Source organism: Lytechinus pictus, chromosome 7, assembly GCF_037042905.1.
Source record: "Lytechinus pictus isolate F3 Inbred chromosome 7, Lp3.0, whole genome shotgun sequence".
In the NCBI taxonomy this organism is placed as follows: domain Eukaryota; kingdom Metazoa; phylum Echinodermata; class Echinoidea; order Temnopleuroida; family Toxopneustidae; genus Lytechinus; species Lytechinus pictus.
The window spans coordinates 30,572,127-30,851,221 of record NC_087251.1 but is presented as its reverse complement, the minus strand read 5'-3'; the positions used below and the strand labels follow the sequence as shown (position 1 = coordinate 30,851,221).

Here is a 279,095-nt window from a genome sequence, read left to right as displayed (position 1 = left end):
TTATCACAAGAAATTCACTCAATTTTCATTTAGCAAATCCAATCACAATTCACAACCTATAAGTCTATTCGCCACACGCAGGTCCAGACATTTGGCATTCTTTGCCAATAGATGTTAGAAACTCCGGTCCTTTTTATTATCTTCATTCAAACTACAGTACATAACTGTTCCTAACATACGTGCATGGTGCGTGGGTGGGTGGGGCGGTCAGTCGGGTAATAAATATTGTATAAATATGTAATATATCATTATCGTTGATAGAAGTTTTATCCATTTGTAATCCATATAACTGTATTATGTATTCTATCATTTACTGATATTTTCTGGGTGACCCAATCCGGGACCCAATCCTACAAGCATACTGCTTCCATGGGCATCCAATTTTCCTAATATGTAAAACGATGTATTTGCACTTATGTTTATGTTTAAAGTATATGATACATCATTTGTATACAATGTCTCATTTTTATGCTTTGTAATGTTTGAATATTCTTGATTTTGCATGTTTTTAATGGAAAATAAATGAACTCAATTCAATTTAAATCATCTTTTAAAAATTTACCCCTCCCGCATCTAAGCACATGAGGTGCACTGTGTCCCATTCAACCCTTTTGAGTGCCACTGCATTTATATTAGGATCCTGGTTTATGATGTAAAAAAAATGGAGAACATTCAAAAATGATAATTGAAATTTAAAAGACTGTAGGCCTTAGGCTCTGAAAACTGACAATAGTCCTCAAAATGGCACATCTTCATGTATTCATATGTCATGTAAATCCTAAAATTAGACTTTTTAATTCAAAAGGCCACACTATTTCCTCGCTCGCTTCGCTCACTCGAAGCTTTATATATATATATATATATATATATATATATATATATATATATATATATATATATATATATATATATATATATTTTTTTTTTTTTTTAAAATCAATTACGCCATGACTGCCCATTAAGATCCTTGACAGAGAACAAAATTTGTGTCAATCACCCCCCCAAACCAATGACGAATGCCGATCAAACCCCCACAAGTGATGATTTTGACGGGGTCAAGGGACATGTCCCATGCAGGCGGTATGAGAGTGGGGTGTAAATTTAAACGCATTTAAGAAAACAAAAAAAGTGAAGGGAAATTGAAAAAAATATATATAGCTGGGGACCGTTTCATGAAGTTGTCAGCACTGACAACTTTTCTTTTTCCAACAGTTACCATGGTAACAGTCAGAGGTTAGTGCCTCTCAGCCAATCAAAACCAAGGATTTCACTGAAATTGTCAGCTCTGACAATATTTAGTCAGCGCTGACAACTTTTATGAAACACCGCACACCCGATTTGCGCTCCTTCCCATTTTATGGGGAATGCATAAAAACTATACAGTATCCATGAATCTTACAGATTTTTTTTTTTAGAGGAGGTGCTTGTTTTTGTTTTAAGGGGAGAGAGTTCACTTCCAAATAAATATGATATTGGAGAAAAAAAAATTGACAAGCAATGAAAAAACAAAATTCGCTCCAAAATAAAGGTGACAGTATCAAATCTCTGGTATGACAACCTATAGTTTCCAGGGGGCCGTGAAAATCTTAGGGGGCTTCCTATGTGACCATGCCCCATATATTGACTGCACAAAAAAGGGGGGAGGGGAAAGAAATATAATAAGAAGGAATTAGGAGGAAGAAATGTGAATAAAACAAGGGAGAAAGTGTCGAATATATGAAAGAAAAAAAATTAGATAAGCTCGCGCTATAATATGCATGTTCTCCCATTTTTTGCTGTCGCATTAATAGTTTAGATACCCATCCTATTATAAAAATGCTGATTAGAATGCTCCGTTTGAAGGACTAAAAAGGGCCTAGCTCCCTGAAAATCAGCTCGCGCTTCGTGCTCGCATTTTGAGATACACAGCCTTGTTCTTTATTAAAAACATGTTGAAAAGCTTACACATTGGATGTCAAAATATATCAGCTCGCGCTGGGAGTTGGCATAATTTATTCCTTAATATATACCCATCTTTTTCATAATTATATGAAAATTAATAGAATGTTCCGTTTTAATATAGGTATAAATCTTCAGAAAAAAAAAAGAAATCAGCTCGTACTTGGCAAAAGATGCGAGATACGTTTTTTTTTCTATTGCAGTTGATGTAAAAAAAGAAGTAATTTTTCCCCTCACGCTTGCATTATACTCGATTGATGAAAAATGTATCATGGTATCCTCTTCATGAGTCACTGCAAACATTAATAATAATAGTTACATTTATATAGCGCTTTATACACTGTGTTACTGCTGTAGTATTACCTTTCCTAAACATCGAGGTCCCTTTTCAGGTCAGTCAAAAAAGTTAAGCACGTGCTCCGCACTGGCATAAATATTTAAAGGACAAGTCCACCACAGAATATTGTTGATTTAAATAAAAGGAGAAAAATCCAACAAGCATAACACTGCAAATTTCGTCAAAATCGGATGTAAAATAAGAAAGTTATGACATTTATAAGTTTCACTTATTTTTCACCAAACAGTTATATGCACAACTCAGTGATATGCAAATGAGAGAGTCAATGATGTCACTCACTCACTATTTCTTTTGTTTTTTTATTGTCTGTACTATGCAATATTTCAATTTTTACAGATTTGACAATAAGAACCAACTCGACTTAAACCGTAAACTGTTAAAATAATGGTAATTCCATATGTTTAGGGAAAAATAAAACTTTGTTTCAAAGGACAATGAAGAGAAAAATAGAATTTTTAATATTTCATGTAATAAAATACAAAAGAAATAGTGAGTGGGTGACGTCATCAGTCTGCTCATTTGCATACCGACCAGGATGTGCATATAACTGTTTCGTGAAATTAAGTGAAACTTAAAAATGTCATAACTTTCTAATTGTATTTTGATGAAATTGTCAGTGCTTTATGCTTGTTTGATTTTTCTCCTTTTATTCCAATCAACTTTTGTTCGGGGGGACTTGTCCTTTAAGTTAGACATGCATTTTATCATGATTACATAAATTGCTCAGAATGTTCAATTTTTAGATCTGAATACATGAAATAACCAAAATGTTGAGCTTGCCTTGCGCTTCGCGCTCGCATTATTTATTTAGGTTGGCTTAGCTTACCTTATATCCATTTTGTAAACTCCAGTTAAGATGGTACTTTAAGCTCTAGTTACCACAACCCCCTCTAAACACAAACAAACATCCGCTTTTAGAGGATGATCGGGGAAACGTGGATGGAAATATTCTTTTCGGTGCCGCATAGGCGGAGTGATGCTCCCCTTTTTTGCTTGTAAAAAAATATCTGCAGAAAAAATGCCCCCCCCCCTTTCATGAAATCATGGATCCGCCCCTTCCATGAAGCCTTGATCCGCTCCTCGGGGTGTCACACTCGGTTCACACTCCACACGACAAGAGCACGATACTCATCCGTGTCCAGAAAAGCGACAACTTTTCATGAGCCCCTTATTAAAAGGACATTAGTAGGGTATCTAGTAGGGTATCATATTTAGTCGATGTTCACTGTATCATGCCACTTAGACTGCTTAGAACATCAGAATTAATGGATGTCAATAATGCTTGCGCCACGTACGAGGGTTTTTTTTTCCAAGGTATTACGCCATTTTGGATCACAAAATTTGGTATGATACGCCATGTAGGGTGCCATTTGAGGGTGTTCAACAAGTTGGGTAGCTGCTAGGCCAGGTGGCCGGAGAGTGACTGCTCCCCCCCCCTCCATTGTACGACGTGGTCCCAGTAATGTCGCCTATAAATTGCGTAGAGATAAAAGTTTGAAAAAACAAAGAAATCAACATTATAGAAACAGCACACCCTTTTTTTGTTTATTACTATTAAGAGAAAATAGAAGACAAAAATAAGTCCATCTGAACGTTAACTTAGATTTAGTGATTGATCCGCCCCCCGGCCCCCTCGCGGCCCCTCCCCACCCCCAGATTCTTCTCAGGGAAAATCCGCCCTGAAATTTCACATTCAAAGCATAGATAAGTAGAAATTACCGATTCCGTTTTTAATGTTCAAAGGGAAATTGAAAAAAAAATAGAGAGAAGAGAAACACACCGGTGAATACCATAATTTCGATATTTCTAAAAGAATATATCGGGAACAATAATGAATGAATGAATTTAGAAATTTACAGTCGAAATTAACGTTAGAGGGCGCTAAACCTCATAAAAAGTTCTCTCAGATCAGCAGATACGACATCGATAAGGCAACAAAGACTGTGACAAGGAATTAAATTCTCAATATTTTCCCGAAAACTCCGTCAGTTCTAAGAATAGTATATTAATGTGTGACTGATATCTATACTCAGAGTTTTGGGTTCGGAACATGCGATTCTCATTTGTGTTTAGGGATTGAACTTGAAGTTGATGCGAGTCTGAATCTCTTCGAACTTCGACTCGAGAGCGGCCTCCAACTGCGGGCTATCGTGCGGTGGCATCTACGGTACCGTACCGTACCGTATATACTCCGGAGGTATGGTCGCTCAGCTCAGCTCAACACATCTCACTCGGGCTCAGGCTCCTCAGCTGCATTCTTTGAGTTAACCCAGAATTTGGACGACTAGCAGCCAATTGTGCAGGATTAGATGAATGGATATCACTTCAGTCAGTATATAAATTTCGGATTGTATTACCGCAGCAATAATTTGCTGACAAAATAGTGACAGAATTTTTCATTTCTTTACTTTAGACTTTAAATCGTAAGATTAATAATATTAGACTTGCGTTAAAAAGACCAAATAACGCTACTGAAACTTAGTCCGATCAAGGGCAAGTGCTTTTTGCAGTGCAAGTGCAACACAACAGTGTTATTCATTAGGAAACCAAAGTGAAAGTAGAAAAATTACACAGAGGCATGTTGCAGGCAGCGGGGAGTTCCAGGATGGACCCAGGGGGAGCAGCGGTGGAGCTTCGACGTGATCTGGCAATGACTCCAGCTGTAGGACATCAGCAGAAAAAGGGAACAGGGCATGAAAATATGTAAGTGCAGGTTCAGCTCAACTTAGTCTTAGAACATTGTAGACCCAATGCCAATGGCAAGTGATATTTTGATAGGGGAGAAGGGAGGGAGCGGGGACAAGACTAAAACTAAAAGTAAACTAAAAGCCAGGTGATGTCATTTTTAATTAAATTGTAATCTAGAGCCGAGTAGAGGAGTTCCAAAGCCCAGATCTATTTAGATCTAGATCTATTATTTTAAATTCTTTTGATTGAATTCCCTCCTATTATTTTTTGCTTCTAGTACTAGAAGGGAAAAGGGGTTGCCTGCATCTGGTTAAGCCATTTCCTGCATCTTGTACTATTCCTATTAAAGTAAAACCTCTACTCATAAGTGATATTATGTGTATGATGCACTTTGTTTACAAATGATTAAAATTATGAGAATTTGATTATTTCAACTGATTGTCTTACAATTTTTATTAATATTTGAAAGCACATTATCAAAGAAAATATCTCAAAACACTCAAACAAAAATCCTTGCCTCCTTTCCCCAAAACACTTCTTGATTTAGCTGCCAAATCCAGAAGGGGGCATACACCACTCATTCAATGAACAAGGTTGGCATACACACTTGATCTATCAAGCAAAGAAATTGTGCCTATTTTCTAAACGATAGATCTGCTTGTAGATCTATTCATATTATTATAGGAAAATATACAATTTAATTGAATATAACTTCAAAACAGCAAACAGTTGCAGTTTTTCACTACATCTTGTGATTTATTGCAGCCTCTGTTGGAAATGTATGATTGAATAGGAATTGTTAGTCACAGTTCCATAATATTTATAGAAATTGAAATTGTTGTGCAGTGAGTGGTGCATACATGTAGCTTTAGGACCCCTTACCATGTACATGTAAATGTAGTAGACCCTTTATACATTGTAGATCACTTCAAATTACATGTATGTAGACCTAAATGAGGGAACTGATGGCATCATCTGCTGACTAATTTTGTATTTCATTGTGAAATATGAATTATGAAATTATGAAATATTTCATTTTTACCTTAAAATGAAAAACAACATTCCACTGTGAACTTTTCGAATTGCCTTGTAATATATTGATTGAATTATTATTAAATCTTGTAAAAATAAAAAAATTGAAATATTTTTTATTTCACAAAGAAATAGAGAGTATGTATGTCATATCTGGGATGCCTCATTTTATACCCATCATCATGTTTCGATCATAATGCCATAAATTTTTAATACCCACCATGTTGATCATAATGCCATAAAGTTTTCAGTGTAATTATTCATTGTGATTTATCATCAAGCCTAAACGCTCACGATGGCGGTCTCCTGCACTCCTTTAAAAATTATTTTGTAAAATGTATAATACATCTTGTTATTTATTTTCTCTGCTTATATTATGGCTATTACTGTATATTTTGAAATTCTGATACTGATGTGAATGCAGAAATAAAATGAAATAAAATCAAAATAAAATATATTTCATATTTGAAGACTTCAAAATTCAGTGGAGAAGGTTTGAATTTCCAGCCGAGTGCTATGATATAAAACAGAATTGAACTCTGATAGAAATTACAAAGAAAGAAGAAACATTCAGAAATCGTGGATAAACGAGGGACATTATGCCACATCATAAGCTCATCTGACCATACATGCTGGATGAGCTAAAAATGAAAAAGAATTTGAAATTTACGATACATTGCACGTAATGAAAAATAGTTGGTAAATAAACAAGATGGGCTTGGTCATGCAAAGACACTTTCTGCTGGACTTATGTGGAATTGTCGATCTTACAAACCATTCACAAGCTCAGGTCAAAAATTACATTGAGAGAATCGTAACTAGATCTGGTTGTCTTGGGGGCGGTTTCATAAAGCTGTTCTTAAGTTAAGAGGGACTTTAAGAACAACTGGTCACTGGTGAACCTTTCTTACACACTAAACCATTGCCAATTTATTATACCATTTACCACAAGAAAGGATCACCAGTCATTCTAAAAGTCACTCTTATCCTACAAGCAGCTTTATGAAACACCCACCAGATACATGTAATATCAAATAAAGTTCATCAGCAATGAGTTGGATTTATGCCATATTTTCTGTCTCAACAACACTATAATATGGACTACATGTAAGTGTTTATTAGGCAAAATGAATGAAAAGAAAATGGATATTAGACCAACTGCTAAAGAGATGAAATGATCATAGACAAACTGGTGATTAGAGAAAGTGATGATTGGACCAAATGGCTATTGGAACGAATGGTTGTTAGACGAAATGTTGATGGACGTTATGGCATTAGACTATTAAAATGAAGGTAGACTATGTACCGTGGCAACAGTGAAAATCATGCTTCCTGAATGGCTCTTCCAATGAAAGTTGACATTCCAGCAAGAGTTGATATCATACATGGTAGTGTATTGATCAACATTTATGGTATGCGACCCTGATCTTTGTACCATTGGTAGGCTTGGAGTTGATTTTGTATTATACAAAGTTAATTCTGTTTGAAAAATTCAGATGTGACTCAAGACATTTTTTTTTCATCATTTAAAAAGAAAACTTATACTTATAGAGGTCTAAAGCTATGACTGGATGCATGCTAAGTTGCTTTGAACAAATGTCCAGAGATCATCCAATTCTCCACTTCCTATTGATGATGGCTACTTGCCTAGAGGGTACTTGTCCATCCTGTATCTGTATGACTCAACATGACTTGAGTCCCTTTCCTTGTTTACTTCAGCTATTTGCTCAAACTCTAGTCACTAGTGTGTAAACAGGAATGTGTAAAATGGATAATTGAGTTTGACCTAGATGCTGTTATCAGAGGTGTTTTCGTCTCACTTGCATACAAATGCATACTGTAGCAGCGGGAAGACGTACAAGTACATTGTATGCAATGCTTTAAGGATGACAGCAGCGTCAAGGTCAATATCTTGAAGACAAAAGTCCTTTAAAACTACATGTATTAACTTTGACAAAAAGGTGGCCAAGTCTCATTGATTATTTGGCATGAATTTCAGTTCACAAATTCAAGGTCAAAGATCATTTTAGCATTTTTAGGTCAATGCACTTTATAGTACTGTGGTGTCAATATGAAAAAGGGAGGAAGGAATTAAATTTGTCGAAAGTAGAAAATTTGCTTCTGGACTCTGGTGGGAATGAGAGGTACATGTATGTCGTATCTCTTCCTTAAGTAAAAAACAATCCCTGAAATTTTTAGAAAAAATGGAAGTCACTAACTATCTAAAAAGATGACAAATGATAGCTTTCGCCTGACACCACACCTGAGTCTTTGGGCAGGCTGTGTGGATGGCTTGTCGCAGCTTCATGCGACACACAGACCATTATGCCTGCCAGAGGAATTCATGATGGTGTGTGTTGGTACTCTAATCATGAAACTAGAATAACTGCCCATTTGGCTTGAACTTGGCTTGAACTTACATAGCACAAAATTTGCCGAATCAGTGATGTTCATTTTTAATCCTTTACAAACTTCCTCTACATAAGATTAATAACTTTCAAGAGAATTTTTTAATTAAAAAAAATATATATATTTCTACACAATGAAAATTGTACATGATTTCGTTTAAATTAAATATTTATAATTATGTGAATAGAACTTTAGGTTACTTGGCTAAGGTCAAAGGTCATGTAAGGTAAAATCTTTAATGAAAATATTCATCATAATTTCAGAAGCATAAATCCAGGCCTGCAAGATTGTTGTTAGAGTTAAATGTAATTTATCACAAATACATGTAATATGACATACATGTAGCGTCAGTGGCATTGTTTTATTTCAAGGTCAAATATCATGTTCTTGTTCAATAAAAAAATGAAATGATAAAAAACTATTTGAAATGTATTTGTCACTTCAAACCATTTCAGAATTATGTGCGCCCATGTCAAGTACATGTACATCTGTCATCAGTCACAAACCAGAAAAAAGTGTTTGCCTTAGTTATATGACCCATCCTCCTAGGTTGAACTTGAATGGCACAATACTCAATTAAAAATGGTCTATTGATGATTGACAGTAAAACAAAATAGTAAAATGCATTAAAAAGGCCAGACATTTAAAAAGCTAATGAAATTTTAGATAAAGTGTAATAATAATCATAAATGAACGAATAATATTCAGTTCTTGTACATGTTGCATATCACATACCATTCAATTTCTGTATGCGCTTCGAGGGTGACTTGGATGTAATTACACTGTACCATGGCTTAAGCCAGGTTGCTTTTCAAACTGTTAAATGAGATGATCAACACAGCCAAACTCCAAGGAGAAACATGTTTTAGAAACTAGAAAGGCCTTTGGAAAAATGTACAATAGTTTGATAGTGGTAACTTATAGTTAGAAAATTGTATGCAGTGTTGTATTCATAGAGTCAATGTAGCAGTAACTAAGTACCAACGATGTTAATCTGCAGAGTTGAGGAAAGTACATGGAGAATACCAGCGTGGTAATGCATTCATTGCCTTGGGTCTGGTTTTCATCTAATCCATATACCTACATGCACTCAAGAATCACTTTCGAATACATGACCTAAGATGACCTCAATATTGCATGAGGTACCAGAGGTTACAATGGTCATGACTGACCAGGAAAATATTTCAAAGATACATCTGTTTTTATGGACCCCTTTACAGTCTATAATGAAGGTGCTTTATAGTTTGAGTTAGATCATAAATGACATGATGATATTTAATGAAGATGCATTGCATTTGGAAGAAGTGTCAGACATGAGAAAATTAAATCTTGCTGACTTTAAAGTTTACTACAATAAAAGGGAGTGCATGTCGAAGCAAAGTCTTCATGAAACTAGTGCAGTATGCTTGATTGCGGAGAGGGAGACTTTATATTATAATTTCATTCATCTCTAATCATGGATAATTTTTTTTAGATCTCCATGTGCTAATTATAATCATTTTTTAAACAAACAAAAAAACCTAAGAAATAATTATTCACACTGAAATTAATCTCAGTGAAGAAATGGTCGAACTGGAATACCGATTAGGCTACTTTACTTACATTTAGTGCTCTTAAGAATTGGTTCTCTTGTCACTGATAAATTCTGCCTTAAATACATGTACATATGCATGCAGATTTATTTCAAAAACAAACATAAAAAAAAACTCCCATGAAAAACATGCTGTTTTACCACATTGATACACAGTACCGATTATAGAATTGATATTAATAAAAAAATATTTATTTGGATTTTACTTCAGGACATGGCATGTGTTTGACTGAATCATGATTGAAAATAAATGGGCCTACATGTGTATTTATATTTTTAAATTTGTAAATTTCATATATTTCAAGTTACCATCAAGGGTTGAAACTTGAAGCTTTGTTCTTATATGTTTGCTAAAAAAATAAGAGAAAATACATTGCAATCAAAGGAACAATCAGGCTGCTTGATAGTCCGAAGTGTGGAGTCAATCACACAGGTCTTTATAGACTTGATTGCATATTCATCAACTGTCTGTGATGCCATGACTCATCCCTTTAAAAGAGAGAAAAGACCTGTTGTGTGCAAGCTACAGTTGTTGACTCATACATACTGCTTGGCTCCAACACTGGTTGTCTACCCCCTCCAGTTGTGTATCACGATATGTCTGGTGTCATTATGCATCAATTTACCCCTCGGTTCAGTCTCAATAGGGGAAGGGAAGATGGCCTATCAAATCTTAGCATGATTCACCCTTTGAAACTTCTTCATTCGGAAGAAATTAAATGTAAATTTATTTTGTGAGGCTCCAGCGAAGTGTAATAATATGCAGTTTTGAAGAAGAATCCTGATGGAGCTACCTCTTTATTAGGTTCCATGACATTTGCTCCGGTGACAATTGCTCTGATGGAAAATCTACACATGACATTACGCCAAACATGAAATCTTACCTCCAAAACTAAATAAAACCCTTATATTTATCTTTTCACTATTCCGAACCAAAAACTCCATTACAATCCAAACTCTAACCTTTATATGCCTCTGAGATATTAAGACCGGAGCAAATGTCGCAGGAGCATACGTTGTGTCACCCCTTTTTTCAGCCATTTTAGCATCAGCTATCTACAGTTGAGGTGTACAATAGTAAAAAAAATTGCGGGATTTTTCATACTTTGATAGCAATCATCATATCCTCACAATACTTACCGGTAACCCTTTGAATTATTGTTACTATGGATTATTATTTGCACATATCAAGCATATTGGCAAAATGAAGTAATAATACATTTGAAATAAAAATGATATCATATTCCTATGATTTGAGCCCCGGCTAACTGAGCATACGCCTCTGCTGGTGTCAGGCCCGACCCATCTGATGTTGATTAGCTTCTTGTACAGACATCATCACTGCTTTGACTGAAGTTAAATTTGCCATAGCATGCCCATAGTGGATGATTCGCCGTTTATTATCACATGAGCCTCCTCCGTAGAGCTGTAATTTTGGCAATTTTTTATGCTGAATACCTTCCAAATCAAAGCCATTAGTTGACAAAATTATGAACTCAAGGTATCAACTGAATATCCTCAAGATAGCATCAATTTTAAGAGATCACCTGACATATAGAACTCGTGTTTTCAAGTCACATGGCTTCAGGCCGGTATTCCGGCCTTTTTGGTATTTGCAAGTCCACTGCACAGCTGGTTTTCCGACCTTGCAGGTTGAAAAGGTCGAAGTAATAAGAATATAAAATCAGATATCCATTCTCATCTTCATTTTGATATAGATATGTATAATGTGTAAACATGCAAATGTTTTGATTATCTTTGTAAATAACGAAGAAATTTTCTATAAAAGACATTTCTGGACAGAATTTGTGCCTTTTTCCACTCAGGAAAATGGTTTGCAATGTTTTGAGATGGGGATCATTACCGGTAGTAACTGAGCCAAATTGCAAAATGCAAGATGAAAAATGTTCAGAGGGTTTTTAAAATAGAGACAAAATGAATCTGTAAACAAGGAAAGGATGAACCAAGTATGTACGCTTAACCTTCGGCTAGCATTTTGAATTACATGAAAAGACAAGAACGGTCGGATTGTAATGCTGAATTTTTTTAATTAGACAGTGATTGCATGATCTGCACGCAATATGTCCATTGTGAAATTACTGCAATAACTGCATGCAGTTGACCACTATTGATTATGCTGCCAAGGAAATTCCCTTTGTTTGGTTTGCATTTCTTGTGGTACATACGGTTAGGCCTACAGATACAGACTTACATGTATACATACAAATTGCATCTACTTTGTGTGTTACCCTTGCAAGTACCCATTAGAAAGGAAAATACCCCCTTCATGTTCAAACATTTATTTTGCATAAAATATAATTGTATCTCGGTCAACATGTACAGTATTCATTCAATGTTAAATTCATGCTTGCTATTTGCCAACTGCTGCCCCACAGCTTTATCCCAGATGGGTGCTCAGTAGAAACACATCCTATAAAGATTTGCTGACTCTTCACATTTACTTGATGTGGTTTCTGTTTTGACATCATAATGGTTTCATGAAATAAATGAGGGTGACATATGATTGGCGCCTCCAACATATTTCAAATTTCACTCACAAATTGTACTCAGTGAAACTTTTACATGTTATTGATTTCACACATGGTTCATGTTTGCGAACATTCGGTGTCATTTCACTTTTTATAAATATTAAATGAAAATTGGACAGCATTTCATCAACATCAGATGTTTAGGATAGAAACATCATTGTCTGTTAAGACATCAGATCTGATGAATTCCTTTGATAATGATTGGCTGATAATCACACGTGTCTGACTGTTACTATGATAACTGCCAGATTCAACAGATATTGTTGGATAAAACATCCAACAAGTGACCTTTGTGAAATGCTCCCTTGATCTTCATTTCTATTATCTGCTACATGTACCGGTATATGATGTTTGTTTGAACATATTCCATGCATACATGTGGAAGACCACAGGCGAGTTTGGTTATGATAACCCAGAGATATGAAATCTCATTTGTGGTTGAACTTTATGTCAGTGAAACCAACTTGTCAATTTACTGTAAGGACTCCCCAGAGATCGAGTGAGGTCTTTGTTGTGTTTTCCTCTTTACATTCTCGACTACTTCAGGCTCTTGGTCTTGTCAAGTATGAAAAGAAGGCATTCAACCGTTCATGAATAATTCATGAGGAGACCTTGTCTGTGTAAATACAGTCCTACCAAAACAAGATTGTTAGTCAAATGAACATCGATAAAAGGCATGCAAAGTGGGGCTGTTTGAAATTTGTGTCTTTCTTTATTTGTTGTTCTTTTTATATTTTGTATTTTATTGTTCCGTTAAAGGGGAAGTTCACCCTGACTAAAAGTTTATTGTAAAAATAGCAGAAAAAAATATGTTGCCGAAGGTTGGAGAAAAATCCATCAAAGAATAAAAAAAGTTATTAGAATTTTAATTATTTTATTTGTGATGTCATATGAGAGCAGCTTTCCTAAATATATGGTAAAAAGTCAATGAAAGGTCTAATGGATGTTCCTCAAACCTTCACCAGTATTTTTAATTATATTTTCAGTTATTTTTACAACAACTTTTCATCAGGGTGAACTTTCCTTTTAAGTGAAAAGGGCAATATTAGTTTATTTTTTACACAAATTTTGATTAGTTTGTCAGTATAGATCTCTCACATCATTGAGTTTGGTAGTAAAGCTCCCGATATTAATACTGACTTCCGAGCACGAGCAAGAATGGTCAATGGCTAAAAATGGACAGTCAGAAATATTAAAATTCAAATGTAGCTTAAAGCCTTATGTTGAAAATGATACTCATATCTTTCCGCCGGTAAAGAGTTGTCCCTGTATTGTCATAATATTGGTTTTAATATTGGGACCACTTTTAGTAGGCCTACTATTTTCAGCACATTAGATGTGTTGGTTCTAATTGTTTTATCATACAGAAACAATACATAATGTGTGCTTTCATACTTTAAAAAGGTTGAAAAAATATCAAAGAATTTTATGCAAAAGGGAAATCTGTTCATATGTACATTACTAGATATCAGACCCTTAGGATAAATTAGAACAATCATCACATACATGTACATGCATCCTGCATGGATTAATTACATCGGCAAACAAAGAAAAATTAAAATTAAATTGTTTTAGCAGGGGTGTGAGAGTCCAGCGTTTTTATCTGCTTTGAGCTATTAAAAAAAATCCCCTCCAGCTTTTGGTGTACTTGCATTATTTTAGATACAAAATTATAGGAGCGCTGCAATTTTAGCTATTTTCATTTGCGGCCACTCACACTCAGTTTGAAAAAGTATAACATATTGAAATTGATATTTTCTTAATGATAGTATTACATCTGTAATGTATTTCTTGCTATTGTGATGTCAAGGGGACTTTAGAATGTTGATAGGATGCAGTGATTGGAGTGACATGAAGGACACAGCTGGCACGGCCAATATCAACTGATGCATGGGGACATGGCTGTAGGACCTTCACCTCATATTCTCATCATTTATAATTTGGAGGATAAGATAGAGAGAAATCACCTCGAATTCAGTCCAAGGCATCCCATCCGATCCTTGATGGATTGGGTATATTGTGAAGCCCAACGCACATGTATCATGCAAGGAGGTATAAGGTAATTTAAGGGGGGAAGGAATTGCATGTAATATAGGTTTGTAGGGAGGGTTATCATAGATCTTATCATCAATACAGTGATTATCACCATGCATATATACACAATGATGACAACATGGATAGAAAATTCCAATTGTATAAATTTGTTATCAGAGAAAACAGAGAAAGTTAAATGGTGAGAGTTTAGTCGGCTCCAAATGATCAAATAAATTGAATTGTTTACACTACAAATAAGCAACAGCAGTGAAAATATGATAATATTTGCTGCCTGTCAATATTTTTTTCTTGGATAAGGGGTTGTAAAAATGTATGTTTATCATTATGTAATGTACAGTTATAACATTTGTTAAGCATACATGTAGTAATGACATATAGATAAACCCATGACTTTTTTCCCATTTATACAGTTATTTGATCCACGAGAAGATATAAAGCCAATGTCGCCTAGCAACCCAAGCTCAGTGTATCTCTATATCTCTTTAGCAAGCCTGCAATACTTGTAAAAAAACCCTCTTCCCTCTTCCCTTTATCTTTCTTTGTAACTCTGATTTTGAACACCTGCTTTCTCCTGTCCGTCTCATCATCATCCTGTTCAATTGCTGCAACATACAGTACATGTAGTACTGGTATACAGTGTACATGTAGACTGTTCATGTGGTATGCTTGTGAAGCCACAATATGACAAGCAATGAATAATGTCATTCAAAGCATGAGGGAAATGAAAAGGTGCAAACAAGTCTGTGATTCTTAATTTCATATCATATTTTGCAATAACAAAAAACCTTCGCATTGCAATATAATTGAATTTGGGCATGTAGGCCTAAATGTGGACCTATATGTACACTGTTTACATCGCATTCTTTGATTATTTGTCCATTACCCCAAATCCAATCTGACAAAAAAAGTGAGGATGTTAATTAGCTGAATGACATTTAATAGGCAGTTTGTATTTGAGAGGCAACTTCTTTGACACAGAATCTTGCTGTTACATACATATATGACTTGTGTTCTCTTATCTTGGGTTGTATATAAGGTGATTACATAAATTTTCATGTATGTGTAAAAATACAATAATGAGATAATAAACTAAAATGATTGAACACCTATTAAAATCATCAGGAAAATGTACATTAACATTCTACACAAGGATGGTCATCATATCATAACAAATTGCTTGAACAAAAACGATAACCCAACTGTTGAATTCCTTCAAAGATAAGATGATCGACACAAAATGATGAAATATCTCCTATCAATCGACTGGAATGCATTGTAATGTTTCTAGTGATATCAAGGCTCGCGATTGCTTTAATACCAATCAGCTTGATCAGATGGCATACTGGGCGCCTAGGTGAATTGTAATTGGAATCAATTTACTTGGAAAGCTTGACCTATCATGTGGTAATCTACACAGGAATACCCATACTGGTAGCCTTTCTTTCAGGATTTTAGGCCCTCAACAATTCAATTTGTCATGACAGAGAATTAATACAATGATAAAGATATGATGTACCATTAGAACTGAATAGCATTACATGTATGCCGATTACATTCACTTTTTAATAGGTGTGTGCAAAATGTGATGCCCTGACATACATGTATGCATGTATGCCGATTATGTTCACAATAGATGCGTGCAAAATGTGATGCTCTGTATTACATATACATGTTGGGAAATCGTGTATGTTATGCACTATCACTGTAATGTGCTCTAAACATAGGCATTTTTCTTCATTTTATCTCATTTAGCATCTTGTCTGAATCCTTTTATGGAGGATGTTTGCTTATAATCAGGGCTTGAGGTTGAAATGTAGTATTGCTGCTAGTATTGACGCATGCTGATAATGGAGGCATACATGTATTGTATATGCACGTATACATTTGTTGTACGACTGCACTCTTCAATTTTACTGCCCTTGTGCATACATACATGTACATGTATACAGTACACAGATTAAAAGCTTGAAGAGAAACATGGTTATCTACTTTATAAAATGTAACATGGAGATTGAAATTAGGGCATGGGATAGACAATACTGCGTCTGCTAATACTTGTCAATTCATTGTTCTTGTTGAAAAAAAACCCATTGATTTGTTTGTCATTGGTCACAACGATCAATACAAGGAGCTTTGTTTATTAGGTCATTTCATGTGCTGTTTGGATATACATTGAAATGGAGTTGTCAAATTATATTGAGCCTGCCTCTCTAGTCTCTACACGTTTCATGTACAGGAGGAATAAAAGAATATTTTCATGTGAATCATGTAGAGAAGCAACATGTTCTTGTCCAAAAGAATATCTCATAAGTATGTTTTTTTCTGCTAGAGACCAAAATGTACTGTATAAGCTGTTTATTTTCGTGGGGGTTTTATTTTCGCGGATTTTGCTGAATTGCCGATCGGCCGCAAATTTAACAACACACAAAAACAAAACACAACTTCAAAAGATTAATCTTACAGATCAAAATGTGACATGATGAATTTTCAAATCTAAAGGCACAAAAAAGTTGATATTTAAGCCACTTTTTTCACACTTTGTAACTGTTTTTTACAGGGATATACAGTATTTATGTACAAAAGACCCGTCAGCATGGGTTTTTTGAGGAGCATATTTTTGCACATGTTTTGCACTATTTTTGCTTCTGAAATGCTGTGAAAGTGTTTGGTACATCTTCTGATCGCAAATTCAACAACCCGCGAAAATGTCGGGACCCTTGAGATTTGCCAAAAATTTTGTACGCTAAAATAACAGCTTTAATATACAGTAACTAAAATTGTGTTGTGTTGTTTGCTACATGAAGCTTAACAGTCTCAACCCTCAACAAGATGTCAAGGTGATTTGATAAATACAACAAGCCACGAAGTAAAAAAATTCACTAGAATATTATGGAAATATTTTGTAGAATTTTAAGGTTTGCTTTGTTTTAAAAAAAACCTTGAACTACATGTACATGTACATAGTAGGTACGCTGAATGCAGGGGTGTGAGAGTTCAGATTTTTATCTGATTTCAGATTTTTTTGTTTTGATTTTCAGCTTAATTTCAGCTTATTTTTGGCCTTCCTCTGTACAAAAAGTATGGGAGCTCTTTCTATTTCAGACTTTTTCAACACTCTTCAGCTTTTTTCAGATCTTTTTATTTGTGACCACTCACACCCCTGGCTGAATGTATAGCCTGTGGTATTCACCACATGAAATTAGGATTTCTTCATTTTTTACCACAGGATTGTAAAACATAACATGATTTTGATACAAAGGATACTATGTCATGGCATTACAAGCTACAAACATTATTGGCCTACATAAACCTTATAGACATGGAGTCCTTTAACTGATGATATGACACTTTAATGAGTAGTATCATAGTCTCCAAGCATAATGTCTGGCTAATATTGCTGGAAATGACATTGAATGGCAAGAAAATATATTATTACCGCAGAGCAAACAGTTGATATAATATCAGGCAGGGTGCCATATCAAAGCTTTATGAAATTGCCAAAGGAGTGCAATAACCTCTTGATCAGTGTGTAGTGTTTATTAATTTTCTCCAACAACATAGTATTCTAGTATGATATTTGAAACCAATGTTGTTATGAGAGGAGATTCTTGTAGACAGATATTCAGTTTCTCAATTTGGTAATTATTGAAGTGGGAGTCGTAAACGAATATATGTTTAATCATGTAGACTTATTTTTTGTGTTCATTTTTTTTTTCAAGCTTAGTTTGTTAAAAATGATACAACCACACAGTCGTTTCTCCTCTTTAGGGTAGTTTCTTGTTCAAAATTATATTACCATATCAGGTGCCCATTGCATTTCAAACATTAGTATTATAGTATCTTTGTTATTCAATGGTAACTTCCCTGAAATCCTTGATTCTGATTGGCTGTTGAGCTTTGTTGCCATGGTAGTTACCATTGGATGACAAAGTTAACATAATATTAACTTTTAAGCAACAGGCCCCAGAGCTGAAATTTGTCATCCTGCGAAGTAATGTACATGTACAATGTTATTAACAAGTATGAGCTCTCAGATTCTGTTCTCTTCGAAAACAACACCATAACAAGCTTACAAAATTTTGTTCACATTCAAATATGGCAAAAGCACAGTGTAGTCAACACATTAACTTGATGCAGCATCCGGTGTACAAGATCATGTTTGCGTCACCATTTTGATGCCATCAATTAACCATCCATTAAATATTTACTCTGACCTAAATACCAGAGAATGTGTCGGATTTTAATATTCAGTTCCTTCATACTCCATTTCAGAAACGCTATTTTAAATTGAGGAAAACAAAGTATTATGTATCAAATTTTCATTTTAAAGTTCCTTCATGCCCGTTTAAACTTTTTTTAATGGTGTTGACAAGGAAGATTTATGCAATAAATATATAGCACTATATTCTTTAAACCAGATTTAAAGAGTACTAATTAGTTATATATTATATGCATGTATAATACATTAAAATAAAATAGAGAGAGCATAGTTTTTGGCAGTGTACTTTATGGATGTCTGAGAAACAGATTTATATATTTTTTACACCCCCCCCAAAAAAAAAGTGATTGTAAATCAGATTACAGCTTTAGTTCAGTTGTCATTGAATTATAAGGCAAAAATCAAAGTTTGTTCATTTGACAAAGTGCAAGGATAAAGCTTTGAAATTGACACTGTCCATGTTAGATCAGATATCATATATGATACCAAGTCTACTCTTAATCCCTTTCATTTCCTGACTTATCTTTTTCTCTCTCTTTGCCGAACATGACTTGGTACAAGAGAGGGGAGAAACTATGTTATTGTTTATGAAATTTTTTGTTTGTATATATTACATGTACATGTAGCTCCTCCCATTTTTATCTGCTGCAGGGGCTAATATGATGAAACGATGAAGCTGTATGTTTTGAGGGCCCCTTCTCTTAATCCTGTCTTTTATTAGTAATCAGCACAATGGCAGAGTCCCTGTTGTGCATCAGGCGCATGCCTTTTCCCCCTTTGTAACCAAGTGTGACAGTCCTAATTTGTCGCAAGTACTTTTGCTGTGTCTCAAAAACACGTGCTGTTTACCAGTTCATCTGTTTCAGGCAGACGGAGGCAGTTCCAGTGCAACCATGGACAATCAACTTTGAATGAACATTGGATAAATACCAATATCATTTGCATTTCAGTCTTGAATATGTTCCCCGGACCTTGACTTCCTTCAGGGCTTCGAACTGAATCGACAGTTCTGCTTGGATGAATTCCATTTTGGGAGGGTTTACCGAGAGTTGAAGAAACGTTTCTGAAGAGTGAAAGGAATTAATTAATCTGAGTGAATCGGGTGCCAAATTGTCTTTGTGTAAATTAATGGGCAAGTTGATTGGAACGTACTGCTCAGTGCAATCCACATGATATTGAGCCAAGAAGGACGAAGGATATGTTTTTTTATTCAAAGGAACTCTTCATTTATGGTTGCGTGACTTGCAAGTGTGGAGGGCAACTGCAGCTGGATATGAATGTCTTTTTGCTTGTAATGTTTCTACATGTATGTCATAGACGGATCGAGGATCATTGGTCTTTTGGAAGTCATTTTTACTTGGACTATGTGGATTAAGCATTTTGTATTTTTGTTTTTGGATATAGAGTGGATTTATACTGGACTCTGGAAATGGGGCAGACATGCACTACAAGAAGGTAGTCAAGAAACATGAATCCATGCTGGAAATGTCTTAGCATGATAATAGTTATTGAATATTATATTTTCAATCACTCAGTGGATGATATTAAAAAGAAATACAGTAAATCTCTAGTATAAAATCCTTTCATTAAAATAAAAGAAAGAAAAGGATTATCATATTTTATCTAGTCTCATCCAGTATACATGTAATTCGGAAATTGTGGGGCACCAGTAAAATTTAACCAAAGGTGTAAATGAGACTGAGAAACCACTGAAAATCAAGTAGTTTAAAATCCCCAACCATGAGCAGAATCCTGGTGAAACTGCTTTGTTCTCGTTATGCAGTGTATTCAGGAAATATTATAACTGATTTGTATAAATTTCATAAAACTATTTCTGTTTTACACATGTTTTCCATTGCTTTTCTGGCTGCAAGACATACATGTACATGAATTTGTTTTCACTAACCATATTTCAATTGATATCCAATCATCAAACAAATACATATATGTTTTGTGAGCTTTTCAAATTCAAGATCTCAATAATGTACTACATACACGTACATGTGTGCTATTTATACCTTTACCTTGTGTATCAGTCATTTCCTTTTACGTATGCAGTCAAACAGATGCAGGGTTTTGCACAAGTGACTCTAATTTGTGAAGCATAATTTAATTAATTTCTAGATTCTATGTAGAGTTTTGTACATGTATGTAATGTACTCTGCGTGATATGTGTGTATATATACATGTATTTGTCTCAGTAAACTATTTTAAACTTAGATTTGTCTTGGACATTTTCCCCCTAGAAAGGTTGCTAAATTGAATATCCTGTTGGGAGTCCTATTTTAAGTTCACCAACGGCTTGTCACATCCATGTACATATAATGCCCTATTTGTATCTTTGGCCAACCTGAGACAATCTCATTAGGGCCGTCTGCACCATCCCGAGTTTTCAAATTAGCGCGCTATTTCTGATCCGGCAAATTATCCCGATCTGAAAAATCTCGAGATAGTTGGCGGTGCAGACGCAATTATCGCGCTAGTTCGTAGGATTAATCTCGAGATTGCAATCCCAAGTCAACTCGGGTTTATTTGCAAAATAGCGCGCTATTTTATGAATTATCCCGCTAATTCGTCGGTGCAGACGCACTCGAGATTGGACTCGGGGTAATTTATTCATGACGTCAGTCCATAATGCAATTCGCGTTCCACTTCCGCCTTGGTCAAAACATAAACACGTGCGAAAGTCAACTTTATACATGCGAATAGCGTTCATAAGCAACGATGGTGTCCCACCAGTGAATGGATTTTGGGAGAGACCAGACCGAAGGGGGAGGCGCTCATCGACGATGGTCATATTCAATAACAACACTGACAGCAGTGTTGTCTTATTCCTTCGCAAAATGTGAGCAAATAGCATTTCTTTCCTCCTTCTCTCCCTCTCTCTCTCTCAGTCGTTGCCTCCTACTCCGCCATCATATTTAACAAAGAATACATCACTTCTTCACTCGCTGAGCTGAGAGGATTGTTGCATAACACCGGTTGAATTCGGCGAAAGTGCTAGTGAAAGGAGTACATTGCTTACATATCGCGGGAAGTTATTCAAAAGCGCGGGCCGTTGAAACTCCAAGATCCGAAAGTGCGCATGCTCGTAATATCGGGCTTGTTGCCTCGCTTGAGCAGGAATCGCCCTTCGTGGGATGGTGCAGACGGGGTTTCTTGAATCTCGAGATTAATCGCGAAGAGGGCTGATCGGGCTAAAATCTCGAGATTGAGCAAACTCGGGATGGTGCAGCACCGCCTATTTTCATTGTTTCACAAGTAGTGTCAATTTAACTTTAAATTCTATTAAGTTACATAACGCATCACAGCATTGGTCAGACCATGCTCAGGGGATGCACTCTTTCGCATATTAATGAGAGTAGGCATTCTGTATCTTGTGACTCTTAGTCAAAGTTAACTCTTCCCGACTCCCCTTCCAACACCCCCCCCCTCCTTGATTGATCACTGTCTTACATGTAGCCTACATGGTTCCCCTGCAGTACATGTAGTAGACTTGCATGAATTTTATTTCGTGCTTTGATTTTTGCTTGCGCAGAATGCGTACATGTAATATGTCGGTGTACATTTCATCAATCGAACGGCATTCTCAAGTGCATTCCATGCATGTTTTATTTTCATGTTCATGGCATTAAAATCAGACTAGTATTGGGTGTGAAATCTTTTCACTCATGAAATCAATGTTGATACTTCATCCGATGACATACAGACTGACATGCATAAGTATCATGCAATGACAGAGTAATTACTTGGTGTACATCCTACACCCTCCGGCATACCAGCATCATTCTTTCTGAAATGTACATAATGTCGTAAATGCCAGATCAAGAAAATTTGAATTTTAAATGTTAACATTAAACCAGCATAAGGTATTGATGAATCTGGATTGGATTAGTAAACTTAATCTTTGGCACAACACAAATTTCCATTCAGGGTGAAATTAGCATCAATGTTGATTCACTATTTGTAATAATTTTATTGCATGATTAATTTTAAGAATATTAATGATGCTCTTATAAAATCACATTGATTGTGCAAAAATATGTCTAATACTACATGTAGAAAACTTAAATTATGGTACAAACAAACTACATGTACATCCTTAATTAAAGGAGGAGAGAAGTAGGAAATTATTGTTTTCTAGTCTAGAATTGACCACTCTGTAATGTACAAGCTAAAGTAGGTCTATACTTTGCAAGCAACCTTTCAACACCTTTCTATTTGACAGTTGATGGTTGTCCTTGGCCTCGCAGAGTTCATGCCAGGAGTGAATTCATTCTCTACACTGTTGCCTATTTTACAATCTCACATACGATGGGGCGCTACGTGTACACTGTACTATTATTTTCATGCCTACATGTAGGCTAAATCTACCTACCTTTAAAAAAAATGTAGGATTATTTATTTTCTGGTACTAGATAAATCTATTTTTTGTCAGGTTATATTGGTCATAAGTCAATCAATAGGAATTGATCTCTGACAGACTGTAACAGTTATCTTATGGGCATCTTACAGTTTGTGATATCATACAGAATGTATGGTTTGGTCACAGCTGTTATTCCAATCAGGAAGCGATTATCAACATTTCCTGAATATTCAGAATGTGATACCAGCACCGGGTTCATGTACCTGCATTTCAGTTGGTGTCCATGGTCAAAGTCAAGGGCAGATCCGGGATCTACCAACCGGGTGGGGGCACCTTACTTAGAAAACACAATAAGGGAAAAAATAAAGGTCATCAGGAGCATTTCGCATGAAAATTTTGTCAAGCAAAAAAAAGTCCTCCAAAAAGGGGAGCATGTCCCACTTGCCCCCCTCCCTCTCTCCTTTCCTAGACCTGCATCTGTCTGTGACTGCATGTGTGATGGTGGAAGTGAGAGAGAAAGAGAGGGGGAAGAGGAGGGAGAGGAAAGGGTACTCATCTGATCCAATTCAATATGAAATTTTCATTGATGAATAAAAATATTTTGTTATATTATATGATCTGATAATTGATGCTGTAGGTTCTGTTATCGACTTGATTTCTCTGCTTTATATTAGTGTTGCTTGCAGGATGTGATGCTTAAATTAGATTTTGTATCTCTCATTTTATAGTACAATAATATTGTGGCATACAGCATATGTTACATTTATCCACAATAGTGAACAGTATTTATTTTCTCTTCACTGGTTTTGATCCACCCCTCTACCAGGATGGCAAACCCTTTGTATGTTTTCATCTAATAGAACAAGTTTTGGAATCCATACCGTGTTTGTTTATGAATATATGAGCTACCATGTGTAATGAATCCTCTTATACTCTGTAGCATTTATTACATTTCAGGAAGTGTATGCATGGTTCAAAACCAGCTAGCTAAGTTCCTTATTGGCAAGTGGGCTGCATGCAAGGCAATATGCCATTACATAGGTGAATGGTAATCACTTTGTAGACAGTTCATCAATACTCTAAATTAATGCAATGGAATTCAAAGAGTAGCTGAAGCTCATCACATGTTTGAAACCTTAATTGCATTGCCAGCGATGTGCTGGTGAAGCTATTATTCAATCAGGGAGAAATTATAATCTTTCATTTGTTTGTGGGCCCTAAGTGCACTGTCTAATGTGAGCACATCATGCAGCAGCCAAGCTCAAGTCACAAGAACGTGATAGGGTCAAGTCTGGGAAGATAAAAAGACGGATTCAGGTGTATGGCTCGATTAATGGAAAAGCCAAGAAGATGAAGAGAGAGAATGAGAGACATAGAGAGTGGAGGAGGAGGAGGCAGAGATGGAGAGAGACCAAGAGAGGTAGAAGAGGGAGGGGTTGTTATAGTGATAATTTTTAAAAGCAAGATGCATGGATGCATCAGTCTTCCTGATTAGTCAAGCTTTAGCCAAACTTTAGAAAACATTTCAGATTTTGTGAGTGTTGATGGTTTGAATTATATGATTTGGAACATATAAGAATCACCAAATATATGATATCTAATTACATGAGTATATGATTCTAACTACATTTTAATATGCAGATCATATACTAGTTCAACTGATGTTAAGAGGGGCTTTTGTCAACCTTTGGGTCCTCTTCTTAATCAGCTTTAGATATTATCATCTTCTCTGTCCACACTGACATTGGTCATTTATTGATAATGTGTATTAACACACTCATTTTCACTGTGCCTTGAGGCTTTTGCCATGCCCATTTTTATTTCATTAATATATTTATTTTGCACTTGTGCATGAAAAAGAGGTAAGTTGTATTTTGTCCAAGACATGTCTCTGACTATGAGTATTAGACTGTTTTGCTTTTCATAGGCAGTCATTTATTTTCAAATTAATTGCAGGATGAATTGCTATTCATAAGGCTTCATGAGTGTCTGAAGACAACTTAAAACAAAATCTCCAGGGTTAATTTTAATCATAATTCTGGCAATTCTCTTTATCTCTTCTTACAGAAATCCAGATAATTGTGGACTTGGCCACTTGAAAGGAGACATTTTATCAGCTACATGTCACTATGACGACGATGGCCAGAGGTCATCAGGGAATTTGGCCACAAGATATGGACAACTAGTAGTACTTGGGTATGTTCCATTCAGCTTTAACTCTTGATTTTATATAATCTTTGTAGTTTGATTTTTTTCCAGAGTTATTTATGGTAATGAATTTTATGCAACAGGCCCTCTTATTTATAAAGAAAAACATGATCTACAGATCTGTTAACAGATGGTTTGGTGTAAAAACAAAAATCCGTTCTGAAATAAAAATGAATGTGAAAATCATTGGACTTATCTGAACAGTTGATCTGTACATAATGATGAATATGTTGTTGCATTTCCGGGAAAATTTTCTGAGAGTATATTACATTATATGTTTTCGATGTGCAGTTGTAGAGACATTCTAATGCTCTGGGCCACAGCATCCTTATTTACATCTTGTACCCTTCAAAATGGCAGCTGGAGTGCTAGCGTTTTTCACGCTCTACTCCAGCTTTGCTACATCCATTATTCAGAGGGTGTCCGTAAACGCTTAACAGTCCTCGTCAATGCATAGTCGCAGCTGTAAATTAGTTTTTGCCTGCAAATGGCAACTCGAGGGGTAACGGGAGAACGGCAAATGTCAAAGACACTTAAACATGTGTGGATTGGTTTGATTGGTGAGACACCGAGGGATACCATTCTGAATTTTTCCCATTGCTCGATTGTTAGAGTGCATGTGCCCAGCATGCTCATGTGTGAGCGTGGTACGAGTCTGGGATTTAAATCGTGGGAGCATGTACAGGAATTTGATTTGACTCAGGATCTAGATTTATTCTAGTTCGTTTGAGAGTGCTATCTACATGCCTCAAAATTAGGAGAAAAAGCATTGCTAATGATGAAAAAAAAATTTTGGGAAAATTTGGTAATCATTGTAACCTAAATATATTTTAGCAATGTTTGAAGTAGATTGGATATGTAATTTTATTCTTTAGGAGTGGTATTAAAGGTTTGTAGTACTGATTTTAATGATGAACAGATGTTTTAAGGATTTTTTTGATAAATAAAAGTTTTGTTTTTTAAATGAATGATTGGAAAGGAAATCAAAGAAATTGACTGTAATTTGCTCTCTTTTTGATTGATGCAGATTTAGGCTGAATTCGAGTATGCATGCATAGTTACAGCTCATTAATATTTTGTTTCTACTCAGGGAAATTGGTCATCAAAGTTTAAATGTATATCCCATTAACAGCTATGTAGACCAAAACAAATAAAACTCACGAAAACAGGAGTGGAAACTAGAACAGGAAATGTTCATACTATTCCAATCTCTGCCTACATTTTCCTTTAACAGGAAATGTACACAATTTATTGGTTTATTTTTCTGGTAAGAAATTTAGATCTATTTGTCTGTATTGACTAGATCTTTTTAAAATCTCATATCAGTAAGGCATTGTTACTTTCTGCAAAGGGCTTGTGAAAAAACTTCTTATTAGGGCCGGATGAGCTTTAATACGCCGTGGCATGGCGTCCGTCATCCATACTCAATTTCAAAGTGCTTCTTCTTCGTCATTTCAAGTCCGATTTCAATTCTGTTTGCTTTTAGTTGGGGGATTCAAAACTTTACACAAAATTTTGAAACATTAAAATTTAAATTTGCTAATTTATTCCCCTTTTTATTGAAATTCACAAAAAAATGCTTCTTCTTTATTTGTTGACCAATTTGATTTTTTTTTCTTCCATCTGGTAGAGCTTCATGAGGTTCACCAAATTTCTACACAGAATTTCGAAATTCTGGTAGGAGAATGTTTCATGTTAATATATGCATATTTTTCAAAATTCACATAAAATGCTTCTTCTTTATTTGTTGACCGATTTTGATTTTTTTTTGTTCCATCTGAGAGCTACATGAGTTTTACCAAGGTTCTACACAGAATTTAGAAATTTTGACTAAAAAATTATTTACCAGTCTGCTGATTTTTAAGATTTTTTTTCATAAATCACAAAAATTACTTCTCTCATTTCTTCATCAATTTAAATTTTGTTTCCTCAATTTATGTCACCAATATAATTCACTACAGTGTCAACTGGGCTGAAATTTAAAATTGTGTTAAATTTTGTTGCAAGATGCCGGATGAGCATCACATCATTGATGTACTAGTTTTATGAAGAAATGATGATTGCAATTCCATTGAAATGTTTATTATAAAGTTCCTACTGTATCTTTTTATGAATAATAAGTCTCAATCACATAGGATAAATGAGAACATAAGGCTTGACTTCCTTTTTACATAAACATTTTACATATATATTTTTTGAATTCTTCATTTGTTAACCATCTATACGCGTATGAGATTCACAAATTTCTCTATTTTGTCTCTTCATAGCAATTTTGTTTTTAAATTTATTTGAAATTGAATTATTGACAAACTATGACAGATCTTTATAACAAAGGTTATTTCTTGTTCAAAATCAGTATTTGTTCAAAAGAAAAATATTGCATCATTGATGTAATGGTTCTTTTTGATGCAGGCCCACATGTACATAGTACACAAAACACTAAATTAATAGATTTACAATTAAATCCAGATCAGCTGTCGTATAGTGACAAGTCTAATGTTGAATTTAGAGTTAAACCCTAAAGATTTGAATTCAAATAGGCCTACTAATAGAGATTTAGAAGTACTGTTGTTTAGATTCAAATTTACATAAATGAGATTGGTCTCAAGGATTAGACTGGTCACTAAAAACCATGGAGCAAAGGGAGATTTATATTAAGTCCTCAAAATTTTGGGTGTAGGCCTAATGCAGTTCACACTGGCAAAATTTTGCTTTAATTCATCAGGAAATTGACAGGGCTCAGAAGATTCTTAGCGCTGCAACATCTCACCCAATTTCCTGGGCTTAGCAAGGTCCACTACATTTTAGAGCCCCTTTCATTAAAATGGGCCAAGGAGCTTCTCCTTGAATGGGCTAACCAAAATTAGTAGGCCAACCACACACGTGTGAGAGATGTGATCTATATAAAACTGGTAATTTTGTTGGTAATGCTTTTATTTGATATTTATCTTTTCAAGTATGAAATGGGATTAAACATTTCAAGTCTTTGAAGAAAGCATTCTAATGTGCAGTAATATCCACTATTGTTTATCACAAAATTCAAATTTTCTGACACTGAATTAATGAAAGAGGTTAGAATGGTCACTGCGGTAAATAAAATTTAAATGTCTTTGATTGAATACTTGTCAGAATTTGATAGAATATAGACAGGATATTAAAAGGAAAGTTACTTGATCAATAGTATAGCGAAGGGGCTATAACGTAGGAACAGCATTTTCCCAAGAAAGATGCATCATTTATTTCACCATCCATGAAATTCCCAAGTGTAACCAACATCTAGGAAACCTGGAAGGTGAAGTACCCATTCCCATTTCTGGGAAATCCCCTACCTTGTGTGTGAATTCTAGATCACAACACCATGCTGTGGTTGGTTTGGATGCTGACAGATGCATGTGTTTATCATTGACACTTCATGTAATATGAATGTGGTTCAGCAGTAGTGGTCATGCTTCTTTAGCATGTTGTATATGCATAACCATGGGAACTGTACAGGACAAGGAGGTGTACATTTCCCAAGCCAAATGTGCAGTTGTGGGGGCCTATGGGTGTTGCTCTGCATTTTTTTTTTTTTTTTTTTTGGGGGGGGGTTCAACTTTATTGCTGTGCATATATAGTGCAACCACAAGTTTCCTGAAAGTACTCCTATTTCTTTTCTCTTTTTTTACATTTTGAAAGTAGCTTATTTACATACTTATCTTTTTTGTGCTTTTATAAGAGAATTATAAGAAACCACTGTTTTACTCACCGGTAGAGCTCTTCTTAAATTCAGGCATAAAAATATCAGCATAAATTCTGCTTTAATCTGGACTCATGCAGGTGAAAATCATATGAAATGTAGATGGCAGCTAAAATAGTTGCTCTCGACCTGAACATGTGTGCTTCACCAAGCCTATATATTTTGTTAAAAATGCTCACTGAACCTGACTGAAAAGAACCTTCCCTGCACATATGTAAATTAACTCAAGTCATTCATGAAAGCAAAAGAATCTCTCACATTCTTTAACACTTCTCATTGTTACATAAGATTTACTCCTTGTCTCTTAGCAACCTGGCTGTGGAGTGAAAATTTGATGTAGCAAGTTTTGCTAAAATAAATGAATGGAATGAAATGAATGCATGACACTGTTTACATTTAATCCCTTAAACAAGGGTAAATGTAAAAACATGCCCCTTATCAAATTATTTGTTTAATGTTTAAGATACCCTAAACCAAGGCTCCACATTAACTTTTTTTGGTGGTGGCCCGTTCGGGCCACCAAAACCATCAAATAATTTTTTTTGGTGGCCCGATATTAAAGTTTGGTGACCCGCCAAAAAATATTTAAAAAAACATGAAAAATTAATAAAACAAACTTCTGAAATATCAATTCTGCAGCCACTACCACTAAAGTTACTTTCACTTCATCATCTTGTATGTAAACCTTGTTTGCTGTTATTTTACTTTGCTAATTGGTTTGTGGTAAAATATAAATTGTTTCTATCGTTGTAAAAAGAAAATGATTGAAAGAGAATAAATGAATTTTATTGTTCGCAGGTTGTGTGGACTTTTTTTATCTCCGTATAGACACACACTCATAATAATGGTAAAGTAAATAAATAGTGCATAGCAAACTCAGATAGATGTACAAAACAATGGTTTTTCATTTCTTCCTCTTTGAGTCCTGAAACCTAGATTATGCAGGCCCCAAATCCAGTTTATTTCTGTTTTCTCTTTTGCAGCATATTATAGCAGGAGAAAATCACAGAAAAATATGCTGCAAAATTAACAATGCATAAAAGGGGGAAACAAATGAAAATAATTTTCAAAAAGTATATTACAAAAAGAAAACAAAAATAATAAAAGAAATAAGTGAAATAAAACAAAAGAAAGAAAAGGAAGAAAGAAAAAACAAAGAACAGGGAAAAAAAAAGAAGAAAAAAATTAGAGAGAAAAAAAAATGAAAGAAAAATGAATAAAACAAAATTAATATAAACATGGGGAAAAGGGGAAAATTAAGAAGCCATTACGAATATTTTTTAACAGCTGTGGCAACAGTCTATTCTGACTGGAATATAATTAAAAGCCAAGCAAATAATTTTCACTTACCTTCTGGGAATGGCACATTTCTATTTTTATATCCTTTAGTTTGTATTATTTAATTTTCAGTAGAAACATATTTTTTAATCAGGCATATTCAATGGGAAGGGGTATAAATGGTTTAACCACTGTAAAAAAAAAGGAAAAAAAAAAAGAAAACGGCAAAAGTTATATCTGGAAAAAAAGTGTGAGAAAAGTCCTTCCCTAAATTTGCCAAAATGTTGGAAAAATTCACATTTCATATCAATGAAATGCCTTCCCAAAGTATTTACTTTCTCAAGAGTGGTGTAAGAAGTCATTTATAAACAAGAAAGAAAGAAACTGTCTGTTCATTTTTGGCTAGAAAAGACACAGCTTCGAAAGAAACCAAGTATCAACATACATACAAATGCACATGTGGGACTGTGATGTACTTGCCTATGTGTTTTTATGTGTATTAATTCATTTGGAAATCGGTCTTTTGTATTCAAAAGAGAGGTCATAATTCCTCTTCTTAATGCTTGCAAATAATCAGGGTACACCAAATTTTCGTAATATAGACTGTAGAATGTCATTTCATTGGTGTAAAATGTGACTTTGACTTAGATTTTCAAAGTTCTGTGGAAGATTTCTTAGCAGCAACATTTTTTATCGCAGCTCCCGGAGTCTGAATAGGCTGAGCTAGATCTAGAGCACAGCTGTATGCAGTGGCTTCATGCAAACTCACGCCAGCCGGCCGGCGCGGCTGGCTGGATAATAGCTACTATATGCTATAGCTGTAGGCCTAATATGCAAACTTTGTGTGTGTGTAGATCAACAAAAAGGGCGCATGACGAACTGGCTTGCAATTTGAACTGTAGAAAGTTGATAAATGCGTGCAAAATCGGGAGAAAAATTGCGCTTCTTTGAAAATTATTGGTTGCCCAATTCGGGCAACCAAAACTTAACATTTTATCAATAATGGTTGCCCGAAGTGAATTTCTGGTGTAGGGACAGTGATTTTCTGTTTCAAAAAATTGCCTTTTCCGTTTCAGAAAATCTCAAATTCCGTTTCAGCATGTCAGAAAACGGAAATTCCGTTTCCCCATAGACTTTGTACACACGGAAAAGTGACAATTCCGTTTACACATTTACATGCACACTCGCACTGGTCAAAATTTGTATCTGCTACTGTACCAACAACACAATAAAATCCGTTCTAATCGGATCTATGCGGGTGAATAAAATATTTTAACACACCCATTTTGCATGCATACATCCTCACCTTTCATATTATTAGCATTATTTCACGGTGAAATGATATTTCATCGATAATTTTGGGGGTTTTTGGACATCGTTATCATCAGTCAACGTCTTTTCCCAATCCGCCATCTTGGATTTTAAGACCACGATATATCGTGCTGTTACATCTTCAAACGTAGAGGGCAGCAACACACAACTGTGTACATGTAGTTGAACGATACATGTGTGCATGTGAAGCCCAACCCGGCCGGCCGGGTTGGGTACGGTGCGGGGTACGGGTACAATCGAGTGTGCTGATGTCGAGTGCAGTCACGATGTGTGAATTGTCATGATAGTAGCGAAGTGAGATCGTGTTTTCTGGTTTTTTTTGGCCATTTAATATTCTCATTTTGTTGTGATTTTGGAGTAATTTCTGTTGCTATTCTGTGTATTTTGAGGGAAAATACGTTTTCCGTGATTTTCCGTTTGAAATGCCATTTTCCGTTTCAAAAGGCCCTTTCCGTGAATTCCGTCCGTTTTCCGCGATCGCGGAAAATCACTGTCCCTACTGGTGGCCCCGGGCCACCGGGCCACCGCTAATGTCGAGACTTGCCTAAACACTGTATATATATATATATATAGATATATATAGTATATGCATGCTCTTGGGAATCATCTTGTTTTTTTGTATTTTTTTTCTTAAAAATAAAATCCCTAACTTGTTTTTCCCTAAATTTGTCACATATTGTGAGGTACTTGTAAAACTACTCGCTTTTGACCCCCCTCCCCCTTCGTCTGTGAAGCTACTACATTTGTACGTTTTCTTTTGTGGTCCTTGACAGTCATAATGAATTAGAAACAAATGCAGAGCCTCAGCTTTGCTGATTTTAATGAAATCATGGAATGTAATATACTCAACAATTTGATAGATCTAGAACTGTACTTTTGCAGATGAAATCAAAACTCCTTTGTGGGTTTTGTTGATACTTTTTTAATCACTCAAAAGTTGAAATTACATACAGTACATGTATCTTAATTAATAATATATGCAGTGTGTTTGGAAATGTTTCAAATAATGTTTTTCATCATGTATAGTTATGTCCTGTATTTTTTTAGAACATCCTTAACCTCTGTCGTAGCCATTCTTAGAATAGGTATGTTGCATTAATTTCAAAACACCTTGTGGTTGGTTGCAAGTTAAGCTTTATCAGGAATCACATCATTTATACATAGGTGCATGTAATTCATTTTTATTGTCTACTTTAAAAAATGTCCTTACCGGTACATGTACATGTACATGTATGTAGGCCTATGCCTATTCTTGAGTATATGATTGACTTGGTTAAAATCATGTGATTATTATTATCATATTGTTATTATTATTATGAATTACATTATCATTATTATATAACAGGTGACTACAATGAATTTGACAGGATAGCCCATGAAAGCTGAAAAGCTTATTTCCGATGGGGTCCTATTGTTAGTATAAAACATTAAAATAATTGCAACAACAAAAAGTATATCATTAATATATCATTATCATTAGTAGCAGCAGTATCATATGAGAGTGAATATATTTGTTATATGTGATGATAATTATTTTTCACATTAGGAAATGTGAAAATGAAATTGTGATTTGTAAATATGAGTAATTTTTAATTTGATAGGCATTGTATTTTGAATATCATGTTAAATACTAATTCTGTTATGAGTAAACATTTATCAGTAAACATTGTGATTGTAACTCTAAGTAAACACAGAATCATGTTTTGTTTGTTATTGATATATGTTATGAATACCATTCTGACTGTTTTGATTGACTTTGTAGATACAATGGAGTTCTTCCAGCCGGGAACCGAGGTAGAAGGCGGAGTACCTTTGGGCTTTTTAAGAGAGATACAGCTAATGGAGTGAAACCCGACAAACAGTATGAAATCAACGCTTCAAAACAAGGAGAGGTTCGTTAACATACCCCCCTCCCCCCCCCCCCCGTAAAAAAAGAAACACCAACACAAAATGGAAAATATATTATCTAAAAAATGAAAGAAAGATGCCCATCAAAGAAAGATCAATGGCCAGATATTGTTCCATGGAGTATGGACCAACATTTCAGAATGCTGTTTTAAACAATATAGAACTTGTTACATGTTCATGTATATCTTTCACCCTTTATTCCAGGCAAGTGATTCTACTTTGATGAATATTTTATTTCTGTACCCATATATTTAAACAATTTTAATAGCATGTAGGCCTTTAGTGCATTATGTATCCTTTGTGATCAGTAGGTCATGATATTATTACAATTAAGGGTATTGATTTGGTTTGAGGTGATGTATGTTAATAAGGGAGTAATTAGGTTTATGGTAATTCCAATAGAATGGGAATACTGATTAATGTTTGACGTCCAACAATGTTAACAGCTTGGGTGCTCTTAATACCCTTGCAACAAAAATGGGGTTATGCAAATTATGCATTTTGTTATTCAAAGCACAAGTAATTTCAGTAAACAGTGAAGATTTCATCAGTGATTTAGTGGGTTTTATTGGTAGCGAAATTGTTATCATCAACTGGAACGAGATGGATTAAAAAAAAACTTCTTCATAGCAGAACGTAAAATAAAACAGGAACGGAGTATGATTTATATTGTACTTTTAAGTAGAGTCTTTCCAGTCATGCGGGAATATACTTTTAATGTACATGTATATAATAAATATATGAAGAAACAAACATATTTTCCAACATCAGATTTTGTACAATTAGAATAGACAGGGATGTTCTCAACAATATGAAAGGTGCATAGAGTTTTGAATGACATGGCAACAACTAAAGAACTGCATACAGAACTTTTTCTAAGTGATATACTAGTATTTCATCTTTATCATCTTGATCATCTTAATTATCACTGTCACTATTGTCACCATGATCATCACCATTATTAATCATTACCATCACCATCTTCATCATTATCATCATCATTACAATCATCAGTTATCAATATCATGGTCATCATTGTTGATAACATCAAGAGGAATTTTTCATGACCAAGTAATGAGGACTGCATGAGTCAGGAAGATAATATATACATGTATAATATTGAATGGCATTTTAATCGCATATGGAATGGAGAAATGTGATTATTAAAAAAAACAAAAAAACTTTTAATTGATTTGCATGTAATACCTAATTATGACAGGGAATAGTCCACAGTCTTTCAATATGATTCACCAATCCATTTCCTTTTCCAGATGAAGAGTAATATTAAGCAAGAATCACCTGTTATCAAGAAGGTAAAGAAAGCAAGATTTCTTGGACATAGATGCAATAGGACTAACATATTAACATGTTATTGAGCCAGCATGATATATGGTTTCTTGAATCAAAGTCAAAGCAATCAAAGAAAGCATAATTTTTTGCAGCATTATGTACAAGCCTGGCTTACCATCGTTCTAACTATTAAACCCATGTACATGTAGTATGCTTCTATACACTGAAAAGTAATCATCAGGTAGTTTCTCTAGTCAAAAGATTCATTATAAATTTGAAAATAGTTTTTTTTCTTACAGGATTATGCATGCGTAAGGGCCTATCATCATAAACCTTTCTAACATTAAAGTTTTTACAATTGATAAACACCATTGTAGTTCTCTCGTAATGTCTAACATTGCTTGTTTGTCTCCATACTGAAATGCGATGGCTTTTAGCATCCTGGTTTGGATCATCAACCTGTGACCCAGACATTCACCAGTCTTGATTTCTGTGAAATGAGTACAACATACTGTACATGTAGGCATGTTCAGTGTGAAATACCACACTGGTTTATACATGTATTCTGAGAAAAGTTCTCTCACAAGTCTGAGTCAGACAAACTGACAATGAGAAACAGTTGATAGTTGATATTTTCATTTCCATTCACACTGCACTCTGTAGATGGGTAGTGATCCCTCCTGCAGAAATGAATTGAACACATATTCTATGGACAACCATTCATGCTTAGCAAATTATAGTTTTCTTCCTTTTTTTTTTTGGGGGGGGGGTTGGGTGCATGACTTGAAGTGAATATGTGCAAGAACCATTTTTCAAATGCGTCTGGTACTGCATTGCCATGGCTACGACATCAAGCAATGAAAAACAGAGGAAAATGCATAAAAATTTGCATAGCATTGGAAAGTATTTCATAGAATATTATACCTGCATAATTATAAAGCCTACATGATGATCAATTTTATAGCTGTCATGCATTAACCAGTCATCAGAGGAATGATTTCATCATAAGACTGAATTACATTCAATCACAAGGGCCGTCTGCACCAGCCCGAGTTTTCAAATTAGCGTGCTATTTCTGATCCGGCACATTATCCCGATCTGAACAATCTCGAGATCATTTGTAATGGAGACGCAATTATTGCGCTAGTTCGTAGGATTAATCTCAAGATTACAATCCAAGGTCAACTTGGGATTATTTGCAAAATAGCGCGCTATTTTACGAATTATCCTGCTAATTCGCAGGTGCAGATGCACTAGGGATTATTCATGGCATCAGACCATAATGCATCGATGCCTCGCTCTAGCAGGAATCGCTCTTCCTGCGATGGTGGAGACGGGGTTTCTTGAATCTCGAGATTAATCGCGAAGAGGGCCGATCGGGCTAAAATCTAGAGATTGAGCAAATTCGGGCTGGTGCAGCACAGCCTACAGAGCATGCACTGGCATGTTATGATCGATCATATTCACATGTGTGGTATATCATACAATTCCCTCGTCTGTCTAGACTATCTGCATCTTATACCTGTTAGTCTCTTCCTGGAAATCGGCCTACATGTCAGTCAGCACACAAACACTGTCAACAACCAAGCAAGCATGTTCACCCATCCAATCTTCCACTCATCCCTATTGTGTCCTTATATTTATAGTCATTTTGATCTATTGTGTAATACACTTCTTTTGTCTGCATCAAGGTAACCATTTAGCATTTGGTCCAGTCAGTCCCTTGGTAGGAAATATGTCTGCCCATCATCATCATCATTGTTTCAATCAAATACAGTATTCATGAGATAATTGCCGAGGAAACTTCGGAAACGACGTAATGACCAATTTTACAGGGATTATTTTATATAGAGATGTATTTGGAATACTGCATCGAGAGTGCTTCATAGCCAATCAAAACCAAGGTTTTTTATAGGGTTGCCATTGAAATTACATTTTTGTGCCCGAGTGGTAGACAACTTGTCCCCTTACAGATGTTAACCGTGATTGATCATTTTATCAATCAGCAGTGGTGATATGATCATTCACAGGTACAAAATAAAATATGGATTTATCACACATGGTGTTTGATCAACAATCATTACATAATTACCACTTCTAGCTGTGGATATGAAGTTGCAGTAACTCCTGAAATTGAAATTGAATGACACAATATCAAACTGCCAATGATATTGCAAAGCTACTCTTTGGAACCTATTTATAAATTTGTGATTTAGTCCTATAATAATAAAAATATGTTTCGTTGATTAAAATAATTATAAAAAATACAGATGCTTGTTTTCATTCATTTTATTTATATAAATCTTCTGCTTATATAATTATTTGTTACATTTCAAGCTTGAAAATACATATTGATAAGCAGTTAATAATAAGCAGTTAATAATTAATTAAAAAAAACATGTAGACATGCATACAAGTTCTTTTTGTAATTTGCATATCATTCTTTTCTTTCTCATGCTTTATCAGAATTTTTCTACTAATCATGTGCAAAGTAAATCACCCCCAGCAATGAATGACCCTAATTAAAGCATAACCTTTGAGTTTCACTGAGTATCTCTTCTCTATCATGGAATGCCTTTTCCTTTAAATATCATCATGTCAAAAGCATGGCATATATAAAAAAATCACTTAGTTGAAAATAAACAAAACCCTCAGTTCACTTTGTCAGTCGCTGACCTAGAGTTCACACAATTTGAGCACTTCCAACATTGCAACGAAATCTTTAAAGCTAAGTGAGAATGATCATTAAAATGTGCATTTTTAATGATGTTGTGAATATTTCAAACCAAAGTCTGGGCTGAGCCTTTTTATGGTTGTGTGAAAATGGTGAATAATTTGCTCCCTCTCTTTTTTCCAGGCAATCAAGAATAGCAGTAGTAAACACACGATAGCATACACGTTATCAAGGCATCAGACGGTGGTTGTAGAATATGCAAGTGATTCCTCAACAGATATGTTCCAGGTAGGAAGAATGGAAGATCTAGGTCTCTTGACACAAAGCTTAACGTCTGATTGTATGATTGATTTTTTGCGATTGATTGTATATTGTGGATAGTACAATAAGTCGTAAAGAATTGTTCTATGATCAATAGCTAAGCTTTCCGTTACGGAGCCCTAATGTATGGTGTATACGTGTAGATCAATTTCTTGCTGATATACAGTAGTATATTAATATCTTCTTTATGTTATGCAACATATCAATATGTCTTGAAGGACTTGTGGGTGTAACTATTGTTTTCATTTTCATCTTTAAAGTCAATCGCTCTTCTATATAATGAAATTTGTGGAGAAGAATAAATTTGCAGCCGACATTATCCATGTTAAATAACATATTATTGGTAACAGCTTCGTATTGATACTCCTTTAACCCTAACTAGGCCGGGCTTTTTTGGCTGTTCTGTGGCCGGGGGGGGGTTGATTCAACCCCCCCCTGAGATCTCGGCCGCCGATCGCGCTAGCGCCGCAAAAATTTGCACGCTGGTAGTGTGCGATGTAATCTACAAGGCTGTATGGTAAAATTTTCCAAAATAATGAGATTTTATTTTATATGAATTAATTATGCTAATTTATGCATAAATCATACTTTTTGCTCTAATTCACTAAATAAAGCTCCTAGAATGCTAATTTTTGGTAAAAATATTCTTTGTTGCATTCTTAACAATGGCAATTGAAAAAAAACTTCGGTTTGGAAATCAATTTCTTATGTATTTTATTGTTTTATGAATTTCTTATGTATTTCTTTGTTTTTCAACCTTTTGTTTTTCTTTGTTTTTTTGACCAGATTTATTGCACAACCTTTTTGAAGCATAATTATGCTAAAATCAATTGCTTTCAGCTGTTTAAAGTAAAAATAATCATATCTTTATGAATAAGATGAGAAAACTCAATTTGCATTGACTTTGGACACAAAATCACGTTTTGGAACAAGTTTTGGTCTGACATGCACTTACAAAATGTTGCGTAATTTCGGAACCGCGTACCCGGGCGTCGTAAATTTGGTCTCAAAAGATGCGCGAGACTTAAAAGTATAAACTCTGCGAGTGGCACGGTCAAAAAATTTCGCGCGGCAGAATGATCGCAGAAAATGTTGAGGGGGGGGTTGATTCAACCCCCCCCCGGCCATTTTAGGGTTAAACTGGAAGACCAATAAATTGCTCTTTTGAAGTGAAACGTGTAAAGACGATAAAATGAAATTTATCGTACCAAATTAATTCAAATTAAAATGCCATATATAGCTGTTCTATTATTGGCAAGCAGTAGAGTATCAAAGCACACAATGTTTATTTGCCTTGATACGTCTCTAATCCCTCATTCTGACATTACAGATTGGTAGATCAACTGAACCAGTTATAGACTTTGTCGTCATGGATACAGTTCCTGGTGCGAAAACACAGAAGGATTGCGTTGTCTCCGAGAGCACGATATCACGGTTTGCCTGTCGCATCATTGTAGAAAGAAGTCCTCCACATACAGCGAGGATATATGCAGCAGGCTTCAACTCAACAAATAATATATTCCTAGGGGTAGGTATTGTTCATTTACATTTCGTCCTTTCACTCAGGTATCATGACATCAATGAATGAGAATAAGCCCCTCTTCCTTTTCACAGGAAGATCATTAAATCACTGTGAAACATTATGTACAGTATTCATATGAACAATGAGATAATAACTTGATGTTTTTTACAGCATTTTTATGGGTTTTGAAAAATACAAAATAGACTAAACTGCATGATGTGTATCTTGTAAAAGCAAAATTTGTGGGCATGTATTGACATGCAAAGTATTCCTTTTACTGTTATTTTCCTGAGGTTACGGGGCCTTGAATTCTTTCTGGCTTCACTGTGTCAACACATATTGGAAGTTTTTTTAATGTTATTGTACAATTTTTTAATTTGGTAGTTTATACTGATTACAATCTTAATGAAAGACATTACTTTTTTTTTTTTTGGGGGGGGGGGGGTTAAAAAGATACATGTACTACCGTGATAATGTTGTGGATGCTTACTCTGAGTTTAACTCATTGAATTCACTGTGTACTTTGAAATGCAACAAAGAATCAATTTCATTCTTGCCTGATACAATATATAATGGAAATGAATTGGAAAATAATAGAATGCTTTCATCCAGTTTCCATTTAGAGGGAAATCTATTGCATCGCTAAATATTTTCTATTAATGTATACATGTATATGCCATGCTCATATGTATGCTTGGCTTTGTGTATGATTAATTGAGCATGTTAACATGTATATTTAATCATATTTTCTCTTTCTTGCCATTTTGTTGGTTGCCATGGTATTCTTTTGATGAATACATCTAAAAAGTTACAGTGGATATCAATAATTTCTAGCAAGGGGAGAATGACTGATTGAATTCTTATCAGCAAAACGTATTGGTATTAATGAATTTTCTTTGCAAAACTAATGTGTACTCATCCCTATTTGCTTAAGGATGATTGATTATAATAATAATGATGATAATAATAATGAAAGTGACAATGATGTTGACGAGAAATGAAATGAATGATGTAAATAATAATAATTAGTATTATAATGATAGTGATAAGGAAAATGATAAGGACAATGAAAATAATTATAAGTTTTATTTAGCACAAATGTTGTCAGATATGATACTCTTGGTGCTACACAGTCAAGATGATACATTTCTTTCAACTAATCAAAATGTGTCAAGGTTATGACATATTTTTCATAAAATGTACTTCTGAGAGTGTAAAGCAATAGTACTGTTAATAATTTGAATATGATGGTATTCCTTAAGACTTTCTCCTACACTCTTTTGTGTTAATATTGAATTTTGTTGGTATCAGGCCTGCAATGTAATCAGAGCCCTCCTTCTGGATTTCCTGTCAAACAGTGACAATTCCTCCGCCGAGCTGTTACTCAGAAACCGCCTGCTCTCAGGCGATTACTGACGTACGCTGTCTGTAATCTAATTCCAGTGTTCATCAGGGATTAAGCGCTTGGGATGGCTTCTCACATACTGAATCATGTCATAATTTGTGATTATGTGTATTTCCTTATTGTCTGTGATTCATAATGTTCTTTGTCATAGTAGTCATTCAGACATGTATCATCCCAGAATGATATACATGTAAGAGTATACAAACAAAAAAATAGAAAGAAGAAATGTTCAGACATTAAAGAACGGAACTTGTCCGGCTTTCATGGATTCCCCCTCAAATAGTCCGAATCAGAATAGTTCGGACCCAATGAAAATTAGGTTCGTTAATTCTGAACTAGATGTAGTGCAGTGTGATTTAGTCTTGATGATAGTCATGGTGACTTCAATGGGTAAATCAGATGAAACTTGAGTAGGCCTATGGACTATTTGAGAATCTTGTTAAATAATTCCAAGATGAGATTGAGTGCACATTTAGTGTGGACAAAGTCCTAATAATAACATCACTCAAATAGTCCGTACTGTTCTGGGGCCCGTCTTACAAAGAGTTGCGATTGATTCGATCAATCGTAAACATGGAAAGCCAGCAAAGTCAACATATAAAATGCATGTTTATTCAAAAAAAATTCTAGATATGAATGCATATCCATAAATTCATTGATTTCTTGACTATTTGGTGTGTTCTCCTTTGTTTACAAAGGACAGTTTGCAAATTTCCTGTAAAAAATTATGACACTGATGGATTTCCAAAGAGTTACGATTGATTGGATCAATCATAACTCTTTGTAGGACGGGGCCCTGGTCCTCGACTTTCCATGAATAGAAAGAGTCCCCACCCGATCCCCACCCAGTCCACAGCCACAGCGTATCATACTGGTGACACATTGTCAAATCAAACATGGTCCAATTAAAGAGGCAGTCTACCTTTACTTCAAGTTGGTTTGGATAAAAGCAGTAAAATATGGTGAATATTTTAATGAAGATTGTTTGGTAAATTCCATCAAGGAATAACAGTTATCCTAATTTTAATGTAAAAATTTTGTGATGCATCATGTGATCAGTTAATCAATGACATTGTTTATGATAATGATTTGAATATGTATGTTTCATCAAAGTTTGTATAAAATAATGTGTCTGATTATATAATTAATGTTAAGGTGAAATTACCTTCAATTATTTGAGAAAATGGTGCTTCATAGATCTTTTTAAATCAGAAACAAATAAGTTTAATGATCTGTTGCACTCTTTCAATGGGATGTTTTGAAATGCAATTTTTTTTAAAATTACATTTAGGCCGAAGAAACAATGATGACAATGACAAAATTTGATAATGATCCAAAAAAATTGACACACATATAATATCCAGTTTGTTGTTGCTCTCAAAATTTTTGGACTTGGATGAATTCATTTCACACGAGTATGGAAAAGGACAAAAGCTCTATTATTTGTTATACTTTTGCTCAAATTATAGTGCACAAACCTATAAAACCTATTTTGGCCTTTTTTCACAAGAGTGGTTTTCTGAAAAAAATTGTTCATCGGTTTACTTCAAATATAGTTGCATACATTGTAGGGCAGATTTTTAAAGTGTATGAGACAAAGTAATGCATCTTAGATTGTGTCTTTTTATAACACTGGAGAAAGTTTGTTGACCTCAACCCTTCATATTTCATCCTCCAGAAAATGAAACACACCATCGCGAATTAGATTCTCTTTGAAATTTTGCATTCATCTTCAATCGTACGGCTGCGGGTACGTTATGTAGGTCATGTAATGTCAGTGGATTTACCTCAAGGCTGTTCAGTTTCGTCAATATTTACTTCTTATACCACTGACTGAACTGTATACATGTAGGAATGATCTGTATAGGAATTCCCTCTCTAGCTAGTTTAGCCTTTGTTTCACACATTTTTCTTGATGAGACTGTTACCGGTCTTCCTTATTTGAATCCTTTGGTACAAGAGGATAATTTGAAAATTATAGTGTTTTCCAAGAGAATGTTAGATGTAAAAAAAAAACAAAGAAAAATTAACGTTCTTTATCAATCAACTTTAATATGAAAATGGAACTGTTATACATAATCACAACTGTATATCGTAAGAAATTGTGCTCTGTGGATGGAGAGTTTAAGAAACTGATAGATGTTACAAGTGTAAATATATCAAACCATTTTCTTTGATTGTTAAGAATCGAGAGGGGGGTTAGGGTTACATGGGGGGGTCAGAGAATTTGTCCCCAAAATGCCCTTAGAAAGCCATTGAAAATGTTTAAAAAGGAACCTTTTAAATTCACAAAGGGTCCAATGTATATAAAATAGAAAATTTGTGCTGATGAGCTCATGAAGAAGAACTTTCAAGAAAAACATATATTTCCCATGTATAGGAATAAACCTGAGGCCCGTCTTACAAAGACTTGCGATTGATTCGATCAATCGCAACTATAGAAAGCCATCAAAGTCAACGTATGAAATGCATGTTTGCTCAAAAAATTTTCTTAGATGAATGTATATCCATAAATTAATTGATTTCTTGACAGTTTGGTGTGTTCTCCTTTGTTTACAAAGGACATTTTGCACATTTCCTGTAGAAAAAATTATGACACTGATGGATTTCCATAGAGTTACGATTGATTGGATCAATCGTAACTCTTTGTAAGACGGGGCCCAGAGATCACCCTGTGTGGTGATGGTATTAACATAACACCAATGGCAAAATGAACCTGGAAGGACGTCTATAACAGGGAAGGAAGGAAATTGAATTTTGATGAAATCTTGAATATATGAGAACATTAAACCATGGGTGCTTGTGGCTACGAGTAGTGCCTCTATGATTATATGCAGAGTGGGATATAAATTTCAGGAAAGAATATATCCATGCCTTCACTTGGAGGAAGTGATATCTGCAGGAGTTCGAAGAAATATTTTGCAATATGGAAGTCTCTTATGGGAAGAAAATATTTATGTGATAAAATAAAACTGTAATCTGTTTGTCAGCATGCTTGTACCCAATGACTGATCAAGCCTGGGTCTAAAGGTGTACAATGTCAAGTTTGATGGTATCAGAATGTTGTGATAGAGATATAATCCTTCTGCTGGTAGTATATTAATTTCCTGTTCAGTTGAACAATGAATATCTTTTTTATCTGAATCTTACAGTTTTTATTTGACATTTCTATGATTTTTGCCTACATTTGAGAGTAGACGTCAAGAGGGGGATGGTAAAAGAGATAGAGATTGGAACAGTGAGGAGGGGAGGGGGAGAAGAGGGGGGGGGGGCAAATGGAGGAGAAGCAAAGGGAGTGGTGGGCTCTATCTTGTATTTTCCATTGGAATTCCTGCACCTACTAATGAACTAATGAACTACTGAATGTTTGAAAAAGTTAAGACATAGGTTATCCAGAAGAAGTTAACTCTTTAAATCACCCGTATCAAACTACAAATTTCATCGAGTCCAATCCTCCCCTCTCTTATTGTGTTTATTCCAGGAGAAAGCATGCAAATGGAAAACCGAGTCTGGAATGGATGGGTTAACAACCAATGGTGTGCTCATCATGAGACCGAAAGGAGGTTTTCAATCCGATGCAACACCCGGGGTATGGAGGGAAGTATCAGTATGTGGCAATGTATACTCACTCAGGGAAACAAGATCATCACCTCAAAGAGGCAAACTGGTAAGAAAATATTTCAATCTCTCATTCCCATTCATGTTTCTATCATTTCTGTAGTTTTTAAAAAATCTAGCAAACCTCGCATCTATTTTTTACAAACATTTTAACGACTCTTTTAGGGTATGCTTCGAAGGGGCTGTTTCGTAAAACTTGTTGTAATTCACATTATAACAGAGTACAGCTATTGAAATCCTTCCATTCAGTAAACTAGTTCGTGCATTTGTTATTTTAACTAGTCTCTATGAGACAGGACCCCGTTTCTACATTATTGTTATTCCCATCAGCTGTTAAGTTGAAAAGTTATTAATAACTTGTCACCAACAGCTTCATGAAATGGCCCCCGAGGTTTCTAGTTACAGTGTGTGAAAAGTTTTTGTTCTAACAAGTAAACTTTTAGAGTTATCTAGGGCTCTATAGGGTGGTTTAATTATTTCATGGTTTGTGTGTGCTAATTAGCCAGAGTGAAGGGTCTCGGTATATCACATACAAAGTATTCTTCAGACCAACTCTGAGAATAAGTTCATAAGTTTCTAGTTACAGTGTGTGAAAAGGTTTTGTTCTAACAAGTAAACTTTTAGAGTTATCTAGGGCTCTATAGGGTGGTTTAATTATTCCATGGTTTGTGTGTGCTAATTAGCCAGAGTGAAGGGTCTCGGTATATCACATACAAAGTATTCTTCAGACCAACTCTGAGAATAAGTTCACAAGTTCATATGATGTGATTTAAATGTTCAGATGATTTGATCCCTCTTCCTTTCACATTTCCTTTCCACACAAAAACAAGACATGCCTTAAAGAATTATCGAGGTGCTCCATTTGACTTGAGCTTGATAGGTGGGGTACCTCACCAATTAAAAATACCTTGCCATTTCCTCATGGTCCATAGTGGAAATTGATATAGACATGTGTGACTAGCTTGTAGTCAGATTTAAAGGGGAACTGAACTCTGAGAATAGAACTCTCCCTTGCTCGCTGTGAATCTCTTGCCACAGGCCAACTCGGATTAGGATAGTATTTACAGTATACACCCTCAGGCCTTCAAGTTTGATATTCGTAGGGCAAAGCCACTTCGCCATTGTAGTTTAAATAATAATAATATAGGATTTGTATAGCGCACGTATCCACCTTGCTAGGTGCTCAAGGCGCTCCTATATTACCCCGGCTAAGCTAGTCTACCGATTCCGGTGCGGACAGCATTTTTAAGGAATTGCTTCCTGTCGGTACCCATTTACCTCACCTGTCTCGAGTGCAGCACAATGTGGGTAAATTTCTTGCTGAAGGAAAACACACCATGGCTTGGAATCAAACCCATGTCCTTCAGATTGAAAGACGACAGTCTTAACCACTAGACCATGACGCCCCCACAATGGGACAAATAATAAAGGGCACAGCACATCTCCAAGGGCATTGAACGGGGCATCAATGGCAGTTAATGAGGCATCCACGGCCATGGCCTTTGATGGCCATGGATCAAGATAAACCTGGTTCACTTTCATAAAACAATCAGAAATATTATTAGTTACACCCTGCTTGTATAACGTAATACAGGAAATATCTACGTTTTGGTTCCATATTCCATGAGGCCAGAGGCCGAGTGGAATATGGAAATAGAATGTAGATATTTCCCTATTTCGTAGAACAAGCAGGGTGTAACGATTTTATCTCTTTAAGTATCTCCTTATAATATTGCAGAATAGGGGAAATCAATAAAATAGAACTTTAACAAATTGCAAAACCATGTACATATGTTGAGAGTGAAATTTGAAAGGAAGTCATTCATGACATCACAATGATCACAGTAAAAAGAATGCGCCTTTTGCCATTGAAATTGATGCACAAATAGTAGTGCGCAGTGCGATGCTTGAATACGCACGTAATACGGCCTCATATTACATGGTTGAACTCAGCACTGGGCATGCGCGTTAGTGGCGTAACAATGAAAACAACATTAAAACAACAACAGCTTAACACCAAACAGGTAATACGGGCTCATATTTCCTGTTTGATCTTTGTGACCCAGTAAAATAGGCAAATATGGGTTTGTCTCACAAACAAATCAACCAATCAGATTACAGAATTCATGAAAAATATGGCCCACTAAGAGATAAATTGTGAAATTTGGTTTAGAAAAAAAAACATGATAGCCAATGAAAATTAGGATTGCTTGGAATAATACTGTATACATGTTTGTTCTTGGCAAACATTGTGGTATGAATAAATGTTGTAAAGAATTGTGGGAAATAGTTTATTATTTTTGTGGAAATACGTATATTTACAAGACTACATGATCAAAATATTGCTACCCGGGTTTTAAAGGATCAACAAACTATATTAGCAGTCTAGGTATAATGCTGGACAATTCATGTATAGCTTCCTTTTATGGTTCAAATCATTTCTAGATCATTGCAGATCTGAAATAAGGCAGTTATTTTGATTTGTTAATAATAGTAACAATGTGCTGTTTTTTATTAGCAGTCTTTACAAGAAAGTTTTATCCTTGGTCTCATTCTTTGGAAATCCTTGTTTCTTTTATACAATACCTTCTAGATTTTCATGCTGGTACTAGAAAACAATGAACATGTAGCTCTAAATATGAGAATCTAGGTTTAGATTGGCTTATAAATGCTATAGGGCATATGTCTCTTATTTTGGAAGAAATTGAAATTTAATTTCAATATCTTACAATATTACATTTCTGTTAGCTGTCTCTAGTAGGAGTAGTCTCTATTGGGGAGAAAGATTTGACCCTTGGTGACATTTTGTACCAATTTCCTTGAAAATATCTGTTAATGATGTAAAGGGGAATTGGTACATGTATGTCCCTTAGAGGAATTTAAGAAAAGTGTCAACATTTCTTGGTTTTCAGGATCAGTGAGTGAGATATTGCTGTAGAAATGAGAAAGAAAATGATTATTTTCAAGAGAAATTAATGACTCAGAACGAGAGTGGGAAAGCACTCAACACTGTTCTAATCCTAGGGCAAGAAAACACACACCAGGATTGACCTCTGAAAAGTTTTGAATACAATACAGGTTTAGAGAAAAATCACATCATTACATGTTGTTATGGGATTTTCTTTCCTTCTTCCCTCAATTCTATACTGCTATTTTTTGTGGGATTCTTGTTTTTCTTTAATTTTCACATATCTTGTAATAATATTCCACCGTGTTATTCAAAATTAGATTCAATCCACTTGGATGCATGTATCTTTAGGAACATTATGGCAGTGTTTTCTCTCATTAGATATTCATCATTTATGCACTTTCTGTTAATAATAAATGTTCTTAATTTGGTAATGTGGATATAATCTGTTGCATGTCTGTCATAGGGTCTTAAGGGAATAGTTTCATACTGTAGGTATAAAGGTTTTTTGTCAAATCTGACATCGTTGGAACTCACTTGTGTGCCCCCTTACGCCCTCACTATGTTCTCTATAATGGGCACTTAGCATGCGTTTTTGTAATCAAGCCTCAGTCTCAGCAATTCTGCCTTGCCTAACCCCCATACATGTTGAGGTGCACGTCAGTAAGATGGGGTATATTATACATGTCATGTAGTATCCCATTGAATAGCATTGTGAGCAATTTGCAACCAGTGCAGCAGTAGCATTAAAACAGGGAATCCCTGATTGAAGGTTACCTCTAGTCAAAAACGGCCTTCATGATTTTTTGTTGTTGCATTTATCCTTGAAATACAAAGTGTGGGTAGATATTGTGAATTTAGTCACTGACGTGGTATTTGGAGGGGATGGGGATAGCACCCCCCCAAAAAAAAAAATCAAAATGAATTTTCATATGAATTTCTCCATGATTCAAGGACCTTTTCCTTATAAGCTTGAACTATATATACTTGTTTGTACATGTATGCATCCCTTTTTTTTCGGGGGGGGGGGGGGGTATCTTGATCAAAATGAAGTTTGGAGGGAATCCACAAGAATATCTAAAATTTCACCTAAAAAGTTGTTACCATGGCAATGATGTCTGCCTTCCTTCCCCACCCTATGTAATAGTATGTACATGTAGTCTATATATTCGACTACAACAAGAGTAAATGAATGATAATGATGGATTAAAGAAACTCACATCTGGGCCAAAGCACATTTTTTCCCAGATGGAAATTAGAATTTCCCTATGATGACTACCCATTGTTTGTTTTGTTTGTCTAACGTTTTTTTATACAAACACATTAATTACTGGGAATGCATTTCTATTTCATTATAAATTGTATGAGCATGTAGTGACAGGTCTCCCTTGGACCATTCTCTTTCATCCTGGATTTCACTATCAATTACAAGTAATTCAAATCACCATGTCAAAAACAGAAAATGACATGTTGGCAACAGGAATTCGGGTTTGCATCATTAGGATGTGGTTTGGTGCATGGGAATATGCCAGTCTAACAATACATTGTCTCAATAAACCAGTGTACAATATGAAGGCCTGATATATATATATATATATGGATACTAATCATTTTGAACAAACTAACAAGTTTTAGAATGTTACTGTAGAGTGAATCATCTTGATTTATCACAATGCAGTGACAGGAGATACATTCATATAGACCTTACTACAAGTTTTTTTTAGTCTGAATTATACAGTAGTTTATCTAAGATCTTTAATTGAGAAATATGGGAATGGAATATTTGTATTGAGTCTCATCATAAACCATTCAGTTTATATGAATATGATTATTTATTTGGTCTTTAAGTTCAACTGATATTATCTTGACCGTTAGTGGGGGATCTTTGTAGATAAATCTGTGTAATTGTACAATTTGGTGTAGTTACTAGGTCAACTTTTGTTCATGAATTCTAAATGGAAGAAAACTTTCACTACAATAATTGAAGTTATTTTTCTTCTTAAAAGTAGCATAGGGTTTATATGATTCTTTTGTAGCCAATTTAATTATATGGAAATAGTTCTCATTATAGGCTGATTCAGATTGATACAACTTGAAATGAGAAGTCAGTTATTTATAGATAATGAGCAGAATTATTATGATTCAAACTGTTGTTTTATTGCTTTCTAAAAGATTTTGAAATGAATGATTTCCTTCATAATATACATGTATTATGCAACTCAGTCTACTTGACTGTTGTTAACCACTGATTAGACCTTGGGGATAGCTGCAGTACTCTGTATCCTATGCTTTGTATGCTTTGCTTGTATTTTTGTCTTTTTTATTTTCCTCTCCCAGAGCATTGTTATATATGTAAGCATATTATTTCAATGTGTATACCAAAATTACCATTAAATCATGGTATAAATATATCTTTGAAACAAACTTGTAGTTTTTTATTTTCATGTGAGCCTTATAAATGCTTAATTTCTTTTATAGATTGAAGATGAAGACAATATACTGGAGGATGGTACGTTAGTTGATTTGTGTGGTGCAACGTTACTATGGCGATCGGCTATGGGACTCGTCAATACTCCAGTAAGTATCATGAGTTTATCCTTCCTACCAGAGCCATGTACTGCCAAAGATCGGGGGGTTCACAAAATTTGTTGATTTTTTCTCTTGATAGTGTAGAAATATTCATCCTTATCCATTTTTGTAGAAAAATGATGATGAATCTGAGTTAGATCATTTCCAGCCCTTGGTCAGTTTACTTTTTATTTTATTTTGTTTGTTTTGTCTCATGGGGATAGTACAGGTTGTTTTCTATTCTTATTTTGATTTCTACAGTAAATTCAAGTCATTTTGTATTCATAATTGTCCGGGGGGGGGGGGACATGGAATGAGTGTTTGTTTTACATGAAATATGTTGCCAGCAACATCATCATATTTTCCTAAAATGGTACAGTCTAATCTCTTATCCCCCAACACACAGTGACCTCTTCCCTCCCGGAAGCATGAGATATCAAACCTGCATGTACAGACAGGTTGTTAAATTGCCTGTCAAAAGGGGTTAGGCAAATATCATGTCCAAGAGAACAAATGTTTGATTTTACTTAATATCTCACAATTCACTGGATGCACTCATCTAATCAAATGAAGGAACATTGTGTGTTTTCTGATAATCAATATGAAAATTGCCTGCAGATGGCCTTTGGGGGCTAATATGGTAGCAATGTTGGTTTTTATGCCCTGGAGATAATAAGTCTGACTTGTCTGTTGTCAGTCTAGTCTGTCTGTTCATCTGCCCCTCCGTACACCTTCCTCGAATTTTGTGCGATTACTAAAAAAATATTGGATTGTAGGTACATTACACACCACACTATGTAGGGCAAATTTGATTTAGGAGTCTGCAGGTCAAAGGATAAAGGCAGCATGCATTTTGGTTTCTCTATGTAATTTCAAACATCATTTTTTGCATATTATCTGTATAAGTACATTATATTAAAACACAGGTTTACTATCAACAGCTTGATGTATTACAAGAGGGTATATTTTCTATAAATGTGTTCAAGGGGGGGGGGGGGTATTTTTCCATCTTTCGCTTTGTATGCTTGGCAATGTTGATTTTTAGCAACTTATATTATGTAGACTTGTATGCTCCAGTTTTATTCACAGGTGATTTATCTTGCACCAAAGAAAGATTGTAATTCTACTCAAACTTCAGAATGACTTCAAATATTCATAACATCTATTTTCTCTCCTTCTTTCAGACACAGAGACATTTAGAGAGGCTACGTCAAGACATTAACGACACAAGGCCACAGTGTCCTATAGGCTTTAATACATTAGTCTTACCAAAAAATAGACAGTCTTCTAAGGTAAGCTACATTATATTTTTTGGTAGAAAAGAAACAACAACTTTGGAATTCCATCTTTTGTTTCTTTCTTTTCAAGGCAGAAGTAAGATTTTTTAAAAAGTAGTATAAGACATGAACAATGGTTTGATTTATGATGAAATGTAGGATTTTGGATAAGATTAGATGTCATATACATGCACACACAAACACTTTATGAAGCAGTGTTTGTAGCATATATAATTTTTTAGATACGTTATCATGACAGTTAAAGATATATCTTTCTTAAAAGAAAGTTACTTAACATTTATTTATACCAACCCTGTGTTTTATTTTCTACTTTCATTGGCACAGGTGGAAGCTAATGGAAGAATAAATAATGCTCAGTGAAAAGATTACCTATCTGTGTGATACCACATTTATTCTCAAACTACATTACATTACATTATACCCCATTGGGTAATTAAGTGCAAACTCTGTTTTTTATATCATGTCTTTTCATTGAATATTACAGGTTATGGAGGAGAAGCAACCCTATGCATATTTAAAATGTGGCCATGTCCATGGATATCATGTATGGAACAGCATTGATACGTTGAAGAATACAGAAAGAATGTGTCCGATGTGTAGAGAGGTAAGAATTTTTCGAGAAATACTGCCCCCCATCCCCCCCACTTGAATGTTAACGTTTGATTGGCAAAAGGTGCTAAATTCAAACCAGGTAGATTGGATTGAGACTGTTTATTTAGTTTGAGTTGAATAAAACATAGTAACCAGCATGAGAACAGCACCCTTTGGCAAAACAAAGTGTTCATTGTTGTTCTTTCTCAGTGCTATCATCTAAATTAAGCTTACTTACTATACAAATTCTGCACCATATACCCTAGTATCAATGGAAACAACTTTTGTGAATTTGAGCCATTTGGGTTTCTGTGTCTGTTGAAGTATCTCCCATGGGAATGTGGCAGCACAGCTTTCTGCCACCTAACACAAAGCTGATATAGTCAATTACATAGGAAGCCTTTTACGTCTAAGTCAATCAGTCATAGTGGCTGACCTCATAGACAACAGAAATTACTCTCGGGCCATTTTTGGTTAACATGTAGATAATGGCCGAGCATGGATTCAAACTCACAACTTCTCAATCCGGAGTTCAATGCTCCAACCACTGTACCAAAAGACCCATCTGTTTGATATACATGGTCTCGGTTTAAACTCCTGTAATCTTTGCTATTTCATTCTTACCCTAGGTTGGTACATATGAGGCTCTTATAATGGGTAATGAAGCGAGTTTCTATGTTGACCAGGGCCCTCCTAGCCATGCCTTCTGTCCATGTGGACATGTGTGCTCTGAAAAGTCTGCGAAGTAAGTATTATTCTAGTCTCCTGTTTCTCATTTAAAGATAAATACCAGTTGTGGTAACGATCTCAAAATTAGTTCAAACAGACTCCAATGAAATTACCACCAAAGTGTTTGTATGTATAAATAAAAAAATATGTTCCAAGTAGCTCTGGAAGAAAATGCGTAATTGCTCAGAAATGAGCAAAATAAGCACAAAATTCCATCAAATGTCAGGTATTTTTCCAAGCAATATTAATACACTGTCCCACATCTGCCTTTTTGTGTCAGTGATCATCAGAATTATTGATTTTAAGCTTAAAATTTCATGATTTCACAAAAATAAGTTCTTTTCAATGTACCAGATCTACATGTATGATAATATTTTGATGATTGAACTTGATTTAAAGGACTTTCTCATGAAATAATTGTTTGCTGCAACTACTGTCTTTTACCTTTTACTCCACAAAATTCACATAGTAGGTAGAAAAAATGATGGGGGAAAATAGAGGCTCTCCTATTTATCATCGTCTCCACAACATTTATTATGAGAAAAGGGTATTATGAAGAGAAAAATGGAGGCTCTTTGAGATGTTTTTAAATCCCCCTTTTTTATTTTATTGATTGAAAACAATGAATTACATGACAATCATTGGGAAGAAAGCAACACTGTATGATGTTCAGTTCTGAACTTGAATAAAATCCTTTCCAACTAGCATTACTGCATGTTGGTAAAAAGATGAACAAATTAATTAAAAGAGCACTAGCTCCATTATGTATGGAAGTCTACGCTTCACAATGGGGAGAGTATGTGCCCCGTATGCATTGATAATGATGAATAAACATTAATTGTGTATTCCATATATCAATTTAAAAAAAATCATTCATTTCAGCTGAACGTTTGATATAATTCTTGAGGTTCTGTGAACATATGCATACAGAAATAATAATTTTATCCTTATTGTGACAATGCACCTTTACAGTTATGTTATCTTTAACATTAAAAAAATGATAACTCTTCCTCATGGGAATGCAAATTCATGAATATTTTCAGGAGAGGTAATATATACAATTTTTATCGTATTTCCATTTATGATGATCTTTGATAGTTACATGGTGGTACAGATAACGTAGAGGAGTCCTACGTCTCACTATTTGTTATAATCCTAATTTATTTTTATGCTTCTCATTCTAGATACTGGTCTCAAGTGCCATTGCCTCATGGAACCCATGCATTCCAGGCTGCCTGCCCGTTCTGTGCCACAGCTCTTAGTGGAGACCAAGGTTACATCAAACTCATCTTCCAAGAAGCCATTGATTAGACCATGTCAATCATTGGACATTGGCCTGAACTGCTTCTACTCAAAGCTTATAAACTATTGTACATGTTGAATCTGTGGATGATTTGATATGGGTCATAGCCTAAGTCATCCTCACTACTCTTGACCCGTTGGTCTGGTCATCACTGACCACTGGGCCAGGCGCATGACTGGTCATTGCTTGAGCACTGGTTCAGGAGCATAACTGGTCATAGCTGTCCACTTGCCCAGGAGTATTACTGATCATCACTGATCACTTGACGAGGAGCGCAGCTGGTCATCGCTCACCACTTGACCAGGAGCATTACTGCAATGATCATCACTGACCACTGGACCAGGAGTGCAACTGGTCATCACTGACCACTGGACCAGGAACATTACTGGTCATCACTGAAGACTGGACCAGATTAATAGACTGAACATTGATCCATAGACTTCATGAACTATTAACATTGATGTTTTGGGCTCTGTGTGTGCATATTGTTAGTTGTCTGTGTTTTTTTTCATCACTGCCTATTGAGAAGATTTGTGATTATTTTCGCCGGAACAACCTTCCTTGCACCTTATGGACAAGTACACAACAGAATCGCTTAAAGGGAATGACTTATTATAATTGTATTATGTTGCATCGCATCAATGTGTTGATACACTTCCAAGCCTGCCATCTGTGAAACCTCTTACAGTGAATTAAGCAAAGTTTGTCCAAATAGTCTTTAAAAGGCAATTAGGGGGCAGTTATAATGTTAAGACCTTTGTCAGGAGTATGGATTTTTTAGCAATTAAACACTTGCATAGATTGAAGTATATTACTTTACCTCTTGTCCTACTAGAGTTGATCCTAAAAAAGGACCGAGCTATGTTGGAGATTTAATGGACAGAGGGGGGGGGGGGTGCATTATCCCTCCCCCTTTCTGTTGGCTGTTGTCTTCTTTTGTTTTTACTTCTTCTTTTTTTCAAAGAAAATCATTAGAATGTATGTATTCAGCAACCAAAATCTACCCTTATTCAATTAAGGCAGCCAATCAGTATGAAAAATAATCACTTTATGATCTCAGCCTTCCATTGAGTTGGTACACACTTCACAAAATGAGTCATTTTATTTTTTTACATGACATGGTGTCATGACAAGTCATGTGGCTTCGGGGATGGTATACAAATACATAGCAAATTTAGTCTCATAAGTTTGTGAGTCTTCAAAGAGAAAAGACTTAAAATCTTGCTGCCTTATCTCTGTGTGTTTCATAAAAATGGCCCAAAATGTTGCGGGGGCCATCATGCCCCCCCCCCCCCCTGCACCCCAGTCCTTATAGAGTCAAGAGTAAAATCTGTAATGCTTTGAGTCAATTTCATACAGTGATCTGATAAGACAATTTACGTGTTATTTAAATCGTAGTTATGTTTTGTTAGAACATTTCTTTCAGATAGACATTATGATAAGATCTTTATTCTGAGAGAAGGAAACTTGGAGATGATATGGTTGAAATTTGGGGGGACTGTCTGGGTTCTACAAAGACATTTTAGAGAAAGCTTTCTTGCCAAAAACAAATGATGGCAGGCACTGTGTTTGAAAGATGAAAATTTCAATACCCTACTCTCCAATGAGAGGTGTGTTTTTTTTTAACCTTTTATGGAATTAAAGGATCCTCTAACAGTTTTTGCCAAAAACAAATGATGGCAGGCACTGTGTTTGAAAGATGAAAATTTCAATACCCTACTCTCCAATGAGAGGTGTGTTTTTTTTAAACCTTTTATGGAATTAAAGGATCCTCTAACAGTATTCAGTATACTCTGGATTAAACTAATCATATGACCATCATTATTGCATGCTCAATTTGGATGAACCTCATCACAAAAAAAAATATATATATATCAAGTCCCTAGAGATGCAATTAAAATCAGTATACAATTCTAGACATAGCTGCTCTATACATATCAGTGCCTGCTTCTTTTGTTTCTTGATATTTTAACTGTTTCACATGTGTAACGTGTAGCAATTGTTTGTTGTAACAGGAGTGTTAGATATTCCTTTGAGGGCCTACTAATCCATATTATTTATTTATTCACAGTTAGTCGTCTGTTGAATTTGAATGTAATTAGTTCACTCTATAGAGGACACACTCATTTTGAACAGTTGATCTTTATAAGGGTCACCCTACATTAGAGTCCTCTGTTTTTTACATAGTAAATTAAAAGAATAACAGAATTTGGGAAGAACATGGAACTTACAGAATCTCATGGAATGCACAATTTTCCAGGCAAATGAAACGGAAAACTTGGTTCTTTACCATACATGTGATTAATATCTTTCAACATGTAGTTTGCATGTATTCTTGAGGTTATGTAGCAAATATGATAAATGAGTCATTCTTAACCAATCACTACTGAATGCTCTAATTCCCATGACTTTGTAGTTTGTAGAGGGACTACCCCATTCCCATATCCAAGGGGTTAATTGATTTGGTGTTAACACTCTATTATACTCTTGACATAGTTTCTTTGTCCTCATGAATGATATATTTAGTTCAAACTTGTCTGTGCCTTGTGCTCACAAGAAGAAAGGCTTGGAATTCATCATATTTGTTGCAAAGAAGCATTCTTTTTTTATTTAGGTGTGAAAGTGACCAAATATTTGTGTGCCTTGTCTGTCTCATTCTGGCAAATGAGTTGCTTGATTTTTCTGCTGATTAGTCCAAGCTATAAACATTTGAATTGATTTTAGGTGTCATGGTAGTCAGTTAGTTCAACATATCCATGGTTTAGTTCATATTCATAAAGTGACTCATTTAATTGTTTGTAAAACAAAGAAAGAAGATAATCTACAAATATTGACCCAAAGGTCAATAAGAACTTGAATTTAAATGAACTTATTTCTTCTCAATTGAGCAATTTATAAGAAGTCAACATTTCACCCTAACAACTTTAATAATATAACAGACATTTATTGATAAGCATTCTGATTTTATAAGAGAAATATATATTGCCATGTCTTGAAAGACATGACTTGACATATGTTCATGAATTAATTGCTGTGGTTTTGTCATTCTGTCCAGAAATGTAGGTATTAACATATATTAGAAAATCTGAAATGGATCTACCAGTGGGTGTATTGCAGATGATATGATGTGATAAGGGGTTTGATAAGGAGTTTTCATGAAGTGATTTATCTGTTATAAGCTATTGATATGCTTACATTTGATTGGCTAAGATCAAATTTGTAGGAGAAAAATGTCTAATAAGGTATTTGATGAAATGCCCCTCAGGAGGCAACCGAAGTAGCTTTCATTGACGTGTGCTCTTTTAGCCCTTTTCATGATGTAAATACCATAGATATGTCAATGTATTATCAATCGGTTCAGCATTGTAGTCCATATTGCCTCAAGTTTGCAAACAAAATTTCTACTTTTGATTTAGATTTAGATTTTTAAATCAGCTCTGAGTTGATGATGATAATGCATTTTCCTCTATCATAAAAAGTATTTCATTCATTATGATATTTGTTTAGAAAAAAATTATTCAAAATAAAATTTATTGACCAAAATAGAATAGATGAATAAATAGGAAAGAACCAGAATTAAGTTTATTGCGCAATGAGACACCTTACAAAGATCAGACTAACATTAGTTATCAAATAATTGAAAACTTTTCATCGGCAAACATTCCACAATGATAAATGTGATGACCGACCGCAATTGCAGCACTAGGCTTGATACTTCACAAATACAGAAAAGGCTTTTTGGAAGCTCAAAAATTGGAACAAAACAGATAGGGTACATGCAACTCCCCCTGATTCACAATGCCATAACAGTTAAACAAAACACGATTGTGCAAAATTCTGAAGTTATTCAATGATAGTCATTAGAATTATCTCATTTATTGTTTATGATATTCATAAAAAAGGAAGGAGTTACTCCTTTTACTGTTAAGTTTCGTTTCTGCAAAGGTAGCAATCACATTTAAAAGAATGAAAATAGATTAATATGCAACATATGGATTTTACAGTGTGTAATTGCTGACCTATTGATTTTAATACAATATTAGATTATTACTTTACAGATACCATTCCACTGTATTTATTCAGTTTGAATAATTATTTTGGTTATATACTGAGTTGTGAAATTTGATTATTTCAAATTACTGTTGATTTTGCAGAACAGTGTTCCTGACTATATGTACTTTAGACTTTCATTTGTCTTAGAGAATTCAGTGACTTTCACTCATTCAGAAACTCATCATTGATGTAATGTCATTCTAATTCTTCCTTATTGATTGATACTGAATGCACACAAATGCTGAATAAACAAAGAAAACTTCTTTTTTTTTCAGATGAAAAGATTTAAAACTCATTCGAAAGTTCACTGGTCATTACAACTCCATGAATAATGTAAATAATAGTGTATTGGAATTTGGGAGTGTAAATAAAAAGGTTTTTTTTTTCATTAGTGAGTCAATTTTGTCAAGAAGAACTGTGAATAAGTACATGTATTTATGTACAAATCATTATATTGCTAACTCTATGGAGAATATTCTTATTTATTACAATGTACAATTAACTTATTTGCTCTGATGAAAGAAATGAGAAATTTGAATTTCATTTTATGTGGAAATGTACTTTTATATCTTTCGTTCCATTTCAACTTGAACAGTGTATTAAGATGTCATGTATTGGAGTTATTATATATTTTCATTTTGGCAAAGTCTGGATGGAATTAATATGATATTGACTATCATAATGTATCTCAGTATTACACAATATTGCAGATTATTTTAGGTGGAATATATATTTTTACCAATTCTATTTATTTTGCAGAGAACATGCCTTTGTTATGATTCCTTGTAATATTTTTACTTGTGCAGATAGGTAGTTCCCACGAGTATGAGACGTGGCTTATTAGCCCCCCCCCCCCTCCCCGACTCATCAGTTTTATTTACAATGCACAGACAGACTGCAATATCTAGTAAATGATATGTACATGTATTTTGGTATTTAAAAAGTCAATTAGGTCATCATTATCCAGCCGTACTCCCCATGTATTTGCCCGCATATAGAAACCACACACTTAATCTCATTAGATTTGCATCTCATTGAAATACAACTAAAACTCTATTGGGACCAATATTTAACTGGTGAGTGTTTCATGAAGCAACTTGCACTGAGCCAATTGATGCAAGGATTTCAGTAGCTTATAACAAGCAGAGAAAAATCAGCATTTATTTTATGCAACACTCCTATCTATTTCCAGTGGAGGAATGATGGACAAGAGTTATTTCATTCAGTTTTAATATTGCTGGTACATTTCCATTGACATGAATTTATTTGAAGTAATCCTTTTTAAGCTGACGTGGTTAGGGTGAAATTACTGTATAATTTTTTTTCATTCTCACTGAAATGCATATGTTGCGAATTGAGTAAAGTTGTATTGGTGAGAATGAAGATGACTAAATCCTGCCAGAAACATAATGGCACAAATTCACAAAGGTGGTTTGGATTGGGTTGAAACCGTGGTTTATGCAGATTTTATGATCCACTTATTTTTACTTCATTCAAAGCGTATGCTGAGAATGTATCCAATAGTGAGTGCACACTTTATCAGGGCACTACTAAATTCCTGCTTGTTATTAGGTAACAGCATTAATGAGACCACTTTAATTAATGAGTCTATACAGTTTGTGTATGACAGTTGGCTCATTAATGCAGTATCAAAATGACGGACGTGAATTAGTGCCCTGTGATATAAGTGCATATTCATGATTGGAGCAAGCTTTGTCAGAAGATGTGCTGAAATAAGCATCATCAGTGCATGAAAGCTGCATGAGCAATTGTTTCAAACCACAGATTCAAAACCACTTTTGTGAATTTGAAAAAGAGTTTAAAAGAGGTTAAACGGAAAGCAGCATTTATACAGGCTCTTTTGAATTACAACATAAGGAAGAGAATATGTGCAATTGTTGTGCTGAAATGTGTCCTTGTATTTAAATTTCTACAAAATAACGGAAGAATGATGTCGCTTGCTTCCCAGAAATGCATTTTACATACTGGGGGTAATAGTTTGCATGTAAACTGGATTGAGCACATCTGTGTTATTACTCCAAGACATGAGGAGAGTCAGTGATAAACCACTTCTATAACAACCTTGCAAGTTTTCATTGTGAACTGCTCGTTGAAAAAAAAAGAAGAGAAGACAATCTTATCATCTTGAGTCGTATCCTAACAAAATCTATGCTGAAATAGGTACATGAAAATGTATTAGATGTGCATACTGTTTATGCAATGGTGATGTGAAAATAAAAGGTTGAATTAAAAAATGCTTTCCATTATTGTGAAGAGATAATAGAGAGCACGACTGCATTAATAGTGTACTGTATTTGTAAGATGTGGCACAATGTGAAAATAAAATGAAAACCTTTCCATTTTCAGAAAGTATCTCTTGTAGTATTTTATTTTCTTCTTCTTTGGATTGGTCAGTGAGAGAATACAAGTGGCAAGAGGTTTAACGAGGGTCATATTCTAATAAATGTTCATCCATACAAGAATGTATTTGGTACATCATTGCTACAAGGTAAAAACAATAGTGGTATTAATTCGACTATACCAAAGACCTTTATTGGTCATAAAGACTCAAACAGTTGTTTTTTTACTTCTCTGCATACCTCTTGGTAGCGTCTCCATTATCCATCTCTCCATTTTCACTTAATTTCTTTTTTGAAGAAGTTCTTATCTTTCATTCTTCCCTTTCTTCTTCTTGTGCCTGATTAAGATAAAACTTATTCCTTTTATAGGCCTATATTCTGAACTCGGGTTTAAGTTAAACCATGGTTTAAAGTTGTGGTTTAACTATGGATAGCCAATTGGGGGACAAATCTTTATTAGTACACATTCAATTTATTAATTATTGTACAAAATGCCTACTTTATAGCTTGTTGTACGCGAGCAAATGAGAGGCTGAATGTCAAACATTTGTACCATTGCACACAAAACGTACCGTCCAAAATGTACCGTTGCACGGCTTTAGTTGACGCCACAATACGATTTAATTCATTGCGCTCAGTTAAATGAAGGTGCAATACGCGTATAAGCCTGCTGGCTAAATGCGCAATGCTGCCCAAGGTCATGTGCGCTTGCGGGATTTTGCTTTTCGTTTTCAATTATTTTGCTCCCTTTTCATAGATTACTGCAGGGAAAAACTCTTGTTTTTTCATATTTTTGCTAGATTACGAGGCGTTGTACAACACAAATAGCGAATATTCTTATTCGTGCAATGGTGCGAGATTTTGCATTCGGTGAAAGAAAGAGACGCTCTATTCAACTCAGCTAACGCCTCGTTGAATAGAGCATCTTTCTTTCACCTCATGCGAAATCTCGCACCATCGCACTCCTGACTATTCGCTATTTGTATAATATGACACTCAAATAATTCATAACTGCTGGGAATGATAACTGAAGTATATTTCTTCATTATGAAAGCAAATGGAAATAAAACAGTAAACATATGAAATATTCAATGTAAATAGAATTTTTTAGTTTTTGACTCCCCATAATTTTAGCAGAGTTAGACCGTGGTCTAAGTTAAACCTGACTTCAGAATACGGGCCATAGAGTCTAACTTGTACATCAGGCCACATCGCGACCTTCACCCATCCACATTGTCAATACTAATAATACTGGTACATAGAATTTGTAAAGTGCTCTTTCCATCTTAATTAGATGCTCTAAGCGCTTCTGAGCAAATTAAGAGAAAGAAATGGCAGATATAGATTAATGTATTGTGACACCATTCCATGGACCTTGATAGGGAAGAGTCTATTGTACTTGTAAATTATTTATTTCTTGCGGGTTGAATATGATCTAAAATGATTATATAATTTGTATATACAAGATGAAAATAAAATAGAAAGTTACTAGTTTTGACTCTTTTTCTGTGTTAAAGTTGGACAGGAGACACAGCCAGTTCATATAGTTATGCTACAGATTGTGTTAGTTCGGATTATCAAGATGTAAAACCAACAAAAAGTATCTGACATGAAACTCGATTTAAACAACAAAATACAAAATTCCACACTGAACTTACTGCAGAGATTAATCTGATCCTTTCATAAGCAAAACCCACTGTCTGATGGAAGATAAATTACATCCATTATCACTATTTTCAAACACAAGAGCAGTAATGAACCGAAATACATCAGAAAGAACCACCAATAACACAAAACATGACAAGCTCTTTCATTATCAGGATTGCATTAGTGCATTTTATTTTAATTTTGTAAATTTGTTTTACATATATATAGACAAGTATATAATCTTAAAATATTATATTTATAATTGTACAGTTAACACAAAAGGGAGGGGGAAAATAGATAAATAAAAGGGGTATATAGGTAAAATATATTTAAAAAAAAAGAAAATAAATGCAAGAATAACCAATCAATGAATTATAAGAAATATGAGTTTGAAATAAAATGGCCTCATTGGCATTAACAAAAATAACAAAAATTGCAAACATATGTAAACATAACTATGATTTCTCAGGTTTGATCAATAAAACTAAATAATTTCCTCTTTTATGTGGTCTCCATTGCAGAGAGGAAGATTTCTTTACTCATATTAATACACTCATGGCATAATACTGCAATTTGTGGGACAGGATTTCTTCTTTTCACTCCATTTAATCTCATTTTTTTCTTTACAATTATGGGTAATAACATAGAGACGGGATATGAATTAAATATAAATCATAAAATGCTCTTCGTATTTGAATAAGACTGGTCTAAATGTGGTTTAACTATAGGTAGTCCAGGGGCGCGTTGCATAAAACTTTTTACCTGAGAAAACTCAGGTTGTTTTTACCGGAGTTTTTGCCCTCAGACTAACCTTAGTTTTCAGTTTTTACCAGAGTTTTCTCAGGTAAAAAATTTCTGTAGTTGGTGTTCTATTTATCAGCTCACTTTAGCACTCTTGATACAAATAATTGCAAACTAAAACGATAACAACTTCACTTCAGTCTTAAAGCATGAGAAGCTCAATAAACATTACAAACAAAGTGTTAAGTTTTGAAATTTGGCGACCCATAATTTTAGACCATGACCTTAGTAAAATTAGGCTTAGAAGTAAACAAAAAAAGGCAATATCTTTTCCAGGAAATTCCAGCTTTCCAAATTGATGAATGAATGAAAATTGAAAATAAAGACTGAAATGTTGATAAATTGCAAATATATAACATAAAATTTCACAGTTAACTCAAAGTTTGTTAAAAACAGATTTGCAGCTGCTAATTTTTCATATTATAAAGGATACCAGAGTACAATGGTAAAAAAAAAAGAAATATATCTTCGGTAAATGACTCTTCAACTGTTGTCAAGTACAACAAAACTATAAACCAATCCCTTTTCTCAGGAAAGGTTACACAGTTCTATTATTGTACTATCATAACATTTGTGCTAGTTTATACACTAAAGCAGCCCAAATCTACACATACATGTACCAGAGAGGTTGTCATGGCGTTAAGTGAAAACAAGTAAGCCATTCATAAACCAAAATTCTAAAAGAAGCTGAAGAATTTCCTTGGAAATAAATTTGATTTAGATCCTACTTTTTTTTTACAAAAAAAATGCAGTAAAAGCAAAGCTAAAAACAAATTCATGTGAACTCATACATGTTTTATCATAATGCCATTTACCATCTAAAAAGAAAGAAAAGATGAAAGAAAGAGGTTACTTTTCAGCACTTTCATAAACATTTATGGGTACCACACATAAATGCTATCATGTCTAAACCTGATCAACTCTGAGAGGTACAAACAGAAAATGTGTTCAACAAATGAATATGCAAAGAAATATTTGACACAAAACTATAAGCATGATATCACTTATTATTTTCTTATAAAGTTAAAATAAGCTTAATAATGCCATTTTCGATGCTCAGGCTGAGAAAAAGGAGATATGATTTTACAGGTATGGGTGTGAGAAGTGGCAAAAAGGTTCATGCATGTAACTAATAAACGAGTGAAGCAAAGAAAAGCAATACAGACTTGTCCCTACACACCCTCTCTTTATCATAATGGTAAAGAAGAAGAAAATAACTTTTAACAACACAGAAACCTACCACAACAAACAAAATCAAGATAAAACAAGCAATATGGAGATTTGGTGGCTTCCCACAAAAGAAGTTATTACAAAATGCAAGTGTTGTGCAATCCTTAATAGCCAAGGATGTTATTCCTGCATTATATAGTCCCTTCTTTCTCAGTCAGACCTTTATCTCCTAAAATCCACAACTTTCATGTTAATAGATGATGGCATGCAGGAAAAATAATAAACAAAAGAAATCCAAATCCAGCATCTTTCATTGCAGACTGCATCACACAACATGCTAATGAAACAGAAGAGATTACAGCAACATGATTCTGTAAGATTATGCCAAAGTTATAATATTGGCAAGTAATCATAAATATACAATGATGAACTGAAATCTAGATTTGGTAGGCTGAATTCAAGGGTTATACCCTCATATATAATGTTCCAATAGTCGTATATACATAGCATAATCTATGAAGTATTTACAAATGTTACAAAAGTACATACCAACACACTGTCTCTTCCCAAACCAGACTCACACTGTGTGTGTATAAAGCAAGCTACTCATGTTATTTCAGTGTATATGTTTTCAAAACAATAATATACCTTTTTCATAAAAGATACTAACTGCAAACAAATAAAATCATAATTTCACAAGACATGAATCTAAGACTTTAAGACATCTAGAAATTAAGGTATGGACTTCATACAGTCCTCTATTCCTCGAAAGGAAAAGTAAGTATATGTTCAAACGTAATAAAAAGAAAATATGAAGAAAGGTTTTACCAAGAGATATTGTCAAGCAGAAATTATACTTTTCTGTTACCTTTAATGCCCATATTGCAGACTAATAAGAAATTCATGATATATTAGTTTAGCAAGCTACCAATCAAATAAGTAATGTAGGTGGGGCAACATATTACTAATGAGGCAATATGGATAGAGCTATGAAAGGTGACATTTCAGTTTGAATTCCTCGAGAAATGTAAATCAAGGATTTTATGATATATGACTTTAAAAGAGCCATCAGACGTGATACACATTTAGGTGTTCTTTCAAGCACGCACAGGCAAGGCACGCTCATTTATGGATATGTAGCATAGAAAATTCCCTCACAATTTTCCAATCATTTTGCTCACAGACTCACAATTATTTTTGACTCAATATGACTCTCTGGACAGGGATCAGCAAAACACAAGTTCAACCTTTAAAAGCCATACTTCAAACCTGGTCTGTATAGTAGGTATGAATGCTACACAATTCATAACGACAGGTCTAACCAGAGAGAGAAGTCTCAATCACTTATCTACTTTATTTATCAAAAGAAGAATATATAACAAAATGTAAAAACAAATATCAATACAAAACATACTTGTAAATAATACAGCTAGATGACAGATTTTTAAGGTGTTAAAACCATTGGTTTCGCTCACGTTTGCACTCTTTTCAAATTACAATTCCCCACTTTAATCACACACATCACATTCCCATCAAAGGAATTTAAACTTGTTTCACCAATATCATACTTCATATCCGAAACAAGCAATACATAAATGTAAGCAAGGTTTAAGCATCCGTTATTTTTCCATTTGAGCATTTGACAGTATTCTCATTGGATATGAATATATATTGCATGAAACAAGGTCTGGGCGCTGTAACATAAAACTTAGTTATCGATAAGGAGACTGATTTCTACGATTGATCAATTGATTATTGTGCAAGATCAATCACAATATCAACACATCCATTAATTGCTAAGCTTTCTGTTAAAGGGCCCAGAATTTCCTACCTATTTCTCATTTTCATTTCAAGTCAGTCCCAATAATGATTTATTCCTATTATTAAACCATTTTTAGCATCCCCCAAAACCACATATATGAGAAGTAAAATAAAAGCAACATCAAACCAAACATATTGCTGTAATTCACTAAACTACATGTATGAGAGTAAAACTCACAAACAGAATTGTCCAATGATCTAACTAATAACTTCATACATTTTAAAAACTTTTAGTCATTTAACATCCCAAAAACCATAAAATTCCAATTCTGAATTGCAAGGCTTCAGATGCCTTCATTACATCCCCATTTTCTTTGGAAGGAAATGGAATAATGAAATGGTCAATGTCAATATCTTTAAAGTTATCAATTCACTAATATCATTATATTTGTAGGTCTATGTAAACTGATGTGAGATTACCACTTAACCTGCTAAGCAGGTATCTGTAAATCACCTATAAGTAACACAAAGCGGACAAACCTTTTGAGCAAGAATAGTTGATACATTAATCTAACTTTTGACTACGAACATTACTATAACCATGGGGAGGGGAGGGGATACAGATCTCTGCCAATATCATGACATTATTGGTCTTGGTTGGTAATGTTGTTCTGAGTTTTAACCCTAATAAGGCTGGGGGAGCTAGGAGCACCCCTCCCCCCATGATGTCTCGCATGATAAGTCCTAACCGCAAAATATTAAGCAAAACAATCTTGTGTTACTGTATCATACAGTAATAATCATGCTAATATAGATAACTTTATTTATTCAGTGTTTTTGTTTCATCATTATGCAGTGAGCACAGAGTGAAAGGACACTAAAATATAGGTTTTAACTCAACGACAGAATTTTATATTGTGAGGATTACCTCATAACGATTCCATAGGGGTGAAAGATTCATGTGTCTAGTACTTTGGTTATAGCAGTGATACAATTCTATTCCAAATTTATATTTACAATGAGTGGTTCAAGATCTTGTATCTGGACTATAAAGGTGGAAGAGAGTGATCACTCTGTCACGAATCTAGCCCAAACAGTTCTACAATAAGAGGACTAAGATCTTGTTCCTGGACCTTGACTGCCATGATCTCACTGAGGTGAAGGATGGACATGTCTCTAAGAGTGGTCAGTTTGGTGATGAGTTTGGTAAAAAGGAAAGGTTTATCTGCATGGAAGACCTTGGTGGCTGCCTGTAGAGCAAGGATCATCTCCAACTGCATCTCCTCCACCGTCTTTCTGTCCTTCAGGTCAGACCGATCTGAAAGTGATAATAATAAAACAATATTACTGATAATAATAATATCAAGCATTCTTATAATGGTTAATACAAATATACTTTTTTTTCATTATACTTGTACTTGTGGTTGAACTTCATAGAAGATTTTTGTTATAAAATGAGTTGAAAGACATCTAATATAACACTAAATACAGCAATATCTTAAATATTTGACCATAAAATGCCTATTAATTACTTAGTTTGATTATATCCATACTTCATATAGATGAGAGCAATGTGAATGCATAAAGTTGAATATTCTGAGGTTTATATTTCACAACTTATATCAAATGAACTATTGAGATCTTTGATTTCTTGGTAAGGGATGTATGCCATCAACAAAAGAAATATAGATATCTCTCTTCTGTTTGATTATTATACACAAACTTGAGCGCAGCTGACTCAACTTACCAGGCGAGAGTAAGGCAGCTGCGGTAAAAAGTGCATACTCTGCTGTAGTGAGTCCACAAGCTTTGGTGTCCCTCATGAACTCAAAGACTACCTCTGGCAGGGTTGAGAATCCCAACTGATACATCATATGCACATCAAACTTGTCTCCATTGGTAACATTCACCAAGCAATCTTTATCCAATGCATAAGAGTCTGCGCACCTTAACAGCAGTGCGTCCACGATGCTAGATTTGATGAGCACGGCTTGGTCGTCGCAAGAGAGGTTCGTAAATCCAGGAATGCTTTTGGCAAAGTGAATGGTTTGCTTGACCAGGACGGCAAACATGTCCATGGCTATGTGCAGCATTTCTTTGTTGACAGTGCGTTTGGCTTTGGTGGAAGATTTTTTGCCTGAACTCATCTTGCCGCTGGTCAGAAATGAGGTGACTCTTTGGAGGGACTGCAGGAATGGACTGGTCTTGACTTCATCCTCGCCGACATCAGTTGGCATATAGAAATTGTTTGAGGCAGGGGATGATGTCGGTGGGGATGAAAAGGACATCATTTGGGGTTCGTCCTCTCCTCTCAACAACGAGACAGCTGCACGTTTCACCATCTCTACAATAGTTTCTTTGTTTTGACTCGATGATGCCATGGCAGCTAACATGGCCAATGCTTCTGCTAATCCGCTGGAGGCAAGTTTAGCAACAGCTGCATTGTTCATTGTTTCATCTTGTGTGACACCTTGTCCTCCATTGTTCCCATTCTGATCCTGACTAGGACCCGATGGTATTGAAGTAGATGCTGAAGGCATATTCAGAGCAAGCTCCGCACTCAACGATGAAGCTGTATTTCCATTTGAGCTATTCAATATGGAGCCTGTGATGCTCCCAAGAATCGTGTCTGCAAGATTATCGTTAAGGGAGCCTCCTCCCATGCCGATTATCTGGCCCACAAGTTTAGCCAGACTGATCAATGTGTTGAGATCCTGTCCCTGCACAAGGGATCCAATCGATTCAATCACCCTCAAACCTTGCTCCGATGATGCTAACACGCTCAACGCCGATGCAGGGTCTTTGATCTGCCCACCGGTAGCTAAGGAAGTTAAGTTATAAATCACTTCAATGTTCTGCCCAGTGGCTGAGGAGAGAACAGCCAAGGGATCATTGTTTAATGGTGTAGCAACACCGTTTCTTCCATTAGCTTGGGCTGCAGGCTGTTGCTGAGCAGAGTTTGTGTTAGTATTTGACTCTTGTGCATCTAATCTGGCTTTCTTTGGTTTAGATTGGTCCATATCTTCCTCCTCTTCTCCTTGTGAAATGATGGGACTCTCACTTTCTCCTCCTTTGAATTTACTCCAATGTGTCATTCTGAATAAAGGAACATCTTTCTGCATAAATGAAAAAAATAAATAAGGAATCAACACTGATGTTCTGTCAATTCTAATCTCATTATTTCCAAAATGAGAGAATCAATTTGATTTTGCTCTATAAATAAGTTCAAATTCAAGAATCTATCCAACTGGATATTGACTTGAGAATTATTGATGCAATGTCATACTGAAACAACATGTAAAATATAAACAATATGTTGCATTTTTTTCTGATGAATTATATAATACATAGACATTAAACTCATCGAAGGAAAAGAAAATAGAGGTCTTCGAATGTGGTTCTATCGCAGAATGTGCCATATATTCTGAAAAGAAAGGAAATCAAATGATGATGTCCTGAAACTAATGGATCTCACACAGTAGGAACTATTAATATCAATAAATGAACATAAACTCTCATACTATGGCCATACCAGAAGACACCAATCTTTGCAAATAAAAATCATGGAGGAAAAAATTGAAGGCAGAAGAGGAAGGGAACGTAAAAGGAAAAGCTGGCTTGGAAATATTGAGATGACAAGCAGAAATATAAATGAATGCTGTGAGATAGCACTGGACAGAGAAAAATGGAAAACCATGACATCCAACCTCTTTAAAGAGAAAGAACAGTGGTTAGGTAAGGTATACAATTTCCAACGTGACACTTATTCTTCAGAATTTTAAGAAGAATGTTATGAACAAATATTCCTTACTGATAAATGCTTGAGGACTTCCGTTGAAGCATTATATCCTTTTTCCAATGTGATCATCAGTTGTTCCTGCGCCAGAGTAAGCTGAGGATACGTTGAACCAAAGGTCAGCAGCGTCTGTGTGGATGTTCCCGGAGTGTCCAAATCGATCGTCAACATCCCACTGTCACCGGCCATTTGCTGGGAAGGGTCTGAAAATGGTAGCATATCTTTGTCCATCTGAACAGCTGAAGGGATGGGGTTGGTGGACATGTTGGGGGTGACTGTTAATGAAGACCTATAGGCTGAAGGACTGCTGGAGCGTGAGCTTGAAGGGGTCGAACTCAGAGAAGTTTCAATTGGTAACTGCTGGGGTAGGATGGAAGATGATGCTGGGTTGGGTGGAGCTGCTGCCGGTGCTGGAGTGGGAGGGGCACCTGGAGTGGGAGGAGCAACCGTGGGAGAGGTCGCTGAATCTGCGTGTATGCCCGGCACCTTCTTCTTTCGCTTCACTCGTATGAGAGGTTTTCTCGTTTTCAGGCGACCTTTGTCCCAGACTCCTATCAGACAAAAAAAAAAGAGACAGATGTAATGCCACACTCCCTGTGATTAACTGCTTCATCATGAATCATTTAAAGTTTGAATACAGTTTTTATTTAAATTCATAGAAGTACAGTTGATTTTTCTCAAACATTATATTAAGTTAATCTATTATAATAAGTATGACATTTAGGTAGTGTACCTGCAAAATTTTGATCTGAATTTAATGACAAAGCTATTGATTGGGTAACTTATAAACCAAAAAAGAAAAAAGGAAACTGGAACAAAGCAGAGTTGGATTTCCCTTTCTTTTTTTGGACTTATACAAACTCATCTCCTAATGATATAATTTCTCAGGTGTAATTTTATTTGCTACCATTGTGGCCCTCCTAGAATATTTGTAAATATCTTAATGTCACTCACTTTCCACCTTCATGCCGCACTCTAAGCAACGCTTCATCCTACAGGCAGGACAGTGTCGTCTTGTGTACAAATCCATGTTGCAGTTGCCTCCTGAAGCACATGTGAACGTGGCTCCTGATCTGTTGCTACGTAGGAAGAAGCTCTTGCAACCTTCACAAGATAGTACATTGTAGTGTACGCCATTAGCCTTATCACCGCAGATCAAGCAGAGCCTTTCTTCACCCGATGAGGCGTTGGGTGGTGTGGCTGTTGTGCTGTTGCTTGGGATCACATTGGCCTTCAGATCTGCCGGGCTTTCAGATGTTGCCATTGTAATGGTTTCAATATTAGGTGTGGCAGAGGGGTCATGTGAAGAAATTACTACTCTTTCTTCACCAGCAAGAGCAGCAGCAGAATCCGGTGTTTGCACCTACATGTAGTAAACACAGAAATCAACCAACAATGAATTTGAGGTTTAAATGTCAATATCATGGGAAATCGCAAATAACAGCATGTAACACGAACAGCTTTAGGATCAGAGAACATTAGTTGTTCTGCTGACAAATTTGTACATCAATCACTGGAATGAGATAATACCAGAATCTGATTGAATCGGTCATCAGAATTCTAGAGTGCTGACATAGCTAAGTTTGGATATCCATTAAAGTGTAATGTAATTTGATTTCTTGTCACTACAAACCATACTTTCTTTTCTTTGAATACTTAAAAACAAATTCTTCTAGATCTACAGTCAATCATATCAATGTCGTAGGCAGAAGTCTGAGGCACATGTAATAACCTAATTTTATTGATTGTGTATTGAAAGAGAAATTGTATGACTGAGTAAAAGACTAAAGTCCAGTAAATCAAGCAACATAGACAGAGTTGTCACATTTAGCTACCGATAATAAGAGCAAGATATGACAGTTTAAAGGCTGAGTCCACCCCAACAAAACAATTGATTTTCTTCAAATCATCAAATCCTATAAAAAAAAATTATGACATTTTGCAGTTTAACTTAATAAAAAAAACAGTGATATACACAACAAAGACAAAACGCAAATGAGGGAGCCAATGATTTCACAGTCACTATTTTTGTATTAAAGTGAATTGTGACATATACTGTTTGAATGGTGCATGAACATGTAAAATTGCCAATGTTGTAATTTATTATGATTCGCCCAGAAGCTTATTTATTGTCAATTCTACAAAAATCAAAATATAAAAATGCAAAACAAATAGTCAGTGTGTGGTGTCATTGACTATTTGTTTTGCATTTTATGTTATGAAATATCAGATATTTCAATTTTATCACAAGTGTTGTAAAACTTGGCAAAAAATTACAATGTCAAATTTTATCTTTTTCTTATTTTGGATCTGATATTTATGAAATTTTCAGTTATGTTCATTATATATATATTTTTTCCTTAAATCTTGTTGTTAGGGTAGACTTAACATTTAAGTTAGAATAACAATGTTAACCCTAGCCTTTACCAACATCTCAAGATCGTCACTGGTGGTATCACATATGGTGTTGAGTGTTGCTGTTGGGGCAAATTTCATCAGCCACAACATCGAACTTGAAGTGAAACTAGCATTACAATTAAAATCACTCTGCGTTGAGCTTTTAGTAATATATTAAGTTTTTCTAGCCAATGTCCATGGGGGAGTTTCACAAAGTTTGACCGACGAAAAAATCATGCTTAAGTGCCAAAATACCCATAAAAATTTACACACGATTTCGTTGTTGATTACCACATGCCCAATTGGCATGATCTGACCAATGCGGTAGTGGGCTTATATGCCACAAGCAACTGGGAATTTAAAAGCGATTCTTAGTCCGACTACAATCTTTTCGAAACCACCCCCTGTTCATCATCTTGTGTTTTGCTATGAATACCAACACCACAGTAGGAGCTGAAATCAAGCATGTATGTTTACTCACCACGATCTGCATGATCGGATTGGCAATAGAGGAGTTCTGGTTCATCTCCGAGGCTACTAAGGCTGCCGCCTCCGCCATATCAGATACTGTGAGTACCTGGACAAATGTCACAGTCTTATCATTAAGCACTCCCTGGGGGGCCTCCATCTTCACACCGGTTGACAACTAGATCACAGGTAAGATCAAGAGGAACATTATTCCATCAAAGTAGAAATGTAGTTCAACCAAGTGGCGGCTGTAGTAATAGGTACAATATCTATTTCACAGTCAGCATTCATGCACAATGGATTGATCTTTCAAAGTACTGTTTCTAATCCGGCTAGATCAACCACTTGTACTATCAATTTGAAGGTAAAGCACTGTATGAAAAGAATTTCCTCCCTCATGTTATGTCATCTTAAGTTGACATCTTCCACTCACAGTTAGGCCCCAGGATATGTGATCATCACTAATTGATAGACCTGTGTGGTCAGAGTGGAAGGGGGGAGATGAGCGAACCAGACATGGAAGAAGCAAGTGTAGGAGGGTTGGGATGAGGGAGCAGGATGCAATGAATCGAGCAAAATGGAGGGAATGGATGAGGGTGGCCTCTGTGAGGGCAAGGTAAATCTGGGCACCCTCAGGTAGATGTGAGCAGACTAGGGGTGTGTTCAATGTCGATTTTCAAATTTAAACAGCAACATGAATCATGATTGAAAACTCAATTACAAAATACCGAACGCAAACACAATCAGCGGTGCACCGTTCAGTGTCGAAAATATAAAGGCGTTTATATGTTGATCGTCTTTAAATTTCCCACTTTCATTAGCGCAGCTTTAGTGCGCACTTGCGCACTTTGACCCATCACAAGAAAGGTCAGTTCTGGCACCTGTTTGTGTAGGCTTCCACTGCGAGAGCAAATTTAAAGATGTTTAAAAACTCAATCGTGTTCAACGTCACATTCTCGATGCTCAAGGTCGTAAAATTTGAGCTAATCACGTTTACAACCGCATCTTTTTTGACGTTTAAATTTTCCTCAGAATCATGATTTGAAAGAGATTTACTTTGACGGCCGGGAATGGAGGACATTGAACACAACCTTCGTTTCTCATTATATCCGCGTTTTTTAATCACGTTTTCAATCACGTTTCATGTTGCTGTTTTAAATTTGGAAACCGACATTGAACACATCCTCAGGTATATATTGCAAGCTTTTCCCTTCTCTGTGCTGGCAGACTATATCCCAATCACACTACAGTAGGTTGAATTTGTTGTATATGTTTTTAAGATAATGAACACGAGAAAAATCAAAATGCCCCCCCCCAAAAAAAAATCTTGTACACTCTTAATACAAAAGTGCAATATGCCCATCAGCCCCTATCTTAATGCATTGATAGACGAACTTACCTCACATTGATGAACACGGCTCCTTTACAAAATTCTTTGGTTAGATTTATCACTTTACTGCTACTCTCAGTGCATCAGGTCAAAGGTTATACACACACAGATAAATTTCTGACACGTAGACCTCCCAACTGAAAATCATAATAAAAGACACAAAATATAAAAGAATTTTACAACATACTATGTAATTCCTTGTTAGTTCTCTGAGTTTAGAACTACAAAATAATAAAGGATAATTCGAAATAAAACATAATTTTGGGTTCTACAAAAAAAAAGCCAACAATGGAAAAACAGTAAAATGTGAGTTTGGAACTATAAGAATTAAAATATAATTCCTCATTTGTTCTTTAAAAAAGAAAATGAATAAAATGTGGGTTTTTAAAAGTTTACAACAGAATTATTAACATCACTGTTGTTTCTAAAAAGAAACAAGCACAAGTACAATGCTTCATGCTTCAAAACTGTCCATTTATTTTTTGTGTTATACTGCTGGGAACACATTGTGGGATAAAACACTATTCAAGCAACAGAAATATTGGTTTGGAATAAAGGCATATATAAAGTTAAGAACAGTAAGTTTTCAAATTCAAAGACCTCAGACATCGAGAATTTGATTCCAATCTGACACCATTATGGTAACTTCAAAGTTCAAATTGTACCTGGGTAACGTTGGCATAGATATACATGTAAATGGCATTATGTTCATCATTCTCAATGTCTTGAACTTGAAATTTGAATGAAGTCTTCATGAAACAACATGGCAGTCTTTAGAACAAAAAAATCTGCACTGCATCATACAGTACATGAAGTTGATTAAAAGAAAACAAACAATAAGGAGGGTATAATTAACTATATAAACGGAGGCTGCTCTGCAGCATCTGCCTATATCATAGGCTATGAATACAAGTGTACATTTTTTGCTTTACATCGAAAATCAAAAGGAAGTCTGCATATTCTGGAAAGACTGGAATACAATTCATAAAGCTACATACATGTATGGATTGACCTCACTTGATGTACACGTGTTTTAAAACATGTATGTACTTGTATTATATACATCATGTATCACAATATTATTGCAAAAGGTGAGAATAGCTTTATATGTAGGATGGTGACACCCCTTATGTACATGTCTTCATGTAGAACGTAATACCCAATCATGGAGTATACATAGTTTTTTCAATTGTGTCTTTTAATGATCTTATTCCGCAAACACTTATATTGCCAGAACATTACTTTAAGAATTATGTTCTTGACACCTTATACAACTGTATATTGTAGCTCATACAATGAATTTGTGGAAGAATACATACCGGTACTGCTTTTTCTAGTATACATACAATGTAGCTAATTTGCTAGTTTAGGTTATCAGCTGCCTGGCACATAACCTACTCAACACATTCAATTGCATTCAACATCATGAATAACTGGCATAAGGCCAGGGTTACAGTCACAAAAAAGGCACTTTACATGTACAATAGAAAATGATGAGATAGCTACACGTCACGGAGAAGCCTACTCCAAAGTCACAGATAAACATCCAGTCAATGAGTAAATATTTATTATAATCAGATAAAACAGTTCGATCTGCTTTGACTTTTCAAGGTCATTGAAAAAGACAAGAACATTTCATCTCCAAACAAGGAATGATATAACAAAAAATACATGTACATATAGATTGGTAATATGTACTGATAAACATGCAGATTTCTATTCACAAAAGTCACAACAAACTTTGTCAAGAGGCATATATACTGTCAACAGAATTAGGACAATGAATCCTCTACATCATGGTTCAGAATTTTTTTTTTTTTTTTTGATGGAAAAAAGGCTTTTAAAAATATCATAAAATTCATCTTTGGGGAAAAGAAAAATTTTCAAGCAGTATTCCATACCTGTACATATATATTTTTTTCATTTTAAATCTTTTGCCTGCAGCTATTAAAGCACACAGTATAAAATTCACTGTTTACAAATTTGCATCTTGACATCTTAGTTCTAGATTTATAACATGTACAAGTACACCCTATTCCTAGAGTTTCGAAAATCATCTTGATATTAAAGTGATAAGGGGGGGGGGGTACTGCTTTTATATTCTTCACTTATTACTCTATATGTATTTCACTATTTCTTTGTTACAGATATAGGCCCTATAATGCAAGTATAGGCCTACATGTAATGAAATGCCATTGTACCAAGTCAAATATTTGCCCAAATCAAAGCAATTTTTGAGACAAGAATTATCAGACCATGCAAAACATGTGTTCTATAAAAGTTTCAAGTCAGTCAAGCACATATCTGTGGTGACTTACCGGTAGGCAGTTTACCTGCATGTATGTACTACACTAGCTTCATGATACAGTGTACTTGTAATTAGCACAGCAATAAAATCCAACATTATTTTAATCAATGACACATGAAACCAGTAACAATCTGTGCACAGGATACACTAAATGTAGTATAATGCATAATCACGTGCAGATGACTATTTCCTTTCTATTTTCATGCTACCAAGGAGAGAGAGAAAAAAAAAGGTTGTATTATCCACCATGACCTCTGGGGGTCAAAGCTAACCATTGTACAACAAAGCTGACTACATCAGGAAACCAGTAGGATCTGAGCCATTGTCAGAAATCTCGGGTTAAATACATGAAAAACTAATTTTCTTAGGAAAACACTCAAAATTTGAAAGGAAACCTCCACTCTACCATGTTGATAATATTCAAAGCATATGACAGACTTTCATGTTATTGAGCGACACATACTCTACAAGTGTTAAACTACGTTCAGTGAATGAAAGAGAGAAAGAGAGAGAGAGAGTTCAAGAGCCACTGCCATAACAAGGTGGGTGCCATAGTAGAAAAACACACGCACTATAATAAGGGATTTTTTTTTCATGATAGGGCAATGCATGCACTTTATACATTGTAAAGTGAAAGGGTATTAAAAGACACCCCCCCCCCCTTTCCCAGGAGAGAGAAAGACAGAGAAACGAATCAATTTTTTTTTAATTAATCAGAGATGAAATCTTGATGACTGCATGAGTAGTTGCAACAGGCAATAAGAAAGTAAAAAAAAAAAAAAATAAAGTATAATTATAGATAAAAATTTTATGTTTTTAAGTTCTGACATTATTCATTCATGTTCCCTGATCATTGTGAAATATGAAATTTAGGCTTAAAACACAGTACCAGTATACTCAACCGGTGCTGTCAATTTACATGACTATGATGACTCTGCAACTCAGAATTTGACCTGATTAGCAGTGTTCAAGCAGATTTTCTGCTATTTTAACCCATATTTTACTAGAAAGTCGAAAAGGGGCCTAAGCTTTCGATCCTAGCAGAATCTTCGTCGGAGGCAAAATGACCAAACTGAAAAATACTAATTACACTTAACAGATAATTGGCCTCAATGAAGCACCCCTCTTTGCATCCCAAACACTTTTCGCGAGACTACCCCTATTTGTATTGAAGTCAAAACTGAAAATTGCATGAGTCTAGGACCAAGGGAAAAAAAATTGTCAATTTGGAGTACAATCTCAAAGTTTTTCTTTTTTTTCTTTTAAACGCATAAGCCCAAGTTACGTACATATCATGTTCATAAACATGCAATAAAAAGACAAATTTTGAATGATCATGCTTTATACACAAAGTATAAAAACCAAAATGCTGAAAATCGCTAACAAAGATGTACATGTGCATTCTTTATATTTTGATGGTAAATAATTAACAGGGATCTCAGGTATTCACAATGTTGCAATTAAAGGAAATTGTAGATGTCCTGCATCGCCACTAAAACTGTGCATTATTTGTTTGATATTTCATAAATTTGTACCAGAAAGCATGCATGGGAGGATAGGATTCACAGCTTTAGAGTTCTGCATTGTGAATAATCATGGGACAAAATTCATACACTAATAACTTTCCTCTCTACATGTTAGATGCCAACTAATGATTCCAACTCTCATGCTGTGAGTCATGCTGGACTCATGGTACCCTTATATTTATAACACAAATATTAGCTCCACTTGTGAAATAGGCCTAACCTTCATATTGAAGGAAATGAGGAAACAGACCCTGTCACTCAGGAAGGTGAAAGGCTAGAAAACAGGACTTCATCTAGGCAAACTGATATAGAATTGTGCATGATTCCTCTTCCTCTTTTTATACTCATAATATTAATTTTTCTCAAATAAATTATTCATGAAAAGTCTGGTTGGACATTTGCATGTAGCCTGTTGAAAGCTTGCATTGACCTACGGTCATCAGCCCTGTGGTTATTCGACAAGGCGGTCTTTCGAGCAGAGACCCAATCAAAGACATAAAAAGGGGGAAGCTCAAGACAAAGAGAAGTGGAAGGAGGGAGTATCATATGGCGCGTGAGTCGGTAACCCTTCATAAAAGTGAAAATGCCTACTAAAATAAATAATGAAAAATGACTGTCATACATGTACATTCATTAATGAAATGCTTGATACTTGATACGAGATGTACAGGAATATGGATGGTCTTAATAGAATGGAAACATAATTGTTCTGTAACAGATTAAATAAAGTCTAGACTCAGCCTGGGTCAAGAACTTCCTTAGCAGACGGTCTCAGCAAGTGATTATTAACGGCAAGGCCTCACCATTGGTGCCTGCATTATCTGGCGTACCACAAGGGACCGCCACTGGCCCACTTTGTTTCCTCCTCTACATCAATAATCTACCGAAGAACCTATCCTGCACACAAGGTTGTTTGCTGATAAATGTATATTGTATACGCCCACGGACAGCAGACCAGCAGTCAAGTGTGCTCCAGAGTGATTAAAAGCTGCTTGAGAAATGGCAGGACTTGTGGCTGATGAATTTTAACCCAAGCAAATGCTGTACGATGACCATTGGGAGAAGAAACCCACCTCACCACAAATACACACATCCCTTACTTGGGACTCCATCATTTGAACACCCTGAAATGGAACCTACATACCAAAAATGTCTGCAACAAGGCATAGAGGGTACAGAATGTGATCAGACGAAATCTTTGGGGATTTACCAAGGAGGTCAAATCCACAGCATACAAATCCTTGGTAAGGCCCATCCTAGAATACACCATTGCAGCATGGGATCCAGCACTCAAGTAAAACATCAACTCACTCGAACGGATTCAAAGACAAGCAGCGAGATTCTGCACAAACAACTATAAAAGAGAAGATGGTATTGTAACAGGCCGGGGCCCTGAAGGATTTAGGCTGGGCCACACTCAAAACCAGAAGAACCAATCGGGTGCTTTGCATGATGTTCAAGATGGTAAATAGACTAGTCTCAATATCTATTCAGGACTATGTCCAACTGAATGAGAGATCTACAAGACACAACCCAACAAAGCTCAAACAGATCTGTCACAAAGCTAGTGCCTTCCAGGTGGGTGTTTCATACAGCTGTTCGTAAGATAAGAACGACTTTAAGAACGACTGGTGATCCTTTCTTTTGGTAAATAGTATACACCATAGGCGATGGTTTAGCGCGTAAGAAAGGATCTCCAGTCGTTCTTAAAGTCGCTCTTAACTTTAAACTTACGAACAGCTTTACGAAACGGCCCCCAGGACTCTTTCTTTGTATCAACCATATTCGACTGGAAATAAAATCCCTGCAGATATGGTAAATTCATTATCTTTGGACTCCTTCAAAAATAAATTAAATATCAATTAATACTTTGAGCCACTCCACAGTCAACACGTAGCGTGCTCTTCAAGTTAGCATGATGTGTCAATCCTGGTATTTTGCTGACTCAACAATACAGATAGATACAGATACAGAATTATGATCTTAATATTATTACATTTGATAGTTTTATTCGGTACACATACACACAAGCAATGACAAACATACATATATTAAATAACATCAAATAAGAAGTTGGATCATAGTATTACTTTAGGATGAGAATTTAAACTGTTGAAATCCATGAACATTCTACATTGATGGACAAAGGGAAAAGTTTGTTGGATTGATTCAAGGATGTTTACTTTATAAAAGACCTGATTTATGGCAACCTCAAACAAGCTCCTTACAAATCACAATTTCAAAGAGCTTTGTTGATTTCTTCAGACACATATAAGAAACTATATAAACAGCACTCAAGGCAGTTCAGAAGCTCCCCCTCTCCGTCTCTCTCTCTCTGTAAATTGGGTGAAAGTGAAATATGATAATATATCAAAGCTACAATACACTTTCCAAATTGAACTTCACTGGTATTTTGAAAATATGCTTATTTTCTGTTCAATTATAAAGATTTGTCCAAAGAAGGTTTAAAATGAGCTAGTGAGGTGCACTCTCCATGATCAGAAATTCCAATCCATGACCACTCCCCTTCCAAAAAAAAAACTATAAAAAAAAATGTTAATCCTGTTAATTAATGCCTTACATGTACATGTAACTCTCCAAACTGTTAATCCTGTTGAGAGATACACTGTAATAGCTCCAGAAAGTAACTTATCAGTGAAGTAAAATTTTCCCATGTACCAGTTAATCTCCCGTCTAGCTGTCAGTGCATTACAGGCTTATGCAAAGATGTAGTAGCATGTACCGACAGCCGCTAGAGAAGATTATCTACAGGTATAATTAGAATCAGACCATTTCTACAATTGTATACTCAAGCAGATAACACCAAGGTACAAACTTAAAGTCCACTGGCAAATCTTTATTTAAAACCTTGATTTATGAGTTACATATAAATAGGTTGGTAGAGTCCTCAGTATTCTGTCTTAGTTAATGAAAAATCCAGAAAAATGTCAGTAACCTGTCTTCCAACAACCTTGGAGTACTTGAGATATATCTAAAGGTCAATCTTTTCCAGGTCCATGATCAGTTCAAGATCTCACTATATTAAGCAACACTATTCAATTAAATCTAACTACATGTATACACAACAAAAAAAGTAAGTCCCCCCTTAAACAAACATCAATAATTTCTGAACCAATGCGAGTTTTTAATATATTTTTACATAAGCTACCCTCCGATTTAATGTTATGGACGTATTTTACGTGATGCTTCAGTGAGCACCGTCAGAAGGCAAAAATGTCACTTTTCAAAAGTCACAAGCGAAATATCATGACTTTGATTCCATTTTATTGGAACTAATTCCACCTTTTCATCATGAAAAATAGTCAGAAGGCTTGTAAAAGGTACTTTCTAAAAGACGATAGAACTTTTTGGGCTAAATTCACGGTTGAATAAACACAAGTCCAAACTTGCTATAATTTGATTATTTACACATTTCTATCAATAAAATGATAATATATGATGACAGTTATTTTTGGGAAGAGTATCTTCAACAATATTCATCGTTTCACGGTTCAATGAACATTTATTGAAAACAAAAAATAAGATTTTCAAATATCATAGGCAAGTATTGTTTAATTTTGGTAACTGGAAATGATATTTTCTCAACTTTTTCGTTATGTTCATAACCAATTAACATGCTTCAATGATTCAAAGGCGTTTACTTAAACATTCACGCTTGAATGAACACATGGAATGTGATTAGCTCTTTTTTACGATATTGGAAAAAATGCAATTTGTAACTATGGATATCTGTCACAAACCTCCTTGCATAGTTCATTTGATTTGATTTTTATCAGGGGTGTGAGTGGTCACAAATAAAAAGGTCTGAAAAAAGCTGAAGTGTTGAAAAAGTCTGAAATAGAAAGAGCTCCAATACTTTTTGTACAGAGGAAGGCCAAAAATAAGCTGAAATTAAGCTGAAAATCAAAACAAAAAAATCTGAAATCAGATAAAAATCTGAACTCTCACACCCCTGTTTTATGAAAATCCTGATGTTTAATGCATCAGTGAGCACACAATATTCGAAAAATATGCAAATGAGAAGAAAGTTCAAGGCCTTGGCCCCACTCTGTGCCGTATTGAATTGTTATTTTGGTGTGCGCGCCTTTTGGATAGTGTTACTCTGAAGCCATGTGCGAAGTTTCATGAAATAAATGTTGGCAGAATTAACAAAAACCGTCCTTGAAACAAACCCTCATTTCATATTTGTTAAAATTTTGACTTCCTCTCTCATAGACTTGTATACATTATGGGTGCATATGTTTAAGAATAAGTAACCCCTTATTCTATATGGTGGAACTTTTTTTCAAGGCTGTCTTTAGCAATGTCATTTGGCAGGAATGTTTATCAACCTATGGGCAGAATTCAGTACAAAAATGAAATCGATTTGTTTATTTATGGATGAGTGAGCACGCATCAAAGTGGGAAAATTGGTATTTTCAATGTCACATTCTCATTTTAAAGGGTAATAAAGTGAATTCTGGGGGCAAATTCGGTTTCAAATGAGACTTTAATTGCTGTTTTTATCATCCATCATTTCTATCACCACACACTTTCCGAACTTTAAACATTTTCATGGTTGAGCGAGCACATTCGAAAACTTAGGAATGAATACTCTTTATACTGCACAAATGTATTCTTTTCCTAACAATTTCTCATGATCAGTTTAATTTATGGACAAATCAGTGGTGCATCCAGAATTTTGAAATGGGGGAGGGGCCTATAATCGGGGGAGCCACCAACATTTTCGAATTTTAACATGATCTAACAAGTTGTAGAGGATACTACCATAAACCCCTATGATGATACGTCACAATACAGGGGCCGCGGAACGGTTTTCAAAGGGGAGGGGGGGGGGGCTGAGCAAAAAGTGTGGGGGGGCTGATCATGCAAAAAATCACAATCGTATTGGTCATTTTTACATTTTTGTACATGCTTTTGGTAAAAAAAGTGGGGGGGCTGAAACCCCCTCCCCCGCTTCCACGGCCCCTGCAATACATTGTGCTCACTCAACCATGAACATACGATATAAAAATTGTGTGTGGAGTTGCTAAATGATGGATAGTAAAATAGCATAACACCATAAAATTCACCCAAAAAGAACTTTTGCCCAACTTTGTATTTGCACAATCTGAAAAACGACTCTTGTGACTTTCAAAAGTTGTCATTTTAAATTCAATCTTTAATTACTAATGCATGAATCAACTGATCAATCTCATTTTCCCCCAGGAGTTGCTTAATGAGTGTAGAAAACCACCTACGAAATATCATATCTCACAATAATTCCGTTCAAAAGTTACAGCAATTTGATTTAGGGGGGACTTACTTTTTTCGTTGTGTATAGATTGAAAAAAAAGAAAAATGTTCACACATGGCTATTTTCTTTTCTTCCCTTCTCCTTCCTGTCCTTCTATCCTCCTCCTTCTTCTTCTTCTCCTTCTCCTCCTTCTTTTTCTCCACCCCTTCTCCTCCATCTTCTCCTTCTTTTCCTTCTTCTCCTCCTTCTTCTTCTACTTCTTGTTCTTCTCTTTCTTCTTCTTCTTCTTCTTCTCCACCCCCTTCTCCTCACAGTCTCCTCCCCCTTCTCCTTATCCTTATCCTCCTCCTTCTTCTTCCTCTTCTTCTTCTCCTTCTTCTTCCCCTTCTTCTTCTTCTTCTTCTCCCCCTTCTTCTTCTTCTTTTTTCCACAACAATTTGGCTCTTTATTGAATGCATAAATGCAAGAAAATAGAAAATTGATAAAAAGTGACACTTTACTGTGTCACGGAGAATCGATGCCTTTGACACCAAAAGGTGGTTCCATAGTACAGACCGCCTCAATGTTCGTCAGTTACGGGGGGCCGTTTCATAAAGCTGTTCGTAAGTTAAGAGCGACTTTAAGAGCGACTGGTGAACCCTTCTTACGCGCTAAACCATCGCCAATTCAATATACCATTCACCACAAGAAAGGTTCACCAGTCGTTCTTAAAGTCGTTCTTAACTTACGAACAGCTTTATGAAACACCCACCAGGTATTTTCTGATCGGGTAATTTGCCCTGATCTTCCCCGATCAAAAAATACTGGGCAATTTGGGCGGTGTGAAAGCAAATTACGCGTAATATCCCCAAAAGAAAATATCCGCTAGTAGGTACTTGTCAAAATTACGAAATTACTTTCGCACAGATTTTTCCAAGGTCGCATGTACTTCAGTGTGAAAGCAACTTATAGGAACTTTCTTAGCCCAGCGTGTAGTTGGGTGCAGGTGCCGTGAGTGGCTGCTGAGCTAGCAATTTAGAATCTAGTACCTTGCCTTTTACTGAGCATGCTCGTAACTTTGAGAAATTTCCCCGAAGGATATGTTTTGGGGAGTGTGAATGTGGGAATAAATATCGGATACCTTTGAGTCTGAAAAAATTCTTATAATTCAACAGGGAGTTTTGTAACTGAGGTGGTGTGAAACTTGCCCTAAGGGATCTGCGACAAGATACATCACGCACAGCGTACTGCATGGATCAGTGCTTGTGACATTACTTTTCCTAAGAAATAATTATGTCGTCTTGCTCTTGCTCTCTAGGATTTGAAATATTAATCATTTATTTGTAAATGATGCAAACATATTTTCACCTCATAAAAACTGTCATTCCCTTGTTACAAGAATTCCAAAAGGTAGGCCTAGTGACATGTCACTCACATGGTTACAACCAAACATAGGGAGATCGGGGTTTAATAGTTGGAACATTTTTGACAAAAATGGCTGTAAAATCCAAATAGATTTTATTTGAGAAATAATCAATATATCACCTTGAAGCATATATCTAAGGGCTTCAAATGTACCCCATAAAATTTTTTACTCTATGATGGTTACTGAAAAAATCCACCTTGAACAATACCATCGCAAGCGTTCCAACTTGGGGGGTATACGGGTAAGTTGGAACATGGTATGGGGTAAGTTGGAACACTGCATGGTCAATTAAGAATTATAATAAAACTACTTGTACAACCGTAATATTACATGGTTTTAGCCTACTAGTATTTTTTTCAATACACTGCATGGTCAATTAAGAATTATACTAAAACTACTTGTACAACCGTAATATTACATGGTTTTAGCCTACTAGTATTTTTTTCAAGTTCAAAATATTAAGAGTGGATTTGTTGAACTTTATGTTTTCTATTATACAGCCACTCATGCAAGCCGACTGTGTAGTAGAATTCCGCTTATTTGTGTGCGTTTGATTTTACATGCAATTGTGTATGGCAGTGAGTCCAAACTTCGCATACGGTCATTATCTCAAAAACTAGCCAACATTGTTAAAATCTGACATCATCAACGTGAAAAGCAACCTGAATAAACCCTTTGACGTAAGTTTCTTTAGGAAGTTCAGTATTCATGAAAATATAGACAAAAGATCGGCAAATTTGTCACCGTTAGCGCCCGTTCCGAAGAAATCTGATATTCTCAACAAGCATCACGCTATCGGCATTTTGCAAGCAGATATCTTCGAAAATGTGAGTTCAATGTGGTATTGACTGATTCTATAACATTTTGTAGTCAATCTGATAAAAATATTGTACCTTTTGAGCTCAAGTTTTTTGTTTAAATCTCCTCAAAAACTTTGGTCCGCAAAGTTACATGTAGGTCACACTTTTTCAGAACGGTTTTCCAGCACAGCGCGCATTCGTCGATCGGAATAGAACTTTGAGATCGCGATACCGGCAAAAGCCCTTGACCTACTTCACATTTTCGTCAATGATTTTATAGTTTACAATCTATAAATTGTGAATATTTTGTGAGCAAATTTAAGCCTGAAGAATATTTTTGAAAAGTCCACAGGTTTGGACACTCTATCATTCTATCAGCAATTTCATGTACTTCTGCATAAAATTTACATGATAAAAATTAATTGTTTATATTTTTTATTACTTAATTATGCAAATAAGCATATGAAATTTGCCCTGATTTTTATGTGTGTATGTTTTTGCCTTTCACTCCATTTATTAAGCTAGTAGAATGCTACTTTTTGGTGAGAGTATCAATTTTTACCTTTATAACAAATATCCACAAAAATTGCAAGAAATATAATTTCTTATGTATTTTTTGTTTTTAAATTTGTATTTCTTTGTTTTTTCGAACCTTTTTTTGTGTGTGTTTTCCAATGAACTTTGTCAGGGACTCTTTTGCGATCATACATGTAAATAGCATAAAACAAATCCATTTGAACCAACAAAAGTAAAAATAATCATACATTTATGATTTTTGGTTGAAAAACACAATTTGCACTGACCTTGTACGTGGAATCGTGGAATCACGTTTTTGAGCAATTTTTGGTCCGACATGCACGTACAAAATGTTGCATAATTTCGAAACCGCGCACCCAGGCATCGCAAATTTGGTCTCAAATGATGTGCAAGACTTGAAAGTTAAAAAGTCAGTGAGCGTGACGGCAGTGACGAAATTTGTCGAGGGGGGGGGGCTCAAATTGACCCCCCCCCAATTTGATAAGGGTTAATATTGCATTAGGGGCCTACAATAGGTCTTAAATGCACACTCAGACCTAACTGAGAACAAAACAAGCATGGTATACAATACATGTTCAGAAGAGTGTGAAATTCTGTATATATTTTTTTCTCATATCCAATGTTTTTATTCATAATTATGTTTGGGGTAAGTTGGAACATGTTCCAACTGGCCCCTTCAATTTTGTTCCAAATAACCCCAAAGGCCCATTTGACATTTATAAGCTTACAGCACAAAAAAGAGACTTCACCATGGCATATTAATAACCTTAATTTGTAGCTTGGTACAAGTGTCCATTATACAGGCCAACTTTATCTATAAACTTCTCTGAGATAATAACAAATTTCTGAAAGATAAAAAAAATTCTCAGGTGAAAAAACAAAAATTCCTTTCTAACTTCACCAGGCTTATTGCACATGTGTTGTCTGTAATATGGTGGATGGCTGTTGATAATAGCAATAAATTGAGGGCAGCATTGCATAAATTTATTTAAAGGCGTTAAAGAAAATTACAATGTTTCAACTAACCCCGCATTCCAACTAACACCGATCTCCCCTACTATATCTTAGAATATTGAGAAAACCAAATTCACAATTACAGTTCTATTCATAGACAAAATAATGACAAAAAATCTACGAATACATGTATAGTGAGACCACCACATATCGACCACCTCTTTTGAAACCGACCACCTTGCGCGCATTAAAATTATTACGTATTACAAACGATACGCGCATGAGAGTAGGCACAGTGTCCATAGGAACGGTAAGAATAGATTTTACAAAAAAAAAAAGAAGGAAAAAAGGGTAAAAATTTAGTAGAATTGATCAAAATTGTTTTGACTAGACACGAACCCGCCCCGTTTCTGATAGGAAACGGCTTTCGAACAAATATCCGTCGTCGATCGTCGAATCATGTGCCGGAGCTCGCAGTGGAAGTAGTGAGACGATGATTTAGCATGTTGACATCATAGAACTGATTTGGAAGAGTAAAAATATTTCGCCACCACGACAGGAATCGGCCGTAAACTTAGTGTATCGCGGGTGGTTGGTTTCAAAAGAAGGGTGCAAATGAGCAAATGTAAAACCGTCGTATTCGTTGTTCGCCGATATATACGCGAATTGAATCAGAGTCGCCAATCGAAACATGGGAATCTGATCTGTGCTATTTATTGCATAAATTTGGAGAAAAAAAAACATCGTAAACGAAGATGTTATTTTTCTGCTTGTACTGTATCTGATCCCCATACTCCTCCTAGAATAACCTCTTATACTAGACCTGAAATAGGCCTATATATTTCCTAGCACATACAACCACATTACAGCACTCCATACAATTTAACAGACCCTATTTCCAAAGAACTTAAATTTTTTTTGACAGTTACTAGATTAAAAGACCACAAATTTATTGAGTCACAATATTCTACACATCTACCTTATATCTGCCTCCTTGCAAATAAATATCATGGATTGTAAAATACTTGCATTGGCTAATAAATATCATGAAATCACTTCATGATATTTTATGATTCATGATATTTATCGACGCAAGTATTTTTTTTTTTTATCTCAGTTGGCACAGCTCATGATATTGTCGCCCTCTATACGCCTCTAGTATCTTTGGCTACGATGACAAAGACGGCAAGATGGCGACAACAACATATATAAGTAAACGCTCCTCTACTTTTAATATATTAATGAATTTAAACATCATTTTATGAAAAAAAATAATCATATTTGGTAAGCCTGAGTCGAATCGATTTTAAAATCGGTGTTCGATCGATGTCATCGAGCGCCGGTGCAGATTTTGCAAAATCGGTGCATCGAAAAAAAAAAGGAAAAAAAAATACGTCGGCCGGCTGATTCATTTGGTTCACACAATCAATCATCAAAATAAACAGTAATGTCCAACTTGACTACTACAGGTCTACTTGATTTATATTGCCCCCAAAAAGAAACCGATTGTGTAATTATGATGCCTATTCACCTTTAATTTAAAAATTTATTTCGATCATAGTTCGAGTCTTACTCGTCTGCTCATGCAGAGATAATGCACGATGAATTCATGAATGGAAGTCGCCATCGATCGTGCATGCGCAGTACTGTGCTTTAATCAAACCAGAAAATGGCCGGAAAATTGGCGCGATCAACGTAAAATAAATCTTGCTTTCATGAACAATATTAATATCATGACCATAGAACACGATTTAATTGTAATAATTAACAAGAATTTGCATATGATAATCATGAATTCAGAGCTTGATGTGAAACGTTTGTATTTCGTATCAATTTTCAATGACGGACATCACATGACGATCGACTTGAGTGAGTGCACTTGTCTAAAAAAATAATTATCACGTCAGGATTGATTCTCGAACATTGTCAACATGCAGAAACTCTTTTCAAGATCGTAATATCACCATATAATAACATTTTACATGACAAAACAGAGAAAATTGCGTTTGATATTTTTTCCCATCAATTTGAAGCTAGTTTGTGCCCAACTTTGGGCTCTGATTTCATGAATTGAAAATATATCATACGTCATCGAACACGCATGCGCATTGTGCTTCTTTTCTCGGAGCTCGGAGACGTCGTCCAGAGATGGAATAAAAATAAAGATAATGCCAGTATAATACTATTAATTCTTCCATATAAACATAACATACTTTGCTGACATCGTCATTATTTTTAGTATGGCCATAAAATCTTATTAAATCGTAATTATTTAACATCCAATAATAATTTACATGAATTTAGAGCTCGATCCGAGACATTCGTATTTATTTCGAGCGCATGCTCTTGTGTCTGACTCTGAAATAAAGAATGGATTATCATATCAGGATTAATTCTCGAACATCGTCATAACTCATATTCCACAATATTTCCTCACAATCGTTATATCAGCATTGAATAGCAATTCAAATGACCATCCAGAGAAAATTACGTATTTATTCCCATCAATTTATTTGGAGCTCATTTTGGATCCAACTACCTCGCCAACTACACAATCTCAGGCAAGTTACAGCGCTCTCCACTGGTCGCACTTGTTTGCTGGCGCTGGCAAGCACGCCTGTCGTTTCGGGAGAGTGAGTGTACGGGGCTGGTCTGTGCGAGTCTGGACTGCAAGTGCTAGTTGATCGAAAATCATTCGGATCGACTGTGCGTGATTCATGTCTTTTATATTGTTTCGTTTTAAACTTATATGTTGTCATCTGCAAATATCATCGTTGGAGATATTTTGGGAAGAATTCTGCATTGGTACCCGGCCTTTTTTGTGTTTTGTGATGATGGAAAATACAAACGAAATTTGCTCCGTCATCTGCTTGTGCAACGCTCACCCCGCCAGCGCATACCATCAGTGCATGCAGTGCGTGCATAGCGCATCGAGGCGACGGCCGGAGCAACAAAAAAATGACTCGATTTCCCCGCCTTCAAAATTCGATGCATCGATGTTCGATCGAATTAAAGCTGTCGAACACCGGTTTTCAAAATTGTAGGCCATTTACACAAGTTTGAGCAAAAAATAATAATAACTAGTATTTTGGCGCAACATTATTGTTTCCAACTTCGTCGGTGCGTGGAAAGCAATGGTATGCAGACCCAGGCTTCATGGAGAGTAAGCCTACGTCAGTAATACTACTTTTACTCTCCAGAAGCCCCGAGACTACTTAGGAAATCTGGGTCTTACTCTTAATCTTAACGTAATACTATTCTAAGTTAGGCTAGAGTCTGAACGTTAGAAAAACAATATAGATCTAGATTCCAATCCAACTTAGGCCTAAACATAAGCCAGGGAGCTCTGGCACAAACTGGACCCTCAAAAAAATGGAAAAGTTTTGTCTCGTTCGTTCTCTTTCTTTCAAAATTGAAAACAAAATGGCCGGTTGATACCGAGAACGAACGCGACATGGAGGTCTAACTTTTCTCTTTTTTTAGGGTCCAGTTTGTGCCTCGATGTCAGGATTATGTGTCACAATAATCCATCCATATTATAATCAAGGTAAGTGCATAATTTATTTTTTCCCCTTTTATCAGTAGAGGCGCACCTGTTATTGCTGTACACACGCGTGACCAAGTAATTTCCAAACACCCCCTAAACAAGTTTTTTCTGTGTGCAAAATAACCCCCTAAAACAAGTTTTTCGCTGGCTTTATTTATTTATGATGGTGGGCCCTAAGTCTGCGCACCTAACAATTTGAGTTAAGATTTCACATGAATTTCTTCTTATTTCACAAAATCTTGCAGTTAATAAGGTTCCTTATATTATCATGAGTAAGTGTACCAAATTTCTCATTGAAAAATGAAAGAAAATATAGGATTTTCTTGAAAAAACCTCGGGCAGTCATTTTCAGATTGAAAAAAAAATGGTACCCCATGTCTGCGCACTCATTCACTTTGCACACGATTCAGGGATTTTGATGAGAAAGGCCGCATTTTGAGGCCGTCACATGAAATGCCCAAATTTCATATTTTTCCACCATTTTGAGTCAGATTTTTTTATGAATACCTGTCTATGTATTGCATGTGTAAAGTCTGTGTTCGTTGCGTATCTTCTTTTACTAGAATCGCGCAAATACGCGTGTGCGCAGACAAGGGGGACTGCGCAGACTTGGGGGAACTTGCCATACACATTTTGGCCCCTAAACAAGTTGTTGCCAAAATATGACCTCGGGGAAAAAACATAACCTAAACTTTACATGTTTGGCTAGTCTTTAAAAAATAAAAAAAAAGCTTTGGGGAAAAAATATACCCTAAATACGTTTGACCCCACGATTACCCATTGACCAGTCTTTCAAAACCACCCTTTTTCTTGAAAATCTGTGTTTTTGATACCCTTAACGAGGTGAAAAAACACCCCTTTGATCACGTTTTTTGGTCACACGTGTACTGGCCCCCTCCCCCCGGGAGCCATGTCTGCCTAGTATTAGTAATATTACACAGAGCTCCCTGACCCTGACGGCTGGGTTAGCCTAAAAATTGTGACAATTCACCTGGCTTGATTTATTTTTATTTTATTTTAAAACTAAAAGACTTTCTCATGAAATAATATTTTGAATCTTTTGCTGTGACTACTAATCTTTCACCTTATGATGTTGAAAATGTGTAATATGTTTTTCAGATAATCTCCCAAAATCAGTGATACTAACAATCGTCAATGACCATGACGACATTCAACACTAACAGTAACAATAACATTGATTAATAAACAGCCCGCAAAAGGCGCAATACACATGAATGCAGGCCAACCCGCTATATAGATAGGCCTGCATTCATGTGCACAGTCAAATCAATCAATCAGTCTGTGCGCGATGGTTTGACACTTTGAGTCATCTTCATCGGTTTTGTATCGAGAAGGGCGAAGGCAACACTCTAAATCAGTTTTCCCAAAACTTAAGTTTAGTGAACATACATAATAAAACTTTGAGATACGTACCCATCAAATCTAGATAGCATTGGTTCCCTGGCCCTGATATTGACAACTGTTTTCATTGATCATCACGGGTTCGCAATAAACTCCATTCGCAGCTTACCGTATCTTTTCCAGCGCAAGCCTCGCCTGTGCGCTATGAAGAAAACTATATTTTTTAATCGTAGGAAGTTTGCGCTTGCCTGCCTTTCCTATGATCACAGAACTAGGGAGAACTACACAGCTAGGTCCTCACATTGGGGGGGGGGGGGGGGGGGGGGGGGGGGGGGGAGGTGATAATGATACCCCAAACCATAGGTTATTTTTACAATTGGCTGGAAAATGAAGAACAAATTATAAGTATTAAGCGCCCCACCCCCTCCCCATTCAAAAGTGAATGCATCAATCAGCTACTCCAAGCTGAATGATGATTTGAACAGATAAAATAAATCATACAAACAAAACACTATTTTGTACAAGGGATAACAATTAATGTTTTATTATTATTATTTTATTTCTGCATTCTTGACAAATTTATAGAAAATCATAAATCAATATTGTAATTTAAATTGAAACTTCATCTACCTACCACTTTCATAAAAACAGACCTACAAATCGAGAAATGTTGAATATTTCATATAAAAGCAAAAAATGACATATCTAAGAACACTTAAAAGAATATTTAGTAAGGATCATCTAGAAATTACTAAGAACTTATGAATTGATGATCCTGATTAATGATCTATCACAAAATTAGGTTTTCAATAAAAAAAAAACTCCAAATGTATGCTTGCTCGCTTCACTAGCAATTTTTTTAAGCCATATATTTGGCCCCTCAGGCGCGGATCCATGCAGAAGCAAAATTTAAAAAAATGTAATGTAAAAATGCCATTAAAACAGAGGTGTGCCCCCTCTTTTGAAATTTAAGACTTTTTTTTTTGTTGCTTGTCAAATATATGGGTACCTCAAAAATGCTGGAACGTCTTATTGGCAGCTATGCTGCATGAAATCTTGGGTAATAATAGTAATGCAGCCCTGGTAATGCAGCAATTGAAAATGAATTAATTGCTGAATGTTACATAATATATTTTTTAAATTTCTCTATGTAAACTTTGCTGTTTTTGCCATGAAAGGATATTTTGTTGATTGTCTCATCTTATCATACCTTAATTGGGTGACTATATTTAGAAAAAAAAAAGAATTTTGAACCTTTACCATCTTGAATGAAAGCTCGAGCTAATGCCGGGGTAATAATGATAACATCGCGCCTCGGAATAGAATATTTCTAGATAGTTGGCGCTATATAAATGCATATTATTATTATTATTATTAATGTAGGACCTACTGGGAAATGAAAATAAGACATAAACAACATTCAGTCATTTGAGGTTTATCCTTGTCAGCAAATTAAAAAAAAAATCCCTTCGCCGAGGAAAAAAAAGAGGGAGAATATATGGGGATGGCCGAGGACGGAAATTTGAAATATAAAATGTCCTTTTGAAAATGTACTGCGAAACTATACAGTAAAAATGACTAAGTGATGAGGCCGTTGGTACAACATTACCAAAGTAGAACTTGTGTGGGCCTATATCCACATGCAGGGCGGGTATCAAGGGTAATGCAGAAAACTTGAAATTGTTTTAATTACTACATCAGATACTGTCGTACTCGAAGAACATTTTTTTTTTATTAAAGAATGGATTTAGATACCAAATTGTTTGGTAAAAATTTTGTTGCAGAAATAAAATTATTGCATCCCGCCATTATATACCGCGAGTAGTATTGGGTATATTTGAGATATTTCGGGAAATATAGCCGACGTATTGGATTAAAATGATGAAAAGGTACAATGTCCAAACTGTCATACTCTTGAATTTCAACAAGTTTATTTAATCAACAAACAGATTGTATAGTCATCCGTGTTTCAAAGTGCTGATGCATCGGCATTATGACGATGATTAAGATATTTAATGATAATAAAGATGATAATGACACAGTGACCATACCAATGGTGACTTTGTACGGAGACGACAGCGGCAGGCCAAAATTTTTGAGAGGTCCAGATATTGCGAATCGGGCAAAATCTATATAAAAAAATGCCGGCGAGCAAAGCGAATCATAACTATTACAATGTATAAAATATTTGGTAAAATTTTTAGCCACGAGGGTAAGTAATTATACGTCCAACCAATTGGGGCAGCATTTTACCCAATGCTGGAAGCATATTGTCCAGTAAGGTTAAAAAATAAGCAGCAATTTTAGAATGGGCAAAATAATGCCCAATTTTGGTTGGACAAATAATTACCCTCATGGAGCACTTTTACCCAATATTTGTTATTGTATACAAAAATCAAATGTTGTGACTTCTATACTATACTACTACTACTACTACTACTACTACTACTACTACTACTACTACTACTACTACTACTACTACTACTACTACTACTACTACTACTACTACTACTACTACTACTACTACTACTACTACCCTTACGAAAATGTCGTGTGGTATATCTGTGTGGTACCCGGCTTTACCACACGAATTACCATATGAATGTAGGTTACCACATGGTTACCACATGAACATCTGTGGTAATTTTCCATATCCTTGTGTGGTAACGTCAGCTGGTAGCTGTGGTAATTTGTTGTCTATGTGGTACTTCTGTGGTAAATCAAAATTACCACATGAATGCATGATGTTACCTCATGATGCCATTGTGTGGTAATGTAAATTCAAATATGTGGTATTTGTGTGGTATTGTTATATTTCTGTGGTAAATCAAAATTACCACAGGAATGCATGTTACCTCATGATGCCATTGTGTGGTAATGTAAATTCAAATATGTGGTATTTGTGTGGTATTGTATACTTCTGTGGTAAATCAAAATTACCACACGAATGCATTTACCTCACGATGCCATTGTGTGGTAATGTAAATTCAAATATGTGGTATTTGTGTGGTATTGTATACTTCTGTGGTAAATCAAAATTACCACACGAATGCATTTACCTCACGATGCCATTGTGTGGTAATGTAAATTCAAATATGTGGTATTTGTGTGGTATTGTTATACTTCTGTGGTAAATCAAACTTACCGCATGAATGCAATACCACATGATGCCATTGTGTGGTAATGTCAATTCAAATATGTGGTATTTGTGCAAGTGGTATTGTTATACTGCTGTACGTGGTAAATCAAAATTACCACATGAAAGCATGCATGTTACCACATTAGCCCATTGTGTAGTAATGTCAATTCAAATATGTGGTATTTGTGTGTTATTGCCCTTCTGTTGAAAATCAGAAATACCACACAAAAAAAGTTATCACACCCATAACTTAGACCCCCCTCAGCTCACCCCCTATCAAAATTAAAAATTGATTCGCCGGGGAGAAGGGGGGGGGGGGTGGGCGGCGACAGGCTTGCGCATGCGCACTTACCGCCAACATTTGAAAAGAATTCCGTTTGCGTTGCGTTGCAGTTTATTGAGCTCGATCGAGAAGTGTGACGAAGAAGGCCGTTAATAATTCAACTACTTAAAGAATACGGGTTAGATATGGGCAACGACTTCGAAGACATTTGCAGTAGGCTAAACAGTAAGTTAGATAACCATTTTCTATGATTTTCTTTTCGTAGTTTGTTAAATGCCCCGGCTTGCAACTAGCTACAGATTTCGTTAATGAAAATGACATGACACTGGCGATCCCATCCTGTCTAACCGGGCGCTCGCCCGGCCCTGAGCGCCTGCTCGCTGCTGTGATGTGGACCACTGGCTGGTGGTCTCAAGTCTGCACACAGCACACCTAAAGGCTAAACGATTTGAGTTTAGATTTAACGTGAATTTCCTGTTATTTTACAAAATCTTTCAATTGATGATGTTCCTTGTATTCTTATGAGTAAGTGTGCAAAAAGTCTCATAAAAAAATTAAGAGAAATAATTGATTTTCTTGGGAAAATATCTCGGCCAGTCATGCCATGCCCATGGTCATGATGATGGTCATTTATGATGGTGGGCCCCAAGTCTGCGCACCTAACAATTTGAGTTAAGATTTAACATGAATTTCGTCTTATTTCACAAAATCGGCTTAACTGCAGTGCAGAATACCCCGACACTGCTCACTACCCAATCGTTGGTCAGCCAACACAACGATGTCAAGACCTATAGCTATATACTAATTCAATGGTATGTAGCCTAGATATATCCATACTATTATATACGTACATGCATTACTGGTACTACTACTACTACTATACTACGTACGTACGTACGTATGACGGTACGTACGAGCAATGCATCCAGGCCATACGTAATGACCTTTGCCCTTTGACTACTACTAGAGCTATAATTAAACATCGTTGGGTGCGCTGCTAGCCAACGACCCACGTTGTGACGGTACGGACGGTGCAATATAATATTCAAAACATCGCTAGCCAACGACCAACGATGTGACGGTGCCATGTAACATTTAAAACATCGTTGGCTAACCAACGACCCACGATGTGAAGGTGCAATAGTACAATATTAATACACTCTTTTAAATTACCTACTACTACTAGCTATTGCTATACATCGTTGGGTGCGCCGCTAGCCAACGACCAACGATGTGACCGTGCAATGCAACATTCAAAACATCGTTGGCAAGCGTTTCAAAGTATGGTTTCACAAAACAGTTTAATATATGCATATCCTGGTTAGTGAGGTGATCGATGTCATTCACTCTCTATTTCTTTTGTATTTTTTATACATGAAATATTTTCATTTTTTCTTCATTAAAATATGAAATAAAGTTTTAATTCCCATTGAAGGAATTCAATGGGAATTGAATTCAATGGGAATTGAATTCAATTAGGGTTAGGGTTAGGGTTAGGGTTAGGGTTTAGGGTTAGGGTTAGGGTTAGGGTTAGGGTTTAGGGTTAGGGTTTAGGGTTATGGTTAGGGTTAGGGTTAGGGTTTAGGGTTTAGGGTTAGGGTTAGGGTTAGGGTTTAGGGTTAGGGTTTAGGGTTAGGGTTAGGGTAGGGTTAGGGTTATATTCACATCGTTGGCATCGCCGGCAATGTTGGCCTCTACAACAGGCATATTCACATCGTTGGCATCCTGGCCGGCGCTGTTGGCCTATACGTACTAAAGATACATTTACATTGTTGGCATCGTTGGCACTGTTGGCATCTACTACAGGCACCAACACATCGTTGGCATCGCGGGCGCTGTTGGCCTATACCTACTAAAGATACATTCACATCGTTGGCATCGCGGGCAAGGTTGGCCTATACTACAGACACCAACACATCGTTGGCATCCTGGCCGGCGCTGTTGGCCTATACGTACTAAAGATACATTTACATTGTTGGCATCGTTGGCACTGTTGGCATCTACTACAGGCACCAACACATCGTTGGCATCGCGGGCGCTGTTGGCCTATACCTACTAAAGATACATTCACATCGTTGGCATCGAGGGCAATGTTAGCCTGTACTCTACAGTACAGACACCAACACATCGTTGGCATCGCGGGCAATGTTGGTCTACATAGGAAACTACAGATATGATCGCATCGTTGGCATCGCGGGCACTGTTGGCATGTACTACAGACACCAACACATCGTTGCCATGGCGGGCAATGTTGGTTTACATAGGCAACTACAGATATGATCGCATCGTTGGCATCGAGGGCAATGTTGGCCTGTACTACAGACACCAACACATCGTTGGCATCGCGGGCAATGTTGGTCTACACATACTACGGAAATATACACATCGTTGGCATCGCGGACACTGTTGGTCTACATACTACAGAACACAGATATAGATCGTTGGCATCGAGGGCAGTGTTGGCCTGTACCGACTACAGACACCAACACACCGCTACCATCGCGGACTGTGTTGGCCTACACGTACTACGAAAATATACACATCGTTGGCATCGCGGGCAATGTCGGCCTACATACTACAGATGCACACAGATATATATATAGATCGTTGGCATCGCGGGCAGTGTTGGCCTGTACTACGGACACCAACGCACCGCTAGCATCGCGGACTGTGTTGGCCTACACGTACTACGAAAATATACACATCATTTACGCGTTGGCATCGCGGACACTGTTGGTCTACATACTAATCGCGCGCGCTCGCATCGTTAGCGTTACATACAGTGCAGTCTGAACACTTAGAATCTATTCAAAAAATACTTGTAAGTTGTAAATCATTCAATTATTTATTATAGCTGATTTTCTGATTTGATAGCTTAAGTACATCGTTGTGCGCTGGCTCTCCAACGATAAGGTAACGCAGTGTCCGGGTATTCTGCAGTTGTTCCACAAAATCTTTTGGTTAATAGTGTTCCTTATATTATTAAGAGTAAGTCAGTGTACCAAATTTCTTATTAAAAATGAAAGAAAATATAAGATTTTCTTGAAAAAACCTCGGGCAGTCATTCTCAATCTCACTCTCAGATTGAAAAAAAAAATGGTATCCCATGTCTGCGCAGACTTGGGAGACCGCGCAGACATGGGGGAACTGACCATAATTACATTTTAATTGAACAAAATTATTAAGTTAGTGGTACTGGTAGGATGGGGGTCGGGTGTCCGGACAGTTTATCTTTTTGAAGCCTTCTTTTTATCTTTGGATTACACTAAAAATGTGAATTCAATACTTGTTATCATCTTCTATTTTGTTCTTTATAATATTTCCTAATATTTTGTACTAAAAATTGATGGAACTTTGCTTGTAATTTTTTTCCAAATGACTTTCTAAAATTGATCGTCCGGACACACAACAACTGGGTAATACTAATAGTGGCCGATGTCTGCGCACCTATTCACTTTATACACAGACCTATTACGCATGATGCGAAGATTTCGATAAGAAAGCACAGTCACAGAGGCTGCATTTTGAGGACGTCACATGAAATGCCCTGGAAAGAGTTCCATATGCCATTCCAATGTACCCCCCACCAACATGATAAAAAATAAGATTGTTGAGACTTAATTCCATTCCAGTTCGTTCACTTCAGATTTTTCTATAATTTTTTTTACCCTTGTGCTTGTGTTGGCACCTTAGTTGGGACTTGAGATCACCTCGTTTTATTTGCAGTCAAGACCTGTTCCTGCTATGCTAGCGAGAAGTGCTGATGCCGGAAGGGGTATTTTAACGATTATCAGCCAATAGTTCGACTAGACTTGACTCACAGACCCTTGAGTAAATAAACCGATGTCTATGGACAATTACACACACTAGATACATCCATACATGCTCGAAATTTGACGGAATAAAGCCATATTTTAGTATGTATTTCCACTCCTAGTACTATCCACTCCCCCATCATATATGTTCTATGTTGTGCTAGATATATTATTCTGAACCTTCTTCATGTTTTTATTTTCAATTTTAGTGGGGGTGCATATGGAACTCTTGCCAATGCCCTAAATTCATTATTTTCCCACCATTTTAAGTCAGATTTTTGATGAATAGATCTGTTTATGACATTTCAGGAGAAAGAGAGGGAGACCCAAAACTACCTGTCCTGGCATCACATTTGAGGAGGAGATGAAGTCGGTGAATATGACCTAGCCCGGGGGAGTTTCCAGGAGACGGCCCAGAACCACTGGCCGCCAGGAGTGGAGGTCCTTTGTTGTTGCTCTACATGTCAGGAGGCATCGGGCAGTAGGTAAGACTAAGTAAGTACAGTAGGCTCTTTCAGGTGTAAAGTTTATTTTTTGTTTGGAGTCATTGCTTATCTTCCATTATCAGAATCGCGCAGATTCGGATGTGCGCAATATTGGGGCACCTTATCTGTCAATGGTCCTAACTGTACTTAGAGGACTCTGTGATGATATTTTTATCATTTTTACATTGTACAAAGGGTATTTTCATTCACGGAGCCTAGACAAGTCTCTGTTGCCTGTAGAACTTGGTACACAAAGATGGATTTCCCTTAAAAAATCCACCTTTCCCACAATAATTTTGGGGCAAACATTTAATTTTTCCAATTTGTAAGCCTTTGTAATCTAAATATACAAAATTAAGGCTTAAGAAATGTTAATTTTAAGCAGGTAAACATTTCGAAGGATCACTTGCTTTGCAATTCCCAAGCTATATAACACAATGACATGACCTTAAGTCGAGAGACGTCCATATGCAAGAAAATACAGAGGGAATTGGTGCAAATGCATAGCTGATTGTGCTAGTACTAGATTCCAGGCCGACGTGTATCGGTTTGGACGTTCTAATGACAAGTTTAGAGTGTAATTTGGCGCTAATAGAGTTTCACAACGGTTGATCTGGTGATTCCAGAAAACTAATTTTACCTAAAAATTTGTTAGATTTTTTTGTCAAATATCTATTCAATTTAATGTGTTCTAAAACTGCTAAAGATAAAGTATAAGAATAATAATATATTCATAGGCCTACGCCCTACCGATAGTAAAATAAAATAAAAATAATGTAAGGCCTAAACTTAACCACATTTAGGGCCTATTACTATTGAATATTTAAAGCTTTTATACAGATTGTCTTTAATTTGTGGAAGTTAAAAATCAAGATGATGATTAGATCTAGAATTCTCAGATCTGAAAGTTAGACCATAACTTACCTGAAAAATCCTACAGAGTTTTCTAAATGCCTCATTTTGCCAGCCATATTTGAAAGGGTTCCTGCCCATTACGAAAGCTACCGTATGCACTTTAAAAGATTCATATTATTATTGTTAAAAAGACAAAAATTGAAGTGACATAAAGTAAGCTGCAGACAGTTGCTGGATACTCTTTGCATTAATATGTTCCTCACACTGACACTGCTGTCACAGTTCCATGTAAAAATTGAACATTGAAATTGCATGCACATTAATGAGTGGCACATGCAAAAAATTATTTGTAGGACCCTTAGGGCTTAGGCTTACTTCACCATATATTTTACGTCTTACCTACTGTGCATGTGCCATGGCTGGGACATGTACTTGTACATTTTGCAATTTCTTGGCATGATTGAGGTTAACATTTTATTATTTTTTTCTCTCTTTTGCAGCCCTGGTAGAAGCACCATCTTGATACCATCATTCAAACTCTCATCAGCTGTATCATTATAGGTGGACTAAAAGAACAATATTCATGCAGATATAATGGTGAGTACAAATTTATCCTTTTTGGAAGGTATTTTTTCATAATTATTGTGTTATTTTGATTATTTACATGAACATGAGATGCAGTTGAATAATTTTGATTTTGTAACCACTCTGATACAAAGCTTGTCTAATAATTAATGCTCTTACAAGGTTCATGCTGTTGTCAATTCAAACGTAATAGATAGGCATAAGTGAAACATCAACACCTAACATGCATTTATTATCACATCAGAATTGATCTTCGTTATGTGAAATTGGCAACTTGTAATTTCTTATTCAAACTGATGGAATTATCCCATAACCATTTAAAACACATTTTAAAAAAGCATGAATTAAAATCATGTTTAATTGATATAAATATTAAAAATAAAAAAATTACTTTAAAATGTCCTTCCCTATACAGAGATGGTTTGGAGGTGCAGCAGATCTTGAGGGCATCAAGCCCCCATCCCCCGACTTGACTTTACATGTTAATATTTGAAGTATAAATATGTAGCAAACCAGGGACCTATCCATGGAGGATTAGTCTATTGTTACTGGGGGTGCTGAGCATTGTTACAGCACCCCCAGTAACAATAGTTAATCCTCTGTGGCCAGGTCCATGTAGCAAACCCCACATTGTTTTTTAATCATTTTTTTAAAAAGTTTGGAAATTGATATTGAAACCATGTAGTTTTTAATGAATATTAAATAGTTAATGCAGGAAAGGCTTTTATGTTGATCTTCTTCTGTTATTTTTGCAGATGCCTTAAGTTGAAATGGAAGGTGTCCTGAATCTGCACCCATTCATCTGGTTTCGTAACTCCTTTCATAGTGCTATTGGAACCTGCTCCCTACCAGTATAACATCAAACAGATTGGAAGAATAAAGGCCAATGGGAAGTGCCTTTTATATTTCTACTTGCCACAAAGCAGTCCGTGGTTTAGCGCGATCTAAACTGGACTATTGTAATGCTCTTCGTGCTTGAATTAGGGCGATCTGGACTGACTGCAGATAGTACAGAATGCTGCATCTATTGTGCCATTTGCCATACGCCAACTTCGCTGGCTGCAAGTCAAGGAAAGGATATACATGTACATGAACATCAGTGTCCGTCTCCTGATTTTCAAAGTCAATGACAGAGATCCAGATTACATGTATTATAAGGAATCCCTTGTGCGTCATTTTCATTCTAGGCGCACTTGCCTTTTTATTTTTGTGATCATTACGCACCTACAAATTAGCTACTGGTGATGCAACTTTCTCCACTACTGCTCCAAGGCCATGGAATTAGCTCCTTCCTCTCCTCCAGTTGTCAACAACCTTGGATCAATCCAAATACAATTTGAGAAGACCTACCATATTCCTGATCTTTGCTCTGTACTTACAACAATACTGTCACTGCCTGGTAATTTGAATTTTTTAAAATCTCACGGATGGCATCTCAAAGTGCTTTGTATCTCGCAAAATAATGTGTTGTGTAAAAGCGAACACGCATTGAGGTCAAGCATAAGGGTAACCATGGATATTGCCTTTTATTACTTTTTAACAAAAGTGAAAAATTCATCCAAATTAGACAAGGGATAATAAAGTAATGTATGACATTCTAACCTCTGCATTATTTTGGTGAAAGAGCTCTAAGCATATGCAAGTAGCAAGCTGATGATGTCATACTGACGTACATTTTACGTGTACACGTATCCCCAGCTTATTATTTTGTATATAAAATTGTGCATTTAATTTTGTTTACCAAGAATGAAACAAATCGGATTGTAAACTGTATTGATGTGACTTACCTGTATTGATTATTGCTGGAAGTTCTTTTGCTACATGGGATTGGAAGACATACTTATTACACACATGAAGTAAATTATTATTTTATCTGGTAACATGAGAACAATAAAAATGTGGGCATGATATCATAAACTTACATGTATCTACTTGCATGTGTTGATGACCAATATTTTTGTAAATATTATTTTTTAAATTTTATCTGATTTTGATAAAATTTTCACTATTTTGCATGGTAAAAATTACTTTATTTTAGATTATGTTGAGCCCGTATCATATACAAGTACACCTTTAAAGATAAATTACCAGTTGTACATGTAGTAACAATCTTAAAATGAGTTCGAACAGAATCCAATAGAATTACCAGCAAAATATAAAAGATATGTGCCATAATTATAGCTCGGGAAGAAAATGTGTAATTGCTGAGAAATTAGCAAAATAAGCATGTAATTCTATCAAGGTATCAGGTATTTTTCAAATCAATCATAATACACTGTCCTGTCCCACATATGCTTTTCTGTGTTAGTGATCATCAGAATAATTGATTTTAAGTTCAAAATTAGTGATTTTACAAAGATACAAGTTTACATTAATGTACCAGATCTAGAGATTATGTACAATATTTTGACAATTTCTCATGAAATAATTGTTTGCTGCAACTGCTGTCTTTTTAATACCTCTAAGTGATAGTGTAATACAACCACAAACTTTTCTTAAGAATTAATGTACATGTATGATTCTTTCACCCAAATTTACATGCATTGATACTGTTGACTATTTGCCAAAAGTTCCTGCCAAAAGCCTTTTTTTTAACGATGTACATGCTTTTATAGACGACCTGCCAAAACATTGTTTTGTATATATATTCAAGGACCAACCAAAAAGAGATGAATAAAATGTTTGAAGGAAATTGAAATTAACTTTAAAAATGATAGCTGTCAATGCAGTATTATTACAGGGTTCCCACAGTCATGGAAAATCCTGGAAAAAATAGGTCATGGAAAGTCAGGGATATGTGAAAAGTCTTGGAATTGCGTTTACCTCTTGGCTATGACAGCTTTCTAGTTTTTATGTCTCACAACTCTCATACTCTGTGATTGTACTCTTCTAATATAATTGGTGTTCATGATCATAACATGTCTGATTTTGTAAACTGTGCCAGAAAGGAATTAAGTCATGGAAAGCAGCAATTTAGTCATGGAGAGGTCATGGAATTCTGTTTTCAAATTTCTGTGGGAACCCTGAATTTTTTTTTTTGTGCACTTGACACAGTGTGCACTACAGATGAACTTTGTAATGCCATGATATAAACCAGTACAATATCTTAAAGGAAAATAAAACCCAAAATATAATACCACATGATACCATTGATAAATACAGGACAATGAAAATGAATCCACTCATATACCCCCAATCCGATTTCCCAGTATGGAGTACCACCTTTTCAAAGTTGGCATCTTCTGGTTCGAAGTCTATGGATGGAGATTATTCCGTCAGCGACGAACTACATCTCTAAACGTTTGAGCATTATATATTCTATTTCATCGATAATAAATCAAATGTACAGATAAAACTCATAAAATATCAATTAAAATTTGTTTAATATTATATGATAGGTTCAAATTACGACTTGATGAGTTTTAATGATAAAAATTACACCCTAATCTACGATTTACAAATTGGTAGCGGAAATTGGGGTGTAAATCTTATCATGAAAACTCATCAAATTGTATTTTGAACCTACCATATATTAAACAAATTTTAACTAATATTTTTATGAGTTTTATCTGTACATTTGATTTGTTATTGATAAAATAGAATATATAATGCCTAAACGTTTAGAGATGTAGTTCGTCGCTGATGTAATAATTTTCTAACTAACCCCGCGAAAATGGCGACCTCCATCCAAAAACTTCGAACCACACTGTAAGAGGCCAACTTTGAAAAGGTGGTACTCCGTAATTGGATTAGGGTATGAGTGGATTCATTTTGATTGTCCTGAATTTATCAATGGGATCATGTGGTATTATGTTTTGGGTGTTATTTTCCTTTAATTCAGATATTACATGCCAGGGTATTGTCCTAGTTTTCATTTTTGGTGCGTAAATTGATCAAATTATTCGTTCCTTTGAATACTATTCTAAACTGAGTGGACTCCAAATACATATTATCATCTCTCGTCTATTTCTACTTGCCCTTCGGCCTTGAAGTAAACTTGGGATAATTATGCATTTTGTTATACGCAATTTTGAGTACAGTGCACTTTGACGCAGCTACTGATATTACCTATTGTAGACACATCCTTATGTTTCGTTCATTTTCTTAAAAACGATTACGAGTTAAATCATTTTTGTCTTTAAGCATAAAACAAAGAGTAATCAGTCCATTCTGTATGTGTGACCTGCAAAAAAAACTACAATGGTCGTTAATTTGGTTTGCTGAAAAGCCTGATAGCCTTTGAGGTAACTTTTTAAAGTATTTAGAAGAAATGTATCTTTTTTAAAAAGTATTTATATGCACTGTAATTTCTTTGATAGTTACTGTTATGTCACACTGTTTGTACAGTAAAGCAGCTGTTATACATTTTTTGTCAATAGCAAATGTAAACCAGTATTGTAAATTGATGACTCTATGAGCTAAATACCAGTACTTTCTATATCACTTGTAAAATAATTTGTTGTTTGTTCATTGAAGGTGTTGTATTTTTTTAATCTTATAAAAGTCCATAGGGTCATAAACACATTCTACTGCTACCAAAATCATACCCATGATCTGTGATGTATCTAACAGTTACCACACACATTGCAACACACCAGTTGCTACATACATTATCATGCATCAGTTATCACACATACCATCACACTAGTTACCACACACATTTTGTGGTAACGTGTGTGGTAATTGTAATGCATGTGGTAACTGGTGAGTGTTTACCACACACCATTTACCACACGAATTACCTCATATTTTACCACACACCAGTTACCACATGCATTACCACACACCAGTTACGTAACTGGTGTGTGGTAGTGTATGTGGTAACGCGTGTGGTAAATTGTGTGTAGTAATGCATGTGGTAACCGGTGTGTGGTAAAATGTGACGTAATTTGTGTGGTAAGGCGTGTGGTAAAATGTGAGGTAATTCGTGTGGTAAATGATGTGTGGTAACGCGTGTGGTAACTGGTGTGTGGTAAAATGTGAGGTAATTTGTGTGGTAAATGGTGTGTGGTAATGCATGTGGTAACTGGTGTGTGGTAAATGGTGTGTGGTAACTGTCGTGTGGTAATCTATGTGGTAAATGGTGTGTGGTAATCTATGTGGTAAATGTTGTGTGGTAATGCATGTGGTATCTGGTGTGTGGTAACTGGTATGTGGTAAAAATTGTTACCGTAAATTAATCCCTTGTGTGGTAAATGTTACCGTATATTAATCCATTCATGTGGTATTCCTGTGGTAATGTTGTGTGGTAAATGTTCCAATTTACCACAGGACAATACCACACGACATTACCACACATTACCACACAATACCACAGGACATTAAGACATAGCATTACCACACAACAATATATGTGGTAATCGTGTGGTAAAGTCCTATGGTAAATATATGGTATTACCACAGGACATTTTTGTAAGGGTACTACTACTACTACTACTACTACGTACTACTACTACTACTACTACTAACTACTATACTAATATATACTACTACTTCTTCTTCTACTACTACTACTACTACTACCGACACTGCCGACACAACAAACGTTAGGGTAAGTTGGTTTTAATAAAAACATGTGAAATTGCAGAAATTGTTAGTGATTGTTTGATGAAATCCATCAAAATATTGTGGACTGTTTTCTTTTAGATTTTCATCAAACCTCCACCAATATTTTCTTTAATTTTTCTGCTTTTCTAAAGACCAACTTATTTATTTATTTATTTTGTTTTATTTATTTTATACTGCAGGGTAGGCCTGTTCAGTTCTTAAAACTGCTTTACAAAGGCGCCCTGCAGTTTAAAATACATGTCAAGATAACTATGAACAACAACAACAACAAACAACATCAAAAATACAAAATATCTAACATCAGAAACAATTAACATTAAAATATAGAGTGGGAAGTGACAATTTAAACATACATAGCATTGTAAATCAATGGAATATAATTTCGCTCTTTATCAATTCGTATGAAAGGCTTTGCATATTTTTTTAAAAACTAACAAGGAGGTACAAACTTGTAAATTTGAAGGAAGTGCATTAAATAATGTGGGTCCGACATATGCGAAAGATTTTCTTTTATGTTCAATTCTAGCTTTGGGAAGCTGAGGGGGCATCGTAAAGAATACCGTGTCCTGTATTTCACGGGCCGTTTACATACTAAAGGTTTTAAGTAATTTGGAACTAAATCATAATCAATAATCAACTTATAATCAGGTTAATTGTTGGGCAACACCCAAATAGCAGATTCACTACGGACTTTTTAATTGTACATACTAAAGGTTTTAAGTAATTTGGAACTAAATCATAATCAATAATCAACTTATATTCAGGTTAATTGTTGGGCAACACCCAAATAGCAGATTCACAACGGACTTTTTAATTGTAAATTCTCTGAGACAAGGTCTTGTCAAACAAAGTGGTACAATAAAATGTTTCTGCAATATCTGACACCTTTCGGGACATAAATTAATTGAGGGGGAAAAAATCTTCTTTAAAAAAAATAAAAGTATACATCGTGATGATGGCTAGAAGATCCTGTGTTATATAATCCTGATGTACTATTATTACTAAACTGGGGCCTACTATCTGGTAAAAAGGTAAGTTCTCATGCATATCGTATTATTAACACCCAACACCTCCTAATAAAATATAAATTTTGGGAAAAAGCAAAGATAATCGTGGTGCAAAATATTGGGAAAAGATACACTAAATCAGGGGCCGCGGAAGCGGGGGGGCTTCAGCCCCCACTTTTTTCCAAAACCGTGTACAAAAACGTAAAAAATGACCACAGGATTGTGATTTTTTTGCATGGTCAGCCCCCCCCCCCCCCCACTTTGAAAACCCTTCCGCGGCCCCTGTAAATCAATTTTAGTTTTTCAGTAGAACAAAATTACGTTCTTATTTTAAGCTGTTTTGTATAGTTCATGGATTTTTACATAAAATTAACAGGAAGGATTCACCAAACTACATTTTGTAATAAACAGGTTACAAAAAAAAACTGTTGTTCTCTTATTTTGTAAAATGAAAGTAGTACCAATATGGCAGTTTTTATTACACTTATTGCAACGAAAACACGATCCAAATTTTATCTTTAGGCCCTACTACTATTTTGATAAGTAATTTTGTGTCCCTTCAGATAAGTTTGTAACTTATTTGATTTACACTTGTCAATGATGATTTACCCACTGTTATTGTTTTTAAATCTTTTCTCAAGCAGCAAACTTAAATGGAATATAATCTAGCAAAGAAGAAAAATAAGCTCCCCACACATTTTCGAAAATGGATCTGTGATGTTGAATCTTTAGACTTGAATATGTTAAAGTTTTTCCTGCATTCCCGACTTGTTTATACTTTTCACATTATTGTACATTTTACACCGGCCTTACAGTGCTTTAATTTGTTGCCACTATATAGTAGAGTAGATTACCAAGTCCTTTTACAGTCACTTTTAGGAGTTTGAGTTCTATTGTAGAGTTACTCGTGTCTTTTTATTTTATTATTATCCCTTTTCTTTTTGTTTATGTTGAATTGTATCAAATTCTATGTACATATCATGATTATTGTTGATTCGATCAATAAAACACACAATAAAAAAACAATTCATAATCGGCTTGAAATTCCACATTAAAGGGGAAGCTCACCCTGACAAAAAGTTTATTGTAAAAATAGCAGAAAAAATGATTCAGAAATATTGCAGAAGGTTTGAGAAAAATCCATCAAAGAATGAAAAAGTTATTAGAATTTTATATTACTAGTACATAACATATGGGGCCGCTGCTCGTTTATGATGTCAAAAATCCAAAATTAAATTCTAATAACTTTCTTAATCCTTAAGGGATTTTCCTCAAACCTTCACCAATATTTATTTATTATTTTTTCTGCTTTTTTTTTTTACAACAAACCTTTCTTCAGGGTGAACTTCCCCTTTAATGCAAAGCTCTCTAGATGGCGCTATTAAAAAACCAAAGTTTTCGTCGGAAATTATATATTTTTCTTTGTCAGTCTGTGCAAGTTTTTCTCCATCCAGATTTTAAAATGTCAGTGCAATCGAATCCCGTGTACATAGGGTCACAGAAATCAGGGTAAGTAACAAATGAAGAATATTCAACAACATAATATTGTACATTTCGTGATAGACCTCGATTTACTTCGCTAAAGGAGGCAGTGTAGCTCAGTCGGTTAGAGCGCCTGTTCCGGAAAAGATCGTAGATCTCAACGTGCGTGGGTTCGAGTCCCGCAGCATGCCGGAAGACGTCTAACAAAAAAACTGATGCTAGCGTTGTGTGTTAACGTGCCTCACCGCTGTGTTCAGTGCGGGTGTGAATGCAGTTGGAAAAACACTCCGTCCATCGGAAAGGACGCAAATGTTGGTCCCGTGTATAGGAGAGTCACAACCTATGCACGTTAAAACCAATACACTATTCGTCAAAGAGTAGGGTGTTCACCCGGTGTATTGCACCTGCCGGTCCCCGGTACTACAATACTGCAAGAATCTTCAGGATTGAAGGAGGCAGTGTAGCTTGAAGAAGAAGAAGAAATCTAACTTTGTTATGTTAAAAAATGCTCGAGTCAAGACAAAAACCTCGACTCTACGACATGCTTTTCAGTTTGTGGGACTGAATGAAGAAAGGAAGCGAGAGAGAGAGGCGCAGTATGAGTAACAAGTTAGAGGCGCACGGCCAATGGCAATGTGGGAGACTGTCTCCCATGATTGAAAGAGACTAGGGCCAGGGGCCTACATGTATCTCCAATGACAGAGACTTTTGTAAAGAATTTGGGTATCCAATTTCAGAGACAGTCTCCAGTTTGGGAGACCACATTCCTTTGTTTACATCTGCTGCAAAAAGGATTAACGACTAACGTTACTCAGTTAGCTTGGCGGCCAATATTGCAATAAAAATGTGATGAGCAGATTCCTCATGACATGTCAATTGTCATGAAAAATTACCCCTTTAGTTTTATAATCGTCTACTTTTGTTTTGATAAGGATATTTGTTGTCATCCACACACAAACAAATGGGCTTCTTAGTTCAAGTTCTGACCTCAGTGAGATAAAATTTTTGGTGGAAAAAATTTAATATGCTTTTGTTGGTGTTTCTTTTGTTCTTTTGCAAAGCAAGTCTCCAAATAATATGGGAGATTTGGTGATTGTCTCCCATATTGGAGAGTCTTCCATATAATGGCCATGCGCCTCTACAATTGTAGGCTCTACTGTTACTGTGTATTTTATTTTTTATTATTCAATTTAAATTCTGCATTAATATGCCACCCCCCAAAAAGACTAAAAGCTGAGGCATTTGTAGCAATTTTTTAAGTCTAAACTTAAAGCTCTGTTTGATGATTTTGAAGCATGAATGGCATGAAGCCAGTTGAGGGTGCTAAATCATGGCATTTTCGCACCAGCTGACTTGTAAAAATATGATTTTTGTGGTAGCGCCAAGCAAGCACAAGCTTTATTTTCAATTTCATAATCATCACAGCCGCAGGTAGATCTACAGTATGGTAGTGGATCGTATTACCGAACACTTTTCATGAATTCAATCATATCAAACACATTATTCTCATGAAATTCACCAAACTTTCAACATAAATACACAATTACCTACAAAATATAAATATGTAAAAATGTTGCCGAAATCGTTTTTCCTTTTTACGATATTAGCTTCCTATCGGACCCCTCTTCGCATGTGAAATGTTTTGGTCACTTGAAAAAGGTATCGTATTGCCGAACGTGTGTTTTCTATGGGAAAAGTTGAGAAAACAACAAAATCACTGATGAGCTATTTTGACCATATTTTATTATTTTTAGAATATTAAGACTTTGAAAATGTGTTTTTTACCATTTTTCATCATCTTTCTATTCAAGTTCTCTTTGGAAGGATGTTGCAAAATTTCGAGCGTATGAAATTATTTTCTGATGCGTATGATGCGCGCGTTCGGTAATACAAGGCCGGTCGGTAATACAATCACTCACTAATTATCACTCACTATATATAGGCACAACTCAGATCTGATATCTTTCCCGGGTTTTCATTGTCCGAGTCCGAGAAGTGATGTTACTATGGATACTGTTGGATAAAATGCGACTCCTCACATAAAATGTCTGACAAGTCCTTTTATGAAATGCTCCCCAGATGTCTCCTATGTGGAAGAAATGAAGTTTTGTTACCTGAACGATGATTATGACAAGTCAGAATTTCTGCACCACATCAATGATGAAGTCAATATCACAAAGTTTAAGAGTAGAGTTCTGTGAGGATTGTGAATGATGTAGTCATCATTGAGCTCTTGGTTGGAGATCCTGTTTCGCATTTTGTAAACAGAAAAGTATAACCTTTATCTTTCGACAATGGTCCTACAGATGCATTTCTCATTCACTCAGTAGCAATGTTTGAAAATTTGACAAGCAAAGAGACATTTTGCCCGAAGAATGAGAGGAAGGAAAAAGGGAGGGAAAATACAGGAAAGTTGCAATTAACGTTTTTAATCAAATATATTATTATTTTTCTTGTGATTTCAGGACAGATGTTGAGCAGTTCTACAAGGAAGCCTTGGAAAATGCTTCTAATTTCAATTCTCGGATGATGTCAGAACGGAAGATGAGACTTCCGTTTCTTGACTCTCAGACTGGTGTAGCCCAGAATAACTGCTTCTTGTGGTTCCAGAAGCGTCATAGAGCCCAGGGTCAGGAACGGGGCCAACTGTACACCTACCCTTCCAGGAGATGGAGGAAGAAGCGCAAGAATCACCAGCCTGTCCCAGTAGAAATTGCAGAGAACAAAATTCTTGCTGAAGCCTTAGGGGCAGACCTTGGTAAGCAGGACTAAAAATGTGTATCGCTTGGTGATCCTAATCACTTTATTTTGTAAACTGATTCAAAGGCAACAGAGCTGTTTCGGTTTTTTGTTTAAGACCTCGCCCACCTCTTACACAACATGATTTGAATGAAAAGAGAAATATCATGAAAGCCTAACACTAAATACTTCAAAAATCAAAATATGTAAAATTTTAAAATTTATGACATTTTAGACCTTACTTAGGGACAGTGATTTTCCGTTTCTAAAAATTGCCTTTTCCATTTCAGAAAATCTCAAATTCCGTTTCCGCATGTCTGAAAACGGAAATTCCGTTTCCCCATAGACTTTGTGTACATGAAAGAGTGACAATTCTGTTTACATAGAAAACCAATACGCAATGAGTAGCGATGTCAAAATGCTAACGCTGGTCAAAATTTGCATCTACCAATGTACTAACATCGCTTTAAAATCCATTTTAATCGAAGAGATTCGAGCTCAAAAACTATTTAGAGAAACATAATCAACATGAATACATCCTCACCTTTCATATTAGCATTTTATGGTTAAATGAGATTTTATCGCTGATTTGGGGACTTTTCGGACATCGTTTTGAGCAATCGACGACTTTCGCCTATCCGCCATTTTGGATTTGTTGAATCACCGTATAATCATGATATTGTGACCGAACGCAGAGGGCAGCAACACACGGCCGTATTCTGCCTTATATGCGGACGTGAGTGTAAATTAATTTAGATACGATCGAGTGATGGAGGGCTTGAGTGTAGTTATGATGTGTTGATTGTCATGATTGTCATGATTGTTGTAGCAAAGTGAGATCGTGTTTTTTTCAGTGATATTCGTATTTTGTTGAGGATTTGGGATTAATTTCTGTTGCTATTTTGTGCATTTTGAGAAAAAACATGTTTTCCGTGATTTTCCGTTTGAAAAGCCACTTTCCGTTTCAAAAGGCTGATTCCGTGAATTCTGTCCGTTATCCGCAATCACGGAAAATCACTGTCCCTACTTACTCAATTGCAATTTAATGTTATATACACAACAATAAGTATGCAGATGAGGAAGCTGATGATGACAAACACATTTTATCTATGATTGTTATGAATTTTGAAAAAACCTGGCATTTATTCCTCTCATAACTCAAAACTTGCATTGACTGCTCCATGACCATGTGAAATCAACATTATAAACTTGTTATTAATTTATTGATAGATCTTATAGTTGTTTTGTATTTAATGTGTGTATCTGATATATTTTATATGAGAGATGTGAAAGTAAATATTGAGTTTGTGAAACAGGTGATTTTTCAGGTGAGGTCCCGGTAGAGACGGCCATCAACCCCGAGCATGACCCGACACAATACGGAGGCATCACCATCCACCCAGTCCATCAAGAATCAGAGGATATCCTGAGACACCTTGAAGCTGATGATGTATACCCTGATGCTGGTGAGATTGACAGACCGGGCTCAGAGAGCGACGAGGACTACGAGGTGTCGTCTCGTAAAAAGAAGCAGAAGAAGGTAGGATGTGTTGGAGTCCAGGGTCCCATTTCTGAAAGAATTTGAATTGAACGCAGTTCCTTAAATCAAATGCTACATGAGCTTTAACTAATAGTAGCACGCAATTTTGAAATGTGTTTGCTATTTCAGAATTGTATTTACAATGTATCTCTTTCTGCAACATGCCCTTTTTATGTACTCTCTTTAAATTATCTCTTTTCATTTTCTGTCTTTTACCATTTTTGGTTCTACTATGAATATTAATTGTTGCTATAAAAAATAATCTTTTTTTACAAGATATCATTTTGTGTACATTTATTTTTGTATAGATTAGGAATACAAACACCATGAAAATGGGCAAATTTAGTTGCTAGTCTACCCTAGAATCATGGTTATACTTAATTCTTTTGGTATTTGTTATTGTATTTGACTTTTTTTTTTCATATGTGTACGTTGCAATTAATGGATTTTTATGAAAAAGGGTAACGTAAACCAGACTTTAAACTTTGAATCAAGTAAAAACGTTGACTTATTTTGATAAAAAAATAATGCAATATTTTTACTAGATTTGACCAGTAATAGTATTCAAGCAGTTTGTTTTCATTTTCGAGTAGGATAAATCAGTCTGGTATTTTTCCCTTTGCTACAGGGGCGTGGTACGGGAGGAGGACGACGATCGCGAGGAGGGGGAGGTGGTGGAGGAGGAGGAGGAGATGGTGAGATGCCACTACTAACTGCTGAAGATAGACCTTATGCATGTAAAGGTAAAAGTGTATAGCTCCAGGTCTTCAACATGTAACCAACATACCTGTTGTAAGCTTTACAAGTCAGTCGAGCATTTAAAGTGAAGGATTGTATAAAAGCTTGTCTCAATTTCTTCATTTGTTGTATCGAAAATGCTATGTAAATTGGAGCTTTTACACTAAATATGGTAATGCATTCAGTGACATAATTAGCAAAAACTTTTTTGGTTTGATGGGGGGGCATGTAGGCACATTAAAAATATCTGCAATTTCATTATCAATAAAATTAATTGAAATAGGATGGAAGAATAACTGACAATATGTTGTCTTTAAAAGTATGTTGGTTATTCTAAATTATTTTGTAATGAGGGAGCAAAGCACCTGCTCAGAGACATAAGGCATCTGCCAATATATTATTGGCCTTTACAGGTATGAAATTTAGAAATAATCCAAATTTGAATAAAAGTTTGGGGTCATCTGTTGTCAGGGCACCCCATCTGTATGTCAGTGAATGCATTAAATGGAAATATTTGAAGTACCAATCATTCAAATATTCTTTGTATTGTTTATATGCAGACCTGCCAACCAGTACATTTTTGGCATATTTAGTATGTTTTTTTGCAACCAAAATACGACAGTACGTTTTTTCTTTAAAAAATACAATTTTGTATTAAAAAAAAAATATATATATATTTTTATTTTTTTATTTTTTATTTTACAAAATCATAATTTATTGGGAAAAATCATCTCTATTTCATAAAACTTACACAAATACGGTTATTAGATCAATGTAATTTCAGGTAACTTGTTTTTTTTTCAATCATTTTGTTAAAACCAGGGTGAGATATACACATGTTTCAATGCTTTTTTTTTTCATCTGCAAGAGCAGTGCACATTTTAGCTTGCATGCAGCTTGAGCTTGTGCGCCGCGATGAGCAAGTGCGTCACGCATTTCATTATGAAATACACTTTTTGGGGAAAAATACAGTTTTTTTTATCACAGAATACAATTTTTCATTCCCAGAGGTTGGCAGGTCTGTATATGGAATGGTTTGCTGTGATGCTTTGCTGTGTGATTAGCTCAGAAGTGACGTAGTATTAGTTGTAGGATGTTGAGTAGCAAACAGTTGTAGGAAGTGGTTTAGCAGTATTTGTGGGATGTAGAGTAGCTGTAGGGAGTAGCTTTAGAGGGTGGAGTGCATGTAGCAATAGTTATGAGACCCATGATCTTACAATGCTGTTTGAAGACAAAACATGGTGATACCCACTTTTGTTTCTGTTTGCTCTCGTAAAACAGTCTGCAAGAAACGGTACAAGAACCGGCAGGGTTTGAACTACCACACCCAACACACCCACCAAGGAGACCTGGACACCAGCATGGAGGAGCCGGAGTCCCAGCCGTCGCCCCTGGAACCAGTGACTGACCCACGTAAGCATCCAGTCAAGAACACTATGGATCTAGAAGCTGCCTCTGTGTCTGCTGTGACAAGCGCAAGCGAAGACAGTCGTAAGTCACAGCTAAGCAGGGCACGTGAATGGAACTGGGAGGGGGCTTGTTTTGTTTGTACACCCCCTCCCTTTCCCTGAAGTGGTTGACCCCCTGGCATTTTGTAATGGTAATAAGATATTTATTGAGTCTGATGATGCCAGGAACTGGAATGAAAGAAAGGAGGCTCTGTGTTTGTCTCCTTTCCTTTTTCCCTGTGGTTGATCCCTTGCATTGGCAAAAAAAAGAATGAAATGAATAGATCCATTCAAGTCTGATGCATGCTTCTATGAGATAGTGTCATATTAAACTACAGTGGGTAATTTTAAGTTTAGTGTTTACCCTTATGGTGTTGAGCCAATTTTCACATCAGCACAAACCAAAACAAGTGATAGAATAACACCAGTACCAACACTGAACTTGAAATCATTCACTGTACTCGGTATCTTTTGATGCAGAAGGGATGGGAGTATGCATTGCTCATTTCTGAAACAAAACAACTCTTGATTAGGGAGTGTACAGAAATTTAGGGTGCTCAACAGAAAAGAAAAAAGTATATACAAGACTTTTGGATGAATGAATTTTTTATTTTGGCTGTTGTGGTCCATTAAAGATGGATATCTTTAATACTAGAAGGCATGTCTTAGTAGGTGCAGATTTTCCCCATGACATGAACCTGTTACTGCATGCCCCCTCACCCCTCCCCCTCCTTAAATATGTACATACATGTAGGCCTATAGTATGAAAGTTTAATTCAAAGATGTCACAATGTCATTTTGTTTCAATAGCATTCCCCTTCCAACGGCAATGCATTTATGATTAAAGTTTCTCATTAATTAAATTTTGCAGTTTTCTCAGGAACAATGTATTGTTCATAGGTGAAGGAATTATGATATACTATATCAGTGTAATCATCTCCTCTTCCAAATAAAGTCTGTAACTTGTATGATCTGAAGTGGTAAATCCATTGCCTATTGGAACCAAGTGTTCCCTGTACAAAACCTAAGGCATTATAGACTTTGGTAGTCAACAGGTTATAAAAACTATTTGCTATGAAACATCAAATCATGCTTCTTTTGATTTTAGTTAAACGCGAACTTCTATTTAATACAGCATACCTTTTACACATTAATAGATGGGCACCATTTACATCAAGAATGCAGTTTATCCAGGCATATAGATATTTTATAGGTAGCTTTTACTACATATCAACAGAATTCATGTGTTACATATGCATTGGCATTGAAGAACCTACTGCAACATTGATATACCTCCAATCAGACTCAGTTGTATCAGGTGGAGATTACATGAAAGGTTATGGTGAGGATGGTGAGCTGTAAGGTTGATCTGAACATGGAGGATGCACAAAACAGAACAAAGTGGAAGAAAGAAGTGATGTTGTGGCGTCAGGAGTCGGTAAACTTCTGTGAGAAGGAAATGCTGACTGAAATGATGGGGAAAAGGATAGGTTTAACCCTAAATAAACTGGGCTATGTTGATGCCTAAGAAGAATGGGAAGGGGGGGGGCTGATTCAGCCCCGTTACCCGTGGCTTAAATCTGCAAAACTATAAGATCAAATTCTCTGCAAAAGCTCATTGCTATTTAATTATGCTAATTAATGCGTAAAATCAAAAGTTTGCTCTAATTAACTAAATAATGCCCCTAAAATGCTAATTTTTGGTTCACAGACTCTTTTTAGGAATCTAATCAAATGTACTGTAAAAAAATTTCAACGTCACATTTATTTTCGTATGATTTTGTTTTCTAAATTTCTTTGTTTTTCAACTTTTTGTTTTTTATTGTTTTTTCAATGGAAATTTGTCAGGGACTTTATTTTGACCATAAACAAGATGAAATTAATTGATATCAATCAGTAAAAGGAAAAATAATGATACATTTATGAATTTTGACTGAAAACACTATTTGCATTGGATCTGTACACAAATTCACATTTTTGAGCAATTTTGGGTCGGCATGCACTTGCGAAATGTTGTATAATTTAGGAGCCGCATACCCGGAGGTCACAATTTTGGTCTCAAAATTTGCACAAGACTTGAAAGTAAAAAGTCAGCGAGTGACGCAGTCAAAAAAAGTTTCGGGGCGGATTTATCGCAAAAAATGCCGATGGGGGCTGAATCAGCCCCCCAGTCTTTTAAGGGTTAAACAGTGATTCATTTTGCTTTTTACTCAACATGCACAGGTTATGCCCAATAAAAGTCTTTTGTATTCACACATTTTTTGTTTTGTTTTTATCACTCAGTAGGTGAAGCTCCCAAGTCAAGTAAAGGAGGTCAACCAGAAACCAATAATTACTGTGACTTCTGCCTCGGCGATGCCACCGAGAACAAGAAGACGAGGATGCCGGAAGATCTCATATCGTGTTCAGACTGTGGTAGATCAGGTGAGACACCTAACACAGATTAAAAGCAGTGGGACTGAAATATAATATCAGTTTCAAAGTTGAGAGCATACAGATGGAAATCCATTCGGAAATGAATATTGTTGGTAGGTGATGAATACTGTATGGAGGTCACATTCAGTTTCAATTTGAGTAATACAATAAAATAAATTCATGAAAATTGAAATTTCATCAAAGTTAAGCTGCCACCACGATATTTCATCTCATTGTACATTTCACATTTTGTTCATATCTCCACTGAAAATAAATGTCCATGCTCTATGTATTATTATTATCATTATTATTTATCTATCCTCATGGTGGTATTTCATTTAACCAGTGGGGTGTTTGAGTGGAGAGCTATTACATCATAATAGCAAGTAAATGGTATTCATCATTAAATGTATTCACAATCCACTGAATTTCTTACATGATGCTAAGAATACCAAACATGTACAACTTGAACATTTACTGAAAATTTTCAAACAGAGGTGTAATTTTACTATGTTACTATCTTGAGAGAAGAGGGGGGGGCAGGGTTAACACCTAGATCTCTTCTCATATGATTGATCAGCTTATAAATTAATAATTATCAGTAGTAAGCCATACTTTCATATTTTATAACTCCAATAAGATTCAAGCGAACTTGCTTAAGTCGACCTTCCATAAGTCAAATATTTGCCTTAGTCGAAGCAATTTCTTAGTCGAAATTATCCAGAAGATGTGTTAATTACCAGTCTACTCCTTAGTCAAAATTTTCCCAAAGTTGAACAGATTTCTGTGCAAATTTACCTGTTTCGCAATGTTTCTTTTGAAAGGCTTCAGGCTTCAGCTCCATAACAAAAGCACTGTAATTTGTTTGTAGAGCGTTAAGTGGCGAGCCATTCTATGTATTTCCATTTGACTCATGCAGGCCATCCAACCTGTCTCCAGTTCACTGATACCATGATACAGAAGGTCAAAGGTTACCGTTGGCAGTGCATCGAGTGCAAGTCATGCGGACTCTGTGGCACTTCAGACAATGATGTAAGTTCTGTGTGCTGCCCTCTATAGTAGTCAAATAAAGAAATTTCTCGACTTTGCTAGGAATAAAAATTTGTTTCATTCATTCATTATTTTTTTTACAAGTATTACATCATGCTATTGTAATTATATTATTTTATTTGTTGAAAGAATTATAGCGATCCATTAGGCTATACTCTACTTTTCAGCTGCTTCACTCTATCATCTCTCAAAAATATCTGATGAAATGAGAAGCATTGTCATTGCAGAGCATCGATCATATCCATTTCAGATATTTGATGATATCAATCTCATTCATGACTCATGAGAGCATTAGGTGTTTTCAAGTTCAGTGTTGGTGTTGGAAGCACAATAAAGATTGCTTTCCGTAGCTCCAAAAACACTGAGTTTAAGAAAATCAAATTATTGACCGCTCAAGAACTAAGGGAGATTTGTCTCAAGTCCAGCATCATTTCAAGTTTGGCGCTATGCTGAAATGAATATCGATCTAACACCAATGCCTACAGGTCAACACAAAGTCTCTCGCTGTTTAATCAATTGTTGCATGCATTTATGAAGAGATGATTTGCACACATTGTTTCATTCTTAAATGTGACAGTCATTTCCCTCTCCACGCTGTTGTTCATATTTTATACCATTTGATATTATCCGCCATTTGCCAATGTTGCAACATTGTGATATCAACACAAAGATTTTCTATGGAACTTGCAAGTTCTTGTAAGATTGATTGACTTAAACAGCATCAGGGGAGTATTTCATGAAACAAATAGGTGGTGGTTTTCACTGATTATTGTTATAAGCTACTGAAATCCTTGCCTCTGATTGGCTGAGAGCAAATCATTCAGTGAAAATGCAAAAATCAGGCAAACTAAAAAACAAAATGTCAAAATGTAACCTGAAATTACCAATTGCATCAATTGTTTCATGAAAAAAAGTTGTCAGTGAAAATCACTGAAAAATGCTTCATGAAAAATTTCCTAGATTCTAATATAGTATACAGATTGCTATGTAATTGATGAGTATATCAACGGAGACTGTGTATGGTTTGTTATTTACTAGGACCAACTGTTGTTCTGCGATGACTGTGATAGGGGATACCACATGTATTGTCTCAATCCACCCATGCAGGCACCACCTGAAGGTAGGAAGAACATTTTAAGTTATTAAAAAAAAAATCAATGGGTATGTTCTTATATACACCATCACGGTTCATTCATTATACAATAGACTTGAGTAAGAAAAAAAAATGACAGAACATTAGGCAAGAAGAGAGAAATATTAAATACATATGGAATGATAAGTTTGATTTTCATAATGCTCATTTTGATTTTCATAATGCTCAGTAGGAAGAAAGAAGATCATATTAATAACATAATGTGTAATGAGTATTTATTTATGATCAGCCAACTCAGAAGGAAAGGGGAAAAAAGAAGATGAGGGATGAGAAGAGGTAAAAAAAAGTAATAAAAAAAATAAAAACCCCAATGAGAAGGAAAAAAGAAAGATTTCGAGTGAAAATCAAGTTTTTAAAACTTAAACTTTCAGATAAAAAACGTATTTGAAAGAAATATAATAACAAATATAAAATGAATAATCTGTTCAAGATGTATCTGTTCTGCAGAATGAGTACTAGTCATGCATAATTTGTTTCTCATCATTTGCACTCTGCACATTGGTCTGATTAATTACAAATGATACATATTGAAGGTTTTTGTTGCTATGTAACACACATTAGTATATTGTAATACATATGAGGGTACATGTACCTCTCCTCTTAGTTATTCAGATGACTTTAGTTTATTGGTATGTATTTGAAGACTACTCCCTCTAGTAACATACCTCACATTATCAATTCTGAATTTTTTCAGGGATGTTTCACTGAGAAATATAGATAAAAATTCACTCTTACTTTATTGACTTTACGGAACAGGAACTATTTTTTTTTTCGTTTGGATATTTTTTGTGCATTTCATTCATGCCATTCACTACTGTTTTACTTTATACAGGAAGCTGGATATGTGACCTGTGCAAGGTGTGAGGAGGAGTACATGCCCGCTGCATTTATCATTATACTGCTAAAGAATAAGATATGTGGATATGATATCATATTCCAAACATCAAATGCTCTGAATTGCCTATTTATGTAATATGGTCAAGTTATTGCCAAACGGTGAATGTGAGGATGTATGCGAACTCTCCTTGGTGAAATTCTCAATTTTCAAGATAATGTAGCTTTATTACATGAAAAATTGAAGTGACAATTGCCCCAGGAAATAGGTGTGCTGTAACTTCAAGAGATTTTTAAAGAGAATTGAAGACAGTTATTTTTTAAAATGATCGTTGAATGTGTAGCATGATTCTTATAAGCATGATGGAGATCATGTTAATAGCTTGGTTATACCTATTAGATGAGAGATAGATGTTTGATATTTGATAGGTTTATTGAGCAAATAATATATAAAAAATAATGGGATAAAAATAGGTTCAATATCTCTTGTATATGTCACCACCACCCTTTCATATAAAGACCATGTACATTTGGAAAACTTTATTGCATATTTTCAATGCAGAACATATATGTACAAAACAACTCAAAATAATGCATTCTGTACATAGATTTAAATAATATTGTACATTTGCCAAAAGTGTCAACAACCCCCCCCCCCCCCCTTTCCCCAATGTGCATGCAGTATGTTACCCTTGAAGGAGACATATCTATGTAATGTATTGTAGTGTCTCGTATCAATAGAAGTAGATATACTTGTAGTAGTATTCATGTAGATTGTTCTTTCACACATTGTGGTAAAAGTTTAGGTGTGAAATGTCAGAATAGTTTCAATGTGAAAGCCTAATTAAATAACATTTGTTTTTAATAAAATCCTTAAATAGTCATTGATCTACCTTTTTCTCTCTTTTATATGTCTACAGTTATGTTTATTTCCCCAAATATTACATTCAAAGGATATCGATTTGGATGAACACAACAGAAAAGTAACTTCTCACTTGTTCAAAGTAGCTTTTAAACAATATGAGTTAAGAAAAATATGGTATAAAGAGCATTCATGCACTTGTTAAACTTCCCTGAGATAAATGGAAAATTGTCATTTTAAAAGTCAAAAGGTCATTTGGTGGAAATAAGGATATTCATTACTCACTGGGCTAATATTCTGAAAATTTATTATTGTAATTGTAGCATTTTCAAGGTGTACTTGTGATTGGTTGAGGGCAATATTTCTTATGGACCAGCATGCAAGTCAGAAGTGCACGATGCTTAGCCATATTTCTGATCACTATGGCAATAATTATCAGGATTTAAAGACCCAGACCGGAACTTATATTGATATTGACAAATGGAAACCCTACAGCTACATAGCACAACAATATAAGCTTTCGCTGATGTGGTTTACGGTACACCATGTGGAGTATTATAGAAACTGTGGATAGAAGAAAAAGAAAAAAGAAATGGATAGGCGAGAAAGTGGAAATGTGAGAGTAATTTTTCTTGAATGTAGTCCTGAAAAGGACTGTAAACCAGAAGAGATTGATGAGTTGAAAAAGCTTGAGTAGTAGGATGGATGAGGAGGTGCTGGCTTGAGTCGGCGAGTAGAGATGATGAGTAGAAGCAGTAGAGACTCAACGTTTCGGGCAGGTTGACTGTCCGTCTTCAGGAGTGAAGACGGACAGTCAACCTGCCCGAAACAAAGGATTGTCCGATATTGTTTGACCCCTCCCACCCTGTAGTCTGCAAGAACAGACTCAACTTTGACACTTTAACCAATTATAACATGTCTAGAGTGAAGACTAGAATCCAAACTCTGTCAAATAAGAGGCAGCCACAGTGCACAGTGAATCTAGTCTCACTACTTCAGACTCTGCATTATGCACTATGTGAATTGGAAATACCAAAGGTCTGTGCCTGCAGACTACTCACCTCTAGCCCAATAGATTTTTGTCTTTTTCTTACCTTCCAGTTATCACAATAAAAAAAAGAATTACTAAATTCTGAAATAGTGATTCTTTTGTTTGTTGTTTCATTTCTTTTTGAACAAAATAAGTTTATTTTTCCTTTAATACACGCCAGCCTCATTTACAATTTGACAGATCAATATCATTTTCACAAAGAAATAATATATAAACATTCCAGTCAAATAATTTCATTCAAAATCATCATTCATCAAACTAAGTTCATCTTTTAGATCAGACTAATTTCATAATGAACAAAAACAGAATCAATAATTGCTTTGCAAAAATCATGATTTAATCTCGCTATCACAAATACAAAAATAATAGCAAACTGTAGGACAGAAATTGACACAATGGAGGCATGATATAAGACTTATTGTTATGGAGAAACTATCAGGAGTTTATGGTTTTCTTCTACTCCTCGGGGCCATAAAAAGAGAAATTGTACTGAGTAAAAATTTGGAAAAGATTACATTTGATTTGCTTTTATCCAATGGAGTAAAATAATGGAGAATTTATTCTTACCCTACATCACAAAGACATTATAAATTTGAACTTCTGATTAGATATATTGCAACTATTGAAAAGTTGAAAATCACAACAATTTTGTTTGTCCAACTTCGTTCTAAATTTCACCGTTTGGTTTCTTTGATTTTTTATTTTAACTCTATATAAAAGCAATTTTCTGTTTTGGTTGGATTCTCACCTGGCTACATACAACCAATCCATAGCATTCCAAAGATTTTTCTTAGACACAAGCCTTTACTTTGTAATATTGTCTGTGCATGATTTATTACATGAGAAATAAAGATATTATAGGTTCCATAGCAAGGACCTCAGCACACTTAACAATTCCTTGAAAACTATGGTCCTCAAAAGAGCAATTTTAAGAAAGACTGAAGCTATCAAGTCACTTCTGCAACTTACTTTAATCCTTGATTCACAGTGCACAATACTGACAACCATTTCCAGACAACCTGCTCATGCTAATGTTTCAAAGCATTAAGTCTTTCAAATCTTTAATCATTTGAACATGGGAGGGAAGCACCAATCTGCAAAAAAAGAAGAAGAAAAGATGCCTCTACCATCCTAGTGGTTGAAAGGCAATATGAATCTGGGCATCGTAACATAAAACTTAATAATTGATCATGGAGATTTATACGATCAATCGTAAAAATAAGCCTGACGATCAATCATAAGGCTTCAAGTAACGGCTCAGATGAGACCAAACTTACCATAGGAATATAGGTGTTGATGTGGTTTATGATACTAAGACATAAAATGAGAAGCAAGAAGAGGTAGTACACAGTACTTTGTATGATGTTTAAATCAAATAATGCACAGGTTTGAGTGAATGAAACACCCTGTAGGGTATTTACAATGTGCGACATCTGCTGAATTGTATTGAATAAAATTGTGAGTATCCCAGATGCCTGCAATACCATTAATATGACAATTCAACTCATTTTTTGCTTTACAAATCGTTGTATGGTGTATATAAGCATTGCTCCCTTCATGATGGAATATCCTGGAGAGGAACGATACCTGGTTCAGTGCAACATGCAACGGTCACCTCTAGACAGGTCCGAACATTCATTGCAGACCCTCAACATCTGCAGAATTCCTTCTGAAGACTACCTAGAACAGGAATATTTTCAGACTGACAAGCCTCTAACAACTGATTGGCCAAGAAAGCCCATTATCATGTCTCTGATGATAAAATCAGATCACGGTGTCAATGATGATGTTGATGCTGATATTGATGGGGTAGCTGATGATGCTCCTCTTGTACCTCTGACTGAATTCAAGATCCTGATAAAAGATGAAGTGGGTACCACCAGATTTTTACAGGATAGTCTCTATTTATTGATTGGCAAGCCCATTATCATCTCTCTGAAGAGATCGATGATGAATCGGATGATGACGAGGTGGCAGATGATGCTCCCCCTCTTGTACCTCTGACTGCATTCAAGTTTCTGATGACAGCCGAGGCAGGTGCCATCAGTGCTTTACGGGACAGTCTCATCTTTCCACTGACAGGGTCACGACCAAAATACTTGACAGGTATCTCCTGGCCGACCTCTAACTTCAAGGCACTAGGATGGTTCACCTGAAACAGAAAACATTCCACATTGAAATACAGAAAGCAGCCAAAAGTATGGCATGAATTCACAAGAGGCTAAATCTCCATATTGTCAGTAGGCTGAATCTGTACGGTAAAGTTAAAAATGTTGAGGACAGATCAGAAAAAAGTTGTATTTTAGAATTACGGCATTGGTCACAGCCTTATATTGTCAGAAAACAGCCTCCTAATTCCTAAGAAGGTTGCCTCTTAAGTCAAACCTATAATAGAGCTTTTTTCTGAGCTGTTGTAAAATCCCCATTTTGAGATCCAAGGTTCAAATATCCCATCAACAATATGTGACTTTGAAAGGATACTGTGCACACATGTTGGGAAAGCCCCCCCTTCCCTGGTGGTAGATGTAATCAACTGCATGTTTTTTGAAAACGTGTTGGTGAATCCTCCGGCATGTTTTGATTCCATGATATTGCATCAGGCATAAATTGCTCCAACTTTAAGGGATCCTTTCACTTTATTCTGATTTTAAAGATTCTCATTTTTGGAAATGGGCTAAGCATAAGGGTTCATTGTGTAAAATTACGAGTCTAAAAGTTTCAAAGTATCACATCTACAGGAACCGTTTTAAAACAATGGAGATGTAAACCAGAGTTTGAAAATGATGAGGGTTGGTTTCAATGACCAAAATAAAGAGCAAATCTAAATGACCCCATGAACTCTGGATGAACCCAGCATGACCTACATGTATGTTCTATGCATTATTCATCAAAAATGCCATTTTATGATGACCTCACAATATTTCTAAACTACCTTTCTTTGATCCAGTTGTGAGTTGTGAAGTAATGTCGGTTGCATGGCGGGATACAGCTTCACTAGTACTCCATTATCCCTACATGAAATAGAGAAAAGACAAAAAAAGTCAATAAATGAAAGGATCTAACAATCAAGGAAATATTGACATTTAAACCAAGTTGACATGATGGCAAATGTATTACAATACATTTTTTTTCATATATATATATATATATATATATACAGCTGATAAGAGGTGGCCATTTACAGAATTGAATATAGGTATTTCAATCAACGCTACATATAAAAATCTCTGAAATTCATATTCAACTTTCTTCTAACTGTAAAATAAAAATATAAAAAACATGAAGAAATAATCTTCAGACAACATGAGCCAATTAGAATGAGTTATTGTTACCTTAACTCAGATATAGTAGCTGTGTAGATACCTCCAAACTCCAAGTCCGGCTCTTTCTGCATAAGTTAAAGACAAAGTGGTTATTCATATACATTTAGATATTTAGGATAGATACCTAAAGAAGTAGCAGTTGTTTATTTTCAATACTTCTTTCTTCACAACCATGGCCATTTCTCATAAGGATTGTGATCAATGAGTAAAGTATAAACAATTGAAATACATCATTTGCTTGGCCGAGGGTGACTAATAAGCTTCTTTTTTTTTTGAATTACCAAAGCTTAAGATAAGCGGTTCTAATACAAATCAGCTTTTTAGTAAGTTTGTAACTCTATTGTTTTTTTTTTACTTTTTGTTTGAAGGTTGGTTTATCCATACTCTTTCTTGGGATAGGTCACATCATATACATTTTTCAATTACACTTTGAGGAATGACTAGCAATGCGATGATGCATGAAAAACCGTAATTACAAGGATGGTTTCCGCTATTTAAGACGTAAAATATAATTTCTATTTCATTTTCACACAGAAAAGAATATGTAATACTATTAGATATGTAGCAATATTTGGGACAGTAGGAAATTTTAAAAAGTCAACTGGTAACTTACATCTTCTAATAAAAGCTGTTCTATTCTTTCCTTTGCTTCACTCATTGCACTGGGTGTGGGAGCAAAGACGGAGAAGTGAGTTTCGTCAACAGGAGTAATAGTTACACCTAGGGCAGAAGAATAAAACAAAACAAAAAAAAAACCTGAAAATTAACAATTTCTTTACTAAAATTCTTATTCACTTTCAAGTATTTTGTAGGTAAAGTTGAAAGATTTCTATGACGAGCCTCAAATCAGAGTCTCTTCTATCTGCATAACGACAATCAGAGCACCCTACCCTGCCCCTGTTTGACCCTTTGGGATTTGGGCAGTATCCTTGAAGTAACTGTCTGCTAATATGTATACTGAAGAGAATATTACAAGTAGAAAAACGTCTTACCAGTTTCAACTCTCAATTTTTTCAAGTTGTATCCACCTGGCCCAACAAATTTGGATCTCCTCTGTATTGGTACTTCAAGGTTTTCTGTGAATGGAAGAAAGATTGATTATTGTCAACATAATAACCCCTCAAAATCTTCATTACATAATTGATTTGTGATTCAAAGGGTTTGAATAGGTATACAATAGTATTAATCAAATAAATATTATCCAATAAGATAAACATCATCCAATAAGATAAATCTCTTTCATAATTTAAAACCCCTCTCCTTAGACTTTGGTAAATAAAGTGTTAGTCACTTCTATGGTTTACTACATCATCATATGAGCAAGGATGTTTTAATATGGTGAGGGTGATATGAAATAAATTTAAAAAAATGTTTTTCAGTGGACATATTTTGAAGTATTACATAAAAAATAATGTTAAAAAGAATAACAAGATTACCCCCCCCCCTTTGATAGGAAATCACCTCTAAAGCATGAAATAGGCTGAACATTTCAGGAAATAATCCTTGTTTGTAATTTGTTGATATCTGATCACTAAATTTGTAGGATGAATTTTCAAAGGGCCATTTATAAAAAAAAAGAAAAAAGAATTACTACAATATAATTCATATAACTAAACTTTGTATGCATGGTTTAAAGGCCATTTGATAATATATGTATGAGCTACAATATAATACATATAACTGAAACTTTATGCATGCCTTAAAGGCCATTTGATAATACCTGTATGAGCTACAATATAATTCATATAACTGAAACTTTATGCATGCTTTAAAGGCCATTCGATAATATATGTATGAGCTACAATATATTTAATATAACTGAAACTTTATGCATGCTTTAAAGGTAATTCGTTAATAACTGTATGAGCTATCCCCCCCATCCATTCCATTAACAAGACCTTCCTGAAACGATTCATCATGAATTATCTCTTCCTTCTAGTTCACCGGGGATTGAATATTTCATGAAGTGAATATGAGATAAATGAGGGTCATATGGTTGATTATTCAATGGAATTGTCCTAAGCGTAAATTGCTACTGAGGGTTGCGATATCTATAATTTAGAGGATGGTCACCTGTTACAGGGCTGTTGCTTTTCCTCAAATCTCTGGGTTTCCTGATAGCCGATGCCATGATGTTGAGTATTTTACTCTTTGCTGCTGTAGCTGCTTGGATAGCTTCTACAATGATCTTCATGGGCAATGGAACTTTCACATCTGTCTGGTAACAACATAGTAATACATTCAAGATTAGAATACAATGAGAAGTAGTAGAAGTAGAAGTAGTAGTAGTAGTAGTAGTAGTAGTAGTAGTAGTAGTAGTAGTAGTAGTAGTAGTAGTAGTAGTAGTAGTAGTAGTAGTAGTAGTAGTAGTAGTAGTAGTAGTAGTAGTTGTAGTAGTAGTAGTAGTAAAAGTAGTAGAAGTAGTAGTAGTAAAAGTAGTAGAAGTAGTAGTAGTAGTAGTAGTAGTAGTAGTATTAGTAGTAGTAGTAGTAGTAGAAGTAGAAGTAGTAGTAGTAGTAGTAGTAGTAGTAGTAGTAGTAGTAGTAGTAGTAGTAGTAGTAGTAGTAGTTGTAGTAATAGTAGTAGTAAAAGTAGTAGAAGTAGTAGTAGTAGTAGAAGTAGAAGTAGAAGTAGTAGTAGAAGTAGTAGTAGTAGTAGTAGTAGTTGTAGTAGTAGTAGTAGTAAAAGTAGTAGAAGTAGTAGTAGTAGAAGTAGTAGAAGTAGTAGTAGTAGTAGTAGTAGTAGTAGTAGTAGTAGTAGTATGTTTATGAGTGCAATGGACAGAATACTTCATGAGGTGAAAGATGAAAAGATCCATTCAACGAGGCGTAGCCAAGTTGGATCATTCATTTGACACTTAAATTTATCAATTTTGATGCAAAATATGATCATGCAGTGTGAGCTTGGTCTGCTGATTGTCGTGTACAATGCGCGCGTGCAATGGACAAAATCGTATGGATCAAAAATTGCACGATGAATGGATCCTAAATTGCAGATTCGATGACGTCATTGTAAAATGGTCCGAATGATCGGTATCAGACAACCAATCAAATGCCAAGGATCTATATAGGTGTCCTATAATACACAATAACAAACTATTATTATTATTATGACTGCTTCTCTTGTGTATACTGCTTCTCTTGTGTATACTCACCTGTAATGCTGTGATCCCTTTCTTGGTTCCTGCTAGCTTCATATCCATATCTCCCATGTAATCCTCGATGCCCTGTTACAAATATACATTAAATTAACCTAAGACATATAGTGCTGTTGATGTTTAAAAATATCACATTCATGTATGGATAGAAACAAAATCATATAGCACAAAATATGGTATACTGGCCATTACAAGTATTTGTTTGTCTATCCCTCTGTTTTTTTTTCACTCACTCATGCATCCATTCATTCATTCGCTCACTCACTTACTCATTCACTCATTCTATCATTCACTCTGTCATCTGTTCAGTATATCCATTTATTTGTTCATTCATTCACTCACAGATATATTAACATTATTCATGCATCCATTCATTTCTTTGTTAGTTCAATCCTTCATTCACCCACTCATTTGTTCGTTCAATCGTTTGTTTGTGCACTCACTTACTCCATTCATTCAATCCCTCATTCATGCTGTTTATTATCATTGCTTTTATGGAGATGCATACACAAAAACAATGTTGAGTAGAAGAAATAACCAGTTGTCTCGCGATGTATCAAAACTAGTTGGAGAGCTACGTTTGATACATCGTATTTCTTCTACTCAATCCTTCACCACGATGAACCTCTTCCACATCAAAAACAATGTTGACTGAATGAACCTTGCCCAACATACCAGTAGATCTGTGAGTATCCTATGGTCTTTGATGGTGAAGATATCATCAGGTTCTGTCTCTGTCACAACACCAATAGATACCCCTGCTACAGGATGACTTATTGGCACACCTAGGGCATCAAAAACAAATTTCAATGAAGAATCAAGGAAATCTAAATAGATTTTTCATTATACCCCTTCCCCCACATGAAAAAAAAAGGTTCAATAAAACAAAAATATTAAAGGCAGAGATGTGTATGTTATATTTTATTCATTAATTGAATGTGCATATCTGACATAATAATAACACTAGACATTTACAGGGTGTCATCTAAAATTATATAATCTATTCCGAGGCACACAATTACTATTACCCCAGCTGAAGTACGAGCTGCTGCTACAAGCACCGAGTGCATGCAAGGAATGAATCCTGCCAGGTACCCATTCACCTCACCTGGGTTGAGTGCAGCACAATGTGGGTAAATTTGGTGCTGATTCTTAGTATGTGTAGTTAACTTGTTAGAACCTTTCATAGCAATGCTTAACGTATGACTAAATACACATTTCATAATGATAATGATAATGTGACTTATAAAGCGCCAAATCCACTCTGTAGAGTGCTCAAGGCGCATAAAGAGCTAAGAGTTAAATAAAAAAGTTTTTAGAAGATTTTTGAAAGTTTCGACAGAGGTACCTTTTTTTATGTCTTCAGGAAGGCTATTCCACAAAGTGGGGCATGCAAAATCAAATGATCTTTTCCCCCAGGTTTTTGAAAATTTTGGAATAACAAGAAAGCCAAAAGTGGATGAGCGCAAAGACCTGCTTGGTCTGTAGTAATTGATAAATGAAAGACTGTATTGTGGTGCATTACTAGCAACAATGACTGTTTCCCCATAGGATGTGCCAATGGACATTTGGCAAAAATGACCGTTTAAGACATGATTTAGTCTCTCTAATGGCAATATCCAATATTCTTTGGGGATTTTAATGTATACAATGTAATTTAATACCTGAATCCATGAGTGCAAGACTGCCACCACATACAGTGGCCATCGATGATGAACCTGAAATAGCAAAAGGAAAAAGGAATCAACATAATACCCAACTCTATACACAATCGCCGAAATTCACAAATGAAGATAATCCCTCATAGCTTTTTTTGAAGCACACAAAAAATAAGCGCTAACTGACACAGGCTGCCCAGGTGCGAGCCTCCAGTTTTTGTATAATTGGATCATATTCAGTATGAACATGCACTTGAGAAACCTAAATGTCCATGGGTTTGAAAGTTCTTTTAAGAATTTGGTACTGAATCTCAATGAATATTGTAATATTAAAGGAAACAATCTTCCATTTCATAATTCTTTCACTCTATCACTGATTGTACCCAACATATTAAACCCTATGAGAAAATTGCTAAAATGGGTAGGCCTAGTCAAATTGTCATTTTCAAAGGAAAATGAAATACATACAGTTCAGAGAGATGGTCCTAGAAATTTTCACAGAGAATTATTGAAAACAAATTTAGAGCCACTAAACTTTTATAGGATCGGGATGTAAGATGGTATTAGAGTACAACTAAATTATCCTTTACCAAAGTTTCAATCAGGCTTTAAGAACTGTACAGTAACATATCTGTCCCTAGCAGAGGAAAGATAATGAATACATACCATTTGACTCTAAGACTTCACTGGTAAGTCTAATAGTGAAAGGATAGTCAGCAGGAACCACAGGTCTTAAGCCTTTCTCAGCCAGGGCTCCTACAAAGTAGAATAGATAAGTTACATCATTCAATAAAGAACAATTTTGTGCTATTTCACCAATTCCATTTCCTGTTTTCCTAGCTGGAAAGATTTGGCGTTTATCAAACGGACCTAATTTTGAACTCCAAATTAGAAATGAATGTCAATTATTTGGGTCACTTACGTCAAATTGTCTGCTTTTGTCATATAGACATAATATCAGAGTGTACTAAGGCTCTAATTTAAACTAATACAAGTGATCGATAATTAAAATGTAAAAGAAAAATATCTTGTTAATTATATATTTATTAAAAAAAAACAGTGTGTCACTGACATTTTATATCTAAATTCAAAATAGCTACCTACAGCCATTTTGAATGAACATGAGACAGAAATTGAGAAGCGAGTTACCCAAGAGTGCTTATCAATGAACAATGTAGATGGGTTAAGCACAAAATTTGTAAGAGCAAGCTACTACAGCTGTTTAAGCTAAACCCAGTCGCTAATATACCACTGACCTACTAAGTACATTAGTCTTGTAGACATGGAACTAATCTGGCGAATAGAGACCCCCACATCAGCAGACCATGAAGCAGAGAGGAGGGATGCCAGAGAGTACTGCCAGAGTGACAACTTGAACTAGATTTCAGCAATCATAATATCACATCATGCTAGTGTATGCCTCATCATTCTTATAAATGATAGGTATGACATTCTCTTAAGCATCAAAGTTAATGAGCATGACAGAACGGCAGCAAAGCATTCACACATTCCAATTTTATTCTAAAGTGTGAAGACAGTTTCCTAGGTGCTGCTGAATTCAATAAGATAATGGGTAATTCACGAAACAAGGCCGGACTGTAAAATCTTGTGATGAAAGACATGAAAGTCAAGTTGAATGGGTGTAAGATAGTATCATTAACTGTCATAATGGGATGTCAATCAACCTGAGAACTTCCATAGTGAGCAAGAACTATGGCGTTGAGCATCTTACGGGAGATACCACATTGATTTCTGTCTATGCTTAGTTGATGACCGAGAATTATACTGAAGCAGTTGAAGTAGAAGACAGCAAGGACACAGATGCTTATATCCAACCTGCTTATGTCTCACATTAATTCTTGGGTGACCTGATGATAAAAAGCAAGCATGAGTTAATTAACTGCAACTCAATGCTCCTAGATGATGTTGCAAATGTAACCACACCTCTTCAAGTAGTCACTAGAAGTTATCATAGATCAGACTTCTATAGTTATGGGGGAAAAAATGATCCCTTCTCACACTATACTGTGATTTTTTTTTAAATCGAAGTGGAAGTCATGATTATGCAATAGCAGATTCAATGACAAGATCAATAGACCCATCCAAATGGATGACTCAAAATCTTCAAGGCATCAAGATTGAAAATTCTTGCGAAGTGATTAAGTCTGAAACCGGAAAAGTTCCAAGCCAAAGTAGCAATTATTTATTTGGGAACAAACAATGTGAATAGAACACTGCAGATAAAATCTTCTCTCAGCTTCTCTCTGTCAGTGACTACATCACAGGTAAAACTAAATGTGAATACACTTGCCTTTCCTTCAATCATCCATTGGCAAGGCAAGAATTAGGAGATTTCTGCTCGTGTTAATGAAGTGAACTGAGGATTAAAACTTGTGACCAATCAGCAGGCTTCAGTCATCTGCATGGGGTGGACTTGAACCCACCACCTTTGGTTCGACAGGCAGATGCTTTACTGACTGAACCAACTCGCTCTTTCTTAGTTGAAAAATTGACTTTTGTGACTCCTACATTGAGGTCTGGAGACTGTATCCTTGGTTTTGGACAGTTTGACCTCAGCCTTGACCTTGGCTTTCCAGCCATGCCCACAACAAAGGCCTACAAAGAATTGGTATGACCGCTAATATGTTTGATGCAGTGCACACTAAAGTATGTGTCCCCCCAATAGAGGAGCAAAACTGACCATGACCCAATTCAGTAGAACGCCTCCCCCTATAACCTGAAATTGACAGAGAACTAGAAAAAAAAGCAAATGGCAAATACTAACCATGACCTAGTTCTCTTCTATTGATGCCCCCTGTCCTGCCGGTTTCATTAGTAGCATAAGGCGGAAACTGTATTTGGAGTAGGCAAGTAGATAACAGTAAATATTAGCATTAGTGAACTATTTTAAAAAGCAGCAGAAACAGAAGTATACATGCCCCCTATTTGGGACCTTTCTAAATTTTTGGCTCTGTTTTCTAGTTTATATGAAAAGATCCATGCAGTGAAGTAAACATTGAGAAAAATAGGAACTGGATGTACAAAAGGTTGATTATTTTATAGAATTGCTCAAATTCTAAAAACATGAACAATATCTCAAACATTTTCAGTCTAGTAATGTCAAATACAAGAACTTTCACAGAAAGGAAATGAATAATTAAATGACTAAAGAAAATCTAATTTGAAAATTAAAAAAATGTATTGATGTAACATCAGAAAAGGATCCTTGTCACTTGCATTTACCTCATCAAATCATACAAAATAATGGTAAAGGTTACACCACTTATGATTATGAATTCTTCCAAACACTTGATCAGTAAAAAGTACATACCTCATAATGTAACATGAAGTTTTTTTCTCTGATATTCCTGAAAAAAAATTATAAAAAAATAGATTTATCCAGCATTTTAAAACATTTAAAAAAAAAAATGCTTTCAATGGATCAAATATATATTTACACTGAACATTTTTGTTCATTCTTTTATTAGCACCTATTTGATTCTCTCAATTTTTACGAAAGTTCACATATTTGCCTGTATTTTCTGGTTCATTTGAAGATTTGTAATGCTCTCATTTTCATCATGGCTCGAGAAGCTCATTAAGGCAAGTATAGAGTATTAAAAACAAGGTCAGATGTACTAAAAGGTTGATTTTTTATTTCTTCATGGAATTGCCCTACTGTACATAAAATGATCAGAAGAAGAATGTCAAGATCCATTACAATGAGATTTAATGAATTTCACAATGAGTCATTACGACCCCCTCCCCCTTTTGCCACTCCCAGTTCTTGTCTCTCAACCTATGTATTTGTGTTTCTTGCAAGACCAGTCTTCATTTGAACTTGAAGACATTACATAATGTAAACAGACATAATGTACCAATAACATTTGCGATGAAGATATTTCTGCTGATTGACACTCTCTGAAATTGGCAGCATTTGCTTAATAATGGATATTACTACAGACATAATCAATTTAATGTGTTATGATCATCACTTACTCCTGCCATAGAGGGTCTGCCCTCAATGCTGACTCGATTGAATCAAATGTTACTGTACAAAATACCTGAAATTTATGAAAAAAAAGAATATACAAGAAACGATATAATGGGAGCTTAATAAAACAGGTTGTGAAGAGAATTTGACAAAGGCCTTTTTCGTTAAAGTTAATGAATATGAATAATAAAATTTATGAACATATGTGGTCAAATTCATAACTGAATATATCATGACCAGTGCCAGCCGCACAGAAACGTCATTAGCCTAACGGAGTGCTAACAGTAGGCCCAGCCACATCTTCCGGATTGTGAAGTAGAAAAAATACATTTCAATGTGTAAATAATGCATTGTGGTAACATTAGGCATTGCTGCCACATTATCTGTTGTAACAGGGCCTCTGGTAGCGCATTGCTAGCGCTAACAACATTTCTGTGCGGTCAGTACAGATCTACTGAGATATTTGGGGTAGCACTGTTATTTCTAAATTACACAAAAATACTTTCAGAGCATTTGTATTTACACTGTAATTTTTTTTATAAACTCTAGCTGGAAATTCTGCACATGTATTATGCAAACAACATACAATTCACTTCTTTTTTTTAATACTAAATTCAATTAAATTTTATTGTATTATGTTTTTGTTGTTATATTCTACACTATGCTTATTCAGCTCTGTGCTGCGATGGAAGTTTTTATCTCAATAAACCATTTTGAATTGAATTGAAATTCACTATCAGCTTATAAATGGTAATGTAGTACAAAATTAGATACAAAGTGATTTTTTTTGTCAATACCAAGGAGAAGTAGCAGAACTGCAAAACTAGAGAGTCGAACAGAAAAAAGAAATGTGAGAAAATTCTTACTTGAGTTTGGCCCCTTTGAAAGAGTGCAGAGCCATGTAAGGGTTTGTAAAGATCTACAGAACAAGTGATGTCACGCATCTCATCTGCTTCTCTTCCATCACACCTTTAATTATAACAGGGGAAAAGTGATGAAACATAATACCATACAAATTTGTATAGCACAGTAACTGTGTGTACGCGTTGTACTACCATGTATTAATGAGCTCTCAAATGCTATACATACTGCCTAAATAAATGAATTTTTAATCTTGGTTTAAAGCTTTCTAATGTTGTGGATCCTCATGTTTAGGGGAGGTTTATTAAAACAAGTGGAGCGCCTCTGGCAGTCTCGCCTGCTTTACACGATTCTATATAGCAGCAGTGCTGACTTTGAAAACTACTATAGAATAATCATTCACAAAAAACACCATTCATATGATTGACCTTAAATGACATTTGACCTTGATTGTGTGACCAAAGACTTGTGCAAGACAATCAGTGAAACTTGATTATCTTTATGTCCACATTTCATGAGCTAGATCCATAAAACTTTCAAAGTTATGATGGCAATACCACAAATACCCCCAACATGGGCAAAGTTCATTGACCTTGGCCATGTGACCTGAAACTCATGCAGGATGTTCAGTAATACTTGATAACTATTATGTCCGCGTTACATGACCTAGGTCCATATACTTTCTAAGTTATGATGACATTTAAAAAAACTTAACCTTGGTTAAGATTTCATATTGATGTCGCCGCCGTCGGAAAAACTGCGCCTATAGTCTCGCTCTGCCATGCAGGCAAGACAAAAACTAGGAGCTATTTAATATAACAAGTGGAACGCCTCTGGCAGTCTCGCCTGCATTACGCGATTTAATATAGCAGCAGTGCTAACTTTGAAAACTACAATAAAATAATCATTCACAAAAACACCATTCATATAATGACATAATACCACGTTCATTGACCATAAATGACATTTGAATGGTGACTTAAGACTTGTCAACTACACCCATGTCCACATTTCATTCACTCTATCCATAAACTTTCAAAGTTAAGATGGCAATTCAACAATTACCCCAACATGGCCTAAGTTTATTGACCTAAACTGACCTTTGACCTTGGTTTTGTGACCTGAAACTCACAGGGGATGTTCAGTGATACTTGATTACTCTTATATCCCAAGTTTTATGAACTAGATCTATAAACTTTCAGAGTTAGGATGGTAATTCAACAAATACCCCCAACATGGCCAAAGTTCATTGACCTTTAATGACCTTTGACCATGGTCATGTGACCTGAAACTCGTACAGGATGTTCAGTGATACTTGATTACTCTTATGTCCAAGTTTTATGAACTAGATCCATAAACTTTCAGAGTTAGGATGGTAATTTAACAAATACCCCCAACTTGGCCAAAGTTCATTGACCTTTTTTCTTATTAAGGGTTAGAAAGTCTTATCTGTAATACAACTCAGTAACATGTTATTCCATGAAAAAATTGACAAATACAAATTTAAAATAAAGACATTATTTTACTTTTAAATATAACAGAAAAGAGCCATTCAAGTCAATCACGATTCAACATTACAAAACAGTTTATATAACAATAAGATACCTTTTGTCCTCTTCCAATACAATTTTTCTGAAGACCTCTTTGGCTACAGCATGAAAGGCATCAGAGACTAGTGATGGGTTTTCATCTGGAAACATTTCTACATTAAAGTATGAAAAAAAAAAGTTTTTAGAATAATGAGGAAACATATAAAACTGCACATTTATTACTTCTATACCACCAATATTTCTATGACATAAATTTACAAGAACAAAGAAATACATAAATAATGAATAATTTCTCAATTAGCATCATGACTCCAGCCTTGACTGCAATCAAGAATCATATGTAATATGTTTGTTATTACCTAGTACATTTGAAAGATGTTGCTCTCGAACTTCACTTGCAGCATTGTCTCTTGAAAACTGGAGAATAAAATAGAAGAATACACCATGGAAAAAAAAATCATTCATGTCTATGTTACCCTATAATATATCTTGTTTGCTAAGAAAAAATATCCTGGGTTTACATGTTTATTACATATGTTTGTATGATATACATTATTTATAAAAAAGAGGTCATTTAATTACAAAAAATAAAGCCCCAATATATTTAATCACCATTACTTTGCTATATAAGGTAACATTTCATATAATAAATATATAAACACTAATAAATTCATTCAATATGTCAGGACTCCATATCTTGAAACCATGTGACTTTTAACATAAGCAGTATTTGAGAAACGAATACCAAACAGGTTTTGGTTTGAGGGTAATATCTTTAGCTTTACAGTCACAATAACGAAACTTACTCCTGATAGAAAGTATGTCATTGGAGTTCAATGCAACAGCTTTGGTCTGGATAAAAGTCAAATAATTTCATATTACCTTATTGTGGGTAGGGTCTGTGTAAACTGCATAATACTGCTCAGCTGTTAATCTGTAGTTACAGAAAAAAAATAGTATACAATGTGTAATTGTACACGTGCAAAAGTAATCTGTTTCTAGTAAGTTAAACTTTGAATATTTCTATTACTCTTAGTTTAAATTTGCCGTACTGAATCCCTATCAAATAACCGATAGTCTTAAAGATACAGTATTCTTTTCTTTTTTTTTTAATTGCATTCAATGATCAGCACCCCAATCAATACTAAACAGGTCTCCATACTACTCAACATCTGGATCTCAAAAACTTAAGAAAACTTGGGGGAACATCCTTTGCCTATGCATTCCCAACTTTGTGGAATAGCCTCCCTGAAGACATCAAACTTCAATCTCTGTTGACTCTTAAAAAAATATAATCGAAATCTCTCTACTTACTTCACACACCATTGCCAACTGAATTACTCAAATTGTTATGCTCTTAATAAGTATACTATATCATAATTACAACCATTATCTCCTAACTGGAGTACTGCTCAATCTTTATAGTGAAATTAAGACAAAAGTTTCCATTACCTTCTAATATGGTCTAGTATCTCCGGTGGTGGTATACCCGCTGGTTCATACTCCCGCTTCTCCTTTCCGTATTCTCTAGCAAGTTTCTCAATGCTTCTTACAATGATCTGGGTTTCTTTTAATCCAGCCTTCAAAGCTTTCAAGAAGTCCGTTTGGAGAACATTGTCTGCTGAGGCTTCCACCATTACTGTCATGTAAATAAAGATTTGAACAAATTATACTAGTCACTAATTGGAGAACGAAAGTGGATAGCTGAGATCATATACCTCCTCTGAATGAAAGTAGATAGTTGAAATTATATCCCTTTTCTAAATGGAAGCAGATAGTTTAAATAATATCCCTTCTCTGAATAGAAGCAGATAGTTGAAATTATATCTCCTCTATGAATGGAAGCAGATAGTTGAAATTATACCCCTTCTCTGAATGGAATTGGATAGTTAATATTATCCCTTCTCTGAAGGAAAGTAGATAGTTGAAATTATAACCCTCCTATGAATGTATTCGGTATAATTTAAAATTATCTTTGACTGTTGGAGGGGCTGTGGGACTTATGCCTTTGCCAATCAAATTTGGAAATTGTCTTCTTTAATTATTGTACCAATTACTAGGGACATATAAACAGCCAATTGAAGAAGACTTGCATACGAGAGGAATGGATCTTGAACAGACTATTATTCTGTTTTAATGGGTTTTTATTTGTTTTTCTTTAGCTTTGCTTCAGATTCCTCTGACACGTAACCCACGTAAAATATGATGGCATAAGAAAACACATCTTTTTAATTTTTAAATTAAGTCTTCAATCTCACCTAGATTACTCTTCTTTGTGCCAGCTACAACCATGTTAATAGTACTCCTTCTCATATCTAATCTAGTTGGATTAATCATGACCTCTTCATCTATCAATCCTACTCTGACGGCACCTACTGGACCATTCCATGGAACATCAGAGAGGGCTAGTGCAGCAGAGGCTGAGGGACAATAAAAGAAAGGAAATAAATGTCATGGTATACACTGTATAAGATTATTATACAAATGATACACATTTAGCGAGGGCATCAGTACGAGTTACCAGCACAATGTAAATGTACAGTTCTAACATGGCTGAGGCAATAGTAAAGGGTGTTTGAAGGGTTTGAAGAATTGGTAAAACTAACACTGAATCAAAATGATGTGCATTATTTGTTTTATATGATAGTGTTGTGGACCCTTGTCTTTTTTAATAATGAATTATTTTCATCCAAAAATCGCAACTGGTCACGATACTCAAGTTATGACTACTGATCTTGTGTCATAGGTAAAACTGGCATATCAGGCAAAATAAATGCCTGGGTCATGTGACAAGCTAAAACAAACATTTGATTAACAGCTAATCCTATAAGGTTACATAGTGCCTGATTTTAATTTTGCAACACTTTTCTTACTGTTCCCATCTTGTCACAACTACCATTGGTACATTATGTTGAATACCATGAAAGAACAAGGCATAAGCTATGTTGTGTCTCGCCCACTTGTGAAAGTAACCAGAACCAGGCACGCAACAGAATTGGATATCAAAAGTTCATTGTAAAATAACTGGGATGAAATAACATTTGTCATAAGAGTCTTGCACCTATACTTTAATGTTGACCTCAAAATGACCTTACCATGTGACCTCTGAACACACAACATGCAGGTCTCCTAAGTACAGCTACAACCCAAGTTTGGTTCAAAAGTGACTTACGGTTGCGGAGTTATGTCATAACAATGACCTAAAAATGACCTTTGACCTTACCATGTGACCTCTGACGGTGCCATGATATGCAGGTCTCGTAAGTACATCTACAACCCGAGATTGGGCAGAGTTGTGTCATAAGAGAGTCTTGCACGTAAACTTTAATGGCGTAACATGCAGGTACCCTAAGTACATCTACCTAAAAGTGACTAACGGTTGCGGAGTTATATGTCATAATGTTTGTGACGGACGACATTTGGATCTCTTAGTCTCGCCTTCACCTCTGGTGAGCAAGATAAAAAGTATGTTAACCCCAATTCTCCCGGGGGGGGGGGGCCATAATGGCCCCCCCCTCGACAATCTTAAAGATATATCTGCTGCGCAAAATGTTTTGACCTTGCCGCTCACTGACTTTTTACTTTCAAGTCTCGCGCAAATTTTGAGACCAAATTTGTGACGCCCGGGTACGCGGTTACGACATTACGCAACATTATGTAAGTGCATGTCAGACCCAAAATTGCTCATAAACGTGATTTCATGTACAAATCCAATGCAAATTGTGTATTTAGCCAAAATTCATAAATGTATCATTATTTCTCCTTTTACTGATTAAACTTAATAAATTTTGCCTTGTTTATGATCAGAATTAAGTCTGGAATGATTTCCATCGAAAAAACAATAAAAAAACAAAAAGTAAAAAACAAAGAAATTAAAAAAACAATAAAATACATAAGAAATCGATCTTGGTACCAGAATTTTTTTCATTTACAATTGTTAGGAATGCTATAAAGAATATTTTCACCAAAAAATAGCATTCTAGGAGCTTTATTTAGTGAATCAGAGCAAAAAGTATGATTTCATGAATAAATTAGCATAATTAATTCATATAAAATAAAAATATATGAATTCAGTGAAATTTACCAATGCAACTGCGTAGATTACGTCATTCTCTATCATCATGCAAATTTTTGTTGTGATCGCGCAATCCGCGGTCGAGATCTTATGGAGGGGCCATAATGGCCCCCCCCCCCCCCCCCGGGAATGACAAGAATAAAAATACCCCGGGAGATTTAGGGTTAAACAATGACAAACATTCATACAAAAAAGACTACATTTCTATTTTACCTCCATTAATGCTGATAACACCTGGATCATGCAAGCCATCTACTGCTAATAAATTGCACATAACCTGGAGATATGGAAGGGAAAAGGGAAACACAAAGGGGTATAATGTAAAAAGACATCTGAAAAAGAAATATATTTTGCAATACTAAATTCAATTCAATTTAGTTTGTCTATTTCAAAATGAACACGCAGTCAACAGGAAGAGAGATGTTGGATCATGAGGTAAACTGTGTTAATTTCTTTGTCATCTTTTTGTCAATATAAGAGTGAGAAAAAATATTGTTGGAATCTATACATACATACCTGAGTATCATAAAAGAATCCTTTGGGAAAAAGTGGTCTGATTGATCTGTCTAGGAAAGAGAGAAAGAAAATGAAATAAAATTCACATTTCACTGCATTAAAAAAAAAATCAAACCAATGTATTATATATCAAAAAGACTGAACAGTGATTTTTCAGAAAATAAGTTCTCAAAACCTTTGGGTTTGACATAGAATTTTTTAAATAAATGTTATTGCAATTTTACAAACATTTGGAGGTTTCATATGGGTTTCTGTGGTATTAGTTGCGTGTCTTTACTAATTTTGCTCATTAATAAACACAAGAGGCAAGCATCGTCCCACTGCAATTCATTATTATGGATGCACAAGGTATAACAACCTTTCAAATCTTGTCATCATTATGAAGTGATTTACCTATCATTCTACTTGTAAGTATCTCTTGATCTGTAACGCCCCTCTCTCTCCTGAGATGATTGGTGGGTATTCTACCTGCTGCTGCAGCCTTTTGCCTGTAATCAACCTTGGAAGTAAAAAGACACAGGAAATGAAATGTAAAAATAATGCATGAGCAAAATACATGTAATGGGTAATCTTTAATTCTGTTTGACTTTTTATGGGTAGCTTATTTCAAAATAATTTTTAAACTAAATTTCCTGTATTATCTGTATGTACTGAGCCTGGAATGTACTGGCAGCTCAAGCTAAAGCTGGGGAATAATAGTTATGTGTGTATCCTCTGGAAAATGTGCTAATTATAGCACGATTAGTTATTATTGATTGTTCACACTAGTTTGATAGCCAAATTCGACAACTTTCAATGAATTCCTAATCCTTTACACAATGGTAAATTAATGTCGCAATATCATGCAAACTGAATGCATGATATCACTTCAAACTGAATGCCATCATGACCAACAGCAATATCTACTTCCGTGAGTTTTTCATACTCTACCTAATATTCGAAACATTCCTGTATTTATCATTAAATCTTTATTTACTCACTGTCAATGGAAGAAAACCAGGAGACGATGAATTCTTCTTACTGACTGCGGTAACCATGACAGATGTATCCCCAATCTGAAATACAATAAATAAACAGGAATGCATAATTAATGTATGCATTAACTAGCATTGGAATATACAAATATTATAAATAATATAACAATAATAAAAAATCTACTCAGTTATGATTTATAAAAGATATATCAAAGGAGATTTTTCTTCAAATTAAAGTTATGATTTATAAAAGATATGTCAAAGGAGATTTTTCTTCAACAAATTTTACTGTGACTTTTACTTTTAACAAAAATATTTACATAAAGTCAAGATGCAAAATGAATATGGATAACTCTTTCACCGCAGGTACTTGATCCAAACTGAAACAAAAAAAGGTGTTATATAAAATGGTTTAGGCTAGATAGTTAAAATAACATAAAATTGTATATTCTCTCCAGTCTGAGAGAATAGAAAAGAAGAATGGATTATCCAATAACATTGTCAAAATAGATATTCAATCATACATATAGGAGACACCAAAATATTTTTTTTTTAAAGTCTTTTAAGAACCAAAGTGAGACTGAAGTAAATGCTAACCAGTAAATTAAAATAACCATTAAAAGACCAGATCATAAAACATTACACCATTTCAAATATTGGCCTTGATTTTCTGCATTTCAAAAGTACTTCCTATAGATATCTAGAAATATGAGACTCACCCATAAAACAAAAATAACTAGGCCTAAATGTTTATTTAATTTCCATTCAGAAGTATAAAAAAATGAAGAAAGCAAAACCTAAGCATAAAAATTCATTGAAAAAATAAATATCATGCTCAGTAATTGAAAATCAAATAGTAAAGCATGTGTTAAATATGCACTTTGAGCATTTAATAGTCTGGATATGGATTCATATAACTTAATTATATTAATACTTCATCATCTTAATCTATTCAGCTCACTTACCTGAGCAGTTGCACATCCATCAGCTAACTTTGCCAATTCCCCAGTAGACAGGATAAGAGGACTATAAAGTTAAAAAGAAGGGATCATAAATTATGCTATAATTTTGCTACAACACTCTATTTAAATAAAATATTAAAATACAGAAGTGTACTATAATTTGCACAAAATAGTAAGTTTCATATTTCAATTTTGAAAAGTTTAGAAGTTTTGGGCAAAACAACTTAGTTGCAGTCGTGTTCCTAAATGTATGCCATGGAGTACCTCAAGTGATGTTCATGCAGGCTCTACTCCACTTCCGCTACACTATGCTCCACCTACCAGTAGAGGCGCTGGTCCAAAAATTGGGATTGTCACAGAAAACAAGGATATCCTCATAAACCAAGACAAATCATGTCTTGATAAATTGAGACTGTCCTTGTTTATGGGGACTTTTTTTTTCACTTCCCCCTACGGGACAAAGACATCAATTAAGGGAATTGAGAGTGCTAAAAATAGATTCAGTGACCTCAATTCCCCCCAGTTCATCGTCTATTTTTCATGACTTACCGTCTTCCAATAATCTTGTTATGAAACCTGATATGTTTACATTGACTAGCCCACTTGATTGGTGTCGGTACTTGACAGGATTCTTGTGTGAAGAAATCTTTAAAAACTGAGACAGTCCCAGTAAACTGGGACGATCCCAATTTTCTGACCAGCGCCTCTACTGCCTACCCGAACATCGAGCCCCAAAACTCGCTCTGATAGTTACTCCGAGTGGCAAAAAAATGCATATTTAATGTAAAAATCCTACATCGATCGAAACTAGCTTAGCAAGGATATGAAGCTTAGTTTCTCACTTTTCATCCTAATTTCACTCCATATCCATCCTCCGCTTAGCCTCATAATTGGTGATTCAGAGCCAATATCGAGTTCCTCACACATATAAATAATTCGTTACCGATTTCAAAACTTCGCATGCGCACGCACGAGGGTCTGAGCTCGGATCCTCGCACATGCACAATTTTGTTGTTGTTGTAAAGACACTTACATCCGTGAAGATGGTTATAACATATTACTTTATGTTAGGAGGTCCTACTTAGTCTTGAGGACTCCATGATGATGTCTTTTAAAACAAATTGACATGATGGAGAAGTATGTCAAATTTGTTTTAAAAGACATCATCATGGAGTCCTCAAGACTAGGTCCTACTGAAAAAATGCAAATGTGATAAAAATAAAAACTGAAAATGTGAAATGAAAAACAAAAATTGAAACTTATTTTTTTTGGAGTAGGCCTAAACGTAAAACTAAAATGACAGATTAATTGTAGATTCTCCAACCACCATTCATAGAGTAAACATTGAAGTGCAGTAAGGTGTTTAAAGTGTTAAACATGCGTGTAGTCACCACTAAAAATGGTTGGTCATAAGTCAATGTGTGATTTTTTACCTCTGCCCAATTACTGCTTCCACACTGCCAGTTGATGTTGCATAGCCTGTGGCAAAATGCTTCAATCTTCTAGATTTTGTGGACCACTGGCAACGTGGTCGTGGAGTTCCTACAGCATATCGCATGTGTACTAATGCACGCCACATTTTTCCTGTCAATCAAATGATGATAATATAACTTCATATGGATTAAACGCAAAAAGAGCGAGAGCCGAGTGGGTCTCGATCTCTCAGTGAATCTTCGTGTCTATAAATTAATGATACCGGTACGATACACTCTTTCACTCGGGGAGCTGCCGGGGTAGTATTCACGAGATGCCGCTGATCATCCCGCATGCACGTACAGCAGGGCGAACAAATTATGACACGCTGCTCTATCCATTCGAGTATGGGAAGCCAAGTTGAATAAATTTGATAATTTTTTTAAAAATATATTTCCCGGGATATTTTCTTAGAACACTTCCGCCGTAAAATAAATTTGAACCATGTTCAGTAATAATTATGTAAAAATCATTTATTTCAATTTGTATCTCTGTGATGAAAGCAAAATAAACTCCATTTATGTTTCTTACAGGCCCTCTTTAATTTGTTTTCATGGGCGGACCGGCGGCCGCAAAAAAAAAAAGGAAAGGAGAATAAAAAAGAAGAAAGAAAGAAAAGATGATGGAAATTAAAGGGAATCGGGAACTTTGGAAGAATCGAAAAATAGCAAAGCATTCAGGTTATTAAACCCTGGGGACGTTTTCAGTAACCCACAAACTTTTTTGCTTTTTTAGTCCCCCCCCCCCCCCATTTCCTCATCTACTATATACTGTACATGAATTGTAGAATGCATTTGTCATCTATTGTATTTATATATGTATATTTTTAATGAATTGAAATGCATTTACATGTACGTACGTATCATCTTCATGAATTTCACAAGCATTCCCTAAAATTTCTTCGTTTCAATCTTTAAGAATTAAATATATGAAATATATAAAAATATACGCTAGTGCTCGCGCTCGCGTTATTTATCCAGGCCCCGTGAGATACAATATCTTTTTTTTTTAAATAATAAAGCCAATTTCTACTTAACAATTAATTCAATCTTTATTCAGTACCACCCACCCCCAAAACCCAACAACAACAAATCGGTTTAACAGCGGCAGATTGGAGAAACTGTTAATGAAAACAAGTTTGTCGCCCACTCCCTATTTGCCGCAAAAGCTGAATCCACCCCTGTAATAATTCTTAAATTTGAAACAGCAACCTTGATTAAATTAAATCTTAAAATCGTAATAAGCGATTAAGTTTTAAAAGCAATCTCCTGCCTGAATCATTTATAATTGGTTGGCAAAATCTCCCTGCTGTATCCAAAATGCAACTCGTAACAAAGGTCACGAATAACGAAAAAGGGTAGGCCTACTGCATTTATGGACTGCAAATCACGAAAATTCATAATGGTGCTAGACGGAAAGAGAGAGAGAAAAAAATCATCATCGAAAACGATAAGTAGGCTCACATACCGGTGGCGGATCCAGGCCCTGCGGGCCTCTCCCCATAGACCTTTTAATTAAGCCTGCTCTACTCCTTCTATTCTCATTGTCATATATCCATCCTCTCTTCTCCATTTCCTTTTTACTCTCTCCCATTTCCTTCTTTGATCCACCCCCCTCATCACTTCCCTTATTTTGTTTGCCTTTCCTTTTCCCTTTCTTCTTTACGCATTAATTTACTCTATTTTTTCCTCTTTATTTTCTTTCCTGTCTCCCTTTTACTTTTCTTTGATTTTTTTTATTGGTGTGTGCGTGGGGGGGGGGGGGCGGCAAGTTCACCTCGGACCCATGAATCCGCATCTGCCTGCTCCCCTCTTCCAATTCTCATTTTCTTACCCCACTAAATTCACACACCAACACACTCAATCTACACACCCACATACATTGCTCTGCTTCCCGCCTCATCTCTCATTCTTGTATCGTTTTCCCACTGTTCTATCTCTCTCTCCCACTCCCCCTCTCTCCCTCGCATGTGTCTCTTTTAGTATCTTCCTCTTATTTCTCTGTCTCTTTTTAAGTCCCCTCTCCTTTCTTTTATTGAGAGATACTTGGAAGGACCTTTAATGTTTTTAATATTTTTTTATTTAAAAAAATGTTACCATTTATTTATACCATCTAAAAAACTAATATACAAACTACCTGTACTTTATATTTCGTATCAGTTGATGTCAATATTGTGTTCTAAATATTGAAGGGAACTTAATTATTTTACAGGGCCACATGATCTACCCTTTCTTTCTTTTTAGGTTTTTACTTGTATGAATGTGTATTTTATAAAAGCAGGTATTTCATTTATATTGTAGTGACCTTGATACAGAGGAGGGGAAGTTGAAAGGGGGGAGCACAGGGGGAAAAGGGCACCTTTTCTTTCGAAAAGGGCACTATCTTAAAACAAAGAAAAGTGACTTATCTACAGAAGCATAATGGCCAAAATTTTGAGGGGGCTAGATATATCGTGTCACATAAAAAATTATAAGAAGTTGCGAGCGAAGCGAGCGAGCAATTTTTAAAAAACATTTTTATAGCGAAAATCTAATTTTGTGATAGATTTTGACAACAAATATTTATAAAATATCATATTTCACCCTTCTCTCTTTCCTTTTCTATTTTTTTCTTGGTCGTAAAAAATTTGGGGAAGGGGCAAGAGCCCCACATCTGTACGACTCTGCTTATCTACCCCACTGACATGACTCATGAAGCTTAAGGCACGTAGGATTATATTGTTACAAGTTTTGTAGTAACATACAAAAATGAGAATATTGTTTTCTTGTTTCAAAGGGGCACTCATTAAAATGTAAAAATGGGTCCTCATGTAAAAGGGGCACAGAACACATTCGTGTGCGGCATATTTCTTGGGTAAAAATGCGGACTGATACGAGATAGGGCACTTACAAGAAGGCAAAAGGGCACTTGCTCACACATTTTCCATGTTCTCCGTGTTCTCAAGATGAAAAATGTATAGTCCATGTTTTATGCTATTTTACCTATCTGATGTTTCGGCCTAATTATGGAAAGAAATTTGGGACAAAGGTATGTTGTGAATTATTAGAATATTTATAAAGTCACGATTAAAAATAAATCAAGCATCAATGAAATGGAAACTGCATATAGGCCTAATACTGACATACTCATCAGCGTGGTTTCTTAAATTTTAATAAAGTTTGAGTTTATCATATTCTATTTTGATTTGCATATTAATTTCAAATATTTGCATGTGATTTATATACCTTTGTTTTTTTCATGTTTCAATTTCTATCATATCTATCTCCTATTCACCTCCGGTTATCACTGTATAGTACAAGTACGATGATACACCAACCTGGTGGACTGTATACTTTCACGGATGTTGATAAGTCATTCATCTCCGACAACTTATTTACCTGCCTACCACCCCTCCCCTTGTGCTGTTACCCGTTCCTTCTTTCTCCTGATTTTTCTTGATTTCTTTCTTTCTCTTTCGTTGTCATCAATCTTAGTCATGATTTAAAGATGTTATGATTTGAAGAAATATATATATTTATTATAATAGTTATACTACATTTACGATATTAAAAAGAACGTATGAAAAGTTATACGCGGTAGCGATCAACATTGTTCCAAACCCGAACACATGCAAATAAACAAGTGGAATGCCTCTGGCCGTCTCACCTGCATCACGCGATTCAATATAGCAGCAGTGCTGATTTTGAAAACTACTATAACTCGCACAAGATGTTCAGTGATACTTCGTTACTCTTATTTCCACGTTTTATGAACTAGACCAATACACTTATAGAGATATGATGGCAATTCAACAAATACCCCCAACGTGGCCAAAGTTCTTTGACCTTACATGACCTTTGACCTTGATCATGTGACCTGAAACTCGCACAGGATGTTCAGTGATACTTGATTACTATTATGTCCAAGTTTTATGAACTAGACCAACATACTTTCAAATTTATGGCTGTAATTCAACAAATACCCCAATTTGGCCAAAGTTCATTGACCCTAAATGACCTTTGACCTTGATCATGTGACCTGAAACTTGCACAGGATGTTCAGTAATACTTGATTACTATTATGTCCAAGTTTCATGAATCAGATCCATAAACTTTCAAAGTTATGATGGTAATTCAACAGATACCCCCAATTCGGCCAAAGTTCATTGACCCTAAATGACCTTTGACCTTGGTCATGTGATGTGAAACTCATGCAGGATGTTCAGTGATACTTGATTAACCTTATGTATAAGTTTCATGAACTAGGTCCATATATTTTCTAAGTGATGATGACATTTCAAAAACTTAACCTTAGGTTAAGATTTTGATGTTGATTCCCCCAACATGGTCTAAGTTCATTGACCCTAAATGACCTTTGACCTTGGTCATGTGACATGAAACTCAGGCAGGATGTTCAGTAATACTTGATTAACCTTATGGCCTAGTTTCATGAACTAGGTCCATATACTTTCTAAGTTATGCTGTCATTTCAAAAACTTAACCTCAGGTTAAGATTTGGTGTTGACGCCGCCGCCGCCGTCGCCGTCGCCGTCGCCACCGCCGTCGCCGTCGGAAAAGCGGCGCCTATAGTCTCACTCTGCTATGCAGGTGAGACAAAAATGCAAAAAACAAAAACAAACACCTTCTCACACGCAAAAATAAGAGCTTATAGATGAGTCATAGTTTCATTTTGCCAAAATGCAAACAATGCTTCAATATTTCACATGTGACGAAACTGTTTTATGTGTAATGTTATTGACATAAATTGTGTTTTAATACTATTGAATTACACATAAAACGATAAAGATTAAAAATCATTTTCATTCTATTTATTTCACTATTCTCACCAACATTCTATAATTTTAAATAGCAAGTACAAAAGGCAGTATCACATATGATAATATATAATGTTACCAGAGTATAGGCATACAATAATTATGATTTCATTTCATTTTTCTGTACGGTATTTGTTTAACATTTTCTTGGCATCTGAAACCAAACTGCGTGTGACTTTATAATTATTATCCAAAATTATGTCAAAACATAATTATAGTGGTACATGCAGTCGTAAAAACTCTCGCTTGACATAAACAATCTTTTGCGACAATACACTAATTCTTTAACAAACATAAAGACGTTGTCCTAAAACTTTTTTTGGAAGTTCATAATCTTCAATAATTGTTGTCATAAATGAATTCAAAATGACCTCAGATGGAATGCATATAATAATAATAATAATAATAATTGGATTTATATAGCGCTTTTTTCCAGGGGATACAAAGCGCTGTTGATTGCATATAAGACAAGTTAAGGTTTATGGTTATATAAGTGTGTTTTGAAGAGGTCAGGAGAAGAGAGATTTCGAATAGATGGAGGGAGTATGTTCCAAAGACGGGGGGCAAGAGATTGAAAGGAGTTGAAACCGTTTTCATCTAAAACAATCTTTAAAAAAATGAACTTGCATGAAATATCGATATGGATGATGGATGTCGTAGCATGGAATTACTTAACGGATTTTAAAACTGGAGAAATACCTATATACGGTTTTTGCTTGGGGAAACACTTTCAAATGATCTCTTTTAGTAGAAAGTTTTCAGATTACCGTAATAGTATGCAGCGCTTAGAAACATTATATAAGCGCTATATAAATGTTGCACATTATTAATATTATCATTATTGTTACTTTTTAAACATATTCTATTAAAGAGAACATATTACCTGGACAATATATAGTTTGATTGGGAAATTATAACAATATCTTAAGTTAAGAAGTGATATGAATTTAGACGATGCTTGCGTACACAGGGTCACCTATTTGAATATACCCAAACGATTCGATAGCTAGGTTGGTTCCAAATAGAGGTGCAGCACCGTAGCGGTTCTTGTCTGGGTCATCTGGGGGTGCCATCCGGTATCTATATACGACAAGAGACATATATAGTGATGTTGTAGATAAATATCGGGCAGTTTTCGCAACAAGAATAGTTGCCGAGAGTAAAATTGCTTGATAGTTTCTTTATTTTTTTTTAGATTTTAGTATATATTTATTTATTCATTTATTTGTTTATTCATTTTGTTATTCATTCATTCATTTTTAATTAATTGATTTATTTATTTTACATGTTTCATGAGAAATATTGCCGGAAGTATGAAAATGGAATGCAATAATTTCATAAAGAATGGTCGACGAGTGGAAGAGTGATTCTTACTCTAAAAAGGTCACTGGAGCAAAAATAAATTTATCAAAATGACTTCTGTATTCTTATATCCGACTTGATAAACTTGCATTTACCCTCCCTCTTTTTTCACTTCCAGCTTTTCGATAGCCCCAACAATCTTTGTCAGGACGAAGTACTCAGTATTGAACTCCTGTATGTTTTGAGTACCATAGCACAAACCTTAAACGTTTTAAAACGTACAAAATTTTGCTTCTAATTCACTTGTTTATAAATGTCTTGAAAAAATCAATTAAAGTCAATTTTCATCAGGAATGGTTGAATTTTCCAGTGATCATGAAAATACTATTTTGATGTTATGATAATTCTTACGATTTGAGAGTCTTCAATGGGTCTCCGCTTTCCATAAACTTTCCTGTATCAGGGTCAACAGTGGTCTGACGACATCTTTATGATAATACGAAAAGAACAAAAAAGGTATGTTTTTATGATAGTCCTACACTGTAAAAATATTTGTGTTAAATCATACCAATCGGTGTTCTGAAAATATACATATCAAGCATGCAGTCAAGTGTTAAATTCATGGTGTTAATTTGACACCCAGTCCCAATTATTTTTGCCAATATTCATGATCTAACCCAATGGTGTATGTTTAACATCCGAGTGTGTGGTTCTCTCAGAACACCGTCTAATGTTCATAACACCGAAGTCTATGTTTGGTGTTATGTTCTTTTATTCAAGTTTTTACATGAAATTCGCATCTTTCATGGCCATAAAGCTGATTTTTTTAAAGTACAGAACATTTTTTTCTTTTCAAATGTTAGTTTATAATGATATTCAAACAGTAAACCGTTAAAAATTATTTTCAGTGCAGTCAGGTATATAAAGATTAAGAAAATGTGCATTTTTAGAAATATATGGAAAGAAATATATTACTTTCCAATATGATATATTGTGCATGTGCAACTATTTGGAGACAACAGGACTATCATATTTTTTTTAATAATTAAAGAAAGAAACCTCCTATAGATGACATACCCTAATCTATCAGACCAAGTATACATGAAGTAACAATACCACAAATCGTGCTGTTATTTACCTTCCACAAAGATGAGTTGTCCTCAATAAAATTTGTTCTCCAATTCTGACATACTTCCATTTGTCCTGCAAGAGAAGAAATACATATGGACATTGTAAGCAATGTTTTATTTTTTTCGTGGCACCTGTAGTGCACTTTAAAATGATATGTACCAAAATATGATAACTTATAAGTGGGTATATAATTATGTACATGTATAAACACTTTTATACGCTGCCAAATATACAAAAAAAATCTGGACAGTATATACTTTCATTTCTTATGATGCAGAAGTGCTTACTCCAAAAGTAGAATTAAATATTGTAAGATAGAAAACAAGGTAAAGACCCCCTTTTAAACCAACTATAAAAATATCAGGTGGTATTGCCCCCCCTCCCTCTTGGGTACCCCTATTTAGTGGTGGGAAAAAATATGTCACTTCTCAAAGCGAAGACCCTAATGGGATGGCCTTGTCGAATGTTCATGGAAAGGAAACGCGTTGGAGTGATGACCTTTTCGATCCCCTTTCTCAATATGATTTAAAAATGTCCCCCATTCCAAAATTCCAGTTGCACCCCTGACCAATATCACCTTGGTTTGATATGAAGTTTTCTTTGAGTAAGAATCTCACCTCACAGAATGCACTTGTTCCTTCTACCACGATATTTGGTCTGAAGTTTCTGAGCTGAACTGGTTTTTCTAACTTTGAATTCAAGCTATCCAGCGAAGCAACGCTTAATATATTTACTTGAGCCAGGTCCTGGTACGCAGACTGGAATAAAAATAAGAAAGAAAAAAGAAATACAAACCAATAAATGTTGCACATGTTGTACGATCTTATAGAATAACATATTTATATACCACTGAAAATGAGTTAACATAAGTTAACAAAGAGCTATATACACCGTCTTTTATATTCTTAGTTCAACATCAGTTTTTGACACAACTTGGTATTATATTTAAAATCGAGGGAGGTGGTTGAGCGGCTGGGTTGATGTTTAAATATTTCAAATTATTAAATTAAACGGTTATGATTTTAAAGTATTCTTTTTTTTTTGGGGGGGGGGCTTTGAAGCGGCGCATGCAGGATTTATTAATGGAGTGGATATGATATGGAGCGTTTTTACAGTGCATTATATTCGAGGTAAAGTTTATCAAATATTTGTAAAACATAAAGGAATTATGTAATCATAAAAATTACCTCACCTTTTCTCCCCTTTTTGCTTTGCTTCCCCAAAGAGAGTCCTGTGAGAACACCTTTCCCTTGATTCTCTTTGAATGACGTAGAAGCTTATGACCAGGGGATCCTAGATACTGGCTAAACCATTCATTGGCTTCATGACCACAATCTTCACCTTCAATCATCAGTCGCCATAACCTGTGGGTTAGTATTAAATGGTAATGATGTGAGCGAGTGGAAGTGTAAAAAGCTAACAATGTTATCAAAATAAGTATAAGTATTTATTTATTGTCCATAATTGGAAATTCTAAATGCTTAAAATGAGACAAGACTTTCAGAAATAGTCACGGACAAACCCTCATACACGCATACGCACACCCACCCACATTTTCACTCACACACACCCACACATATACTTTCCCACTAAATCATCCCGAGCACACACGTACCCCCTCACAAACTCAAATGCAACTACGCACAATCCCCCACATCCACACACACACAATTTCACACTCGGCCCGTTACGAACAAATCCGATCACCCACACCCACATCCACCTTCACATTTGAATGAAACAATTAGATGGTAAAACTTCCATCACGTGAAATCGATAAATGGAGCAAAGGAAAGACCGATGCATGGCAAATTTATTCATCATTATGCAGAATTCGGCTATTGAACTGCTAATTATATCTTTGATATCGATATGGTTCAATTTCAAATACTATAATATGCGTTTCAAGGTATGACACGTTAAGCTCTCAGTAAATACATAATACTCTTGTTGAAAATGTGGATATTTCTAACCCCAAACTATATATTTATTATGGTGTTCAAAATATTCAAGCCACATACTTAACATTACAGACAGGTCCGTTCTGATCTTTGAGAGGGACTTTCAGAGTTGTCATACCAGGGGCATTGATCAACAAACTCTCCTTGTCTTCTGAGACAGAGGGTGATATCAATGCTATAGAAGGCTGCTGTCTCTGGCTCACAAATCGTCCTTCGGGGGAGATGATGATAAATGATCTAAACAAAAATTTGGAAATAAGAAAAAGAAGAATTGATAAAAGTAATTCTAAATTTGATCGATTGTATCCATATGATAGTGAAAATATATCAAAAGTTAAGGATAACGTTATGTTAGATAAATTAGAGAAATCTAATTCTATTGTTTACTATACACTTAATATGAAACAACAAAAACAAATATCTCGGCCCGTAGATCCATCTTGTTGACCCTCGGCCAGAGTGACTTTTTTCTAAACTTAGAAATAGCATATATCACACTGGCACAGCCGTACATGACCGTCTCTAAGAACTCAATATAAATAGTAGTACACTGGTCATCGGATTCTTTCTTGCCTGCAATCAGTATAATATGCTCAGTGTCCGAGCTCCATGGGCATGATGGGGAGTATTCTAGTAATGAACAATGAAGACATTTTTATTAATGTGCTAAACAGATTCATAGTGTTGGTGACCAAAATCTGCGACAGAATAATCATTTATTAAAACCATTCAACCGGTTTCAAATTACCATATTTTTCCATTGTATGCATTCACGTACATTTCTGTCGACCCCCCCCCACAATTTTGATCACACTATTTTTGGCCAAGGGGGTATACCTTATAGTCTTACCTATCTATGACTCCATTATTCTTGATTCCAAGAGCAACACACTCAGCCTGAGAAACCTCCAATCCTCTACATGATTTGATTGGATGAATAAAGAGTTTAGACACCACTCCAACCTGAGTGAATTTGCGTTTTTCTCTCCGTAAGAAGATATATGAGATGCCCAACACACCCATAGCACACGCTACCAGACTACCAAGAACAAGGTTGTTGTTGCTAATCTCAGGCATGGTTGGATTCTAATGACATCCCTTAACGGGAATGTGCAGGAGGAAAACAGCTTTATTGGTCCTGTAAGAGAATTAAAAAAAAAAAAACACACGAGTATTCCTCACTGTACTTAGTAATGAATAATAAAGAATGGTACACCTGTAGGTCTATTTCTTCCCTGCTGTTTAATAATACCTGATTAAAATATTCCAATAAGTTTTAAAATTGCCCCATAATGGTTGAGAAAAGATAATTATCAAATATGCTGTAGAATAATCTAAAAGAATTGTCCAAAAATGAAAGTTTAAACATGTAATTACCATGACCTATAGTACTGCAGAGGGTGAAGATCCGTTAACTATATAGAAATAGACAGGTTCAAAGTCTGTGTTTACTCAAGATAATCATTTTAGAGATGCCTGTTAGGTAGTTAGTATTACAATACAATGTCTCATAAATGGCTGATATACGAAACCACACGGTCAAGGGTATGATTGTTTTGACATCATAACGTTTACAGGAAATTACAGATATTATTGAAAGCCCCATTAGAGAGCCAAATTAAATTGTAAAAACTTACATTGACAATGTGCTCAAACGATAAGCACTTCAATAAAAGGGCATTTTCTTGTTATTTTGCTTCTTCGTGTTTCTTTTGCTCATCTTATCTTATCTTCTTCCTTTCTTTTTTCTTTCTTTCTATCTATCTAACTTCTTATTCTTTCTTCTTATTCTTCGACATCTTCTTCTTCCTTTTATTCTTCTTCTTTTTTAAAGTTAAAGGGCTTGCTTTTGAAAACTTGCATTGGTCATTAGATTGTGTTCTATGAGTAATTCTGGCCATTACGCGATGGAAATCATTTTCATTAGTTAAGCTGGACATTTTAGATAAATTACATTTCGAGTATTGAAATGCAAAAGCAATAAGAGTAGGGAGAAATAATTTATCTAAAGATCAACCTAAAAACTGTTTAGGCATTCAATTTATTTACAGAAGAATTAAAATGGCCTACTCAGATCGACATTAAAATGTTTACTTACAATCTCTACAAGCACTCAAACGTCTAAAACGCAGGTCTTCCTTTTACTAAGTCGCAAGCTGAATTGTTCCTGGCTGAAAATATATATGATGTTTCTGCTCGTTATTTCAAGGATGAGGTCACTCCAGAAAAAACTGTTGTCTAGAGGCATGGACCTTTGTCCCGTGTTTGTGGATATGACAATTGGTATAGGCCTAAACCTGTAGGATCATCTGTATCCTGAGTATAATTGAAGTCTATTATGAACACTGTACAGCATAATCAAAGAAAGTAAAAATCGATGAGGAGCTGCTGCTTTTTAAAGGAATTGAGGCTTAAATCCCATACGAATGGGGTGTACTCCTTAAGTACAACATCAAAGCTTCTCATTTTACAAAGAATAAAATGTAGATGGTTATATAATGGGATGACATGTTAGTGTAATTGTGGAGGCGTGAGTTTAGATACAAATTAAATATGAAAGTAAGTTTTTGTGATGTTTCCTTTAAACAGAGTCTATTTTGAACCCAAATGAATTATTGATTTCCTATACGGATCGTCACCATCATGCCCCTTCTCTCTAATCATTGAAGTATGTGGGTGGCCTATACAAAAAATACCTTTAAGTTTCAGTATAAAAAAAACTCAACATTTCATACTAACAGATCAACACTTCACATTTTTTCATATATCTCACATACACCCAAACACACACTCTCCCACACACACATCATCTCTCTCTCTCTTTCTTCATCGTATATCTCTTCCTTCCAGTTTCTTTCCCTCTCCACCCCCCTTCATCACTCCTCCCCTCTCCGAAAGCTCTTATACTCTGACGCACTTTCTCCAAAACAAGAGATAGATAAATCATGGAAACAAGAGGGAAGCGGGAATCAGCTTCTCCTGAGTTTATTGATAGCTCCTAATGGATTTTTCATCTACTTGATTGCTGATATTGCCACAAAATAAAATCTAAATTTGTCGTTGCTTTCACAAAACGGTACACACATCGATATTAGTCATTTCAGAAGCATTCTAGCAAGTCCATTTGTTAAACTCAATCTTTTGTCAAAAGAAAGATAAATCTTGTCAAAAGTCATCCTTGATGACAATGAATAGTTTTAATATTGTGAAGTAATTTTCCGACCATGATGTAGTATAAGTGGGTTATAGAGATTATAGAAGTTATATAGAGGTTATCGAGAGTTATTTGACCACTGACGTATTTCACTACAGTCCCTGCAAATTATACAGAATCTTAAAAGTCAACCGGGATGACGAGATGAGCCATGAAGGTGATAATGATGCATAGGATTATCGTCAAGTCGACATAATCTCAGCAAAAATGTTTGAATAAATACAACGCGACAAGTTCAAGTATCTCGTCAAACAGCTAGAATTGGTCAAACGCAAGCTTCAGTACCTCGTCAACCCGACATGATTATACAAAGCTTCTATAGTATCTCGTCAAATTGACTTGGGGTCACTAAGAAAACAGAAGTTCCAGTAGTCTTTGTCGCTAGAAGAAGAAAAGTTTTAGCATCTCATCAACTCGAATCGGTCAAACACAGTTCTGGCATCTTGCAAACTAGAAGTTGGTCAAACACAAGTTCCAGTATCTAATCAAATTGACTTGGTAAAAACAAGAAAACACAAATTCAAGTAAGTATTTCATCACCTGAACTTAGTGAGGTCTAAAAGAAGATGAATCAGTATCTTGTCATCAGGTTACATAAAACATGGTCTAAAAAAGGCAGAAGATAGTGTTTTCACCGCGACGCATAACGCTTTCAAGAACATAGAAAATATATTGTCAAATGCCCTTCATGACAAAGAGCAACCCATAATTCTTCGTCGAAAATTTTCAAACCCCACCAGAAAATGTCCAGGTGTAAATTGTTCAAGTGCTGTTTTAGATATTTGATTGTGAAATCATGTGATAGATATTTAATTAAATTAAGTTTGTTTCTCTGGGCTCGCCGAACATTGTAGTGTGGGGTCAATATTCAACACTCGGCATAAATGAGTGCATTTTGTGAAGTGGTTCACTAACTTTTGAGAACAACTGTATTTGCAATTGTTCAGTCAGTTCCGAAACTTAGGACGAAAATGCTGTTCCGGTTCACCAATTTTCGACAAAGACCTCCGAGCTGTGACGGGCATTTCCAATACACTTATGGTGTCTTTGAATTTGTTCTACGTTGGAAAGCGAAAACTCCCTATTATCCATCTGCAACCTCCTAGATAACCTCGTCATCCAGGTGCATCCTTAATCTTCCGTGGCTTTCTACCAACAACTAAAGAATATCGGCATTAGGAGCTAGCTTGAAAGACCCCTAAAACAGTTGCCATACAGTTCCTTTTTTTGTGGTGTAAAGACAGCTTTCTGTAGACATGCATGCATTACACCAAATATGAGACCTAATTGGGAGTTTAATCAGCAGAAGTCAATTCTACAGTTAAGTGATGTCAAAATACGAATTTGCAGAAACGATATTAATTTCAGGTGCCTTTGAAAAGTTTAGAGATACTGAATACGGATTTAGGTCAAGCTTGCATAGACAGGGTCCCCGAGCCTGATGTAACCACGTGATTCGATAACAAGATTGATGCCAAACAGAGGAGAGGCACCGTAGCGCTTCTTGTCTGGATCATCATCGGAAGACATCCGGTATCTATATAAGAGATTATAAGAAATAATATTGAAAAAAAAATCATTATACGCAGGTGTATAGTTAAATGGTCATAGAAAACATAATATTACACCTAAGGGGTGATCATACATAGCCGGTTGACGATCACACTGACATCGCCGGTTCAGTTGACGGTTCACGGCGGTTTATGGCACCCGACGACCAAATGCAATCAAAACCCTTTATTACGTAGTTTGGCCAATTCGTTTCAATTGGTTACAACTTACAAGGCGCGTGTTGCTTTGTTAGGCAAGCGCAAATTAAAGAAATTGCGAAACGTTGTAACCTTTGGTTGTAACCCAATAAAAGTGAATCCACCAAATTCTATAATAAAGGCTCTGATTGCATTTAACTCCGGGGGTAGACCGCCATGAACCGCCATCTAAATCAGCAATGTGTGATCGCCCCTTAATCTAACTGGATAATCGACCTAGGGGGGTTGAGTGTCCATATGGAACGTGTTCTGATAATTATGGATATTTTATGATAATATACTTACGATTTGAGTGTCTTCAACGGGTCTCCACTTTCCATAAACTTTCCTGTATCAGGGTCAACAGTGGTCTGACGACATCTTTATGATAATAAGGAAAGAACAAAAAATATCCCACAATGAATCTTTTCATCTTGGAAATATTCAAATGCAAGTATCCTTTTGATTGTTATAACGACGTAACCTAAAGACACTGTAATATAGATTTTATGTAATTCATTTTAAGGGGATAAACATACATTCTTTTTAATATATCAAACACGGATAACGCTTCCTACTCTTTCAAACACAAAGAGAGATTTGATTTGTTCAACTATGCATGCGTTAAATCAAAGAGGTACAATTACACAATCACATGCATCGAAACACATATATGCCTATTGCATTATGTAAATGAAAAAAGACAGGCATTGAAATTAAGAAATGGCACCAGTTTTTGATCAGTTGTGTTTTGCTTTTAGGTATTAACCTTCACGCGAACTGAATTTCAGCGAAGCGTTATAGTGGCGGATACTATCCCACAAACAGGGCAAATGCTAAATGTGGGTAGAGCATTTAATGAGCATAAAAACGATCCTCCAAAACTGTACAAACTGATGAGAAATGTCCAAATTAAGTCACTGGCGGATCCAGGGGAGGGGTAGGGGAGGGCACAGCCGGTCCGTGCCCCCCTTTTGAGAGGCACAATTAAAATTTGTAATGTAAAAATACCGTTAAAACAGAAGTGTACCCCCCTTGAAAGTGAAGACTTTTTGTGGGGGGGGGGGGCTGTCAAATTTTGTCGTGGACGAAACGTCTTTAATTCAAAACTTTTTTTCTTGTCAAAATGTTTTCGTAAACGAAATATCCTTATTTTTGTGAAAACCTTTTTTTTTTTTTTGGCTTGTCAATTTTTTTCTGGACCCGCCCCTGTCCCAAGTGTATTCCAAAGCATACCCTCTCAGTGATCGATAGATGTTATTGACATACCTGTAACAACGATGTGTTTTCCTCAACGACACATCTTCACCAATTCTCACGTATTTCCAATTGTCCTACTTGAATAAAGTGTGTAAAATATTTCAGTTGTATGTTAGTTCAATTATCATGATGAATTTTCTTCGAAGTTAAATAACAATGGATGAAAGCATGATTTATAGGCACACATCTTAATTCAGGTACTGCGGGAATGTTGAGGGGAGGAGCTAGCCATGCAAAAGAACAACAAATGAACCCACAATGATAAGGTCATTTTTTACGTTTTTGTGCATTGAAACAAGAAAGTTGAGGAGTGGATGCCCCCTTCTTCAAGTCCCCAATTCCCAAATGCGTGATTGCATCATAATGAAGGGATTCAACCTGTGCTATCTATCTAGTATATCCAGTATAGTGTGGTCATAATATATCTGACGTATTCTGAAGTTAGTTAAATAAATTTGAAACCTGACTTACTGTATATTATTCAGCTATTGGAATAAATAAACAGTAATTCCCAATTTAAAAAATATATATATCGAACCTATATACCTCACAGAACGCAGGTGTTCCTTCTACAACAACGTTCGGTCTGAAGTTTCTAAACTGAACTGGTTTTTCTAACTTTGAATTCAGGCTATCCAGGGAAGAAACGCTAAGAATGTTGACATGAGCAAGGTCCTGGTAAGCTGACTGAAGGAAAAAATAAATTTATCATCATTCTTTTATGAGGGTTATAAAAATTATACCAACGTATGATACAATAACAACTTTTATGATCCCATAGAATAAAGAGTGACCTAGATAATTCATTTGTAACATTATAGGCCTATAAACTTTGTAACATTAAATAAAAATGTGGGGTTTTCTGCACGCGAAGCAAATTAACATCATGATCATAAAATGTAAAAGTTAAGAGAACTAACACATCCCGAAATATGTAGGAATTAATATGTTAATATATCATCGAAGTTTATAAAAACCTCCTAAATATCAAATAAGAGACACATTATCTAATGATTATATTGTAATTCTGTAAAAGTCATAATTACCATAAAATTATGTACTGGGCACTACATAATGATCTCGAATAATCACCAACGTTTTACAGTAATCACAAGCCAAAGACATGAATGTTCTACATGAACACCATCCTTATTTCTTGTAAAGTATAGACGATAGACCTATCATGTTAACCATGCGTGTAGCCAACGACATCAGCAAGTCAGTTTGTGCGATTACAGATCTAGCAGGATAGGTCAGTGACAGACGTGCTCCCAATTTCTTTTTACTTTTATATGTTTATTTTTTATTTCGCATTTTCCCGTGAGTATCAATAACTCACCTTTTCCATATTGTTTGTGGAAAAGGTGCTCAACCCTCGATTTGGTAAACCATGGATCCGCCCCTGGTCCACGATTCTATGCCATTATTTAGAATCTTACCCTTTCTCCTCGCCTTCCCTTGATTCCCCAAAGAGAGTCTTTGATGATATCCTTTCCTTTGAACCTCTTAGAATGACGTAACAACTTATGACCAGGGGTTCCAAGATACTGGCTTAGCCAATCACTGGCTGCCTGACCACAGTCTTCACCTTGTACCCTCAAACGCCACAATCTGATGGGGGAGAAGCAGAGAGAGAGAAAGGGGTGTATCAGGGTTTGCGATAATTGGATGATTGTGGTGTGTGTGTGGGGGGTGTGAGTGTGTGTGGGTGTGCGTGTGATGGTATATATTTGTAACAGAAAGCAACCTACCTTCCAGAACAAAAATGAAAAAAATATATTATTGATTTTACTATACGTCATGACATGGCTGTTCTAAATTTCATAAACCATTCCCTCACACCCACACTCACATTTTCACTCCATTGGTCAGTTTGATAATGTACTGGAAAGTTATATACAGGTTAAAAAACAAATATTGGTAATGAAAACAAAACTGAATTGCAAACATGAGTATGCCTGTCATAGCACAAATTACTCAACATAGATTGTAAGCACTAAAAAGCCGCTTAATGTACAAGTAGATTGTCTCAGAGTGTTCTTGGAAAATATTTCAGCTGAAGTTGAATACACTTTGTATATAACACTAAAAGGAATATATTCTTGCTCTTTATTCATTAAAAAATAAATTATTTTTTACTTGACATCGTAGATATGTCCAGTTTGTCCGTTCTCATCTTTGAGAGGGACCTTCAGAGTTGTCATACCAGGAGCATTGATCAACAAACTCTCCTTGTCTTCTGAGACAGAGGGTGAGATCAATGCTATAGATGGCTGCTGTCTCTGAGTCACAAACCTTCCTTCAGGGCAGATGATCAGAAAGGATCTAGAAGTTTAATGAATCAAACAGTGTTACACTAGAATAATTAAATAGGCTTACAGGTCGTAAGTTATTCTGGAGGTTCGTTCCGGAGGGAATTCAGTCCGAAGGTTTGGTCGTGTGAAAATGAACCAAGGCTTATAAAGTGCCATGTCGGACCAACAAACCTTCGGAATAAGGTAATTTTGACCAAACCTTTATAAGAGTGCAGAGGCTATACCGATGTATCCAATACAAATAAATCTTTGGTTTTTTTTTTTAAAGTAAATGCAAAAAAATGTTATCGCAAATTGGATAGAAAATCAAAGAATAGAGTGACCATTCTTGAATATACTTCCCCCCCTTTTTTTTTTTTTGGGGGGGGGGTTGATTTTGGATGTTAACAGACTTGCATCAAAGTTGATGCCATAGCCATGATGGAATTCCAGTTTCAAGATCAACTTAATTTGTTTTTGTTCGGCCATGTTTTGTAAAGATTTTGTTGCAAGTTATGTGTTGTAATACATGAACAATTTATTGCATTATCATATTTCATAGTAAAAAAAAAAGATTACCAATAAGGCGAAAAAACACTAATCACATCACAAATAAATTATTAAATGACCAGAAAATGTATATACTACTATTAATACCAATCACTTCCCAATTGATTTTGTTAGATCGTACCTATCCATGACTCCATCATTCGTGATTCCAAGAGCAACGCACTCAGCCTGAGAAACCGCCAATCCTCTGCATGATTTGATTGGATAAATAAAGAGTTTAGACACCACTCCAACCTGAGTGTACTTGCGTTTTTCTCTCCGAAGGTATATATATGAGATGCCCAACACACCCACAGCACACGCTACCAGACTACCAAGAACAAGGTTGTTGTTAATAATCTCAGGCATTGCTGTGTTCTGTTGGTATTTCATTCTGCATGAAAAATAGAATTGTGTGTTTTCACAAGATGTAATAAAACTGAAAATTGTGATGATGATGATTACGTTGACGACGACGATGATGATATGATGAGATGATGATGATGATGATGATGGTGATGATGACGATGACGGCGGTGATAATGATACGACGATGATGATGACATGAGGATGTTGTTGATGATGATGATGATGAGATGAGGATTATGATGGTGGTGGTGGTGGTGATGATGATGATGAACAGCTTTTTTATTTCGCCATTTATCTGCAAGAAACATTCAAAGGCACTGACTCCCACCAAATTTCACATATTATTCATTCACACAAAATATAAGAAATTTTCCATTTCATTCCAGAAAGTCACGATCATTTTATAATCAATCAATAAAATCCAGAGGGGGGGGGGGGGCCTTGGTCCCCCCAAAAAAAACTACTAAAAAATTAACGACTGAGAACATAATGTCGAAAAGGAAGGTAAAGGAAAGTGAAAAGGGTCAAATTTCTCTTTTTTCTAATGATAATTATGTGAAAATTTATCATTACATTATTTTTTATCAAAATTTTTGCTCGCTCGCTTGCAACTTTTTGGAAATTTTGCTCTGTACTTTATGTCTGGCCCCCTCAAAATTTTTGGCTTATTACACCATTGACATCAATCTGAATTTAGCGAATCAAATGTGAAACTAAACGCTCAATAAACTAGTCAAGTCTACTTTGATCATGAAAGTTCGGCAGCATTTATCTATTTTCTTATTATTTTGTATATTTACAAGTTTACTCATCTTGATATCACTCTGTAGGTATATGAGAGCAGGTAACCTGGAAACGCTGATCTCTATGAAAATCAAAATTCACTGATACACCTCCACGGAGGACGAGAATCATAATTATTCCAAATCCACCAAAACAACTCCTGAAAATTATATTCTGCATTAGCAAAACTTCCATCCTTTTGTCCTTTACGTTGGGATACCTATTAGCGCGCCAACATTAGCATTCCAAAACGTTTTCGTCTCAGTTGTAGACATAAATTACCGAGTCGGACCTTACCGACGAAAAACAAAAGGTAGCGAATGAGTAGGCCTATATGTACTTAAGTTATGGTTACCGGAAATTGTCAAAGTAGCAAGAAGTGATCGATCCTTTTCTAGACTGTGAAGAGTCAGAGTCATTTACTCTCAAGCCACATCACCTTTTACACCAGGTTTAGGGGCAGCGGAACGGGTGGAACCGGGGGCAGAGGGGAGTAATCCCCCCCGTCTTATAATTTTTTTTTAGTAAACGTGTACAAAAACGTGAAAATTACCATTCATAATTATCATCATGTTTGCATGTTCAGCCCCGCTCTACTTTTAAAAAGTTCCGCTGTTCCGAGGTTGACTTTGACTCATGTTTGGAAAGAGATAAAAGCCGAGTTCATGATCATTAATGATGCTAATGACATTCTCAAAGATAAACTGCAAGGTAATTCGAATCTAATATTGTACATTATAGAGTATCAACATTAAAATTATACGTCATGAAAACAATGAACGGAGATCGGATAAAAGTGAAAGGAAAGAAAAAGAGTGAAAAATTACAATGAAAAATTTGTTAAGGGGAGGGGGGGGGGGAAGAGGGGATTTAATTACAATAATCATGTCATTTCTTGTCAAAGAAGAGCTATTTGTATTATTGCATAAAATACCAAAAATTACACCAAATACCAAAAATAACCCCAAATAAAAAAAATTCTGCATCCTTATTCATGAAATCTTCGATCCACAACTGCACACCTATAGCTCTTCAAGAGTTTGTTCTTCTCTAATCATACAGAATCGTTGGTGGCTTTATTGTTATAAGGGCTCGTTATTTCCATATATTTTGCTCTTAAGCCGATCTGGTTGACAAAACAAATCAACCACATTCTAATTGATAAACCTAGCCTGAAACGCACTCATCAAAATGAGTAACATAATGTCTCCCAGGCAAGGATATCGAGTGTCCAGTTCAAATGGAAACAAAATTTTGCAAAATCAGCGGTAATGTGTTTATTACGCCTCAGCTCTAGTAGGTTCAATCTATAATACCATTTCACTGAATACAAATTATATTTTTTTACAATCCGTTATTTGTAAATCTTATTCTTTTCTATTGACATTTCTAACGATCATCTATTAAAAGGATGTTTATGATGGTGATATAAAAAGCAACCATTCTGCCAATGAACTAGTTTTCACACTATTATGATATCCATCTCAATGCTGAAAATCCCTTTTATAAGAAGAGTTCACCCCCATAACCCCAGCTAAGATATAAAGTATGAAATACAAACAAGAAAAACTGGTTGGTGGGGTGAGGGTCACGGCATGGGGGGGGGGGCACGAAAAATAATTTGATTAACTTACTGAATCATTTAGCCAAGTACATGAAACGAAACATAAGGACTGTTGATAGGAATTGGTATTGAGAAAAATGATTTCTCACAAAATAACGCAAGCTGTAAATGTTTGAATTCAGACATGAAAAAGGGGCATTATAAGTTTTTTTCCTAACCTACACGCTACGTGTCTCACTAAGCAAACAATGAGAGCGCGAAGCCCGAGCTGAAATTTCTGTATTCCCATATGATGACCCAAACAGTGACATTTAAGAAACCATTAGAATAAGCAAGCTTGGATATGACAAAAATAAAAGAGCAAGATCAATGAAAGTTTGAGAACAATTGGACAAGTGGACAATAATTGGACAATAATAGAGTTATGTGGACAAGTAGACAGCAATTGGACAATAAGAAAGTTATGAGCATTTGTAAATTGAAATCACAAATTAATGCTATGGAGATCTCCTGTTGGCAATGTCATTTCATTAGGGTCATGTTAAAGACCTTAGGGTTATGGTAATGGGACACTATACATTTGCTCCGGGGACGATTGCTCCGGACTTTATTTCGTTTAAGAAATACAACTGGGTTCCAAAAGAAACTTATCAAACTTGACAAGCACACTGCACAAAGTCCAATGAGTCAAAATGAACAATATTTTTTTTACACAAGCTTGCTGCAATAATCTTAAGCACATATCAATAATCAAGCGATTGGTTCAATTACAGAGAGGATATAAATCCAAAGTCAAAACATCGCAAGACAATGCAAATAAGATTGGATAGAAAAAAACTTCCCACTTTATCACAAATGTCGTTTACAGAGATTGGCTTGCTCACAAATAAGCTACAGGAAGTTAAAAATCAAAATATTTAAAACAACTGGAACAATCCCTCGGCCACATAGGCTTACAGATCCCCCGGAGGGAAGCCCCGGTACCCGGGGATAGTCTGAACACGGTGCTATCTGTGTGCGGTTGAGTGAGATACACACACCCTGTTCAGATTATCCCTTGTTTACCTCAGTGGTGGGCGTTTCATAAAGCTGTTCGTAAGTTAAGAGGGACTTTAAGAACGACTGGTGATCCTTTCCTGTGGTAAATTGTATACATCAAAATGTTCACTGGCAATGGCTAAGCGCGTAAGAAAGGTTCACCAGTCGTTCTTAAAGTTGCGCTTAACTTACGAACAGCTTTATGAAACACCCTCCCGGACATCCCTGGGGGTTTATGTGTGTGATTGGTCCAGTCTTTTAAAATGTTGATATTGATTTCCCGTAGCTTCTTTGTGATTGAGCCAATTATTAAAAATGTCCATGAAGGAATCGTGTAATAAACAGGGAAGTTTGTTTAATCCTATTTCATTTTTATTCATTGGTCTTTCTTTTGCCATTTTGTGACTTTTGATTCTATAACCAATTGATGTGAGGGGTTATAGCCTCTTCGTGATTGAACCAATCTCTCAATATTGACATGTGCTTAGTAAAGATGGTTAAAGCTAGCCTGTGTAAAAATACTTTTTATTTGAGACTGAGTAGAATTTCTGCAGTGCCCTTGTAAAGTTTGATAAGTTTATTTTGGAACCCAGTTTTATGGTTTTATTTTAGGGTTCGTGTAAAGTCCAAATCATTAGGGTTAATTAAAGAATATTTATTTGGGATTAAGGTAAAGGCCGTTACATTAGGGTTAAGGTTAAGTCCAATCATAAAATAAACTTTTGTTTTCTACTCGTATGTCCAGCAATCCCTCTCAGTAAAAACCATCCCGATCATATTTTTAAAGTCCAGACCGTTAAAACTAGTTAAACACACCCCCATTCACTCGTGTACAGAGGGGTACCCCCTCCTACGTATATGCGTGTATACCTTTGACGTACCCAAACTACTTTTACCGAATTTCCTGATCTTGTGTCATTAATTAATTCCTCGTCATAGAAAACCTTAGAAAAGCTGTATTATATGTTTTGGGGTTTTCTGGAGTACACTCATGCTAGCTAATCAATATGGTAATAGGCCAGTTGCGATGATTATTACTTAAAAATATAAAACTGCGGTCATGAATGAATTCCTCGTCACAGGTTTCGCATACTTCATATAATATGCATGCCAATTTTGATGATTATGTTAATTAGGCTAATTTAAAAAAAGGAATGCTCAAGGTTGCCAAGGTAGCAACCAAGCTGAATTTACTATGTATAGAACACGACTCAACACAACAACAACAACAATAACAAATAAACTTGCACTTGACATTTTTCTTCCAGGTATTGGAAATCTTCCAATCTTATACTGGGCTATTTTCTTTTAAGGATTCTAACCTTGATCAAGTAATATTCTACTACGGCCAACAACTGCTTTATTATATAAAAAAAGGAATCAAATTAGGCCTATTTTAACAAATAAATGGATCTATATCACCTTGGAAATTATAGTGATTGAATCAATTAACAGATAGACATTGTAGTAGACTTGCTATTTTTAAAACAGCCACTGCTCACTATCAGGTAGGACAAGGTCAAGGTAAATTAATATGGATACGGTTGTTTCTTTGCCAGTCGAATTAAAATAATATCAGTGCATTACGTAAGAACGATATTTATATAACTTTATACATACTCTCGATGGAATCCGAGTGAACCATTGCCTTCGATTGTAATTCTTTATATGTTCAGGTCACGGGCGAAACCAGCTCCGAAACGATAAAAGCTATTACCTTATATCAAATGACGTATATCATCACTGATCTGAATATTCAGATCAGTGCATACCATCGGTCGGATTCGTCGATATGACTGTATAGCATTGTGCAGCACCTTTATCAAATCATGCATGACCCTTGATCAAACGAACCTCCCTCTCCGCTTTTCTTATCTGCATATATGTTATAACTTCTTTAAATTGATAATGTTTGTGGATGTTTCTTCAGGAGAAAATGATCCATCGAGATATATTTATTGTAATTATTAGTGCATGTTATTTTCCTGTCTTATGCTGGTTAACGGGCAATAATGGTAAAATATTGACTGGCCTTACGGGTATTAATATACTGCCCGCAAGTTTGACGTTCCTCGAAGAAGAGTCAGTCAATATTGTTATTATAATCCAAAACAGACATTTAGAGCAAAATCATGAAAACTGAGATGCGGGACCGTGGAAAATATATTTTGCTTTGTCTCTATATACAAAATAAAAACGCGCAGAAAGACAGAGCAAAATAATTTTGTAAAAGACAAGCTCAGATGTCTGATACAGGTGATTATGAATTATATTCTTAATCTTGATTCTTAAATTGAGAATAATGAAGGAGGTTGTGTTCACACGAACGAGGTAACGAGGTTACTTGACCCCCCCCTTTCTGCATCGATTTGTTTTTATGAAATTACAAATATTTAAATTTTCTGCTCAAAGAATTGCTACTGCAAACCATTTTGATAAAACGGTGATAATGTCAAGGCACATCTCTGAACAAATAAATATTTCAGAGTTCATAAAACAACACGAAGTGTACTTGTGAAGTCATCAGCTTAACCCATTTCATAATGATCATATCTCGTCTCTCACAAAAACTTTGCTACCCAGAGGTTTATCGAGAGGCAATGGGGGGGGGGGGGGCAAGTGTTTGGGGTGTTACATTCGGGGGGGGGGGGGTTAAGGGTAAAAAAGAAGCCACAGACTCTCAACAGTAGAAGAGGGCGCAATTTCAGCGCTTGCCTCGGGGTAAGATAGTGGAAGAGGCGTGACTTTTATCAATTACTTTAATCCACATATGTATTACCAATACTTGCATTTAAATCAATTTTGTGTTATCGTATTACTGAAAGCCAGAGTGGTGAAATTAAGAGTAATTACAGAATAGGGATCAAATATTCCACCTCTTCAAAGAATTATGCATAACAGGATTCTGAGTATGTTTTTTAGACTTGAAGTTGAATTAAAACTAAGTGAAAATAATATCAACCAGATTTTATGTGGGAGATTTCCCTTACCCCCCTGTATGTATCTCTCCTAAATTAGTCTTATACATTCACACACTACATTCAAGATCAAGTAAACAGCAAAGTTCACACATTCTCATTATTTTATCAAGATGTTTTAATATCACTACAGAAGATACTTTCTGAAATCAAAGCTTCCCTCAAAATAAACCTTATGAATTTTCAGTAAACATCAGTTTGATAAAGAGAAAGTAAACAGTGGGTCAAGGAGCCAACATCATCTAAAAAAGATATTTGAGCACCACTGTAATTGCAGTTTATCCTCCTGATCATAACTGATATATCCCCAGAATGTAGCAGAAAAAATGACAAAATAGTCAACAATATCTCTGTTTACTTCTGTATCATACATATACAAAATGATTATTACACATCATTTTCTATAGTTCAATATAATATTGCATTGTAATTTCATCAAAATTTGTATTTACATATACATGTTCAATTCATAGACCATTACATTAGATCTTAACCGAATGGTTTATGTCATACAGACCAAAAATATGAACAGACTTTATGGTACAACACATTCATCCGGAAGATTTATACATGCTTATGAAAACAGATTATAAATGATATGAAATCAAGAGATCTGTGGAACCATAGCCATGCCATTTGGGCGACTATCACGATAACAAAGAAGCATTTCATGAAAAGTTTAGTCGATAATTTTTGCTTATTTTCTCTCAGCCAATCAGATGCAAGGATTTTGGTAGCTTATAACAAGCATAGTCAGTGAAAATAAATGACATTTTGTTTCCTGAAATGCTCCTCATGGCTCAGCAGCCATTTGGGGAAGGTTATGGAATCTTTAGGAACTGGCCCTTGCTGCTTCCTTATTTACCTACAGTATCTACACTTTTTCTGAAAGGAAAAATAAAAGAATATTAGACATTATACAAATGCAGAGTGAGACGGGCAAAAGGGGGAAACATGACAGATAAAAGACCCATAGTCATACACACATACACATAACAACCAAGCATAATGGTAATTAAAATTTATTGTCGTTTCTTGGGAGCCAGTTGTTGGCATTACCCCGAACAGAGAGTTGCAGTTTTATCTCATGTTATTAGTATATTCAACATATCTTTGTTGTGCATGATAATGATTATGATCAACTTCATTTTCATGAGAACAATAAAATCCTGACATGCACAACATTGTGAATAAATCTTGACTTCTGTCATAACAGTTATAATTGTCAAGAGGTTGATTGTGAAATTTTTTAATTCTTTCTTTGAATGGTGATTATTTTGCAAAACATAAAACTGCACGCTAGAAACCACATCAAACATTGAAAATATATTTACATACACGAGCTTGAAAATCATTTGCAAAAATTAATGCTAATAATATATATGTATGGTATTTTTTTTCTATTTAGCAAATCATAACTGCTTAATGAATGATAAATGATGCAGGGTGCTACATAACTTTTTGAAAGCACTTGCCTGGTTCCTTATTTACCTACAGTATCTACACTTTTTCTAAAAGGAAGAATATTAGACATTGTACAAATGCAGAGTGAGACGGGCAAAAGGGGGAAACATGACAGATAAAAGACCCATAGTCATACACACATACACATAACAACCAAGTATAATGGTAATTAAAATTCATTGTCGTTTCTTGGGAGCCAGTTGTTGGCATTGCCCCGAACAGAGAGTTGCAGTTTTATCTCATGTTATTAGTATATTCAACACATCTTTGTTGTGCATGATAATGATTATGATCAACTTCATTTCCATGAGAACAATAAAATCCTGACATGCACAAACAACATTGTGAATAAATCTTGACTTCTGTCATAACAGTTATAATTGTCAAGAGGTTGATTGTGAAATTTTTAAATTCTTTCTTTGAATGGTGATTATTTTGCAAAACATAAAACTGCACGCTAGAAACCACATCAAACATTGAAAATATATTTACATACACGAGCTTGAAAATCATTTGCAAAAATTAATGCTAATAATATATATGTATGGTATTTTTTTTCTATTTAGCAAATCATAACTGCTTAATGAATGATACATGATGCAGGGTGCTACATAACTTTTTGAAAGCACTTGCCAGGTCAGGCAAGTAAATTTTAAATAGTTGAAATATACTTGCCCAAAAATCAATTTCACTTGCCCGAAAAAATCCTTGAAAAATAGTTTTACCTCTTCAAAAAAAAGTTTTGCGGATTTATAAACCATTGATCTTTCCTCTCTTTTGACGTGAACTGATATACATTGCATTTCTTTTTCCACAGTGATTTTATCTTGCCTGTCATGACCAAAATTAGGGTCAATATCATATATCAAACCTAATTTTGGTCATTCTACTGTGAGAATTTTGCTTGCCCAATTCGGGCAAGTAGTTTTGGACTTTACTACAAAACACTTGCCCGACTCTAACTTTTACTTGCCCCGGGCAATCGGGCAAGTGCTTATGTAGCACCCTGACATGATGAAAGAAATTATCAAAATACATTTCAGCAGGTTTCATCTATTAGTAAATATCACATTCAATATTTCACTGCTCTGAAGGAATACAGAATATGTACACACACATTCAATGAATCTCAAATGAACGTACTTGAACCAAAAAATGGATCATTAATTTAAAATCTCTGATCCTGAAAAAAGAGGAGCTACTGAGTAACAAGTTAAGAGCAACTGAAACTAGGTCTCTGTAAAAAATGATGATTCAATTAATAGGATACTATGCATTGCAATAGAAATACATGAAGTTACAAGAATTATTATTATATTATCATAACTATTATCCTTTTTTTTTTTTGGGGGGGGGGGGTAAAAATTGTTCATTGATATGCATGAAGTGGAAGAGCAGTCCAAAATAACATATAAAAAAGAAATACTGATGTATGTATTCTTTCAATTGTTAAGTTACAATTAAAGAAATCTCTGCTGATGAATATTCACAGCTCTTTCACATTTCTTTTTCAATATCACTAATCCATCAATTTGTTAGAAAGAATGCTAAATGATTCAGATCTTCAAGCAATACTAATAAAGTGTCATTCTCCCTGTAGCCAACAGCTCTATGAAATCAGATCATGTAACAAAAGATTCAACTTTATCAGATGATTACAGTCAGTTATTACATGTGAAGAATGAGAATGAGAACAACTAAAAACTATGGAGACTTTTAAGTGCCATCGACTTGACGAGATACTTTATCTCGCCAATTCGACTTGTAAAAAGTTATATGTCGACATGGCGAGATACGTTATCTTGCCAAGTTGACTTATAAAAAGTTATTTGTCAACATGGCGAGATATTTCATCTTGCCAAGTCAACTTATAAAAAGTTATATGTCAACTTGGCAAGATATTTGGACTCTCGCCGGGCCTTGGACACTTAATATCTTGCCAAGTCGACATATAATGTTTTATAAAATGTCTTGGCAAGATAGAATATCTCGCTATGTTGACATATAAGGTTTTATAAGTCAACTTGGCAAGATACCGTATCTCGCCATGTCGACATATAACTTTTTATAGGTCGACTTGGCGAGATACCGTATCTCGCCATGTCAACATAATAAGGTTATTATGTCGACATGGCAAGATAAAGTATCTCTCCAAGTTGTCAAGTCGATGGCACTTTAAAGGCTCTGTAAAAAACAAATAATGACTTTATTGTAAAGAAATTAAGATGTCAAATCTTGAATTATCTTCATTACCCCCCTCCCCTTCCCACACTGATAGATGAAGAAGAGCTTGTTTTGTGAAAGATTTCCCTCTGACATAAAAAAGGCACATTTAAAGTTCTGAGCAAGCTTTCTTGATTTTGCAAAATATATACAGCAGACCCAATAGGAAAAGAGGTGATACAATACCAAAATACATGATTTTGAAATGTTTTTTTTTAATATTTATTTTGAAATGTTATCAATCAAAATACATGTGCAACAAATGAAAATTTTACTCCTCTTTAGTTATCTCATTTCTCTAATGCATGAGTACATGCCATTTATTGCAGGGCTTACCCCAATATAATATCAGGGACATGATTCTTAAGTGGAGATGATGGGGAAGAATACATGTACACATCCCTTTATTATCTTTCAAGAAAAAAAAAAAGAATTCTGGCATAACTCCAAACAAGATACATAAATGATATCCATGCACATCCCCTGTTTCTTTAGGCAATTGCATCTTGTGATGGTAGACTTCACATTATATACATGGTTAATTGCTACAACAAAATCATAATGGTGCAAAAAATGAAAATCACTGTCATGAAAATCCACATATATTTGAGAGACATTTCTGCTTAAAATTCATAATTTTAAATATCAAAGCAAGGTATACAAATTTAAATAAATCTACACTTTCTACAGCTGACATTATTAATAGGGGGTTTTAGTTTTCACAGCCTTGGCTATGATGTGGAATCTTCTCTCCCTGTAATGCTTCATTTGCCTCCTCATTCACGTGCCTTAAGATTATTAAAAAAACAGATCAGCTGATTATGTGTCACGGATGAAAAATTTAATACTGCAATCATCCCCCAAGTACTAAGGTTGTTTGAAGTGCAATACATTTGTAACTATCACTTGCACATCCTTGAAAACATGATGGCACTAGAGCATGACTCGGGAGACATGAAATACATTTTTAATTGTTGTATGTGAAGCATACTAATTAAGCAAATAAGAGAAGTAAATAAATGTCATGCATAACTACAAAGGAATATGAAAAGATAAATAACATAATAACTTCAAAACTATATACTCTGTTACAACAATCATGCTCATATGAATAGTTCATATACCTAAAAATTTATAATCATGGTGCTTTTCGTTATCCAGTCTTTAATTTCTAAGAACATCATATCTGCTTACTCTAACTAGCAAAGGAACAAGTAGCAAGAGAACATGTGACAAGATAGCTATGGGAATGGATCCCGCTTTTATTTAAAACTGAACCATTTCAGTTCATTAATACTTCAATGAAACAAAAGCTAATCTAAAGGGAAATGAAACCTTTGGAACAAGTAGGCTTGTGTCGAAACAGAAAAATAAAAGAATAAGAACAAAGAAAGTTTGAGAAAAATCAGACAAATAATGAGAAAGTTATGAGCATTTGAATATTGCAATCACTAATGTTATGGAGATCCTCCCATTGGCAATTCGACAAGGATGTGTGATGTCACATGTGAACAACTTTCCCTTTGATGGATTATAAAATACCCTCAAAGTGTCTCTTTTTTCTTTTTCTTGTGGTGATACAAACTCTTTATACATGATGATTTCTTTAAAAATCTGTATTATATGCCCTCCTATAGAAAGAAAACATGATCTACTGATAGATGTGATAAAAGAGGCAATATTTACTAAAGTAATGGGGAGAGTTGTTCACAAGTGACATCACACATCTTTGTCGCATTGCCAATTTGAGGATCTCCATAGCATTAGTGATCACAATATTCAAATGCTCATAACTTTCTCATTATTTGTCCGATTTTACTCAAACTTTCGTTGATCTGTTTCTTTGATTTTTCTGTTTTCACAGAAGCTATCTTGTTCCAAAGGTTTCATTCTCCTTTAAGCAAACATTAACATCTCTGGATATACCTACAATTAGGTAAAAAGAAAGAAAATAGGTGTGAAAAACTTGATAATCCTTTCTAAATAGGTTACAAAGATCAATTACAAATTACAAACCAGTGCAGTAAATGCTTGTTCACAGATGGCACAAAAATAGCTCAGCACACGGGCATGGACATGTGATGTCACATTATTCAATGGGGGGAGGGGGGAAAGGACGGAGAGGTGACACAATAGATCACCCCCCAAAACATTTGGTTTGATCCTCAATTCTATGCTTACGGCTCAACATCAAAGCTCGGTAACATTTTTATGTACATAGTTGAAGTATCAAAGAAGTGAACATTTTTTGAGAGTTGCAGCAAGAGACCTTTTAAAGAATGCAACAACAAATAGTAGACAAATTCATTTTTTTATGAAAGTGAGCACAATAAAATCACTAAAGAGAAGCATGGAAAAACTCAAGGCATCATATGCTAGGAGTCTGTTGTGCATTTGCGAGCGCTTGTTTGGGCAACTTTTAGGTAGGCTTGAAGGGTACAAATTGACCTACTTCTTAGCACAAGTTGGGCGACTATACAAAATCTATGAAACATGTTGCCGAGCTTTGTCATAGTACATCAGGATCCTGTCACAAAAACCCTGCCATTATTAATAGCTCCCATGGAATCCGTCGTTGTGATTGGATGCTGATCATTGCTACCATGGTAGCTACAACTTACTGGATGGCAAAGTTACAACAGCAGCTTTTACGCATCTGTGCCCAGAATCAGGCGAATACTTCTTCATGATGAACTGATGGATTTAAGGCATTGAAGGTACAAGAATAAATCACACTTTACATAATCTTCTGGGCAATTCCATAACATATGTTTGACCCCCATTTTTCCCCCTTCTTACTTCCCTTCATGAACTGTTTAAGCCATTACAATTCGAGAACATTTGAGAACAACCACCAAAACAAACTGGAAAACAGGGATAAATCACGTCAGGAAAGTACAATATATAGGGGTGTTGGACATACATACCCGATGGAACTGCCCTTCTGTTAACATTTCAACCTACGGCTACATATATAATCAAGATCTAAGCCGAGCTTAGACACTGTCAATATCTCCATGGTCACCTTCATAATCATAAGAATTATAGACCACATAGAAACCCAGCTGCAGTTGTACAACATCTAGTTGGATGAATGCATTGGAATTATCAGAGAAACATCCCTCCTTATGATTACCTTTCCCTCTGTTATTCTGAAGTTAAACTTAATTCATGGTCTAACTCTGTGCTAAAACTATGGGAAGCCCAAATATTTCAAAATTTTGTTAACAATTTTTTTTTTAAATAATTTTTGTTACTTTAGATCTTTTGTAATGATTTAATGGTGTGAAAACTGTTCTAGTCATTACTCCCAGACAGTATGAATTATTTGAGTGTGTTAATGAGCTGATAAATTGAAACTGTACCATCAGCAATTTCCTTCACGTTTGGCTATCCATAGTTAAACCACAACTTCAGACCAGAGTTTAAATTAAACCAGAGATCAGAACACAGGCCTATATCACTAAAGGCCACCGCACACCTTACGACCCGACTGGTCTACGACTGGCTTGCGACTGAGTGAGGGGAGATGAATCGCAAGGTAGTCATAAGCCTCGACACCGCACACCTTGCGATCCGATCTGCGACTCACGCATGCGCTTTTTGCTTTTTGGCATAGCAACTGAGAAAGTGCGCAAACTAGTGCGTATGCGCGTTGTTCATCATATACGCGTCGTGCAACTCTGCTGTCTGATTGGCTGTCAAATCCTTCCGATTTTCCTTGCGACTTGTCTCTGACCGGTCTGCGACTCTCAAGCTGACAAGAGCTGTGACGTCACATCTCCCCTCACTCAGTCGCAAGCCAGTCGCCGACCAGTCGGGTCGTAAGGTGTGCGGTGGCCTTAACATGTCCTCTATTTCCAATACAGACACAAACACAATGAAGAATACTCATCTCTAACATCTGTACATCCTTTCAAGTATATTCATTTCACTCCATATCTTGGATTATTTACCATGATGTTGTTCATTCCATCTTGTTCCTTTCCACATTTGTAATGAGTTCTTCCTCCGAATCATCAAAAGCACCAAGGGCCCTGTGAAGAAAAGTAGTAAAAACGATTATGAAATTACTGTAGCCAATGTGCACAAGCTTTTCATACTGTACTGGGACTTGGGTTATTCTGATCTACGATTCTAAATCTCAGATATTTTTTACCTCAACTCTGTATGCTTATGACTACACGAATTAACAGATAGTATCAAATATTCATTTACTTCCCGTATGAAAAAAAGAAAATAGCAAAATTTATACCTGCATTTTGATTTTTAAGTCTATAATCTAAAATTAATTTCATCAGAGCATGAACACATGTCCTGCACATGCACACACTACTGGCCACATTCTTGAACACATTTCAGAATTTAATTTGTTGAATTAAGGTAGGAGAGAATGTGTAACTTGAGCATCAGCCACAGCAGCTGGAATGTTATCTTCTACCAATTTTATAAATCATTACAGACTCTAAATTGGCAACATAGTGAAAACAACAAAATCACTTTTAAAAAAGAGCAAACTGGCAACTTTTCAAGAAAATTTGCAATCATCCTATATTTTGACTATTATATCCATATTTTACTATTTCAAAGTTTGAAAATGAAGAAAAACCTAATGATTGTTGCCAATTCAAGGAGCAAAGACAGATTAATATTGACCTCATGGATTAAGTAACTTACGCATCGGCCACAGCAGCTGGAATGTTATCTTCTACCCATTGGAGATCATCTACTTCCTTATGTTGGTTGCTGGACTTGTTTGAATGTACATTCCGCATCTTTACATTCTCTACAATGGGAGAGGCAAATTTCAATAGGATTTGGTGTGATAACATGATGCCATGTACTTCAAAAAAATTATTGGCAGCAACTTCATACATATAATCCTTTTAAAATATTATTTGGGGGATATATAAAATACCCAGACTTTATTTTTTTAAAATCAAATGCATTCATCACAACAAACTTAGAATAATTTATGTAGGTTCTTGTTAAAATGCAATGAATCCTTCTCATTGCTTTGTTTATCATATCTCATAAACTTAATGCATTCACAAATCTTCAGTGTGAGTAATCCTATTGGGTCATATTATTATAAAACTATGATTGAACTTAGACTCTGGTCTGAGGTTTTAGTATATCTATAGAAAGCTATAGATAACTAAAATAGATAACTAATCTAACTGGACAAGTTGAATCTATCAGTGTTTGTGACACTCGAATCATTCATCACTGCACGGGAACAAAAGCCATGATAATTTTCTTCACCACTAAGCATGAGGAAAGAGCACAACATAGATTAGAAACATAACAATGTATATTTTGTGGCAATATTTCCAATAATTATAGCATGGAGAAAAACCTGACCAAAGTAAAATTGCACTTCAGATTTACAGGCCATCATCTTAATCTTGATAGACCTACCAAAGGCATCATTCATCATGGGTTCTTTACTCTCATCATCATCAACCGCATCGCTGAGCACAGAGTAAGCATAACGCTGATTGTTAGCTGTGGGTCTGAAGAGGATCATGATCACAATCAAGATCACACAGAATAGGATGTGCCAGTAGGCATCATCCACCCAGATCTCATTCCAGTTCTAAAAAAAAGAAAAAAAGAAGACAGGCAGGGAAATGTTCATTAGAGTGCATTTCAGGATCATTTTCAAATTTGAATATAGTGACACCTGTCAATAAAGACCATACAAGGGACACCAGAAAAGCAGTCTTTATGAGCAGGTATTCTTAATGGGCAGGTTACTGGAATACACGAGTCAATGTCAGAAACAATTCAAGGGAAACCCAAGTTGTAGTCTCTGTAAACAGGTGATCCCTAAAGCAGGTTTGACTGAATTTGATGAAATATAAATTGCAGTTCACAGTCGTGGATACTTGCATGATGAGGACTCGCAAAATGAAATATCAGATCATAAATTGAACCACGTAATATGGCAGTATAAGCAAGGCAGAGTAGACACAATTTATAAATCCCATAATTCATGCATTCAAAATACACTTTGTTGTTTTAGATTTATTTCCACGTGGAAAATGCCATGTAATATATCAATTAAATGTTTTGATCAAAGTGTACTAATGATAATATGCCAATGAATATTATATCCTTTACAGGATATTATCCCACTCCTCTTTGATAATACACCATGTATTTCCAAAAAGTATTTTCCTATGAGACAACTTAAACTTTTAACAGGAATCCTGCTATAAACATGCTATGCATCTTTTCAGGGCAACATACTTGAATTTTCTGACATGATAAAATGTGATGTTTGGTAATGAAAAGCCGCTTGCGTGATTCCTACAGGAGAGACATGGCTCTGACTTTAACAAAGTGCCTTACTTTATCTTTCACTTACCTTGACACACTTGGTCATCCTATGTGCTTTAAGAGACCACACTAGGAAGATTACAGCTGCTACTACACAGAAGATGAGGGCATTGGTGAAATGCCGATAGAGCCAGAGTTTCACCAAGTTACGCCTCAAACGAAGCGTGCGACTCGTATCTACCAGACTCCGGAAAATGTGCATAGTACAGGTCAAGGATAATGTTTTACAAAAGTATATTACAAATCACATTTGGCTGATCAAGATCACTCTCTTTTCTTTCTTATATAGAATGCTACATGTACTTTCACGTTTCAATTCAAGTCTCTACTTTGTGTTCCCCAAACCATAACAAAAATCATATGGAGAGTGATTTTTCATACATTCTGTTGTTTTTTTCTGGAAAAATTGCCTAAACATCTATAAAGTATAAAATCCAATGAAAATTTGAACAATTTTTTGAAAATAAATGTTTTATCATTTTGTAGTTAATTTGAGTCATTAACCCAGTGCATGTTTTCAATCCATATTCACCCCTTTCTGAAAGTACATATGAAGAGAGATGCAAGAGACTTGCATACATTCATATGCAATGTGTCATATGAAAATGTTTATTTTTCTGTTTAATTTAGGTATTTCCTATAGAGTATCAAAGCAAGCACGTCATATTAAATCCTATATCTCATTAACCCGTTGGAGACTAAAAATCTTGTTTTAACACCTTTTCCACAGACTCCAGCATACATATGCATGCTCAGCCTCCAATGGGTTCATTGGATCTAAACAAAGTTCAAACAAAAGGTTTAGCTTAAATATTCTAGCACCGGGCAATATTCACCATTATTCATTTTTTTATTTATTCATTTATTTTATTTTTTATCATTATTATTATTTTTTTTTTTTTTTGGGGGTGCTTTTTTTCTGAGGGAGGTGTAAGCAACATATTTAAATGCTTATTATTACCATTTTCATTACTGCTGAAAAGAAGTTCTAACAAATGTATTTTTTTACACAATAAAAAGGATATCCACCAGCAGACTACAGCATCCAATACTGATATAGGAAGGAGGGCTATCAGGTCGTTGGACTTGTTCTGCAAGAGGACAAATTGAAAGACAAAAATTATATTGAAGCGCAAGTAACTGTAATGATATCCAACACACAATTAAATATATATCATATGTAATAATTAGACCTGGATTGGAAAAATAGAAGGGAATAAAAAGAATTGAGAATAGAGAATGTATTTTGTAATTTGGCACTTTTTCTCAGATTTCAATAAAAAACTACTGCTTTTATAAAATTAACACTTATATAAGAATGAAATAAATGTTTTACCGGCTCAAATATCCTGAAGTATGACTCAATGGAAGAAAGCAAGAAGAACATAACACCAGCACCAAGCAACCAGTTGAGATCTCGACCCAAACGAGGTCTGAAATAAAAACAAATTGTTAGAAAACTCATAAATATATCTGTCAAATCCGATACATTGAGGATTTTTGCTAGTTTCTTGCCAATCTGAGGTTGCTGATTTAAAATTAAATCAGTTATTCATAAGAAATTTCAATCATTTTATGAAAAAAGGGGTAAATTTAAAATTGATAAAGAACCCAAAGAATAAAATTTAGGTACTTGGGAGCTAAATCAACATCCAAGTTTGACAAACAGCTTTTGTAAAATGCTTGCGATTTTGGTTTTCAACAATGTAGAGTTTGTAGTCAGCATCTTCATGTTGAAAGGAACTAAAATAAATTATGCAAGTACACTGATGGAAAAAACAGATTTTGCTTTTAAAGTCTGATCATTCTTGGCAACTAATTGTAATCGTAATACAAAATGTTCAATTATAAATTACTTTTGTGACATACGGACCACAGAGTCTTTTTCAAATCATCTCCATTCATAAAAAAATAAAGTATAACAATGGTTTGTTATCAAGAAAAACAGAAAATGTTTTGAGAATGGGATTCTCTATAACAAACTTCCCTACGTACAAAAAAGTAACAGAATCCAAACCTTTCAACTAGAAATGAGGTATATCACATATTCATACATAGTTATTGTTAACAATATGACCATCTCATGGAAACAAAAAACCTCTAGTCATTCTCCTCTAAATTTTTTTTAAAAATCATGATATAAAAACATTTAAATCATAAACTGAAAGTCAATCTATTATTGAACAGCTGACTCACCTGGTGATGCCATATCCCAAGCTGACAACAATGACAAGCATACGAGCCATAGTACGCTTCAATACAGACAATTCCTCAGCAAAGAAGATACCGGCCGATGAATTGGAACCAGAATTGTTGTGACGTTCAAACTCCGCTACAAAAGCAGCCTTCTCAATTAGCCCTAACAAGTAAAAAAAAGAGACATAAATAAAGACACCACTAAAAAAAAAAAAGCTACAAATCATTCACTGAAGTCTCATTTAGGTACCAAAAATTAAAACTTAGTGCATCACATACTTTTGATAACACCAATTTTACTGGATTATTGAAATAATCGAGTAAAAAAAAAAAGAATTAAAATGCAATGGTGGACTACATAGTTTCTGAAAATAAGACTATTGCAGAAATTTTAAATAATGGTTATGAATAACAAATGCTGCTACAATGATTCCACAAAGAAACATTCTCTCAAATGGATAGTAAAAAAAATCCATCCCCTTGAACAGGAGCCTGGGCAAGATTATCAAAGAGGGGGTGCTGATTTAATATAAAGAAGTTTTAGTGGCACATTTTTGAGCAAACAAGCAATTATTTTTGATAAAGTTTTCTTTTACAGTGTTTTTTGTTTAAATACAATGATAAGATATTGTATGGATTATATACTAACCTAGAATGATGACAACAGAGATCCAAAATTGAATTCTGAGAAGATCTCTCCATTGTCTGAAGAGAAGTATCATCCATATCAAACCTAGTATGCTATACATAGCACACATCACTCCATAGAACTAATATGAAATAGAAAAAAACCCAACAAATTAATGCTCTGTAGAATTAAAATGAAAACAAATAAAAAAATATAAACAAATTATTGCTATGTTTACAAACATATCAAGCCTAATATACTATACATAGCACACTTCACTCCAAAGGACTAACCTGAATAATAACAATAATAAAATAAAACCCCATAAATTATTGCCAAGTTCTAATTTTGATAGTAAATGATCATATCAAGTCTTGTATATTATACAAAGAAAACATTGCTATGTAGAAGAAGCAATAAACAGAAAGAAAAACAGTAACAAACCATATCATATCCATACTTATTTCAAATTTTCATGAAATTCAAAGTGGGGAGATTAAGTATTACACCATGAACAAGCTTTAATAGTGATCAAAGATTGCATCTGTAAAATAATAATAGCCCTCTTTCTTAAAAGATAAAATGTTTTTATATATCCCTACACATTAAAATGAAATACAAGAGAGATTTTAATGAAAAGTAAAAATTGACAGAGTAGAATAACCACCATAGTATTTGTTGGTTGTGTCATTCCTCCATATATATATATTTGTACGTCAATGGCATTGGATTGGCACATTAGAATGTATTGACTGTTTTCTCATTGCTAGAATACTCCCCAGGGAGTGAAGGTTGTGTATACGAGCAAGTCAGAATCTAATGACCAGGTTGATATCATACATCTGCAAACACCTCAGAGATGTTCTTCTGATTTGATAAGCATTGTATTTTAAGAATGTATTCATAATTTTATTGATCATCATCACTTACAGGAAGAAGGGGATACTGTGTAGCTGACAAGTAACCGTGTGAAGATTTCATTCTTATTCTCACTGCAATAAATCAGAATATACAATATATCAGCACTCCTTAATGCTTTTAAGCCAGGCATAGTAAAATACAACAATAATTCATGAAGTCCAAACAACAAGGTTTGTTTGCAGAAACACTTCAGTATCTGAAATTACAATGTTCATTTTTAAGAAGATCTAGATCAGATTATATCCATCAGAAGCACATATTTCCCTTTAAAAATAGATTTCAAAGAAACCTTTTCACTGTAAATTGATTCACGTTGCTTGCTTTAATTTGTCAGCATATTTGGTGATAAATTCTTTCATAACTTTCTGGGAATAATATATGAGAAAGCTTTCACCAACACTTAAAGCACAGGGAAAGAACAAGGTAAACGTCAAAAACAAAGAGACAGTGTTAACAAAAAATATGAAATTTTTGGCTTCCCATAGTTCTAGCAGTTAGACCTTCGTATCAGTTAAACTGGACTTCAAAATATGCACCAGGAAAGTTTATTTCCTGTGAATATATCTGTAGTCATATAAAAAGGTCACGGCAAAACTCTAAGGTTGTTGGGTCAAATATTTTTAATAACTTTAACCCCTCATCCTAGTCCCATACATGATTTCACCCAAAATATCTAACTCAGCATTTGATAGACCTTTCCAAAGCATGTACTTACTTGAGATATTCATTTGTTTTGCACTTTGTGAAGTCACATATACAACAAAGATAAAGCGGCCATCTTTAACGTTTGTATGGACAACACGGTACTTCAGCTGCAAAATGGAATTAACCAAAAGAAAGCAAGATTAAATGATTACTCCTATTACTAGTCTGAGTAGATTATAAACCATTAATAAACTATGATAAAAAGCATTATATACTTTGTAATAAGATTCTAATACTGATTGGTCAAAGAAACATATTATACCAATAATTGGCAGTATAGTAAAAAAATATTGATTGAGCATATAGTTGTACTAGCACCCACAATATATGTAACATGCACAAAAACAATGGTTGGCTGTGCTATGCACATGTACCTATATTTGCACATTATCATATCACTGTCTTTTTGCAAATTAAAATTTCAAAGACAGGTATTGATTTCCATGTCATAATCTAACTTGATTCTTTAATAAAGAGGGTTGTGGTATATAAAACAAATATTGACTGCTTTTATTTTTGGCTTATTAATTTGCCTTCTGTGAATATGATTTCTCATTATGCTACACCTGGAGACCAAGTTAAAGGGGCATCATACTGACAAGAAATAACCTTTGAGCAAATAAGTTTGACTTTTCTCCTATACAATAGTCAATATATCTTATATCTGTCCTGTAAATAAACTCAACTGATTGGTTCAAAGCACATCAGGTGATTAAGTCCAATTCTCACTAGCCTCAAGCAAATGAGCAAGTTCCCAATGACAGTCATCAAATAACTTGAGAGTAATATTGGTAAACATGTTAGTTCACACATGACACATCAAGCAATATTAAAAGCGACAAATCTTTTAAAAAATTTGTTTGTGTCTGACTGATTATTCTAAAGCCCTGTGTTATGTTTTGTTGAATCTATAAAGAAGTATTTTTAATTTCTAAATTTAGAATCAATTTTAAATGATATGAGAGATTCTATAAAAAAAGTTGTGTGAATGATGCGATCTGAAATACTAAATGCTGTACCTATACAGAATAATCTAAAATCAAAACATCTTAGGTAAAAATATGGGGATCCCAACATATATAATTTTTCTTGTTGGTGTAAAGCCACTTCTCAAGTAAACAAGTGGAACGCCTCTGGCAGTCTCGCCTGCATTACGCAATTTAATATAGCAGCAGTGCTAACTTTGAAAACTACTATAAAATAATCATTCACAAAAACATCATTCATATAATGACATAATACCACGTTCATTGACCATAAATGACATTTGAACGGAGACTTAAGACTGTCAACTACACCCATGTCCACATTTCATTCACTCTATCCATAAACTTTCAAAGTTATGATGGCACTTCAACAATTACCCCAACATGGCCTAATTTTATTAACCTTAACTGACCTTTGACTTGGTTTTGTGACCTGAAACTCACAGGGGATGTTCAGTGATGCTTGATTACTCTTATATCTCAAGTTTTATGAACTAGATCCATAAACTTTCAGAGTTAGGATGGTAATTTAACAAATACCCCCAACACGGCCAAAGTTCATTGACCTTTAATGACCTTTGACCATGGTCATGTGACCTGAAACTCGCACAGGATATTCAGTGGTACTTGATTAACCTAATGTCCAAGTTTCATAAACTAGATCCATAAATTTTCAAAGTTATGATGGTAATTCAACAAATACCCCCAACTTGGCCAAAGTTCATTGACCCTAAATGACCTTTGACCTTGGTCACGTGACCTGAAACTCGAGCAGGATGTTCACTAATACTTGATTAACCTTATGCCCAAGTTTCATGAACTAGGTCCATATACTTTCTAAGTTATGATGTCATTTCAAAAACTTAACCTTCGGTTAAGATTTTGAAAATAATTTTCCCAACATGGTCTAAGTTCATTGACCCTAAATGACCTTTGACCTTGGTCATGTGACCTGAAACTCAGGCAGGATGTTCAGTAATACTTGATTAACCTTATGTCTAAGTTTCATGAACTAGGTCCAAATACTTTCTAAGTTATGATATCATTTCAAAAACTTAACCTTAGGTTAAGATTTGATGTTGACGCCGCCGCCGTCGGAAAAGCGGCGCCTATAGTCTCGCTCTGCTATGCAGGCAAGACAAAAACTTTGGGTGGCCTTGGGTGCAAGAATAGCAATAAGATATCAGTTACAATATTAAATCTCTACATAACTACATGCAAAATTGACAGTGTTGTATTCCTTTGCACGTGTGTTTTCAGAGAAAATTGAATATTTAGAGGTCTTACCAGTGTATCATTGGTAGCAATAACGGCTGTAGATTTGACTTCTGCTTTCTGAAATCAAAAGAAAAATCAAAGCATGATAGGAGATGGTAACCATATATAACCATAGGGATTAGTATGTGGTATCAAAGGAAAATTCCTATAAAACTAATATCAAATACTTAGTCTCCTATCCCTTTTTGCCCTATTTCATCAAATATGCTATTAAACAATGTAGCTCGTAGTCAATCTGTCATTTAAACCTGGTGTTGATTTTTCATTTTTGAGCTGATTGTATGACAACTTCCTTTATCAGCAACAGCCCTGAAGTTATTCATTCATAATAGAACCAAAATAAAGCAAACTTCAATCTCACCTGATCTTTGTCTCCTGCTTCTGCCGCCTTGTCTCCATTTTCCTGAAAACAGCAAAATTTTAAATATTTAGGCCCGTTTTCTGAACTCGGGTTTAAATTAAACCCTAGTTTAAATTAAACCCTGGTTTAAGTTATACCCTGGTTTAAAGTTGTGGTTTAACTATGGAGAGGCAATTGGCACACAAATCCCTAACAGTACACATTCAATATATTAACTCATATGACACCTAAATTGTTCATAATTGTCTGGGAATGATAACTGAAGTATTTTCCTTCATTATGAAAGCAAAAAGAAACAAAATAGTAAATACAAGAAATATATAATATAAACAAAATTTTTGAATTTTTGGCACCCTATAATTTTAGCACAGGGAACTTAGACCATGGTCTAAGTTAAACCTGACTTCAGAATATGGGCCTTAGTGGCTAAAGTTCATAGACCCTACATGACCTTGAACATGCAAAAAATAATTAAAACTTTTACATGTCAAAACATTTGTTATGGACGACAGACAGATAATGGATGGCTGGATTAATGGACACCAGATGGACAATGGATTTGTATTCCAAAGTCTTGCATTTGCTTCTGGTGGTAGAGACAAAAATATCAAAGCTGTTACAGCTATGTACTTACCGCATCTCCACCTTTTTCAATGCCAGCAGCAGGTGGATCCCCCTGAACAAATGAAAAATAAAAAGTATTAAAGTGATCTTTGGTGATCAAAAACACTTAATCTGAGTGAAACAGGTTACTCTCAGGCAATAAGAGCAATATAATGTGAATGATAGAAGTAAAAATAAAGGCATTATTCTTAAATTTCAAAATCTCCCTCTCTGCAATTTCATTTGAAAGCCCTGATTAATATAGAACTCATTTCTCTGAATTAACATCTCTTTAAATTTTTACATATTTCTATGTGTCTATGCATTCTTATTTACATTGTACGAAGAGAAACAAAAATTGATTCTTGCCTGTATGTAGTCCAAATTCAAACCTCCAACATTGCCTCTTTCATATCATTTCATAATTTAATCATATAGTCACTCTTGAAATGCACTCAGACAACAGGAACCAAGTTTAAAGATTTGTTTATCATCCCAGTTTTGAAGCTGTCCTATATAATTATTCTTCAGGTAGTTTAAGAATGGCTTATTTTTATATACACATCGACTTTGATCGTTTGACCATAAAACGTTAATTACCTTTTCTTCACCTGCTGGAGTATCAGCAGCAGGTGGATCCGCCTGAACAAAAAAAAAGGAGAGTGGCAATTTGGGACTAAATACAACTTATCTGAGTGGAATAAGTAAACATAAGAAATATACAATATAAAAATAATTTTTGAACTTTTGGCTCCCCATAATTTTAGCACAGAGTTAGACCGTGGTCTAAGTTAAACCTGACTTCAGAATACGGGCCTTAGTGGCTAAAGTTCATAGACCCTACATGACCTTTGACCTTGAACATGTAAAAATAATTAAAACTTTTACATGTCAAACTTTCTTATTTCATCTTTGATTTTTTATGCTATGCTTTTTTGTGTTTTTTTCCCCTATTTATTAAAATCATCTTGCAGTTGGAGTCCACTTTGCCTTTGAAGACAATGTTCACATAAGAATGGCTTATTTTTATATACACATCGACTTTGATCGTTTGACCATAAAATATAAACAGTGAAACATCAATGTTGTACATTAATTACCTTTTCTTCGCCTGCAGCAGGTGGATCCGCCTGAACAAAAAAAAAAAAAAAAAATTAGAGTGGCAATTTGGGACTAAATAGAACTTAAATCTTGGGTTATATGTATAAGTGTGTAAAAAAGCACCAAATCTAATGAGAGCAATGTGATATGAATGAGAAGTGACAGAAACAGTCCTTTTCTTAAGTTTTATTATCTCCCTCTCTCTTTATAACGTTTACATTACTTAACCGCTTCTCCAAGAAAATAAGAAAGTGGATTTTCACCTAAGAAGAGTTAAAGCTCATGCCTCTACACCTGTTTTTTCAAATACCTTCATAATCTAATCAAAATCGCACTCTCATATGCCTTCATGAAAAATTTTAATCTGATTTATTTATCAGACATGTCAACTTTTGTTAACCCTTTGCGTGCTGATGTTGCAATCTTGCACATTTGTACAGTTAAATTCAACAATCGTAATAATTAGTTTTCTCCCCTACCTTCAAATTAGATAAGCTAATAATAAGCAATTGTTCTTGGGTAAGATGTCTATAATAATGATAAGTATCAATTGTGAAATATGGAAATCTTGAATTAAAGAAAATAACATGGAAACAATTGCCATTATTATCCGCAAAAAATTAATTCAGCGTGCTAAGTGTTAAGTTAAGATAGGAGTGGATGTATTGAATGGTTTTAGGTTGTTGAATGAATGAATTTGAGAAGATCAAAATGAATGATCCTCAAAGAAAGTGTCTCAAACATCAAACTATGGTGGGCAGAGGCACTAGAGCAGAAATAATATTATTATTGATTATTATTACTACTAGTAAAAAAAAAAAAAGTGATAATGATGGTGGTAATCATCACAACAGCTACAACAACAATAATAATAATAATAACAGTAATAATAACAACAATAACAATAATATTAATCTTTCATTTCACAAATCCAGAACAAAAAACGTACCGCTGGAGGGTTTTCAGCTGCCCTTTTCCTTCTCTGAAAGAGACATGAAAAATAAATTGGAGGCAATGTGACAATCATTATCATTAAAAAAAGGGAAAAAGTATGTCATCAAATATATTTTGAAAAAAAGTGATTCTTTTGTAAAAGCCAGTCCTCAACTGCCCTTATCACTTATCTGCGAGGAGATCGTCCTCTGTATTAGCTGACCCTCACTACGGAACAATGACAGTGTATTTGAGTCCCTATGTCTGTTTTGGAGCTCTTCTTCATCTGCACGATGGACTTATTGAACCACACAGAGTATTCTTAGTCAAATCAGCAAATACAAACTATTGCATTCCTAAACAGCCAAAATAAGGTGATATAAACATCCCCAGGACATTCCACACGTCTGGAAATGTGTGACGTTCCAGGGAAATTTGACTGTCACGTCACAGAAAAAGCATGGACAAAAAGACACACACACACAAGATGAGCAAATTACTGTTTACTTTAGTATTAAGGATAATCCAGGGGTATTCTTGGGAATAAAGTTAAAAGTGAAAACAAGAAAACAAATTAAACATCAGAAATGGAATTATGATATGTAAATATTACATCATACAGTCAAACCTGTTCTAGTGACCATCTGTGTAGAAGAACCATTTATCCATACATACCAGAATTTAGGTTTTTATTAAAGAATTTTTTCCCATTGAAACATGTATTACAGGAAATTATGTTCATAAAGACCGCCTGCTCATAAAGACAACTTTCATTGTCTCCCTTGGGCGCTCTTTATAGACAGGTTTCACTGTATTTTATCATATAATATCAAATCATACTATTATTCAATTGTTTAACCTTGTCACTGTTGGGATCTGCTGGCTTTGTATCTGCTGCTGTATCATCTTTACTGGATTCAGCATTTGTCTCATCTTTAGAGCCATCATCAGATTTGGTATCAGATGTTTTCTTCTCTTCTACTTTAGGACCACAGAATGGTTTCTTGTTACAGACTGTACTGGTTTTATCCCGCTTGGAGCATTCCCAGTTATTTCCTTTCAGGTCATTCAACTATATGATAAAAATTTAACTGGTATTATCATCAAAAGTAGTATTTATACAATCATTATCATTATCAGTAGTAGTATAATTATTATCATTTATATCACTACTATCGCATAAGAGAAATCCAAAACTAAAGTCTAATGAAACATAAAACTGTACCTGGAATTATGAATTATAGGCGATACCGATCATGGCATGGTTTACAGAATTGTCAAATCATTTTCAATTAAAAATTTTAAACACAAAAGAGGGTAGCTTATGCCAAAATGTTATCAAATTTGATGTCCTTTCATTTGATTATTTGAGTTTAATTACATTTAAATTTATGGTTACTTTCCTCATTCAGTCCCATATATAATCACTTCTATTTGTAAAAAATCAGTTCCTTGAAGATGGTCTAAAATTATAAATAAAAATACCCCATAAAAGAAGCCCCTATCTCATCAGAATTTTCATTGTAAATTTGTTTATCCATACCATTGTGTTAATAATGGATTTTGAAATGATTTGCACTCACATAATTGCAGAGTATCCAGTTTACAAAAGTTCGTTGTGAGATATACATTGTACCAAACACTGCATGCAGTTTTTATCAAAATTACTAGTTTATCATTCTACATGTACATACATGTATGAGCTTTGTGAGGAAGGCCAAGAAAATTATGAATTTATTTCCAGGAACCAGAAATATGTTGAGCTTTTTTTGTTATGATTTAAAATCAAAACAATTAGATAAGATTTCTGCACCAGTTTGGTGCACAGGACACAAGCTTGTCAAGTACCATCAACACCGAGAAGAATTCCTCTTGGTATACTAAACGATTTCAGTATAAAAAAATGGAGAAAACCCAACTTACCTTATCATGGGTTGCTTCACTATCTTGAGCACAAGATATTTCTGGATTGGGTTTCACATCAATACTCTTTACATACGATATTGAGTTCTCCTCAAGCAGAATGAAGCAATTCGGTTCATTGTAGATCTGTTTCATATTCTCCGAACTTGCAGTAGCATTTGAATCCTACAAAATCAGGATAGAGAGGAGGTACAACAAAAAGTGATTCAAATTACGAATAGAAGTAAATCTGATACTGGTTTGGGACGCTTCTTCAGCTCGTCTGAACTGGCGGGAAATCGTTGTTGCCGCTTGTTGGCAACGCACAATCGATGCTATTGTCTTTGAGACGTCAAAGAATTTATACATCAGTTTAAAAAGTGATTCACACAATTCTGGATACTCCAAAGGTGTATTATTTCACAAAAAGCATCAATATAACCTAGCAATGATTACGTGTATACATAATAAAACAATGCAAGAGCTACACTATTTGAAAAATTAGCAAGTAGCTAAAAAAAGTTGGTAAGATAGAGTAAAAAGTATTGAGCAGCAAGTCAGAGGATTTGCATGTCACATTCGAGGTGATGATGTTCTCTTGATATACAGTTTATTCATTATATCTGATTTGATGATACAGATGAGGGTGTTAATGAATAACTTGTATATCAAATTTATAGAAATTATTAATTTCATATTAATTGAAATACTTAATACAACTCCAATAACATTTATATAATAATCATTGATAAAATAATATGCATGTTACAGATATAACTGCCTTGTAGTACAATGTATTAATTATTGTAATTTTCCTGTATTTGCAGTTTTTATTTTTTTTTATGGCATTATGATCTGGCTGGCAAAGAAAAGATCCACTACAACTGAATCTTTTGGCGTCTTACTACTCTTCCCTGTCCTACCCACGACACAAACAACAACCTGCACACCCTCTCCCCCCCCCAAAAATATTAATTCAGAAACATTTCATTTCCACAATTAATGAAATGTATTTTATTTTTATAAAGATGCTATACATAGAAAACTGTAACAAATAATATAATTCATATACAAATGAGATGCTACTATGCAATTACTTCAACACCAATGAGCTTTTATAACTGTATCCTGCATGACAAAATGTAGAGCAAATGGTATCAACACTAGCAAACATAGTTTAATGTCTTCAAGCAGTTGCTTTCACTAGCCCCTTACTTGTTTTTTTTTCTTCTAATGAATTGCCTTTAATAAAAATAGGCTACCAAGTGGAAAAAGGTGGATTGAAATCAAAACTGACATTAAAGGAGAATGAAACTCTTGGAGCAAGTTAGCTTTTGTGAAAGCAGAAAAATCAAAGAATAAGATCAACAAAAGTTTGAGTAAAATAGGACTAGCAATAGAAGAGTTATGAGCATTTGAATGCCGAGATCACTAATGCTATGGAGATCCTCCCATTGGCAATGCGACCAAGATCTATGATGTCACAGATGAACAACTCTCCCCTTTCGGACACTGAAAATATACCCCAAAACATATCTTTTTGCTCATTCTAATCATATGACAAACGATTCATCAATGATATAATGTTGTGAAACCTCTGTACTTGTCCTCTCGATAAAGAGAACATCTCACCTTGTGATAGACTCTATAAAAGTGAGAATATAAGTGAAATAAGTACTAAAGTAATGAGGGAGTTGTATGTGTGTGACATCACAGATCTTGGTCGCATTGCCAATGAGAGGAACTACATGGCATTAGTGATCTCAATATTCAAATGCTCATAACTTTCTTATTATTCATTCAATCTTCCTCAAACTTTCAACAATATGTTTCTTTGATTTTTCTCTTTGATATGGATTCAGCTGGTTTCAAGGGTTTCATTCTCCTTTAAAAAATACTCAGAGAATATCTCTAATCATTATGTATGATTATTCTTGAATTAATTGATTAAGATGACTACATTTTTCAACAATACACATGAATATGTTTCAATAAATATATTTTTTCCCAAATAGTTTCGAAGCATGTACATGTATTGTAGAATTCACTTACTGCAAAAATTGAGCTGTAAACACCATCACAATCAGATTGACGAACTGCCCACTCAAGAGTAAATTTACAATCCTTTGGGTCTGAACTGCAATTCAGCACTGTTTTGAAAAAAAAAAGGAATAAGGAAAGGTTGATAATTCAAATCAATTCAATTCAATTAGCATTCATTGGGCCAATCTTTATATAAAATACATTACATATGTCACTTTAAAAATGAAATATTTTACCTACACTTAAAAAATAAATGTTTTAAAGAATATTGGTATAAATACCTGCAGGCAATACAATGCAACATAAATGCTAGTTTATTCTTCAAAGTGTTCAATACAACCAATATGTTTCAATTTGTCAACATAAGTCACCAAATTATAGAATGTATTTGCTTCAATATCTCCACATCATGAAAAACAAACTTTAACTTGGGTGGTAAGGGACCTTTCAACATTAAGTTATCTCTCTTCTATCCCCACAATTGATCCAGGTATATTATCAAGTACAAGACTCCATCAATGTATGCAAGAATATGACTGTAAGAATGCTGGGTTATCTGGAGAAAGGCTTACCTTCGACTCCTATCTCAGAGTTTGCGTACATGCTCTTCTGCATCATAAAATACTCAAAAGCATCCATCGTTTCCTGAGAAGAAACATATTAAATAACTTATTTTAGAGACTTTCAATGAGATAAATACCCAGTTATTCATATTGTACCTACCCAAATGATTAATTTCAAGAACTTTGATAGAAGTAATCTACAAACCATTTGGGAGTAAAATTAATAACGAAGCATGGATATTTGCACATATTTATTATTTGTAATTACCAATTCATTTCTGTTTGAATTCTCTGCCAATGAATAAAATTGTACATTTACAGAAATCAGATTTCAGAACATGGACTACAATAACACTGTAATGAAAATATCCTCACAGACCACTTTTATTTGTAATACTTTTACTCTTAGTTAAGACTAACCACAGCCCACAGGAGCTTTGCCACCAAGGGCAGAAGAACTCAAGATCCCGAACCAGGTTACAACAAAGATACTACAAGGGGAAGATCGGACACTTCGACGATTTTTGGAAACGCTCGATAAATGCTTATGGGGAAGGGCACCCAACAGCGTTGAGTAAGTAAACCTTAGTATATCAGCACGCGACTGTGTATAAAACATATGAGAAAAATGAGAGGGGAGTTTGGAGAGGGGTCAAGGGTGGCGCATGAGAATAATTCCACCTTTTATTACCAAACAAGTGGAATGCCTCTGGCCGTCTCACCTGCATCACGCGATTCAATATAGCAGCAGTGCTGATTTTGAAAACTACTATAACTCGCACAAGATGTTCAGTGATACTTGGTTACTCTTATTTCCACGTTTTATGAACTAGACCAATACACTTATAGAGATATGATGGCAATTCAACAAATACCCCCAACGTGGCCAAAGTTCTTTGACCTTACATGACCTTTGACCTTGATCATGTGACCTGAAACTCGCACAGGATGTTCAGTGATACTTGATTACTATTATGTCCAAGTTTTATGAACTAGACCAACACACTTTCAAATTTATGGCTGTAATTCAACAAATACCCCAATTTGGCCAAAGTTCATTGACCCTAAATGACCTTTGACCTTGATCATGTGACCTGAAACTTGCACAGGATGTTCAGTAATACTTGATTACTATTATGTCCAAGTTTCATGAATCAGATCCATAAACTTTCAAAGTTATGATGGTAATTCAACAGATACCCCCAATTCGGCCAAAGTTCATTGACCCTAAATGACCTTTGACCTTGGTCATGTGACGTGAAACTCATGCAGCATGTTCAGTGATACTTGATTAACCTTATGTATAAGTTTCATGAACTAGGTCCATATATTTTCTAAGTTATGATGACATTTCAAAAACTTAACCTTAGGTTAAGATTTTGATGTTGATTCCCCCAACATGGTCTAAGTTCATTGACCCTAAATGACCTTTGACCTTGGTCATGTGACATGAAACTCAGGCAGGATGTTCAGTAATACTTGATTAACCTTATGGCCAAGTTTCATGAACTAGGTCCATACACTTTTTAAGTTATGCTGTCATTTCAAAAACTTAACCTCAGGTTAAGATTTGGTGTTGACGCCGCCGTCGCCGCCGCCGCCGCCGCCGCCGCCGTCGCCGTCGGAAAAGCGGCGCCTATAGTCTCACTCTGCTATGCAGGTGAGACAAAAACCTCTGAAAATATATTAATTTCAAATTTAAGGGAGAAAATATTGAAGAAAATTTTTTCGAAATGTAAAAATCGTCTATTCCTTCAACCCTTCACCATTTCTCTCATGTTTTGTACACAACCATCTCGCGATACGCAAAGGTAAAAAAAGGTTGTTACTTACTCAACGCTGTAGGGCGCTCTTCCCGAGCGTTTCATTACGGGGTCTACATGTATGTACTGTCCGATCTTCCCCTTGTAGTATCTTTGGTTACAACTAGCCAGGAGGCTGCTAGAGATTAAATAAATTGGCCGCTAAATATTTTGAATCTCACCTCAATGCTAAATCCCACTTCAACTGGTCTAGCGAGCGATATCTTTTAGCATCGAGGTGAGATTAATGATATTTACCGGCCGATGCAAGTATTTTTTCATCTAGCACTGCTCATGATGTTGTCGCCCTCTATACGCGTCTTGTAGCTAGGCTACGACAACAAAGATGGCAACAATAACATCTGTAACTGCTCATCTTCTTGTATTATTTTTCTTAAATTTTATATTAATTTTCGTGGAAAAAAATTTCATATTTCCAAGGGAGGGGGGGGGAGGAATAGATTGTAGCCCATTTACAAAACTTAGGGTTAGTTTTCTTAAAGAGAAGTTGGGATTTTGAGATTTATTCATGGGAATAACGACGGTGAGTGTAGACCTACTGCAATGGTATGCTGTCCCTAGCTCCGTGGAGATTAAGCATGTCAGTGGAATGACTTTAATCTCTAGATTCTGAAGCCACACTGAAAAGTGTCCGCATAAAACATGCTATTTAGGGGAAAATATGGCACATTTTGGGGGGAAATTCAGGCTGCAAAAAAAACGTGATCTGAATTGATTTCTAACTAATGTTTGGGATGTATGGAAAGAGAAAATTCTTGGACTTCTTTTGACAGTAAGGACAAGTTTATATGATCATTTTAAATAAGGATTTAGAGATAAATTGCAAACCCTTATTTGTGTGTGTGTTGAGATTGCCATTTCCCCATGCGTTAACTATGGGAAAATGACATTTCTATTTGGCACAATTTTTTTTCACTTTGTCGCAATTTTTCATTGTGTGTGATCTGATTTCCAAATCTTAAAAAAAATCAAACCATCAGAAAGAGCATCAAAATTCCTATTAGGCACTTTATGGACAAGTTTTTGGCATCAAGAATAAATTCTAACAGCTCTCAGAAGCTAAAAAATTGGATTTGTGTGTGTCCATTTCTTAACGACACAGTCTATGGCAGGAAAATTGACCTGATTTCATTCTTCTTTTTTGCAGCCATTAATTGGATTTTTTTCATAAAATTTTACATTTTTGTCAGTCTGAAGGTTATTTCTATTCAAATTCACAGAGAAAATGTGATATTTTCTTGAAATAAGAAAAATAATTTTTTTTCTCTAGACACTCTACTCCTGGCTAGAAGAGGGGGAAACACCTAGTTTCATTATCATTTGTCAAAACATGCAAAGCAGAACAGTTTATCAGATTTTTACAAGTTTAAATTTACTGTTTGCTTTCTGGATTGGGAAATTTTTTAGTTTAGACCTTGTTTAGATCTTGAGATCTAACGTTACGCGTTAGGCCTGCTTGAATTTTCATGACCTCACTTTTTTAGTGAATTTCTATTCCCAAAAGTAACGTCTCCTGACTAATTTTACACTTGTTAGGCTATAACTTTATAGTCTTAGACTTAATTAATGTTATATGGCAGTGTATCCTATTGCCGGACACCTTTATTTCAGTGCTTTAAAAATGACAACTAGAGGAAATTCAATCAAGAAAAATTCACACTTGCTATTCCAAATATTATGAAAATTATGAATATGATAAAATTATTTTATATTTACCAACCATTTTCTTTGCATCGCACTTGCCGCATACCCCTCCACGAAAAACAATTATTTTCGTGCGCGACAATTTATATCATGATTCCGGACGCGCGCCGGACGGGTAAAGATATCCTTGATTATAATGATCAGATGTAAGAACAAATTGTGTGATTTTTTTCTTCTTATATCATGAGTAAATTCTAAGTTTTTATTTGCTTTTGTATATCGAATCTGAGCAGATGTTGGTAATAAATTCGTGTTTGATAACTTATTTTATTTTTTCTTGTTAGCTGCATGTTCCATGGCACTTTCCAATAATAATATGCTCGCGTTCGTATCGTGACGCTCTTCAAGTTCTATCGATGCGCTGCCGATCGACGGCTCTACTCACGGTAAACCTCGCGCACGGGTACCTTGAGAACTAGCCGTCGACGATCACCCACAATACACCACACCTCATCATTCGATCGAAGGAGTGGACGAGATTGAGACTGAAATTCGGAAAATCAGGCCCATATTTCCGTTAGAAAGTAAATTATATCAATCGTCAATGCAAAACTATATGTTATATGATAATTTAAGCATTTTCTGTCATTTAAGAGATAAATAAGGTAAAAGTTGGATTTTTTTCGCCTTGTTTTTGCAATCTTGTTCTATGTATTGCTCTGTGAAATTGAATTGCGGAAGTCTTACGGTACGAAATTGTTTTCGAACGCAGTAATATGCGCGTCCGGAATCATAATAGTGTCCGGTAATACAATACGTGACTATACTTAGAGTTAGAGGGTGATCTCTTCTTTTTAAAAAAATTACCGAATTCGATGGTGAAAGAGAAATTTCTACTTCGAAAACACCGGGTTCCAAGAACATCTCACTAGAGGCAACAACTGAAAAAGTCAAGTAAAAAAGTACAGCAATCTTCAAGCTCCACACTTTCATCGTTTGGAGCTCCATGTTGTCTAGTTTCCAGTTGGGGACGTGTCGTTGGCATCAACTGTTGTCTGTTGCCTCGGTGGCAAGTGGCACACTGCGTATCGCCTATATCGGGACCGGTAAGTTCTGGCGGTCCTGTCCGCTGCCGCCTTCGTTACCTCCGCTCCGACTCCGTCTCCGAGTCCAACTTTACGATGCAGACCTTGTTAAGTTGTTTACTGGATCTTAGAAAGATTTGAAGAATAAATAACTTCTAGGTGTCTCTTCTGTTTATCTTGGTCTTGAATTCCTCGTCTAAAAATTACTGATATCTTGGGTTTACCACTTCACCGAATGCAGAAGCGGGGAAGTTTATGTGATGGATACACGTCACACAATTTTACACGAAGCAACTGAACCTAGACACATCGTCCTAGAATCTTGAAAAATAAAACTCGCCCAAGCAAGCTCGCTATCATGCTCTAGATTCCAATAAAACGATTACCAGGGGCAAGGCAGCATGTGCCATTATAAACAGTGAATGAAGAAAATGAAACAAAATATATATATATAAGACATAAAGACATATAATACAGAAAGAAAAAAAAAGGAACAAATCAGATGAAAGATTTGAATTAAAAAAAGTATGGAAAAAAATAAGAAAGAGAGGAGCACATGCAGAGATCTGAAAAAAACCCGATCTACTTCCTGACACTGACAGTGTGACAACTTATGAAAGCCATATGTGGTTGGAATTATTGGAATCATATGCATCTCGAAAAGTTTACCTATCGTTATCCAGACAATGAATTTTTTCTTAAACAATTCACACATTGCATTTTAGAAAATATAATATGCTGTTTATAATTTTAAAACATTTAGTGTCATTCTCGTATTTGCCAAAGACTGATGGGCAAATCTGTTATACACAGTGTGATTCAGATATAGATAATCCACTGTAATAAATAAGCTGCATCAACTTCAATGTCAACATTACTTGGCACTCTTTTGACCCATGTCACTTATTGAATAGTTTTAGATTTCGATATATTTTATTTTTTTATCAGGCTCCTATATACCCCTGGTATTTTGGGAAGATTTGGGAAACTGCAATAGGCCCATAGCCGAGCATGTGTACACATGTGATAATTAACCTCTCTTCAGCATGTTTAAATTCAAAGTTTAAAGGTTTTAAACTTTGACATGTATGTACTTGGAAGTTCCCCTAGCTACCACAAAATGATTTCACATTAATTTATAGCTTTATTCAAAATTAACCCCCCACAAGAGAATAACTAAAATTCAGTTCTTAAACTAAAAAGGGTTGCTTAATTACTTTGCTTCTTAGCCATATTTCTTCTAAAAAAATAAGTTGTAAGTCCACTCTCAATTCCACCTTTAAAAAGAATAAGTGTTTCTGCTAATTTCCCTAGCCATGAACGTTAGCATATACACATCCCCTCCATTTTAATAAACCAGTATAGAACTAAAGCCAGAGAATGAATGATATCACCCCCCCCAAAAAAAAAATGATTGTATTCTATACTTAAAGGGGAATCCAACCCAAATAAAAGCTTGTTTTTATAAGAAAAATAAAAATCAGACAAGTTGATAGGTGAAAGTTTGAACAATATTGGACAAAAGACAAGAAACTAGTTATGAATTTTTAAAAGTTGTAAATATTGGTAATCACTATACTCATGGAGACTTCAAATTGGCCGCATATGGGATGTCATAGTGATGTAAGGCAAGGACTACTCTGTACTCCAATACATATTATGGCTAAAATGAAATTTTTACCAAAAATTTTATTTCAAATTATATTTTTCATTCATGAGGACATTAAACAATATACTACCTGGGTTATATTTAGATTACTGCCCCAGGGGAATGGGTACTTAGGAGAAAACCACAAATCCCTGATAATAAAGTACATGGCCTATGGGAAAGTTGTCCTTGCCCCTTGTCATAATTTACTTACCCAGTTGCCAATTTGAAATCTACATACTATTAGTGATCTTAATTTTAAAGCAGCTATAACTTTCTTATTGCTTGTCCGATTTCTTTCAAACTTTCACCATTCTGTTTTATTTATTTTTCTCCTTCCCAACACAACATTTCATGAACAAGGCTGGATTCCCCTTTGAGTGTGTAAAAACTACACCTAGAAAAATATTGCTTATTATATTGAATATTTATCATTTTTATTGGACATTACATAATTTTCCCCTATTATTTGGTGTCATTTTCATGAGGTATGTGACAAAGGGGGAGTGAACTGTAAGTGGTCTCTCATATAGTCTTAAAACATACGTTTTCAGATATCTACTAATACTACAGAGAATAAATTGACTTATAATTACATTTGTATAGAGAAACTAAAATGTTTTGAGAGGAAAAGTAATTGTTTTGCTACTTGGTAACATATTTATTGAGGTATAAATGTATTGAGTAGTTAATTAGCATGTTATCCTTCAAGTGGGTATATATTACTAGACTACACTAGCATTATGGGTCAGGAAACTGGCCAGGTATGAGTACTAGTAGTTGAGGACTCGAGATGGCTCTATTGGTTCGTATCTGCTTTAATGTGCAACAATGATATTATAATGCCTATTAATATAAGGAGCCAGTATTAGGGCCAAACATCATTCTCACTTCCTTTCTTGCAGGCTGTTTGGACCAAGCGTAAAATGATTCAACACAAAATTGTTTCAAATGACTTTGTATAGAACATTTTCAAATGATGTATTCGAAGCAACAAATGATGTGGCAATTAATCTATTTTTTTTTTAAAGGGAATTTTTCTTATTTTTTTATACCAGGTAATTTAAATAATCATCCATTTGACTGAAATACTACAAGAAATGCACAACATATAACTTATTGACCTGGTAAATAGCTGATACATAATCAGACTCGTCTCAAAATTTTAGAAATATAAGTCATTCTATATGTTCATATCAAGCAATATTATTGTGGGAGAGATCATGATTTCTCATGAAATAGAAATACAAAAAAGAGAGAAAAAAGATGGGCACTCATCCACCCCCTTATTTTTAATTGATTCTAGCTATCTTTATGCCTCATTAATTTTGAAGAAACAGTACGTTGCACCCCAATCTGAGAGGATGAAAGTGGTACTGATAACAGCACAAATGATTACTAGGGGGATGTTAACAAGAACCATAGGAGATTTGAGTTGCCTTCTGGTGGAATATATAGGGTACTTTCAGTACCGAGACTGCGATTTATTTCTCTTAAGGCCACCGCACACCTTATGATTGGTCTGCGACCTGAATTTGGATTAAAACGTACTAAAGTTTGATCCTAATATTGAGACATGGAATATCTTAGTGTGTAATGTTTTAAATCATTGTATGAATACCTATATTCAGAACTGTGACTATGCTATCATCCTTATTAGATTGAAAGCGAATTTAATATCTAGTCATAGACGTCATAGCAATAGTATGATTGGCTACGATTTGAAGCTAATTTGGCCTTACTCAAAGGAAAAGCCTGCAATCATCTAAAATTGTTATATTAGTATTCTTTCGCTAAATTTGAACTTAAAATATAAAGATATTTTTCATTCATATTTTCAAAAAATGAGTAATATGCAATTCGTTCCAAAATCGTATCGTGTCCCAGTTGTAAGGTGTGTGGTGGCCTTTATCCCCATCCTCCAAACTATTTTCAAGCCCATTTTCTTCTATATCACTATGAAGATCATGGGGGATTATTACCCCTCCCCCAGTAATACTGCCCCTGATTCTATGGACAAATAACATGATGTGCAACAATTTTCAATTTGATGAGTTTATTCAAATTTCTGCACAATATAGATATCTATTCCGTCTGCCTTTGGAACAAGAACAAATGTTATCTATATACTAGATGATGCAACTTCACTTCATAGTAGATACATTTATAAATTTTTCAGCTGTTATGGTTTACAAGGTCTGATGAGTCCTCATGATTTTGACATAATAAAGAAGTATTTTCAGGAAAGATATAATATTTTATCACTTTTAACACACTTGAGGCACATAATTCATGTACTTAATAATCCAACTTCTATAATGTATGTATAACTTACTACACAATACACATATTAAAGACACAGTAATAAAACGTCTCCAGTCGCTATTGTAAAGTGAACGTGATGTGAATAAGCATTTTCTGTACAAAATATCATTTTCTACTTTATTCAGATCTGAATAATATTTAGTAACTATGGCACATCTGTATCTTACTACACAGTTCTAGGAAAAATATGCCCAAAACAATGTTTCAAATGTTCTTTTTTTTTTCTTATTCTAAAATTATTGACATGCATAATTTCTTTTTGTGAGAAATGAACCTAAATATATGAAATTTTAATTGCTACAAGCTTGGTCTACAATATTATATGCCGTACTCTACACTATTGGTATCATGCAAATATACCTATAGGTACTCTATAATCCAAATCACAAATCTTTGTCTGTAGTCAAAAACTCCTCAATTATTTTTAAGTTTGTTAAAAAAAAAAAAAAAATCTCTTTTAAGTTAGAAATTGCAGCATACTGATTTATGCCCTTGTATTCCATGGGCTTGCTACAGTGTATCACAAGAGCAATCCAATTTGGGTATTACTGTTTGAATACCATTAACAATATGATAACATACAATCCTGTCATATTTCAATTTGACAGAAATTTTCAAAGGGGGATGCATAATAAAACATGGCAATCTTTTTCATATAATAGTAATACAAAGAGGAATTTTACAAGTGAAAGACAAAAAGACATGAAAATTAGAGTATGACAACAAATAAAAGTAAAAAAGTGTATAAAGAAAAAATTCTTGCATTGTGGATATCTACAATGGCTAGATAGTACGGTTATTTTTCTTGTTCATAATATCTGTATACAAACAAATCGGTATCAAGATGAAAAACACGGAAGACAAAAAGAGGTTGTACATGTACATTTATGATTATGAAGGTAAAAAAAGAAGAAGCAAGATTTACGGCAACGAAAAGAACAAAGGACTATGTGATAACAATAATGTAAAGAGGATTAACAAATTATTATGTTGTTTCATACAGTTCCAGCAGCCTTTGCATTTTTGCAATACACATCCTTGTATTTATTGGCATTTCTCTGCACAATAACTGAATTTCATAAAAAATATGAGAGAAAATCATGGGTATGTTTGCATTGAAACAAAAAGAACATCAAGGATTCATGACTATTAAACATACCTTGGTACATAAAGATAAATGTAATAATCATGACATGAATGTGAAAAAAAAATGTTCAAGCATAATTATTGCAGTGTATTTTTAATTCTACATTACAATGCATGTTGGATACCATGTATGTGAAGAATAGAAATCCCACTGCTCGTCCTTAACCACATCAACTACATTTCTATGAAATGCCTCAGTAATTTGTATTACAGATTTTACTCTCAGTTTCCTTTATCATACTGCCATTTTATTCCAAATGGATACAGAACTTAGTTTTAGTTCAGTCATAATCTATGCAGTAGCTCAGAAGTTTATTGATATCATTACGAAAATCAAGGCAAAGAACTCAACCGCAGCTTATTTTTACATCCACTTGAATGCTGAAATTATGGAAAAGAAGTGTATCACATACAAAACAAAAACCAGCTCTCATAGGAATTGGTTAGATATGTAGGAGAGACCCATACAAAATCCTTGTGTTCGCAAACTAAAATTTGTTACTGTTGTGTTCCGCTAAGCAGCCGATTCAACCCAAATATATAGAAACAATGTATACTTATCCACTAAACTTTTTAGGAAGTTACAAGCAATACTTTGTCTAAAGAAAGTGCCTAGACAATTTATTTAGAGTGTATAAAACCTGAAGGCAAAAAGATGTCTAGGAAAACAAGCTCTGCTGCCCCCCCTAAAAAAACAATCCTGATTGTTATCACAGACTCTCTGATTTAACCTGAATCCTAATGTTGACATTACATAGGTTAGCACTTCATCCATGAAAGCATGTCCTATAAACCTTTGGATGGCTTGTTATAGGTACTGAAAATAATGCACTGAATGATAAATAAATGGGGGCATTCTGGTCTAGTGGTTACGAATCTCGTCTTTCAATGAGAGGGGCGTGGGTTAAAATCTCAGCCACAGCGTGTTTTCCTTCAGCAAGAAATTTATCCATATTGTGCTGCACTCAACCCAGGTGAGGTGACTGGCTAACAGGCAGGATTAATTCCTTGAATGCACCAAGCACCTTAAGCAGCTGGAGCTACAGCAGGGGTAATATATAGTGCGCCATTGAACAGGGAAGCTAGATAAATCGGCGCCTCATGAATGCTATATATTATCATTATCAAATCTAAATAAGGCAGAAAACAACAATTCACACACAATTCTCAATACCAATGAACTTTTCTGATTTTAGCAATTCTTGTAATAACAGCTACTGCTACACGCATTTCAATATGTGCTCCATTTGTGTCCCATCCAGTGAAATAAAGTACTCTTCAATAACCATATATCTACTTTAGTTCTATTTTAGATTTATTATAATTTAGCAGTATGTGTTTATTTCTGCCTTGTATTCCACTCTCCCAACTGAATACACTGTAAGCAACGACAATCTCCATCTTGTTTTTTTTTTTTTTTGGCTTTGGCTGGTAAATCTCTCTCCATGTTGAATTTTCCATGCACATCAACAATTGTAGTTGAAATTCATCTTGATAAGGTAGCGCATCTGGACCTGTGCAACATCGTATACAATGTATCTGAAAGTGAGATTGACGTTAAGGAACGACTTCGGAAATAGCATGGCCAGTAGTTCTTTCAAGCGATTTCATAATGACCAATAAAAAGTCTTTTCGAAAGGAACTATTTTCTACAATACTCTACAATGTTTTTGAAAAACCATGGCCCCGTCTTACAAAGAGATACGATTGACCTGATCAATCGTAACTCTATGGAAATCCATCAGCGTCATAATTTTTTTCTACGAAAAATATGCACAATGACCTTTGTATGCAAAGAGAAGCGCAGTGAATTTTCACGAAAAAAATGAATGCATGAATATACATCATAACTAGAAAATATCTTGAACAAACATGCATAATAGATGTTGACATTGCTGGCCGTCCATAGCTGCGATTGATCGGATCACTTGTAACTCTTTGTAAGACAGGGCCCAGGATTGTATTAACTGGAACAAGACACTGAATACAGCTTAATATCATGATACTTTGATTTTAACACAAAATAAATGGACTTTACTCAACAAAAGAGAATTGCAGGTAGCATAATAAAATAAATTTTCACTAGTATGCCACAAACTTTTCAACGACCACTATGACATAATTGTGCAATACAAGGATCATGATTGTTTATTATTATGAGTGGATAATCATTTTGATGCCTATAAATTTTATAAATGCATTTTAATTTGCTGCATCTGATAATCATAATCCTGAAGTCAGTAACAACCCCCAATATAAAGTAAAATAATTCCTGTTTTAAAGGCTTACATAATCTTTTAACCATAACCGTGAAGTGAAGTTGACTCTTAAAGAAGTAATAAGTAGATAGAAGGTTATTCCAAGTTGAAAAGGATACTCGTTGTAAAGAAGACTGGTATTGTTGATAACACTATCAGTACCCTTCCCCATAGGAACCTGAAGATTATCCTCAATGGTGACCAAGCCTGAAGGATCGGGACAGGTACGTCCAAGACCTATAATAATTAGAAAAAATACACAAGTTACTTCAAGTCTCATTGAGTAATACCAGAAACTTTGCTAAAGCAATTAATTGAAACTGCTCGTTATAACAATCAAAAGTCATTAACATGTAGCACAATAGATAATGAAAATAGGCATTTACATGTATACTGCCAGACACAAATAGACATAATTAGCTTGAGCTGCCATTTCCAGCATGCCTGCCAGTACCCATTCAGCTCAACTGGGTCGAGTGCAGCACAATTTGAGTGTTACTACTGGAAGCATAAATCAAGATAACTCCCAGATCTACATTTCAGAGCTAATATCTAAAGGGAACTGAGTGAGCTGTGTACAAAATTTTCAAATAAAGGGACAATTCCATAAAATAATCAACATTTTTGTTTGTCAGAGCCCACTTTTCTAAATCTATACTCCATGGAAAGTTATAAAGCAATGATAATTTAAGAGCATTACAATTTTTCAAATAAACCAGAAAACTGTTGCCCTCATGTATTTCCTACGAGCTCATGTAACTTTCTTTTATATTTTGACAAACATGTTGAACAATAAAAACATATTTGAAATAACTGAAACTTCCACGCTAGCACTCTATGGCCCGTACTATGAAGTCGGGTTTAAGTTAAACTCAGGTTTAAAGTTGTGGTGTAAGTATGGGAAGCCAAAAGTATCAAAATTTTTATTAAGTTGTATGTTTCTTATGTTTACTGTGCTCTTTCCTGATACATCGATGGTGGACACAATCATCTATTTATACTTCCTAGACAATTATGAATGATTTGAGAGCCAAATGAGCTGAAGTATGATATCTCTACTGTTAGTGATTTATGTAACAATTGGCTCGCCATACTTAAACCACAACTTTAAACCTGAGTTTAACTTAAACCCGACTTCAGAATACGGGCCCCTACCTTTAGTACTGTGTTTTCCAGCAGGTGGTTTTGACATGCCCTTTGCCCCTCGAAGCTCATACATGTCACCAAGTGCAACATCAGAGAGAAGCATGAGACCGATGTTACTGCTGGCATTTGCGTAACAGTAGTTGGCACTCTTTGTTACCATGTCAGCAAAGTAGATACCCTTGCCAAACATGTAACCAGTCTGTGAAGATAATGAAGAGGAGGGAAAAATAATTATGAGATGTTTGAGGTTCACTCACTATTGAAAAATAAACACATTTACTTAACACAGAACCTCACAGATTTGCATGCAGATTAAACTTGAAATAAAACAAGTCTGTGTATCATACCTTTTCTTCCCTTTCTAGAACACATTTTATACAGTCCAATCCAAACGATTTCATAAATTGCCTAAGACTATCAATCTTTGAATGTTTGCATGGTGACAAGACTGGATGGTGAGGTGTGCGGTTACACCATGTAAGTTAGTCCTGAAAAGGAATGTTGGTTTATCTTTCTGATAATGGCTCTTAAATGAAATTTTATTCTTGACGTTTCGATTATCAGAAAGATAAACCAACAGTCCTTTTCAGGACTAACTTGCATGGTGCAACCGCAAATCTCACCATCCAGACTATCCACCTATTGGGTTTCTTTAATCAATGAAAAGCCAGTCGGTCAATAGTCCAAAATTAGTTTTGTTCCCAATGAATGGGGTTGTAGGATTCAACTCACACTTGCTTATATCACTGCGGATCCTCTCTCTCAACTTAGCACAATGTAGGGCACCCTCCATCCTCAACTAAGACCCCCTACTCTTCTTCCCCACTAGCTTTCTTCCATGTCTTCTTTGGTAACCACACACCTTAAAACTACAAAGTTCTTCTTAAAACATACTCAACATCCCTCCTCAGGACATGCTCAAACCGACATACCAATTTGTTTCAGCCACCCTGTCCCCCGTTTCTTCCAAGGATCAAAATATTACAAGAAGTGTGAAAAAGAGGGATTCTTAACTGGCAATGATAATTTTCATATTTTCCACTTACTGCTGGGGCTTCAGGAGGGGCAATCCTAAGTCCCTGAGAGAGGATTCCTCCAAAGTTGGTTTTGCGGGATCCATGCCATAGTAGCTGTCTGTTATGAAGCTTCTTGAAAGGTTTGAACCTTGGACCTTCACCCTCTCTATCGATCCTGAAGACCTCCTGAACAGAGAGACGGTACCAGTTGTGGGTAGCTGCATGGGTGTTTTCAGTGTAGTCTTTGATCAACTTGAACTCATCGCTCTTCTTATCAACCACCTATAGTAACAAGAAACAAGATATATCAATAACAAAATTAAGATTCATATCAAGTAACTTCAAACTGCAACGTTTTTTCCCATAATTTGAAGAAAATAAAATGTGCTGTTACATTCATACAATCATCTGACAAATCATCATAACCTTAATCATTGCATAGGAGAAACTGGAAAGGGGTAGAATACATGGAAGATGCTTTAAGAATAAGTATCAATGCAATTCTACATTATCACGACCAACATCACCATTGTCACCAACATCATCATAATTGTTATCATCATCATCATCTTCTTCTTCATCATCACCACCACCACCAACACCACTAACACCACCACCATTGTCATCATCATCATCACCACCACCACTACCAGTATCATCTTTATAATCACCTTTATTATCAGCAATCATCAGCAAGATGATAATCGTCATAATCATCAACATCATTCTTATCACTATAATAATCTTCACAAAGAAAACACAATTTGTCCCAAATTTTTTTTTCAAAAGGCATACCTCCATGGCACATTTGAGTTTTTGATAGTGAACATCGATAGGGTCTGTACCAGCTTCTCCTGTTTCTTTCAGCATATTGTATGCAATCTCAATGTCTAGAAGATTAGCCAACATCTGAGTCTTGGCCTGGAAAAAGGGATATAATTCAAACCAAACATACATCATCAGCAAATATGGAAAAATTGTACATCACATGGATATAAATTCAATATTCGTTAAATTAAAAACGTATTAAATATGTTTAATATGTACTTAATTTATGGGAAAAAGCCAGAGCTTACAAGTTGGCAATTTAGAAGATTCCCTAATGCTCTCAAAATTCCTAACCCTGTTACAGGAGAACCACAAATTGCAGAATAAGGTCATTCGGCCTGATGAAGCATCCTGGATAGGACGTAAATTGTCAAGTTGACAAGTCTTTACAATTATATCGTAAATCTTATCTACCTGGATGATTGAGAACATTCATAGACATATAAAATATCATACAGTCATGTCAGAACATGAGTAAAATGGAGCAATCTAATTAACTTCTGTAATCTGTACCTACCTGAATGATGTCAAGTGTATCAAGAAGTGGAATAGATTTCAAGCCAAAGTTGTGTGGAATGAGTGTGTAGAACCGATTAGACGCATCCAAGATGGCTGATTGAGTAGCTTTATCAGTCACCAACTGAATGAAATAAAAACAAGGATACAGGTTTAAAAACTTCATTGACAAGAAAAAGGGTTGAGAGTCACGATAATGGTGTAGTATACTTGTTCATGTGAGACATGGAATTATCTGCATGTCGGATCTATACACCAAGAGGCCGTTCTCATTACGCCTTCAAAAACTAGTTTACTGGAATCCGATTCAGGAAACCAGTTTGGAAGATCGATTTGCTAGCGTTCCCACTTGATCACCCGAAAGTGGTTTTCAAAATCACTACACGTAAAGCGATCTTGTTGCTATATGGAAACGCTCTCAGTGGGGTGACACGTTTCGCATGAAATTCGAAACCGCAGCATAGGCATTCTTCACCTGTCGTGTGGGGTAGCGCAATCAAAATGTGCAAAGATCGCTCCCCGAAGAACGGTTGTGTCCTCACTTACACTAAAACCAGTTTAACGAGCCAAAGCGATCTTGAAAACTGCATCGCGAGGTGGTTTTCTGAACGGGTTTGGAAGATCGCTTCTAAGATCACTTTGACCGTTCTCACTACACGTTAAACTAGTTTCCAGTAAACTAGTTTTAGGAAGGTAATGAGAACGGCGTCCAAGAGACCAGATACTGACCACAGGTAATGCAATATTGTATCAAGGAGTAAATTGACCAAAAAATTACGATATGAGTGTGTTTTGGCAATGCAGCGCATTCAAGGGCATTTGCATATTGTTTCGAATACCCAAGATGCCTGCATTATCACTTACAAACAAATATAAAAATGTGCATTATTTGTTTTATAAAATGGGTCGCCAGTAAAATCTGTAGTGAAGATGTTGTTCGAGTCCCTCCAAGTTTATGAGGATCGCACTGCTTACTAATGACATCATTGGTGCATTTAGTATGTGCACCTTAGCCCTTGCCATAGCCCTTTCTGTGAGAAAATGCGTAATTCACATAGCGTCTCAGTTTTTTTAGAGCTGTGGGTAAGATGCACCCAAAATGCACAATGCTGCACAATAAATGTGCACAGTGCTGCTGGGAGGTTGCATAAAATCAAAGCATGAACAAGTGACTTGCATATGAACTCACTATTGGCTACATCCTTGAACCTGTTTTATAACATAATATAAAGGACATACAGTAGAGTTGAATAAGTTAGCCTTCCAAGTCAAATATTCGCCAAAGTTGAAGCATCATTTTTTCAGGCCAGAAAATGCTGAACATCTGTTATTTACATCTTCTCCGTTGAATTTTTGCCCAAGTCAAACATATTGTATGATTGTGTTCCCAAGAGATTTGATATATGCAGATCCTACTCTAATTACCTTCTGAAGGTCTGTAAGAACTTTGTAAGCATCCTCAATCTGTTTCTTAGACAGCTTTCCCAGTGGCATCTTCTCAAGATCAATCTAAAATGAAGAGAAAGAAACAGTAGGAACTTCATATTGATATACAATTCAGTGGTGGTGATGGTGATTTTTTTACTTTATTGCTAAGAAAGCATGAATGCTTTTAAGCCAGCAAAAAAGACGAAGGCTCTACTGACCAAGTCATCATACCTACTGAATCAAGCTAATCGTAATGGATACACCAAATTTAATACATTTTCTATCAACCCACTGAACATCTTATTCATGAAGGTGTTAATATGCTATCTCTAACCCATGGATCAGATTTAACAAGTAAGTCCTAAATTCGTATTTCACAAAGTGAATTAAGCACACCCATGGGTTAAATAAGGCCACATGACAAGTTATATGTTTAATTTCAATAATTTATTTTCTAAATGTGGGACATAAAGTAATAGCGACATTAAACATTAATGTTTGCATGTACATACATGTAGGATGATTTGAACCTCATTTGCAAAGCAATATGCATATACACAATAAGCGAGAGTTTTCTTTGATTGTGACAGTTTTGATGACTATAAATTATAATCAATATTTCTATACAAAGAATTAAAACCATGGAAAAGTTTCACAAAGTTTTCAAAAAGACTAGTCCAAAAAAACCAACACAAATTACCAAGTGGTATATAGCGTATAACCACATTGAAAAGCTAGTAATCGAATTTATGATTATGCATTGGAAGTTGGTACTTTTTTGTTACTTTTAGTCAAGACTTTAATCTGTGTGAATCAACCCCAGAACTATCAACAACCACACAATACAGAAAACCAATTGATGCTATCCAAGCACATAACATGGAGGTAAATATTTAGTTGAAATAAAAAAGAATGACCTCAAACTCCAGCATAGTTTTCTTGAGCTCCTCTAAATCAAAGATCATTTTCATCAAATCCTGGATCGGCTTGGGCAGCTTAGATGTCTTTCCTGCACGTTCTTTACTTGATGCAATTCGCTCCTCTTCCTACAAAATGAGAGGAATTTATATGATTAGCACTCTGACTAGAGGAAATATATCAACCAGTTTTCAAAGTAAATAGAGTCAGAATTTGTTGAAGAAATATGTAGTGTCACACAAATAACGTTATTTTGTGAGTCACTCTATTTTAAATCCTCCCAACAACTTCTACTCCCAAGCTGACATGGGTCTGACAAGAGTTAAATCTCAAATTAATGTTTTTTTCAAGGGTTTACGAGATAGTGGATGTTTTTCATGATATGAATGACCGTGTTGATACCATAAGAGTCATATTGGGTTATATGTTTTTGAGTCATATACTCTAAATGTTTATATTATGTGTATTTTAGTTTATACACATACTTCCTGTTACATTACACATTTCATAGCACCAATAGGTCTGTTGGGCTGCTTCGGCACAAGGACTAGAAAATGCAGGCAAGCAAGGACAGGCAGATATATGCAGTGCGTAACATATAATTTAGGGCAGACTGATAACTTGGGCGACCTGCTATACAAATATTTCTATGATACCAATTAATAGTACTGATATTATCACCGAATTTTATGCATCAATTGGCAGCATCATTTCCTATGCGCAGGCTCTATGTGCGCTCATGTAGCTGCATTGGCTGTGTTGATCTGGGGATTCATCTAGCTGGTGTTCTTCGTCTTCCCTGTATCAAATTTTCATAAATACGAAATAGAATCAATCTTAATGCTGCAATTATAAGATGGACTTCTTGGGCCAATGGGTGATTTCAAGTACGGTGTTCGGTGTTGATGTTGAGAGCGTGAAAAGGCTGCTGAACCGAGTTCCAACACCGAGCTGAGTTAAGAGGAGCGATACCGATCGCGTTATTGATAGCACATGACATCACGCCTCTGCACTACTGATCATCTCAACTTTACGCGAGAAATTCTCGACAACGAAGGTGAAATCGTAAACAAGTGGAACGCCTCTGGCAGTCTCGCCTGCATTACGCAATTTAATATACCAGCAGTGCTAACTTTGAAAACTACTATAAAATAATCATTCACAAAAACATCATTTATATAATGACATAATACAACGTTCATTGACCATAAATGGCATTTGAACGGAGACTTAAGACTGTCAACTACACCCATGTCCACATTTCATTCACTCTATCCATAAACTTTAAAAGTTATGATGGCACTTCAACAATTACCCCAACATGGCCTAAGTTTATTGACCTTAACTGACCTTTGACTTGGTTTTGTGACCTGAAACTCACAGGGGATGTTCAGTGATGCTTGATTACTCTTATATCCCAAGTTTTATGAACTAGATCCATAAACTTTCAGAGTTAGGATGGTAATTCAACAAATACCCCCAACACAGCCAAAGTTCATTGACCTTTAATGACCTTTGACCATGGTCATGTGACCTGAAACTCGTACAGGATGTTCAGTGATACTTGATTACTCTTATGTCCAAGTTTTATGAACTAGATCCATAAACTTTCAGAGTTAGGATGGTAATTTAACATATACCCCCAACACGGCCAAAGTTCATTGACCTTAAATGACCATTGACCATGGTCATGTGACCTGAAACTCGTACAGGATATTCAGTGGTACTTGATTAACCTAATGTCCAAGTTTCATGAACTAAATCCATAAATTTTCAAAGTTATGATGGTAATTCAACAAATACCCCCAACTTGGCCAAAGTTCTTTGACCCTAAATGACCTTTGACCTTAGTCATGTGACCTGAAACTCAGGCAGGATGTTCACTAATACTTGATTAACCTTATGTCCAAGTTTCATGGACTAGATCCATAAATTTTCAAAGTTATGATAGTAATTCAACAAATACCCCCAACTTGACCAAAGTTCATTGACCCTAAATGACCTTTGACCTTGGTCACGTGACCTGAAACTCGAGCAGGATGTTCACTAATACTTGATTAACCTTATGCCCAAGTTTCATGAACTAGGTCCATATACTTTCTAAGTTATGATGTCATTTCAAAAACTTAATCTTCGGTTAAGATTTTGAAAATAATTTTCCCAACATGGTCTAAGTTCATTGACCCTAAATGACCTTTGACCTTGGTCATGTGACCTGAAACTCAGGCAGGATGTTCAGTAATACTTGATTAACCTTATGTCCAAGTTTCATGAACTAGGTCCATATACTTTCTAAGTTATGATGTCATTTCAAAAACTGAACCTTAGGTTAAGATTTGATGTTGACGCCGCCGTCGGAAAAGCGGCGCCTATAGTCTCGCTCTGCTATGCAGGCGAGACAAAAATTGCAACAAGGCAAAAGCGATTTTGTGTCTCGCCCACTAATGAAAATAATCAGAAATATCGTGATTTGCGAGGGCACACAACAGAATTGTATCGAAACTTCATTGTGAAATGACTGGGATGGAATAACACTTGTCATAAGAGTCTTGCACGTAAACTTTAACATTGACCTGAAAATGACCTTTGAACTTACCGTGTGACCTCCGACTTTTACATAACATGCAGGTCCCCTAAGTACATCTACCATCTAAGTTTGGTTGAAAAGTGACTTACGGTTGCGGAGTTAGGTTTAATAAGAGAGTCTTGCATGCAAACTTTAACGTTGACCTGAAAATGACCTTTGACCTTACCATGTGACCTCCGACTGCGGCATAACATGCAGGTCCCCCCAGTCCATCTACCATCCAAGTTTGGTTGAAAAGTGACTTACGGTTGCGGAGTAGGTGTCATAAGAGAGTCTTGCATGTAAACTTTAAAGTTGACCTGAAATTGACCTTTGACCTTACTATGTGACCTCCGACTGCAGCATAACACGCAGGTCCCCACAGTCCATCTACCATCCAAGTTTGGTTGAAAAGTGACTTACAGTTGCAGAGTTAGGTGTCATAGGAGCGTCTTGCATGTAAACTTTGACGTTGACCTGAAAATGACCTTTGACCTTACCATGTGACCTCCGACTGCAGCATAACATGCAGGTCCCCCAAGTCCATCTACCATCCAAGTTTGGTTGAGAAAAGTGACTTACGGTTGTGGATTTATGTGTCATAAGGTTTGTGATGGACGGACAACATTTGGATCCCTAAGTCTCGCCTTCACCTCTGGTGGGCGAGACACTAAAATCTTATCGTACAGAATGCACAGGTTAAAATCACTGCAAGAATTAGAAAGCATAAATATTATTTTTCATTAAAATATATAAAAGTCTAATGATTTTTGCGCTCATCTTAACTGTAAAAGATAATTTTACTGGGATGTTTCATCGTGTTCGCGAGCTACAGTTCATCAACACGAACACCAACACCGAACTTGAAATCACGATTTTCCCAATCCCTGGGTGTTGGTGTTGGTGAATGGGGAAATTGATCGTAGATCGTCAACACCAGCTATAATGCTCGGGTCAGCAGACAACATTCAACACCAGCGCTCAACACAAACTGCTGGAAATACATCATATTTTACAAGGTCAATCTTAACACCAGCATGATTTCAAGCACGGTGTTGTGGCTGGTGTTGTGAAAACACCAACACCAGATTTCAACACTGTACTTGAAATCACCCAATGTACGGTGATATATCTGCACAAATAACTATCCATAAAGGGTGGCAATTAGTTTGAGTTCTCAACTCGCAGTTCGCTGTGGAAATGTTATTGCATAAAAGCAAAACATGAAATGGGTTTGACAGTAACTTGTGATGGATTCTGGGTAGTCTGTTGTACAAACCATTCTCTAGAATTAAAGGAATGCTCCAGGCTGAAAATATTTATATTTAAACAAATAGAGTAAAATTTACCAAGCAAAATGCTGAAAATTTGATCAAAATCGGATAACAAATGACAAAGTTATTGAATTTTAACGATTTGCATTATCACAGTGAAACAGTTCTAGGCTTGTCTTCATGAATATTCATTAGGTGGGCTAGAGATGTCATATCCCCACTTGTTCTTTTGTATTTTATATGAAATTAGGTTTATTTGAAAATTTTCTACCAAGAACTAAAACAAATGGATTGACGACTGATTAAGTGCATTATTTATTTATTGCTGCAACTTTGTTATTTGTTATGTGATTTTGATGAAATTTTCAGCATATTGCTCTGTGAATTTTACTTTATTTATTTAGATATGAATATTCTGAGCCCGGAGCATCCCTTTAAGTGGTCTGAATACACAGCTTACAATGAATCCTGTACTGAAGGCCCACTCGCTTTAAAAAATGTGCTAGTCTTTTGTGAAGACCCACTTGTTGATCAAAGCTCCAATCAGGGTCTGTGCCTGCAGACGAGATGCTGGGTCGCCTGCTGGCAGTACAGCAGGTTGTGTAAATTGAAACAACATTGCTCTACAAGGTACTGGAATTAAAAGTGGATGGAAAGCAGTTACCAATGTCAAGAAAAGAAACCAAAAACTTAGCAATCATAGAATATCAATCACTTTTGGATGCTTGCTGGAGATATCATTCAATTTTTATCTTGTTTTCAGACTCTTTGATTCTGAGTAGATTGTAAGCATTGAGGATTGTAGAAGAAACACCCCCCCCCCCAGAAAAAAAAGACAGGCATTTTTCAATACATCCCGAAAAAGTTTAAAGTGAGTTAGCTACCTCTTCATAGCTGATGTCCAGAGGAAAGAACTTCATAGGATGTTTGACAGGGTTCTTGGCACCAAACCTGTTACCAGTCTTCTCTTGGTACAGAGCTTTGAAACTCTCCTTGGCACCATCCAAGTTAGATCCATAGTCCTCCGTCTTATTTCCTCCAATTGTAGTACCAACGCGTCCCCATGCTCGATAAACCCAGTGGCTTTATGGGAGACAAGGTAAAATCAAACATTGTGCAATCATCTGATTATGATACATTATTGACATCACACAAATTTGCAGTCATTATCATCACCAAAATCATCATTGCCATCACCATCATCATCACCATCATGACTCTCATCCTCTTCATTATCACCATAACCAACATCGGCATTACCATCAATATTATTGTTATCATCATTGACAACATCATCTGTGTCATCATCATCGTCGTCATCATCATCATCATCATCGTCGTCATCATCATCGTCATCATCATCATCAACATCACCATATTCATCATCCTCACCAATACCACTATCACTACACCACTACCATCACCAAAAACACCACCACCATCATCATCACAACCACCACCACCACCATCATCATCATCCTCATCATCATCACCCTCCCCATCAACATCATCAGTGTCATCATCATCATCTTCGTCATCATCATCACCACCACCATCATCATCACCACCACATTCATCATAACCGCCACCACTACCACTACCATCACCACTACCACCACCACAATCATCATCACAACCACCACCATCATCATCATCATCATCCTCCTACTCATCCCACCATCATCACTATCCCCATCAACATCATCAGTGTCATCATCATCATCATCATCCCCACCATCACCACATAATCACCACTATTCTCATGCTCATCATAACCTTTGTTATCATTAGCAGCATAATACTAACCGAGATTGTGTATCATGTTTGATAAGCTGCAGTTTGTAGAAAGAATTAGTTCCTCGACTGATGTCAACAAGACCCAATGTTGCGCTGTATAACACGCCACGTTCCTTGTACACATGCGTTGAAAGACCTAAAACAAGGAATAGGACAAGCAAACACAATAACAGAATGTAAACATTGCAAAGATACCTAAAAAACTCTTATTATAAAAATATAAGAGAAAATTCATCCAAAACAGTTATTTACAATTACATTAAGAAAAAAATAATACGACTCATTTTGATCACATAAAAAGAAAAAAAAATTGACAATGATGTATCTCCATCTAAATTTAGAGTGAATTTATTTGATTTTTATGAGATAATTTTGAATTATAAATTGACAAATGTTTAAATAATCACTTATTTGCCCCCAAATAACCCAGAAAAGTGTAATTGACTGATTTTTTTAAATTCAAGGTAAAGATAAAAGTCAAGTATTTCATGAGGGTGATACCCTGTATAAGGCTAAGTAAAAATTTGGCTGTGAATGGAATATAACAAACTTCATAAAGAAGATAAATCAAATCTGGTGTTTTTAGTTCACATTTTTCATGTCCTATGAATTCAGATTACCATTCCTTCTATTTATGTGTGAAAAAGAACACATGCATATACATATATATTTTTTGAAGCATTAATTTGGATAACCCAGATAAGGGCCCCACTGCAACTTTAATAGTAGTACATCATGTCTTTATTAAGGATCAAGCATAACAAGAACCAGGCCCGGCAACCTATCAGGTTGGTGGTGCATATTTCACCTTTTTCATGAACGAATGATTTTTTTATTATTTATGAATGAATGAATGAATGAAGGAATGAATGAATTATCCAATGCAATGATAAAACAATTTTACAAGTTTACAGCCAGTTATCAGTTATGAATACATAGAAAAGCAAGAATAATAGGAACCAGTAAATAGCATGAATGGTAGTCAAGTCTGGCCCCTTGTCGTTTAGGCAGACATAATGTTCATGAATCGATTTAACATTTAATAGTGATGTTATTTATTCTGCTTTGATACTGCCCCGGTAAATATATGTCTCTACTTTGACTGGTCCTCTATGCTTCCTTCACAAGATCTACTCCTCATCTTATTGGTCTATCAGCATCACCAGCTCATGAATATTCATATCCTGCCCTTTGATTTCATTATGTGTGTGTGTGTTGAGTAATGTGTGTGCATACTGGTAGAGTCATCTTGAGACGATGCGAAAGGGGGATCGCATGTCTACTATCTTTAGTGAGTTGAGGAGAGCACTACAATATTGACACTCATTATTACCTGGAAGGAAATCACTGTATCATCTTAAATTCCTTCTACTATGCAAGGTTTATATTTCATATATTATTGTAAGAATGGAATAACTGCATTTTTGTTGTTTTTTCTGGAAACAGCAGAGGACAACTGATATAAAGGATCAGACAATATTAGAGGTATGTATATATTTTTTTTCTCAGTGTGTACATTCCTTGATTGCATGTAATTCCCCCTGGACCTGCTACTCTATTTACCACTCTTACTGATTGAGAAAATAACACCCTTTTTAAGTCTTTTTTAAAATTTAAATCCAGTAAAAGTTATTTCCTTACTCTCAAAAAGAGACTTTGATTGTATATAAATCATAATTGGCTTTTAAAAACAGAACTACAATACTAAATAATATTAAATTTTAATGCAAGTTATATTACAATATTTTTCCTTTTCTTTCCCCCTTTTCTCATTTTTTGTGGGGTGGTGGTTATTTAACTCATAATCTAAAAACATGAATTCACTTCTGGAAGAAAAAAACAATAATTCACCTCCTCTTTTTAAAGGTTGGATGATTATTACTTTTCTTTTCTAATTCTTGGAAATAGGAAATAAATATTGCTAAATAAATAACATTGCACCAAAAAAAAATGATTATAAAATAAATTATCTTGGCATTATAAATACAGAGAACACTTTGATTTAATCCCAACAGCTTAGTGTGAGTGGCCATTAGCAGAAAGCAGGTTTGAGAGATGACAAATGTGGTCTGCTGAATGTCAGGGACGCTTGCCTGCATCTTGTTGATAAATACGATATCTTAAAGCTCAGCCTGGCACTAAAAGTCTACTATTTCAAACCAACTTTATGTCTTCATTGATTAGATCAAGGGGGTTCGAGATCCAGAGTATTATAGACATAGTGGTTTATAAGAAGAGGGTGAAAAGTAGTCCAGATTCTCTTTTTGTTTATAAATATTTATCCCAAAATGGACTTGATAGGATAATGACATTGTTACATCTTGAAATATTTACTAGATAATAGATAGCCTACAAAATATTATCTACAATTCAAAATTTTGCATTTAGTCCTGATAACTTCAGACAAGTAGCGGCAGCAAGTAAAACTTACAAGGCAACATTCTTTCTAAATCATTTTATTTGGAATCAATGTTCTAATCTCTGCAAAAAGCAAGAGTTGATCTCTAAATAGGAAACTCTCCATACTCTTATTCCGAAGACGCAGTCATGAATATTCATATTGGGGGGGGGGGGGGCATTAAGTTATTTTCTTTTGTTTAATAGCAGAAAATGAGAAAAAAGGTTTGTTGAAAATCCATCAGAAATCCAAAATCCATAATTTATTGTTCGAAATAGACATGAAATGAAATTCTCAGAAAATTTGCTTTGCCCAATTGATCGTGGGCCCGGCAGCCGCTGTGCAGCGCCAGATCGACGAGGCTCTATCCCTTTAATCGTTGAACGCCAAACAGGGTAGCAGCAACTCCCATCTTCTAACGTCTTTTTTCATATCACACGAATTATGTAGAAGCTGCTAAACTGTGACATCACAAATCAAAAATTTACAAAATCCAAAACTGAAATATTCTTTAATCAATGTGCACTAAATCCTTATTAATATGTTTCATTTTTTCTGTTTTTATTACGAGTTTAATGTCAGGATGAACTTCCCATTTAGAGACTGTTTTTCTTAAGAGGAATTTTGCTCATTTTCGAACAAATTTAAATAAAGATTGAACATGGTTATTCAATATGATAACCAAAATATATTTTACATTAGACAAATAAGCATATAAACTCAGATGTCTATAACTGAAAGGCACAGATGTAGGAATGAGATGATGATTTTAAACCCAAACTTTACCTGCAGGTCCCTAACATTAAAACACATATTGCCTTTTATCAAACTGACCATCAATCAAATTCCATACCAGTTGAGCATCGGTCAATCTGTACTTGATATCAATTTCACCTCTCAACCTCCTTTGAATTGTCGGAAATTCTTCTTCAATCCAGTGGGAATTAGAACAAATTCATCTCCTGGTCCCTAAATCACAACACTTTACAATCGATCATAAACTTGATTTTCAAGTTTGATTGTACATTGTGGTCAATGCAAATCAATCATAAATTTGTTCTACCATCAAATGCTAAGATTTGTGTTAATGGGCCTGGATTTTAAGTTATTCAACATTTGGCTTGTTTACCTGTGTGTTGAAAATTCTGAAGTGAAGTTGTTTTAAACATAATACCAAGATTGAAAAAATAAAATAAAAAAGGAATTGACCAGTGATCAAAATCATGCAGTTTTCATTCTGACCTTACTAACAAGACAAAGAAAAAGATATAATCTTGAAGGTATAACGGCCAAAATTAACATAATTATAAATAGCTGATACATCACCCAAAAAATAATTTTCCTGGTATCTGGTATTTTTTAGACTGCTACATAAAAGGGTCTTGCAGATTTTTACATAGAACTCTTTTTTAACCAAAAATGCTCCTCAAGTTTGGTATTAAAACCAAATCATTCCCTCCAACACTATAGAGCAGAGTGAGAAAGAACCTTCGGGTGATCAGCAATTTTTTTTTAATTAGTAACACTCTTCTAAAAGAATGAGCAGTTAGAAGTCATGTATTCTAAACTATAAATGAGGAATATTGTAAGCCTGTAGTCTAAAAAGTTTCTTTTTATTTACAGTTCAAGATGGTGTTAAATGGTGTTAGGATGGTGTTAATCCTATATGATTCAGAGTACTCATGTTTGTCTAACCTCTCAAAGAGATGATAGTCAACCAGTCGTAAGGGTCTTCATATTGACTCAATAAATAAAGAGTTCTAACCAGTCATACTTAGTATACAATGAGGGATGCCCCCAACTAACTTGAAAATTGGGATGCTTGATTCCTTTAGATGATCTTTCATCTTACAGCATGATAAATTTTGGAGACAATTTTCAACATATGATGAGATTTATCATCTAAACTGATCATTATTCCCTTCATATTGTAAATGAAACAAGGCTTTGTAGTACATTACATTGAAAAACAAACAAACAAATAATGCACAGAAAAGAATAGAATAAATGGGGAATGGGGATGAGTCAAACCATGGACTGAATAGAGATGGTCAAATATTTCATATGGTTTAGTTTGAAGTTCATTGTGTGACTGAGTGTCCTTGGTAATGCAAAGAGCAATGAACTGTTTTAGTTGGAAAAAAAACACCCACCATGTAAGATGAATCTACCAATTCCTTAAAACAGGTGCTACTTCATCCCTGTACCATAGGGAATTGAGAGTGTAATAGACCTATATAGGGAGATTTATTACAAGAGCAGAATGGAAAATGGGCCTACATAGACCTTATGTGAACTATCAGGCTAAATTCCCTCTGATCGAAAGTACTAACAATCATTAAGCTGACTAATTATGATTTCCACAAACAAAACTGAATCCATAATGAGCAATATGTGATTGCGAGGTGTGGAGGAAATGGGTTGATCTACATTTCTGGAGTGGTGTCTAAATGGTCGGCCCTTATTGTCAGACTGTCGGAGAGGGGAAGGTAGAATCCAATTCCTGAGGTAAAAAAATACAATGTATTCCTTCTTCTGTCTATGCACACACACGCCCACACACATATACACACATCTCAAGAATGACATAGTGATACATGTTTGTTTCAATTTAAAAGTCATAACTTGTATAAAAAAAATAATAATCTTAAACCTAAACAACAGGCATTACAAACACTTTCCATTTCCTGCTGCTGCTGAAAATGGCCTCAAATCAATCAAGGAGCTGATCACCTCATTAATAATTACATGTAGATGATTTCCTTGATTATTTCCAAAGAGCGGGGAAACTCAAAAGCATTGAAGAATTGCTAGAAATCAAAATGATCCCTCTACAGTCATATTTCTCTCTGCATGCTGTAAATCATTGTGAAAATGACTAACAAAGTTCCTCTATCATCCTAAATCATATCCTATGGGGGAAAGAATTTTATGGAGTACGATCGATCTCGAGAGTCTGATAACCTACTATGATGGTTCCTTGACCCCTAGTCATCTCATCACTAATCAATCAGGAAATAAGGTTCCTAAAGAAAGGCAACAGTCTATATGAAAACACAAGTCAACTGTAATATCAAGTTGATAAAAAGGTAAAAAACTAAAGAGGTAGACCATCCCCCCTCAAAGAAGGAGAGGATTATTTGGATTAAAAAAAAGGAGAAGAAAAAAAGCAAACAAACAAGTTTAACAAGAACAATTTCATCAAAATTGGATGTAATGTCAAGTTTTTAAATTTAAAAATTCAACATATTTTCAAAAAAATACATGTTCATGCCCAAAAGGATGGTATGTATTGAAAGCTGGTGATGTCACAATTTCATTATGTCTTCCGTAATTGCATTTTATTACATGAATTACAGAAAATGCCAATACTTGTAGATTTGATGATACGGACCCTCTTGATTAAATCACATTAGGTTACACAAATTTAGGGTCATTCCACATGTTCAGGGGAGAAATCAAACTTTGTTTCCCCTTATTATGACGAAAACCCCCTAATCATTATACTTTACAACAAAAAACAAGGACTCACTCTCCAATGTCAAAGGGGTAATAAGTTCATAAGAATTAATCCCAATGGGATACCATATTGATTCAAATGACTGGGCTAATAATACATGAATGTTGAATGAGTTGTAAGCTCTTCTATCTATACATCTGTGTTCACATCATCAGTAGATAGCAATGTCTTTAAAAACCAAGATAATCTCTAATAAAGCACAAATCACAACCAATTTAAGTAAACAATCTCTCCTTTGTGGTTACTTTGATTTCCCTCTAAATTCTGTAAGTCCATACAAAATATTTTACAAATCTTAGCAATTATCAATACAATTTTTCTAAGTATCATTCAATGCATGATGCATTACCCGACCATATGTTTTTATTTCTTAATATTCTCCTTCCAAATGACACAACAATTTTCTTTCAGAATAGAACAAAATACATAAAATTGTGAAATCTGGCTATGAATAAAACTCAGTGTTGAAAAAGATGGAACTACGAATTTGAAGAACAACATATTCAAAATGTTTAAGGAAAGACAAGTGATATATAAGAACTTGTGTTTCCACTGCTGAAAAGAGCAAGAGACAATGAAAGTGGCGAGGCTGTCAATTGGTTACATCTTGTAAAATGTTTACCCCGAGGCCTTATCTCCCTCTCTCGGCACGAGCAAATTTAATCAGTGCCACAAAGGACAGGTATATGTTACTTGTCCAAACAAAATGGATTCTTTTTATACCTCTAACAGCTTCACTCGTAAAAGGGGGAATAGGATACAAGTCAAAATGTAATCAATTCTGAGCATGTACCGTATCAGGATATGTCAGACATCCATTAAATAAGGTTCTGACTAAGTACATAATAAAGTGACCTTTAAAGATGTTAAGTGAAATCTATTGACATTTGCTTTGATTTGTAATTTATATGTAAGAGTACCTCTTAAGGAATAAAAAGTAAGATATCATTTCAAAGTAAAGATCATTTTGAAGTAAAATTTCTTAGACTTGATTTGAAATGTGAATTTTATGTCTGGTTTGTAAAAAGATATTCAGATACTAGTAGATGAAGGGCCAAGAATACAAGGCTTTAAATGTAGATTTTATGAATTATGAGAAACGTATGAGGGTATGAAATTTTGTCTACAACTGCAGTTTTAGAGAGAAACTGAATCTTCTAAATAAACTTCTGCAATCAACCTGAAGGAATATCAACCAAATACAATCTTGACTTGTTAAAAACAAGTTGCTATTGATTTTTCAGTTAATGCTTGATTGCAAGCTCCATGCAAGAGGACTATTTTATTTTTCTCTCTAATGAATCCTTTGGGTTTGAAATATATTTTCTGGGCTTAATTCTTTTACCCCATATAACACGTTAACAATCAGGGATGCCACTAGGTGTCCTCCAAAAATACTGAAACTTATCGCGGGCCGGGACAGTGTCCAAGAAAGAAAAAAATTTAGGGGGGGTCCACCTTAAATTTTGGGATGGACACAGGTAAAAAATTGGACAAGCAAAAAAAAAAAAAAAAAAAAAAAATTAGGAGGGGGAGGGGGGTCCGCCCCCACCTCAAATTTAGGGGAGGGGGGGGGGGAGGACCAAGTGGCTTCTTACCTCGTTGTGATCGATGACTTTGAAGTCAATTAGGTTTGAAAAACTGAGGGTAATTAGTTGTGTGTTTCTCATAGAACTCTAGACCAAAAGCTTCAGTCTCTGTATTTTGGTTGTTCAGCTGAACCGCGTTGGCTCCACTCACCAATACATAGACTGAAGAGTTGTTGGCCCGTACATAAAGACAACGTATCAGCTAACCCAGGGAGCTCCGGCCTGCAAAGCGGGCCGGAGCTCCTTGGGCTAGCTGACACGTTACCCAAGGATCTCCGGCCCGCTTCCCGGGCCGGAGCTCCCTGGGTTCCGTATCAGCATGCAGCAGTAACGTTAGATCTAACATTCGGCGGAAACCCCATTTTCGGATCGTTTTTTGGTACATAAAATGTCACATTATAAAAAAATAATTACATCCAAACTTACAAGAAAATATATAAAATTCAGAAACATCGTACCTTAGACCGCAGTTACCGCTAATTCCTTTCAAATGATGATCAAAACTTAGTCATCCTCGATTCCTTCATTGGTCATCGTAAGTTGCCATCTTGGATGACGTCATCATCTTTACAGACGTATCTAACAGTCGCTATTATACCGCGATTCGTGCCGCTGCTTTGCGCTTGTCTATGTGCGTGCGTTCGGAACTTGTCGCTCACATTGATTGGCCAGGATTTATTCTAATCGGAAAGCCTCGATAAAGCATAACTCATTGAACGTAGTGGGTAGTGCGCGGGTTTATAATAATATCTAGGGAAAATATTTCTCACTCGGTCGATCGACATGCATGAGAGAGGGGAAAAAAGGAGGACTTTCCGGTTTTTTAATACACAGAAAACAGGAAAAGTCGGAAATACGGAAATAAGACAGATAGCAGGGAAAAAGCCGGAATTCCGTATAAATACGGAAAAGTGGCATCCCTGAACAATAATGTAAGGTCACGCTGCTCATATTTTTTTTACTTGATATGATAATGATTTTAAAAAACCTAAATAGATAAAACAAAAGTTTGAAAGTTTGTTAGAAAGAATTTTAGAAATAAAAAAAGTGAGTTAAAGAGATTCAAGTGAGTTTATAGGGTAAGATAGGGTAAATTTAGTCCAGGATAGGCCACGTAGAAAATTGACTAAACCTTGTTTTTTCATATATACAATATTTTTTGATGGTTTCTTGTCAATTCGAGGGTGCTGATTACGAATCTGAATGATGCCACTCGTGTAACCTTGAGCGTTTTCCGCAAATTGGCAAAATCCAATATGGCGGCCATAATATGCAAATTACCCGTGAAAATCATAAAATTGCCAGCACATTGGCTACAAAATGCATGAAATTGTGTGGCAGGAGTGAAATAATCTCTGAAAAAATAATTTTTGACAAAATATTTATTTTCTTGATATTCAAAATGGCCGCCATAGGCCCCTGTATACTCTATTATGTACAACATGAATAGGGAAAATAATTTTCACAAAAATGAGCACTAAACTGCAAGAAATCGTGATATTATGAACAAAGTACTGTATGCAAATCACCAGATATATCATTTATTATGTCATGTATGGGAAAATTGCTGTATTTTAATTTTTAAAATAGCCGCCACTGGCCCAAATTGTATAATGTACAAAGGCAATGGGGGCCAAAAAATTCACAAGAGTGAGCACTAAAATGCATATTATTAAGATAAAAGAGTGGAATACTGACTAAAATCATAATTGTTAACGAAATATATTATTCCACTCTTTATCTTAATAATATGCATTTTAGTGCTCACTCTTGTGATTTTTTTGGCCCCAATGGCCATTGTACTGTTTGGGCCAGTGGCGGCGTTTTTAAATATCGAAATACAGCAATGTTCCCATACATGACATAATAAATGATATATCTCGTTAGTAATGATAATTTGCATACAGTACTTTGTTCATAGATCACAATTTCTTGCAGTTTTGTGATCATTTTTGTGAAAATTAGTTTTCCCTATTCATATTGTAATTAATAGAGTATACAGGGGCCTATGCCGGCCATTTTGAATATCAAGAAAATAAATATTTTGTCAAAAACTATGTTTTTTAGAGTTATTCACTCCTGCCACACAATTTCATGCATTTTATAGCCAATTTGCTGGCAATTTTATGATTTCTATGGGTAATTTGCATATTTTGGCGGCCATATTGGATATTGCCAATTTGTGGAAAATGCTCAAGGTTACACGAGTGGCATCATTCAGATTCATAATCAGCACCCTCGTATTGACAAGAAACCATCAAAAAATATTGTATATATGAAAAAACAAGGTTATGCCTCTTCTATCCTGGACTAATATCACTCTTGATGTAAAACAGTAATCTCCCTGTTCTGATTCCTGAATGACAAGTGTAAATTTAGATTACGAAATCTGTCAGTCTGAGCACTGTCTGTGTAACTGTTCATTTTCAATTTAATTTGCCTTCCATAAGGAATCATCTCACATATCAATCAAAAATCGAATTCTCTTTTAATGGATCACTACAAACTAAAGTCATACATGGACCTAATCTCCAAACATATATATTTTCAAATTTATCTAAAGATTATTCAGTCTTCAAAGTTCGAATTAAATGTCAGATAAAACTTTAGGGTATATCATAAAACACAAGCCGTTTGAAAGACATGACGTAAAATCTTATATTTATGGGTACACTTTATAATTAAAATGTTTAAATGGCCCAAAGGTCAGGACCCAAACAAAAATTTATAAGTCATTATAATTCTCCTTTTTTTGGGGGGGGGGGGGGGAGGATGGCGTAACACCAACCATCTAATGCTTGAGCTGACAATTTTGTGATATACTCATTGTTTGTAGCTTCCTAATATGTAATATCACTAAATGCCTAAGATAAGTTTTTGAATGGCTATTAAGAAAATTTAAAAAATACCAAGAAAGGGGGTGCTAAATATTATCAATAATAGAATTGAAATTTTCACAAAGAATTCATGGATGAAAGAAATTGTTACTATATTTTTTTCAAGAGAGGAATGATAAATGATAGTCCAATATCAATCGTATAATTGAACCTAATTTCTTTCAAGTTTGAAAAAGAATGAGAAGCACATCCTGATCTGAAAGGGGCAATAATTTTATTGAAAAGTAATCAATGAAATATATATACATGTATATAAATGCATATTTTTAAGGGAAAGCCTTTTTAGGTTTTCCCTTCTTTTTATAATGCTAATGAATAAGTTCAGCAGGTAAACTATTTGAAATTTTGCTAAGATTTGTATTCTGAAGAAAAAAAAAGAGATAATAGCTTGCCAGTTTGTCTTTCAAATATAACCAAGAGTGTATTGCCTAACAATATTCTGTACTACTGACTCAATGTGAATCTCATAATCTTAAGATGACAGATGGTTTATTTAAAATAAGATTTGTGGAGTTATTCTTGTGTTCTGCCTGAAGGAGCTTTGAGATCTCTTTCGTCTCATAGTTCATAAACATCTAAATGACATTTATTACGGGATTAAATGTCTGGCTTGTGAAGCTATATATAAAGAGCTGCTGAAAGATTGTGAAAGTTTAGTAGCGTCAATAAAAGTATAGTTGATTTACGAAGCATGAGGGTGCATAAAAAAAGGGATCCAGATGCCGGATGAAATTCAATTCTCTTTTGTATTTAAAACAAATGTGTACAAAGGCCAGCAAATTAAAACTAGGAATGAAAAGAGATCAAAGATTACAAGTGAAACTACTCTTAATTATAATGATAATATATAGCATTTAGAGTGTGCCTTCTATCTAGTTTCCTATTCAGAGGCGCAGAGGGAATTATTACACAGAAAGGGGGGTGTTATTTGAAATATGATGAGAATAGATATGTCTTAATGTTGGCTTTGAATGACTCTATAGACTTGTCATTGCATAATGTCAAAGAGAGTGCATTCCACAAAGTGGGAGCACCATTAGCGGAAGCTTTTTCACCAAATGAGCATTTGACTCTACGTGTTGTCAACAACGCGGTTCCCGAAGATCTGATGAGGTGAAGGAAGAAAATAGAGAAAAGCAGAATTCTCTAAAATCAAACTGAGTGAGAGCATGAAAAGAGACTGAAAATGAGAGAGATAGAGAGGGGAATACTCTTTCTTGGAATTGGGGCAAGTGTTGTGATAGGGACTGTAAACTGGGTGAAATGTGAAGGCTGATTTCAGAAACCTCTCCCAGATTACCTATATCACTATGTAGATATTGCAGGTTTTTTTTTTTAATAATCAAAAGGAATCTTGTTCTTATTTAAAAATGGAATAAAAATCAAGTATCTAACATTTTTCTACTAGTACCCCCATCATTTCTTTAACAATGACAAAATAAGCCATGTAAACATTATTTTGTAACCTATCAAGAATTCTTACCAAGACATAAACATGCAGAGAAAAGATGTATAATTTTGAAATATGGAAAATAATACCTTTGGAATATTACTGTACATTTCATTACAAGTTTAAAGCATTTCTTTCAGCTGAAGTGATAGGGCCCATTTATATGATCAGCATTTCTGTATAATTTAGATTTTAATTTGGGTTTTACTGAAAGTCAAAGAATACTAGGTCACTAGAATCAAATTTATATCTATCCTGCATCTAATATAAACAAATAGAAAATAAGATAATGTCTTACTCTACTATCTTCTTAATCCTAGTGGTATCCTATAAGAAAATTGGAGTCTATTGACAGGGATCTACATGCACATGTAGTACGACGACGTAGTAAAAGAAATACAGCTAGATGTAGTATTTAAAGGTGTGATATAATAGTCAATTTTTTTTGGCATAGCAAAAAATATATATACTAATGTTAGGGAGTGAACACAAATAAAGAGAGACAAAATGGGATGGAATTGCAAAGCCCCTTTAGTACAGGGGTAATTCACCAACAGCTGAAGACAATCCCTGAAAAGGGAAAAGAAAAAGCTTTAAAGTTTAACTCTTCCACCCCTGTGGAGTGATAATAATCAAAATCAGTTAGTACTTCAGGGACTCTCACCAAAACTATAAAAAAATCTTATGCCACTATTTAGTATTGCACAACAGAATTTGACCAATGCAAACTGGCTCAAAAAGCTTTCATTATTTCTTTTTAATCTGGACCCATATCCCCACAGTTGGAGGTTGGTAGAACAATTCAAGAAATTCGCCAATGTTATTTACAAAAAAATGAAATAGAACTTAAAAGGAAACATTTTTGATTTACAAGGATCTTACGAGTATGACATTCATCTGAAACTGTAGCTCAAGAAAACAAATGAACACTCATATTCTTAAACTGCTACAAGTAACACGTGTTATAATGTGTTTGCACACTTGTAAGGATCAGGTAGCACTCTTTGCAGGATAACACTAATATGTTATGCAAATATCTGTATTTTTTTTTACAAACATCCTAATTCCCAATGCAAGGTGTGTCAATAGAGTAATTAGCTGATAATCAGTAAGGCTAAATTGATTTGCAACCAGGCATGGCTGGTTGACTGAGAATAAGATTCAATGGTGGACACTTTAATAGATGGGAAAGGCTAACATGGTGGTCAATTACTGTTTCAAGAGAACATACACCCCCCCCCCCTTTGCCTCAAAATTTCACTCCTCTTTCTTTATTTTCATTTCATTTTCAGTTTCAGTCAATTGACAAAAAAAATACATAATTAATCTTATAATTAAGTTATGGCTTTTAAAAAACTTAATCTTAGTTAAGATTTCAATTTTGACGCTGCTGTCGTTGGAAAAGCGGTGCCTATAGTCTTGCTCTACTATGCAGGGGGACAAAAAGCATAAAAAATTACTTGTGACATGAACACCACACCAGGGAAGTGGCAAATTCCTGACCACACCAAGGAGGACAAGAGGACACCGGTCTCGATAATCTGTATGTGATTGCATTAAGACCTGCTAAAAATACAAGCATGAGGCGATCTTCTAAGTAAATTTACTGTCAACATGCCTTAATTACTGATGGGACTACATAGAAGTACTGTCTAATTATTCTATCTTTGTTAATTATTAATTCCTTGATTGGCATTTTCAATAATCCTGAAATGACCCCCTACACACCTTGCTTGTATTCTACTCTAGAGTTCAGTAAAACAAAGCTTAGTGAATGATCATACCATCAAATTTCTTAAAGGAGAATGAATCCTTTGGAACAAGATAGCTTGTGTGAAAACAGAAAAATCAAAGAAACAGATCAATGAAAGTTTGAGAAAAATCGGACAAACAATGAAAAGGTTATGAGCATTTGATTATTGTGATCACTAATGCTATGGAGATCCTCATATTGGCAATGCGACAAAGATGTGTGATGTCACTTGTGAACAACTCTCCCCATTAGTTTAGTATATATTTCACTGAAATTGCCTCTTTTATCACGTCTATCAGTAAATCATGTATTCTTTCTATAGGAGGGCATGTACTAGAGATTTTAAAGAATGCATCATGGATAAAGAGTTTGTATCACCATAAGAAAAAGCAAAAAGATACATTTTGGGGGTATTTTACAGTCCATCAAAGGGAAAGTTGTTCACATGTGACATCACACATCCTTGTCGCATTGCTAATAGGAGGATCTCTATAGCATTAGTGATTGCAATATTCAAATGCTCATAACTTTCTCATTGTTTGTCCAATTTTTCTCAAACTTTCGTTGATCTGTTTCTTTGATTTTTTCTGTTTCGACACAAGCCTACTTATTCCAAAGGTTTCATTCCCCTTTAACGTTTTGATTGACCGAACATCTTGCACATACTTCAGCTATATTAGGAATGCCTTAAAATCCCTAAATTTAATAATATTACATGTCTAAAACAAGAGGGAGTGGGAATGTACTTTGATCATAAGGAATATAGCGATGTGCCACTCTTATAGGAAACTTTTTTACAGAAAACATTTTTCTTACATGGGATAAGGAAGGGTTGATGTATAAAATTGCTAAAAATGGAATGGTTTTTTAATTTTTCAAATCAATAATACAGACATCTGATGCATTTGATGGAAAAAAAATAATCAAATCTGTACACTTTCTCACCAAAATGACCCTGAAAATGAGTATGTATTTGGATGCTTCAGTTGCACATTCCTGTCTTTAAAATTTTAAAACAAAGTACCCAAAATAGCATTAAGAACTCTGATGTCAGTAGCTTTCATATTGAAGAAAAAAAATAATCAAACTTTCTTCCAAAACAAATCTTGGCATATTTTCTTTTTTGCACAAAAGTTGCTTCTAAAAAAGCCTCCCAAAATATTGTTACACAAATAGGTATGCGATGTCCTAACAAACCTGGCACGTAGAAGCACGCTATTAAACCCATCGAGGTGCTTACTAACGAGGTCTGGGAAAGTAAACAGAAGAGCTTCTATCCCATACAAGTTTGAGTCATTAAGTGTCTTGGAAAGCAAGGCATTACTCAAATTCTCTAAGCTGTCAAAATATTGCTCTCGATATTTTGGGTAAAGTGAATATAAACATGCTCTTCACCTGGCGAGAATACTTTCTCCTCTCACACTTTTTGAAATTTACATTTGATGTACAGTACAGTTCTGGGAGAATTATCAAAGAAGTTTATCTTCATCGAAACAACAATGAATTTTTTTCAAATTAAAATATGAAATGTCTCAAATCTAAATATTTCTTTTGATACTGTAAGATCATGGTCAAATGCTAAATGTGCTATAAAAAAAAATAGAAGGGATAATAAACATATCACTACAATCGATTCTCTCTTTCTCTCTTTTACCAACTTTTCTAGAATCCAGGCGAAATATACAGGATATGCCGTTTCCAGACACAAAGATGTGATGTAAAAGAATGGAGAGTGACATAAATCTATAAAATGAAACAAGGAATCAAGGAGTATATGTATGCTTTGGACATCATCATAAGCAATGCAATGGATAGAGGATTTATTTGAGGATTAGCAAACACATCACAGGGAAGTGGTTTGCATTACCTGGACAAATAAAGGATACCTCCCCACATGTATGCTCTTTAATGCTAAAAAATATATCCCAGAGCAGAATGGCCTCCACAGGGACAGAAAGTTGGTATTATGAATCTCTATCATATGATATTTATAGTGGGACTCAAAACAATAGTTTATTATTAAATGGATCTGAAGAAGAGCCAACTATTGACCCTTTCTACTTTCCTCAACCAAGTGCAATACATTCTGTAGTCGACCTTGTGCTCATGTCCGTTTTCCTTGTCACTGGAACAGTTGGCAACATGTTGGTGATTCTAGTGTACCTGAGAAACACCAAACGTAAGCAGTCAACAGCAAATCACTTTCTTTGTAGCTTAGCCATAACTGACTGCACAGTCTGTATCATTGTTGTGCCAATGCATATATACTTTGAGATCATGGCCATGCATCGTAGGATCACAGCTTCTGAGTGTAAGGCGATAATGGTGATCTGGCACCAAACTCTGATCTGTTCATCATGGATCCTAGTTGGGATCTCCATCGATCGCTTCTACTCCCTCTGCCGACCCTTCGACATGCGCATACACTCCAGGATGGTGCGGAAGATCATCATCTGCATCTGGGTCATGTCCGTCCTGGTGGCGTTCCCAGCGGTGTTCTACTACGGCGCTCCAGGGTGTCGGTTCACGGTGAAGGTGGGTTCTCCAATGAGGATCTTCCTTGCCATAGGCCAGGCGTCTATCACTCTCATCCTACCATTGACTGTCATAGGAATGAACTACCTCCGTATCTTCTCTGTCCTATCGAAACGAAACCGCCATGCGCAGCACCAACTTGGACGGTGTAGGGTCATGAACCAGACACGCTTGATCGTCGCCAAGCGTCTCCTTCTGGTCATTGCTGTTTTTATCATATGCTGGTTACCGAGGACCATCCTTGAAATATATCACAGTTTTGTGCACGAGGACCCACAAGTCATGAAGGTGCTGATTGTGTACATTTGCAGGAATATTCTACCGTATCTCAACTCAGTTTTAAATCCACTTCTTTATTCTATGATAAATCCTAGTTTTCGGCACGAGTGTTGGGATATTCTCTGCTGCAGATACAACAGGAGGAGACTTTTGAGAGCGAACAGCATTAAAAATGGAAGTGCTTCTAGGAGAACATTTAACAGACAATCAAGTTATAATGATGTTTGGTTATAGAAGTAGCAGTACTACCATCAGGCATTAAACATAACAAATTCTTATGAAATCATATATTTTTTCCCCCAAGTAATTAGGGTTTGAGTAGTTATTCCTATTCATTTCTGATTTCTCCAAGGCCCATGCAACTTCAGTCCGCCCCCTACTCTCTTTTTATTTCTTTTTATATTTTTAACTCTTTCTATTTTGCAATTACAATAATATATTACAAGTCAAGATTATATTTAAAAATTTGAATTCTTCTGGATTCTGTAATTTCAATGAGACAGTTCTAATAAAAGAAATGTATAACTACAATTAAGAATATGGGCAACCTGTCCTTTCATTTGTTCTTGTAGACAAAAGGTTCAAATTATTTTTCACCTCATTTTCTTTCTTTCCTCAGCCTCTGCCGCTGCCCCTCCTCCTCCTTTTTCTTCCCACCTCTCTCCTCCTCTTCTTGTTATTCTTCTCTTCTTCTTACTAGATGTAATGATAGTAGTGACTACTTATTTCAATTTTTCATTTAAGTTCTTCTAATTAGTCATTTCATTTAATGTATTTATTATAGATCAATTTTGTTTCTTCTCTAAACATGTATTCTAATTCTTCAATTACAAATTCACATCATTTTTATTTGTCATTCATTGCACATTGTATAATTTGATATAATTTTTTCCCCTTACATTTTGATTCTTTTAATCTATTCTTGACCTATTCTCTAAATTTTATTCATACGAGATACTTCATTTAAATCTATGTCAAGGTTTCTGGACACCTCATTCATCTTTTTAATAGCCTTGTTTAATAGCTCCCTTTAATATGCAACACATGGATCCACCATTTACGTCACTGAGAAAATTTATGACGTATATTGAGCTCTTGAAAGACACAGCAATACACTGCTCTAGTATTTCTAAGGGCCATTATTTGGAAGGCTCCTGAAAAGAAAACATCTCTTTAGTCTTAATTAACCATCAAGGCCAAACAAGAAGGAGAAATTTAATTGATGTGTGATAATGTGCGCACAGAATCCTTGCAGCTTAAGTGGGTCATTAGCATACAAGTATTGTTTGTATTTTAATCAAGTGCAATGGTTGACACTTGTAAACAATGACTTCAATTTTGTTATTCATTCATGAAATAATTTGTGGATGGTGTGATGGGAGAACAAATATTGTAAGTATTAAGATAGTTAGGTAGATTAAAAAGGATTCAGGGATAGAGAGTGGGAGTCAGAGAGAGGGAACAACAGAGATACAATGTAGAAATAGACAGAGACAAAGAAGGGGTATTTCCAAAAAAGTAAGAAAAGAAAGTGCTACAAAGACTGAAAACCAAAGTGTTATATACAAATGAAGCAGAATGCTATTGCAAAGGAAAAGTGGTAAGACAAGATAAATAGGAAGAGAGAAACACAAGTTTCAGTATGAATCTGAAACCCTTATGGTCAATTCCTTTGCTTACAAATTCATTGAAGAAGAAGAAAAAAAAGAATGTATACAAACAACTGCCATTCCATTGTGCCATTATTTTACCAAAACCTTCCCACAGCCATTTCCAATAAATTCCTCATCTCAATGTGTCATTTTTTCCTGTCATTTAACATACTCATCACACCAACACCATATATTTCAACTGTCATTAGCGGCACTACACATCAAAGATACCATAAATTCCTCCCTGACATAAAAATGTATATACACAAACAGGCCAGTAAAACCATCAGTGTTGAATACCTTGCATATATTTATGGAAAAGGGAGGGGGGGGGGGTAATGGAAGTGGAGGGGCTTTGGTATACACATACCTACAGTATATTAGTAAATTTATTTGCATTTCTTTATCTTTTGATGAGATGATGTTTTGGCCCAATCACATCCTAGGTTTTAAAGGGTTGCTGATCATTTTATTCCTATATATTGTATAATATACTATTTTTATGTTTGAATAAATTGAAATTTAGATTTAAATGGTGTTACTTCTAAGTTCTTTCAGGTTCTCATAGGCATTGTAAATTTAATTACGGTATACTCAAAATGAAAATAATAAGAACCATTCATAATAACAGAATAATATGAAAATGACAGTGCAAAATTAATGCACAAATCATAGTTTGATTGAATATACTCTAAAATATTCAGATTTTAAAAGCACATGCTAATAATATTTTAAGAGTATTCAATGTTCTCCTCAATAGAGAACACTACAACCCCAAACCACCATAATCATTTCAATCTCAAACATGAAGAGGATATGCGCAAAAATAAAGTTTATTTTAAATACAGAATTTCGTAGAGATAAAATAAAAAAGACAGCATTAAAAAACAGTTGCAACATATCAAACAGGACTGCATCAAAATAGACATGACACTCCTTGTACACATATAACAAAATAGGAGAGCAAACACATTTCATTTTAAGAGTGGATGTAAAAGTTTAAAATGTCAAAGTGAGAAATCAATAACCGTCCCTAGGTACTTGTCATCACAATTAAGATTTACACACCTCTCTACCATTACCCACAATGCTCGCTGACTTCCCACAAGCACTCCAACCAGTAAACTCTGAAGAGCAGGCAGGCTGGTACTACGACACACCATCTCAAGCATTATGGTACTTATCAACACATTAACAGTACCAATTTGACATCTTCCAGCTAGGCTAAAAAAAATCCAGCTATTCTTGTACATTTCAGATCAAACACACCATCTATTTGTTTTGCGTCAAATATAGATTTTGGGGAATGGTTTTTATTTTCATACTGTTCATGTGCAGGTATAATCACAATTGATCAAATTCTTTACATAAAAGTATAAAATTAATTTGTACCAAGTAACCAAATGCAAATATTTCAGCCACACTAATTTTAGAAGGATATCCATTTTGTTTATGATTCAAGTTCTTTACTTAACATTAAGTAATATGCATACCTGCAATCAGTATCAAAGCTACGAGGGCGCCGAGCGGGTGTACGGCCCGCTCTAACGGTAGGGACTCTTTGCGATTTCAGCATGTAAAAGTTGAATTTCCCTACACTTTTTAACGCAAATTTACCCTCATTACCACACCAGAGGATGACCTACATACATGTAGAGTCTACTTTTTTTATTTCTCAATTAAAAATTAAAAAAGTCTTTAAAATATCACTTTTGTGACAAAAGACCACCCAGTTTCATTCAGGTATGATTTGTTTTCATTTAAATCTATATAGACTTGGGGACAATTTTTCTTGTTCACCAAAAACTTTAATTTTGAGCATATTTTGTGAGGCCCTCTATTGGTGGAAAATGAGATTGATGCAAATCTTCATCTCCACAGATTTTCTTTTCAATTAGAAAAAATTAATTTCAAGAATTCAATTGAGTCTTGGAACAAGAAGGTTATATCATAACCTACATTGGATAAGTGTTTGTTGGTATAAGAAAGCAGATTTTCAACCATGACAAAAATGGAGCCGAAACTAACGGCTGCATGCGCCCGACCCGCACCCACCACTGCACTTGCGGTGCGCCGGTGAGACGGGGAGGCTGAGGCAAAGCAACTCGGCGGGCGCCGGGAGTTTAGGCAAGCAAAGCAAGTAGATTTGGTGTTTGGCTCCGAAGGCTCAACTTGAGATCGGAAGTTGATAATCTCCTTTTTTCCTCAAAAATTTGACAATTATTCAAAAAATAAAGTACAGATCAATGTTAAAATTGCGTAGGGATAGATCTAACTTAAGAGTAACTGCGTCGGTGTGCGGGGGGTTGGTATGCAGCCGTTCATCAGCCCAGCAGACTCGGCAATATAACACTGAGAGCACCAACACACTCTAGACATGTGCACTACACATTCACTAACTCACTCCCACACTACAAAATTATCCGACGACATGAGCAAATCCTCAAATAAAAAGTGAATTTTTGTTACCTAAATTACCATATTTCACATAAAAAATATCACCATATATGATTCTTAACATCGTAGTTAGGAAACAAGGGGTCTAAAAAAGTGAGTTTTTCATGGTTTTTCCAATGTTCGTGGATTATGAAAACATGTCCTCACTAAAAACTGGCACTTTCGCTAGCCGATGTCAGCCGCCATTTTTTTCCGGAAGTCAAAGCTAATATCGAAAAAATAATTAAAAAAAAACATGAAGAATACGACAACACCTCAAAATGTAGCACCTTAAGTGCGGCCATTGCGTGTACGCTCGTTATTTTCACATGCATTTGCAATGGAACTGCGTACTTAGCAGTGTTTGCGCGCCGTTTAAAATCGCTCAGCTGTGTATAGCGTAGCTAGCGCATTTGCGTAGCCGTGTGCTCCAGTCGTTTATGCGTTAGTCGCATCTTACAGCCGTGCATGCGTTAGTCGCATCATACAGCCGTTTCAATAATTTCAACACAATATTGATTGACCCCAAAATCAGAATTTTGGTTTTAAAATTCGGAATTCGGAATGGAGGTCTAAAAATCGGTATAATTCCGCCAAAATCGGAATGGTTGGCAGGTATGAATATGATTTGGAATTTTACTCATATCATTGATGAAAACAACTTACATCTGACTACATAATAAATGAAAACAATAAGATACAGTTTCAAAATAAGAAAAACAAATAATGTAATAAAATACCAAAGTTCATTGACCTCAAAGGACATTAGAACTTGACATATTCATTTGTATGATCTTGATACATGCATGGTTTTAACCATCTCATACACATTTAATTCAATTTTAACAAATACCTTTTGAACAGCACGGCTTTTGAAATAGTGAACAAAGTATCAATTTTTCATCCAGTCAATTGCCCAAAATGACCCTTGACCATGATCCAGTGACCTGAATTCTGCACAAGGTATTACCAATGCTTGGTAACCATAACAAATAGGTTTCATGTTACAGGGATTTAAAAATTCAAAATTATCTCAATAATTCACATTTCAACCAGTGGTTGAATTTGTAATGTTGATACTACATGGAAAAGGTTTATTGAACTAAAATGACAATTGGCCTTGATTTGTGAACTGAAATTAATACTTTAAAGTAAAGTCAAGATGAAATAGATTTTAAACAGTGCCATTGCATCAGCACCTGTCTAGCTTCTGCTATGCAGTAGTCACTACTATGGCAGGTAGGATAAAAAGTATTTTCTCAAGTGTCAAATAAAACAAGTCATAACCTTTAGTTGAATATTTCATACAGAAATTTGTTGAATTTCATGACCCTTGACCTAAAATTCTTGTCACAATAAAAAGCAACCTTCATGTCTACCTTCTGCGGTGCAAATGAGACAAAAATAAATCGAAGAACAAATGCATCTGTAATCTCTTCTATCCTGAAATCATTAGCTAGAAAGGTTTGATATTAATTCGTATATAGAAAATTTGTAAGTCCCAATCACAAACATATCAACTGTTACATGTACATAGCATTGGTCATTTGGAACAAGGGCCCTTGCTACACTTTGCAGTGTCAATATTAGTAAGTACATGATATAAACTATACATGTATACCTTGATGCAAAATCAGAATCATGCAGTAAGATATTGCTAGATAAGTACCTACCAATCAAATATATTCAAAGAAATAATATACAAATGATGCATGCACATGAGTTCCTTAGGCGATCTATCCTCACGCGAGTTGAGGCTCTGTTCAATCAATTGCATAAAGCTGTTAGGCCGAGTGCAATGGGGTGAACACAGCTTGAACGAGAGTGGATAGGTCGCATAATGGACGAATGAAGACATGCATCATTTGGTTTATACAACAAATTTTCTTGATTTTGTGATTTGACAAAAGAGAAGAAGAAAAAAACAGATAAATGCAGATGGAATTAAGACATATTTTGCCTTTGTCTGATAATTCATTTTCTCTGAAAATATTATTTTCCGATGTATGAAAGCAGTTAATTGTTTTTGTTCTTTTGTGACGCACTTTGATTCATGAATCTGAGTGCGCTTACTTTGATGCGCACAAACACACACACACACATACAAAATGTACGTACACACACATGCTTAGTGGTACACACTGAAGGAGAGAGTTCGACCATGCAATGGACGTATAAAAAATGCATGGTCGCTGTGCAATGGAAAATAAAATTTGCATGCAGCATAAAATTGATCAAATATTGAATGGCTTTCAACCAACCAAATTGCAAGAATCATTGTATGAGTAGTATAAATGACTTTATCAATTAAGTAAATACATGTTGAACTGCTAACAATGACTTTTCATCCCCCGTGAATTGACAAGCATTTGATGAACTGTGTATGGCAAAAAAGAGCTTCAAGACTGATAATGAATCAGTTTGGGAGACACTTAGTACTGGTCAATAAAACATCCCTCTTGGGCCCCCCGTCTGACAAACACATATGATAGATTCAAATCAATCTCAACTTTGAAATTGATCTAAATTTGTGAAGTTAAGAGATGGGAATTTTAGATTGATTGCAAATTGAGTTTGATTTTTAATCTATCCCAATTCTTTGTAGGACAGGGCTCTGGGGAGTGTTTCATCAACATTTTCATCCGACAAGTTGTCAGATCTGACATCTTTCTCTGATGTTGATTGGCTGAGAGGTACTGTTACTATGGTAACTGTCGGATAAAATGGGACTTGTCGGATAAAACCTCCGACAAGTCCTTTCATGAAACGCCCCCCAGGAGTCAAGAGAAATGGCCAAATAACTGATCCAGAGCTGCCAACCTTGTGCAAGCAAAAAAAGGAATCATTACGGCCAAAAAAAGGAATTTCCAACAAAAAAAAGGAATGTGTTAAAACGAACCTTAAAACGACATGCGACAAACATCCAATGCAAAAAGTATGTATGCAGTGAACAATTTAAAAAAAGTTAATCTCTAGGCCTAGTCTGGGCTAAGTAACGGAGCGTTACAAATTGGACCCTTATTTTAATTAAGTCAGTAGCAGGGCTTGAATTAAGAATTGAGAGGGGCAAGGCCATTTTCAAATGGGCACTTTCAGCTTGGGGCAACCGGCAAAGTGGCCTTGGATGCCCCAAAATTTCAAGGGGTATCAAGGCCATTCTAAAGGACATGAAGGCCACTTTTATTCTTGTCAAATGGGCACCTAGGCAAATTTTTCTAAAAATGACAAGTAGGCCTTTCATTTTGTAGTGCAACCTACTCCGGCACTTATCAAAGTGAAGATCTGTCGAGAAAAAATTCTTTCAGGGGCACCAAAATCAGTTCTGGTGAACATTTTTAGGGCCCCATTTTTCTGGGGCTTCCTTTCCACTTCTAAAATAATTAATTGTTTTATGTTGAGTTTCCTGACAAAACTACCAAATTGTAGACTAAGAGAAATATAAAAAAAAAGTTGACATCAATTCAGACTTCTCTTCCCAAGTAACATTGTTTTTGCCAAACAGTACCCTTTAAAATTAAAGTGTCATAAAATGGAAGTGTACATGTAACATTCCACAAATATAGAAAAATTATTCATAAATCAATCTAATCTAAAATTCAAATAGATCTATAGATAAGAAGTTGAAATCATTCCACAAAAGTCCCATCGTAAATCACTTCACGATGTGCACAGCTCAGCCTCAATCACACTGCACGCACACTCAATCATCCCCAGCAGTGACGGCACTATAGAGCAGACATCTAGGCCGCCAGAACCGGGGAAGAAATCTTCCCATTCCTGCTAAACTGAATGCTAAAGTGCCGACTTTTTTAATGAATTCCAAAGGCAGTAGGACATCTCTCTAGTATAAATCATGTGAAACTATCAATAAATGTTGAATATCACCCAGAATTATTACTTCAAGGGACAATGAAGAGCTTTCCAGGTCTTTTCAAAGCCGAATTCATCGTATTTGTTTGATACGATTACGAGTTGATGAAAATTAACCAGACAGTACCGTACCGTTATCCGAAGGGAATTGATATTAATCAATTCAAGAAAATAGCCTCAAAATTTCATTTCTTTATCACAACAATTAATTTTAAAGTATATGAAAAATATCTTTTGATGATTCAATCTTTAATATATATGATGAGTATTTTTGTAAAATTTTGCAAATGGAATAATAATTTCCCTCAAACCTCCAAATCCCCCTCCATTACAAATGGACTCTTCTCTTACTACATTTGGGAATTACCCTACCCAATTCATCGTACTCCTCGCTCTGCGCTGGAAGAACAAACGTTGGCTCGATCACCTGAAGAGTGTTGGCCCGTGCGTAAAGACAAGTAAGGTTAGATCTAAATTCTGAAATCTGATTTTCGGATCGTTTTTTTGTACATAAAACATCACTTTATAGGAAAGAAATTACATGCAAATTTAAGATAAAATATATAAAATTCAGAAATATCGTACCTTAGACCGCAGTTACTGTTATTTCCTTTCAAATGATGATCAAAACATAATCATCCTCGATCCTTTCGTTTGTCATCGTAAGTTGCCATCTTGGATGACGTCATCATCGTTACAGACGTATTTACCAGTCGCTATACATCGCGATTCGTACCATGCATGCCGCTCGCATATTCAACTAACGTATATGTACGTGAACGCTATCAAATTATTAAAGTGCGTTGGAAAACCGGCCGGCGGGCGACTACGCACGCGCAAATACCAGGCTCATCTCGGGCTCAACCACTGAACTAGAAATACGTATTTCTAGTTCAGTGGGCTCAACACGCACTCCACATACATACAATTATGTACACACATTATCAAAATTGTCAAAAAACGTAATTTGAAAAGAAAAACCATAATGCCGTAATTTGAATGAAAAAACGTAATGATTACGGCAAAAACGTAATGGTTGGCAGCTCTGCTGATCCCATTAAAGTTAAATGCAAGACATAAGACACCATAAAACAGACTGCTTCCTTCATTTCTAAACACACACACACAAAAAGAAAATTACTCCTCCATGTTTCAAGAAAGCATAACTTTCTAACAAAATTATTTGAAGAAAATCAATTGAGCAGGAATGTTCCTACGTTCAATAATGGAAATCTGTGTGAAAATCTGATTTCTCAGTCCAGTCATGTATGACTGAACATGCAACATAGGTCAAGATTTAATGATCACTTTTGGGAATTGTGATACAGAATATAAAAAAAAAATGTCTTCTTCCTTGAATATTAATTAAGCTATTTATATAAATCATCGTTGGACCCCCTCATTCTCTACCTGATACTTTTGACGGTTGAATGAAAATAATAAGCTCATTTAAAAAAAAATCCATATTCTATTAATTTTGATATTGTAAAGTCCATTACTATTACACTTCATCGGAAAAAAAAAATTCTTATACTTTTCATTCATTTTCGTTTTTTTCAATTTTTTTCCCATCAATCTTGGTTTTCTTCTTGAAGAATGAAACTATTCTGTTATTGCTGACACAATAATTTTACACATTATCATTGCAAATCTGAAAGCCAAAGAGTTTCTCCAAAATGTTGACTGCAAAAAAATGACTTGATTCAGGTTGATGGAGCTGAAAGGCCGTCTAAAATTTATGCATGCCAACTAAATTTGAGATTCCACAAATCAAGCAATATATATATATATATAGAATTTTGATTGATTATAACCTCTCATAAATTGATTTATTTGCAAGATGGGTATGGATCTTTATTTTCACATTTCATTCATACTGCTTATTCCAAGCTCAAAATAATGTCATAGGGCTCTACAATCATATGGATTCTGTGCACTTAATCCTCAATGGATTGGGCTATTTTGATGCCTATTAGAAGATTATCTCGACATCTCGAAGAAAATAGGCACGCGCGTTACGCGTGCCATAATCTACAAAACGAGGGGATCAAATTCTGTGAAAAACCTCATTGCTAATTATGCTAATTTATGTGTAAAAATCAAATTTGCTCTAATTAACTAAATAATGCCCCCCAAATGCAATTTTTTGGTTCACAGACTCTATATAGGAATCTGATTAAATGTAATTTGAAAAAAATTCAACATCACACTTATTTTGTTATGTATATTATTGTTTTCTAAGTTCCTTATGTTTTTCTGTGTTTTTTCGGCTTTTCGTTTTTTATTGTTTTTTAATGGAAATTGTCTGGGACTTTATTTTGACCACAGACAAGATGAAATCAATTGATTTTAATCAGTAAATGGAAAAATAATGATACATTTATGAATCTTGGCTAAAAACACTATTTGCATTGGATTTGTACGCAAATTCATGTTTTTTAGCAATTTTGGGTGCGCATGCACTTATAAAATGTTGCGTATTTTTGGCACCAAGAACCCGGGTGTCGCAAAGTTGGTCTCAAAAGTTGTGCGAGACTTGAAAAGAAAATGTCAGTAAGCAACGCAGTAAAAAAAAAATAGCACAGCGGACTTATCACGAAAAATTTTGAGGGGCTGATTCAGCACCCCCCCCCCTCCCAGTCATATTAGGGTTAAAAGTGAGGTGTCTGTCTATTTGCAAATGGCCAAGCAGTGTCATGTGAAAAGTAGAGCTCCTTGATTGGTGCCTGTTAACAAATACACACACTGGTTCAGACTAACATTACACCGCAAGCACAAATCTTGTTGATGCTGGAATTCAAATTATTTTCACAGTTCAGGGCAGTTTTCCATAAATGTTGCACAACAAATGGCTATAATGTTCTGCTTCCCTAGTCTTTACAGTATACACTTGGATTTCTGCAAGCTTTGAGGATTGCAAAAATATTGCGAATGTTCCCCCCCCCTATATTTGAGAACACTTGAAAGAAAATCGAAAAGTAGACTTACCTAGACTTTGATCCTCCACCACAGCTCCTCCTTTCAGCTGCATCTTAGAGGTCTTCGGCAAAACAGCAGTGAACTTTGACTCTGTAAGGTCAAAGGTTAATATACCATCATTAAATATGAAATATGATTCAATAAGAAAGTTATCAGGAAAGGCACAGTATGATATGGGCCTATTGAACAAACTTCCTATAAATAATATTAAATTATGTTCCCTTTATCTATTTAAGCCTACATTAAAATCTTACCTTTTTTTCTTGATTTATTATGTGTACAGGTAGTTCGAAGTTTTGATTTTTATTGCGATATTAGGTTCTAAATATATGCCACTGTCAAGCAAGGTCCTCCCCATCCTAAATAATGTATCAGATATTCTATTTTTACGGTACTATCGTTTAAAAATATATGTGAATGGTGTGCAAAAAGGATACATATTTGTCCCTATATATCCTTTCCGCACACCATTCGCACAAGGCTATTGAATAGTTTACCTGATTTTGGCAATTTTGATAATTGTGATGTTTGATCATTGTGAAAATCCTTTTAATATGCTCTTGTGGACAAGCATGGTGTCCACCTTGTTATGACATTGGCCCCCAGAGATTTTAGATGGAAAAAAAAAAGAGACCCTAGGCTTTACAAATGATATGTCAGTTTTTATAAAGTTGTGATAAATCATCAATAATTCTTGGTTCCTTTATTTCATCATTTTCATGAACAAAAATGTTTGCAAGAGATGGAAAATAAAGAGCAAGAATTTCAGCATCAAGTTACAACATAGAAGAAACAGGGCCCAAAAGGAAAAACGTATCATTTATACAGTGATAAGAATTCTTACCATCTCTTTCCCTCTGAAGTTGTCCAATACTCTTAGTTGGTAATTGACTAGCAACTGTATCAGCAATTCTAGTAGTAGGCTGTAAATATAACAAGTGATTGAGTATTGAGATATCAATGCCCAAGAATTAAAAGTGTACAAAACTAGACAGATTCTTGGTTCGAATACTGCCAGATTTGAAATTCCTTGCACACTTTACTTCTAAATAAAACAAATCGAATTGAAAAGCTCTGTTAATAAAATAAAAATATTCTGTTTATCATATAAAATATTGTTTATTGAATTGGATTCAAAAGATTTTGTACACCTATCTATTATATTATACGAAAAACGTTAAATTAGCCCAATTAAAAGCTAGTTATTAAAACCTGTTTTTCTTAGAGCAAATCACTTTTGAGTTTGAGACGAGTTACTCTTCTTCAAACTCTGAAAAGGATAAAACCCCTTGAGAATGAGGGTCAAAGGACCAATTAAGGGAATGTTGAGAGGAAGAACTGCTGGGGAAAACATATCATTATAGCTGAAGTGGCTACCCTAGGTAAATAAGACATTTAAATACTCTATCTTACATCTGATCCCCAATTACAGATACTGTGTTGAGTGATCATAAGAGCTGCTCCTCCATTCTTAACAGCATCTAGGAAATCTTCTGAAACAACATGGACATCATTGCTTTTGGCTTCCTTCATCTTCTTGTTCATCTTCTTTACTTCAGCTGAAATTGAAGCAAGCAAAGAAAAAATGGTTAAGTCTTGGTCAGAAAATCTGTTTCTCCTCAAGATCCCTATCTCCTCATCCTTATAAAACTTTACAAATTGAAATAAAAGCCGCTGTAAAAAAGTAGCGCTGAGTAAAGTTTAAAAAAAAAAAAAAAAAAAATGACTTCCTGGATTCCGATGATGTCCTACCAGTCATAATCCAATTTTTTCAATAAATGGATTTCAGGAACTGTATAAAATTTTGAAAGACTTTGAATTCATGGATGGTGTTCATACATGTCTCTACAAAGAGTATACAAATAATCACACGTTTATGAGTGCGATTGTACCAAATAATACATTAGCGTACAAGTTGAAAGTCTATTCAACAACGCGAAACAGAGTTGAATAGACTGCACCGAGTGAATAGACTGCACCGAATGTAATATTTGAATGGTCACATGAATGATAAAACATTGAATATTTGTTTTCTACAACACCTGTCTTGTATGCATAGTCCAACGTAGACCAAACAACCAAAATAGATGGAACATTAGGCTTATGGAGGAATGAGGAACAGGACTAGATCTATTTGAAATATAGATCAGCTCAGGCCTTACTTTAGCTTTTTATTTTATTTGATTTTATACCTGCTCATGGTATATGCAGTGCAGTGATGCTACTTAGCTGCACAATGTGAATCCATTCTATTCAAACTCAATTTTCACAAAACATACCTTCAGTGCTAATAACACATGCTGTTTCCGGTGTGATCTTAGTAGCGACATCACCTCCAAGACCCTGAATGACTGTCCTCAGTTCTTTATTGCTCTTGGATAATTTACCATGAAGTACGATAGTACAGTTGTGAAGGGCTTTCTCTTCTGGTTTCTTGGCTAACTTCCTGTACAAGAATAAGATAAGTTTCACAATTTTTTATTCATCCCAACACCAAATATGTTTTGCTGCACATGGGGGGGGGGGGGGGTTCTGTCTGCGTAGTGGTAGAACATTCAAGATCATGAAATGTTACCAAACTCCCAACAATCACTCATGCACAGCCCTACAAGGGAGCGTTTCATGAAATAGTTAGTGATTTTTGCCAATCAGATGCAAGGATTTCAGTAGCTTTCAACAAAAGTCTGTTTCATGCTCCCAATGGGATGAGGAAACTGGTTGAAAGAACCACAGGTAAGTACTGAGCAACCAGTCTACTGGACATATGAAATCTCTATCAAAACAAAATGAGGCAAAAGGACCAATGTAACATAGATCAATATGGCCATTAATTACGAGGGTGGTCTCAGGAGCATCAGGTCAGTGATTTTCAAAGAGTACTTCATTCTGAGCCAATCAAATCCAAGGATTTCAGTAGCTTATAACAGTTTTCAGTGAAAATCACTATTATATCATGAAATGTTTCCCATGGGTGCTTTAATAGCGAAAGGAGAATTAAATGGAAACAAACCTTTTTCCGTCTCCTGCTCCCTCTTGGCTTCCTGATGCCTCTTCCTCCTCTTCAGGAAACAATCTCTTACCCTTGTTATAGGCAACAAATTTGAAGCTTTTCCTGCATAACAAAAACAATTGATCATTACTTTACAGAAATATCTGCAAGGATTTCCTACAAATTAAAATTCAGAACTATATGAAGAACACTTGGCCACATCCATAATAGATACCTTGTGCATGTTTGAAGTAAATACACTACAAAGGTTGACATGATAATACTATGTTTTATGTTTAAATGCAAAATAAATTGCAGCTTACAGAATTGAGGCCTCAATTGATTGTGATTGGCTATTAGGTTGTCTTCATGAAGTTTTTAAAGCAAACCAGGGGCCGTTTCATAAAGCTGTTCGTAACTTAAGAGCGACTTTAAGAACAACTGGTGAACCTTTCTTACACGCGTAACCATTGTCAATGAATATACCATTTCCCCCCGCATTTTCCACAAGAAAGGATCACCAGTCGTTCTTTAAGTTGCTCTTAACTTATGAACAGCTTTATGAAACACCCACCAGTACTGTTATGGATTTTTGTTATAATTGGCTATCGATAGATAGACCAGAGTTGAATGTAAATCCCGATTTCAGAATATGGGCTAATGTGTACTGTATTCAAGAAATAGGGAAAATTCGTCAAAGCTGGCTGTCAGATTTTGATTGTTTTAGTGCAGATTTCATTCCCTATAAATTAAATACAGTCGTCTGATTTTTAAGTTACTGGAAATTCTAATTAAGATACATATAGCACAGCTACCTGCTGAGTTCCTGATTTGCCACAAGTCATTAATCAGCTGCACAATCTGATGCTAGAGGGTTGAACAGTTTACTGACTTACAAATAATCAATATCTTCCTTGAGATATTCCGGAATGTGCCACGTCTTGCTCCTTTGGACATCCTTGCTCCTGTATTGACACTTGGTCCAAGATGTCAGGTTACCGGTACACTTGAAGGTCAGACCGGAGGAACTCACAACCAGCTGGCCATTCTTGCATTCGGGACAACTCTCAAGGGCACCAAACATCATGCCATCGGCCACACTGTCCAGAAGCTGAAGGATGACAGAATTATTAAGCTCAAGTAGAAGTTGAAAAGTTTTGTAAATATGGTCCTGCTCCAATGAAATGGAGGTGCACAAATTCACCTGACACTCGCAGAAATCACCCTTACCCCCGCCCTCCACTTTGTAAAATTCAGTAAATGGTATAAGAACCTCTTAAAACATTAATACATTATGATGGCATACCCCCCCTCCCAAGTAGTGGTAGTAGGTATGATATATTCCATTGATATAGAAATTACTCTCTCTTCTTTTCAGAACAATATCATGTTAACAACAATTAAAACTTTCATTTACTTGACTCTTATCTATTCTGTATTATTTTTAATAAATCCTAATACCTTGTTCACACTGTATCGATTCATGCCACAATGGAAACTGTGGTCTTAATTGAATTGATCATAACAGATCAACCGTGGCAACAGTATTGATCGTAGATTTTGTTTTAGAAAGGTTCAATATTTTTTGTTATCAGCTACGAAAAGTCAATTGTGGCATTCATAACGGATCACATGGCAGTGAGAATGAGGTATAAATGAGCACACAGTCTTGTTTCATAAAAGTTGTTATAGTAACACATTTGCAGCAACAGTATCAATTTTATTAGCCGATAGTAAACTTGCATTTCTTTTACCACAACTCTTGATGAAGTAGGACTCTTTTCTTACCTTACTTTCTCCTGGAGGGACTTCCTGATCATTAGCTTCAAGTATATCTTTCAGTCCATTATTCTTAACCCATCGGTAAAGCTGGTCACGGATTGCCCAAAGATGGTCGTTCTGGGTCTGAGGTGCCAAAATTTCATAAAAAATACAGATCAAAAAGTATGATGTATAGTACTATAACTTTAATGATATATTATCTTTAATTGTAGATATTAACTTTAAGATGAAAATATTTATTAAACATTCTGGAGACAAGTTGGGCATTGTAAAGAATGAAAATCACATGGCCTTAAAGCTTGTCTTGTGTTATAATGCAATTAATGTACTTTCAATTTTTAAGATACTTAAATTCTTTATGATTCATTTTCATATCATATTAGTATATGAAGTCTGTATTATTTATTCTAAATGAAAATAAACATTTAAAACTGATGATCTCTCAACTAACAACTTTACAGGGAAAAAAATTTTCACCTTGAGATCTTGATCTAGTTTACTGAGCTTTGGAGCAGCTTTCTTCTCTGGAGGAGGACCTGTCTTTCCTTTCTTTTTTCCTTTGCCTTTAGTCTTTGGCAATGCCTTCCTGTAAAACAAAACGGGATAATATTGATTAAAATTCAATGTATAAGAAAAAAAGACTTCTTTCATTGCTTGTTGCAAAAACAGTGTTAGTCAATATTTAATCGCTAGTGACTACATCTACAATTAGTTACAATAAGGATCTCATCCTTATCGATGTTCCAGGAGGGGTCAAACAAATTGGAGGAAAAGTGTTTAATCTTAAATTTCATATAATCAAATAGAAAAGATATATTGAGTAGTGGCATCATAGACTCCCTCAATTAAGCACTTTAGCGACACTCACAGAAAAATTGAAATCCATGACTCACTATCATTACTTTTTTTTTTTTTCATATCGCGTTCAATATAACATTGAGGTTTGGATGAACCGCTTCCTTGTTTCTATAAATATTTGTGTTTTGTATACCAGTTCCTCAGAGAAAATAAGAGAAAAATTCAATAACTCACTGCCAAAAGTTTAATATTCTACATCTGATTTGATACATTCCTTTTATAAAACAGTGTGTTTTTCAATGAACTTTGAGGGCAACATCATGGGATACATACTTGAATTTCTCTTCTAGCATCTTCTGGTCTTTAGCCTTCAGACGATCGAAGCTTGTGAGCATACTGGCTGTACCGTTAGGAGGCCATTCACTAAGATCATTCTCCATATACTTCGCATCAACAAAGCAATCCACATGATGCCAGCGGGGTACTGGCTGATACTCTTCTACCGGTTCCATGAAGGCGATTCGAACTGTCGTCTTATATTGAATGGGTACAAGACGGATAATAACAGCATTGGATCACAAAGTAGACAATCATAATCAAGAATAATTAAAAGAAAAGTGCTAAACAACATTTTTTAGTCCAACAAACCTACACTTGCCAGTCCTTGTTGCTAATTCAAATGATAAATTTTTGATGAATAGATCTCAAAGTTTTGTACAATGATGGTTTCAAGAACACTTCCACCAAAAAAAAAACCTGTCACTGACATACTCATCAGTAAAGTTTTCCAAGAAAATAATAAAATTCAAGACTATCACAGGGTGCTACATTATACACATAAGGCACGTATGCGCGTGCATGCAGGGCCAAATAATGAACAATGTGCGAGAAGAGCCAATGGATATACCGCACCGAGGTCTGCAGGACCGAGTGCAGTATATCCATTTGGCGAGTCGAGCACAGAGTTCATTATTTAGGTCCTCTATGCACAAGAATGCGTGCATTGTTTGTTTTATACAGCCCCCTCCTCCCCCATGTTAATTAGTTGTCCCGATAGCTATATTTGATCTAAATTATAGATAATTCCAGACCTTGCACTATCCTGCACTCTGACGTCAGAGTGCAGGATAGTACTTTTGGTATGACGTCAGAGTGCAGGATAGTGCATTTTGGATGCAATAGTGCAATTCACTGAATATCATGTGATCCGATTTGGACCAATCAGAACAATCTTATGAGTTGTATAAAACTTTTTAGAAGCACTTGCCTGGTCGGGCAAGCAAATTTTTAAATATTTGGAATATACCTGCCCAAAAATCTATTTCACTTGCCCAAAGAAATCCTTCAAAAAAAGTTTTACCTCTTCAAAAGAAAGTTTTGCGGTTTTAAAAACTATTTAACTTTTTCTCTCTTTTGACATGAACTGATCTACCTTGTTATTGCATTTCTTTTTCCAAAGTGATTTTATCTTGCCTGCCATGACCAAAATTAGGGTCAATATCATATCATATTGACCCTTATTTTGGTAATTCTACTATGAGAATTTTGCTTGCCCAATTTGGGCAAGTAGTTTTGGTCTTTACTTCAAAACACTTGCCAAACTCTAACTTTTACTTCCCCCGGGCAATCGGGCAAGTGCTTATGTAGCACCCTGCTATCATTACTACCAGTATGACATGAACACACTGCATGTTAAAAACAAAATAAAGAAAAACAAATACATTGTGTTATCTAGAAGAAAATACATGTACGTGCATGATGTCTTCACTGATTTCAAACTCTGTCTAGGAAGCTTACCTCTGGAATCTTTTCTCCACAACGAAGACATTTTGCTCGTCCAGAACTAGCATAACCCACAGTAAACTGAGTCAGTGTTGTGTTACTTTCTCCTCCTTCATCGGGATCTGCACTTTTGAGCGATCCTCCAGGCTTCTTTCCAGACAATGTCTCCTTGATCCTTTGTTGATCATCCCATCTCAAACTTGGGAAGCCCCCTGTAAGTTGGGAAACAGGAAAGAGTACTTTATGTATATTAGTATATCTGCAATTTATGATGAAGTGTTCAACTGAGATGTGAGGTATGGTAAAAAAAATTATCTACATATGGGTACTTTCAAAGATGTGCTGATATACTGAATTAGCAAATGCAGTGTTTGATGTATCGCGAGCATGGAAAAACACCTGTACATGTAAAAAATAGATGATCTCTTTAAGAAGAATTAAAGGTCAGTTCCATCCCAGAAAGAAGTTGATTTGAATCAAAATCAAATGTAAATCAGGAAACTTGGGACATTTTTAAAGTTTTGCTTATTTTTCACAAAACAATTATATGCACAACTCAGTGATATGGAAATAGAGTCGATGATGTCCCTCTCTCACTAATTCTTTTGTCTTTTATTGTTTAACTTACACAATATTTCTATTTTCAACGGTTTAAAAATGAGGGCCCTCTTGTTTGAACCACATGTTAAAACATTGGTAATTCAAGAAGTTCAGGAAGGAACATTTTTCACTTGACAATGAGAAAATGACAATATTTCATGTTATGAAATACAAAAGAAAATAAATAGCGAGTGGATGATGTCATCCGTCTCCCCATTTGCATACCAAACAGGATGTGAATATAACTGTTTTTGTGAAACTAAGCAAAACTTTAAAATGTTGTATTTTTCTATTTTCCAACTGATTCTAATGAAATTTTCAGCGTCATGCTTGTTTAATTTTTCTCTTTTTATTCAAACCAACTTTTTTGTTGAGGTGGGCTGATTACTTGTAAATTGTAATGCACAAGGAAACAATCTCCTTAGAACAACTGTTGATTGGGTAAAACAATGATGTCACCTTATTACATTTTCTTATGAAAGTGAGCTGAACAATATGTACATCAGCTTTTACAATGTGATAGCACGGATAAGAAAATCCAGTTTCAAAATATAAAATTAATCTGTAAATTGCACTTTGACCTTGAAAAGTAAATTCTTTTCTTTAAACTCTGAATGATTTCATTATAAGAATGAAAGTATGAAAATTAAACTCATGGGCCAGTATTCTGAAGTCGGGTTGAAAGTTGTGGTTTAAGTATGGAGAGCCAATTGGGGCATGAATCCCTAACAGTAAACATTCAATTTATTAACTCATATGACACCCAAATTGTTCATAATTGTCTGGGAATGATAACTGAAGTATTTTCTTCATTATGACAGCAAAAGGAAACAAAATATTAAACATAAGAAATATAAAATATAAACTTGATTTTTTATTTCTTGGCTTCCCAAAATTTTAGTACGGAGTTAGAGCGTGGTCTAAGTTTTTTTGTTGATTGATTGGCTGATATGGCCTTTTATTTGCATCCAAAATAAAATCATACATTTAACATGATAAAACAATATCTAAAAATACTAGGCAAGGGATAATAAAGCAAAATACAATTTCAAAGATAACAATTACAACAAATGAAAGCACAACATACATGTACAGTTAAACCTGACTTCAGAATACGGGCCATGGTATTTAGGGTAATGAAGATCTTTATAAGAAACATAATAAAATAAATGATATATTGTACCAATGTCTGCTTGGGATTCTGGTTTGTTCCTCTTGAAGAAGCAATGGAAGTGGAACCAATTTGGTATCTTCCCATCAAAAACTGGAGACTGAAATTAAAGAAAATTAAAAAAATAAGATCATGAAGATTGTTAAGCATCCATGCACCTTAACTCATTGAGTGCTTTGTGCACGCTACGTATCCTACTATTACATGCCACACTCGTGCTCGCACGCCTACTATTGATTGCTTTGTGCTTGCATTGTTTCCTACCCTCGCCTGCTTCGTGCATGACTGCGCACATTCGGAATTACAATCATTGTTACGCCGTTTTGCATTGTATTGCGCATCGCATGCACGCCGTAATTAGCACTATTGTGTGCAGTGCGAACTCTGCTTTCTGACAGATCAACTTACTCACGCGGTTTACATTCGACTTTTTCGAGTATTTCTACATTTTTTACAAAATATGGCTCCGCCTCCGAGAGGGAAGAGACCTAGGTTTTTTGATCCATACAAAACACTCCACAAAATGGAACTACTTGATACAACTCATATTTTAGCGGTAAAGATAATAACCAATCCATATAATGAGGACACCATTATAAGTGGTATGAAATTTCCTACAACTTTACTACACAATATTTTGTGGATAAACTAATCGTTAGAGAGTTACAAGCAATTGTAATCATGACTATTGAAAGGAGTGAATACGGCTCGCGATCCTAAAATCAATGTGGCACAGGGGGGTTTTGTGGCTGGCACAGGGGATTAGCATCGGATTAGCACTGTGGCGTTGGGTTAGTAGTGTGTATGGCATGTTAAGAGTTAATCAGCTTCAAAGATGGTGTAGTCCCCCCCCCCCCCCGTCCCCGAAATCGGCATCAAGTCAGATTGTTTCAGAAATTTATAAATATGGCAAAAGTTCCCTAATTTTCTCTAATTTTGTTTAAAATACAAGCAACAATGACAATTGAAACATTTTTTTTGGTGAAATTAAAGAAAAAATGTTCATGTTTAATGTTAGCCTAATAATATGAAGCATGATCATTACAGTCTCCTGTTGGAAAATCTGAAGTTCAAGATCAAACGCACTTATTCAATGAACAAGGTTACGGCATAACCTTGTTCTCTGTTAGTACTCCATGTGTGGAAAAATAAGATTGGCAATGTTTGGCTTATTTTCTCTTTTTCTTCGGAACAAATGCTTGATTGTTTGACACTGTCAGATTCCATTACAGCTATAACCATCATATAACTTGGCTCTAAAAGGGATGGTCCAGGCTGGAGATATTTATGTCTCAATAGTGTAAAATTCAGAGCAATATGCTGAAAATTTGATCAAAATCAGGTAACAAATAATGAAGTTGTTGAATGTTCAGATTTGAATTTTCCGGTGAAACAGTTCTAATGAATATTCATGACCATGTGCATATAACTGTTTTCACAGAATATTGATAAACTTTAAAATTCAATAACTTCGTTATTTCAATATTTGTTATCCGATTTTGATGAAATTTTCAGCATTTAAAGTTTTTTACGATTCATCATATTTATCGGCCGATGCAAGTATTCTTATTATCTAAGTTGGCACTGCTCATGAATCATGTCATGATATTGTCACCCTCTATACGCGTCTTATAGCTAGGCTACGATAACAAAGACGGCAAGATGGTGACAATAACAGACTGTAAGTAAACGCTCCTGCTCTCAATTATTTTTCTCATTTTTCTCGATTTATTTGAATAAATACATTAGTACGTGCAGGGGGTAAATATACTTTTAGCCCATTTACATAAGTTTGGGCTCAAAACCTTAAAGAAAAGTATTTTTGAGCAACATTGTTGTCTCCAAAATACTTGGTGCGCATAGAGCAATTAGCAATGGCATCCTGCCCGTGGCTCCGTGGAGATTACCCTTGCCTTATCCTTAAGCAGGTCAGTGATATGAAACAGTGAAAAAAATACACGGGGGCGGCGGGCGAATTCGCCCCGGAAATGCCTAAAGTCGCCCTCGAAATCACCCAAAATCATGCTTTCGGGGGCGACATAAAATCTGAATGTCGCCCCCGAAATTATTGCCGAGTGATAACAACTCAACCAACCACTAGCGCCATATGCTCGAGCTCCGCCAAAAAAAATTATTTGAAGGTTTTGATGGCCCGAACGGGCCACCACCAAAAAAGTTAATGTGGAGCCTTGCCTTACCATTTAAAAATCATCCAAAATCCACACTCAAAATCATGAATAAGCCTTGAAAATAGCGAGGAGCGCAGTTTCAAATTCCGAAGTTGCGTCTTTTTTCCTGTACCACGTATTTCCACACACATGGTACCGTACCAGGTATGGAAAAAAAATGAACGCGACGGTCGGGAAACAGTTGCATGTATAGGGGTCAATTATGACTACCACTATGTGCAATTTCTAATGCACATGTTTCCCCTACAGTTATCACAATTCTGTGATAAAATAATTTGAGTCTAGTAACCTATCATTGACATTGGTGAGTTGTCATTCGGCTTTGCTTTTCAAAATGGCCTACTGTATTAACATCCAAAATAACTTACCTTATTTATTAATTATAACTTAAAAATCATTTGTTTTATTTTTCTCGGGGATGTGGTAAATATCAGACAATAAATCATCAAACAAAGCTCCATCTATTTTACAAGGCAGGCGGCAGGCGCACGCATTGGCGCTTGTATTAGCTAGCCAGTCTGAGCTCTGTCTCTCTGCCAGAGCTCTGGGGGACAATTCGCTCAGTAAAGGCCTCAATGATGGTGATTTTCTGTTTCAGACAGAGTTTACATTTCGGGTATATTATTCAAAACTGCCAATAAAGTTTGATGATTTCTTCATTGTCATGTATATTTAAGTTCTTAATGAATACATTCTCACCAAATTTAGACTCCCCATAGAGAAATGCAATTTTCATGGAGATCTGCGTTTTCAAAGAACTTCACAAAAAGTTAGGGTATTTCTATTTGATAAATAATGTGGGCCTTTATTACATGTACATGGCCGAGTACAGGGTATTGTACTGGAATAGACTGAGTAGAAATTACATATTGAATTCATTTATATCCAAGTCCAACTCACAGTCACACCCACACACACACACACCCACCCACACACACACACCCAAATATCAAACAAAAAGTAATAATTCATTTATAAGTGAACAGGTAATCCTCAAAATACAAAAAAGTAGCATTCAAAAAGAGCCCCCGAAATGCAAAAAGTAGCCCCCGAAAGGTAGAAATGGAGCCCCCGAAATTTGACAAAATTTAAAATGGAGCCCCCGATATAATCTCCAGGAGCCTCCTGGCTATTCATGACACTTTCAGTTTCAAATTCAAAATGTAAACATTGTGTCCGTGAGAATCCTACTCTTTTTATATGATTTTATGGAACAACTCCAATTGCAATTCTAACTTCAATCCAAGCACTGCCACTGGCTCACTTTATTCATCATCCCAGCATAACTTTCTCTATGAAGTATGAGCTGCCAAAGGGATTAATCATGAAATAGATCTAGACTTGTCTTGTCTTGGGTTAAGTCGGCATATGCAGACTTGCTGTACTCCGCCAACTTTATTGATGTGTGTGAAATCACCAAGTAAGCAGGGGCCTGTTGCATGACGAGATGAGCGATACGTAAGAACGTCCTAGGACCATTCTTCCGAGATAGGAAGATTGGCGACAAATCAGCGCTTTCCGTTTCACGAAGGCAATTTTGTCTTTCAAGTCCGCGACATTGTTTGATATCGATAGTATCGGAAAAATATTTAGTCTTCATCGTCACCTGAACCTTTTATTTCGGAATGACGACTTTTCATAAAATCATATATTTCAATAAAAGGGGATCAAATAATGTTTTATTTATTACTGATTGTAGAATTGATGTATGGAGCTTACTTTATGAGGTAAAAAGAGAAAAAAAATCAAGATTCACAAACATAACTGGATAAAATCGAAATTTTCAGTATTTCCCTTATTTAGAACACGGTGTCCTCTTAGAGACACCTTTCATTGATATTTCAACGAAAGAGACCCTTGTCCGACATAAAATTGATTTAACTAAGTAATTTCGACATTTGATTAGTTCAATATTCTGTATTTTTACAGAATACATATATATAATGATGATTTTGCAAATTATGCATTAATATGTTATCTGTTGAGGTAAAAATAGGGTTTGAATGGAGTAAAAAAAATCAACAGTGTCTGATTGAATGAGACTAAAAAGGAAAATATGAGAGGCTGCCTGTGAAAAATCTAATTTATTTATTTTATTTGTCAGATATAACGCAAGAAATACAAGTGTGAGTGTTTAGAGTATAAACATACCTCAGTTGCATGATGAATAACCGAAGACAAGTAAAATATGAAAATTGCTGCAAACATGTCCAAGTGGATAAAGTAGTGCTTTCCAATAATAATTAAAACATAGAAAAAGGTGTGCAATCCGAATGGAAAAATACTAATTACAGAAATAATGCTAAAAATTACAATGTTCATAAAGGTCATCTTTAAATTTGATCACTGGAAGCTAATATAAGAATATATGGTGTAAGAATATAAAAAATATATATGTTCAACATTTCAAAGTTGAGGAGTAGAGACTACATTACTGCTTAAACATTACATAGGGGCCGAAAGGGGCATACCCTACGATTTAAAATGCGCCTCTTCGTATGGACTTTCAATAATCTTTTCTTTAATGAACTTATCTTCACTTGTAATGGATTCGTAAGATATAGGCCTAATCTGTATCTTAAATTCAATTAGCTATTTTGTTACTGCAGATTTTTTGTTTTGTTTCACTTTTTCACATCTCAATTAGTTAGCCCAAATCCGACAATTAATTTTCATTGATTGAAATTAATCTCAACAAAAAAATAATAATTATAATGAAAATGAAATAAAAATAAATAATTGATTTACCATGTTTAACATTTAAGTTTTGTATCACGTTTTTTTTTGCTGAACGTTATAAATAAGCAGTTTTACCTTCACCTTACATAATTTCTTTTAAAGAAAATGTTTTCATGTTGTTTAATTATGAGAAAGCATGAGGGGTCAGAGAGATAGTGCCGCCCATTTCGATATTTAAAAAGAATTAATGGAAATGGTGTGGGGATAGGACGGAGGGAGAATAAAAGAAAACATATTAAAAAAATATTTGGGCCTACATTACCCCCGGAGAAGTTAAAATGACATCCGTTTTTGCCGTGCAAAAAGACGACCTGAAATTGATGACAACTAGCCCCCATATAAAAAAATTACTTGGCGCCACAGATAAAATGCATCAGTGTGCAACACCAAAAAATGTTTAAAGGTGATATGTCAGTGTGGCTTGCCGTAAACGCATTTTCTCTCAATGCCGACGGTGGCGGGCGGTGTGCAAAGAAGATCATGCCTACGTAGGACATGTCTGGAGGTGTCTTTCCAAGGACCATTCTTCGTATCTCCCCAGGTCACTTGCTAGGTTTTTGATTGAGTTTGGATTTGAAAGAGTCTAATGAGTTTATCAATGTTGTGTCCATGTTTAACTCGTTCCAATCTTTGGTAGTTCGAGGGAAGAAGCTGTATCTAGTAGTATGAGCATCCCTTTTGACTACGCTGGAGCTTGATACTATTTCCTCTAGTCTTCCCAATTGCATTTCCAGTAGCCGCCTAACCATGCTAACTGAGTGTAAGTGTAACTTAGTCTATCAGTATAACTTACCTGAACCATTTTAGCTAATCTCAATGACTCTTTGTCGATTTTGTTGCGACATGACTTGCACGAAGCACGGTTACTTTTCGCATACTCCACCCTGAAAGGCAAATCTTTCGAACTTGTGTCGGCCATCGTCTTGCTTTTGCAACAAATTACAAAGATTCACAGGATTTCCAGTAGCTAGTTTAGTAGTACTAGTAGACGTCTAGTAGTACCTTTGCGAATTATAATTGTGATTCAGTCAGATCAGTCGCGATCTGAGACTGAGAGAGCGGGCGAAGGAGCAGGGATGCTGATGGCGCACATCGGCGTCGCGTCGCAATCACACCCTAAACTTCTGGCCAAAGTACACGGTTCGCTCCGCTAGCCTCGGCGCCTCGCCACAAGCATGGGCTTGTCAGCGCATGTTGACTAAATTAGTCTGTTTTGTCCCAGACCCTGATGTACATTACCTAGTCTACAGACGCAGACACCTACCAAACAAGCTGGCACCGACAGTGTATATAGGGGTATAGGCGGATCGGGGGGGGGGGGGGGGGGACGAAGCGGCTCACCCCCTATTGGCGGCGATAAAAGAGGGGAAGAGAAAAAAGTAAGAAAAAGGGAATTGGGAGGGGAGAATGATAAAAAGAGGAGGAAGAAAGGTGATGGGGGGGGGGGGAATAGATCGATCTAGACCTAAATTCTAATATAAATGCCATGCAAAATAGATAAACTCTCTGGTAATAATTATCAGAATAAAAATTTTGCTTGCTTTTCGCGCTCACTTCCCTGTTGACTAAGATAATCAGCTCGGCGGACTTGATCTGCACATCGATCTGCTCGCTATATTCGAGGGTATATCGAGTTTCCTGCCTGCATGTATTTTGTTTTAGCGAGAAATACCGTACACCCTTTTTGACAAAAAAAGTGCTGAAATTTTTAGCTTGTACCTTTTGATTATATATATGAATGGCAAAAATAAGCTGCTGAAAACTGCTTATCTAATAAAAGAGAGCCAATGGAGTAAATTAGAAAGTCAAAAAGGGGCCTAAGGGGCCTATATATATGCTTAACTCACACCACTGATCTATCCAGATCAATAGATCAGTGGTTCACTCTATAGCTCAGTGTGTGCCTGGAGGTGCCGCCCCACTGGCATTGGATTTTCCTTGGGGGTGCTACGTGTATTTTATATATTCACCATAGGCAGTAAATACTCCCTGGAATCTGGTATATAGGTGTTATAATGGTAGATAAACCCTCTAGAAATTACTGTCGGAATAAGTTTCGCTTGTGCGTTTCACGCTCACATTCCCTGTTGACTGAGATAACAATCCGCTCGGGGTGATCTGCACAAAATTATTCTGCTCGCGATTCGAGTTTTCCTGTTTTAGCGAGAAATATAATATAGTAGCACCCTGTTTGACAAAAAAATTGCTGAAAATTTCGAGCTCACACCATTTGATATTATAGGTGCACCACTGGCACTTATATATTCAGATCAATAGATCATGGTTCACTCCACTGCACTATACCACTACGTAGGGAGTACACTATATTCTGCAGGCACAGACCCTGATTGAAACTTTGCTCAACAAGTGTGTCTCCACGCAAAGACTAGCACATAAAAAACTTGGGCCTTCAGTATAGGCTGCACATTAACCCTTAAAGGACAAGTCCACCCCAACAAAAATTGATTTGAATAAAAAGAGAAAAATCCAACAAGCATAACACTAAAATCTCATCAAAATCGGAAGTAAGATAAGAAAGTTACTATGACATTTTAAAGTTTTGGTTAATTTCACAAAACAGTTATATGCACATCTTGGTCGGTATGCTAATGAGGAGACTAGCTGATGACTCACTATTTCTTTTGTATTTTCTTATATAAAATGTGAAATATTCTAATTTTCTCCTCATTGTCAAGTGAAACAGTGATTAATTCCTCACTGAACATGTGGAATTAGCCTTGTTTAATGCTATATGGTTCAGTCAAGTCGGTTCCTATAGCCTATGGTCAAATCTATAAAAAATGAAATACTGTATTGTATAATTCAAACAATAAAAAAGCAAAAGAAATAGTGAGTGATGGGCATCATCGACTGACTCATTTGCATGTCACTGAGTTGTGCATTTATTTTTTTTGGTGAAAAAATAAGCGAAACTTTAAAATGTCATAACTTTCTTATTTTACATCCGATTTTGATGAAATTTTCAGCGTTATTCTAGTTTGATTTTTCTCTATTTAATCAAATCAACTTTTTGCTGGGGTGGACTTGACCTTTAAAGGGATGGTCCAGCTAGGCTGGAGATATTTATATCTCAAAATATGGAGTAATTCACAGAGCAAAATGCTGAAAATTTGATCAAAATCAGATAACAAATAACAAAGTTATTGAATTTTAAAGATTTGCATTATTCCGTTGGAACAATTCTAGGCATGTCTTCATGAATATTCATTAGGTGATCTGATGATGTCATATCCCACTTGTTCTTTTGTATTTTGTCATATGAAATTAGCTGGTTTATTGGCGGTTTATTCAAAATTTTCTACCCGAACTAAAACAATTGGATTGACAAGTGCATTTCATGTAAAGTTTCGTCATAATGGAGACACATCATTTACACATGTATGAAAAAGTGAATTTTGATTTCATGTAATAACCGGGGTAATAACATAATAAAGAAATATGAAAGTGGGGATATGACATCATCAGCCCACCTAATGAATATTCATGACGATGTGCATATAACTGTTTTCACAAAATATTGATAAATTTTAAAACGCAATGGCCCGTATTCTGAAGTCAGGTTTAACTTAAACTCAGGTTTAAAGTTGTGGATTAAGTATATGAGCCAAAATCATAATTTTTTTTTTATCAAGTTGTACTTTTCTTATGTTTACTATGCTCTTTCCTGATTCATCGATGGTGAAGACAATAATCTATTTATACTTCCTAGACAATTATGAATGATTTGAGAGCCAAATGAGCTGAAATATGATATCTCTACCATTAGTGATTTATGTAAGAATTGGCTATCCATACTTAAACCACAACTTTAAACCTGAGTTTAATATTAGTTAAACCTGCTATCAGAATACGGGCGAATAACTTCATATTTGTTATCCGATTTTGATGAAATTTTCAGCATTTTGCTCTTTGAATTTTACTTTATTCATATATAAATATTTTCAGCCCGGATTATCCCTTAAAGGGATGGTCCAGGCTGGATATATTTATATCTCAATAAGTAGAGTAAAATTCACAAAGCAAAATGCTGAAAATTTGATCAAAATCGGATAACAAATGACGAAGTTATTGTTTATTAAACAATTGGATTGATAACTGATTAAGTGCATTATTTATTGCCGCAACTTATTTCATCATAATGGAGACACCTCATTTACACATGTATGAAAAAAATGAAACATTTATTATTTCATGTAATAACATAAGAAAAAGGAAAGTGGGGATGTGACATCATCAGCCCACCAAAATGAATATTCATGACGATGTGCACATAACTGTTTTCACAAAATATTGATAAATTTTAAAATTCAATAACTTCATTATTTATTATCCAATTTTGATGAAATTTTCAGCATTTTGCTCTGTGAATTTTACTCTATTCATTTAGATATAAATATTTTCAGCCTGGACCATCCCTTTAAAGATAAATGCCAGTTGTGGTGACGATTTCAAAATGAGTTCGTACAGAATCCAATAAAATTACCACCTAAGTGTCTGTTTGTATAAATAAAAAACATGTGCCAAAGGATTCTGGAAGAAATTGTAAAATTGCTGAGAAATTAGCAAACCGTTCACTCGAGTAAAGGGTCTGAATTGTAGCCTACTCATGACTTGTGTACTGGGCGTTGTGGCGTGCGCCTGTAATCCAAGCTATGCGGGGAAGTTACAATTTGATGCAGAGGTTCGAGCCCTGGTCACGTCTTTCGGATGGTGACGTTAAAGGTCGGTCCCAGACGTAAATAATCATATCTGATTGATACACGTCTGACAAAACTCAAATACACACACACACACTGAAGGCCTGTATTGGAACAGCAAGTTTTGTATGTGCTAGTCTTTGCGTGGAGGCACACTAATCTTGTTCAAAGTTCCAATCAGGGTCTGTGCCTGCAGACTACCGTACCGGTACTATAAGCAAATGAATTGTCACAGCACGTGCGCGAAGCTACATAATCAAAATGGCATCCGCTCTTCGGTCATTAAAGTTTTCCAGATTATTACCCTTAGCTGCAAGAATTGCAGCGAGGTCAAGTCTTCAACGTTCTGCTCGAATCATATCTGCGAGAACATTAGATGACTCTATTGGGAGAAATTTGGGGTAAATATACAGATTATTGACTCGCGTATATGCGCCGCGTTTTGAGTGAGACCCGAGTCTTGTTCTGCCCACGCCCACGGCGACCATCCCGGTCCCCTCGGCTCGAGCGCGAGCGAGGGACTGGCTTGCCAGGCGCGAGTGCGAGGCGACACTGTACTGCACTGCACATGCATGATTGCATCAATTCGTGATAATTCACAACTAACTTAACTGTTAAGGTCCAACGTTAAGCCTGTTACACCGCATACAAATTTGGTGTTGGTTTTATCACTTTTATGACAATACTATAACTATAGTCAATACCGTAAGGGCACTAGTATTAGAGTTACCAAAAGGTCGGCCGATCCACTGAGCAAAATTGCTATGGGCAAATGAAAAGCCAATTGCAAGTGCGTAAACAGTGTGCATTGCCACCATCGTCTGTTCTCGACGGCAAAAATGAGCATTGAAATGCTTTTCCTCAGCAAATTAGTTCATCTTAGTGAAAAAAATTAGGCCCTGTGTTTTCTTTATGTAAATTGACTAATGTGGGATGAAGTGTCTTACCTTCATGTGGTATCGAAAGTGACGTTTGGAGGTTAAATCCACGAGAAATCCACAGAGTTTCGTCGCGTGTATTCGCTATGGAGAAAAATGCGTGCGATCGCATGCGTTATTGCAAGCTCGAGACGGCGCTGTTGAACTTGGTCTGGAAATTCATAAAAAATAAACAAAAATCCTTGAGTAGGCTCACAATAAAATCATAAAAAATATGCTTTATGGCTAAAACGGTAGTTCTCTTGCCCACACATATCATACTTGTTGTTGCGTAAGAAATCCTTTTTTCATGATAAAAATATAGCAATAAATGTTTAAAAAATTATGTTTTCCACATGGAATATGTTTGAAACATCTATATTAGAAGAAAAATGTTTTTTTTTAATGAATTCAAACTAAAATGAAGTTTATACATGCCTGTACTTTTTCATACTACTCAAAAAACTAAATGGGCCGTCAATCAACGTTGGTTACCTCGGCAAGTAGGCGTGGTCTATCGTGAAGTTCGCTGGTGACGTACCTTTCTCGCTAGACTTTACTCAGCCGCCGAATTTAATTCATTCTCCGCGCACGTGCAACTGCAACTTATTATCGTCACTGCACTGCTGGTGTTTGCCGCATTGAGGACAGATGAAACAATTCAGATAGAGTTGCGCGTGTACAATGAGTGAAACAGCGCGATCGTTTCATGATCGAATGAAACAGTGTGCCTGTCGAGATAAAATTCATCTGTCATGTTATTTTCTATCGTGTTTTATGCAACTGCAATTGATTTGTTATATAATTTTTTCTTTGATATTTCCTGTATATGTATGTATGAATTTTATTTGAAGTGAATGAATCATGCTGATGTCCTTGCCATTGAGGACAGATGAAGATGAAACAACACTGATAGAGTTGTGCGTGTACAAGGAGTGAAACAGCGCGATTGTTTTATGATCGAATGAACAGTGTGCCTGTCGAGATAAAATTTATCTGTCATGTTATTTTCTATGATGTTTTATACAACTGCAATTAATTTTTTTAAATTATTTTCTGTGATATTTTCCTGTTAATGTATGAATTTTATTTGAAGTGAATTATTATAAAGATTAATCCAAAACAAACCTAAATAATTGTCGGCTTCATTGTAATTCGTGATGAACAAGTTAAGGTATCAAAAAATTATGCTTATTTTTTTATTTGAATGACTTTAAGTAAATTGGAATTGAAAAGGACGTTTAGTGTTTCCTGTTCAGTGCAATTTTTGTTTTCTTTTTTTCATTTCACATTCTCGGGATGCGAACCTCCACTATAATTATAATTAATGAATACCATTATAAACAAAAATATTTGAAAAAAAAAAGACTCGCAAAAATTTTAATACTAGTGCAACGGTGATTTTTTTTATTTTGTTGTTTCATTTACTGGAAGGTACGACAGACAAATACCCGGGGTAGATCAAAATTTTGCTAATGGGGGGGGGACTACAATTTTTCTCCCCGATCTGCGCCGTAAAAATAAAAAAAAATAAAAAAAACGCACCGCCAGTAGGAGGGGTTGCCGCCGCCCATAATTGGGTCCGGCACCTGGATCTGCCTATGGAATGGATGAGGAATAAGGAAAGGGGAGACAAATAAAGGTGCCCCCTCCCGTAATATATCAAATATTTGTTAGTGGATTTTGTCGTTCATTCTCAAGTGAGGACTTATTTTTCAACTTTTCCCAGGAATTTTGTGTATGGAATGATTTTTTCCTAGCATATAGGTCTTGAATGCCCCCACTTTGGAAAATCCTGGATCAGCCCCTGTCAAGGTGTATATAGATGAAACTAAACTTGAATAGGGCTCCACATTAATGATTTTCAAAATTTAGCCATTTCCTATTTTCCCCGTTTAACACTGTGAGGTGAATAATTCAAATGCTTTCACCATCGCTACCATAGAAGGATCCAGGGGGCGGTCACCCCCCCCCCCCCCTGTTGGCGGATGAAAGACCAAAAAATGGAGAAAGGAAGAAGAAACAGAAGGAAAAGAGAGTGGAAAAGGAAGAGGGGAAAAGGGAGGGAGAAAAGGGAATAAAATTAGGGAGGGGAGACTTTGATGATTTAAAAGAACATGCAAAATTGAAATTTTCGCTCGCGCTTCGCACTCGCATTGCTCATTTTCGATGAGTACATAATTATTGCTCAATAGGCTGATATATATGAGCTTGACATTCAAGCTTTGCAGTCAAAATACAAAACATATACTGTACGGTCAGCTAGGACATTGAACTTTCATTATTCTTTTTTATTTTTACCTCGGTCACATTTGCTCTGCGGCGGCCGTACGGAGAGTCGAAACAGCCGTTTTATTCATTTTTATTCAAACCACCTATATTTAGCTGGCACAAAAAAATGTTTAAACGACTGTTTTCTACTCGCCGTAGAAAAAGTGTGACCGAGGTATAACGAATCAATAAAAAAGTGCTTTGTAAAATATTCGTTTTATGATCTGAGTATCAACATTTTTAGCTCACGCTGTGCCCTAGCATTATTTCATTTGTGGAGTACCTATTCTCTTCATGTAGGCCCTATTCCATAAATTTATCAAAATATAACTTTTTAAGGTCTGATTGTCAAATCTTATCAGCTAGCATTGCACGCACGTGCTTAAATTGGTGAGTTATGTATACCTCAAATATATATAAATCAAAGTACTTAAAATCGCCTTTTCATGACAGTTTTTTTAGTTAATAATAAGTTTATTAAATTAAAAATTTGCTCGCAATTGCCGTTCGCATTAATTTCTAAAAGTACGTTACCGGTAATTAATGCATCATATTCATAATTACAAAAGTGCTTATAATGTCCAGGGTTAACACTTTAATATCAACAAATTTAGAGCTCTCATTAGGCTTATTAGATTAGTAAATAAGATATTAATAACATTTCATTAATTCCTAATACCGTAATTAAGTTGTCACTTTTTCAAAATGTAAGATCGACATGTTTCTTTTTGCGCTTGGGAAGAGGAATCGGAAGACATTCATAATTATGATGAAAAAATGTCCTTAGAATGTCCCGGTCCTAGGCCAGAATAACTTCAGCTCATGCTTTGCATTCGCCTCATTTTTTAAGAGCAATCCATGTCCACTTTACGATTATTTTCCTGCACAGTGCAGTGCTTAATTTGACCTTTTTACATCGGAATATCCAATATTATCAGTTCGCGCTTCGCGCTCGCATTATTGATTTTCCGTGATAAAAAGTGTATTAAGAATGCACAAATTCTAGAACACGCATGTTTATTGAGACGGGCTGCTTATCCTTTATTGAAAACAGCATGCTTAAATTATCTCGCTTCAGATTAGAATATAAAAAAATTTCTTCTCGCTCTTGCATTATAAAATAATGTAAGACGGTAACCAATTACCCACCCTTTTCACGATTTAGAAAACATAAATATAAAATAGTGTTCCTTTTTAGGTCTATATATCTCAATTGTTATCCGCTCACGCTTCGTGCTCCCACTGTGTTCTGTTCATACACAAAGTGCTTGGAATGTCTATTTTTATGGTCAGAATTTCAAACATTTTAGCTCGAGCTTTGCGCTCGCATTATTTTGATTGAAATATGCATCGTCTTCTTGGCTAACCGTAAACCGCCATTAGCAAGTCCCTTTTCGATCAGGCCAGAACGTATATTTCTCTCTTTTCTTACTTACTTTTTTTTTTGCTCCTTCGCGCTCGCAGCAATTTTAGTAAAATACGCATCTTGTTCAATTTAACAAACATTGCCCAGAATGTTCAATTTTGAGGATAAAAAACATGAAATTTCAAAAATATTTTAGCTCGCGCTTCGCACTTGCACTATAGGGGCTATGAGATTATTGTATATTGTGTTTTGTGTATGCTGTTTAATGAGAATAAAGAAGTGACTGTTTGGACTACCCCTATTAACTTTGAGCGGCTGATTGTGGAAAATACGGGTGCAAATATTTTTCGGCCCCTTCCCCGGTTTATTTCCAATTTGTCTAATTGCCAACTCGTCTACTATCGTTTGGTCCATCAGTTCGTCAATTCACCACATAGTCTTTTTTTTTCATTTAGTCTAATGCCATTCCGTCTAATGACCAGTGGACCCAAAAGCCATTTGGTCCATATACCATTTCATCTAATTGGACTATAAGTGTATTATTGTGCAAAATGAATGAAAATAAAATGGGTATTAGACCAACCGGTTATGAGACTAAATGGTCATAGACGAGATGGTTATTAGACGAAGTGATGATTGGACCAAATGGTTAATGGACCAATGGCTGTTAGACGAAATGTTGATGGACAGATTGGCATTAGACTAAATGAAAGTAGACCATGTAATGAGTGGACAAGTTGGCCGCAGACGAATTGGCACCCCCCCCCCCTATTGGCGATAGATCCGCCCATGCACTACTACTTCTTTCTTATCTCATTATGATCTCTCAGTTCCATATCCCCCCTCTCTCTCACTTTTTCTACGAGGACTCTTTTATCGTATGCATATCTTCCTTCGATTTCCTCCCCCCTCTCTCTTTCCCTCTCCTGACTGCTGTTCCTTTATAGTTAATTCCCCTCTTTTCTCTCAAACCCCCTTTCTGTCTCAACATCTTTGCCCCCCCCCCCCCTCGGCATCTCTCCCATTCGTGAATTTCATTCAATTATTCTACCCCTTTCAATATCTCCAACATGCTTCTATACTCCTCAATGTGCCATACACACCTTGAGAGAGAAAAAAAAAACCCTCAAGAGATATATGGGCAGAAATAGCATGGGTCAAAGAAAGAAGCATTAATGGTTCAAGATTATGGGATTCACATAATTTAATGCATATGTAGAGTAAATACATGGTTATAATGTAGTAACATATTGATAATGGCAGTTAAAAGGAGGGTAATCCTTGTGACTTGGCCTTATAAAAATTTTGGCTCGCGACTTGCGCTCGCATAAACGGTTAAAAATATTACCTGATACATCATATTCATAATTACAAAAGTGCTTGAAATTTCCAGTTTTCATACCATGTTATCATCAGATTTCGCGCCTCATTAGGCATTTATAGATCAGATATTAATTTTAATGGTTAAATTGTCCTTTCTGTTTCATCTCGCTCTTAGCAAGAGGAATAGGAAGATATTCATCACTTTCATGTCCCGGTCCTTTGTCAAATCTATCAGCTCTTTATTAAGTGCGATCCAAATCCACCTCACAAAGTACTTGAGCTGAAATTGACCCCTTTTTCAGATCAGAATGTCAAATATTTTAAGGTCGTGCTTCGCGCTCGCTTTGATTTTCAATTTCATGTTAAAATATATATTCAGAATGCCTAGATTGTAGGCCTAAATCGGAAACACGCGAGCGCATGTCTATCTAGATACTCAACTTCTTAGTATTTCAACCATTATCCAGTTTCTGAAAAACAAAATTCTGCTAGCGCTTTGTGCTCGCATTTTTTATGTAGGAAGAACCCCTATTACTCATCCTTATTATACAAAACAGGAGTAGAGTGTCCCATTTTTTAGGTCTAAATGTCGATTTTTTTTCCGCTCGCGCTTCGCGCTCGCATTAATTGTTTTATAACGACGATCCTGTTCATGGTCACAATAATTGATTAAAATTTTCCATTCTTTATGTAGAAGTGTAAAAAAAAAAATCGGCTCGCGCTTGCATTATTTTATTGTTGAAATATGTAACGTCTCCATGGCTAAGTGAAATAAGCAGTCCTCAACAGGTACCTTTTTGATCGGTTCAAAACGTATACAAAAATCTTATGCTCGCGCTAATTTGCGCGAGCATTATTAAAGTAACAAAGATCGGCAATTTGACATCCTTTCCATGATGATTTAAAAGACATGACTAGACATGTCTTGTTTTTAGGTCTAAATCTTCCAATTTTGTGCTCGCGCTTCGCATCAATTGCTAAGTTATATACCTATCCTAGGTCACAAACTCTTTGAAGAGCTTGTGTTAGATTTTGGAATCCCCCAAACAGACAGAAGGAAATATAATTTTTTAATTAAGTGCATCCCGGAAGAATGGTTAGTGAGTTTTGACCCTGATATTATTGGTGTTCATGAAACAATTGTACATAAATTGTTGAGTTATAAAAAAGTCCCTAGACATTCATACATTTTATTTAGGGGATCACACACACCTGACAAAAGATACACTTATTGGGATGAACGTTTACCAATACCAGTATCTATCGATTGGGAAAAGGTACACTACACAAATTTTTTTTGTACCATTGATACTAAATTAAGATCATTCTATTTTAAGATTTTTCATAAAGCCATAGCATTAAATGATTTTTTGTATAAGATTAAATCTAAGGATTCACCCAATTGTGTTTTCTGTGATAAAAGTGAGGAAACAATTATCCACCTGTTTTGCGAATGTGAAAGGGTAATTCCTATTTGGCAATCCCTTTTAACGAAAATTTCCCAAAATAATGTTCAAATAAATGGTTCTAATTTTGAAAAAATGTTCGGACTCTCAACTGATAAGTTCATTTCATACCTTTTTTTACTTTTGAAGTATTATATTCATACATGTAAATTTAAGAATAATCCTCCAAGTTTTGCTCTTTTTAAAACATTTGTTAAAAAACAACAAGACTTGGAATATTTGATAGCTAAGAAAAAAAATAAGTTGCCCGCTCACTTTAAGAAGTGGCGATTCACCTTATAATTTGGTTGTCAAAAATGTCAGCAGGTTACACGATAACTAACACTGTATATTTTGTATAACAGGTTTAGTGTCCCACTTTTTAATAATACTGCACTGTATTGGTTATATGGTTGTAGACATCAGATCCCATTTTTTCATGCAATCTCAGTCACCTTGATATACTTACTAGTATTCTTTTAAAAACCTCTATAATTATGTCGTCTTGGATAACCAGTTGTGCTTTTTAATCCTATGAATAGTTGTTTGGAAACCACTTCATATAATCATAGCTTGTATATTTTGCTTTGTCTACTTTATTTACCAAACACATTGCCACATTCCTTTTTTTTTTGGGGGGGGGGGGGTGGGGGAGGATAAGTGGGTAGGTTTTTTTTTAAATAATTATTATGGTTGTTATTTTTTTGTGTAACTAAATTGTGTTTATGTGATTTGCAATCACCTATTAATCATTTGTAAATTTTGTGATTTATTTCAATTTGTATAATAAAAACAGAATTAAAAAAAAAAAAAAAAGTTATATACCTATCCTGTTTAAGTTACAAAAAGTGCCTATGATTTCAATTCTGTTCGCACTTCGCGTTCTTAGTAATTATTTAGTTGCATACACATCTTTTTCATGATAAACATTGCCCAGAAATTTCAAACTTTGGGGAAAAACATTTTTTTTTAAATAAATTAGCTCGCACTATATAAAAAGGGTTATGATATTATATATTTATGTTGATTTATAAGACAAAAGCTAAGAAGTGACATTTCTTCAAAGAAACAAATATAAATCATATTCGCGCGGCCGATTGGGGAAAAATAATGGTGAAAAAAAATTTGCCCCCCCCCCTTTGGCGAAAGCTGGATCCACCCCTTCATCCTATTTATTTCTCTCCTTCCGTCCATCTCTCCATTCTTCCAGGAGCCGCGGAATAGTTTTGAAAAATGTTTTTTCAAAACTTTTTTTTTTGTATTTCTACCAATAAATTAATGAAAATAATGCGGTACAAAAATCAATGTCATTCTTCTTCCTGTTTTAAACTATATACGTGTACAAAAAACGCACCACCAGCTAAAAAAAAAAAAAAAAAAAAAACTTGGGGGTCACAACCCGAGCACCCCACTTCCCAGGGCCATATACAAGGATTCTAATTTATTAATTTTAACGAAAGCATGAGACATCATTTGTTGAAAAAAAATTAAAGAGAGCTATTAATGACTGCATGTGGTCCTACCGGTACGCTAGATCTGCGCACAAAACTGCTTTCATATGACACGCAAAAGGGATAAATCTTAGTGGAAAAGTGGGATAAAGCAAACAGGATTTAGAAACTGCCTTCGTTGGCGTTCAATAATATGGGTGGTATGATACAAATTCTGCTAGCTTATTCGTACTATTATTTCTGGCCATTGTACTTAGATCTATATTTTAATGTGGAAACATTTTTAATTTTTTTTTATGATACAAATCGAGCGAGGCAAGTACAATGATATGGGGCAGAGTTCCAAGTCACCATGCCCCAGACTGAATATATTTTGACATCAACTTACTCCAAAAACAAGTGTTATGTTTTATTTTGTATTATTCATGTTTTAAGTATAAGGTAAAATTATAAGTCTCGGAGTGTCAGTTAATGCTGCAAAAGATGTATAAGGCCTACTCTTTTGCAGCACTATCCAGCTACCGCGGCGAGGACGCCCTCCGAGAAGGTAGCCATATCAAAACTCAAAACAAAAAATTCCACTTAGATTACTGGTGGATCCAAGGGGCATAATTATCGAGAGCCAAATTTGTAATTTGTAACATAAACATGCCCTTTTTACCCAAGCATGCCCCTTGAAAGTGAGGATATATATATATATATGTATATTTATATATATATTATATAGGCCCTATTTTTTTTGCTTGTCAATTTTTAGGGACGAAATGACTTTGAATTTTTGGTAAAAACATTTTGTAATGCTTATCAAATTTGCATCGGGAAAATGTGCCCTCCATAGGCCCTGTCCCCCCTAAATCTGAGGTTGGGACCATTGGCAACGGAAAGCAAAAATTTAGGGGAGGGGGACCACCAAAATTTTGTGACAAGCCCCCCCCAAAAAAAAAAAAGGTTTATCAACCAAATTTTAGGGGAGACCCCATGAAATTTTTAGGGGGGTCCACTGAAATTTAGGGGGCACGCAGGAAAAAAAATTGACAAGCAAAAAAAAAAGGTTATCGACAAAAAAATTAGGAGGGGGGGGGGCGATTGTCCCCCACCTCAAATTTAGGGGAGACACGACCCCCCCCCGCTGCCTATGGGGGGACGTTGTTACCTTTTTTGGGGGGCTAAATTTTTTTTTTTCGGTCCCCCCTTTGATAACCTTTTTTTGTCAAAAATTTTGGTGCCCCCCCCCTAAATTTTTTTGATTGCCGCCGCTAATAGTGCCCTCCCCCCTTTGGAAAATCCTGGACCCTCCCTTGCCTAGATATAGATGTTTAAAGAATTTATTATTTTGAAAGTCAGTGCCCCCGCCCCCCATGCTTTAGTTATCATGGCATAAAACTTATGTCATATCTAATCCTTATATCAGCAAGAGGTCAGAGCATACTATCCGTCACCAAACGACTGCATTTGAGCCATTTTTTTTCTCTTTTCTCTTCTTTCTATTTTTTGTTGTTATTTAATCATTGTTTATTTGGATAAGCTCGGATCCGAGACTAACTGGGACGGTGAACGCACTTTCGTTCGAGTTGTGTATTTGGGTAACAATAGGCCGAGGCGAGAAAGGACACGCCCACAATCCCTCGTTCAGTGCCGAGCTCTGTGCGTACGTGTCGACGAAATTTCAAAATGAAATTTGTACACAAATCTGTCACAATTCGGACCCACTTTAGCCTCAGATTAACAGATATTTAGATCTCTTTGGAACACTAAAAGTCATTCACTTGGGGTTTTTTAATATGCTGATTCAGGTGAGGTACTTTTCAATGCTTTTAAACATAGATTTAAAAAATTAGATTTTCGTTTTGGGATCCCTACTAGTATTCAACCCGTTTGGAGAGTTTCCTCAAATAGAAATATAGTCAGAATTTACCTGAATTTCAGACCCGTCTTATTTCCAAGAGCAAATGCTGGTTATTCTTTTTCCGTTATTTTTTTCTTCAACCAGTTGACTGTGTGCGCGGGCGATCGAATTATATGGCGACGGATTTTGGTACTAGTAATCAACCCGTTGGCACTAGTATTCAACCTAGCGATGAAAGATGGCCCTGTCTCTCAATCTGCCCTTGTCCCATCCGACTATGGACTAGACCATTTGAGATGAGACCAAACAGGAAATTAATATAAAAAAAATGTTGTCGCTGGACAACCAGCAGTCTTCAGAAAGGATGTCAGAGCAATACCACATCTAGACAGGAATAACCGTCGTTTCTGGGGATTTATTCAACAATTTCTGACATTTTACTGTAATCCCCATTTACCGACGGTAGGGTGTACGTGTGGGCTCGCATGTGTTCTCATTCCCTCCCTTTTGTCAATTCACAGTCCAAAGTTTGATGTAATTTTACACATCGAATTTACAATCTAAGGATGTATAACAAACAAACTTTTAATATTTGATATTCCATTATGAAAATACTTAAAACGATATAGATGAAAAAGGCATGAAAAATATACTTTACCGATGTTTAATTGGGTTGAACACGATAAAAATGGTCAAAATGGCAGCCAAACTATAAAATATTTACGAACGAACGTCAACAATCACGAATGTGATATCGATATTGCTTTCGATATTATATGATCTGCTCCATATGCGAACGAAACCGAAGATAAACGATACTAGTTATACTAGTACTAGTACTACTAGTTATAATCGCGATATATCGATTCGAGACATTAAGTTAATAACGATAATGACGTCATTCAAGATGGCAACTTGCAAGAAAAACCGACGGGTCAGGTGAAAATGTCTTAGATGACAGATTTCTCAATCATCCAGAGGATTTTTTTCAATAACTCCGGCCCAAGGTATGCAATTACTTAAGTTATTTATATTTCCCTGATCATGGAAACCATGAAACTTTCAATTTTGCTTAAAAAACAGTTTTAAATCGCGATCTATAAAACGCTAGTTCACTATACGTTGGCTGTAGGTACGGGGCCCCATCCCCTTCAGTCTATGTATGGTGAGTGGAGCCAACGTAGTTCAGCGGAACAACCAAAATACAGAGACTGAAGCTTTTGGTCTATACCACATCCAGTTGCCTCATTATGGAATAAATCAGATACCTTTCTGATGAGGCACGCGGTATTACTCTCCCCTCTCTTCTTGAAAAGTCTATGATATTTATCTTGGCTTTCACTCTCCTTTAATGCATTATCACATGCCTTACCAAGGGTGTCCAGAGGGTGCATTCCACATCTGAAGCTGTTGATATGAGATTCCCCTTTCAGGTCAGAAAGTTTCCTGTCTATTGCTGTATTTACACTCGCTCGATCCGTCATCATATTTGCTATGCCGTCAAGCAGTAAAGGATTCACATCCGATAGAGATTCATTGATAGCACTGATATATTCGTCGCTTGTTCCTCCAGCTTGCTGGCATAATCCTACCAAGTACGTTTTCTCTTTAGAAGCTAGTTCGCATTCTACTAGGTGACCAACTCGCGATTTTGTTGTCCCATCATACTTTAATGTTGTATTGCTTTTTGACACAAAATGCTCCTCAATCTGGTCCCGACAAATTGCCTTCATCTCAGAAGCAAAGCGTCCTTGAGTTTGCCGAGACGGTAGCTCATTCGTGAAGGTCACATCACATAGAGTTTCTGCAACAACTCTAATTGCTTCACTTACTTTGCCTTCTGCGACTCCTAGGTTCTGTAATTTATTTATAAAAGTGGGGAGGGATACAGTAATAATTTTGCATGCAATCTTTATCAGAATGATGTGACATTTGCTCTTGTGGCAATTGATCCAATGACAGTTGGTTACGGTTAGGGTTTGACAGAAGTTTGTTTAAAACTATGTTAGGAAAATCAATGTGTAGTGTTAGATTTGGGGTTAGCATATTTGGGCTTTGCCTTTTTTGCCAGAACAATTATAATGAGACTTTTTGTTATTTAAAACAGTATTAAACTTTGTAAAAATTACTTAAACTTAAGAAATTGAGTACATGCTTATAGATTACTGAGTCAAAATTAAAATTATCTAAAATGGTTTAAATATAGGAAGAAATAAAACATGCTCTAGAAATAACTTCATTGTGAACAATAATTAGGAATGAAATCCTTGAAACCAGTTGAACTGTAGAAGACAGGAAGTTTTTGATAAATAATAAGCTATGCTGTTATCAACATACACATGCTCATCATAACTTTTTTGCCCAATTGTTATCAAGGTTTCAAAGATCCTATTCTTGAATTATTCTATTTGCATTTGAGTGAACTTCAATCCCTTTTAACATCCTTGCTATTAATGAAAAATGTAAAAGCAATAATCGCTACATTTTTATAACAATTGAAGTAGGTAATTTTTATATCATAGACAAGGGCAACTTTGCATACAAATACAAGCTAATATAATGGTAATTTTGCCATCCCATGGTAATGCTAATCACCAACCAATCAAAATCAAAGATTCTAGACAAGTTACCCCGGAATGGCAAAGTTTACCATAATACAATATTCTATGAAATTGGGTCTTTGTGATCAGTTTTTAGTACTGTATCACAGGAAACAATCATGTATCTGATCAATTACCTGTTTTACATATTAAAAATGTCACAAGGGGAGTTTTGAAATGACTATTATGAACATTATATGACTTAATTCCTATCACTTTATTTTTTATAAATCAACTTGATTCAAAGCCAACCTGTAAATAGTAGGATGCTTCTCTTATCTGAGGGGTGTAGGACTGACCAATCTTGGTTTGGATTTGTTGAGGATGATGGGACTTGTCTTTTTCATATTGAAGATTTTCAACAGTTTCTTTGAGTTGTTCAATCTCCTGTTGCTTCTGGGCGACCTTGATTTTTTTCTTGCTCTGTGTATTTCTTTTGAATTCTTTGACGTCTTCTCTTTTCTTCTTGCAATTGTGCTCGAAGTCTCGTAATTTCAATTGTCTTCCGTTTTTCTTCACTCTTTGTCATTTGATAGTTTACCCTCCATTCCCTTTTAGATTGTTTAAGTCGCTTTATTGTTTCGGTAATCCGTTTTCTTCCACCTCTTACACTGCCAAATATAGATGTGAAAGACTGAACCTTTTCTTTATTCTTTTTCATTTCCTTCTCAAGGTGCTTCACTTTCTTCTTGTAAGTCATTACTTCCCTCTCTGTTTTTTGTACTATGTCCTTGAATCTCTCAAGTTCTTTTCCTAAATTTTCTACTTGATCATTGGAATAGACTTTTCTCTTTTTAGGACTAGCAGCATCGTGATCTTGGTCTACTTTAGCATTCTTTGGAGGTTGAACAATTTTTCCTGGGGGCTCGAAAGGTTCTTGCAGATAGTTGACCTTCACATCATTTTGGTCTTTAGTTTGTTTTGTTTTGTTTAGTTTCATGTACCTTCCATAGATCCTTGTTAACTTGGTCTGAAGGGCCTTTAAAGAACATTCAGAGTCATATTTGTTTTGAACTATTTCATGAAATTGTGACCATGTAATTCCCTCTCCTCTTGTGAGTTTTGGCAGTAGATCAATGACAACTCCATTAGTAATCCTATCAGCTGGTAGCTGGAGCAGATGATCCACCTCTTCTGACATTTTGGCCATGATCTTATATTAAAGCCAAATAATAATATCTGGAAGGCAAAATAATGATGCAACCTTGCTGAAAAAACCCTTTAAACAATTGAATAATAGTTATTACAATTCCATAATTCAGATTTTCGACCACAGTTCATATATGAGGAAAAATTCCTGAGAACGTAAGTGCCATTAAGATATCAAAAAGTCATGACACCTAATGATAAAATACTGGAAGAAAAATTACTCCCCCCTCCCCTTTCCCAGTGCAGTGCAGAAAAAAATATGTGCAATAATTGGTGCTGAAATTGTTAGGAGTACATGACACAGAAATCATTTTTTTCCAAGAATTTTACGAGAACAAAACACGAAAAATAGAACGAAAAATTCAAACAAAACAGAACTCTAAATAATAAAAAAATAATAGATAAGAATCTTATGTTTCTTTCTTGAATATTTAAATTTCTCAAGCTAGTCATATGCTAGCTGTAATCCTGCATAGAGATCTTGTCATGTGGCATTAGCCAGATATGGTCGTTCATGGCTTTATCCTTGGCCTGGACTGATGTTCACAATCGGCCTGGAAATTTTCTCGCCAGTCGCCAGACATGCGGATGATGAGTTGATAATGGACTCGATTTAGCGTTTTCAGGAATAGATTACGAAACCTGAAGGAAACAAAAATAATAATAAAAGAAAATAAATCAAATCATAGTCGAAAAGATTTTCAATAAGGGCTTTGAAAATAAAAATACATGTGATTTTCATAGGGATTTAAAGGAAAAAAATCAGAACGGAGCACCCCCCCCCCTTTCACCAATTTATTTCTGAAAAAATGTAGCATTTTACAATTTATTAATTTACAAATAGAAATACTGAGTGTGTAAAATAATCGATTTCCCCAAGTCTATAATAGATCAAATATTCA

General features: G+C 35.3%; 10 protein-coding genes and 1 long non-coding RNA gene across 43 annotated transcripts; 4 read left to right on the top strand and 7 right to left on the bottom strand.

Annotated features, from left to right (window-relative positions):
* The first annotated feature begins 4,186 nt into the window (after positions 1-4,186).
* On the top strand, positions 4,187-60,320 carry LOC129264574 (E3 ubiquitin-protein ligase pellino homolog 1-like). 11 transcript variants are annotated; one of them, XR_010294174.1, is made up of 13 exons: positions 4,187-4,999; positions 25,273-25,401; positions 33,522-33,651; positions 34,939-34,980; positions 37,815-37,919; positions 39,283-39,480; positions 44,361-44,546; positions 49,884-49,982; positions 51,158-51,265; positions 51,756-51,875; positions 52,492-52,607; positions 53,776-55,504; positions 55,628-57,433. XR_010294174.1 is itself a non-coding variant. In XM_064102466.1 (12 exons), the coding sequence occupies exons 1-12, from the start codon at positions 4,875-4,877 to the stop codon at positions 53,900-53,902; spliced, it is 1,485 nt and encodes a 494-aa protein (XP_063958536.1). In that variant the 5' UTR covers positions 4,187-4,874; the 3' UTR covers positions 53,903-60,320. The 11 variants fall into 11 exon arrangements, 6 of the variants coding, with proteins under 6 accessions (XP_063958536.1, XP_063958537.1, XP_054758447.2 ...); XR_010294176.1 differs by lacking the exon at positions 4,187-4,999 and adding an exon at positions 19,549-20,294 and having other exon boundaries at positions 55,628-57,401; XR_010294175.1 differs by lacking the exon at positions 34,939-34,980.
* A 1,802-nt stretch (positions 60,321-62,122) lies between these two features.
* Positions 62,123-80,294, bottom strand: LOC129264575 (uncharacterized). Its single transcript, XM_064102465.1, has 7 exons — positions 80,153-80,294; positions 73,747-73,874; positions 72,361-72,525; positions 70,437-70,845; positions 69,498-70,033; positions 67,434-68,802; positions 62,123-67,004 (listed from the first exon to the last, which is right to left on the bottom strand). Exons 3-7 carry the CDS (start codon positions 72,505-72,507, stop codon positions 66,763-66,765), a joined length of 2,703 nt encoding a protein of 900 aa, XP_063958535.1. The 5' UTR covers positions 72,508-72,525; positions 73,747-73,874; positions 80,153-80,294; the 3' UTR covers positions 62,123-66,762.
* Positions 80,295-94,956: 14,662 nt separating this feature from the next.
* Positions 94,957-103,703, top strand: LOC135154755 (uncharacterized). 2 transcript variants are annotated; one of them, XR_010294172.1, is made up of 4 exons: positions 94,957-95,080; positions 98,980-99,165; positions 100,511-100,607; positions 101,351-103,703. It is a non-coding gene; the product is annotated as an uncharacterized LOC135154755 (long non-coding RNA). The 2 variants fall into 2 exon arrangements; XR_010294173.1 differs by having other exon boundaries at positions 98,980-99,155; positions 101,351-103,702.
* A 4,822-nt stretch (positions 103,704-108,525) lies between these two features.
* Positions 108,526-121,453, top strand: LOC129264577 (zinc finger protein ubi-d4 B-like). Of its 14 annotated transcripts, none has more exons than XM_064102462.1 (9): positions 108,526-108,679; positions 111,118-111,410; positions 112,708-112,931; positions 113,560-113,626; positions 114,951-115,082; positions 117,401-117,541; positions 118,452-118,564; positions 119,621-119,702; positions 120,568-121,453. In XM_064102462.1, exons 1-9 carry the CDS (start codon positions 108,543-108,545, stop codon positions 120,597-120,599), a joined length of 1,221 nt encoding a protein of 406 aa, XP_063958532.1. In that variant the 5' UTR covers positions 108,526-108,542; the 3' UTR covers positions 120,600-121,453. The 14 variants fall into 14 exon arrangements, with proteins under 14 accessions (XP_063958532.1, XP_063958530.1, XP_063958524.1 ...); XM_064102460.1 differs by having other exon boundaries at positions 108,554-108,679; positions 113,560-113,674; XM_064102454.1 differs by having other exon boundaries at positions 108,554-108,679; positions 113,560-113,674; positions 114,951-115,160.
* Positions 121,454-122,325: 872 nt separating this feature from the next.
* LOC129264578 (polyribonucleotide nucleotidyltransferase 1, mitochondrial-like) lies at positions 122,326-145,360 on the bottom strand. The gene is made up of 25 exons (XM_064102450.1): positions 144,986-145,360; positions 143,556-143,616; positions 142,597-142,671; positions 142,010-142,115; positions 141,617-141,666; positions 141,314-141,377; positions 139,284-139,445; positions 138,478-138,664; positions 137,908-137,959; positions 137,385-137,442; positions 137,081-137,177; positions 135,481-135,583; positions 134,620-134,684; positions 133,952-133,988; positions 133,406-133,472; positions 131,287-131,376; positions 130,627-130,680; positions 129,638-129,747; positions 128,960-129,031; positions 127,879-128,023; positions 126,798-126,881; positions 126,419-126,525; positions 125,815-125,870; positions 125,415-125,493; positions 122,326-124,634 (listed from the first exon to the last, which is right to left on the bottom strand). The coding sequence occupies exons 1-25, from the start codon at positions 145,129-145,131 to the stop codon at positions 124,410-124,412; spliced, it is 2,352 nt and encodes a 783-aa protein (XP_063958520.1). The 5' UTR covers positions 145,132-145,360; the 3' UTR covers positions 122,326-124,409.
* Positions 145,361-149,663: 4,303 nt separating this feature from the next.
* LOC129264579 (mitochondrial amidoxime reducing component 2-like) lies at positions 149,664-156,572 on the bottom strand. Of its 3 annotated transcripts, none has more exons than XM_064102448.1 (8): positions 156,331-156,572; positions 155,083-155,370; positions 154,293-154,469; positions 153,464-153,635; positions 152,889-153,029; positions 152,279-152,343; positions 151,552-151,626; positions 149,664-150,918 (listed from the first exon to the last, which is right to left on the bottom strand). In XM_064102448.1, exons 2-8 carry the CDS (start codon positions 155,307-155,309, stop codon positions 150,786-150,788), a joined length of 990 nt encoding a protein of 329 aa, XP_063958518.1. In that variant the 5' UTR covers positions 155,310-155,370; positions 156,331-156,572; the 3' UTR covers positions 149,664-150,785. The 3 variants fall into 3 exon arrangements, with proteins under 3 accessions (XP_063958518.1, XP_063958519.1, XP_054758456.2); XM_064102449.1 differs by lacking the exon at positions 156,331-156,572 and adding an exon at positions 155,610-155,706 and having other exon boundaries at positions 149,696-150,918; XM_054902481.2 differs by lacking the exon at positions 156,331-156,572 and adding an exon at positions 155,485-155,601 and having other exon boundaries at positions 149,747-150,918.
* A 629-nt stretch (positions 156,573-157,201) lies between these two features.
* Positions 157,202-169,092, bottom strand: LOC129265283 (mitochondrial amidoxime reducing component 2-like). 5 transcript variants are annotated; one of them, XR_010294171.1, is made up of 9 exons: positions 168,672-169,038; positions 163,440-163,691; positions 162,594-162,779; positions 161,894-162,065; positions 161,001-161,141; positions 160,464-160,528; positions 159,501-159,575; positions 157,732-158,983; positions 157,202-157,689 (listed from the first exon to the last, which is right to left on the bottom strand). XR_010294171.1 is itself a non-coding variant. In XM_064102447.1 (9 exons), the coding sequence occupies exons 3-9, from the start codon at positions 163,688-163,690 to the stop codon at positions 158,851-158,853; spliced, it is 1,023 nt and encodes a 340-aa protein (XP_063958517.1). In that variant the 5' UTR covers position 163,691; positions 165,003-165,082; positions 168,668-168,845; the 3' UTR covers positions 157,202-158,850. The 5 variants fall into 5 exon arrangements, 3 of the variants coding, with proteins under 3 accessions (XP_063958517.1, XP_063958516.1, XP_063958515.1); XR_010294170.1 differs by having other exon boundaries at positions 168,769-168,845; XM_064102447.1 differs by adding an exon at positions 165,003-165,082 and having other exon boundaries at positions 157,202-158,983; positions 168,668-168,845.
* Positions 169,093-173,907: 4,815 nt separating this feature from the next.
* Positions 173,908-199,144, bottom strand: LOC129264580 (transmembrane protein 87A-like). Of its 3 annotated transcripts, none has more exons than XR_010294169.1 (22): positions 198,616-199,144; positions 194,291-194,363; positions 193,728-193,825; positions 191,697-191,861; positions 190,633-190,845; positions 189,790-189,822; positions 188,840-188,869; positions 188,340-188,381; positions 187,771-187,812; positions 187,137-187,178; positions 186,785-186,832; positions 184,522-184,618; positions 183,816-183,877; positions 182,907-183,027; positions 182,258-182,420; positions 181,398-181,494; positions 181,087-181,152; positions 180,090-180,257; positions 179,138-179,315; positions 178,394-178,502; positions 177,558-177,753; positions 173,908-177,179 (listed from the first exon to the last, which is right to left on the bottom strand). XR_010294169.1 is itself a non-coding variant. In XM_064102443.1 (22 exons), the coding sequence occupies exons 1-21, from the start codon at positions 198,754-198,756 to the stop codon at positions 177,684-177,686; spliced, it is 2,058 nt and encodes a 685-aa protein (XP_063958513.1). In that variant the 5' UTR covers positions 198,757-199,144; the 3' UTR covers positions 173,908-176,410; positions 177,673-177,683. The 3 variants fall into 3 exon arrangements, 2 of the variants coding, with proteins under 2 accessions (XP_063958513.1, XP_063958514.1); XM_064102443.1 differs by having other exon boundaries at positions 173,908-176,410; positions 177,673-177,753; XM_064102444.1 differs by lacking the exon at positions 188,340-188,381 and having other exon boundaries at positions 173,908-176,410; positions 177,673-177,753.
* Positions 199,145-202,520: 3,376 nt separating this feature from the next.
* Positions 202,521-221,869, bottom strand: LOC129265284 (poly [ADP-ribose] polymerase 1-like). Its single transcript, XM_054903291.2, has 11 exons — positions 221,863-221,869; positions 217,709-217,835; positions 216,787-216,985; positions 212,062-212,190; positions 211,142-211,225; positions 209,718-209,840; positions 209,168-209,293; positions 208,403-208,654; positions 207,366-207,555; positions 206,330-206,447; positions 202,521-205,491 (listed from the first exon to the last, which is right to left on the bottom strand). Exons 1-11 carry the CDS (start codon positions 221,867-221,869, stop codon positions 205,419-205,421), a joined length of 1,428 nt encoding a protein of 475 aa, XP_054759266.2. The 3' UTR covers positions 202,521-205,418.
* Positions 221,870-232,976: 11,107 nt separating this feature from the next.
* LOC129265830 (neuromedin-U receptor 2-like) lies at positions 232,977-236,295 on the top strand. The gene has a single exon (XM_054903761.2). The coding sequence runs from the start codon at positions 233,215-233,217 to the stop codon at positions 234,352-234,354; it is 1,140 nt and encodes a 379-aa protein (XP_054759736.2). The 5' UTR covers positions 232,977-233,214; the 3' UTR covers positions 234,355-236,295.
* Positions 236,296-244,371: 8,076 nt separating this feature from the next.
* Positions 244,372-260,322, bottom strand: LOC129265832 (poly [ADP-ribose] polymerase 1-like). Its single transcript, XM_064102441.1, has 12 exons — positions 259,901-260,322; positions 254,192-254,279; positions 252,424-252,620; positions 250,960-251,159; positions 250,306-250,414; positions 249,835-249,951; positions 248,943-249,157; positions 248,068-248,169; positions 247,337-247,503; positions 246,471-246,616; positions 245,902-245,980; positions 244,372-245,147 (listed from the first exon to the last, which is right to left on the bottom strand). The coding sequence occupies exons 1-12, from the start codon at positions 260,024-260,026 to the stop codon at positions 245,023-245,025; spliced, it is 1,671 nt and encodes a 556-aa protein (XP_063958511.1). The 5' UTR covers positions 260,027-260,322; the 3' UTR covers positions 244,372-245,022.
* Positions 260,323-279,095: the final 18,773 nt, after the last annotated feature.

Excerpts from the sequence above, each read along its gene's own strand:
- LOC129264574 (XM_064102466.1), top strand. The coding sequence starts at position 4,875 with ATGTTGCAGGCAGCGGGGAGTTCCAGGATGGACCCAGGGGGAGCAGCG. Across the intron at positions 25,402-33,521 it reads GGACAACTAGTAGTACTTGG|ATACAATGGAGTTCTTCCAG; the intron begins GTATGTTCCATT and ends TTGACTTTGTAG. Across the intron at positions 51,876-52,491 it reads TGTGTCCGATGTGTAGAGAG|GTTGGTACATATGAGGCTCT; the intron begins GTAAGAATTTTT and ends TTCTTACCCTAG.
- LOC129264575 (XM_064102465.1), bottom strand. The coding sequence starts at position 72,507 with ATGGAGGCCCCCCAGGGAGTGCTTAATGATAAGACTGTGACATTTGTC. Across the intron at positions 68,803-69,497 it reads AAGTCCTCAAGCATTTATCA|AAAGATGTTCCTTTATTCAG; the intron begins GTAAGGAATATT and ends TCATTTATGCAG. Across the intron at positions 67,005-67,433 it reads AGCTGCCTTACTCTCGCCTG|ATCGGTCTGACCTGAAGGAC; the intron begins GTAAGTTGAGTC and ends TATCACTTTCAG.
- LOC129264577 (XM_064102451.1), top strand. The coding sequence starts at position 109,148 with ATGTTAAAAAATGCTCGAGTCAAGACAAAAACCTCGACTCTACGACAT. Across the intron at positions 109,249-111,117 it reads AAGCGAGAGAGAGAGGCGCA|GACAGATGTTGAGCAGTTCT; the intron begins GTATGAGTAACA and ends TTGTGATTTCAG. Across the intron at positions 117,542-118,451 it reads TTCAGACTGTGGTAGATCAG|GCCATCCAACCTGTCTCCAG; the intron begins GTGAGACACCTA and ends TGACTCATGCAG.
- LOC129264578 (XM_064102450.1), bottom strand. The coding sequence starts at position 145,131 with ATGTGGCGTGCATTAGTACACATGCGATATGCTGTAGGAACTCCACGA. Across the intron at positions 135,584-137,080 it reads GTATTGGAAGAGGACAAAAG|GTGTGATGGAAGAGAAGCAG; the intron begins GTATCTTATTGT and ends TTATAATTAAAG. Across the intron at positions 126,882-127,878 it reads AAGCAACAGCCCTGTAACAG|AAAACCTTGAAGTACCAATA; the intron begins GTGACCATCCTC and ends TTCCATTCACAG.
- LOC129264579 (XM_064102448.1), bottom strand. The coding sequence starts at position 155,309 with ATGCCTGAGATTAGCAACAACAACCTTGTTCTTGGTAGTCTGGTAGCG. Across the intron at positions 153,636-154,292 it reads GGACCTGTCTGTAATGTTAA|GTTATGGCGACTGATGATTG; the intron begins GTATGTGGCTTG and ends ACTAACCCACAG. Across the intron at positions 153,030-153,463 it reads AAGCAAAAAGGGGAGAAAAG|TCTGCGTACCAGGACCTGGC; the intron begins GTGAGGTAATTT and ends TTTTTATTCCAG.
- LOC129265283 (XM_064102446.1), bottom strand. The coding sequence starts at position 163,690 with ATGAAATACCAACAGAACACAGCAATGCCTGAGATTATTAACAACAAC. Across the intron at positions 162,066-162,593 it reads GGACATATCTACGATGTCAA|ATTGTGGCGTTTGAGGGTAC; the intron begins GTAAAAAATAAT and ends CTCCCCCATCAG. Across the intron at positions 160,529-161,000 it reads GAACACCTGCGTTCTGTGAG|GACAATTGGAAATACGTGAG; the intron begins GTATATAGGTTC and ends TTATTCAAGTAG.
- LOC129264580 (XM_064102443.1), bottom strand. The coding sequence starts at position 198,756 with ATGGAGCTCCAAACGATGAAAGTGTGGAGCTTGAAGATTGCTGTACTT. Across the intron at positions 194,364-198,615 it reads CTCTTTCACCATCGAATTCG|GAAACGATGGATGCTTTTGA; the intron begins GTAATTTTTTTA and ends GTTTCTTCTCAG. Across the intron at positions 193,826-194,290 it reads CTCTGAGATAGGAGTCGAAG|TGCTGAATTGCAGTTCAGAC; the intron begins GTAAGCCTTTCT and ends TTTTCAAAACAG.
- LOC129265284 (XM_054903291.2), bottom strand. Across the intron at positions 212,191-216,786 it reads TGGACATCAGCTATGAAGAG|GAAGAGGAGCGAATTGCATC; the intron begins GTAGCTAACTCA and ends CTCATTTTGTAG. Across the intron at positions 208,655-209,167 it reads AACTCAAATGTGCCATGGAG|GTGGTTGATAAGAAGAGCGA; the intron begins GTATGCCTTTTG and ends TTGTTACTATAG.
- LOC129265830 (XM_054903761.2), top strand. The coding sequence starts at position 233,215 with ATGCTAAAAAATATATCCCAGAGCAGAATGGCCTCCACAGGGACAGAA.
- LOC129265832 (XM_064102441.1), bottom strand. The coding sequence starts at position 260,026 with ATGGCCGACACAAGTTCGAAAGATTTGCCTTTCAGGGTGGAGTATGCG. Across the intron at positions 254,280-259,900 it reads GATTAGCTAAAATGGTTCAG|TCTCCAGTTTTTGATGGGAA; the intron begins GTAAGTTATACT and ends CTTTAATTTCAG. Across the intron at positions 247,504-248,067 it reads GGAGCAGGAGACGGAAAAAG|GAAGTTAGCCAAGAAACCAG; the intron begins GTTTGTTTCCAT and ends ATTCTTGTACAG.